This window comes from Pipistrellus kuhlii, unplaced genomic scaffold (assembly GCF_014108245.1).
Source record: "Pipistrellus kuhlii isolate mPipKuh1 unplaced genomic scaffold, mPipKuh1.p scaffold_m20_p_11, whole genome shotgun sequence".
NCBI classification, from domain to species: Eukaryota; Metazoa; Chordata; class Mammalia; order Chiroptera; family Vespertilionidae; genus Pipistrellus; species Pipistrellus kuhlii.
In genome coordinates, this window is record NW_023425416.1 from 19,071,886 (window position 1) to 19,360,243 (window position 288,358).

General features: G+C 44.1%; 1 protein-coding gene, 1 long non-coding RNA gene and 1 pseudogene across 7 annotated transcripts; 2 read left to right on the forward strand and 1 right to left on the reverse strand.

The window, feature by feature from the left end:
- Window positions 1-9,890: 9,890 nt before the first annotated feature.
- On the reverse strand, window positions 9,891-229,874 carry SRGAP3 (SLIT-ROBO Rho GTPase activating protein 3). 6 transcript variants are annotated; one of them, XM_045579120.1, is made up of 23 exons: window positions 229,115-229,873; window positions 116,884-117,076; window positions 99,552-99,714; window positions 80,448-80,510; window positions 71,013-71,198; window positions 65,698-65,826; window positions 64,541-64,762; window positions 61,758-61,859; window positions 59,330-59,527; window positions 54,940-55,024; window positions 49,066-49,093; window positions 46,499-46,585; window positions 39,985-40,015; window positions 38,832-38,892; window positions 36,775-36,852; window positions 31,340-31,474; window positions 30,365-30,470; window positions 29,914-30,141; window positions 26,706-26,785; window positions 23,843-24,023; window positions 21,897-22,046; window positions 19,580-19,907; window positions 9,891-15,231 (listed from the first exon to the last, which is right to left on the reverse strand). In XM_045579120.1, exons 1-23 carry the CDS (start codon window positions 229,179-229,181, stop codon window positions 14,818-14,820), a joined length of 3,315 nt encoding a protein of 1,104 aa, XP_045435076.1. In that variant the 5' UTR covers window positions 229,182-229,873; the 3' UTR covers window positions 9,891-14,817. The 6 variants fall into 6 exon arrangements, 5 of the variants coding, with proteins under 5 accessions (XP_045435076.1, XP_045435079.1, XP_045435078.1 ...); XM_045579123.1 differs by lacking the exon at window positions 61,758-61,859; XM_045579122.1 differs by lacking the exon at window positions 46,499-46,585 and having other exon boundaries at window positions 229,115-229,872.
- On the forward strand, window positions 42,284-43,594 carry LOC123652047. Its single transcript, XR_006741098.1, has 2 exons — window positions 42,284-42,340; window positions 43,421-43,594. It is a non-coding gene; the product is annotated as an uncharacterized LOC123652047 (long non-coding RNA).
- A 23,990-nt stretch (window positions 229,875-253,864) lies between the features above and the next one.
- Window positions 253,865-254,364, forward strand: LOC118715799 (annotated as a pseudogene).
- The last annotated feature ends 33,994 nt before the right edge of the window (window positions 254,365-288,358 follow it).

Genomic DNA, 288,358 nt, shown 5'->3' on the forward strand with positions numbered 1-288,358 from the left:
TGCTAAGTGAAAGAGGAAGGACTTGAACTGAGGCAGTCTGTGCTTAAGAGTCCCTATTAACCACTGCAGAATATTTTCATAAGGCCCTCATTATAAGAACTATTTACATTTTATAGACATGGAAATTGAGTCTCAGAGAGGCAAAGGAATTCATTCAAGATTACGCAGGTTGCCAGAGGCAATTTCCAGCCTTGAACCTAGGTCGCTTCACCCCAAACCAGAAGGGATCACCCACTGACACTTTACAGAGGAATAATTGAGCAGACAAGGAAGCAGGGCAGAGGTCGGAGGATCTCAGGATGCTGGACCTCGTGGGGCATCAGTAGGTAGGTGGGAATAGCAGGGAAATGGGAGGCGGCAGTGGGTTTGTATCAGCCAATTAGAAGAGGGCATGCAAATGAACTCCAGGCTGAGTTAGATGGCTTTGCCCACCTAGATCTGGATGCTGGGAGAGTGGTGTGGGCTTGGAGAGGCAAAGGAATTGAGACCAAAACCAGGCTCCCCACCTGAGTGCACCAGGAATTGTTCCTTTATGGTACTAGTTGGTTTCAAAGTAATTATGTTTGTAATTAGATGACAAAGAGCTGGGATGTGATGGAAGAGATGAGAAAGGAAGAGAGAAAAGAAGGGAAAGAAATACATTCCTTTTTTTAATGTATTTAAAATATATTTTTAAATATATTTTTTCAATTTTTTACAGAGAGGAAGGGAGAAGGAGAGAGAATTGGAAACATCAATGAGAAACATCAATCAGCTGCCTCTTGCACACCCCCTACTGGTGATGTGCCTGCACCCAAGATACAAGCCCTTGACAGGAATCAAACCTGGGACCCTTGAGTCCACAGGATGATGCTCTATCCACTGAGCCAAACTGGTTAGGGCAAGAAATACATTCTTCCTGTTCAGCCAGGAAGACAGATTTGGGAGGCATCACTTGTTGGTCCTGGGTCCAGAGCCACCTCCCTGAGTTTGGAGGGCCTCCAGGGCAGCTCTCAATGCCATTCATCTCTAAGTTCCAGCCACGAGCTACTCAGTGAGACTGAATGAATGAGTGAGTGGATCACCGGAATGAGCCCGCATTTCCACAAATCTTTTCCTCCCAGGCTGAGCAGCTCTGATTCTGCTCTCTGCAACAGCAGCCACTCAAGCCCACCTTAGACCTGGGAAGCAAAGCCACAGGCACAAGCAGTTCTGAAAGGCCCACCTGAGTCACACAAGGCAGCTGTCTTCTCTTCCCGTGGTATTTATCCACCTCGGGAGCCAATCTCCTCTAACATGCTGCTGTTTCCACGGATATTCCCCTTCTGTTAAATCAATAAAGAGATTGTACTTCCTTACTCAGGAGTGAAAACAAAATGTTCCGCACACAAAAGCAGGCTAATGCTCAGAGGAATCTCCCCTGGCACTCAGCACAAAGTGAGAACCCAGGACAGGGCTGCCAGATAAAATACAGAATGCCAAGGAAATGTGAATTTCAGACAAATAGAAAGCAATTTTTTAAAATATAAGTATATCCCAAATATTGAACATGATGTATGAATATTTTTAAAATATATTTTCATTGATTTCAGAGAGGAAGAGAAAGGGAGAGATAGAAACATCGATGATGAGAGAGAATCATTGATCAGCTGCCTCCCCCATTCCCCCCATTGGGATACAGACTGCAACCCAACCGGGAATCAAACGACCTGCTGGTTCATGGGTTGACACTCAACCACTGAGCAACACCAGCTGGGCTCAATCTCTTTTTCTTGATGTTTCATATCTGTTTTCTTCAGTGCTGGCTTAATACTCAAGAAGTCTCTTCCCTCCCACCCCCATCCCTCCATACACACACACCCTGCCACCCACACACACACATATAAATGGTGGCAAACATGGCCTCCAGCCAGAATGATCCATGCCTGCCCTCGTGGAAAAGAAAACACCTCATTCCCAATAGAACCCAGAAAAAGTGCCAGGGCTGAATCTCATTGGCCAGAGTTGTGTCACATGTCCCATCTTTGAACTAATCACTGTGCCTCAGATTGTCTTGGTCTCAGTGTGTGGGTAGGGATATGCCCAAAAGAACACTGGAGTGCTGTAACATAGTAAGATTGCAAAAATGGTTGCAAATTAGTCCCCTGCATGTATCCACACCTCTTTACTATCTGAGTCCTTCCATCAGGAGGTGGACTTTTTCAAGCCTTCTGTCCGAATCCGGACTTTGCTGTCTTACTTTGGCCAATGTGACATTAACAAAGGTGATGCAAATAGGGTTGAAAAGTGCCCATACACTGGAGCTTACCCCTGCTCTTGCTGTTCTTGGGAACCTTCTAACCAGCACCATGTGAACAAGCCCCAACAATCCTCCTGGATGATGAGAGACAGTTAGCCCAGTCATCTTTATCACCCAGCGGACATTGAGCCACCTACAAGGCATGTGAGTGAGGCCATCCTAGACCGCCCACTTCCTTACCACAGAGATCAGCTCAGCCTGTCCTGACCAGAAAACTGTTCAACACACTAATGTTGATTATCTTAAGCCACCAGATTTTGGGGTGGTTTGTTATACAGCAATAGCTAACTGCGACAGTGATCTAAAACCACAGTGACCCTCCACAAGAGCCTTCTGCTTGCCTGGAGCTGGCTTGGGAGCCCCCAGATACAGAATTGCTGCTGGAGCCTCAGTCCTGATGGTCCCTCCTCCCCCCATAGCAATCTTCACCTGCACACTTTGCTCCCAATACCTGCCTCTACTCTGCTTCCCATCTGGTGCTGACTTATGAGTGCCAGGTGCAGGGCAATCCTTCTTGTGAAGAGCAAGTCCTGTGCAGGTCTCCTTGTCTCTGTAGGCTCCAGGCACTTCTCCTTACAAGGAGGCAGCCATTCACCTGGAACAGAGTGAAGGGCGTGCAGCTGAGTTCCTGTACCAGGGAATCTCTACCATCTGTTATGGTGCCTGGACATGGCTCCCCATCTCAAGCTCCATTCCTTGGCTCTTCTAGGCTGTTTAGATTCCCAGAGCCTCGTGGGAGAGTTGAATGTTCCTCGGGGGCTGCTAAAGCAGGTTGCACCTGTTACCTTACAGCACAAACACACTCGCTGTATGCAATTGCTTAGTCTTTTCTACTAGACCCTCTGTGTCCTAGCACAGCTGTGAATGTAGCAGGGGCCCACCAATGCTCACTGGGTGGATCCCCTGGGAAGATACCAAATGATGTCTGGCCCAAGGCCTCTGGGGTCCTGGGACACAGAGAGTGCCTGGGGCTAGGGGAGCAAGGCAATGGACCTTTGAAAGGAGACAGAGTGGAAATCACCAAAGACAAAGTTCTCACTGGTCTATAGGGACTAAGGGAACAGGACTTAGAGTCACATGGATCTCAATTTGCATCCATGCTTTTCACTTTCCATGAGATCTGGGATAAGCCACTTACCTATCAGAACCTCAACTTCTGCTTCTGTAAGATAAGAATACTAATGCATACATTTTAAAACTTTTGGAAGCACCTCTCAGGGTGTCCCACACATAATGCGTAGCTGTCTATGGCAGTAGGAGTAATAGTTGTAATTAAATATTACCGTTATTATCTCTGGGACACATTATTAACCAGAGGGCATGGAGGTTAAGAGCTCTAGCTCGGAAGTCAGACTGCCAGTGTTCATATCTCAGCTCCGCCACTTCCTCATGCAGGGATTGTGGTCCCTATGAAGAGGAGCCAGGGCCCCTTGGAGACATGGCTGACCTTAAGCCTGGGGCACAGCAGGTGAAGGATGAGCCTGGAGTACCTTACTGCGCCCAAAATAAGGAAGTTGTCGGAACTAACGTCAAAAACACAGAGCTGCTCCCACTGACTTCAGCCTCTGAAAGACCACTGGCTGCAACAGTCTGAGTGAACCTCATGAAACATTTTAAAATCCAGGGATTTCTAATGGGTCTCAGCAGAAGAAGGAAAATCCCTCATTTGCTACCAGTGAAGGTAGTCATTGTATCACTTTCTTACTCTGAACGTTGATAAAGAAGGGGAAAGAATCAACCATATAACAGTACTCTTCTCTAGAAAGAACTATAGGAAAATACTAGATGAGAATTCAACCTTAAAAATATAGAAAGAAATGGTAACGTTAGAAAAATGGCCATTTTGCATCTTCTAATGAGACATTCGTGTTCCAGGCAATGATCAGGGGTTCCACGGGGAAAGATTGTTGAGGAACCGGGTATTCACCAGGTTCCAAATCATCAAACCACAGTTTAGCTTCTGCTCTCAGGGAAAATGCAGCTTTTTAATGGAGGGATGAGGCTGATCCCACCCGAACCTATCGGTTAATCTTCTTTAGAAGCGGGTACCAAACAGGGAGTGCCTAGATGAAGGACACATCGCCTAGGGAGCATTCTTGCCAAAAATGGTACAACCGAATCGAATCAAAAGCTTAGGTCCAACTTCAGTTTATAAGACAATCACGGACGACAGCAACCAGGGAGCTGATAGCTCAAGGAAGCCACCAGACAAACCCCGACTGTGGGGCCTGGTACCGGAAAATGAGCCAGCGTTCTTCCAGAGGACATGAGGTCACTGTTGTGGAACAAAAAGGACTTGAAAGACATAACCTTGTTACAGCCTTTGGATCCTGATTTAAACAAACCAACCTTGAAGAGACATTTTTGGGAACAGTCCATGAAATTTTAATATGAATTAGGTGTGACTATTCTACTGACAAAATATTACTAATTCTATTAGATGTGATAATGGGATTGTCATGTAGAAAAACGTCATTTTTAGAGAAGTGTGCTGATGTATTTCAGAGTAAAATGTCATGACATAGGTGATTTATTTGAAGTTTTAAAAAGGTAAAGTAAATTTGGAAAGGATGTAAATAATTGTTCAGTATAAATGATAGATATAATGGGTTAATTATACCATTCTCCGTAATCTTATGTAAGTGTGAATTATTTCACAATAAAAATCAGAGATAACTCATCCCACCTGCTATTTTACAGACGGCCACATGGTGACAGTGGAGTATTGGGCTGGGTGTGGAGTCAAGCTGTGAGGAAGAAATGCGGAAGAGCAATCACCCCATTCATTCTTTATTGATTTATTTCTTCTCATCTTTGCATCTGACTTTCTAAAGGGCCCTGAGCTGGGCCTGTTGAGGACAGAGTCAAATTAGCCCCCGGCCCCTACCCTCCTACAGCCACTATGTAAATAGTGTATCTACTAGTAGAAGGGGCAGTCACCAGGAACGTGGGTCCTTGCAGACATGGGTGTCTCTGTGTTTGAGGTCACTGGAATGGAAGCCTTGACTGGTCATATCAGAAACAAAGAACTTAGCCCAGGGAAGAGGGAAGCTGCCACTTGTGTGAGGTGACCTCTTCTACGTGCACTCCGGTGTACACACTTATCAACTGCATGATCTTGGAAAGTCACTTTACCTATCTGAACCTTGTGGGGCTAATAATAGTTCATACCATAAAGCTTTTATTGAAAAGGAAGGAGCTGGAGAGACAGAAGCTTGTTGACATTGTTGAACATCTGGATTCGGTCCTTCCTGAATCCCATTTTATCTTCATTCAGATGGAGCAAAAATTATTCCTTTCATTCGAGGCAAGCTGAATCGGGTGTTTTAGTCCTGACTTAATGCATTCTCAATAGCATGATGTAAACTAAAAAGAGCCAAGCTACTTATCAGAACATCAGAAACCCGTGAGCAATGGTTAAAAGAAGAGGCATTTGAAGAAGGAAACTCTTGTTCCATAGATAACAGGACTCTGTGAATTGCCTGTAGAGAAGGTCTGCAGGCGGGCTCCATGCATGGGCCAACGATCTCCATATTAGGAAGAATTCCAATAAGCCCTTGGAGGATAGGGGTGGAGTGGATGTATGGATGAGCAGACCTGGAAATCCAGAGACAAAATGGCATGGGGGTACTCCAAGCCCATAGATAATAATAAAACGCCTCCTTGCCAAAACCGGTTTGGCTCAGTGGATAGAGCGTCGGTCTGTGGATTGAAGGATCCCAGGTTCGATTCCGGTCAAGGGCATGTACACTGGTTGCAGGCACATCCCTGGTAGGGGGTGTGCAGGAGGCAGCTGGTCCATGTTTCTCTCTCATGGATGTTTCTAGCTCTCTATCCCTCTCCCTTCCTCTCTGTAAAAAAAAAAAAAAAAAAAAAAAAAAAAAAAAAAAAAAATCAATAAAATGTATTTAAAATAATAATAATAATAATAATAATAATAATAATAATAAAACGCCTCCATCTGCTTTCTCAGCCCTCAGGTACAGAGAAGCGGGATCATTATAATCCAGGGGTCCTGACACTGCATCATAGCCCCATACAGTATTTAAGTCCTCAATCAGCACTCAAGCCCTCCATCAGTAAAAAGTAGCTGTAATCTAGAAGCCAGAGATCATTGTTTAACAGCAATAAACAGGACTGAGTGATGCCCCCTGTGGACTCCTTTCAAGGGCTTCTCAGTGCTCGGACAATGCATTCTCACTATGGCTTGAAGGGTGCTGCATATACCTTTCTCCTTGCCAGCTGTTTTCACGTCTCTCACCCCCAGCCCGGCCACACTGGGCTTCTTCAGTCTCACACACCAACCTCTTTCTCACCCCAGAGCCACCAACCTCTTTCTCACCCCAGAGCCTTTGCAGTGATGTTTGCATTTATCATCCTAGTCACCTCTCCAACCCCATGCTCGCCATTTCTCGTGGTGGGCTCCTTCTCAGGCTTCTGTTCCCAGTTTCAGCTTCTCCTCAGAGGGACTGTCCCAACCCCCTAGTCTAAAGCAGGAGCTGATATTCTTCCTCTTCACACTCTTGGTGCTTCCAGTTTTTTTGTGGTCCTTGTTTGATCTCCAGCATTTGACCATAAAATCCCACAGGGATCTTGGTCCACTTTGCTCATGGCTGCAGCCCTGGCACTCACAGGAAGCTTGGCACACAGTAGGCGCTTAAAAATAATTTGTTAATGAGTGAATGACACCCCAAAAAATGTGATTTTGTTTAAGTGCTTAGCCCTCCTCACTCAGAAATGGCATTCTCCCCCAGTTGTGGATGGATATTCACTTTGTTCACAAATATTTATGGAGCATCTACTATGCTGGGCGCCATGCCCTGTGGAGATAGTGTAACCAAGAGAGATAGAAACCCCAATTTTCTGGAGCTCACATTCTAGTTTGGGGGAGAGAGACAATGCATGAGTAAACAAATTAACAAAGTAAATTTAAATGATGATAAATGCAATGAGGAAAATAAAACAAATCAGTCCAATGGTGACTGGTGGCGGGGACAGAGCTAAACAAGGTCTGACGCAAAGACGTATGAACAGACACTGCAGGGAGGGAAGGAGTGGCAAGGAGAAGAGGCTGGGAAGAGCCTGGCAGGTAGAGGATGAGCGAGGACCAAGGCCCTGAGGTAGGAAGCCCTTAGTGGGCTCCAGGAGAGGCGGGCTCAGGTGGAGGATGCCGAGGAGGGAGCGGGGATAAGCTGAGATGGGCAGGGGCTGGGTCCTGGGGCAGAGAGTGGGGACTATGTGGAAGGGGTTCAGAGATGTGATTCCAGGCCCCTGGGGCGGCTGAGGAAGGTAGCGGGTGAGGCCCGGCGCAGGTTCTGTGAGGCAGCCTTCCTTTAGCCTCTGCTTCTGGAACCCAGGCTGGACATCGGTTCTGGAGAGGCTGGAAAGGCCTGGGGTGCTCTCATCCCCTCCCCGCCTCTTCTTATTTAAACACAGCCTCCCTCACAGTTATTTAAACACAAACTCCTGCAGCGGCTGCTGCCCACCTCCCACACCATCCTCTGCGCAGCCTTCCCCTGGGAAAGCCCTCTGGTGGCCTCTCCGGGGTGAGTCCCCGCGCTGAGGCAGCAGCAGGGCCGTTTCTAGGCTTCTCCCCCGAGGCACACACCCCCTTTCTCTAGGGCGTCAACGTGAAATGCTCACTAGTGCCAGAGGCAGGACACTGAATCCATCCTGCGTCCTTCTTTAGAGACCATCCGGGCAGCAGCAGAGCACCCGTCCCCACCACCGCTGCCCTGGGCCTGGCACAAGGCCCCTGAGGAGGGGTCTTGGGGCAAACACACGCAGACCATTGAACCTCACAGTCCCATCCTTTCCTCTGCTCCAGACGACGCCCAGGGGCCTGTGCGGGCCTAGGGCGTGGGGAAGAATGGCGAAGATCCGCCTCCAGAGTGAGACTGTCTAAGGGGGACCCCAGCCCCAACGTCCTGGCAGAGTGTTCTTTGACAAGTTCCTTCACGTCCGTGCTATTCCCTCCTACATACACTAGGAAGTCCTACCTTGTAGGGGGGTCAAGAGGATCAGTGAGTTGGCTTTTACCTGTGAAAGGGCTCCAAAGGATGCCTGGAAACTAGGAAACATGTTGGCTATTACTATTCTTTTTAAAAAATACATATATTTTATTGATTTTTTAAAGAGAGGAAGGGAGAGAGATAATTAGAAACATCGATGAGAGAGAAACTTGGATCAGCTGCCTCCTGCACACCCCCTACTGGGGATGTGCCCACAACCAAGGTACATGCCCTTGACCGGAATCGAACCCAAGACCTTTCAGTCCGCAGACCGAAGCTCTATCCGCTGAGCCAAACTGGTAAGGGCGACTATTACTATTCTTTCCTCTTTTTGCATTTTACTGCGAGAAACAGAAATGCACTCACCTGGCATGAGGAGGGGCGTTGAGTGCAAGGTCTCCCGAAGAAGAGGCTCTGGGACAGGCACACAGTACTGGAACCTGGAATTAGCCAGAGGCCTCTGTGGAGCATCAAGTGGTTAACGTGGGGACAATGGGTTCCCGGAGGCTGGCAGGGGACCTCGTTCTCCTCTGCAAAGGGGCCCCTGCGTGAAGGTCCACCAGAAGGTTCACCAGAAAGGAAGGGCCCTGGAACTTTCTTCATTGTGGCAGGTAAGAGATCCTGAGATCCTGCCGCCAACCCTGGTATACTGCGCATGCTCAGTGATAGGCAATACAGTGAACTTGGAAAGAGCAATGGCTTTGGAGTCAGATAGACTAGGCTCAAGTTCTGGCTCCTTCACTTCCTAGCCTAACCTTGGGTGAGCCACTAAACCTCTCGGACCTCAGTTTTCCCATCTGCAGATTGGGGTTTAAGAAGGGCACTTAGCTTAGTCTGTGTCGCTCAGTGATTGAGAATCGGCCTATGAACCAGGAGGTCAGGTTCCATTCACTGGTCAGAGCATGTGCCCCGGTTGCCGGCTTCATCCCAGTGGGGGGTGTGCAGCAGGCAGCCTATATGATTCTCTTTCACTGCTTGCATCTCAGAGCTCTCCCTCTCCCTTTCTCTCTGAAATCAATAAAAAAATATATTTTTTAAAATTTCATAAAAAAGGCACTTACCTTCAATAGCTGTTTTGAGAATTTGATGAGAAAAATGCATGTAAAAGGCTTAATCTAGGACCTGGGTCAGAAATGTGATCAGTAAATACTTCACACACACACACACACACACACACACACATGCACTCACATGCACACACACACAAATAGGTTAAAAAAGAACAACATAGTCTTAGGGGCTCTATCACGTGTGTAGACAACGAATGCTGAAATACTGCGTTTGCCTTCGCACTGGAAGTCAGTATCCTGTGGCCTCGTGTGTGATGGTGGGACGTTTGAAGGCCCTCTGCAGACAGCTCCTCCCGCTGGCTTTTGCTTTGGCACTTCCAGCTCTGCTTGAGGGCTCACCCCACAGCTGCCTCCTTCAGTGAGCTCTATGGTTGGAGCAGTCCTCCTTGGAACCTTGATCTGAGCGAAAGGACATTTCAGGGGTGGTTCCTGGTGGAAGCACGCACACAGTGTGGACTGGAGGGTAGGAACACCCCTCCCCCCACCTGCCATGGGCCACCTCCCCCTTTCAAAAAGCCACCGGAGCGCGTGTTTGAGAAAAGTTAAGCTGTTTTATTTCACAGGATAGCTCCACATCAAACCAGCAGGCACCATCAGAATATGCGACAGAGGATCTAATCAGACACTCTACAGGACGGGCGTCGGCTGTAAGGTAGAGAAACAATATCTGGAAGAGGGCAGCACTTCTCATCACGTGGGGACAAGCAACCAGCAATTTCCGAGGGCGGTTTCAATTTTTTTCTTTCTTTTTTTTTTTTTCCTGACAGGGTTTGGGGAGGAGGGAAACCGAAGAAAACAAAACAGACCAGCCACTCTGAAGCAATCAGAACCAAGCCTATTGCCAAACCGTGTAAACAGCCAGCTGCCAGGGGCCGGAGCCCAGCGGTAACTCCAGCAGAGCCTCCCTCTGAGGAAGGCGGGGTGCGTTCTGTTTGTTCTGGTCCAAGAGACAGCTTTGTGAGGGACAGTTCGCACAGAAAGGAGGTGTCCGAGAGGGGCAGCGCTGGCCGTTCGGCCAGTCCCAGAGGGCGGGGCGGCGGGACACTGGCAAATCAACCTTGGAGAGGAGAGGCCGGGAGCACTCCCACCCGGCAGCTCCCCCTCGCTCGGCTCCCCTGGCAGTTTGGGTGTGTGTGGGATTCTCTGCACGAGAGAGGAGACCCCGGAGACCGGGGAAGTTGACATGGAACGTCAGCATTAGCTCTGCACAGCAGAAAATCAGCTAAGCCACACCTGGGCTCGCCCTTCCTGCCTTTTCCTCCCTGCCAAGCGCCAAGCCCAACAGGGCCCCCCACCATGGCTGTGAGCCAACCACTCCTCTTTCTCGGGAGAATGAGGCATTTGCTCTTGTGTGGAACCTTTTGGATGTGTGAACAGTGAGGACTCAGAAGACCTAGAGGAAGAACCGTGACATTAGTCCTTGTGGTTTCCCATCAGCCAAGGATGTGCGCTGAGGGCCAGGTCGTGACCAGGTCACAGGAAGCCCCTTGTGTTCATGCTTCCTGAATGAGAAAGAAACACACCCACCAAGGCACTCCAAGGGCCTCCAACGGAGAAGCCAGCCCCGGGGTCAAGGCCCTTCCCCATGCTGGCTCCCTCTGTGTATCGTGAACCCGTTCTGAAGGGTTTATAAGGCAGATCTCTAAACTGCTGGTTCCAGCCGTGGCCAAGGGATGGCTCCGTTTCCCAAGAAATTTCTTCATTGAATAGAAGCCTGTTAGGCCTTGGGAATCCACTTTGCTCCTGCTCCTTGGCCTGGTGACCTCAGAGGACAGACTCCCAAGTCTAACGCCCGAGCTTACATATCCCTCCCATGGGTGCTCTGTCCGGGTTCAAAGGCGCTTCAAGGTGAGAAATCGTTAGCACTGAAAACAAGGAAAGGCAAGAATTTTTCATAGAATCCCACAGCTCAGAGCAGCTCTTTAAGAGGAAGGGGGGAGAAAGGAGAGAGGGAGAGTGGGGGCAAGCACGGCTTGTTCTCACTTTTATCCGAGGAAGGTTCTTTAGCGGCGCCTGGGCCCCGGGGCCCAGGACATAGACCAGGAAGGAATTGTCTTTGGTCAGTTCTAAATGAACATCTTGCTGGTTCATTCCTAAAACAGACTGAACATCGGTTACACGTAAAGACAAAATGCTTGACCTCAGGATAAGTCGAAGGTTAAATAAATCATTCTGTGAAGCAAAAAAAAAAAATAATAATTTAAACAAAAAATGCCCGTTATCGACAAACTGATCGGCACAGCTCTCAGCAATGGTGATGAACAAGTAGGTAAACACCACTTCCCCTTGTACAACTGGTTATATTGAGGACTACGAACTAGGTTACTACATTTCCCCCACACTCACTGTACAGTTAGGTTTCTCGTATTTGTTTTTTTTTTTTACATCGAACTATCTACTAGGTGCAGAGATTTGGTGAGTGGCTATAATTTAATTGTCGCCTTTTTTTTAAAAATTACGATTTCACATTTTAACAGTTACTTTCCAGCATTGAAGCAAAGACAGCAATATATAGTGGACTAACACAGGCAGGAGTTGGGAAGAGAATGCCAGTGCTGGGTGACTGTGGGTGGGGAGGGGTGCCTGTGGAGGGACAGAGACATGCAGAGTGCCAGATGAGGAAGTGGGGGGTACGGGGGAGGCAGAGAATGGGGGATGCAAGAAAGTATTTTTCCATTTGGCAATGCGTCAAGGCTCAGATTTGGGGCTGGATGAGTGAGGTGTGAGCTTCTCTAAATGTGAACTCATCCGCCTTTTCCCAATGGAAAAACAGGTGCTTAAAGAATGCAGCTACAGCTCTGCCTTCTGATAATTCAGTGAAAGGCAGGTCCATTCTCAGGAATGAAGTTAGTCAATTCAGAGGAAAAGCCACATGGTTGGACTGGTGTTATGTATTGATAGATCAGGCACCAGGTCTGTCAGCTCAGATTTTTCTCTTTGCGTCTGGTAGTCCTGGCAGAGAATGCTACATTTTGCACAGGAGGCAACTATATTTAAGGTCTGGGAGTATCTGTGGGGTAGGAATGAGATATCTTGTACCCTGGCTAGACAGGATAGCATCCTTGCAAATAAATGACTTCTGTGACTGACATGATCCCCTTTCTCAGGCACCTATTACATGGTGAGCACAGCCTAACCCAAGGTGTTGCTTTCTTTTCTAAGCTATAAAATGGGGACATCTTCATACTGCCCACAGAGGTGCTTGCTCTGAGGGGCTTTCATTTCCAGGGGCTAAGAGAACAGTTGGTTCTAGGCAAGACAAGGAAGATCAAGCTTGCCATTGTCTCTCCCTGGCATCCTCTTTTGGGGCCCTTGCTTGCTTCTTCCTTCCACTGTGTGCTCTCAATGTCAATGCTCAAGTGAGGCAGAAGGGCTTCCTGTTTCCTCACACCCAGGGATTAGTGGCTCAATAGGCCCCTCCCTCTGGAGGCAGTCACCTTTTTGCGGAAGACCAGAGGGCAAGGCAAGTCATCTAAGGGGTGAAGTGATATTGATGGAGTTTTGAGCATCTGTAGATGATATATCTGCAGGCCTGGGCTTGGGGATTTTATGAAGCTGGTAGAAAAATTCCACTGCCTACTCTCAAAAGCCATTAGGAGGTTTTAAAAAGATGGGTTTGAGCTAAAAGACTTCCCTAATGACAATAAAAAGAATAATCGTGTTGGCACAGTGCTTTCTAAACAGCTTACTCATTTACATTTTTATCCTTATTATCTTCATGTTATGGAGCAGGAAACTGAGACTCAGAGAGGTGCAGGGACGTGCCAGAGTCCCACAGCTCCCAAGTGGTGGGCGCTGGGACACATGGGACTTTTTATTCCTAACCACGGCCATGGACACACCCAGAGGCCTAGAGAAAGAGATGAAGCTTGAGAAGAATAGGGAGGAAACCCTTGGCTTGGCACGAAGGTGGTGAATAAAAGTGGTCCCGTTAGAATCTAGTTCATCTGTGTTCCATTACCCATCAGCAGCCATCTCTGGAAAACCAGGAGATGCAAGGAGGAAGCAAAATAGAATCGAGGGAGGGTGATGCAGAGGCCCTTTCCCAGCCAAGAGGGGAAAGCTTGCTCAGAATACTTGACGATCACAACCCCCCGCCCCCCAATTCTTTCACCGTGTTTCATGTACGTTAAATGCTCTGGGGAAGGTAGGTGAAAGGGAAGGGAAGGGAAGAGCGAGAGGGAAGCTATTTCACTTGCATAAACGCAACCTAAGCATTCTCTGGGACAGAAAGTGCCAAGGACCGCCCCCTCCCCAGCCCTGGGCACTTACGGTTCATGCATTTCGTGCAAGCGGGCACCAGCCAAAGTGCGTCATGGCCTGATTTTTAATGAAAACGATGTGACTCAGAACCTCCTTGCCTGTTTAGTTCCACATCTGACACAGTATAATTAGTAGAAAGAGGAAAGGAAAAAAAAATTAAATATTTTGAAAATTGTGTAAGTTAAACCTCTATAGTTACCAGAATTATTCCTACAGCGTTACTAGGTTTTGAAGTGTTCCATACCACTGTGGTCTTATTTATTTTTTTCCCCTTTTCCCAACCACACATCACACTGTGCTATGATGGGGCTTAGGTTCTCATTACCCCCTTTTCTACGCACAAACACACGGATGCTGTGGTCGGAGGGTCTTTCTGCCAACGTCCTCCTGTGCCTTTGGGGGTACAGTTGGTCCTTGGCCTTCGGGTGGAAAGGCAGGGTCTCTGGGTTGGACAGGGGGTTTCCCCACCTCTAGGAGCAGCCTGCTCGGGGACTGCCTACCCCACCCTTCGTTAGGGGCAGACTGTTCTGGAAGGCCACGGCTTCTGGAGACAGTGGGAGACTGTGTTTTTCTGCAGCTTAGTGGTATATTGCTTCGTCCGCAGTTACTGTGGGCCTCTAAGTTCTCCCAGAAAAAGTCCCTGCACATCCCACCAAATAACAGCGGGAGGTGTTTGGTGGCATGGGTCTGAGGTAAATCTAAGTTTCGTAAAAAGAAAAAAAGGAGATCCTATATACATTTAGTATGTGTCCTGACCTAGTTATATGTATATAGATGCATAAATATATATATATATGTACACACACCTACAGACACATACATACATAGATATGTGTGTATAGCACACATATACATATATACACACATATTTATGTATGTAGTAGAGAGAATGTCGAGAGGATCGTTTTCCAGTGACGATATGCCAGCGAAATCGCTTAACATGTTGCCACCACCTAAGGACACGCTCTAGCTGGGGCTGCTCTGCTCCCGCGCCTGCTCCAGCTCCAGCTCCAGCTCCAACTCCAGCTCCTGCTCCTCTGGCCTCTGTCACACCCGCCAGCTGGATGGAGCTGCGGCCAGCGCCGGGTCTCAGCTCGGCACAGACCTTTCAGGCTGACCCCTGACCAGGAGCACTGAGAAGGGTGTGGAAGTCACAGAGGCCCCCGGCCATGGTGTGCCCCAGCCTGCCTGCAGGTCACATGGTGCCCGACTTGTCCGCTGAGCTGTTGGGGAACATCTTCTCGGTGGGTGTCACGGCCGGGCTGCCCACCCCTGAGCTGCTGCTGCTGCTGGAGCGGTGCTGGACGGCGGGCCGCACGGGCCGCACGGGGGGCGGGCGCAGCTGGGCGCCGGCCAGGCGGGCGGACAGCGCGGGCTTGAAGGTGGTCATCATCTCCGCGGAGGAGCTGCAGCCGCGCCGCACGGCCGCGTCGGGGTCTCGGATGACGATGGTGTGCAGGGGGCTGGCGGGCTCCGAGCTGGCGGGGCCGGGCGGGTTCTTCAGGGGCTCCAGGGTGTCCAGCACCACGTCCGGCGCCTGCTTGACCGTGTTCTGCCTCTCGAGTTCCCGCAACTCGTGCAGAGCCGTGCTCATGGTCTTCTCTATGTCCTGGGGGCAGAGAGGGCTCCGGTCAGCACCCAGGCTGGAGGCCTGGGGCCAGTCCTTCCTGGGCAGCGTGGGACAATCTGAGGGAGGTTTCCCCAGGGGCCAATCGCTGGGGTGGAGACTGAATCCCCAGGGAATCCACATGGTTGTGACCTGCACTCTGCCCGAACAGGAAGCTAACAGTGAGGGCTAGTCAGACAGCTGGCTAAGAAAGGCAAGCTCTGCAGCCAGGCAGACGTGGGTTCAAATTCTGGCTTTGCCACTTCTTTACTGCATGACTTGGACAAGTCACCTCAGCTCCCTGAGCCTCGGATTGCAGATCATTAGAATACAGACCTCGGGGCTGGGTGAGTATGAAATGAAATGGTCCCTGTGAAGAGCTCGGCCTGACCCGTGGCACACAATGAGCGCTCACACTGCACTAGGCCAAGCCCTGCCACGAATAATTCAGTCCATCCCCATACCTATAAGGTAGGAACTACCATTAAGCTCATTGCACACATGGTTGAGTAACTTGCCCAAGGTCACACAGCTAATTAGTCACAAAGTCTAAGTCTCAACCCAGGCAGTCTGTCTCCAAATTCCATGCCACTAACCATTATTATTATTTTTAAAAATCCTTGCCCATAGAAAAATTCCTTGGAAGTTAAATATCAGAATGTTCACTTCAAAGTGATGGGACTTTTACTTTCTTCTCTGTTATAATCAGAAACTTTTGATTTAAAAAAACAAAAACAAAACGGAGGTCTTATAAAGCAACAAAAATCTTTATCTGCCTACGAAATTTCCTAGAAGTTTTAAGATTTAAGCTCATAAGGATGAGAGTGCTTTGAATGACATAGAGTGAGATCATGGCTGGCTGAGGACTGCCTTGTGAGCAGAGGAGCTCTTTGTCAGCCTGGGGTTCATCGCTATCTCTTCCAAGGCCTCCATTCCCCTTCCAAGCCAGTAGGGGGTGCTAGAGCTGGAGCTGGAAATCAGCATTTAACTCAAGAGCCCTAGGCCAGGGTATAGGGCTGGGACTTTTGACAAAGACTCCTTTACCACTTGCAAGTCTCAGTTGCTCAGCACCATATTTTGTTCATCTGTTGAAAGCCCACAAGATTATTGTGAAGATGGAATGAGACAATGGATGTGATGAAGCTTTGTAAACTGCCAGACAGTGGTTTTAACGTCCCTTTAGCCAGAGTCCTTGGTCCACATAAGAGAGCTGCTCAGGCTGGGCTGGGCCACTGAGGGGACAGTTAATGATACTGCTTAAAACCACTGTTGGAAGGTCTGTGCATAGCCTCAGTAACAATGATGACTATTAAGACTCACTGCTAAAAAAAAAAAAAAAAAAAAAAAGACACTGCTTTTCTGCCAGGGGCAAATCTGGAAAACCTACAGGTCTGGTCAGATTACTGGGATTGGAGCCTGGAAATGTCCTGGCTGCCCCTCTCCATACTCACCTCTTTTACCTCTACCCCTCCTCCCCACTGGTGCATGAATTCATGTACCAGGCCTCTAGTCTATATATATAAAGGTCTAAGCAACAAGCCGACCAGCCGGTAGCTATGACACTCAATGGCCACTAGGGGGCAGATGCTCAATGCACAGGCATGGAAACATGGAACTTATGTGCATACTAGAGGCCAAGTGCACGGATTCATGTACCAGTGGGTCCCTCAACCTGGCCTGCGGAGATTGGGCCAAAACCAGCTCTCCGACATCCCCTGAGAGGTCCTGTATTGCAAGAGGGCGCAGGCCAAGCTGGAGACCAAGCAGGGACCTCACCAGTGCACAAATCCATGCACTGGGCCTCTAGTATTAACATAAAGCTAATATTAGCTTTTAGGCTTCCCCATAATACTGGCTCCTTTAAGAAGGGGTCTTTGGGCCTTTACCTACAGGATTAGCTGTGGGGGGTTTTCTGCAGGAGGGAGAGAGGGCAGTTTCTCCCATCTTTGCCTTCACCCAACCCTGCAGGGATAAAGCCTGCTTTCAACACCCCACTCTGCTTAAATTAACTCCTCTACTGACATCACTACTCTTTGTTTGCTCTTCTCCAGTGTGAGCTGAAAGGTAAAACTTCAATAAATAAAGTGCAATTATTGCCCCTCAACCCCCATCCCTCCACCACTACCACTCTACCCTGGCAGAGTGTGAGCCAGAAAGACAGAAAGCTCAGAGAAAGATCAGCTGAGTAGTTTAGGCAGGAGCCTGGCATTAGTCTGAGGGGTGAAGCCGTGATCTCCAGAGTGCAGCTGCAGAGAGGTGCTGAGGGGTCATGGACTTCCAGGGGTGGGGTGGGAAAAAAATACTTTTCAGCTCCTCCCAAATTACATCTTCCCACTTTGGATGGCAGTATAGCAAGTTCCTCAAACAGCTTCTTCCCTGGGTTCAAATCTAAGTCCTAAAGGGTATTTTGTGACCAGAGAATTTCGAGTAACTGCATTGACCACTTGGTATTTCCTTGCCACAGCTCCTTTTTTGTAGTCTGAGAAATCAGCACCAATGCTGAGCAGGCTGGAGGCCATCTAGCGCCCCCTTTTGGCTATTTACATATTACCTACCATACTTTCCCATTTCACTTCTATCCATGAAAGGAGCTTTTGAATGGCAGCTATCAAATTAGAGAGTGTGTAGGTATGTTTACTAAGGGAGAAAAATGCATAAAGCACTTCCCAAGTGTATTCATTCTTTAGGCTTGCCTTATGAATGTGCTGTGAATAAAGCTCAAAGAAGTCTGGGTGATGGGGTGTGCCCTCTTCTCATTCTTAGAGATTCATAATACACATATTTCAACATACTTAAAGGTTCTAAGAAATCTTGTAGACAAGTCATTCAAGTTTGTCACACAGGAATTCCCCAAAGCTGGTTGACAATAAAACACATTTCCTCCACTCCCCCCATTAATATCCTGTGAACTAGTCTGCACTGGCCTAGACTGCAATGTGTTTGATTGTTTATGTTAAGGGCTCTGGGCCTTGGGGAGCCCAATCCCCGTCCTGGCTCTTACTAGAGCTTCGGGTAATGGGGGATGCTAGGGTGATGCTCCCCAAGGGGACAGCCTTCAAGGATGGAAGGACCAGCCGAAACCGGTTTGGTTCAGTGGATAGAGCATCGGCCTGCAGAATGAAAGGTCCGGGGTTCGATTCCGGTCAAGGGCATGTGCCTCGGTGGCGGGCACATCCCCAGTGGGGGGTGTGCAAGAGGCAGCTGATTGATGTTTCTCTCTCATCGATGTTTCTAACTCTTTATCCCTCTCTCTTCCTCTCTGTAAAAAAATCAATAAAATATATTTTTAAATAAAATAAAAAAAGAATGGAAGGACCAGCAGATCTTCCTCTGTGGGACCATGGTGCTGATCTTCAAGTATCCCTCAGGAGTGGGCATCAGGACATGGGGCCAAGCTAGACCTGTGGGTGTGAGCAGAGGTTCTAGCTGCTGGGTGAGTTGTCTCTTCATAGATTTCCCCCGGGGAACCGTTCCTGTCTCCTCTAGAGCACAGCCCCCATGCCCACAACCTTCCCTTTCCCCTTGTACCAGGGATTTAAATGCCACTCTCTAGGGAGCAATTCTCACAGCCAAGAAGGTTCTGGCTGCATCTCCCTTCCAGCATCAGTTGTTTATCCACCCAACCTCTGTATCTCAGGTCATATCCCCATCTCCACCCCAGCGTCAGCCATTTATTCCATTTATCCTCTGTGTCTCAGGTCATAGACCTCTACCCCCCAAGGAAGTCTCTCCTCCTCTGAGCAATCCCCTCATTTTAGGCTCTCAAAATATCATGAACCACTCTTTCAAAGAATCTGGCCCAACTGCCATTCCACAGCTGTGTTACTGGTTGATATCTCTCTCTTCTCTAAATTGGGAAGGGCCTGGGTCCATTCTAGGTCATCATTGTACTCTCAGTGCCTAGCCCAGTGATTGTCTCACAATAGGTGCTCAATCAATATTAGCCAATGAATGAAATGAATGAATGAACAGACAGATGAATGAATGAATGAATGAATGAGTGAATGAATAACTCAGTTATGCCATCTCATGAAATCACCTTCCATTCCTACATCTCCAGCTGCCAGCCCTTCTCTTAGACAGGAATTGCCCCTCCATTCCTGAAGACTAAAGGGAGGGGGGGTCTTCTGTCTTCACAGGGACCCTAGCCAGCAGCAGCACCCATCCAACTTCCATTCCCATGGGGCGGCCAGCAGGCAGGTGGGAAGCCAGCTCCCTATCTCTCTTGTGTCCTGGCTTAGCCTTAAGCCTGGCATTAAGGGCAGAGTGGCCCCCACAGTCCACAAGTCCCCACCCGGCTCCCCCTCTGGGGGTGTCCGCTGGCCCAGCCTGCCTTCCTGGGGGCCCTTACTTCTGCCAGGGCCTCAGCCTCCAGGGACTTGTGGTCCCCCAGGCTGCTGTGCCTGGTGGAGCCGCACGTCGACCTCACGGAGTGCCCTTCTGAGAGCGCCTTCTTGTCACAGTAGTTGATGCTGCCAGCGCTCCCGAACGTCGCCATCCTCCGCTTCTCGGGGCTCTCGATCCTGCCCCGGGTGAGGGGGATTTTGTGGGGGCTGCTGGGGCAGGCGGCGGCCCGGGGCGGCGTGTCTATGCTGGGGCCCAGGCCCCGGGGCGGGCTGTGTGTGTCGCCCCCGCTTCGGCGCCTGGGAATGGCTGCTCCATCAGATCGTAACCGCACTCTGCAAAGGAGCCAGGGGGCGGGGGCATGGGGCAGAGGTCAACCCTGGCAATCAGAATGAGTCAGTCAACCCCTAGGCTACTATGCACTACACACACTAGTCACTAGTCTAGCCAGGGTATAGTAAAGCCTCCTTCAGACAGACTGCGATTCCACACGAAAGCACCGGCTGCGCACGGACCTCACCGGCAGGGGACAGGCTTAACCCGCACACAGGAGGGAAGCAGAGCCCTGTTTCCAAGCTGCAGAGCGTGGTGCTAATTCCACAGTGAAGCTGTTACGTAAAGGCCAGAGGATTTCATCCCCAGACTGCTCTGGTCATGGTTAGTTGGGCTTGAGATACTTGCTTAAGCAATTCAGACATCGATGGTGTAGGGCTTCTAACTGGTCTGAGGCATTGAGGCTTTACTGTACCCAAAGTTACCAGCTCCTCTGCAAGCACAGGAGGGAACAGAACCCACCCCAACCTCCCCAGCAAAGGGCTACTTCTAAGAGCCTTTCCCAGATCTTGGGAAACAAGTCATCCAAGAGGGAAAAGTGCATCATTGAACATGCCTTCCATGCGTGTGGACAAAAGGGACACATGAGGGTGAGTCCTTATCCTGCTGTCACTAACTTCCCAGAGTCCTCTCTGAGGCCCATTTTATTAATCTATCAAATGGGCATAACATTCCTTGCCCACCTCTGAAGGAGGTTCAGTGGGTGTGGAAGCACTTTGAGGATAAAAGGCTCCACCTACTGGAGATTTTGCTACATCCCATGGAGGCCACCAAGGAGGGACAAAGCTGCCGTATACCCGGGCGGTGGGGAGCAGGGACAGAGTGTGGGAATGGATTTCAACCAGGGGACCAAGTTCAATGTGGTCAGCAGCGCTTTAGATCTTAATGCCACCAGCCAAGCTAAGCACTGTCTGTGGGTACCCCAGCAGGACCAAAGCAGAGGCGCTAGAGAGGAAGAGGTATTGAGAAAAAAAAGAACAAGGAGGAAGTAGGTGAGGGAGGGAGAGGAAAATTAAAGCAGGAGAAGATAGAAATGCCCTCCCCACAACCCTAGAAATCAAGGGACCATGACTTTGTCCTCTACCTACCCGAGCTTTCCACTCTCCCTCCCAATTGTATCATCTATCCCAGGACCCGAACTGTTGTCTCCACTGAATAAAAAATGCTAAAGGAGGCACTGGGACTTCTGAAATAAATTCATAAATGTATGTTTCCATTGTGGCAGAATTTTTTTGGCTCTATTTGCAAATACTCATATGTGTAGGCTGGTCCCCTGACCTCTCCATCGAGTAAACAAAGAAAATTACATGTTGAGAACCTCATTGGGAAAGCAGTGAAAACGGTCAGGTTTTTGGTCCTTTCTTTTCTTTCCCTTAATATTATTAGTTTTTAAAGTACCACATCCTTTGGACCACACCTGTATGCAGAATAAGGAGCACAGCTCCCTTCTTGGCAGAAGGGTCATGTGACACAGCCTGGCCTACACATGGAGAGTAAAGAAATTGGCAAATGTGCTCCCACCAGATAAGTGGGTGGAGTCGAGTGTCAATTTTCCCCACACTTGAGGGGGTGTGAGTCTTCTGTTTATGTAGCACACTTCAGGGAGTATATGAGCTTTAAAAATTTAAATATAACTACTTGGATCTTCAACAGAAAGTGGAGGAGGTGCAAGAACTAGGGTGAGAAGTTGGAAAAATACTTGCCAATTTGTAAATCTCTCCTCCACCATTTATTATTATTATTTTTAAGTGAAAAGCACTGATTTGCCAAGATATGTCTTTCTTCCTCCTTGCTCAATGTCACCTGTGGGGAACAGGGACCACAACAGCCTTTTCCAGATCTTGGGAAACAAGTCATCCAAGAGGGAAAAGTGCATCATTGAATATGCACTTCCCTTCCTCCTGCCCCCCTTGTTTTTCCCAAATCAGATACCAACAGGCATGGCGCTAGCAGAACAACAACAACAACAAAAATGAATCCGTGTTTCCTACCGGCCCATCACCCCCCCAAAGCCGTAATCCGAGATGTGGTCCGTGGGGGACTGGAGGTCGTTCTTGGAGGAGGCCTTGTCGTCCAGCAGTGGCCCACTGCTGGCCTCACTGTCCGCCTTCTGGCTGAGGCTGTCGGAGAAGGCATCATCCCTGGGGAGAAGGACAGATGTGAGCTGGGAGTGCTCCAGAGGATGTGCTGGGCTCTGCTGGGTCAACATACACCTCAAGGCGAAGGGACGCCCACAGCTCTGGGTGAGCCACCTCCCATGCCCTGTTTCAGCACCATGCACCGGCGCCCCTAAGTCAGTTTCTCCAGCAGAACTTCTTCCTCTGACCCACCATTCCTTGCCTATCTTCTCCTCTACCCTCTTCTAGGTTCTTTTTCTCTCCCAGGGGTGAGGACAAGCTAAATGCCTGATGGTGTGTTGAGAATGGGGGGAGGATCCTGCAAGCTGTGCTCTAGCGCTGACTTTCCACGGGGCTCTGTGAGGAGTGTTTCAGGGCTACGTAAGGGAGGGAGAAGGTGCCGCCATCCTTTCCCTCTTCACCCAAGGCTTGAACCGTGAGGTGGCTGGAGCTAGTTGGAGTTCCCTGCCAGCCTCCTCCCACACCCTCTCCCTTCCAGTGCCCTGTCCCATGTCCACAGAGGCCTGGGGACATCAGAGTGCCAAGAGCCCTCCCCTGTGGCATTCCTCGTGAGCTATGCCCATTCCAGACTTCTCTGGCTTCAGACCGTCTCCTCTGCTACCAAAACTTTGCCTTTGGCTCCTTCCCTTGCAGGCTAGCTTGGTGGCTGCTTCCTTGATAAATCAGTTCCACCGAGCCTGACCAGAGCTCAATGGGAGTGTGTGTGCAGGAACCCCAAAAGCTTTCAGAGAATGGAAGGTGTGGACTTTCTGGGTCTCTGGTAGGGCTAGTATTTGGGATGCAGGGCCTTTTTTTAAGGCCTGAAATTGTTTAAAACAAAATAATATCTATAGACACAGGGAACAGATAGGTGGCTGTCAGAGGTGGGCAGTGGGGAGCAGGAAGGGAGAAGTGATAAAGGTGAAGAGGGTCAGAAGGTAAAAATTTTCAGTTACAAAATAATTAAGTCCTGGGGATGTGATGTACAGCATATTTATGTAGCACATTATTTATGCATTGCATATTTGAAAATTGCTAAAAGAGGAGATCTTAAAAGTTTTCATCTCATATGAAAAAATTATAACTATGTATGGTGATGGATGTTAACTAAATTTATTGTGGTGATTATTTTGCAACATATAAAAATGTCAAGTCGTTATCTTGTACACCTGCAATTAATATAATGTGGGGGTGATTGTTCCTGCTGTCCCCTGAGAACGCCACCTCAGGGGTGGAGGATGGTGGGGCCAGTTAAGGGTGTGGTGGGCTGGCCACTGGCTACACGGAAGGCCAGGAGAGTGAAGGCATGTGGCAAGACCCGCTGGACGCTGAGACCCATGTGGGTGATGAGTGATCTGGAGGCTGTCAGGTGGGTCAGGAAGGGGACCAAGGGCACCCAGGCTGGCTCCATGTGCTCTGAAGTGTGAGCAGTTTGCTTATTTGTTAACAGGATCACCATTTAAGGTAGGGGTGTCGAACTCAATCAGAGAAGGGGCCAAAATCTAAAATCCAGCCTAAATCGCGGGCCGAATGGTTTACTGAACAGTCATAAACTGTCATTATGATGGAAACGCAGTGGAGTGCAGTGATGACAGTGCGGTGCGGGCCACATTGCAAGGCCTGGCGAGACGGATTTGGCCCTCGGGCCTTGTGTTTGACACATGTGATTTAAGGGGATCTGTTCTTAAAAGACCAAAGATAATTATATCAGTTGAGAGCACATCCCTGGTATATGACCCAGCCCTCCCCTTCCTGTGCCCAGTCTAGACATCACTAATCGATTATGGCATTCTTCACTGTAGGGTCCAGCTCCCACTCACATGTCCTGTACGACTATGTACTGATGTGGGATGAGTCCATCCACGCCATTGTGACGACCTTCCCACCAGTCCTCTGAGGCACGGTGGTACAACAGCAGCGAGGCCCCCTTCTTGAAGGACAGCTCACGTGGGGACCGCCCCACGTAGTCAAACTTGGCGATGGCCTCAATCTGTTCCACTTCTGGAAGGAAAGGAAGAAGAGCATCCATAAGGTCAGCAGAAGGATAGCCCGGGAGCCTTGCTCAGATGGGCCTGGCTTCTAGGGGTCAGCATAGACAGCAAGCCCAGTGCAAACAGCGTGGGTTGGGGTCAGGACCCCAGGGTTCCAGGCTCAGATCCACTCTCCCAGGCTGTGACCTCAGGCTGGCCGGCTAACTTCTCAAAATGGAAAGAGGGGGCTGACATATATGTCCTTAGTTTCCACTGCTCTTTTTGTTCTCTATCTTAAAAACACTTAACAACATTGTAAGAAATTTATTTTCCTTCTACCCCTTAAAGTGCCTGGGGCAGCCTTCTGTGCGGAGCGGGTTTTGGACAGTTAAGTCAGCTTTTCCCAGCTGGCTCCCTGACAAATGTCTTTAAGTCCTATCCTAACACAACTGATGCAGAATGACAGCACAGCTAAATGGGTCAAATGCCTCAGATCCTGACCAAGAGTCACCTTTTCGGAAAACTGGAGAGATCTCCGTCCTCCTCTGCCTCTTTGACTCTTTTCTGAGCCAGCCACGTGCTAGCGCTGCCTGCAGCCCAGCTACAAAGAGCAGAAAGGCCAGAGGGACTGCAAGGCAGGAGCTGAACCCTGCTGGCTGGCGGTGCTCTGGGCTTTCACCCCAGGGCGTCCTCTGAGCCAGCCTATTCAGCTGATAAAGCAGCAGGCCTGAGCAGAGCTTAGCTCCTGCTAGGAGCAGCACATAGGAGCTGCCTTGGGTAGCTGGGGTAGTTTGATGCTGGGGTGTAGAGGTGAGGGGGCAAGGGAGGAATGGGAAATGTTAGAGAAAGAAAAGGAAAAATGGGAGGAGCAAAGTTGAGCCCCAGCTGAGCGCGAACACGTGTGCAGATGCCATTATGTAAGTGTGTGTGGTGGGAACAGTAATAGCAGCTACCAGTTATTAAGAAAGCCATTATTTGGGTCTACTAGTACAATATCTAAATAAAGTATGTTATTCTCCCTTGCACCGTCCTCCCACACACCCCTCACCAAACTTATTGAATTCTCTCATCTTCCCCAGTTAGGAAATAGAACCACCTTGCTCACTGGCTCAGGCCAAAGCCTTTCAGTTGCTCTTGAGGGTCCCGCATCTCACCTATAAGCATCCCCTTGCAGCTATCCCCTGAGTCTGAACAGTCTCACCACCTCCACTGCCACTGTTGTCCCTCTACTTGGCCTCCTGGCTTTTAGTTTTGTGTGGGGAGCCATTTCTCCCCACAGCAGCCAGACCTGGAGAGCATTATGCAAAGTGAAACAAGCCAGTCAGGAAAAGACAAGTACCATATTATTTCAATTATATATATATGAATATAATGAACAAAATAAACTAACAAACATAATGGAGACAGATTTCTGGATACAGAGAACAGCTGTTAGAAGGGAGTGGGTTGGGGGCTCTCTGAGAAGGGTAAAGGGATTAAGCAAAGAAAAAGAAAAAAAGAAAGACTTGTGGACATAAGTATGGTGATTGCCAGGGGGAAGAGGGGAGTGGAGAGGTAGAAGGTACAGGGGGGATAAATGGTGTTGGAAGGAGAATAGACTGGGGGTGGTAAACATACAATATCTGAAACCTATATAATTTTATTAACCAATGTCAGCCCCATGAATTCAATTAAAAACCATAAATTAGATCATGAAACCCTCTTGCTCAAATCCCTCGGAAGGCTTCCCTCTATGCTTGGAACAAAACCCACATGTCCCACAGTAGAAACACAAGATCAGTAAGAGAACCGCTAAGGAGTGATTTATAAAAGAGCAGAAGTCTCGCAGGGAGGCAGGAGGGCTGTGTTTGGTCTATAGTGGCCGTGCCATGACTCTCACAGGCACTCTGCACTTGTATTTGCATGGCTCTCTTCCTCCAGTAAAAAAAAAAGTTAAAATTATATTTACAACTGTATTGGCACAAAGATAAATATAGTCCAAGCTGAGTCATATTCATTTTTTTCTTACTTTAAAATAAATTAGAACATTTTCAAGTGTTTTGGGCCCGGGACACTGTGCCTTCTGTGCCTAATGGACATGTGGCCCTGGGCCTGTATTATCCAGGTTGCTTATCTGCACAGTCCAGGTTCCCGTGAGACTAACCTGACTCTCTTCTCCTTGTCTAGAATGGTGGAAGGGCCCAGTGAGCCATCAGAAGCTGGGCTGGCCCTTCCCTCCCTCCCTCCACTTTCCTGGGCCATCCCTGTTAGGCTTTGTGTTCAGGCACCCACCGCTCTGGGGGTGCAGCTGCAGTCTGGCATTATCGCTTTGTGTCCTGGGGAGCTGCTCCCAACCTGTCAGGTGATGAGAATGCAGGTCCCCAGCGACCCATGTCTAGTTCATCGACATACCCCAAGTCCCAGCTGTACAGAACAGATCCCTGGTTGGGGAGAAATGGAGGGACACAGCATGCTTCCTACTTAGGAAACTTTTGTCACTTCGGATTTGGACTTGGATCAACAAGGACACAGAGAGGAATGAGGCAGCCAGGTAGGAATGTGATACATGGAATGCACAAGCCTCCGAGGTCTTTCTGAGTCCCCATCTATTCTGGGGACGATGTGCTGACTTGCAAAGCTAGAGGGTTATGTGGCCAGCCCAGCATTGAGCAGTCCTGAGCCAACATGTGAGGCCCCAGATGGGTTCCTTGGTCCCAGATTTCCCCCCACTCACCTTCATCACTGGTGTGAGGTTCAGTGCCATTGTCATGGTCAACTTCATCAATGGTCCCTGGCTCACTGTGTGGGCTATCACTGCAAAGAAACATGGAAAGGGGACTCGTTGGGGGGCTTTGTACCCTCATGCTGCCCTTAGCCTCCCTCAGGCACCAGCCCGGTCTACCTCGGGCTTTGACCAGATCAGGGCCCACTTGGTCCCTTCTTCTTCATCTGACCACCCATGGACCTTCCTTCCCAAGAGAAAACCTCTTCAGCCTCCTATTTGGGAAGCTTCCCTGTATAATCTTCCCCAGATGACTCAGCCCTGGAATTAGCTGGGCTGTTTTCTTGGTGAAGGTTGTCAATACCAAGGTGTTCTGTAAGATCCAGAGAGCAGTGGCAAAACCCTGGCTTTTATCCTTAGAAGAACCACAGGGTAGGAAGGACTTTTGGAAGTACTGGGAGTCATTCATTTAGCCCTGCTCCCTGTCTTATGTGAGAAGTGACACATCCAGCAAGGTGGAGTGATGTTCACGAGCAGGGGTTCTCAGTGCTGCCTTAGGATGCTGGGTGCAAACGCCCAGCCCATCCCAGCTGGTGTGAGCAGGCCAGCACCCATGATGGACAGGGTGACACAGTGAATCCAGGCCGGTCAAATTTAGTCCTTAACGCACTGGCACAATTTCACCAGCTGCTTCCCTCTCACAAGGTTGAGCCAGCCTTCATGCACACAGTGGTCAGTCAGTTTTTTTGTTTGTTTGTTTTTTACCGAGCCATCGTTTGAGTCTTAATATATGCCTGACACTGTGCTAGGTACAAGGGATACATTGATGGGTCAGATGGACACAGACCCACCCTCATGGGGCAGAAAATAAAACTGCAAGTGGAGCTAAAACCAGTTTGGCTCAGTGGCTAGAGCGTCGGTCTGCGGACTGAAAGGTCCCAGGTTCGATACCGGTCAAGGGCATGTACATTGGTTGCGGGCACATCCCCGGTGGGGGGTGTGCAGGAGGCAGCTGGTTGATGTTTCTCTCTCATTGATATTTCTATCTCTCTATCTCTCTCCCTTCCTCTCTGTAAAAAAAAAAAAAAAAAAAAAAAAAAAAAAAAAAAAATCAATAAAATACATTTAAAAACAAAACAAAACTGCAAGTGGAAATATTTTATGTAGGAACAAATGAACAGAGACAAGAACAGCAGAGGGAACCTACATAGGGTGGTCGGAGAAGGCTTTTCAGAGTAGGTGACATTTGCAATACCATTTAAAGGAATATAGATTTTATGAAAACTCTGTTGCCTCCTAGATAAGGCCCAGATTCTGCACAAGCGCTTAAGCTCCTGCTGTCCCCCAGAGCATTCTCCCTCACCACCTCCTTGTCATAGGAAACATTCCAGACACACAGAGCTGCTTTCCATGTTATTGAATGCTCTGTGTGTAGAGCATTCTTCACCCACTTCTCCCCTGGCTGACTCCAGGTCATTCTGTAGGTCTCAGTTAAGTCCCTGTGTCTTTCAGGAGGCATTTCCTGACCTCCCTACATAGGCTCAGGGGACTCCACTTCTGGAACTGCCTATTCCCTCCTCCACCAGAGCTGCCTGCATCAGGAGTTAATCCTGTTCAGGGCACATTCCTCCCCCTTCTCCACCCCCCTGCCCAGGGCCTGAGCCAGGACAGATGTTCAGTAACCATTTGTTAATCAGTAAATGTTGTCCACTATGATGAGACCCTCAGTCAAATCCCCCTTTAGGGCTTTGAAAATGTCTCCATAATTACCATGTAATTGACAGTTTTCCTTTCTCATGGGATGCAAATGGGATTAAGAAAAGTGTGGTGATTATATATTGTTCTTTGATAAGCACCATACCATCTTTTTAAGGACCCTTTCCAGAACACTATATATATATATATATATATATATATATATATATATATATATATATATATTACAACAAAAACAGAGAACTGGTAATGGTACAAAAACTTGAAAAGCTTCTCTGTCCAAAAAAATGCTTGCTGGTTCTTCAATGTGCCTGTAATAGAACAGGGACAGACTTGCTCCTGGGGCCTCGAAGGAGATTAGAGAGCTGTGACTAGATAATACCCGGGCTGTCTCTCTGTGCGGGGAAGTGTAATGGGGAAATGGGCTGGAATGGCTCCCTTCTTTGAAGCAGTTGCCCAAATATGCCTTCAGAACTAAAGCGATTCAAGAATCTGGGAAAGCTTTGACAATCAAAAGACAAATTCCTGCAGGCACCTGGCTCAGAGCAGTGCAGGCAATGCTAAATATATAGCTGTGTATTGTCCTGGGTTGGGGATAAAGAAAGAGTGAGAACCCTTTGACTGGTCTCTGTCAGCCCGTGTTCTAAATCTTCTGTCTTTTCCACATTAAAAAATTTCCTGTCTTACCACATTTAAGGTCTCAGCCTGGGGTAGGTAGTTGGTCCTGTTTTTGATAAGATTCTGACATATTTCTCCCCTGACCTAGTGTAAGTGCCCAACTAGCAACTGTTGACCTGGTGTGGAGCTCTCAAAGACTGGCTTCACTTTGCTGGAAAAGAAAAGTCCTGGTGGACAGGGACAATGGCAGAAGTGTCACTCTCAGTTCGTGAGTTTGAGGTGAGATCATCCAACTTCCCTGCTACCTGAGATGGACTTACAACTCACCTGGCCAAGGACAGCATTGGATCTGCTAACCAATGTGATTAGTTCACCAGACTCAAGCCCCAGCAAGGAGACATCATTCTTGAGCTTGTGTTGGAACATTTGAGAAGGAGAAGCTCTTTTCCCACTGGGGATGCTGAGAGAATGGGCTCTAAATCTGGAGTTACCAGATGCCACCAGGAAAAAGGCTGCCTGAGAATGAGGCCAACATGGAAGAAAGAGGAGCCACAGGCTGAGGATGGCAGGACGAGTCCTGATGATAATAGTTGAACCCCTGGATCTAGCTATACCTGATGCCATGATCCAGACTTTTTAAGTAAACCAATAAATCCCATTTAGTTTAAACCAATTTGAGTTGTGTTCCTGTCCCTTATAAATCAATAGAGTCTGGACTGATGCATCTATCTCATGTCAGCCTGCTGTGAAGCTGAAATGAGAGTGCAGACTATAAAGCAGTAAGAAAATTAAACGGTTTCTTACTGTCCCCGTTCAACAGTAACAACATGATAATAATAGTATTAAGAGGAATGGAATAATAATATGAAGAGGAATGGAATCTTACCAATATTCTTCCCCTCCAGCCATGCATTTTTCATACACGGGTCCTTCTAGCTCTCGAGGGCTGGGGAAGATGGCTTCATGATGGATGATGATGGTTTTGATGACTTCATTGACATGTGCCTGGCAGGACACAGGGTCCTGCCCATCAGGAATGTGCATGAGGGTGGGCCCGAAGCAGATGGCCAGGTTGTAGGGATCCATCATGTTCTCGTCACTGTACTGCGAGAGGCTGTAAGAGAGGAGGGTCCCACAGGTCACCTAGGAAAGGGGAAGCCTCCCCCTGTGATTTCTTTCTCTTGAAGGCTCCACTCAAATCTGGGAAGGTTCCATGTTCTAAGAACAGCTACACCTGCAAAAGTCTCAGTACTTCCCTCCCAAAGGAGGCCAGGCTGAGTCAAAAAGGGGCATACCCCCCTCCCCGCCATCCCACCCCTCACTGCTGGACAACTCACTGGTTGAGGAAAGCGAAGAGATATCTCATGACCACGATGACCACACGGGGAAGGGTGATGAGGATTTGTTGGATCTGGTGCACCCTCTCAGCTGGGCTCTCCAGTTCTGCAACATAAAGGGGCTTTCAGGTTGTCTGTCATCCTCAGAGAGCCAAGCAGTCAGCATTTGTGAGTCCCACCTCCTAGATCAGTTCAGGGGAGCCAGCTCTACTCAGTTCTGGAGACTGAAATATGACCCTGGCCTGGTCAATCAAAGCATCATATTCTTCTGGCCTCTGAGTAGATCTATGGAGGGGTACATGACCTAATTAGAACCAATAGCAGTTGATCCTTGGGACTTGGGACTGGAGAAACTTAGAGAGAGGCACCCTCTTGAAACTGGGTAGAGGGGAGTGTGAAGCAGCTGAGGGACTCCAGGGAAGAAGATCCTGCCTGAAAGTGAAGACAGCATAGAGACAAGGGGACAAAGTCCTGATGATGCCATGAGAAATGTGCATCCAATGAGGGCCTAACTTTCCAGGAACGTGAGCCAAGACATTCCCTTTTCTGGATTAAGCCAGTATAAGTTGAGTTTCTGTCCCCTGTAACCCATGAGTGCTGATTAAGCTTCCCATTACCCAAAGGGAAAATCTCTGGAACCCTTGCATGGCATTTAAGGTCTACCCCTCTTGCTCCATTGCACCTTTCCAGCCTCTTGCACTATATATATCACTCTCAGCTTTGATCTGGAAACTAAGTCTTCCTCTCTTCTCTTCTGAGCTCCTTCCATACCCAGGGGTGTACCATGTCCATGAACTCTTGCATTATAATCCACCTTGTTATTTCTACAACTAGATTTTAAGCTCTATGAGGACAAGGGCCATACTGCTTCTTTCTCAGTGTCCCCACTATGTGCCTAGCACAGTGATGAGCCCATAGTGCAATCTCAATAAAGATTTGTCTAGAAAACGATCATGCCACCTGGGAAATACTTACTAATAGTAGATATCAAATCTTGAAACCTTTCCTTAGGAAAGAGTGGATTTTCCAGTCCTCGGAAATACAGTTTTAAAACACCAGCAACGGAATTGATATCTCGCTCATTTTGGTCATCCACAAGGGGGTCTTCACCTGTGAGGAAACAGGGGTGATGATAAGGAGGCAGGGACCATGCAGGTGGCAGAAGAGAAGACCCAGGCCAGCCTGAACTGGAGCAGGCAGATGGGACCTCCTCAACACAGCAAGTTTAGGGTCCTCCCTGCAACTGATTCTGTAACTGTTCAAACCTATAGGAATGGTATAAAATTGAAATAATGACCACCCACCATCCTTTACTTATACTCACTTTGCCAAATCTACCTTCTCTCCATGGGGGCTGCACAGCTTACACATTCCTACTAGCACCCCAGGAGAATGCTTCTTTTTCCCCCCAGCCCAGCCCATGGAAAGGTGCCAACCTTCTGAATTTTTGCCAATCGGACTGGGCAAATAATCTCTCAGGAGAGCAGCGCTTTCCAGTTTAATCAGGGGCTGCTGAGCTAGTTCACACCAGGGACTGCTGAGCTAGGAGGCTTCTGAGGGGGAGGTGAGAGGAAGCAGGGAGCAAGCTGCCACCTCTGGAAGGTGCTGCAAGAAGTCCGCACAAAGGTTTCTTGCCCTCCTCCCAGGACAGCCCTGGGCCCTCTAAGACTCGCAAGCCATGAGGAGCAGAACTGGAAATTCATACTTGGCTCTCTTTTTCCTGCCTCCGTAGGAAGAGAATTTGTGTCACTTCAGGGCCTCTGCCAGCCCCAACATGCTGTGGTGCAGTTCAGAGAAAGCCCCCCTTCCTTCCAGGACTGGGGCTGTGGCACACAGAGCATGAGCCAGAGCCACCTCCCACCTGCCCTCCTGGCTGCGCAGTACCCAACCTGCATGACCAAATGTGGCAGCCAGGACACTGCTGCTCCTTCTACAGGTCAATCTCTCAGATGTCCCCATGGGAAGAGAGAGAACTCTCCCCCACAAGACTTTCTCATAGGGAAGGAAGAGAAAAAGCATTAAACAATCATTGCCTGTGCTGATGTAGCACATTCGCACATGTGATCTCTCATCCTCAAACGGCATTTCAGGGCACCAAGGGAGGCAGGGTTCCAACACCACCATTCTCTCCAGTCAGAAAGCTGAGGCCCCAGCAAGTGAAACAGCTTGCCCATCCTCATGAAGTCAAAGCCAGACACTAGCCACTCCCAGACCTCGTACTGCCGGGGAGAAAGCCCTTCTTCCCTTCCTTTACAATTCTGTCTGCCTCCCTCCCTCTCTCCCTCCCTCTCTGTCTCCCTGTCTACCTCCCTCCCTCCCTCCCCCCTCTCTCCCTCCCTCCTTTCCTTCCTTTCTTCTTTCCTTTTCTCCCTTCTTTCCATTCATCCCTCCCTCCTTCCTCTACAGTAGAATCCCAACCTTTTTCTTTCTAATTTTAAGAAAACAGTTCCTATGAGTGTTCAATATATAGAACAAAACTTTCTTAATTGAACTGGGGGGAGAGGTCCAAGCCCTGTCTCCTCAGCCTCCCTCTCCCAGTAGCAGCCCTTGGGCCCGCTGAGGGACGATACGCATTCTAAAGCTCTGCACTATGTTAAGCTGTTCCCTTATATTCACCATACATTGCTCCTGTGTTCTCGTGATGCAAAAGTGAGCTAACACGTCTCCATATTAGCTCCCCTTGTTGAGCATGATTAAACGCGTTGACTTTATACTCACACACCATTCACTCTTGCTCTGACCCCCAGAAGGCAACTCAGTCCACAAAAAGAGCAGCCCAAAAAGTCCTCCCTCCTAGCCTAGGCCTTCCGCTCTCTACAACACTGGTCACTTCTGCTTCTGGAAATGAATGGAAATCCAGAGCTCGAGATGAGCAGCTTCCTCAGGAGGACAATGACAGCTAACATGTCAGGCAGGTCTGGGGAAGCTGTGCTCACACTTGGCTAGCGCATGTCCTGGGGGAGCTAGAATGGTTAACAAAACAGCCCTGCCTATGGCGTACTCTCAGCCAGGTCACCTGGATGTTAAGGCAAGGCTGTGTCCAGGGTTGGGTATGAACACACAGTGTGTGCTTAAGGCTCCAGAGGACCAGCTGCAGGACCGGCATGGCAGGAAGGTGCAGGTAGTCTCTCTCCTAATATATGCCTGACACTGTGCTAGGTAAAGGGGTGCATTGATGGGTCAGATGGACACAGACCTACCCTCATGGGCCAGGAAATAAAACTGCAGGTGGAAATGTTTTATGTAGGAACAAATGAACAGAGACAAGGACAGCAGAGAGAACCTACATAGGGTGGTCAGGGAAGGCTTCTCACAGTACGGCCACACATGCCTCTCCTGAGGCTTCTCAACATGACAGCCCTTCCCATGTCTCTTGGCCATACCCCTCCTTCTGGGGCAGGAAATAGTATTGGGAGGGCCAGGCTGAGGCCAGGATGTGTCATCCCATATAGGCTGTGAGTCCAAACCCCGTCTTGATGGTGCAGGGTGAAAGGGTCACTGGATCCTTTTCCCTCCACACAGGAAAGACCTGGCAGCTCTCTCACCTTGGTGTATGAAGAGGATGTGGATTGGTTTGTGGGGAAAACAGAGATGGAGAACTGGCCTGGGAGACCACAGCAAGCCTCGGCTCTCCCCCAGGCCAAGCGGCCCAGTCCTGTCTTTTCCTAGTGTTCTCACTTTCGTTTTGCCAGAAGATTACAGGAAGATCTCAACATTGGAGAAGTAAGTCTAAGATTTATTGACAGCAATGAAGAGGATAATAATAATGCCCTCAACTAAAATCCCAGTTGACTTGTGTCAGAAGAATAAGAAAATGGGTTTAGAAATAGTAAACCAAGCATGTCTGTCCAGAAGATTAAGGAAAAGAGATGGGTGCTTTCAACCGTCCTGTACAGGAAATGAAGGCAAGACCATCTGCTCCCGAGAAGAGAAGACCAGCTCTCTGAGCAAGTGGTGAAAGTCAAGCACCCTGCAGGTGCTGAGGATTAAAATTTTACAAAATAAAAAAAAGGAAAAACACACAATGTCCTGGTATGGAAAGAAAGCTCTGTCACACGTTTGCACATGTAGGACGTGAGGAGCAGGTGAGAAAAGAAATGCTGAGCCCGGAGCAAGTTCAGGCCACCTGGCTGCTGTTGGGAGTGGGGGTAGGAGGACGGGGGAGAAACCTAGTGGGTTTTCAGGAGAGGTGGGAGGGGGTGCCCTTGAGGGTCAGCTGGGTGTGGAGCCTAACCCAGGGCAGTTGGTTCGTGAATATCAAGGAAGAGAAAAGAATAAGTTAGAAATTTGGGCACTAGCCAGCCCAAAGAAGCCAGGAATGGATTTTTCTTAAAAGAGACATACCAGGAACGATTCTTCTAGAATTAGCCATGCTTCACTGTAGCCTCAGGTGGAGCAGGATAGACTGGCAAGAGAATAAGATTCACTTGGGAATGGTGGAGAGAGGGAAAGGAGCTAAGCGCATACACAGAGAAAAAGCAGAAGGTATTCTTTGCAGCTGAGATTTGGGTCAGGTGATCTCTGCCCTCCAGGGCTTTGCCTGGGGTGGTGTAAGGCTTGTTAGGAGCAGAGTCCTTATAAATTTCATATCACCCCTGCAAGGCACCCAAGCAAGTGAACAGAAGGTTAAACTTAGAAAACCACATTCAAGAAGGAATGAAGGCAGTGCTACTGGGTGGGGATAGGGCCTGGCTGTCTGGTACAGTGAGGTTACTTACAAGACATGGGAAAGCAGGAAAATGCAGTGAGTTTACCCATGAGACTCAAGGAATTCAAAGATGAACCCAGGAAGATGAGCCCAGCAAAGACTCCTGACCATGACTATTCATTTCCAATAACGCAGGGTAGCAGGGATGCTAAGGAGTTGGGGAAATGAAGGAAAAAAAAGCTCTGCACTGTGCTGTCCAGTGTGGTCAAGAGAAGCTCAGGGAATGATGAATGGCACTTCCATCAGGGATGCTGATGAGAGAGACTTCTTGTTTTGTGGCCTCTGTGCATGCTGTTTCCGGGGTATGGAATCCTCTGGCTCCAAGTCAGAGTCCAGAGGGCCTCAGAGGGATGTGTGCAGGCTATAGTGGTGACCATCTGGAGCTGACAGAATGGTTTCTCCACTCTGAGCTAGACCTCAGGATGGAACTGGGAAGTTAGGGAGGGGGTGAGTGTGCACAGGAGGCAGGCCCTCCAGGGGAAGCCCCATAATAAGTAGAGATAATTCTAGGCTAGAACCCCAGGGGGAGGCCTGTCCAGAGCACAGCCAATAGGGATAAACCGTGTATCTCCCAAGGCTGTTAGAACAATGGGTAAGAAAGTGCTTTGTAAATTGGGTAGCTCAGTTGGCTGGAGCGTCATCCTGTACACCAAAAAGATTATGGGTTTAATCCCTGGTTGGGGTGTGAAAGGGAGAAAACAAATCAATGTTTCTCTCTCTCTCTCTCTCTCTCTCTCTCTCTCTCTCTCTCTCTCTCTCTCTCTCTCTTTCTTTCTCTCTCTCTCTCTTTCTCTCTCCCTTTCTCTCTAAATATTAATAAACATATCCTTGGGTAAGGATTTTTTTAAAAGTTGGGAGGTGATCTATTGTGGGGAAATGGATTTGGGATTTGGGGCCTTGGATCAAACTTAATATCAGAACCACTCACAGAAAAAGGCAGTAAGTGAGAGTTAAGAGGAGTAGATTGTGGAGATGTTATTCTTCCATAAAAGTGGTGAACTGGAGGCAAAGATATTATTTAGGATGTGAGATAAGCACCTAGTATAAAAAGCAGAGGTGGATTAAGAATTGAACTCCTGACCCAATGAATCCTCACTTTGCATGGACACTGTCACTGGCCATCTATCTGTCCCCATCAGGGAATCTGAGGCCAAAGGAGGTTACAACCAAACAAGCCACATTTGTACCTTTTGTGCTAGTCACTTCATTTCTAATAAGCTTTTCATCCTTGATTAATCAAAGTGAGAACTAGGTAACCTCACTGAGGGTGGGAGGAGTGTACAGTCTCTTCTTCCCAAAGTGTAGTTTTGCCAAAAACACTACATAGAAAATTAAGAATTAGGATATTCTAAAAGCCACTCAGCAGTGTTATCTATGTTCTTCCAATGTTTATAAAACATATCAGCCTTTGCAGACTCACATGATCATTCCAGAGAGCTTTACAAGGCCTTCTTTCCCAGCAACCACTGTGTGGCCCACTAGAAAAAGTTACCACTAGCTGGTAAATGCTTAACAGCTAGCTCGTTGGAGGAGAAAAATAAAAGATCTTTGTGTTTGCCAATTTCCGTGGTGTAAACACTCCCACCATGGCTGATTTCAAGCTACCAATGTGAAGTCACTGCACACCACTGGCTCTAAAACGTGCTAACACCCACCTTGGCTGCCCCTGGCCACAAGCTTGAAATGGTCACTCTGCACCTACCTCTCTCAAAGGAATTTTTTATGTCATTGACTTCGACCTGAGATCCTGGCACTCGGAAGATCCCTTGCTGCTGGAGTCCTATAAGAACACACACACAAATAAACAAACAAACAACAACAACAAAAAAGAGAGAAAAAATGCCATAAGGCCTTGAGCTCATCAGAACACTGGGAATTTTGATGACTCACTCCACTGCTTGTCCCTTTCTCCCACCATCCTTTGTAAGAGAGTCATTCCCCCAATGAAAGTGTCCTGGTAGAAACCCAAAATAACCTTTGCAATGAAGTGTGGCTGGCCAGAACACTCAGACACATCCTGCTTCACATGTCTGTATCTCTTGTCTGGGCTTGGAGGAAAAGGCCACGAGAAGTTTATATCAAGACTGGATCAATGAATAACCTCCAATTTAACCAATAAGTCAGCTCAGGCAAATAACCAGTTGGTGCACATGGCTACTGAGTTTACCAGTTGCTCTGGAACCAGGAAGGTTGGTCTGAGTTTATAAATGCCATTTGGGTGAAATAGCCACAAAGATATTAAACAAGGATCAAATCCACTGCCTCAGTTCTCTCTCCCCTAACACAGACATTTCCTTCCTTCAATAAAAGCTAGATTCTAAAGTATATGCTGCCCTGGTATGGAGAAATTTAGAAGAAATTAAATCATTAAAAAAAAAAAAATAGTCTCATTTTTCTCAAGTGTTTCTACAAGGCCAGAACAAAGGAGACGCTAATACCTGCCCTAACAGTAATGACATACAGCAACCCATAGGGTTGAGGGCATTAAAAGACCTCCCTCTTTTTAAATGGGAATTAATGGAGGATACTCTGATCCTTTTCCTGGATTCAGTTTTCCTATATAAGACAACTGTCCACATTATAATTTAGGAAAGAGTTTACTCGTAAAAGGTAGGCTTTTGTCAAAGTTTGGTTTGTACAAAGCATTTGCTTGATAGGCGCTTGTTTATTTCTTTCTTTTTAAAAACTATATTTTTTACAGAGAGGAAGGAAGAGGAAGGAAGAAACATAGATGAGAGAGCAGCATCAATCAGCTGCTTCCTGCATACCCCCTACTGGGGATGTGCCCACAACCAAGGTACATGCCCTTGACCGGAATCGAACCTGGGCACCCTTCAGTCTGCAGGCCGATGCTCTATCCACTGAGCCAAAATGGTCAGGGCTTGTTTATTTCTTTCGTTAACAAATACTGACTTTCTACCCCCTACCTAAGTCACTGGCCCATTCTTGTAGTCACATTGGCTTTTGTCCCAGACTAGGCCTTTACACTTGTCTTTCTCTACACCTGGACTGCATGGCCGGCCTCCTCTACTCACTGGACTCTTAAAGGGCCCTGGATTCTTAATTACTCTCTGCGAGAGGTCTCTGCTTACCACGTTAGCCAAACCAGCCCTGCCCTGCTCCAGTCATTTCTACTCCCTCTTCATTAGTTTATAGGCATTATTGCTGCTTGAACTTACATTGTTTATTTCTCCGCTTGTTTATTTCCTTGACCTTCTAATTGGTAATATAATCTATGTTATATTGGCTGGTATCTTGTTCAAGCCTATATTCCCATTGTCCAAACAGTGCCTACTATGCTCTCTGAAAGAAATATTTTTGGAGGAATAAATAAATAGATCGATGAAAGCACGAGTTAAGTGCTGAGGATACTGTGGTTAGCAAATCCCATACACTGTGTTTCCTTCATGGAGCTTACTACACACTTGCAGTATTAACTGACTGACACCAGCTGCAGTCAGTGCTCAAAGCACAGAGCTCTGGGGTTGGGTGGGAGTGAAGGAGTAGCTAAGATGGTCCTCCAGTCCATGCATGCCCTCGCTGCTCCTTGGTTTTCCTAGTTCCTGAGTCTTTCTATCTCCTGACACACAAGGCTCAAAAGATAGCACTCAGAAAGGCAGCTGTTCTGCGAAGCGTCTCCCCTCGGAAGCAGAGCAGCGACAGGAAGCCTTTCAGATGAATTAGAATCCATTTCCTTTGAGAAAAGCCTAGCACCTGCTCTGGAAAGAGCTGAAAACACTGCCCCATGATTAAGCTTACCGTATAAATTGATGTATCGGATGCAGCTCTCAACTACCAGCGGGATAGCTTGTCCCGAATCCTTAAGAAAAAAATTTGTGAGTTTTATTGGGCTTGGCAACCGTCATGGGGGAACAGACATTGCAAACACAGATTATAAACTCAAGCCAGAATATTAGTACCATCAGATTAGTAGGAAAACAAGCAAGGAATTGCTAATCCTAAAAGCTCCACAGTTAAAATAGAAAGACTTCAGTTATGTGCAAAAAAAGGCATAGCTATGATAATTTTAAAGAAATGCTCTGTCTTCTTACTCTGCTGGGAAGGAATCAGGGACCCAGAGGCCTGATAGGCAATCTGGAGAGGGGGGGAACCACTGTGTGGAGGGGCTGGAGTCTGCTCTTGCAGGGTTCTCTGCCTCCCACTCCACTTTGCCCCAACTGAAGCTATTCTCCCAGTGCTCAGGGATGAGAAAGCAGGGCCAAGGCCTCCTCCCAGGACTGCAGTACCCGATGCCTATGCTGGAATTAAGAAGAATGCACTATGGGAGATGCCAGCTCTGGACCCAGGGGCCTTTTGAGCTCTGAAAAGGGAAGACCAGTTCCACTCAGGATGTTACAAACTAAACACCCAGGTAGGTACTTGTTTAGCAGTGTTATAAACAAAGGTTCTAGAAACAGTAAGTCAGCCCTTGACCACTGAGTGGCCGACTTTAGTCAAACAGGCTGACTAACGTGCAATTCTAAACATGGCATTTAGGGTGTGAATGTATTTTCAATGAAATCTTCCTAGACTGGCCCATGGCCATCGAGGGCTGGGCAAGGGGTAATTTGCTTTTGAATCCTGTGATTGGTTGGCCTCTCTGCTACTTAGGTCACGAAAGAGCACTTAATATTTTTAAAATTCTCTTTAAAAGGGGTCAGATTAAATGACCAGCCTCCTCAGAAATTGAGGAAACAGTAAGGCATTTCAATATGCTCTTGTAAGGGGCATTCAGATGCTTTCGTGACTCCTCCACACCCAACCTGGGAAGTCTTTCCTTGACTGACTGCTCAAGGAGGGAATGATAGCACAGACCCACTGGTGACAGGCGAGGCGGGCTCTGTTCTAACGTCAGTACTACAGACAGGTTTCATCCAGTTGAAGGGGGCTAACGGACCTTTCTAGTAAGTACCTGGTTCCTGGTTCGAGCATTTCTTCTTCCTCTGATAACAAAAAATAAACAGGCAGCAGAGCAGGAGAAAAAGAAAAGATTATGCAGGAGTAAGACCAGTTAGAGTGAGCAGATCCTTCAGAGTCCGTGAACGCCCAAATGCAAGGGCAGCCAAAGGTCCGGGGGGCCTGCCAGCCAGCCTGCGTGGGGTAGGGTTCCCTGCATCTTGGGGCCTCCTGGGAGTTTCTTTCAGCGCTGCTGTCTTGAACACCAGGTGACATAGGGGCTTTCAGTCCTTGTCAGAGTGGAGGGACAGTGTGCACTGAGCCTTTCCTCACCCCATCCCTGGCTTCTCAACATAGCGGCTCGCTATTCACCAGTGGGCAAGAGCCCAGCCAGACCCTTTCGGGTTAGCCCAGCTGCCCACACACCTGCAACGCTGTCCCTGGAATTCAGCCCAGGAAACATCATTCCTGGGAAAAAGCTAATTTTACCAAGATCATATGTATCACATGCCCTTCGGATGGCCCCCCAATAGGATTCTGCCTGATTCCAAACTCCAAACAGCTTCCCATGCTTTCCTACCAAATAGCCTAGGTAACTTGTCCTGAGTAGCCACAGGGCTTTGTTCCCTTCCTACCCTCCACCCTCACCCTAGCACTGAGAACAGCTCAGGGTACTCAAAGCTGAGAGAGACTGGGAGAGGAAGGGCAGCAGAGTCAGAATGCCTTCCCAATCTTGCCTGTGTTTTCGCTAAGAACCCTGAGCAGCCCCTTTTCAGGGGAGCACACTCTTTCCCCATCAGTGCAGCAGGTCAAGCTCTGGGGAAGTGCTATGTCCCAAACTAAGAAACTGGAGAATGTGCATCTGCTAGCGGGTATCATCTGTCCAGCTGCCAGCATCTCAACAACTGGAATTATATGTTGGCTAAACCCACCTGCCTCCCAGAACTGAGCAAACAGCCTGGTCAGATGGGGCTCTGTGTGCAATCTCCTAACAGCTAATGACAACGACAATAGTCAACATGTCCACAGAGCTCACTGGGTGCCAGGCAGTGTTCTAGAAAGATGACGTCTCTCAGCTCATTTGTGCTAATGGTATCTATCACACACTGTGAGGTAGGTAATCACCATTCTTGTTTTATAGATATAGGGTGAGGACTCCCCCTCTGCCCAGGGGCAGACCTCCCAGGCTTCAAATTTTATAATAAAAAGTGGGTTTCTTTCTATCTGAGAGAAGAAAAAAATGATCAAGGATTCTGAAAAAGGTCAATTCAAAAAGGTAGGGCCCTAAGAAATGTATTATATAACTCCAGCAAAATTTATCTGTCCTTCTTAACTTGGGGATGCTTCCTTGTCCTTCAAAACCAGGCCTGAGGAACCTTTTTCCTGCCAAGGGCCATTTGGATATTTATAACACTATTTGTGGGCCATATGAAATTATCAACTTAAAAATTATGTTGCTATGAAAAATTATCTATGCTCCTAGATTTATTGAATTTTGAGTCCCATCTGCAGTTGCTCTGGCAGGGCCAGACCAAATGATATAGCCCACAGGCGGGACATTTTCCACCCTGCAAACCATCGTAATCATGGGGTCCCTGTGATGTTATTTTATTGGAAAGCCTTTCACAGGTTTGGCATTTCAAAGCTGGGAGTTCTTAATCCATGCAGAATATCCTTCCAGGAAGCATGTGAATCATAAGAGAAAGTTCAATTCTGTTCAGAGGATGAAGAATTGACTGTGTTACACTGCCTTTTCATTCTCTGAAAGTTAGTAATCCTTGAGAGTAAGACCAGGCTGCATGCAAGCTTGTCTACACACTACCTCCCTCACAGCAAGTGCACAGGAGTTCGCTGAACTGCACCAACAGCAGATGGCGTAAGTACAGTGTAACAATACAAACATCTAATCATTAAACATATCTCTTTCTTTTTCAGTCAAATAGTCCCCTGAGGAGGCTGTGCCATGGATCAGTGCTTTGGGGTGTCCCTCTTTGTGGGGGTCTTTTCAGAGCCAGTTCCACCAGCCCCAGTCTGGCATGTGCCTCTTGCCATTTTGTACCTCTGGTGGCATTGCAAAGCTGAGCTTTGAAAGACCAGGGTGTCCGCCCTAACACAGAGTTTGGCACCACTGACAAAGGCCATGCTGCAGGCTCTGGGGAAGACTGGCCAGCTGAAGCAATGCCATATCATTAAGCATAAGAATGCAGCTGCCCAGGGTGGCCACCTCCAAGGGGCAAACTCTCGTGTTGCTGGAGAAGTTCTGATGTGTTTATCAGGATGAATAAAGTGGAATGACCTGGTGGTCTCAGTTATGTAGGAGCTGCCTACTAACAGACTATTTCTTCAGACAGAACACTTTCCAATCCTGTCAGGTAAGCGTCAGCTCCTTCCGCATTCTCACTCATCGCCCATTTCCAAAGAGCTGAGCAAAGTGGAGAAGGCATCCCTGTCTCCGGGCCTTCCTTATCCTGTTTCTCCTTTCAGAGACTCCTCTGTCCTACCCTCCTTTCAAAGCCCTGCCTCCTCCCCAAGCCTCCCTGCTTTGTTGAGCACAGTTCTCCTTGCTTCGAGCTCACACAGAGCTTGTTTCCATGGGGATAATTCACCAAGTGCTCATGGAATCGTCTTGCACTTTCAGCTTTCTGTGTCAAAATCTTCCTGACTGACACCTGAAGCTCCTGGATGGCAGGGAGAAAAGTCCACACACCTTTCAGCCCTGCTCAGCTACAGAGAGGGGCTTTCCAAGGTGCCGGGTGCAGTCTTGTCAGAGGAGGGAGGCTGAAGAAAGAACCCTTTTTGACACAGCCTCATTCATCCTCCTGTGACCTATGAGGTGGCAGAGTGCTCACTCAGGGACACCTCCAAATAAGACCTCTTTCCTGATGCACCCAACAGCACCCCACCTTTTGGGACTCCATGCCTCACTCCTCTGAGGTGTCCCGAAGCAGCCCCCACTGCTCCCCACTTGGGCAGTCTCACTTGTGCCCACTGTCCTTTCCCCAGAACTCAGCTCCCAGGCAGAGACAGTCCTGAGATCCAGGCATCCTGTGCCCCACCCCTCTGTAAGTCCTGGGTGCACCTTGAGGTTGGAGGATAGAGAGCAGGGCAAGGGAGCCTCCACTACCCCAAACTGTCAGCAAAGCCCCGAAGCCACACTTTCCCCTATTGGACACCAGCCTTCTTTTCTGCAGAGAGTGGCTCTGTTGGATGGTGGTGAGCTCTGAAGTGACCATTAAATGGTGGTGGGAACCCTCTCTCCTGTTCCCCTTGGCTAATGCTAAGAGTGAGTCTCTCCTTCCTCAGTCTTTCCCCACCTGCTGCCCTGTCAACTCCACCACCAGCTGAATTTGCCCAAGCCATTCCATCAGGTTGCTTGATCCTGCACCCTTCTCGTCCAAGAAGCAAGAAAAGTGAAACTCGTCTAGTTGAACCGCTTTCTTTTTTCATCTAAGGTATAAAGGGTTAGCCGAGAATCTAAAGGAACTGCCTCAGCTTGTCTCCCTTCTCCCAAACAACCTTACAAGAAGCAAAACTTGGTAGGAGGGTGTTCTGTCACACGGATTTTGTTTCCTTTGCTGGGATAGTCTTGACTGAAAAAAATAAAATCACGCTGTTGCCTGCAGGGATTTTCTTTGTGTTGCTTCCAACCAAGCTCTTCCTGGGAGACGTGGGTGTGAAGCGAGGCAGGGGGTTATCTGACTGTCCCTTCAGCTAGCGAGGACCACAGTTCCGGAGCAACAGCATGGGGCTGGCAGGAACCACCGTGCTGGCATCTCAGCCCCACATGGACTTCACCATGATCTTACCCCTGAGAATCACAGCAAGGCACTGGTCAGAGACAAAAGCAGCTCTGATTAGAAGCCCCCACGGAAGCTAAGCACAGGCTGCAGGGAGGAGCTAGTTCGCCATAGCGCCAGGCCAAGGGCACAGATGGAAAGTTCTGGTAGGTGGGGGCAGGGCTGCTGGCTAAGGGGAGGAGGTGAAGAAAGGCTGCCATTACATTGGGCATATTCGCGGACTCTGTGGCACCCAACAAGTACCTTAATGAACGCTTCCATACAGCCGTTAAATAGTTTATGGTTACACACTGAGAGAGGCCTAGGTCTCCTCATTTTCTGTGGTTTAGGGGGAAGACAGGGGGGCCTAGGGGAAAACGGAACAAAAGAAATCAAGAAAGTAACCAATGTAAAACATACAACTGGGACAGATGCTTTTAAAACCCACGACCAGAGGAGAACATGAAATGCAGATGGAAGCCCCTGAACCCCTGCACAGTGGCGTCCCATGCTCCATCGGAAGGCCTTTGGGTGTTTAGGGGATCTTAATTTACCCCAGTGTCAGGCGGGAGCAACACTCGTGTAACACAAATGCATTCTGAATCGTAGCGGAGAGATATAGTACGTGTCTGGGAAACCACTGAACCTCCATCAGAGGCTGTCATCCTGCAAAGCTGACCACATGGAGGGGGACTCAGGGGAGAGATGGAATCTGTAGCCCGAGAAAGCAAGAGACTTCCAAAGATGATTGGAAGGGTTAATGTTCATTATTTTGGCTTAAATTTATCACCAAGTCTCAACTCCCAACGTACCAGGGCACGGATCTTCCTAATGCCTCTCGGCATTTCAAATGCACTTGACTAATCTTTATTCCATTGGTCTAAGAGCCAGGCAATTATTATTCTCCTTTTAGAGATGAAGAAACTGATGCCGGGAGGGAGGCTGCAGTTTCTTTGGGATCCTGGGGTGACCCAGGATGATGATCATATCTTGTCCTTCAGTCAAGTACACTTCGATTACAGCGCTTTCTCAGCTCCATTGCCACACTTGACGTCAGCTCGATCCTGTATGCAAGGCCTCCTTTTAAAGAGGCAAAGACAGACCTAGAGAGGGGAACTGGCAGAGCCAGGCCCCAAACCCAGGCCTCTTTAGCTCCAAATCCAAGATTTTCCCCACGGAAACAATCATGGAGCCTGAGGACACTCCTTCATTTCCAGCCAAGGACTCGCCCCTCCCATTAACCCTTGCCAGCGGAGGACCCATAGGGTCAGGTTGAAAGTGTCTTGCTTTGCTTTAGGATCTCCAGTCCCTGTGCTCCACGCTTGGCCACAGGGAGGGGAAACCGCAACACAGTCCACCAGGAACAGTGAAAACAGCCACAAACATCTGGACCAGTTTCCAGAGTTGCTCACCATGCATATGCCTGGGTTGCTTATTTGCTCATCTTCGCCACCCAAGTTGGCCTGACTCATGCCGCCAGCCTTCCAGGGCAAAGGGCTCTGAGGTGAGGAGGAGGGCCCCCACATCCAAAGAGGCAGTTCGTTCTCAAATGGCTTGGTCCACAATTTGGGGAACAACAAGTAGGGACCCAGCCAGGCACAGATAATGTCCACACGGGATGAGCAAAGACCTGGTCCCCAGGTCTTGATTGAGTTCTGTAAACGGGCAAGAAATCATATGGGCTTTGGAGCCAATCCAGGCGAACGAGAGTCATGCTGCCTCTGCCCAGTGGCCTTGTGCGTGTCTCCTCAACAGCCCAGCCATCCTAGAAGCACTAACCAACTTCTCCTCGGCGTTTGAGTATTGAGCAAATGCTGCTAGCTCCAGGACATGCATGGGCAAAGACACAGCTGAATCCAAATATCATGCCACCCAAACACTACAACCAAAATAACAGCACAGACCAAAAATTTGAAAAGCAACAACAGGCAAAATTATTTCGAGCCCATCTTGGATCTTTTGCCAATTTGGTTAGCTAAGTCCATGTCATTTCGGTTTTGTAAGTTATTTATTTTTAAGGATGTGGGTATATAGGGCTGGTATTTCTTACAACAGATCTGCTTTTTAATTTCCAAATTCAAAACAGAGTACCATATATGTCACAGGTCCAGAGGTTTTAAGTCTTGAAATTTGGAATAACTTGAGGACAGCAACTTTGCTAACTTGTCTTCATAGTGTTTTGGGTTTCTGTTTTTGAACATTCTCAGGTCATTTCCTTATCTCACATGGTGTTATACCCTCACAACAATGCTGTGAGTTAGGTAGGAATTATTAAACCCACGTTAGACATAAGGCAAATGAGCTGATGAGAGATTAAGAAACTTGCCCTCAGTCATGGGAATGAATAGAAGTCAGCTCTTCCTACCCCAGGTTCATATGTGAGTGCAAAATTGGGAAACTGATTTTTATCACAGAACATTGAGAAGTAGCATTAAATTATCTATTAACTCCCATGGCCAGAGAGAGTATAGACTCTTAATGCAGGTGTTGGACACCCTGTATCAAAATATTCAGGTGCCCAGTTGGTGGATTTCCTTAAAATAAGTCCTAAGGATTTTTTTTCCCTTTAAGTTGATAAAATAGAATGAAGGGAAAATAGAATACTTTTCTCCATTTCTCCTATAAAAATCCTCGAAAACAAAGGGCTGTTGGAATCACAGGGATTTCTTTCTTTGTGTGGTGCTCTGTGTATTGACTGGAATCTGACAAGGAAACGTAGCTATCCCAACTTTGCATGACATCAAATAGACTTACTGAAATGCTGGGTGAGGCACAAAGTGGGGAGCAGGGGGGCAGCTCAGCCAAGGAAAGTGGGGCAGCCTAAGCCTTCCATCTCTTCTGCTGCTCAGTTGCAGAGCAAAAAGGAAAGAAAGAAAGAGAAGCAGGGAAAACGGGAACAGAGAAAGCCACAGAGAGGAAGAAAGAGAAACCAGAGACCAATGTCCCCTTTCTGCCTTTCAACCAAGGTGAAAATTAACACATGTTGGCAACATAGCACTTGGCCTCAAAATTACTGTGACCAAAAGGACAGTGATTAGAGTCTTCCCCCAGATAACTTGATGTACAAAGGTGTCAATGTCCAAATATTACAGTCCAATGGTGGTCAGGCTCTTGGAGGCTGTGCATGGGTGTGCACTGGGTTGTATCTGTTTGGACAGAAATCTCCAGTGATTTCACTTCTAATCCAGACCACAAGGGCAAATTGACCTGGATTAGGGAAGATAGTCTTTAGTGTGAATGACCAAACCTTACACTTGCATCTGGCTTGGACATCTACCATACACTTTTCAAATGCATTATTGTGTCTGTTCAGCCTAAATTATAGGCTATTATGAATATGGGCTATCATAAAATAAGGTTCTTAAGTATGAGAAAAAGCTCATGTGCAAAAACTGGTATATCTATTCAAGGCCAACTGTGACTTGGCTGAGGGGACCTGCTCAAATGATTATTCACAATGACACTGACCCTGGACAGGAAACCACAGGAAATACAGAGAGCCACAGTATAGAAACATCTCACCAAGGGCCTTTCAGATTAACTTAAAAACCATTACCGATGACAATTCATTGCACAATAAGTTAAAAATGATTTGAGAAAATAAGGGGAAGCTTTTAATTTACTGACAAAGTTGCCTTTGACCTTGGCCAAGGACCAGAGCACAGAAGGTTGGGGTTTCAATATAGTGCAATGTGTCTAAGTGGGAGACCTAGTAATCTTAACTTGGGTTTCCCAGGTGCTAGGTCAAAGAAGATATGGAATATAACATCTTGGTGGGTTTTATTTAAAAAACAAAATATCCCTTCCACCCCCCAAATAAAAAAATAAAAAAAAACCTCAGCTTTTCTCTGAGGCAGATCCTGAGGCAGATCCTGGCCAAGGACTGTCTCCAAGCAACCTGCTGGAACAATCTTCTCCCACGTAAATTCTAGGAATTCACAGGAAGCGAGGGACAGTTCAATTCATCCCCCACCTGTCTCACCATTTATAAATTTTGGTGTAAAATGTGGCTTCTGTTGTTTTGGGACGATGATAACACCTTGCCAGAATAAATAAATAAATAAATAAATAAATAAATAAATAGTCTGTTTCTGTAAGTTCTTTAGAAAGTGACCCTGCACATCTGCACACCTGTGTGCAAGAGGTCCTCGCATAATGAATCATCCAGATGTTCCCAGACTTCCCAGCCTAGAGGGACAGTTGCACAGGCTAAGCTTCTGGACAGCCTCAGCCTCCACCATCCTGGGCCTGGCAAATTGAAACCCCCAGGGCTTTCCAAGCCTCTTCCCAGCCAATTCCCTTCCAGATGAGGAGAGAGTACAGGGTTCATCCTCCCTTCCTGCCAAGTATGACAGCTTTCCGGGGTTCTGGGCCACAGGGAAAAATTTGTGGGGAAAGGATGTGATCAGGTCACCGGGCTCAGGATGAGGCACCTGATGGAAAAGGGCAGGCCCCTAGGTCACGGCTGAATGCATGCTGGGCAGTAGGAGAGCTGTTGCTGGGAGCTCCGCACAGACGGGCTCTAAGAACAACCTGGGGCAATGACAGGCCTGCTTATGGATCTAAACTCTGAAAGTGGAGGAATGGTCCTGTCGCTGAAGTCAGCCATCAGCTACCAGCTGCTGAGTGGAAAGTGTTCACTGGCTCTGGTCTGCTCAGGGGAAAGCGCAAAGGGTAATGCTGAGCAAGCTGGAGAGAAAGCAGAGTTGCCCGTTTGTTATTTTCCCAACAAGGGACTCCCCATCCAAGTGCGGGTGAGGCCCAAAGCCAGGGTTCGGGGCATCTGCTCACGCTTATGTGGGTATGCGCATGCATATGCCCAAATGTGTGCGATTCCAGCCAAATCCAAAGCCTTGGCAAATGCGGGCCCTAGGCTGGGCCCCCAGCTCAGCTGGGCAGTTTGCTCAGCAGCCATATAACAGATAGGAAGACAAGTCAACCGCTACCACACAGCCTCTGGCCTCTCCTGGTTGTCCTCAGCCACAGCGATACAATTTACTGTCCCACTGGATGGCCAGTGCCATGGAGGGGGGATACCCCACTGACCCATAACAGCTCTGGAAGCACCCTACCCATCTCCAACTTACAAGGGCCATGGCTTCCATCTAAGGCTAGAACCAAAAGAACAGCCACAAAAACACCATCTCCTCAGGACAGTAGGGAAGAGCTGTCCCGCTTTCAGAAATCCCAACCCATCTGAGCTCTGGGCAGAGTCCGTTTTCCACCTTCTCTTCCCCTCCTCTCCTGCTCCTTCCACTTCCTCTTCCCCCACCACAACCACAGGGAAATAGGTGAGAGATAACAAGATGCCCAGCTCTTACCTGGTTGTGCCACAGTCTGCTCTTTCCCCTGGAAAGAAAGGTATATATTGATGTTTAATTGTTTTTTAACCAGAGAACATTCATATTTTTTTTTCTAAAAACAAAAAAATAACTGGTCTTGATTATCTGTGAAATGAAGAACAAAACCATGCCTAAGGTATGGTCTGTTGGAAAGAACTGCCTGTTATCACATCCCAAGTACCTCCTATTGGTGGGGTTATGTTCACATACATTTCACTTTTATTGTTCACATACATTTTTTTCAGTGATTCTCAAACTACAGTCTGCTGTCTGCATCAGAGTCCCACCTGAGACCCTTACTAAAAAAATGCAGGTTTCTGGGCTCCTCCTGAGTCAGAATCTCTGAGATAAGAACCCCTGAATCTACATTTTAACAAGCACCCCAGAGGATTCGCTCTGCAAGATAAAGCCCAGTGACTGTGCATTGCTTTGTATCAATAAAGATCTAGTGGCCCTGAAGTGTATCAGCCACAAGATACTTTCTTGTTGTTCCTCAAAGTTGCTACCCCTTCCCATCCCTGCTGCCTTCATTCACAGATGAGTACCTGCTCACTTCCTTCCGTGGAAAAATCAGTAAGATGGGGTCTTGGTGTTGCCTCCAAGAGACCTGCCCACCTACCTGCACCCACCCACTCACCTGCTACGTGCTGGTACTCCTGAGGAAGCATTCTGCTTCTGCCAAAGCCCAGGCCTTCTCCCTGTGCTCTGGGTCCCATCCCTCTACCTTTCTCAGGAGCCCTGTGCCTCTAAGTGCCTCCTCTCTCTCTAGCTAGCATTACCTATCCCCTCTTCTAGATCATTCCATTCACATATAGACCTATTCTGGATATGTATATGCTAGCTTTTTAACTCCTTCTAACTTCATCCACATTTCTCAGCTCTGCGTACACCATCACTTCCTGAAGGAACTGGCAGTCACTGTCCCTCCTCCCTCCCCAAGTGCAGTGGCTTCTGTCCTCACCACTCCATGGAGCCAGCTCTGCCTCTGCGTGGCTGAGTCCAATGCTCTCTCTGCTCTTATCTGACTTCTCAGCACCATTCAACTCAGCTCATTGCTTCCTTCCTCTTAGAAGCGTACTCCTCTTGCTTTTCATGGATCCACACTTCCCAGGTTCTTATCTCAGATGTCCTTCCTACCCTCCAGATTGTTCCTCAGTTTCTCTTGTTGTCACCTCCTCATCTGCCCACATCCAACCTCTAAATGTAGGAATGTCTCCAGAACATATACCCGCAACCACTTCTCTTCTCTTTCTGTGCACCCTCTCTCTCTAGGTGATCTCAAATGCTTACTGAGGACTCCCTAATATTATCTCCAGATCCCATGCCCCCCTGGACTCCTAGATTGCCCCCCTTTTAATTTTGAATCAAGGTATAATTTATATATCATAAAATTCATCCACTTGAAATGTACACCTCAATAATTTTTAGTTAATATTCCAAGTTATGCAGCTGTCACCTACAATTCAATGTTAGAGCATTTCCATCACATGAAAAAGATCCCTGGCGCCAATTCAAAGCCTCTCTGTCTTCTCACCTCCAGCCCCTAGACACCATGAATCCACTAATCAACTCCCTGCCTCTACAGATCTGCTTATTCTGGACATTTCTTACAAATGAAATCATGAAAGATGTGGCCTTTTGCATTTGGCTTCTTTCACTAAACCTAATGCTTTTGAAGTCCTTCCATACAGCATGATCTAGTACTTCATTCCTTTCATGGAGCAGGAGCAGACCTCTAGGCCATGCTGTCCAATGGGAATATAATGCAAGCCATAATGTCTAGTAGCCACATTACAAAAATTCAAAAGAAACAGGTGAGATTAATTTTAATAATATTTTGTATTTAATCTAACACATAAAAGCATTATCATTTCAATATAGATCAACATAAAAATAAGATATTTGTTTCCTTTGAGGGGGCACTAACTTTGAAATCTGGTGTTCACTTTACACATCTCAATTCAGACTAGCCACGCTTCAAGTGCTCAATAGCCATGTGGTAGTGGCCACCATATTGGACAGCACAGCTCTAGACTCTAGAACCCCATCCAGCAGTCACATGACGGGACTTTTTAAAAGGAAGAACCAAGCATTTATTTTCCCTATAGAAAACAATGCTGAATGGGGCTAGCGAGAGAAATAGGGGAGGAAGAGAGTAACAGAGATCTGAAAATAGAACTTATTGTAGAACAAACCAACACACAATTCCTTAATTCCTGATCAAAGCCACAAGCAGTCACAAGAGTGACTGAAGCTGGTTGAACTGGAGCCAGACCAAAGCAGTAGAATAGAAAAGTCAGGTAAAACAAACTCGATTGTGTGTCTGGGGTCTGGGGCAACTTCCTAACAGACACTAAGCCAAGGAGAATTTTCATGTGGACCCAAGACCCTGAGTAGGAGCCAATGGCAATCCATGAAAGGCTGAGCCAGTGGCCTGCGCTGGCTGTGAAGGGGACCCAGGGGGAGTTTCCTGCTTCACCTCCTCCATGATTTCCCCGCACCTTTGCACGTGCTATTCTCTCGGTCCCAACACTCTTTCCCCAGTTTTTCATGTGACTGATACCTTCTCTTCTCAGCCTCAGCTTAACCAGCACCTCCCCTTTGAGGCCTCTCTGATCACCCAACCTAAAGCAGGCCACCCCATTGCTGCCCCTCCCCCCAAACTGATCTCAGGCCAAATTTTCCATTCATGGCGCTTATCACAGTTATAATTCTTTGTAGTTTGTTTACTGTTTGAGGTGTCTCTTCCCCACAAGGGCAGGAACCTTGCCTGTCTTGTATACATAGAGGATGGACAGATGAAGGGACAGACAGGGCATGGAGGGAAGGGATCAGAAGGGTGGGTCCTGTGGTGGAAGTCCAGCACACACTCAGGCAGCCTTTCCTCTGGCAAGGACTCTAATACACGCTCAGCTTTAGACCACACCCCAGCTCTCAAGAACCCCATCACCAGCATCTTTTGGAGTCTGTTGACTCAACTTCTAACAAAGATCAGAAATAAAAAATGTTCTGCCCTTTACCTTCTGAGACCTGTTGAGATTAAAAAGAAATATTTTATACTCAGTGGCGCGGTCATTTTCTAAAAGGTCAGACGGCCTGGTCCTGGTGGACACTGTGCTCAGTAATGCACGATTAAATCTTGGCCTGAAAGGTTATGTCCATTCCCTTTAACAGACGAAGCACCGTTCATCCTTGAGGGGCTCTAGTAAATTGCAAAACCATCAGTGTCTTGTGTGTAAGCCCTGGAGATTACAGACTACCCAGAGCAATAAAAAGGCCAAAGATCTAAGACTCAGAGATGATAAACTAAGAATTCTCTGGCCAAAAAAACAACATAGCAACAACCAAAGGCATATAAGGGCGGACGCTCTTGTTCCCAAGATGTGGCAGTGATATTGTTTATAACAAGAATGCCAATTTGTGGGGCACACATTGGAGCTTTTTATTTATGTGTCTGGAATTGATCGTGTTAAAAAAAATTCACTTCTAAGTGAAGGTGACCCAAAAGACTTTGTGTTTCCCCTAACGTAGGAGAACAGAATGCTGGCAGAGCATTCAACATCATACTTTATTTCATTTTTTAAAAAAGCATACAATTGTGTGTGTTTTTAAGGCAAAATATTCCATTTGGCCCCATATTTCTCCCCTAGTTTTCAAAATTTCCAGATTGCTCCTCCCTCCTGCAAAATAGCTCTCATGTGAAATAAGGCCATTGGGGCAGGTTTAACCCTCCTCTTGTCCCACTCTTAGAAGGGCTTCCTACTGAATGGAAGCCAATGCCCTCAGGTAAAGGTGAACTATCCATTGATACTTGGAAGAATGAAATTAGCCAAACTTCTCAGTTCTTTGGCCTGCTTACTCCATGCCTCCCCTTGCCCAATGGGCAAGAACTTTATCTTCATGTGAGTGGCTATACCTATCAACACTGATTTCTATACATAAAATGGGTGTATCTTGTTGTATATATGTTACATATCAATAAACTTAATTGAAAAATTTCCATTGGTGTTAAAGCCCTGGTTATTCTTCCAACCCCTACCTATTCACCTTCCTTGAAGCATTTCCAGCTCTCCTGGGCCCATGGTGATCCCTTCCTCTCCTGTCTCACTGCCCTAAGAATCCATGCTGTCCATTTGGCAATTCATCTAGTCTTTCTGTGTGACAATTTTATTGTTATTTAGCTTTTTATGGATTCGTGATTTGTCTCCCAGCCAGATTATGAATACCTTGGGGCTGGGAAACTCATTCCCTCTAAAGTATGGGGGTCACAACTGCTGGAGGCCCAGCAGACCCCTTGCTAGCTGCTGAGTGGACAGTGTAAGGGAGGTCTTGGTGGCCAGAGCACAGACACTGGGATGTGCCCCCACAAGGAGAAAAGAATGACCTAGTAAAAGGCACAGACATGCTGTGGATGGCAAACACCCAATGAGCCAATGAGAGCCAGCCCTGTGCCTTAGCACAGCTTATTTTGTAATGCTTTTCCTGCCTCCCCCCAAATCCTGGTGACCTCTAGGCCTGCTTCAAGGTGTCTCAGGATGTACTGGCCTCATCACCTTGGAAATTCCCTTCATCTCTCTTGTGTTGGCTCCCTATTTCCTTGAGTCTACATTCTTTCCTTTTGGTGAAGCACACCCTTCTACCCTCTCCAAAACAGAACACAGAGTATGTCTGAGTGTGGGGCTGATGATGCTCCAGGCAGGGCCCAGCAGCTTCAGAGACCCCAGTCAGCTCCTCCCCTATAGCTGACTCTCACATCAGGTTCCAGGCCCACCAGAACTTGCTGTAAAACATCCTTGACCTTGGGTCCTAATTGATGTTCTGGTGACCTTTCCATTCAACAATCATTCAGTGACTATTAACTGAGAGCCAACTATGAGCCAGGCACTCTTTTGGGCACTGAGGATTAAAGTGGTGGACAAAATAAGCATGGAATTCCCTACTTTGATTTGAGATGTGATATTATTGAAGTGGGGTGGGGCATGACAAAAGATAATAAGCAAGTGAACAAATAATGAATAGGGTGATTTCACATGATGATGAGTAGGATGAAGAAAATCAAACAGAATGTTGGGACAGAGGTGGTGATTCCTTGAGGTCAGGTGGCAAGGAGAGCCTCACTGAGGATGTGATATCTGTGTTATCAACTGACAGATACGGAGTCATCCATACTGAGATCTAGAGTAAGGGCATTCTAGGCAGGGGAAGAGCATATGCAAAGGCCCTGGGGTAGAAAAAAGCTCAATGAGTTTTGAGCAGTGCTGAGTGTCAGGAGCACAGTAAGGAAGTAGAGAATGACAGATGAGGTCAAGGAAGTAGGCAGAGGTCAAATGACATAAGGCCTCATATGTTATGAGAGTCTTTGGGATTTTACTCCAACTGTCATTGGAAACCTTTGAGTAGTTTTAAGCCTAGTCGTTGGGCCCCTCAAGGACAAAAATGTGTCTTACACATGTGGATTTTTCTTTTTTGGACCTAAAATCCTGGACATTCTAATAGTTCCTGGCAGAGAGTATCTGCTGAAAAGCATGAATGAAGACTCCCATGTTTCTGTATTCTCACCCCAATTCCCTACTGGTGGGCCCTTTATCACTTTGCCTTAGACCCTCCATATAACCTAAATTAAAACGCGTGTTTTCTCCCGATTTCCGCAGCCAGACTGGACCCCTCTCAGCATTTGTAACAAGGCTATAGATTATAAACTGTAGCAGCCTACCCAGTCCTGGGAGGTGGCACCAGTACCAGGCCTCATTCTGCCAAGTGCCCTGTGTCTCAAGCTAAAACAGCTCAAGGGGCCACAACAGAACCCAGTTGGGAAGGCAGCCCCTCCTCACAGGCCTCCACCACCTGACTCACCTTCACCCAGGGTCTGCTTGAGTAAGTCGTGCTTGGCCTGCAGCTTAGTGATGAGGTTACTGCCGTTCACATATTCTTTAAATTTCTGTAAGACACAAGGCACAAGGACATTACAGATTGCAGGGGCCAAGTCTCCTAACTCTGCTCTGGAATGGACCTCTGGGACAGGGAGGTCAAAGGGAGAGCACGTCACCCCAAAGGGAGCCTCTGCGGCTGCTCCTTTGCTCTTCCCCATCAGACCCCCAGCTCTGCCGAGCGGCTGCCCAGTCCCATGACTGCAGGCATTTCAGGTCAGTTCTGGGACCACAAAGAAAGCTCAGGGGAATGGGAGCAGTGAAAGGCGCTGTTGTCAGGTGAGGACTGTGGGAGCATTGAGTATAGGTCTCCACTGTGTTTCTGGGCCAAGAGCAACAAAGACTGAACCATCCCTGGGGCACATGGCTGAGCGAGAGTGCCCTATCGGACCTTCTCAGAGAGGAGCTTGGAACAGGTCTTTCTTCATCTGACCCCGCTCTGGAGGAGGAAGGGCTCTGCAGGCCCCAGAGATAGTCCTAGTAGAATAACCTCAACTGCATTGGGGAATCTATTTTCTTCTTTTTGCAGATGAGATGGGTAAGGCTAGCACAGAGAAGTGATGTGCCCAAGCCTCCTGGGACCTCCAGGCTGCCTCTAGCTCAGGAACCAAGTACAATGCACTCTGAGCAATGGGGAGGGCCGGGGCCACCCAGAATAGAAATGCACCTACCTGCCCCAAGTTCAGCAGGCCTCAGCCACTCCTCCATGCAGGTATCAGCTTTCCTGGGCTCCCCCACCCAGTATCTCATCACGCAAACACAGGGCTGGAGCCCTCTCTACTAGGGCATGTCTTTGCTGGACCTGTGCCACTGTAGGTGTGGTCCTTGCCCAATTCAGTAACTACTAAATGCCTGGTATATAGTAGGTGCTGAAAGATTGAGCTAAATCCCTGACTTGATGAAGTTGGCACAGCAGAGTGAGGAGAGAAACAATAAGCTAACCAAAAAAACACAGATAGTGAAGAAAGCTATGAATAAAAATAAGGCAGGAATGGAGGATTGAAATTTGGGGCAGACTTGGCCGCAAAGCTGACATGTGAGTCAAGGCCTGAAGGAGGTAAGGAAAGAGCCATGTAGGTATATCGGGGAAGGAGAGTTCTAAGCAGACAGAATGGCAACTGCAAAAGCCCTGAGTCTAAAAGTACAAGTATGCCTGTGATTGCCCAAAATCTGCCAGCTAGTTTCTTACAAGGAAATCCATTCTATTGCCCCAACTAGAAGGTTAGAAAGGGGTGCAGAGGAGCAAAGAAATGAGCTGTGGAGGCTCAGGAAGCCCCCATGTGACCTGTAAAGGAGCTTCTGGAACACCACCATCTTCCTGTGAACAGTTGTAAGGGGCAAGGCCATGGGGTAGGGGTTGACATGTGCATAGGTAAGATTGGGGTCACCTCACACTGTCCCCACCTCAGTAGGTTTCTGCACCGGTTGGGCTGGTGGAAGGCTGTGGTGTCCCACCTTGGCCATGTCCTTCTTAGCTCCTAGGACTTGTCCCTTGGTCCTTCAGAGTCATTTCCCTGTTATATCTATAAAGCACTTGACAGTGTCAAATACATCCATTCAGTTCTCACCACAATCTTAGATGGCAAATGGCTGGAACATTGTCATTTCTATTCTTCTCAGGAGGAGACTGGAGCTCAGAGCTGTGGCTAGTAAGTATGACCTTGGGAAGATTATTGAATATTTCTGGCTCCATGGCCCCCTCAGGGTAAAACGAGAGTAGACTCACAGTTATCTCCAAGTGTGGCGCAAGGACCATGGCTTCCTACTGGCTGGAGAGAGGGTCAAAATGCAGATTCCTGCTTGGGAATACTGAGAGTCTAACCCCTCATTTTACACCAAGGAGGACACCACAGAGGCCCAGAAATGTTCCCCTTTCCAGGGTCCCACCTTGGGGAAAGGTGGTAGTCTAGGAAACTAGGTTTTGAACAAGTTTTCCTATTATTCAAATGCACATTTCAGTTTAATAACTGCTCACCTAGAGGCTTTCTCTGAATGCTTCTGTTAGCAATGCCCCCTAATTCTATCCTGAGTTTAAGAATTCACCATAAAATGCACAGCTGAGGTATAAGTAGGTGTTTTATCTACTATGCTTCTCTGCCCCTGGTAGTTGAAGCTTTAATCACAAACATGTAATTTAAGCCTTAGTGGGTTAGTCACTTACACCCTGGGGTTCTGGGACCTGTGGACTCTGCCTACTTCTTCAAGTTTCACCCAGGTTTCAGGTGCGACCCATGAAGGAAAGGGTGCCATAAAATTGTACTTATGTCTTCATTAAAAGGAATATTGTGCCCTTGATAATACTCCAAATAATGTCACAACATCAAGTCGTGAGGTCTACTAGCCAACGAGGATGACAAATCAACATTAACATTGATGACCCTTAATGATGGATGTTGGTGAACTCCATCTTTTAATTTCAAGCAGGCTGGACCCCCTTTTCTGCATCTGCCACCCAAATTGCTTCCCTTCTGCTGCCAAAGTGAATTAGTACTCATATCCATTCCTCACTTATCTTTGTAACCCATAAATTTCCTCTGCAAACATAGGTAGTCCCCAGTGGAAGTGGTGAACCCCAAAGACTGACATCGGCAGATTCACTAAGACTAGCTATGAATTATTTTTTGAGAACAACAAAGTTGAAGAGTGTTGGTCGAGGAGATGGGTTTTTGACAAGGGATCTGACAAGGCCTGACACAAGGTGAATGTTAGGTGGATTTATGACTGGTTAAATGACCACAATCTAAAGATGCTGATTAGGAGGTCAAAATTAACCTAGTGGCCTGTTTTGAATGACTCTGTCTTTGGCCTTGCCCCTGACATATCCTTTTTTTAATTTTTATTGACAAACACTAAGTTTTGGAAGCCACATTCACTGAGTTTGCAGACTACACAAGGTCTGAAGAGAAAGTATATATGGTGAAAAACTGGATCAGGATCTTGTCAGTATGCACTGAATCCATGAAGAAGATTCCTAACTGGTGATAAACATAAGACCTACCCAAGATGTCACCTACTTATCCTTCAGGAGGAGGGCAATCTGGTTTAATGTTGGTGCAAGGGAATAGAGATTTATCTAATTGGTATTAACTTAGCTATTTTTTTTAAAAAAAGAATATGATCTTAGGACACATGAAAAGGAGCTTAGCACCTACTGTGGAAGGAGGTGAGAATTTAGTTCTAGCCTGTGCTGGTCAGACCACACTGCTGGGAGTCTCACTTTGGCTTTTTTTTTTTTTTTTAATAAATTTCATTGACTTTTACAGACAGGAAGGGAGAGGGATAGAGAGTTAGAAACATCGATGAGAGAGAAACATCGATTAGCTGCCTCCTGCACACCCCCTACTGGTACAGTGATTAGCCCATAACCAAAGTACATGACCTTGACTGGAATTGAACCTGGGACGCTTCAGTCTGCAGGCTGACACCCTATCCACTGAGCCAAAACCAGCTAGAGCTGGGATTCTCACTTTGAAAGAGGCTTTGACAAATGGAACGTGTCCAGAAGAGAGTCACTAGGATACTGAGACCTCTCAAAGGGAAAGTTTATGAGGCAGAACTGAAAGAACCAGATGTGTCTAACCTGGAAATGAAAACCCAGCTCCCTGTGACCACACTGAAGACTGTCCTGTAGAATTAGCTGCTCTATGGATAACCCCAGAGAAGAGAATTGAGATCAATGACCAGAAATCCCAGTGAAGCAGGTTTTTTAATAAAACAGAGATAATGGAAAACATTATATCTCTAGCCAACCACAGGCCAAACAAAAGGGCTGCTAGAGGAGGAGGGAGCTTTTCACCTTGGGCTGTTCAAGCAGAGCTGAATGACTTTTTGAAGAGATATGGTTGAATGGGATAAAGCATCAGATGGAGGATTTAAGGTCCCTCGTGGCCAAGTTGAATGTTAGCCATCTGGATTTTACATGAAAGCCTGGCAACTCACCACCAATTTGCAGGGTCACGCAGGGCATTGTTTTCAAAGCCTGCACCCCAATTTAAGACTACACAGCATGACAACCATCCACTACACTTCAGGGTTGTTACTGGGGCTTGCACTTGGCTCCATTACCATTTTCCTCTCACCCTACTGAACAAGAAAGCTGCAATAACCATCAATTCAGGATCAATGCCGATACTATCACTGGTGATTCAATTTCTGCATTTTACAAAGCCAAGCCAGGCAACTTAATTTGGGAAGTGCGTTGGAAGACCTGAGGATCTAACTGACCCACGTGCCTTCACTGGCTCCCACTAGCTTGGGCTGCTCTTCAGAAGTCAGTGCCAGCGGGTAAGCAGATAGCAGGTTCTGGGTCCACTTACTGTAAAATAAAACATTTCTGTCTCCTGCTGGTTGGCTCTCCTTTTGGCGATGTTGATCTTGCTCATGTAGGTCTCAGAGGCAGCCGACTTTACGGACTCTGTGGACCGACTGTGTTGGAAGGCATCAGAGACATCAAAGTCCTCCACGGTCAGCATGTCCTGTAAGGTCTGCATGGTGGCATCCAGGGTTTTTCTCACCTGGGAAAGCAAGTCGACAGAAAACTTTTAGCCTCAGAATGCCTTTGACACCTCAAAGTACTTTTCCTAACCATTACTTTCTTTCTTCCACACAAAGTCTCTAGGAGGCAGGCAGGACAAAGATGATCATTCCCATTATATTGATGTGCAAAGTAAGGCCAGTTAGCTGGCTGGAGTGAGCACCCAGGTTGACCAATCTTAAGTCATTTTATTAGATTGCTTCAGCCAGAGAGAGCCTTGGAGAATATTGTGATGAATAAGGAACTCAGGTTTCTTGGTTTGTTTCTCTTTACCTGGTTATAGTTTAGCCCCAAACTATATGGGAGGCATGCCCCTTGAGGAAGGACAACACTAGAAACACTCTTGGTTTCCTTTAGGATGGGGGCAAAGACTGGATAAGATGAGCGGCCATCCTCCATGAATGAACTCTCCAGCTCTCTGCCACCTGAGTCCTATCGAAACCTTCACAGCAAAGAGAACTTCGAGGAAGAGAGATGCTGAGACACCACAGTCTAGTTATTTCTCCAGAATCCTGATTTCTGCCTTGGGATAGAGTGGGACCCCTGGAAGGCTACACACACAAGGCCCATGAGCCCTCACCTCTCTATACCCCATCACTGATTTGAGCTTAAACGGCAAACCCTATAATTTGATGGAGTGTCATTCCAAAAACACTCACAGGAGAAATTGTACCTATGTTCACCGCTAAATTACTGTTGCTCAAAGTCTCTCGTCACTCAGGTCTCAACTTAAATGTCACCTCCTGGTGATATCAGGCTCCCTGACTACAATTTTTAACTTAATGCCTACCTCTGTCTAATAATCTGCATACTCGTTATTTATTAGTTTATTTTCTTTTGTATTTTGATTACTATCTCTCTTTTCTCAGTAGAATATAATCTCTGTGAGAGGAGGTACTATGTTGTCTTGTTTACTCACTTTACTCTTCATTTTAGCACAATGTTTAGCACATAATATATGCCTAAGAAATACCTGAATGAGTATTCATTGAATAGAAACTTGTTGAATGGATACATTAACAACTCAGTTCTTTCTAATACAGCCTGACAGAAGCTCAGGTTCCAAATCAAGAATTCCATGACCATGAACAGCCTCTACAGAGAAACACTCGCTTCATTCTTTCTCTGGCCCTAATTTCCAACTTAAATTCCATGAACATTATTATCCATACGCTGTTCCATGTAAACACTTTAAAATGCTTTGGGGAAAGATGTAGGCAGGAGTAAATAAAGAAAACACTCTGTTCATCTCCTCTGTCTTCTCGGGTTTGAAAAAAATATATATAATTTGTCTCCACAAAACCTCCCCCAGGGACTGCTTTGATTCAGAGTGACAGTCTGTCTCACATTCATGTTCATCCTACTTCTGTCCTTTATGAAGACAGAGTGAACCACCCTCTCTGCCAGGGCAGCCCTCTTGAGATATGAAGACAGGACCCTGGCTCCCATCACCTGCTATGAATGCACTTCTCAATAAAAAACCTGCCCACAATATCTAGTGACACTCCCCACATCCTGGTGTCCATTAGTTGGTTGACACCCTCCCTGCATAGAGGCATCAAGGCCGGAATAGAATTTTTCCCACCTAGCCTCATTAGTCCACATCAGATGGAACCACCACAGCTGGGCTTTCCATTTGTATCCTCCCAGTGGTAATCCTGTGCCACCAGCTGCATGGGAGGTATGCTGTCCATAGTAAGATAGAAGTTCCTTGGGGATCAGAATCCATGACACATTTAGTGTGCCTGGGGTTGTTTATTTAATTGTAAACATTAAAATACCTATTATTATTTCTGATGATAAAAATAACACAAATAACATTATAGAAAACAGAGAAAAGCACAAAAAAGAAAACAGAAATCACCTATAATCCACAACCCAAACATAACTACTATTTATATTTGGAAGTATTTCCTTCCAGTCTTTTTTCTATGCCTGTGAATACACACAAATATATATGCACACACTCTAGTCTACCTGAGTTATGATAATACTGAACATAAAATTTTACTTTCTCTTTGTGTTTCTTTAACTCAGCATCTTTGAGCATTCCCCCTGAAAGATTCTTGGTGTGCATGATTTTAATGGTTGTGTAAAAGTCCATCTTACAGAAGAACCTTAATTTCTTATGTATTCTTTGGTGAATATGGACTCTCCAGGACAAGTTAGGTTGTAAGGAAATCCCTTATAGGGCAGAGGGGATCACTCACCTCCTCATTCTCTATCTTGAGAGTGGCCAGTCTGGACTGCAGCTGGTGGTACCGCATGAGTAATTCTGTCTGGACAGGCTGCTGAGCGCTGACTTGGCACACCTGTAGGAATAACAGCCCCCACCTGCGGTCACCCAGTGTCCTCATCAGCTGTGTGGAGTTAGGGCAGGAGCTACCTCTATATATAAAAGGCTAATAAGCTAAGTGTTTGACCATCCAACCGGTCGCTATGACATGCACTGACCACCTGGGAGCAGAAGCTCAATGCAGGAGCTGCAGTGATGCACACTGGCCATTTACAAATTAACCTGTTGCCGACAAAGCAACACTTGGCTTCCCCCAAGTGGGACACAGGCCCCACCACCACCCTGGAGCAATACCCACCAAATCACAGCCGATGCTGCTGAGATCCCATGGCACAAAACGCGGCCCACTGTCCAGCCCACCCTAAAAAAGGTCTCTGTGGGCACTGGGTAATGATGTCACATAGCAACACCAAGCTTCCTCTCCCTAGTGATAACTAGCCTCCTTGCAGTTTCTTCAGCCCAGGAACATGACTTGCTTTATAGCCAGGTGGAAACATTTCACACTTTAACCAAATGTCTGTGAAGCATTTTCCTGTGCTTCGTCTCATTTAATCCTCACAGAAGTCCTGGAGTAAGTAGATAGGAGACTTGGTAGAATCCTATTTTCTTTTCATTAGCTAGGAAATGAAGATTTAGAAAGTTTAGAAACTTGACCTGACTGAAAAGAAGGAATGGTGGACCTTAAAAATGACTTCAGGTTTTCTCACTGCACAGAATATAGTCAAACACTGCTGCAGTTAAATATTTTACCCTTTGTTCTTCCTGAATGATCTACAATAATAATCAGCTTCATGTTGTTATTTACTGCTGTGTTGCTGACAATTACCTGAAAGAGAAGTTGGGGTGCTTCACTGGGCTGGAAAAAGTTTAGCTACATCAGAAAGCAGGTCTAATTAGGCAAGTTTATTCTATATCTATAAAAGGCTAAGTTGATTCTTGCATGCGCGATACATAAAAGCTCTTGCTGGTGCCAATCACATGCGTGTTTCGATCTGTCATTGTTGTCAATTTGGTTGACACTACTACTATAGAGAAAGGGCGAATAGTGATATTAAAATATTTCTTCTAATTAATTTTTATTTCAATGTGCATGAATCTGTGCACCAGGCCACTAGTCACTAATATCCCTATCAGATGCTGAGGAAACAGGTGTAGAGAGCTTAAATGACTTGCCATAGGTAACACCACCTATAGCTAATAACACCTGATGGGAACCAGGGGCCACCCTCTCTAATTGTAAGCTGTGGCCTCTCAGTTATGGTCTTCTACACTGTGCCCTCTTGATGGTTTACTAAACTCTGACATAACTAATCTCATAAAGTGAGATTAGTTAATTTCCAGGCAGGATATTATGGTAAGAAAGCAACCACTAAGAAAAGCCAATGGAAAGAACAATGAATGGGGAACAATGAGCCAGGTGCTCCTATTTCTCAGCAGGAAGATGCTTCCGAGAGGCAACTGTGAGGTGATCACCTCTCATAGACCATCTTCCTCAGCAGGTAGATTGGGTGAGAAATGGAGGAGAGAAAATGTGGAGAGAAATATTGTTTTCCCTACATCCATTCCACCCAGGGCTCTGTCACCACCTGCAGTCTGAGCTGCCTGGGGTGACTCAGCTGAGATTATAAGGAACAGCAGGGCTCTGTTATTTACTAGTTATTTACCACTAACTAGGCAACCCAAACTTTGCAGTCATCAGTAGTAACCATGAGGTCAGAATTTTCAAGGCCAGATAAAAGGGTTGGACATGAGGGATGGGGTAGGTGTTGCAGAAAGCCCTACTCAGGACTCTCCTTTGCAAATGAAGAAAGTGAGTAGAGCCACCTGGAGGGTCCAGCAAATGCTCTCTGCTAAGGAGCTTCCTTGTCCCTTCCCACCAAGCAAGTTTAGTAGATGGCCCAGCTGAGCTCTCACAAGATCCAGAGGCTGGTGGGGTCTTGTGCACCATTGGTCTGGGTCCCCCAAACTTCCAGGTGCATGGGTGGATATGTCTAGGTGGAGGGACAGGGACCACTAGGATAAAGTTCTGTGCGCATATCCCTGAGGTAGAGATAATGGAGATGGGGAGGCAGATATGATGTCTGGTGGCTATTCTCTTCAGTTCCAAGACTAAGGCCTGAGCCCCAGAGAGAAGGGGGAACTATTTGCGTAAAGGATTTTGTGAAACTTAGGTAACTAGAGTGCTTCTTTGGGGCCAGTGGCCAGTACCTTATCTTCCTTCCCACCCCAGAATACAGCAAGAATCCAAGCAGCACCAGCATTGAAGGAAACTCAGTTGGTGGCATATCTCCTGTAGTGGAGGGCAGGCAGTGCTCTCAAGAGGACATTCGCCAGAGTAACTGTGATGAGGCCCAGCCTTCAGTGATCAAAGGGAAGAATGTATGCAGATATACGACTCTCTTTAGCTATCCTAGAGTGACAGGGGGTGAGGGGGGCCAATTTTAAGGAGCACTAAGGTTCTGCAATTCTGCGGGTGGAGAACTTGAGCCAGTAAGGTTAAGGTATTAGTGGTAAATTCCTTGTCTGGGAAAGCCCTTGAACCAAGAACTTGGCCTCAGGCCTCTGAGACAAACATGCTGCATGTGGATTGGGGGCTGCATGTGGATTGGGGGGATTGGGGCTCCCACCAATGTTCTGGGAGCACGTGAGGGAACAGACAGAAGCAGTCTCAAGCATGGGCTCCTGGGAGGAACCTACCTCATCACCCATGTGGGGCTGGAACTCAAACTTGAGTGGAGGACAGAAGACCTGGTTGTACATGTCCATGACCGTGTGCTTGTCACTTCTGGAATCCAGGTTGTCCACTGCATTCTCAATAACATCCAGCCCCTCGTGGCGAGAGGTCTCCAGGTTGTACTCGGCTGAGAGGTAGGTCCGGAAGGTGCGGGCCAGGCTGGCATGAAAGCCCAAATCACAGCACTTGGAGACAGGCACACAACAGAAGGGTGCAGGTGAGGGCTGTGATGTGAATGTGGGGACCACAAGTATTTCCTGTCCCATCATGATGACCTTTCACTCCATAGTCAAAATGCACAAGGGGGCCCTTGTGCATTTTGGAGCCCTACCACACAAATCACATTAAACCCTTCAAGGGAGACTTGGGGATTGCAATTTGGGCAACAGCAGAACTTCCCTCAGCTTCCCAAATTCACCACATTCTTTCTCATCTCCAGGCCTTCTCACAGGCATTCCCTCTGCCATGCATACTCTTCCTCTCTCCTCCTGCCTAAACATCCTTCCTTCAGGTTTCAGTTTAGAGGTTACTTCCTCCAGGAAGTCTTCCTTGATGTTCTCTTCACTCAGAGTTTACATCTGATGTCCCTCTCTCCAGTTCCCTCATTGTGACACCCGCCTCATGGCATTGTGATTGCCTGTTAACGTATCAGGGTTATACAGGGTAAGCTCCCTGAGGGCAGAGCCGCTGGATTTTGTCTACTGTAGCACTTCAAGACCTAGAATGAACAGCTGCTCAATAAACACGAGAAGCAGTCCCAGTTCCAACATACGTGACACCTGGGGGTGCTGAACATGTCTATACCATCCTAGGAAATCTCTAGGGCATGAACTGTGGACAACCACTCCCGTATCCCCAAACCCAGCCAAGGGCCTGGGCTAGAAGAGGGCACTTCGCAAGTGCAGGCTGAATATGACTGCCCGACCCAACTCTGTAGGGGCTGCAACAGGCCCACTCCCACCCTCAGAAGTAGAAACCCATTTCCCAGACCCCACATGCCCACCACCCTTCCACTCCACCCTGGACCATCAGCAAAGGACAGGGGCCAGCCCCTCCTTCAGCCGATGATCTGCACCAGCCCGGTGTAGGGCCCTTCCAGTCCCAGATGCCAGGTGCTCACGTCTATCAGGTCGGAGACATCGTGGATGTAGTATTTGCTTATAGCTGCGTTGGTGGCAGCCAGATTCAGCAAGTAGTCATTCCGGGCCTTCGTGCACTTCAGTTTGTTCTCAGAATACTTTGCCTGCCTCTGAAAGAAGAAAAGAGTAGGTGTGAGAGCTGTTGGTTAATCCTCACCCAAAGATATTTTTTCCCCATTGATTTTTAGAGAGAATAGTAAGAAGGGAAAGAGGTGAAGAGAAAAAGAAACATCAATGTGAGAGAGAAACATAAGCTGGCTGCCTCCCACACATGACCAGGTTGGGGATCAGACCTGCAACTCAGGTATGTACCCTCATCTGGGAATCAAACCCATGACCCTTGGGTGCATGGATTGGTGCCCTCACCACTGATTCACAGAGGCCAGGGCTGGGGTTTTCTTAATGGTCACTCCATGATTAAATACACTGTACCCCTCTGGAATACCTTACTCTATATGCCAGCTGAGTAAGATTTGGGCTCTGTACTCAAAAAGCTCACCTTCCATTGCCCACAGGTAGCCAATGACAACACTATTCAATAAGCAGCTGCCTGTTACTGGCCTCTACCAGAGCTTATTTTTTAAAAATATATATTTTATTGATTTTTTTACAAAGAGGAAGAGAGAGGGATAGAGAATTAGAAACATGGATGAGAGAGAATCATCGATCAGCTGCCTCTTGCACACCCCCTTCTGGGGAATGTGCCCACAACCAAGGTACATGCCCTTGACCGGAATCAAACTTGGGACCTTTCAGTCCACAGGCCGATGCTCTATCCACTGAGCCAAACCGGTTTGGCCTACCAGAGCTTATTAATAAGACTTCCTGAGGCCTACTCACCAGCACCCAATGGCTGTCCAAAGTATTGTGATGGCCCCTTGTGATCTCCCAAGCCCCTCTTCCTCTAAGCTCTCCCTCATTGCCAGCTTTCTCTGCCCATCCTTTAAAAGGCCAACTTCATTCATGCTTCTATTCAAACTGATTGTTCTTCCTTCCTGGCAGGCCATCCTTCCAAGTCTCTGTGTGATCTGGTACTTCATGTCATGTCCTGCAGGTCCTTACCCAAGGTCTACGCTGTTCATTTTGTGGGACTGATGAAATGGTCAGATCAGACACTGACGGCAGCCTTGTCTAAAATGTTGCCAGCATCTCCACCATCCCTCCCTCCACCCTCTATCCCTTTGCCTTTTTCAATTTTTCTAGTTTATTTAATCTTTATTTCATTTTTAAGACTTTATTTTTATGGCAGTTTTAGGTCTATAGAAAAATTAAGAAGATGGTGCAGAGACTTCTGATATGCCCCCGCCCCACATACATACAACCTCATCCATTATCAACAACCCCACAATAGTACATTCACTAACTACTACCCAGAGTCCACAATTTACCCTGGGCTTCCCTCTCGGCATATTCTATGGGTTTGGACACCATTAGAATAGCACACAGACTAGTTTCCCTGCCCTAAAAACCTGCTGTGCTCTGCCTTTTCATCCTTCCCTCCCTAAAACCTCTGGCAACCTCTTATCTTTTCACTGTCTCCATCATTTCACCTTTCCACCATGTCATATGGTTGGAATCATACAGTACGTATTGTTTACAAATTGGCTTCTTTCACTTACATCATAAGTGCTTTAAGGTTCCTCCATGTATTTTCATGGCTTGCTAGCTCATTTCTTTTTGGATCTTGTACATTTAGTCAATATTCCATAGTCTGGATTTATCACAGTTTATCCATTCACCTACTCAAAAACATCTTGATTTCTCTGTTTTTCTTCAAAAGCACCACTTACTGCCCAAAATTATATTTTTTTACTTCTTTGTGTTCTTGCTGATTTTCAGTGACCCCCCACTAGAAATTAGACCCTGTGAAATCAGGGACCCACTCTGCCTTGCTCGGCTCTGGACCTGTTAACACCCAGACCTGTCCCTGCACAAGGCAGTCAGTCATTCAGTGGTTTTCATGGGCTGTCTGGGTGTGAGAGGAGGAGAGGCATAGCAGGCAACCCAGGGGCAGTGTTGGCGAGGAGTCCACCTGTCTCCCTGGGGAGCTGCTCCTGTTCTGGCCAGCTGCAGGAAGGAATAGAGGTCATGGGTTGAAAGGCTGTCCCCTTACTCCTTTCAGACTAATGAGTCCCACTGCTGGGTAAAAAACAAACAAAAAACAAAACAAAACAAAACAAAACAAAAAACAGCTCTCCTTAGAGTTTCCTCCTTCATCTAGACACCCTTAAATCTTCCTTATTCCAGACTGAGTTCTAGCTTTTTAGTAGAGGAGTCCCCAGAGATCCCCTCTGAGCTTTCTTTCTCCAGGGACCACTTATTCTGGGAATTTCAAAAAAACATACTCCAGGTAATTACTTCCTATACCAACCATGCATCCAACCCTCACCAGAGAGTTTTGATAACCCTGACCAGTTTGCAGTTTTGATAACCCTGACTCTGATGTTGAGACCATTTTTAGCCCTTTATGGACTCATAAAAGTTTATACCTGGGAGGGTAGTAAAAGTATCTTAGTTTAATTCACCCATTCTATAAGTGAAGAGATAACTGAAGGGGAGAAGTAGCTTTTCCAAGGGCCAAATGGCTAATTTACATACAACTCTGAATGAAAGATTGTTTCTACTTCTGTGGGTGGGAGTGGGCCTGTTGCAGCCCCTACAGAGTTGGGTTGGGCAGTCATATTCAGCATACACTTGCCAACTCCCAGTGAGTATTCTCTCTACCCCTTTAAATATCCCTCCATGTTGTTCTGTAATTCCCTGCCTGATTGTCTTTTTAAAATATTTTATATATATATATATATATATATATATATATATATATATATATATATATATATTTCAGAAAGGAAGGGAAAGGGAGAGAGTGTTAGAAACATCAATGATGAGAGAGAATCATTGATTGGCTGCCTCCTATATGCCCCTAAATGGGGATCAAGCCCACAATCCAGGAATCCTGATCAAGCCTGATCAGGAATCAAACTGTGACCTCCTGTTTCATAGGTCGATGCTTGACCACTGAACCACACCGGTTGTGCTAAATATTTCTTTGTTTAGTATATTCACAGAGTTATATAATCATCACCATTATCTAAATTTAGAATATTTTCATCATCCCAAAAAGAAATCCTATACCCATTAGCAGTCACTCCTTATTCTCCTCTGCCCCAGCCCCTGGTAACCACTAATTTACTTCCTATCTCTATGGATTTGTCTCTTCTGGACATTTTATATAAATAGAATCCTACATGTGTGGCCTCTTGTGATTGGCTTATTTTACTGTTTCCAAAATTTATCTATGCTGTAGCATGAATCAATACTTCATTCCTTTTATGACTAAACTAGAGGCCCAATGCCTAAAAATTTATGCACTGAAGGGGGGTCCCTCAGCCAGGCCTGCTCCCTCTCACAGTCCGGGAGTCTTCAGGGGTGGGAGGCAACCCGGTGATCAGGGGAAGGCGATGCCCCTTTCACACCTCTGCTGGCAGCGCAAGCCTCAGCCGTCCCTGGTTACCTGAGCCTTGGGTGGCCCTGGGTGGCTGGGCAGCTGCCATCTGAGACTTGCCTGTGCCTTGAGCCAGTTCTGAGTGGCTGGGGGGCTGGAGGGGCTGGGGGACTCTGGAGGCAGACACCCAGCCTTGCTGAGTGCCTGCCGCCCTGGCTGGGCTGAGGGGACTGGGCACCGCCATCTTGTGGGTGTGGGTACGTCCATCTTTGAGGGCGGGGCAGTCAATGAGCATATTCCCTCCTTATTAGATAGGATAATATTCTGTGTTCAGGCCACATTTTATTCATCCATTCTTCAGTTGACAGATATTTGGGTTGCTGCCACTTTGGAACTATTATGAATAATAGTTCAATGAACATTCATGTGTAAGTTTTTGTGTGGACATATGCTTAAATTTCTCTTGAGTGATACTTAGGAGTGGAACTGTTAAGTCATATGGTAACTTAGTCTAGGTTTAAATTTTTGTGGGATTGCCAAAACATTCTCCAAAGTGGCTGAATCACGTTACCTTCCCTCCAGCAGTGTCCACAGGTTCCATTTTCTCCACGTCCTCATCAATGTTTGTCATTGTCTGTCTTTTTATTTTAGTTATCCTAATGGATATGAAGTGATGTCTCACTGTGGTTTTGATTTGCACATCCTTAATGACTAATGATGCCAAGCATTTTTCATGTACTTACTGACCACTCATACATGTTTCTTTGGAGAAATGCCTATTTAAATACTTTGCCCATTTTTTAATTGAGTCTCTGTCTGATTATTGTGGAGACCATTTTTCTTTGCCTTTAGCAATTACCCTGAAGTCTTATTTTATTTGCTTCTGGTTACTTTTCCTGCTTACCTAGGTCCTCTTGGATCTTGTTCCCACTCAATCTCCTATAATTCTTAAGAGCTATAGGATCATATCATCATAGAATTCATCTCACTGAAGCCCAAATAGACATCTGGCACAATGTTTGGCACATAGAAAGAGCTCAGGAAATGTTTGCTGATTCCACAGACTGAATGGCTGCAGATGATTCAACAAGAAATGGTAGATTTTCAAGAAGAAATGAACCTTAGAAGTCTCCTAGTCTAGGATGACAGAAAAGCAACTTGTGCACTGCCCCTATATATTCTGGCCATGGCAGACATTATTAATTGATCACAGCACTGTTTTTTAGCTAAAGGCGGAAGACAGCTCATGATCCTCAACACAGAGCTCTGGGTAGCCACTACCAATCCATCAGAGTTGATGTGAGAGGGGAGAATTATCTGCCATCACTGTCAGATTTAAAAACTGAAGCTCAGAGAAGCAGCTGTGGCATTTTCAAAACTCAGTCTACCTGACTCCAGAACCAGAGTACTCCTCTCACCATATCCTACTGAGGCACTTCCCAGCACTGATACACAGCCATTCCAATCATCTACCTCTGCTTTGGCAATGGCAACATTGGAATGGATTTTCCCAAATTCCCAGTGCTGGTTGGCAGCCCAGTGCTGTTCCCTCTTGTTGGGACACACTCAGTCCTAACCAGTCCCTAGACACCTAACTGACCCCCGGAGCAAGCCCCCGCCCCTCACTAATGCCTGTGCTCTGGGCTATGAGTCTCATCACAGTTCAACTCTCTTATCAGCTGAACACATCTTCCATCTGTTGACCCTGGCACAAGCCAGACCTGCCTCCTTCATGACACTGACCTCCAAGAGAGCAGATGTGGGCAGCATTATTCTACCCTCACAAGCCCCAGGGTGCAGAGAGGGAGGCCAAGGCTGTCAGGGAGCATGGACCCCAGGGCCCTCACTCGCCTTCTCCTTCATCTTCTCAATCTTCTTCACGGAGCTGCGGCGCTGGGGCCGGTCATCGTGCCGGAGCAGGTTCATGCTGAGCTCTCCCGCCTTGTTGAACTGCTTCTCCTCCTGCTTCTCAGCCTCCTTCAGCTTGCTCTCCGCACTGATGCTCTCTGCATGGTACATGTGGTAGGTTTTCATGACCTGGGGACACACAAGTGCAGGAATCAGCAGGCTGTTAGGGCCCAGCCCAGGTGGCTCTAGTGCTCTCAGCCCCCTAAATTCTGTGCTCCAGTCTGCTCGGCCCTTCCTCTTCCCGTGATGCGCTCTGAGCTCCCATAGCTCCTTACTTCTGCAAAGCTCTCTGAGGACTGGACATGATGATTGTCAGTAGCGGCTTCATAGTCATCATAATCATTGTCATCATCACCATCATTAAGTCCTTACTAAGTGCCAAGAATGGACTAGCAAAGAGAAAACTTAAAAGGGCAACCACAGTCCCTAAGCATTTGGGGTCTCAGAGATGATATGGAAAGTTGCTGCTCTCTCTAGCCTCCCAACCATAACTGTGTCCCTGACCCCTCCCCCAGGGTCACGGGGAAAGCCCCTCCTCCAGTACTCTCAGAGCATCCATGGGACCATCCTTCTTACTCACAAATTATTTTCTCAGCTGTTTCATTAAGTAAAATTGGCCTACAAATGACTGTTCCCAAAAGGAGTACTATTGGGTAACTGAATACATCTAAATACATATTCTATGCTCTCTGAACTAAATTCATATAAAATGAATTCCTGTAAAGCATATTGCCCTTTGCTACTCTGTGTCCATAACAAAAGTTGGATACTGTTATAACAAAAGGATTTTTGAGTCAGAGGAAATCCTAAATGTCTTCTAATCTGACTACCAAATTTTATAAACAGGGAAACTGAGGCCCAGAAGGTCCTCCAAGATCAGTAGTGGTATCAGCATAGTCTCCAGACTTTACATCCATGTGGCCAACCCCACAAACAAGGTATAGATATAGAGCACTTCTATTACTCTGGAAGAGCCTGGTGCCCCTACACAGTCATTACCCACCCCTACCCCAGACCCAGGCAATCACTGATTCGCTTTCTATCACTGTAGAATTCCATTTATATGGAACCACAGAGTATAAACCCTTTTGGATTTATCCTCTTTCACTCAGCATAATTTTTTTTTTCAGATTCTCCCATGTTGTTGCATGTATCATAAGTTCTTTTTTATTGCTGAGTAGTACCCCATAGCATGGCTATACTACAATATGTTTATCTATTTTTTGTTTGCTTGTTCATCCTCACTCAATTATATTTTTTTCATAGATTTTTAGAGAGAGTGGAAGGGAGGAAGAGAGGGAAGGGGAGAGAGAATCATGGAAGGGAGAGAGAGACAGAGAGAGAGAGGGGGGGGGGGGGATTGATTTGTTGCCTCCCACACATGCCTGAAGGGCTGGGGATCAAACCTGCAACCCAGATATGTGCCCTTGACTGGGAATCGAACCCTTGACCCTTCAATGTGCAGCCCAATGCTCTAACCACTGATCCACCGGTGAGGACTGATTATCTATTTGGATGTTGATAGTTATATGTATTGTTTACAGTGTTGTAAAGCTGCTATGAATTGTTCCTGTACAATTCTTTGCATGGACATATGTTTTCATTTCCCTTAGGTAAATATCTAGGAGTAAAGTGGAGAGTCATATGGTAAGTGTATATTTAGCCAAATTAGAAATCTGGTCTCTGACTTTTAATCCACTATGTTTCTAACATATCATACTGTTTCCTTAATTTATTCCAATTTTCTCATCAATGAATACTCTTGGCAGCCTTAAAGCAATATCCTGTCTCCTGGTCCCCAACTAAAAGTACATTTTTTCTTTGAAATATCAAATTTATGATCATATCTCTATGCTAAGAAATACAAGAAATTTCTGGAATCCATGGCTCCTGGGCCTTGTTTATTCTCTCTATCCTTTGGCTAATTACAGCAGCTAATAGAGCAGAGGCTTCTACGAGGGCATGGGGTGTGCTCCTGCCTAGCCAAGCCCTTCAGGGAACTTGGAATGAAATACTGGCCAACATTATAACCTAATTTATTCTCATTTACAGTCTTGTGAGGTAAGTTTATCAGAATGAAGATTTCTTCTGTGACTCTCACCATTAAGTCACAACATTGATCTGTGGTTCAGAAAGTTCCCTTTGCCAGAGGTCAGGAGTCAATAGGGGCAACATCTATTGTACAACATGGTGGGTAGACATGTGGACTCTGGGCCCAATTGTCTGGGCTGAATCCCGAGGCTGCCATTTACAAGCTGTGCAACCTTGGGCACGTCCTAACCTCTCTGACTTCCCTCCTCAGCTGGAAAATGGGGATAATAGCACTTAACTCTGGTTTGTTGTGTGGACCTAAGGAGTTAATGTTGCAGGGTTAGGAGCATTAGCTGTCACCATCACCATTATCACCATCCTCTCTGTTTAGGCTGAGGGTTTCAAACTTTGAACTCACTTGACTTCAGGGAAATGTTTGTAAATTCTAGAGAACACCTACTCTTGTGAGAGAGGAAAAAAAATACTCTATGCCATGTTTCTCCCTCCTTCTTTCAACCTGAAAATCTCCCCAAATTTCAAAAAATAAAATAAATAAATGGATTAAAAAAAGGCAAACTTTTTTTTGTGTAGATCTTGGTGAGAAGACCACTTGTCTGCATTCCACCCAATTTATTGTTGTTGTTGTTGTTGTTGTTGTTATTATTATTATTATTATTTTGCTTATTTGCAGTTGCTCTAAAACCTCTAGAGATCCCCTTCTTGCTGATTTCATCCACCCATTTCCACTCAGTGGATTTCCAAACTCAAGGGGCCAGAAAGTGCTGGATTGGTGCATTCTTGACATCTAGTGGCCAAAAGGAAGGGTTGCAGGCTTGTGAGTAGCCAAGGCAGTTGGCTATTTTTAACTATCTCCTTTGTGCAATGGCTCCAGGAACGTGATGCAGCTAAAAGTTGGCAATGCCTGTTCAAGTCTGCCTCCAGGGCCCTGCCTTTCCCATTCTTGACTATTTCCTCTATCCTTCCACATTGAAAGATACCACTGCTTTCTTTGCTTTTCTGCCATGGCTCTGGCGATGTTCATTTCTGGACTCCACCCTTTCTAGGTTCAATCCTTCCTGCTACATCCATTTTTTTTTCTTTCTTTTTTCCCTACTTCAACTGCTGAGGTCTGCTTATTTCAGCACTAAATCTGTCATTTGTGTTATGTAGTTCAGAGGAAAACAGAGCATTCTATTTGCATCTATATCTTCCTGTGCAATCATCCATGCATGCATCCATCTACTCAATCGGGTTGAGAAGGGCAGAAATAGACTATTGGGGACCAGCTATAATTATAAGAAATATTGCCGAAACCGGTTTGGCTCAGTGGATAGAGCATCGACCTGCGGATTGAAAGGTCCCAGGTTCAATTCCAGTCAAGGGCATGTACCTTGGTTGCGGGCACATCCCCAATAGGGGGTGTGCAAAAGGCAGCTGATCAATGTTTCTCTCTCATCGATGTTTCTAACTCTCTCTCCCTCTCTCTTCCTCTCTAAAAAATCAATAAAATATATTTTTAAAAACATTAATAATACTCTGTTAACCATGATTGTTTTGTTCTGATTGAATAAGGCACACTCTAACATGGCTGGGAGTTGCACCTGGAACCTGGGAGCTCACCTGGAAATGCAACCCACTCTCCCCATCTGGGAACTGCCTATCATCATCAAAAGATTAACAACCTTAATGCAGAAACCAGAGCTGCCAGCCCTTTGAAGACCCCCAGCCTTTGCATACCCACAGGCCTTTACAAGTCTCCAGTCCGAATTACCTGTAAACTGCCCATCTGGCATACCTTTTGGCTACTTCCCATGTAATCATTGTCTTTCTACCCAATATAAGCAGCTGGCTAATGGTGTGGTGCAGAGCAGATTTTTGTGGATGGCCTACTGCTCTCCCCTACTGCTGGCAGTCTTGGAATAAATGCTCATATATGATTCAGCTCTGTCTCTGAATTGGCTCAAGCCAAGATCCTTTGATTGTCTGGTTACAGGGTCAGCACCCCAGCAGGGTGTTCTTAGTTTCTCACATTTTCCTTTGCCTAGTTTTCTACTCTTCTTGAACCATAGAACACTTTTTCCGCTCTTCAACAAGCCAAACTTCCCAGTGCAGTCTTTGAACTGCATTCCAAAAACCCCATGTTTGGAGAGCATAGCCCTGACAATGCTGGAGCCATATGCTATGTTGAGCCATATGCTATGTATCCAATTGGTAATTCCTGATCTCAAGAATATCAGGGAACTGGATGGCCCGGTGACTTATATCCAACAGCCGCCACAAAAAAAAAGTTTACCTGGGGCCTCTCTGAGTCAGGTCTAAGTACTTATACCCAGAATCCTCCAGATAAACTGAAACATAGGAGTCAGCATGAAAGGTCCTTAGTTCATAGCCTAGAATATTCTGCTCAATATTGTCAGTCTAAGATATGTTAACTAATACTTAAATTATCTGTTACTTCAAAGTTTGTAAACCTCTCCTTTTATTATCTCCAAGGAACATTTCAGTTAATCCTTATCCCAAATCCTGGGAGGCAATGTGATAATAACAATAGCAGCTGACATTTATTGAGCATTTACTACCTACCAGGATTTTATATATAGTTTTTATATATAGTAACTCATTTATTTCTCATAAAAAAAAACAACAACATCCTATGAGATGGGTACCATGTAATCCCTACTTTATAGATGAGGAAACCACAAAACAGGAATGAAGGATCCTCTACCCCAGGAGGCCCAGCTTTGAGACTTAATGTTCCCACCACTGCTGGGTGACCATGGCAGAAGCTTGTCTTCTCTGTGCTATCTGGTGAAGACCAGATGGGAGGTAGGTAGGAAGGTGCTTCAAAAAGTATGACTGTAAGACTATAAAGTGACTGGTTGACAGCAGTGCTGGGCTGGGAAGGGAGCAGCATGGATGCAGGCCTTTAGCCAAGACCCAGCCTCCAACCTGGGATCGCTAAAAGGCCCCTCAGAGGCACACACACACACACACCCAGTTTCATGCCCGATGGGGGTTCCTGTCCTGCCCTCTGGACTCTATCAGAAGGGGGCCTCAGAACAAGGCTGAGATGCACGGTGTAGGGATATGTTCTTGGACCCAGATTAGTTTCATAAGTGCTTGGAAGGCCCTCCAAAAATCTTGGTGAATTAACCCCTCACTGAAGGAAATAGCTAGTGTACTGTTCAAAGGTAGATAGCAAGTTGTACAGTCAGGCCTTCTTAGCAGTGGGCATTGTCTTCTCTGGTAATCACACTGCCTTCTGTTGTGTACACTTTGCCTTTGACATCTTCCCAAAGCCTCGGATCATGAAAACAGGAAAGTATTATCTGCACAGCCCCTCAGATGCTCTTTTACATGCAAACAAAGGTGAAGGCGATCCGGGAGTTGACAGTATCAATATGGGGACACGCTGAGGCAGGATATGGATCAGTTGTTAGAAAACAGGTTTTCAACAAGGTAGTGCAGGTGTGCTTCCTATACCCAAAGGCCATCCCTGGGTTATCCTAGAGTTGTGCGGGGGAGACCCTGAGCAAACACATGTCAAAGACATCCTTGAAAGAAAAGAGAAGTCCCTAAATTTCATTTTGACCACCCACACTCTGTCTGACCTACATTCTCCATAGAAGTTATCATCACTATTTTAGTTATTTATTTTGCAGGTTTATAAACATCCCTGCTAAAATTAAAGTCCAGGAGGGCCAGATCTCCATTTATGATCATATTCATTATATTAAAGCGGAGATAGATACCCAGCAAGTATCAATATATGTCTGCATGAATAAGTGAATGAATAAGAACTGGCCTGCTGAATAGATGGATAGGTGGATGGGTAGATGGATAGATGAATGGATAGACAGATAGGAGGGTAGATGGATGGTGGGTAGATGGATAGGTAGGTGGGTAAAATAATGGATATGTGAATAGAAGGGATGGAAGGAGGAGAGGAGGGAGAATAAAATAGGGGAGGTATAGTTTTACTGCCTTCAATTTGGTAAATATAATTGGGGTGGGGTATAGCTATACCTTTAATAATCACATTTTTATTGAACAGGTTATTATAAGCTAGGTGCTATACTAGGAAATACCACGGTGTGAAAGACAGATAGGGTCTCTACCCTCACAGAACACACCCTCTAGTAGGGATACAATTATATAAGTGATTGTCACACAGTGTAATAAGTATATGATGAGGGAAGTACAGGGCATTTAAGGAATGCTTCCTGGAGAAGAGTAGCTGTTAGCTGGGTGAAAGGGGCATGGAATGGGGGTAGGGTTGGATGGAATATTCTAGATAAAGGGAGCAGTGTGAGCATCAAGCCCAGGAGCAGGAGCCAAATAAGTTTGAGGAGCAGAGGTCTGAGCACTAGCCAATGGAGCTACTTCCTTATTCTCCCCCAGCTACTCCTCAGTGGACATCTGTTGTTTTTCTTTGCCTAGGATCATCCTCCTTCTTTTAGAACAGCTCCCTCATTTTCTTTGAGAAAATCCTCCCAATTCACCTCCGCATTTTCAGTCTATGTGGTTGATGGGAAACTAAAACCAGACTCCACCTGAGGGTGAGCATGAGACCCAGGCCTGGCCAGTTAATAACATTATGTTAATCTGGCCACAGTGAATTAGACCTCATGATTCCAGCCAGGCCAATAAGAGACAGCCACGGGCTTTGCTGGACACACTGGAAAGGGCACTTCTCTTTCCACTAGGGGGCGCTAAGCTGATAGAAAATGAACTTACAGTGAGGCTGGGTGGGGAGACCATTTTTGTAACCAATAGGAGAAATTTGCCTGATCATGAAAGCAAAACAGAGGAAAACAAAATCAAAAGAGGGAGGCAGGCTGATTTTCACAGGTTGATGGATGGGTGGATGATGGATGGATGAATGGATAGATGTGTAGACAGATGGTAAGAAAGGAGGAAAGGAGAGAGAGAGGAATGAAGGGAGGGAGGGAGGGTGGAAGGAAAGTGAGGGAGGAAATAGGATAAAATGGAGGAGGTATTGTTCTATTGCCTTTGATCTGGTGAGTATTATATTTTGGAGGTGTTGCTTGCAACGGAAGAGTTGTGGTAGGCAGTTAGACAGGCAAGAGCAGAGCAAGGACAATGGGCCAGGTACAGAGGTCACCAAGGCAAAACTGGGAAAACAAGAACCTTGTCTCCAAGGTGACTTTCCTACCCTAGCATATTGCTGATCATGAGGTTCAGACTCTCCCCTGACTTTTCCTCCCCTGGCATGTTGCTAGTCATGCGGGTTAGAGAGGATATAAACAAGGGAGAGCATTAAGCCCCCAGGATAATGAGGTTCTGACCTGAATCAAATACATCTAGGCCTCAGCTGTGTTTCAGCTCCAGGCCCAGAAAAGCTGCAAAACCAGAAAAGCAGCAAAACCAGACCAGACACACCAAAGCTGACCTCTGGACCAGCTGTATTGACTAAAGACCCTGCCCTGGCCGCCAACGAATCAGTGGAGACCACAATCCAGAAAGGACACACCTGGAAAGCTGATAAATATTCTAATGAGATCCTCCCCTGAGAACTCCCCTAAAATCTATACCCTAGCATGCCTGGGCCTTTCCCCTCCCCCTCCACTCCTCCCAACTACCACCTCCCAGGTATACCTTTACCCTTCTCTCTCTTCCCCTCCCCCTCCACGCCTCCCAACTACCACCTCCCACGTATACCTTTACCCTTCTCTCTCTTCCCCTCCCCCTCCACGCCTCCCAACTACCACCTCCCACGTATACCTTTACCTTTCTCTCTCTTAAACTCCAAGACCCTTCTTTTGATGCTGTAACTTGTTTCCTGAACCCATTTCTTCTACCATCCACTCTTCTACCTCTATGACTTTCTAAATAAATTTTCTCTTATAGTTTCAGTCTTGGTTCTGAATTCTTTCCTAGCCAGAACTCAAGTATTAAGATTGCTGAACTAAGGCCCCACTGAACTAAGGTCTGACACCTGGTGCCATTTTTGTTGTAGCTACCAAGAGAGTGAGCGTGCTGGGGTGCCAACAGCAAACCCCTCCCTCAGTCATTTGCTGACTGCACATTGAGTCTTCAGGAGTTGCCCAGAAATTCATTTCATGCATATGCAGCTGCCTGCTGTGGACCCAGTGCTGTAAGCACAGTGACAGGCTGTGAACATTTCAAGAGTTGGCCTTTGAAGTGTCTTATACATCCCTGGTGTTCCCAGGGTGCTTACTGAAGCAGAGAAGGGAGGGAGGGACGGACATGTGAATAAATGAAAGAAACTGCTTTTGCCCACAAGGAGTTTAGAATCTGGGCAGGGAGAAAAGAGTAAAGCATGTGCAAGGATGATACAGCAGTCCCAAACAGCATAGTGTGTGCTGGATATGTGGCCTGGGAGGGAGGCTGCACCATGTTCTCCACAGTGTGTCCAGAGCCTCCAGCATTGCTGGCATATAGCCGGTGATCAATACATATTTGGTGAGTGAAGAAATGAGAGGAAGAGTGTGCACGCGCATGAGAAACTAGTTAAGAGTTCAGAAAAGTGATGGCTCCAGGTGAGCTTCTGTGTTCAAGAGTAAGTCTGAGCTTGCTGCCTTGGGATGGGTAAGAATTCAAGAAGCAGAGGGGAAGAGAGGAAGAGAAAGGAAATTCTCAGCAGGAGAGGCAAAGAAGAATCCCAGCAGAGCAAACAAATCTGATTACAGACAAATCTGGGTTTGAAATCCTGCTGGACGATCTACCAAATAAATTCCTGCACTATGGCCCATGTGTTTGTGTTCCCCCATCCACTCACCTTCTTGGATTCTAACACACATCCTAAGTCTAGTTAGATTTTGCCTCCACACAGATAGCAAGGTCAATTCTTGGCCAAATTGTGATGTTCTGAAATTATTTCCTGGAGATGGTAAGGCATGCTCATCCCCCTCAGCTCATGTGATCCTCAGAACAGTGCCCTGTTTTGCAGATGAGAATACTGAGCCCACATGAGCTACGTGGGTGCCTAAGTTCCCGCGGTCAGCAAGGAGCAGGCTTTGACTTCAGCCTGTCCTACCTGACTCCAACCCCACACTCCTTTCTCGGGAGCTTTGTGTCCATGCTCCTCCACCCCAACTCTGTGTCTTCTGCTTTGGTAGGCAACACATTCCCACAGCTGGAACTTTTACAAAGTGAACATGCCCAGGGCCCCACCCCAGGTGTACAGAATAAGAAGCTGGGGTTTTGAATCACTACATCCCACCATAATGGCCCACTGTCCCTTGGGCACATAGTAAAAAAGGCTCAGGATCCTCCCAGACTTCTGGTTAGCCTCCCTCCAGCCCTGGGCACTGAAGAAAGGGGGCCCGGTCTCACACAGCAGCAGAGCTGAGCAGGACTTACTGTGTAGAGCTCATTGGTGACCTTCAGGAGCTCCTCGTGCATCTGCAGGCCAATCTCCTTGCTCTGGAATGTGAAAGAGCACATGTCAGAGGGGGGGAAGGTAGCTGTTGGCTTTAAATTTCCTTTTCAACACAGTCAGGGAGGAATGCTCTGGGCAAGGGATGCAGAAATCAACATAAAACTCATTGACCTAAACTTGAATTCCTCAACTTGTATCCGCAAAACAAAGTCTTCCCTGGCCATGGAAGTTGGGGAACCCTGCTTGGTGATTCACAGAGATATGACCATATTAAAGATTCTGAGAAACCTCACAGCCGTCTTTCTTTAATTCTGTGTCCTATGTTTATGTGACCAAAATATGTGTCCCTAGTTCAATACTCATTAACATTTCATGAGGGTGGGATTCCACAGAACACAGTTTGAGAAATAATGATGTGGCATCTCAGTTCATCAGAGCAGAGCCAGTAAACAGACAGCCCTTTGGGTCACTGGCAGAATACTGAGGTTCTGGCCTCTGCTGTGTCACCAGCTGGCCATGTGGCCTTGGAGACTTAATTACCATGTATAAAATAAAAAACTTTTGCTTTTATACTCTCACATGCATGGACTGTATGTGAGGGGGGCTGTAGTGTGTAATTTAGTTGACCTCAATCCTTTTTGCTGTTGTATACATGTTCAGTATATTCAGGGACACAATTTAGAAAATAATGAACAAATTATCTCCAGGTTCCATCCAGCCTAAAGAGTCTAGGTTCTTGTTACTACTACTTCTTCTTCTTATCATCATCATCATCATCAATCATCATCATCACTCTCCTGTTTGCCTGGACCATCATGTGAAGATTCCATACTGAAAATGGGAGCTCTGATCTCTGCTCCCTTACAGCTGAGTCACCCTGCTCTCCCTTTCAGCTCCCTCAGCCTCAATCATGACCAGCAGTTGACAGGCAGAGACCAGCCTTCCTCTGTCCTGTCGTGTGCAGGTCAGCAGGTCATGGGCTCAGTGGTAGCTGGAGAGGGCTCGGTATCAGGCTCCTTCTCCTCTCCCACAGCCTTTCTCTCAGTTCCTGGGCCTAGACTTGCCAGGAGTCACTTGTCTGAAGGCAATCCTTGCACTTACCAGATGTCTTAACAGACAGCATAAGCTCGGGGGCAGTTCCAGGGTCTGCTTAGACCTCACTCCAGTTCTGGTGACTAAAGAAAAGGGACCCAATCCAACAGCACAGCAGCGTCTCAGCAGAACGGTCTGTACAGAGCTCGCAAAGAGCCTTCAGTGCCATCCCATGCATCCACATGGTGTGCGATGAACTCAACTAGTTACCCCCATTTCCTTCTATTCTCCCTGATTCTCAGTCTGTGCCTCAGTTTCTCCTGTGGCCTATCTCCCTAATGTTTGCCCCACTGCTGACCTTGTACTCTGACATCCGTAGAGGTTCCTCTCAGTGCTCAGTCTCACCAACATCTCCGACACCCAAGACCCAGTTTCTTCTGTCTTTATATTTATGATCTTACTTTTTTGAAGGTACTAAGTGCAAGTGGTTAAAGGACTCTAACAGCCAACAAAGTAAACGTGAAGTAAGTCTCTCATGCTCCCTGACCCCTGCCAAGAGTCAACTGCTATTCAAAGTTTCTTCTGATACCTTCCAGAAACAGGCTATGGATACACAAGCATGCATTTGGATAGCATATGTTCTTTTGTAAATACCTTTGCATCTTGCTTTTTCTACCTAACAACATATTTGAGAGATTCTTCCTTCACAGCCTATATAGCTCTTGCATCCTCCTTTTTTGACAGCTGCTTGGGGTTCCATATATGATATATATATATATATATATATATATATATATATATATATATATATATATATAAATTAATTAACCTGCTGCATAATGATGGGCATTTAGGTTGCTTCTAGTCCCCTAATATTTCAAACAATGATACAGTGAACATCCTTGTACTCTATCACTGTGCACCCTGTCATATAAATTCCTAGAAGCAGCTCTGCTGGGAAGAGTCCTGCCTTCAAAACTCCCACCAGCCTTGCCTTCTCTGCCTCTGCCCCCAGCCCCCTCCCCACACACTACTGACTCCAGCTCCCACTTCTCAGTGATCAACAACCATGTCTACCATCTCCATGGTCCTCTCTCTTGGGCTCCACCCTCCACGACCCTGAGCCCAAGCTCAGAGACCTGTATCTTCAACTGTTGTAAAACAGTACAGTCTGGATGTTCCCTCAACCAAAAGCAAGCTCCTGAACTTTCCTCCATCTCCTTGAATTTGGTAAATGGTCCAACATAGTCCCTGGCATGGCAACTGAAATATCCCTCCTCAATCTAATCTCTCATTGCCTCCTTCCTTCTAACTGTCTAATACTTTGCTCTCAGTAGCAGTGATGCTGGTTCCCTCCCCAGTATCCTTTCTTGCCCTCCCTGCTTCCCAACAGAGCTACGAATTTTGGCCCTGCATTCAGCCCTCCAGCTGACTTCTTCCAAGACAGGACTCCATCCCTACTTGAGATAACACATTCTGGTATGCTGTTAGCCCAGGGGTATGTGACTTAACTAGATAGACTAGAAGGACTCTGATGATTAAAAGGAAAGTTTTAGCTTTTCCATTGAGTGCCGGCAAAATAACCATGAAGCCCCAATTGCTATCAGCAGCCTTGGGTGGCAGAACAAAAGAATCCCGGTTCCTTAAGGACTCCCTGAGAAATTGGTTGAACTGAACCCAAAGCCTGCCTCCTAGTGAATAAATCTATGAATGGATGAAGGCTTAGTTTCCTTATCTGAAAAAGTGGGATGATGTCATGAGTGTCATGGAGTCCCTGTGAGGATGAAAAGCGGTAACACATATGGCAACACTAGGCATCGATGAAGAGCTTGGGAAATAGTGCATGCTGAACTCACATCCACTGATGCCAGGGACAAAGCTAGAAAGTTGATTAGAAAAGGAAATGCAAGTTGAATTTTTTTTATTAAGTTGTCCCTTAAGAATTATCTACTTTGGCAGGATCGTGAGTCAAGAACCAAATAATTCTAAGGCAAGAGGTGGAAAGAGCCACAAGAGTGACAGATGGCATGATGTGGGATGAAGTGATGAAGAAGATACAGGGACAACCACCAGAGCCACCCCACCTTGTGTGAAAGGATAGAGATGGTATTTGAGGAAGGGGCACAGGTGTGAAAGGATAGAGACGGTATTTGAGGAAGGGGCACAGCCTGAGTAAAGGCACAGAGACTGGCACCAGGGAAAAGCTTGGTTTGCAAAAAGAGAAGCACAGCAATAGGGGAGCAGAAGATGAGCTTGAAACGGAGCTGAGTCACACAGGCTGTGGAGTGCAGGTTTCATTGAGTGGAACTGGGAGCCTCTGAAGGCTGTGATCAGAGGTGTGCTTCTTCAGGAAGATGAGAGAGGGCATAGAAGAAGAAGACAGGGTGGACTGGACAGGGAGGAGCTGGAGGCCTGGTGCCTGTGTTTCCTCAAAGGCACAGTAAGTCACCAGAGGGAACCTGCCTGAGTCTCTGCTCACCTCCCTCTCAGCACCAAGCGCGGGCTGGCCACAAAGTGAGTGCTCAGCAAATAGTTACTAAACTGCACAGGACTCAAAGGAATTTTATTTTTCTATAGTTGGGGTTGGTTGAGAAGGGAAATATTCTCAACCACAGTTCCAGAAACTACTGAATGAGGAACCCAAACCAAACATTCCACCAGGAACAGGAGGCCAAAACCCTGATAATCTCTAGCAGACCATCACACCCAGCCCTTGGGGATCCAAGTAGCAATGCATTAGCACTCTTTGTCCACATTTCTCACATGACTTTCATGCCTGCAGAGGTCAGGGGTGGCAGGCTGCTTCCTTCATGCACAGGAAGTGTGTGGACTGTAGAAAATTACATTGGACCAAGTAGGGCTCAGCCATGGCAACCGTGGTTCTTTGGGGCTGAAAGGATACAACATTGTCTCTTTGATCCAAATAAGTCTGTAAAATCAGGTGGTAGATGGCCCAATCCTGCCTCTTTCTTCTGCCCACAGCTAATGCCAGTTAAACTCTAATAGGGTCAGATAGCTCTTTGATGGGAGTGGGGCCGTCCTGGGCATTGTGAGATGTTTAACATCATCCCTGGTCTCTAACCAGGAGCATTCCCCACCTCCACCCCAAGTTGTGACAACAGAAATTACCTCCAACATGGCCAAATGTCCTCTGGGGGACAAAATCTCCCTGGCTGAGAACCACTGTCCTAGACCAAGGGCTCCAAATCACAGTGACCTGCAGATGTGTTGTATTTGGCCATTCAGTGTTTTCAGATAATCGGATTCTTTTCCCAGCTTCTAAAAACCAGGAAATCCCCCTTACATGTCCAGATTTTCAGCTTCTCCTGAAAAAACTAGAAGATCCAGTGATACTGAGCCCCCGCTTCAAGTTGGCTGCAGGGCCCAGCATCTCCCTTCATTGGCCCTTGGGGGCATTTGAGTTTGGACCCAGACACTAGTGGGGGTCTCGCAGGGAGTAGCCATCAGAATCCCTTGGCTCTCGTCAATGACAGCCATAGCTAACCTGTGAGAATGCCTTTTTAACCAACATCCTCCTCATATCCCAACTTTGAAAGCCACTGAAACATCCACTTCCTGAGACCGAAGCTCTTGGTTCCCCCATGGACCCTAACAGCACAGCCTTCGTAGAATCCCAGCATCCCCTGAACCTACTTCTTCTTGTTCCTCTGCGGCCAATTCCTCGCCTAGCTTTGATTCTATTTACACCAGCACTAACTGAAACCTACTAGATACCAACTTCAACTAGGCACCAAAGACACAAAGCTGAAAGAGATACAGCCCCAGCTCGGTCAGTCACACCTAGCATTTATGGAGCACTTTCCATTTGCTGAACACTGTCCAAAGCACTTCCATACATTATTTAATTTAAACCTTGAAGGTAGGTAATAATATTATGTCCACTTGGCAGATGATAGCTGGAGGCTCAGAAGGACTGAGCAACTAGTCCCAGGTTGCACAGCTAGGAGGTAACAGAGCCAGGATTCAGCTTTTAGTTGGTCTGACTTCACAGTTGGCATTTGTAATAACTTTCTGTTGTCTGCTTCCTTAGGGCCTAGCACGACATGCAGGCACAATGCTGCAATAGAAATGAGTTCAGGCCACAAAGAAGGTACAAGGAGAGCATGCCCTCTGGACATCACCTGCTTGTCCAAGCCACTTTCTCAGCACCTGTGCAGAAATCCCTTGCCCCCACTTGCAGGCACAGTTAGTTGTCCTTGGCCTGGTCCTTCTTGGTCTACCTGTCCTGTTAGGAAGAAATAAGCCAGGATAGCTGTCTCTGACTTCTCCCTTCCTCCTGTTGATAATGGGCAATGAAATATGATGGCACTGACCTCTGCTTGCCTGATCACACAAGATGGCCCATCGGTCATGGGACTCAGTGTGGCCAGAGCACTCTGGCTCCTCATGTCTAGTGATTAGGTCAGGGATAGAAATATATTCCAGGCAGGTCCAATAAGAATCTTCCCTGGGAGCTTTCTAACAACCACATTCTCAGATCATCTCTCCTCTGGAGTCGCTGAGCTAGGATGTCAGGGGTCTTGGGCTGCCCATCAGAAGGAGAATAAGGACAGCAGCATTGGAGTCCTGGACCTTGAGATATCTAGGTAAGATACCTCTGTACTTTCCAGCTTACAAGGTCCAGCAAATTTTCATTTTTGCTTATGTGAAAGAATACTGATATAATAAATGCTTATGCCAGCATGAAAATGCCAAAAGGAGCATGGAGGTACATAGGCTTCTGCAAACCCTCCAAAAGCACCAGCTTTCACACAGCTCCTGCAAAAGGACCATGTTCCAATCAATTAGTGAACACAGAAGCTCCTTAAATACTTGCACTCTGGCTTCCAAGAGTGCATGCAGATCACTAAGACTTGCACACACAAGGAGCTCCACTGCCTGTGCACCAAACCCCACATGGTCATGTGAAGATGGGACTAAATTTTTTTGGACACAATGGTTCCTGAATTAAATTTCTTCACTCTAAAAATCTTACAATGGGTTGCTTGATTTAGTTTTCAATACAAGTTAACTATATATATATATATATATATATATATATATATATATATATATATATATATTATTGATTTTTTTACAGAGAGGAAGAGAGAGGAATAGAGAGTTAGAAACATTGATGGGAGAGAAACATCGATCAGCTCCTCTTGCACACCCCCCTCTGTGGATGTGCCCGCAACCAAGGTACATGCCCTTGACCAGAATTGAACCTGGGACCTTTCAATCTGCAGGCTGATGCTCTATCCACTGAGCCAAACCGGTTTTGGCCAGGTTAACAATGTTTTAAAGGAAAATCCTCAAAACTAATACTATAAGACCTAGGGCTTTATGAGCTGTATTATTATTATCTTTTAATTTTGAGAGAGAGAGAAATATCAATTTGTTGTTCCACTTATTCATGTATTCATTGGTTGCTTCTTATATGTGCCCTGACCAGAAATTGGACCTGTAACCTTGGCATATCTGGATGATGCTCTAACCAACTGAGCTACCAGGCCAGTGCTTGAACTGTATTTGAAAAGTTCTGTTATTTAAGGGCATGTCTCTGTCTCCCGCAAATGAACTCAAAAGTGGGTCATTCCCATGGCTAAAATCACTCTTTACGTCAAGAAAATAATGCCGTCTTAAAATGTGTTTTAACGACAAGACTCCCCCTTCACTTCTCCAAAGGAGATCATTCTTTTTTTTTTTAATATATATTTTATTTATTTTTTACAGAGAGGAAGGGAGAGAGAGAGAGAACTAGAAACATCGATGAGAGAAAGACATTGATCAGCTGTCTCCTACACACCCCCTACTGGGGATGTGTCTGCAACCAATGTACATGCTCTTGACCGGAATCAAACCTGGGACCTTTCAGTCCTCAGACCGACACTCTATCCACTGAGCCAAACCGGTTTTGGCAATAGGAGACCATTCTTAATGCAGGAAATAAAGTGGAGGCTTCCTCCATCCCGTTATCCATGTGGGCCCTTCAGGCCTCTTCTCCAGCTCACCAGACCCTGCTACAGCAAGGCCTCTCTTCAGACTCTTGCTTGACTAGATATTCTCATGTAGGGTTGGTTACCTTTGGGACATTCCATGGTGTTACCAGTTCTGGGGTTCCAAGCAAACAATGGGAAGAAAATAAACCACAAAACTAAATAAAAACAAAAACTCCTGACTCTTGTAGGTCTAAATCCCACTGCTTTTCCACACTCCAGCTTGTTTTCTCATCAAATAACAGAAGTTGAGACCCACAGATGTTCCCTATTTAAGTATCTGGTATATGTAAGCTCTGGCCATCTCCCAGAGCAGTTGTGTTTTCATTTCCAAAGCAAAGGCTTTAAAGGCGTGTCTCAGAGGAACGGGCTTCTCCAGTCTGTCCTGGAAGGTCAGCTTACCCCTGCACATGGCAGCCTGGACAGCTAGCTGGCGGGCTGTTTCTCCTGGCTATGTCCTAGCTTGCCAATAACTGAGCTGCCTGCATTCTGTCATGTCACCACTCCTTGCCACCCAACGTCCTCCTTAGCCTACACTCTGCTCCACCTTCCATCTGGACCCTTGTTACTCCTCTCCTTCCCCTCCCCCACCTTCTTTCTCTCCCTGCTCCTGGACACCTCCCTTCTTCTCCTCCCCTTCCCAAACTAATTTATGTCTCCTGTTGCTGCAACTCCAAATGCTGTCATCTGCATGTTGTTTTTGCAAGAAGCTGGAATGCAGACTTGAGGCTTGAACTCTTCCCCCTGTTGCTGCGGCTGGGATACTGAGCTGCAGGAAAATAGGAAGGTCCTGGAACCACTCATCATAGGTTCTTGGCAGTGGTGGGCCCCACTGGAGCCCAGCAATGAGCTGAGGCAAGAAGCCTGCCACCCTCTTCCCCCTGTAATTACTCCCAGCATTTCTCTTGGATTCTGTTTGCACTGAAAGCCTTTATTTTCAGAAATGCTTAAAATAACATATCTGAGGCAGCCCAAAGATACTTTGGGATGTCTATGAACAGGTGACCTACTGTGGTCAGGCTGGATGTTTCTGGATCTCTACTAATAATATGAAATATTAATAGTAATACTTATCATTATTAACAATAATGCTTGGTACTATTACTAATAATACTTATCATTATAATTAATAATAACAATAATAACTATTGTTTTTTGATATCAGCATATGTCAGGCACAATGAAAACTGCTTTACAGACAATACTGTACCTCACACCAGCCTATTATCAGCCCCTTCATAGGAGGCAATATTGTCTACACCACTTTAAAGATCAGAATACCAGGGCTCAGGGAGGGTGAGTAATTCGCCCAAGATCATAGAGCTAGTAAATGTGATTCTCTCAACCAATCCACTCTGTTGCCTCCACTGGGAGAGCTACACACCTTTAGAATCTTCCCACCCAAACATTCCAAGGTAATTTATAAAACACAGACCTCCTCGGCCTTAGCATAAAAAGCATACTGATATTTACAAGGCTCTGTTTTAGATCATTGCGTATATGAAATAACATACAGTGCTCAGTGCCATTTTGCAGAATCTCCTGTTATCAGTGACCGTATTCCAGGTCCTCCTCCTGGCCTCCAGGCTCAAGGCAGAAGGAGTTGATCTGGACAGCAGGGCTGAGTCTCTGCAGAGGCAGAATATACTCAGGAGTAATCCTGCTTAACTATGTACCTAGTGTTGGTTGGTGTTTTGGAGGGGGTTTGTTTTTTATTTTGCCTCGAATCTCTTACAGATAAGGAGTAAAAGATTTAGGGGGTGAGTGAGAGTCTATGTCCTGGGGAACATGACAAAGCTGTCATCTTGAAAAATCAATATCCATGAAAACCTGATGCCACTCAGTTTTGAGCTGTTTTCTCCCTCCATTACCTTCAAGGGGAATATGGGTGTTGTCTGGCTTATTTGTTGGATTAAAACATTATTGATCACATTGCTGAATCATTGATCTGAGACATCTCTTTGAACTCCTTGTTATTTTATAATCTGATCTTCAAATTCATTTGCATGGTGAATAGGATGTAATGAGGATGGCACTGGCATTTCAAAAATGTCTACAGCCATGTATCCACCCATCTATTCACCATCTTCCCACCCATTCACCCATCTACTCATCCACCCATCCACCCACCCACCCATGTACCTACCCATCCACTTATTCACCCACTCACCTAACCACCATCCATATATCCCTTCCTTTCTCTATATTCCCATACCAACCTCCCTGATCTAGGCTCCTACTGTCTTTCACCACTAATCTGTATATTAGGGTACATATATTAATAATATATAACTACTCCCCCTTTTCAAAGCCCTAAATATACCAAATTAATCAACCTTAATCTTGGCTCTGATTATGCCATTCCTTATTCAAGAACCTGCAATGATTCTCCAATGTCTAGAAAATAAAGCCCAGATTCTCATTCTGACACCCAAGGGCCTCCTTAATCTGTCTTCACAGCCTCACTCCGCCCCCTCCCCCCTCCCCTGATTTCAGGTCTCCAGTATTTAAATAACTAAATATTAATTGTCTCCAATATTTGAAACATGCAGAAGAGCTGAGAAAACAATAGCAAACATCCAAGAACATGCCACCCAAATTAGGTAACTATTAAGATTTTCTCATTTTTTTTGCTTCAAAATCACTCTTAGGAAGCAAAATGTTACAGGTGCAGCTGAAGTGTTCTTTGTCACCTTCCTTACTCCCTCACCCCTCAATCACTATTCTGAAGCTGGTATGTATTCTTACACAGTCCATATTTGGCTAGCTTTATATCAGACAAATGTCTAACAATATGAACTATTAACTTATGTTTAAAATTGTGTAAAAATATCATAGTGATCCTTGCTTTTTTCCACCTGATGTTGTGTTTTCAGGTTTTACCCACCTTGATACATGTATAATAGATTTAATTCCACCATCTTAACTATTATATAACATTCCACTGTATGACTATCCATAGCTTACCTAGCCATTCCCTTCATGATGAACATTTAGGTGATGTCTCTTTGTTTCTGTGTTGCAAACACTACTGCAGCAAATATCCTTGTACAAGGCTCTGTGTGTGTGTGTGTGTGTGTGTGTGTGTGTGTGTGTATCCTAGAACATCTTTAGGTTACTCTTAGTAGAGGAATTGCCGAGTCACATGGTATGCCCCTCTTCCTTCACTTCACACTTCACTGTTGCTAGATACTGCCCAACTGTTCTCAAGGGGCTGGAAAAATGTCCAGGTTTTTCAAGAGGACAGGAGAGCCCCTGCTTCTCCTCATTGCCAGCACTCAGGACGGCTGTACCAATCCACTGGCACTCAAACTGTGTCTCAGTTTATTTTACTCTCTCCAGATCACCAGTAATTATGAGTATCTATTCTTATATTTTTAACCATTTAAAAATATTTTTCTATGACTTACCCATTTATATCTCTTTCCTATGATCCTATTGGGTTGTTTGCCCTTCTCTTATTAATTTGGAGCAACTGATTTTATATTCTTGGTATTAATCTTTCATGAATTTTGTACCAACCCAAATATCTTCTTGTCTCATTTGTAGTTTCCCTTATTAGCTGCTGTTGTAGGAAGATTGTTATATAATGGAATGTATTAGTATTTTCCTTATGGGTTATGCTTTTTTATTTTTCTAAGCAGAAATAAAACTATCTTTTTATGTTTATTTTCCTATCTCAAGGTTTTAAATATCATCTTCCATTTTATCTTCCAAAAGTTTTAAAGTTTTGCTTTTTACTTTTAGCACGTTAATCCATCTAGACTATATTTTTGTGAACTAAGGTGGAGGTCTTATTTTCTCCATATAAGAATGTGTGTGTGTGTGTGTGTGTGTGTGTGTGTGTGTAAAATCACTTTCTAAAACAACAAGACAAGGATGACCAACCAATGTAATTGGCCCCATCCACTAAATACTCTATCCTTTCCCGGATCTGTAGTGCATCTTTGCCATGTGCTGTGTTCCCACATGGAGAAGGGTGTTTCTGTGCTCTGAGCTGTCCTGTAGATCAGTTAACCTGGCACTGCTCTAGCACAAGCTGCTTCACTGACTATCACGTTAGGGAAGTCTTGGTACTCTGACAAGGCAAATGCTTCAACAAAAACCTACAGAGCTTTTTTAAAAAATGGTTATGGTATAATAAAGTTAGAAATTAAAGGCAAGTGAAAGCTTTAACAAATGTTTGAAACTAAAATAAACCTAATTCTGAATAATTCATGAGGCAAAGAAGAAACTGTAGTGCAAATTATGAAATATTTATATCTAAATGACAGTGAAAGCATTACTTATCAAATCTTTTAGGATGTAGCTAATTTGCAGCATTAATGGCATTAATTTTCAGTCATTCTTATTTTCTAATGTATGCATTTTTAAATTACATTTTCTAATTAAATGTGGAGGGGACACTGGGACATTATTCATTTTTGTATATTGATCTTGTAACCAGCCATCTTGCTGAGCTCTTGTCAGCAGCAAGTATGATATTTGCTGTTGGTTTTTGGTAAATATCGTTTGTCAGACTAAGGCAGTGCCTATTTATTCATAATTTGCTAAGAGTTTATATCTTAAATGGTGAAATGTTAGAAGCATGCCTTTTAAAAGCCAAGAATATCACTTCTCTCCCATTTCCCTTCATACTGTACCAGATAGAGATCCTAACCAATATAATAAGACAAGATTAAAAAAATAAGAGGTTATCAAAGAAGAGATAAGACCATCATCATTTAGAACTAATCTGTGAGTACTTTCCTGAGTACATTTTCTTACTCTGACTCTTTATTTAACCTATGTGCCATGAATAAAATATTCCCTTATTCCATCTTCAATCTTAACTTTCACTATGTTCTTTCTCAAAGTCTCGATAGTCACCCCAAGAACAACTAATCTTTATGAACTGGTTACTGTGTTCCAGGTAGGGATTTTATATTGTCATTTTTTTAATTTTATAACTCCACTAAGGAGGTTATCATTAGCTCCATTTTTAAAATGAAGAAACTCAGAGGATCAAGGGACTAGGCTGAGCTCGCATGGCCTGAGAGTGGAAGAACAGAAATTGAGCCAGAGAGTCTGTCTGAAACCTCATCCATTGCACTAGACTACAATACCGGCAGACCTGCTCATGATACAGGCCCCAGGTTTTTCTTCCCACGGGCCTTTCCTTTGGTCTGGAATCCCATTTCTCCCTTTTCCTGAACCCCTGAATATCTGTTGTGGATACATTGAAGCACCACCCAGATCCCCATTAGGAATGGAGGACTTATTCCCCCAGGTGTGAGGAATGCTGCCAGCAGACACCCCTGGCTGTCAGCCTTATTTGGAACTTTCTCAGCTAAAGAGGCACATGCCCAAGGCCATACCCCTTTCTGGGAACAATTTGAGGGCATAAAGGTCCGCTCAATCTCCTTACCACAACCCAGGACAACTCGGAAGGGCACCCCAGCTTCAGAGCTCCCCAAGGAGTCAGTCGAGGCCTTTGTTGTGACTACACCAAGGCCCAGCTTCTCCACTGGCTGACTCCTGCTTCTCTCCCTTTCTTTCTACAGGTGGGAACCCCAGTGATACTTGCTAATATACCCCTGCATTGTAATCACCGTCCCAGAATCTGCTTTCTGGGGAACCTACTGAGATAGAGAATAATACTTCAAGGATCACTTCAAATGCTGCTTCCCCAACATAAAACCTTCCCCAAACTCCTCATACCACCCCACCAGCCCAGACAGAAAGTCCTCTACACCAGCTCCCCTCTCCTCACTGTTATAGGTCTGTCTATACTCTGCGCTCCTTGAGGAAGGGCATCATTTCTCTGTCTTCTTTAGCATGTGCCTTTACCACTGGACGCTGGACTCAGACAAATCTAGACTCCAATCTGAGCTCCACCTACATCAGTGTCAGCATTCTGATCTATAAAATTAAGTGAGGACAGCATCACTCTCTAAGAATTAAATGTCTAAAGCATGCTTAGCCCAGAGCCTAGCGGCACACAGTAAACACTCACTAATTGTTTGTTATCTATAATTACTGTTTACCTAATGTCATGATAGTACTAATATATGTCCATTGAATGAGTTGGGAATGCCTGATAGTGACCAGCTCAGCAGGCTGTACTAGCAGAGTGAGCATTCAGGACTTCATATCCCTGGGATATGGTAGAGACTGGCTGAAGGCCCTTATACCTTGGCAGTTTGCCCACTTTGGGTTCTCTCTCTCTCTCTCTCTCTCTCTCTCTCTCTCTCTCTCTCTCTCCCACTTCCCTCCCTCAGGCCTCATAGCTGGGCCCTCCAGGATGCAAACCCTCACTCTCTCCTTCAATGCAATGATAAAAAATAAATTTGGCTTTGAATCCAAGGCCATTGGTGCTTTTGATCTTGGTTACAAAGCAAAGCAATTATTGCACACAAAAGCCCTGATTTATTTATGAAATGCGACAGACATCTTCAAGGCGGGAACGAAAAAGCTCACTGAAGACCAAGCCCTTACTGCCACACAGTGAATGGCTGCTTTCAAACACAAGCCCCCCACAAGCCCCCTCTTCTCTGCTAAGAGTCTTTCCTCATTAGTGCTTCCTCCAGAACATCACAGCTTCCAACAATCAAATTCACTTCACCGCCCAGCAAGTAATTAAATTCTGCAGGCATCAGAGCATAGAATAATGGGTGGCTATTGTTAAGGAAGCTGAGGTTGGAAATGAAATGGGCTTCAGCGCCCATTCTCAGAAATGGTTGGGGCGGGAAGGAGAACAATCAGGATGCAGATGGACCTCCCACTAGTGTACCTCAGCGGGTAGTGGGTTCAGTACCAGACCTGGAGTCAAAATCTGTGCTTGGGGCCAGATTCTGTGCTTACCAGAGGGGAATGAGTAGCCTCAGTTTCCTTACCTGGCAAACAAGGAGGTTGGACTAGGTAAGTCATTCTCCATGTGTGGTCCCCAGACCAGCAGCATGCACATGGCATGGAAACTTGCTAGAAATGCAGATTCTCAGGCTTCTCTCAGACCTACTGAATCTGAAACTGTGGAGGTGGAGCCCAGTAATCCATGTTTAACAAGCCCTCCAGGTGACTTGAAAGAATTTACAAATCAACCACTGGTATATAATGTTTAAAGATAAGGCCACAAATGTAAGTAACAAAATAAACTGATGAACAGAGTGGATCCAGAAACTCAAAGCATGGAACAGAGTGCAGAATCTCAGAGGGAAGGCAGGGGAGGGTAGGTGGTACCAAAGATCTTGTATGCATATATGCATAACCCATGGACATAAACAATAGGGTGCTGAAGACCTGAGGTGGGAGGTGGGAGTTGGAGGGGGGCTGCAGGGGGTCAATGGGAGAAAAAAGGGGGACATATGTTATACTTTCAACAGTAAGGAATTATTTTACAAAATAAATTAAAAAATAAAGTGACTATTGATATATTAAAAAAAAAAAAAAAAGTAAAATAAAAGATAAGGCCACAAACTCAAACAATAAAGGGACAGGGATTCAAAATAAAGGAGCCAAGTAGGTGTCATACACTGGACAACAGCAGGGACCATGAGGCAACGGAGAGAGTGTGCCCTGGCTATAAGGGCCAGCAGCTACTCAGTTCTAGCCAAGAACTGCCATGTATGAACCCTCATGGGTCATGAATCTGGTATTGGCAGAGCTTCTGATTTCTTAAAAGAAACACAAAATCCTGATTTTTACGTGAAATCCTGCGATTTTAAAATGTTGACTTAATTTTAGCACAGTGAGGGCCAAACAGACTGCATCCCCCCAGCCACAGGGCCTTGAGGACAAAATTCAGATGTGGACCACCATTTTGCAGCTCCCATTCTGAGTTGCCTTGGACTGCCCACTATGTTTTTGGTCTTTCTCCTAATACTGAACTCTCAACTTCCTTTTCTTACTTGGCAAACTCCTACCCATCCTTCCACACCCAACTCAAGAGTCACCTAAATTCATACCCAATTCTCTGCTCCACTTTCCACCTCTCCACTAAGAAGGCAGAGAAGAATCAAAAATAGGGGCAAAGAATTGACACATAAAAGAAGGAAACACTAAGAAGGAAGACATGGAAAAGTTATAGAACAAGCTTTTCCCACAAAGGAAGAATTGGAACTGCTTGGAAAAGTTATCCCATTCATGCTTGAAAAATCACTTAAATAAGGACACAGATTCCATTTGACCTTAATCAAATATAATAACATTTTAAAAGGGCAAATATATATATATATAAAAAACACTAAGTGTAGAATTCACAGGCTAGATTAAAAACCAATTGGACAAAAATACCTGGGAATTTGAGCTAAGAGTTCAGTGAATTAACCATGTAATGCGACTGTCATGAAAAAGGCAAATGGCCTTCATCGATTTCATTATTAGAAATGAAGAGTCAACATAGCCCTGCTCTAATCTCAGCTGGCCAGCTGGCCGGATCTCTCTAGAGAGTTCTGGATGGTCCTAAATATTAACTTCTGTGGGTCAGAGAAGACCCAGAGAATGACTGAGGGATAGTGTCCCAGGTGGAGAGGAAACACAAGCCAAATCACAGAGGGACAAGTGAAAGAGCCTGGGATGTTTCCCCAGAGCTGGGAAAGACCTGGGTGGGTGACCATGATTTCTGTGTTTGAGAAATTCACAGGTTTCCATGTGGATCTGACCTATGTGGCCCTCAAGGATATGACCAGGCCCTGTGAGTAGGAAACACTATAAGATTTTATCTCCACATTGGGGAGAATTTTGTATTGATCACAGTTGTCCCCAAATGAAATGAGCCATCCAGTGAAGTATAATAAATGCCCTTTATTGAGGGTGATCCAACAGAGGGAGGATGATTACTCTTATAGAGGATGATAAAGGACTAGAACAGAAGGCCCAGTAGACATTGAATGATTTATTGCACTTCAGTTTTTTCCATTCTCTGTCCCATGCATCAGGTAAAGCTGAGTGTACATTTGGCTTCAGGGGTAGGTGTGTTTCTCAGGCCTGGTCAGTCCACATGCATCCCTCAGCCACAGGTACAGCAGCAGGCATGTTCATGTGACCCACACTGAGCCAATCAGAGCCCATAAGACCCAATTCTGGGGGGAAAGGAGCTCTCACTTCTTTTTTGAAGCCTGAAGCTGCAAGGGGCCATCTTGTCATCACATAGAGAGAGAGACTGACTACAAAAAATCCCTTCACTATCCCCCATAAAAAGGGAGTAGGGGAACTGGAGTACAGTTGCTAGAGAAACTGAATTCCTTTGTGCCCTCGAAGCTCCCCATGCCTGAACCAGTCTTGGTTCTAGAGAGTTGGTAAATCCCCCTTTTCCCTCAAGCAGGTTGAGCTGGGTTTCTGTTGTTTGCAACTATAAAGTCCTGATCCTTAAAATGACCTCCAAGATCTTGTCCACTTCCATTCTGCTATGGTGGACCCATACCTCACACTTAAAGCAAGGGTCACCTGCATGCATAAGTCCATTTGACCAGTGGAATCCTAGAATGGCTTCTGGAATTTAAAGTGTTTCCTCTAGTCATAAGAATAGAGTCCACTATAAGAGGGAAAATGGAGAATCAAGAAAAGGTAGTTATTAAGTTAAACAGCATCTTGCCATCAGCAAGAAGCTGTCAGTCAATGCAACTCTCCCAGGCCTGAGACTAGGAAGGACTCATGGCGTACATCTACTCTTCAAAACAGGCCACTGATGGATACATCGTCACCATCTCCACTTCCCAGATGAGAAAACTGATGCTCAGGAAGACTTGCCCAGAGTCACAGTCAGTGAGAGGCATTTCTGAGAGACTGCAAAGCCCAGCCATGCTGCCTCCGGCCAGTGATGACAACAGGCCCAAAGTTACTAAAGCTGGGTTCTCCCTGCAGCTTCTCAAGCTTTACCTCCTCATCTGCAAAAATGGGGGAGTGACGAGCCCATGCCCCAGTCTGACCAGAGACCAGCCCTGCAGTCATTTTGAGGCGTGCAGGAACTATTATTATGTAAGGAGTGCCATCTCGGTGCCGAGATTATCTATAACTGATGTGACACAAAGAGGCCGTGCTGTGCTAGCTCAGCCAGCGAGGCCCTGTCCCCATCTCTCTCCCGGCCCACGGGGGCTGGGTTGCTTCCTTTGTTCCACAGGCACAGGCCTGGTAACAAGGCAGCCAGGAGCTCAGCTGTAGACATTTTTTCATTATTTTCCACCCTGTTAACCTCCATCACAAGTGAGGCTGCTGTCAGACTAAATGAGAACTGAAAAGATTTATCTCACTTGTCCCTTCAGCTCAGCTCAGGGGGTGGGTAGAGGGGGCACCTTCATTTCCTAAAGGCCATGATGATCTTTTCTCTTTGAGTCACTCCCACCCAGGAAAAAAGATGTGACATTGCAGCAGGCAGAGGCTTGTGATGAGACCAAGTGACCTGAATCACTTCAGTGTGGCTCTGCAAAGCGCTGTGCGAATTTTTTTTTTATTGTACTGTATTTACCATTCTAATTATGTTTGCTTATGTAAATATTAAAGTTAGACTATGTTTCGTTAACAGAGCCCCGGGAGGACACTAGAGCACACTGTGTGGAGGATGGGAACCAGCCTGTGATAACAGTTTTGTTACAGAAGTCGTCCTCAGAGTGGACAATCCCAATACAGACCATGGAGAGGTTATTATATTTCAAACCAGCTTGTCCTCTTCCTTGCGCTCCTAGCAATCCCAGGTCACCCAATCCCTAAAATTGGCACCTCACAAAAACCGATGAGCTAGATTTTTTTTTAGTAGGAAGAGTCTCTCACATTCCTATAATGACAGCCAGCTTTCCTGAGCACTTAGCTGCCAGATGCTGTTCTCCATGCTTCACGTGGATTAAAAACCTTCTTAATACTCCTACTTGCCCAAGGGGTATTTCTATCCCTACCTCACAAGTGAGGAAACGGAGGCACAAAGAGTATAAGGAACAAACCCCAGACTAAGGATGGAAAGCTAATGATGGGACCAGGATTATGACCCACAGAATTTCAAGAATTGTGGGCCCAAAGACCCACACCCTGAACCACTTCTCAACACCTTCCCCCTTCACATGCATTGTTTCCCTTAACCCTCACACTGCCACTGGGAAGTAGTGGATCGCCACTACTCAAGACAGAGAGGATGAAGCTCATGAAGACTAGATGACTTGCCCACTTCACAAATGAGAAAACTGAAGTTCAGTGCCACAGTCATTCACACAGCAGCTGGTGCTTGCTTGGCACTGTGCAAGGGGCTTGGGATATAGAAGCCTGGGGCATAAATTGCTCCTTCCACTTGGCTTCTGGGCCATAAACATGGGTGAGTCCTTTCTGAAAGCAATTGAGGAGTCTGTTAAAAGACTTAAAAATGAGTAAACTTTGGACCCCAAAATCCCCGTTGTAGAAACTGATGCTAGGAACTAGCAGTGAATGGTGACAAAGGTTATATACAAGATTGCTCACAGAAGCATTGTTTAGAAGAGTAAAAGAATGGAATAATCTAAGTGTTCAACAATAAGACACTGATTGGTGAAATAAATTAGGGTACGTTATATAATGAAATATTATTAATCATTCAAAATATTATAGAAATATATTTATTGACATGGGAAAATTCTGTAATAAAGTGTTATATAATTTTTAGGTGACATAAGCAGATAGCAAAATCATATATGTAGACTGACCTCATTGGGGGAAATGCATATATATATACTGGAAAATTTGTAAGTATGAGCACTCGTAGAAATACCTATGATCCCAAAGTGAATACTGCTGATAACATTGCAGGTGATTTTAATTTTTGTTCGTACTCATGTTCATTTTTCCATATTTCCTACAATGAATGTGTATTACTTACTTTATCATGAAAAGGTTTTTATTTCTGAGGTGGTTGCTGAAGTGGTTGAGCCACCATTCATATCCAGGATTCAAACTCAGGATCTGGGATGCCAAGTCCAGCCCTCAACCCCTTACACCCTCATCACAACTACCCTCCTGGTCTCATGTCCCCAAACCACACCACACCCTGGATAGCACACAGTTGCCATGGCCAGCCTGGGGGAGAAAAACCCAGGCAGGTCAGGTGGCCTGCTTGCCCACCTTTTTGAAGAGTCTGATGACATCCTCACTGATCTGTGAGAGGCGGACGATGACGTTGTTCATGAAGATGTCATTGAGGGTGGCATGGTCTCGGCTCTCCCGTCTGGTCTGATGCAGGACCAGATACCAGCAGTTCACAGGTGATAGGAGATACTGGTCCTTCCTGTGGAAACCAAGACAGCTCAGGTTGGCTTTGTTAGAACTGTCATCCAAACAGTGTTCTGCAATGTCACTCACCGTGGCTCTCTGACCCTCATGGGATCCTTCAAGCTCGGTTTTATTCTAACACATTCACAGGTGGGGAAACAAATACTATGAAAGCTGGAGTGATCCTCCCAAGGTCACAGAGCAGTGCTGGGGCCAAAACTCAGGTCTTTATCTCTGAGCTCTACCCCATCTACTCTCCCGCTACATATGGCATTTGCTACAAGCATCTCCCCCTTCTGGGAAGAAGCTGCCCTCCCCAGGGCTAAGGAATAGGAAACCAGTTGTGTTTGAAATATTTGTCTGAGTTCTAGAACTATGCAGTTAAAAGAACAAAATATGAACACTTCCCCTTTTCCTTCTTCTGTATTTGGGAGTAGGGGTTAAGGAAAGCTGCTTTGAGTAAAGTACATATAAGACAAGAAAATCTTTGTCCTGTAATGATGGACAGATGCTTAGCATCTTCTGGCTGGGCAGTATGCTAAAACAGGGTTTCTCAGAATGTGGTCCTCAGACCACCAACAGCAGAAGCACCTGGGGACTTGTTAGAAATGTAGATTCCCAAGCCCCACTCTAGACCTGCTGAATCAGAAACCCTGAGGATAGGCCCAGCAATGTGAGTTTTAACAAACCCTCCAGGGAATGCTAATTCATACTAAAGTCTGAGAACCACAGGTTTATATGCCACTGTTTCCCAGAGCTTGGGAAATGGAAATCCTTCCAAAAAAATGAAATGGAAGAATATTTCTCTCAAAGACCCCTCTATTAGCCTTAGTAAAGGGGATATATATATATATATATATATATATATATATATATATATATATAATATTAGAGGCCCGGTGCATGAAATTCCTGCATGGGGATATGTGTCCTTCAGCCCAGCCTGCACCCTCTCTCCAATCTGGGATCCCTCTCACAACCCAGGACTGCTGGCTCCCAAGTGCTCGCCTGCCTGCCTTCCTGATTGCCCCTAACCACTTCTGTCTGCCGGCCTGATCACCCCCTAGACACTCCCCAGCCATCCTGATTGATGCCTAGCTGCTTCCCTGCCAGCCTGATTGCCTCTAGCTGCCCTCCCCCACAGGCCTGGTCATCCCTAACTGGTTACAGTGGAAGGTGAAGGAGCGTTCGTTCTGCGTGAGAAGTTGGAGAAGGTGCCGCCCTCCTGTGCTCTCCAGGCTTTCAGAGCTCTTTTCCACCTGAGGTCTTCACTCACACTGCTCCTTCCATCTGGAATATGTTAGCCCCTGCTCTTGTCATGAATGGCTCCTTCTCTTCCTCTAGGTCTCAGTTTAAATGATACCAGAGATCACGACTGTGACCACACTCCAAGACACAGGTTCTCAAAGTGTGGTCCCAGGACCAGCAGCATCAGTTGGGAATTTATTGGAATGCAGGGCCATTCCAGACCACTTAATAAGAAACCGTGGGATTGGCCCAGAATATGTGTTTTAACCAGTCCTCTAGGTGATTCTGATGCACACTCATGAGAAAGTCTACCTTAAGGAGTTTCCATTCCCTGCCCACCTGTAAATTATTTCAGAGTAAAGATTGTTTCTGTTTTAGTGACCACACCCAGCAATGTGCCTGACACAGAGAGATACTGTGGAAGGGAGATCAATAAAAGGTCTCATTCATGCTGGGTCTTCAAGAATGGTAAGAGTTGCAGTGGTAAGAACTCCAGGAATTCTTAACATTTGCAGCAGCATGGATGGAACTGGAGAGCATTATGCTAAGTGAAATAAACCAGTCAGAGAAAGATAAATATCACATGCTCTCACTCATTTGTGGAATATAATGAACAACATAAACTTATTAACAAAAATAGATCCAGAGACACAGAAACATTGAGCAGACCATTAAACCTCAGAGGGAAGGTAGGGAAGGGTGGGGATAAGGAGGGGGAACCAACCAAAGGACTTGTATGCATGCATATAAGCCTAATCAATGGACACAGACAACAGGGGGGTGAGGGCATGAGGTGGGGGAGGGAGGGTAATGGGGAAATAAGGACACATATGTAACCAATCAACCTTAATCAATAAAGAAATTTAAAAAAAGAATGGGTAAGAGTTTTCCAAATAGAGAGGCAAAAAGCTGGAATTATAGATAGAGGAAACCATGGATAAAAAGAGAAGTAACTCAGTAGAGTAAGAATTCCAAATGCAATAGAAGAGGATTAGCTGGGGAGACAGAGTAAGGACTTGATGGGAGGCTATGAGGGCATTGAATTTCAGGAAGGAAGATGGGTGGGTGGGTGGGTGGGTGGGTGGGTGGATGGATGAATGGATGGATGGATAAATAGGTGGGTGGGTGGATGGGTTGATGGATGAGTGGATTGATGGGTGGATGGGTGGGTAAGTATATGGGTGGGTAAATGGGTGAATAAATGAGTAGATGGTAGATAGGTGGATGTGTGTGGGCATAGGCATGGTGCTGGAAACAAGAGGACCAGTCAGAAGGTGAACTTAGTCCAAGGGAATAGAGATAATGAAGGCCTGGGAGGTGGCCAGAGAAGGCTGAACTTCAGAGACCCCTCAATAGGAGAGCAGGTGATCTTGGATTCATCCTGGAAAGCGAGTAGGGGGTTTGAGGGAGGGGTAGATGGTGATCATGAGGTTCAGACCTCAGGTGATTGGGTGGATGCTGATGACATGAACTAAGATAAGAACTGCAAGGGAAGAAATAGGTTTGGGCAGAAACCTATTTACAGATCCCATTTTTCACTGCTTCCTAGGTGGCGATGGAAATGGAAAGATTAGAGTAAAGGAGAGATGAGATAATTAAGCCGTTACCTAAATTACTTTGGGGGCTTATCTCAGCCTGGGATTTGAGAACTGAATAGCATCAGGGAATTAAATGTGTAAAATTTATGGAAGTCACAGCCAAAGGGTGAGTTTTGGGGATAGAGGGAGGAAAAAGATCTTTAAAGGGTATAGAAGTTCTAGGATGGCTCAGGGGCCATTAATTAGGCCACCTGGTCAGGGATATTTTTGAGAGAAAAAGCAGAAAAGACAGTACTTTCCTTATGAGAAGCTGTGGGCAGGAGCAATGCAGCCTTAGATGTAATCACCAGGGGAAGCAAAATGAGTGGGGGAGAGGAGAAAGCTACCGAAAGCAACCAAGGACTTGTCCAAGCACAGAAAGAAGCAGCGGCTGGGAAAATGAAGGTCTGGTTCATTCAAGCTTCCAGTCATGCACTGTCTGTCTGTGTACATGTGCCAGGCACCACTGGCTGCTGTGGATGCAGCAGACATCAGAGCAGGCAAGACCCTGATCCCACAAGCCTTCCACTCGAGTGAAGAGAACACGCAAGGAAACAAGCCAATAATACAGCCTCATTCATGCAGTGATGAGGAGGCTGTGGAGCAAAGGAGGTGGTGGTGAGGTAGGCATGGATAGCTTCCTGGAGGAAGCAGATTCTAGAATGAGAAGTAAGTGCTGCAATGGTTTTATAGAGCAGAGCTTTCAGGGTAAAGAAATGTGACAAACAAAGACCCCGACAGAGGCTAGAGAGAGCATGTTGGTGACTTGAACATAGCTGAGGGGGCTTCACATGGTGTTCTGGGGTGGGGGTGGGGACGGGAGTGATAAACAAGGTTGGAGAATTAAGAAGATGGCACATAACCAAGGGCCTTTAAGTCCCATTAGAGAGTTTGGGCTTTGTTCTGAGGTTGGTGGGAAGCCATCGGATGAATTTGGAGCAGGGAAGTGAGAGAGTAAGATTGAATTTTCACTCTCATTCTGGCTACCATGAGAAGGATGGGTTCGCAAGGGGTCTGTGAAATGGCTAGACTGAATGGGGTCAGGGTTGCAGTTGGGAGAGAGCCCACTCCCAAGTTTCCCAGGCTTGGCCCTGGGGAGAGAAGTGGCATTTACTGAGAAGAGGAGAAGCAGGTCAGCAGAGAGGTCGGGAGGGAAGATGATGAGTTTTATTTGAACATGACAAGTCCATAGGGCTTATGCAACATCCAGACGGATATGCCTGGGCTAGAAAGACCAACATGGAAGCCAACATGGAGCTCACAGTCTAGTCAGGGAGGTGATAACCCTCAGGGATCTCAGCAAATGTGTGTGAAATTAAGCTGCAGAAAGCACTAGAGAGGAAAGCATGGTGCCATGAGAACCCATGACATGTGGGGCCTGACCTGACTTCAGGGGTCACTGAAGTGTCCCTGAGGAAGGGTTCTTTTGGCTGGGCTCTGAAGAAAGAGTTCGAGGGAGCAGGGGAAGTTCAGCAGCATGGGCTCAGGGGGAGTGAGTCAGGCAGAGGGAACAGAATGGGCAAAGGCTCACTGAGGGGCAGGAAACTCAGTGAGTTCAAAGAACCCAATAAAGGCCAGTGTGGCTGGAGCTCAGAAAGCAAGGCGCAGAAGGGAGCAGGTGCAGGGGCTTGCACCTACAGCACCAGCACATTGACCACCAGCCTGTTGTCTTATGGATTGTTTGGGAAGCACAGAAAGAAGCATCCAAGCCACAGACGGCAGAGCCGGACACTGGCCTTTGGGGACCTTCAGTTCTGTCCTTCCCTTTTCAGGAGGTTACTTGTTCTTTTGGAAAGTGAGACCCCCTGGACCTGAGAGCCATTTTTTCCTGCTGTAGCCCCACTTTTGGAGAACGTCAAAATGAACTTGGACCTGTGCTCTCTCTTCTAAGGCACATCTTGAGCAAACTTTCTACTTTTCCAGTCTAGCATGTGAGCATCTATGCAGGAGGTGGAAGCTGCTGAGCTAAGGCATAATGTGAGAACTTTCATATATATATATATATATATATATATATATATATATATATATATATATATGAAAATAGCAAGGAAATTTTCTGGTGAGTCACAGCTTTCTTTCTTTGGCTAGGAGAGCTGGGTCTGAGCTCCACGAGACTGCAGCTAGAGGAGTGAGGCCTTGCCAAGCTGGTGAGCTAGGAAAATGAAATTAGCAGGGAGCCAGCTTCTCCAGCTTCTCAGCTGGGGGCTGGAAAATTCTGCTTAGCCAACAGAACCCATTTCCAGGCCTTCAGAGCCCAACGCTGCAGATGGATCCAAATCTACTGGCCTGGGATTGCAGTCTCTCAGGAAGGGAAGCGAGTTCCTGCAGCTGACACCATCCCCTAGACACCAAGTCCCTGTCTCTGGTTTCCTGCTCCCTTCCAGAACATTCTTGGGCTTTCCTTGGACTTGCTTGGGTGTTTGCCATCAACAAAGCTGTCTTTGAAAAGCACTCCCTCATATACTTCCAGGGCCAAAAAAGGTGTGGTTAACCTCTTGCTACCTAAGCTGCCCCAATCAGTAAAGGGAATTCATTATCCTATCTTGAAGCAGGAATAATCAATTCTGCAAGTATTGAGTGCCATCTTTTGTGCCAGGCAGTGGTAAGCAAAATTAGAATACTTCCTGATTCTGGGAGCTTAGAATACAGTGGGGGCCTCAGGTGTCAATCAAATAGTCACATAAATAGGTAGGAAATTGCAACAGTGGTAGGGGCTTTAAAGGAAAAATGCATGATGCCTTGAGAGTACTTGGGGAAGGTGGAGGTGGGTGTCAGTGCATCATGCTGGTCCTTCTTGTCACTGAGACCTTCCTGAGATGTTTCTAGTTAAGGCCTACCCTGACCCCAGCAGCCCCCTAGTTTCTAGCACACCACCCCATTTCATGGTCGTTACAGCACTACCACACCTGAACTTTGTTCTATTCACTCTTTGTTTCTGGTCTTTGACTCCTCTCTGGCTTACATCTGTCCTGTTCCCCACTTGGTGCCACACAGTCAGCTGAATAGGTGAAAAGTGCCCAGAGGATGAGCTGGGACCAGAAGGTTGGTAGGTTCCAACACAACACAAATAAGGGAGAGCATTCCCAGCTCCACAGTGGGCACCTTCTAGAACTGAGAGGAGGTAAGTGTGGCCTGAGGGCAGAGGGGAGGGTGGGGGCTGGAGATAGGTAAGCACAAAAGGTTGTAGGAGCCAGTCCTTGAAGGACAGGATGAGCACCTGGGTTGGTACTGCTGTACGCAGGGCAGTTGTAACAAGGGTCACAACTGGGTGGCTTACACAGCAGCAATGTATTGTCTCACAGTTCTGGAGGGTAGAAGTCTGAGATCAAATGGTTGGCAGGATGGTTCCTTCTGAGGACATAAAGGGGACTATTCTATGGCTTTTCCCTGGCTTCTGTGGTGTTCCTTGGCTTGTAGACACATCACCCAGATCTCTGCGTTTATGTTCATATAGCATTCTCCCTGTACATTTGTGTATGTCCGCATGACCCCTTTTTTTAAGGACATCAGTCATGTTGCAGTAGAGCCCACACTAATGACCTCATTTTTACTTGATTACTTCTATAAGCCCCTTGAAGGCAGAAACAATATATTTTACTTCCTTGTTTTTTTCCATAGCTCTTGGCAGAATTCAATTCATTCCTTCACTCTTGTAATATTTTTTTTGTTTCTGCTATGTGCTAGTTCCCATGCTAGTCACAGAGGATTAAAAAGATGATTGGATATGTCTTGAAAAGGCTCATAATCTAGTAGATGAAAGTAACACTAACCTAGGATTATGGCTATTGGTCAGAAAAACTTTAGCTGAAGCAACAGAAATACATCAGACTGGTTTAAGCAAAAATGATAGTAATGGGAAGAGAAGAAATTTAAAGGATCAAAAATTTTAATAAAAAATATTTAAAAATAGGAGGTGATTGGCCTCAGACATAGCTAGATCCTGGGACGTCATCAAGACCTTGTGTTCTCTCCATCTATTGGTCCTGCTTTCCTCTTTCTGTTAGCTTCACTCTTAGGCAGGCCCTCTCCAGACCAATAATACCCTGACTGCTAGTAATCCCCACAGGAAGAGAGCTTTTCCTCAGCTGTTCCACCAAAAGGCCTGGAATTGCATTTTCCTATATTAAAGCTCTGTGGCAGATGATGTACTGCTGATCACAGGCTCACCATTGCTCAGGGATGACTCCCCAGAGGAAAACCTAGATGTTGTTATCGAAAGAAGTGGGGAGATAGGCTGTGGGGAAGAGTTATAGATGCCTACTATGTTATGCTCTGTGAAGAACCAGATCCCAAAGGAGTGAGGGGGTGGTTAATTTTGCCTTAGGGTAGAGGGAGATTCACAGGAACATCTGCACTGGGCCTTAAAGTAGTTACAAGAGTTTGCTAGGTGGAAAGGCAAAGAGAGATAAGAGCATATTGCAGTCGGAGGAAAATCTGGCTGTGAAGCTGTTAAGTCAGACACGGGTTGTTCCCAGGTTATCTGAGTAGGACAGGTGTGAAGCAGGGCACAGTGGAAGCAGAGGCAGCTAGCTGTGCTGGATCATGAAGAGCCTCATAGTTCAAGGCTGAATGAAGGTGTTAAGTGGGCCAGCGATGTGATCATAGGGGCAGGAAAGCCAGGTGGGAAGCGGAGCTGCCGCCCAGGTGAGGGGGGAGTTTGATGTAGGGCTCTGCCGTCAAGTCACATGGGCGACAGCAGGCCTGAGGCTTCCCGGCAAGGGAGCCTCTTCATGCCAGTTGAAATCTACTGACTTAGAAGCTGCTTTTGGCTGATGCCAGCCCTGAGACAGAGTAATTCAGAAAGAGAAGGCCTACATCCAAGTGGGTTCTGCTTACCAGGCTGGGATGCTATGGAGTCTCTGTCCCTCTGCAGTTGGGTAAACTTGGGTAGTTAAACCTTTTCTTTCCTTATCTATAAAATGGGTTGTTAGCACTTACTTCACAGTGGCACTTTAAGAATTAAATGAGGTAATTCATGGGATGCTATTAGCATCAAATCCAGCATATAATAATAATTACTATTATCATCACTAGTATTACCACCAGCACCTCACTAGGTTGTTGGGAAAATCCAATGACAGTTGTATAATGTAAATGTATGGCCCATGGTAAGTTCTCTACTACGAGTGTTGGTTTTCTTCTTCCCATTACTACCTTCCCCTCTACAAACTCTTAGATGTTTTGAAAGGCCCAGTGCAAATGGTACTGTAACTCCCCCTCCTGGGGCAGAATTATCCCCTCACTCATTTGTTCCTCACACCTCAAAGTGATGGCACATTGGGTCTGGTGTTTTATCTCTGAGCTCCCCTTGAACTTGCTGAATATATTCTTGGTACCAGAATGAAAATCCCTGTCTACAGGCAATGCCTGGACAATCTCATCTTCTCTTTCCCTCCAAAGTCCCTTTTGCCTTTGTTTATCCTCCTACAAAAATGGGTGCATCACCTGGTATGAACAATATTAGGCAGAGGAAGGGCCCTGACCCATGGCTCCTTGGCCAGGAGATGAGAATCTTAAGCCAGGCTCACCCTGGTTGGCCTTCAGGTCCCTTGCCTGTCAGGTGGGATGATGGCCTTCAGTGTCAATAGGATTCTTAGGAAAATTTAAGCAACTAAAGGCTAGGGAGGCACTTTGCAAAGTGTAAGGTACTGTATAATCGTCAAAGATAATTATTATCTTACTAGTGGCCCAGTGCATGAATTCATTCACATTGAAAGGAAATTGATTAAAAGAATTATTTTAATATCACTATTTGCCCTTTCTGTACTAAAAGTGTCAACCAAATACATAATCGACAATGACAGATTGAAACACACGCATGGGACTGGCACCAGTGAGAGCTTTATATGTATCGTGTATGCATGAATCAACTTGGCCTTTTACATATACAGAATAAACTTGCTTAATTAAACCTGCTTTCTGATGTAGTTAAACTTTTTCCAGCCCAATGAAGCACCCTAACTTCTCTTTCAGGTAATTGTCAGCAACACAGCAGGAAATACCAACACAAAGCAGATCATTATTGTAGATCACACAGGGAGAACAAAGGGTAAAATATTTAACTTCAGCAGTGTTTGACTATATTCTGTACAGTGAGAAAACCTGAAGTCATTTTCAAGGTCTACCATTTCTTACTTTTCAGTTGGGTCAAGTTTCTAAGCTTTCTAAATCTCCATTTTCTAGCTAATGAAAAGAAAATAGGATTCTATTGGCATAGAATCTCCTATCTACCTATTCAAGGACTTTTGTGAGAATCAAATGAGATGAGGCATGGGAAAACACTTCACAGACATTTGGTTAAATGTGAAATGTTTCCTCTTGGCTATAAAGCAAGTCATGTTCCTGGGCTGAATAAACTGTAAGGAGTCTAGTTGCTAGGGAGCTAGGGAGAGGAAGCCAGGTATTGCTACAGGATGTCATTACCCAGACGAACACTTAGCATACTAGCCGTGTGTGTGTGTGTGTGTGTGTGTGTGTGTGTGTGTGTGTGTGAATCTCCTTTATTACAACACCTACTTTTCATTTCATTTTGTTGTTGTTTTTTTAAAATACTTTTATTGATTTCATAGAGGAACAGAGGAGAGAGAGATAAAAACATCAATGATGAGAGAGAATCACTGATTGTCTGCCTCATGCATGTCCCAGCTGGGGGTCGAACCCACAACCTGGGCATGTGTCCTTGATAGGAATCAAGCCTGGGACCTTTCTGTCTGCAGGCTGACACTCTATCAGCTGAGCCAAACCGGCTAAGGCTACTTTTCATTTTAGAATAAAATTTAAATGATATGCTTGTATCATATGTATCAAGCATATCATACATGAATAAATCATGTCCTGGTTAATACTTTGAAAGTCACTGATTATAGTCTATGAGGATCCCAGGAAACCTGGGGTGGAATCTGGGAAAGGACCAGAAGGGAAAACAGGAAGGAGCAAAAGGGGCTGTAGCCACGGCAATGACCACTTTTTAGGCTGAGCCTCCTGCCTTAAAACCCTTTGCAGCAATGAAAAGAGGAAGTTGGAGGATATAGAGGGTTACAATGAAAGAAGTCCACTTTCAAGGAAGAGCTGGGAGAGGCTCAGACGTGTCATGCTGGCTTCGGGACTTTCGCCATTCCCAAACACCACCTCCCTGATAATTGTCCTTTTTTTTACTTAACTGAATTTATTTATAAAAGGCTTTCCCTAGTCTTAGTTAAAATAACATTTAAAAAACCAGCTTCCCTTGGCATAAATAAAAGGTAACTGAAAAAGTAAGTGTAAGGCAAACATAACCACATCACCAGTCCTAGGCAGATGCTGATGTCTGAGGTCTGTCCTCACTTTGTAAAAAGAGAGATTTGAGCAGCATTAGCAACACACTAGTACCAAACCGAGACTTTCTCCTTGAGGCAACCACAAAGTTGGAAAGGGAATTGAAAAGATAATTCAATATTTATGGTTCATATGCAATCCATGATCCCTCCCTCATTTTGAGAAGCATTAATCTGACCATCCATCACATTACAGCAATGCACTCCATACCACTCACTAAGTGGCCCCAGGCCTGGCACTAGCAGCAACCAGCCTTAGTCCACAGATTAACCTTGCCTGGCCACATCCATGCCAAGCAAAGGTAACAGCCATCTGCAGATCACTTTGTAGCTCATGTTGGGTAGCCCTTGCCTTCAAGCAGCTGGCCCAGTGCATGAATAAGACTTATGAACTGGAACATTCCTTGATAATCAACCTCAGGTCCTGTAAGAGCAACACACAGATTGCTCTGGGTCTGGGATCAATAACAGGAGCTCCCAAAGGAAGCAAACCCTGAACTGGCTCTGATGGGATGAGCAGGGACTGACTAGCAGGAGAGGAGGGAACCCCTGATGCCAGTACAAGGACAATGTGGTCTGGACTGATGGGTGACTCTCCGGGAACACTAAACCAGCCCAGAGAGGTGAAGGGACATAGCCAAAGTCATGCAGATAGAAGCAGTTTTGCATTTTGGAGCCAGACGGCTCAAGATTCGAATCTTAGCTATGCTACTTAACCTGCTCTAGCTGCCCCTCTGGACATATTACTCAATGTTTTTAACTGGAAAGACAGAGATAAGACCTGCCTCAAAGATCACAACATTTACTGTGAAGGTTAAATGAGGCAATGCATAAAAAACATCTGGTCGAGTCATTGGCATGTGGTATTGTGGACATGAAGGTGTTTGCAAGACTAAACACCTGCGTAGCACAGACTCCAAAAGATCAGGAAAGATCTGTATTGCACACTGTACTGAGAGAATAGCAGCTCTGGAAAGTATTACAGGAAAGCCATTACTTGTGTGATAGTCATCATAATAGTAGTAGCTGGAATGGAGAAACAAGCCCCACCTGGAGGGCCTACCCATTATCCTCACTCATTCTGAAAAAAACCTTTTCATTCTGAATCCTTTGCACATTTATAGATTCAGTGTGCAAGCACAAAAGTGCTTCTCTGCTTAGAATTCACCTGTAGAGCTAAGTCTAAATTATAGCATCTTTTTAGGAACATGCAACCTCTGAAAAAATAAGTCTGTGATGTTTTATATCCCCCTCTCCCCCCACACAAAAATACACAAAAGCACATTCTCAGCAATCAAATTAGTTGTTCACTGGAACCCTCCCTCCCACTACTGCTCAGGAAGGGCTTCCAGGTCCAGGACAAACCAGGTTGAGGCCAGGCCTAGCCGGGAAAGGGCAGTGGAATATGGGTTTTATGCTGGGGAAGAAGGGGTCAGGAAGGCCAGCACAGCCTGGAAGTAAGTTGTAAAGAATTTATCATCTAAAATCATCTTTCTGAGCAACTCTTAAATATGGTCATCAGAATTCCCGGGAGAACTTGTTAAAACACAGACTGCTGGGCCCCACCCCTGGAGTTTCTCATTCAGCAGGTCTGAGGGGCAAGGCAGGTTTGCTGTTGGTCAGGACCACACTTTGTAAGCTAGTGCTCTGCCTCTCTGGTCCCCATACCCCCATCAGGGAACCCACATTTTGTCCTCTTACACTGAGCCAGGCTCCAGGCACAGGAGAGGGTGGCCCTTAGCCCAAATGGACTCACCCAGCTCCTGAGGCAGCCAGAAGGTAAATGTCCTTTCCCTTCCTCTCACCAACCCCACCACAGAACTACTCTAATTATCACTTGACCTTTACTGATTAATTCAGCAAGCATTTAGTGAGTGCCAACCATATGCCAAACCTGGACCAGGCGTTAGGGACTCCAGGTCAACAGCCACCCTTTCTGTCACTTCAAAGCATGCAGCCCAGTGGTTATCAAATGGGGGACAGATAAGAGAAAGGACTATTACAAAACAGGGTGGCAGCTTTTGCCTCACCCTTCTCCTCAAATCCTTCCATTGCTAACCTGAGAAGTGGGAGACATCCTTGATTCCTCTTTCCCCTGATTCTACCTCTGAGAGATTTCTCAGCGTCTTTCCACTCCTCTTCATCTGCTCTGCTGTCACTCAAGCGGCCATCATCAGCTGTGTGGAGAGCAATTCTCCCACCACCCCACTGGTCTCCTCAGCTCCACTCTATCCCCCTTCAATTCAGGGCAATCTTTTAAAAATAGAAATACTTTCTACTTATGATGCCTCAGTGACTTCCCACTCCACTCCCATCACCAGTTCCAGCCCCACTGGGCTCTCTCCCTCTCACACTGTCCCATGGCTATTCCTTAGGTCTCTGCTTAAATGCCACTGCCTCCAGAAGTCCTCCCTGACTGCCATTCAGTGTGGAGGACTAAAGAGGGTTGCAAATCCTTTGACATTCCTCCAACTAGAGGTGGGCTTTGCTTCCTATCCCCTTGATGCTGATGGTGATGATATGCCCATTCCAGGCCTTGCCTTAAAGAGGACTACAGCTTCCTCCTTGCTCTCTCTTCAAGCCCTGGGATACCATGTCTGAAGCCCAACAGCTGGCTGAAGCACTAGTTAGAGGGACCCTGGCACCATATGGAGAGGGAGGCAACCCAGCCGAGCCCAGCCTTCTAGCCATCCCCACCAAAGTGCCAAGCACATGGTTAAAGCCGTCTTGGACCTTCCAGCCCAGCCCAGCTTGCCAGCTGAATATCGCCAGATGGTTCCAGTTGATGCCACACAAAGCAGGAAAATCACCCAGTTGAGCCCTGTCCAAATTCCTGACCCACTGAAACATGCGATACGTTAAGTTTGGGAGGTACTGCTGTTACAGAGAATTGATAACCAGGACATAGCATATTACGTTTACTTCCATCATAGCAATCAATGGATGACACAGTGTCTTTCTTTTCATTCTTTATGTTTGATTCTTCATCTCTCTGCTCCACTGGAGGCTAAACTCCACCACGCAGGAACCAAGTCTATCCTGTTCACCACTGCAAATCAGGACCTGGCACATGGCAGAGGCTCAAAAATATTACATGAATAAGCACATCAACAGGTACAGAATATGATGGGCACACAGAGGAAGCACCAGGTCAGACTCAGGGTAAGTTTCCTAAGAAAGTGACACCTAAATGCTGAGGCCTGGAGAGCAAGCAGGTGGCAGGCTCTAAGTGCAGAGCCACAGGAATTGGGCACCTGTCCCAACCATACCAATCATGGGCATTCCCCAATCCACGTGCTCCATCTCTCGAGATAAGAGAGAATATCTGAGAGCAGGGACTGTGTCTTGTTCATCTTTGTGTCTTCAGCACAGCACACAAGAAAAAAAGAGGTCCTCATTACATGCATTTTAAATAAATGCACGACTGGCATGGCTTCCTACCGAGAGGAGCCTGAGCTTGGAAGTAGGGAATTGTGGGTTTTCCCACTCAACAACTTGCTTGGGGTCCTTTGTGAGATAAGCCACTCGGCTTGTCTGGTGCTCAGCTGCCTTGAGATAAAACCACTGACTCCTCTCTATGCCCTTGGCTTACCCATCAGGATTATAAGAGAGCAAAGATGGCAGGGTTCTCTGAAAAGGATGTGATTAGAATGTAGAATAGAAACATGTGACCGTAGAAAAGAAACATGTGATGTTATTATTCTCTCACCAGTCTACCTGCCCCAGGCAAACCCTAAGAGCCATCATTTGAGTCTTTTTTTAATTGCATGCCACCCAGGTAAGTCTAGCCCTGGACCCAGCACCTCCTGGGCAACTGTAAATGTTTTTATTGTCTACGTGGGTAGGGAGCCGGTAGGGCTCACAGCAAAAGGAGGAACACTGGAGTCAAGAGACCTGAGTTCCTATTATGTTCCCCAAAAGTCATGTTAAAACCATACCCCCAATCTGATGGTGTTAGGAGGTGGAGCCTCTGCAGGTAATTAGGATGAAGTCACGAGGGTGGAGCCCCCATGAATGGGATCAGTGCCCTTAGGCAGTCACTAGAGCTTGCTTCATCTCTCTGCCACTTTGGAGTAGAAGGAGAATTAGCAGTCTACCAACCAAAAAAAAAAAAGGGGGGGGGGTAGCTCTTATCAGAACCCAACCATGCTAGCACCTTGATCTTGGAATTCCAACCCCCAGAACTGTGAGAAATAGATTTCTGTTTATAAACCACCCAATTGATAGTGCTTTTTTATAGCAGCCAAACAGACTTAGATGGTTCCCATCCCAGTTCTGCCACTAATGTGCTGTAAGATCTTGAACAAACCAGTTCCCTCTCTGAACCAAACTTCTCAGCCAGAGTGGACTTTATAGACTGAGGAAATCCCCTCCCTCCCTTTCTCCTACTCATTAAACACCCCATCTCTGCCCAGCACTGGGCTGATTGCAGTGGGAATAAAATGACAAGACCTGGACCCTGCCCTCAAGGCTTTGAGAGGCTACCTAGAAGACAGAGACACCCTTAAACGGATTTTCTGTGAGAAAGAAAGACAGGGCTTCTCTGGAAAGCCAGGACTAAGACCCTAGGTGAGGCTCCAAAGAAGAGGCAGCCAGGGGGTCAGTGCTGGTTGGCCTGGGGGTCAAAGGGCAGGCCCAGACATACCCTCGAGATTCCTGTTTCCAAAACCCACTGGGGGCTCTGCAGTCACATCAGCATCATGCAGAAGCCCACACCAGCTGCACTGGCCTGGCCCACTCCCTAATTAGACTTTCATACTCTGTCAAGCAGCCTGCTTAGCCCGAGTGCCAGCTGGGGCTCCTGTTCCGTCTGGTGGCTCCGGTTAATGAACCCGTGCGGGGCTGGCCAAGCTCATTACAGGCAATGCAAGGGAACAGGCGACCCTGCCTTTCCCCTCTCCCTGTTCACACTGAGAATGGGAAGGGATCTGACTCCAAACCAACAGGAAGGGGAGGGGGCAGGAGCGGAGGCTCCAGACAGGCCACACAGGCCTGGATGGCTCCAGTGACAGCCCAGCCTGAGACCTGGGCTGCCCAGCATGTGCTTCCCAGTGTGTGTTGGTGCCTGTGGTTTTAGGGGAGTGTTCGGATTCCACAGCTGCTCCCAGGCTCCGCCCAGACCCTTCCTGTCTCAGGGCAAAGAGGCAGAACCATAGTGACGGTTCGAATCCATCTCCAATGGCTGGTCTGCTTCCTCAAAATTTCACTGTCTTCATCTCTAAGAGAGATAGTAATACCTACCTGGCACAAAAGAAATGCTCAGTTAACTTGCTCAATGAATTATTGTTGCTGTAGTTATTAGGAAAAGACAGGTGAGAAAAGGCACCAAAATGTGCACAGCGGTTGATTCTGACCATCAGGACTGTGTATTTTTTTCCCTCCTATTTTTCTGTACTTTCTAAATTATATACAATGAGTATTTTACTTTTGTCACTTGGAGAGAAAAGAACATCACAAAATTTATCCAAAACATATATCAGAAAAATGAGATTCTGTATGTGAAAGGACTTCGACAGTGCCTGGGAGAAAGTTATTAATAGTGAATGTTTAAGGAGATGCGGCCGAGTAGAAAAACAAGCATGATATTTGCAAGAGAGTAATGAATCTTTGCCTTTTAATAAAGCTATTTCTTATTCCAAAATGTCAAGAGAAGAAGGCACCAAAGCAAGTGTTCAAATGCTGTGGCCCAGACTGAGGGAGATGTTTAGAGGGGCTTAAAGGACCCGTGCTCCCTGCCCCAGAGTGTAATGCAAAATTACAAAGAAGGGCAAAAGCAACCCAAGCATTCAACAACAGATGAATGAATAAACAAAATGTGGTCTGTACATAAACAGAACATTATTCAGCCTTTAAAAGGAAGGAAATTATGTCACATGCAACAACATGGATGAACCTTGAGGATATTAGGCTAAGCAAAATAAGCCAGTCACAAAGGACCTGTACTGTGTGATTCCATTTGAATGAGGTCCCCAGAGTAGTCAGGTCCATAGAGACAGAAAGTAGAATGGTGGCTGCCCAGGACTGGGGGAGCTCAGGGAGGAAGAAGGGGGGAGTGATTGTTCAGTGGGTACAGAGTGTCAGTTTAGGAAGAAGAAAAGTTCTAGAGATGGATGGTGCTGAAGACGTAGAAATGCCACTAAGCTGCACACTTAAAAATGGTTAAGATGGTACATTTTATGTTACGTGTATTTTATCACAATTTAAAGATATACAAAAGGGAGAAAAGAGATTAAACACAGAGGCAGAAGGAGCAGGTCTGGTGCGTTGTAGTAAGTCTCTGGTCTCCGGGGGCTGAGGGCCATTTGTTGGAGAGATGCTCCAAAGAGGGAAACATCTGGGGAGCGTGGCAGAGGAAAAGGGCTGCAAAGTGGTCCTGCCCGCAGGTGAATGCCTCCCGGGGAGGCTGTGGCTTCTGCCTGCACTAGGAGAGTTTTGTAGCTGGAGGACTCAGAGACCCCACACACCTGAGAGGACCAGGCCTCCAGGAACGCAGCACGTGGGGTGTAAGAAATTAGCACCGAGAGTCTGTGTGTCTCAGGTAAGTAATAAGGCAGCATGGGCCCCCAGGGAGTAAGGAAGAGGAATGCTTGAGCATCCGTTCCATGGAGAAGAAATGTTGAGGTCCTTGTGCTGAAGGGATTTGGAAGTGGACTGGCTGACCCTGAAGGACAAGAGAACTGGACAGAGCCAGGATGCCCTGAAGGGAGGTGGGGAATCACCTTGGCCCAAATGGAGGCTAGCTCCCACAGTGCCTAGTCGGATGAGAGTGACAGCAACAATTTACTGAGCACTTACTGTCTGTGAAAGCAGTCTTCTTGGGATGCTGATGTATGCCCTACCGCATCCTTATGTGGAGGAACTACTCTCTCTTCACCCTCCACAAAGGAAGACTGAGGCTTGGAAGTGTAGTGTCCTGCGGACCCAGGGCCTCAGAGGCAGCCATCCCCCCTCTGATGAGTCCTTGCCTCCGTTCAGCTTTGTGGCCAAGTGCTCACCCACCCCACCGCCGCCTCCCCCTCGCCCCGGACCCTGACCCCTTCTCACTTAAACTGGTGCTCCCGGGAGCTGCGGATCTTGGAGGAGAACCGCTCAGCCAGCTTCTCCAGGCTGCGGGAGTACTCCAGCTCGATCTCAGCCTTCCGGCGGAAAAACTCCTGGAGGTCCTGTAGCAGCTGCAGCCTGGACTCCGACTGCTGCTCCAAGCATTTGAACTGCTCCACCAGCTGCGTGCGGATCTCTGCAGGCAGAGGCAAAGAACGGATGGGACGTTAGGCTGGTGGGGACCACCCAGAGCCTCTTGGGTCATTGGCACAATGACCTGGCACTTGCCAGGGTTTGCCACATGGTCTTACCCAAAGTCAAACCACTGCATATTGCTTCCAGCATTGTTATTTCTGCCATATCATCTAGTAAACTGGCTCACTTTTTTTTTTTTTACTCAAATGAGGTTATTTTAAATGAACAGTTTTATGTCACTATAGTAAGGGGAAACTAGGACCGCTTGCCATCCTGATACATAAAAAATTAATTCAATGAAAACAAGTATTTTGTAAAGACTAGAGATGACTGCTTATCAAAGGCCCTAAGCCTAAACTGCCCGCTACCAACAAAAGAAAAACAGGAACATGAGTGGTGTTAAAGAAAGGTGTTTGGGACTGAGAAAGGGCTGAGAGAGAATGCTTTTTGCTCTTGGGTTTCAGTGTTACTTAAGGCCATGCCGGTGTTCCACTCTGAATTATCTTGAGCTCCATGCATAAACTTCTCAGGTACCACTAGAGGAATGCAGCCCACACGTCAGGAAATACTGACGGAGCAAACCGGGCAAAAGTTCAAAAGCTAGGGGTGAGGGTGGAGACTGGAAGGTAGTGGAGATAAAAACCACAGCCTGGGTATCCCAGTAACCACAGCCAGCCTATTGTCAAGCCCACAGTGTTGTCACTGCATCAACTCTTTCCCAGCCTTCCATGAGCTGCTCAACAGATCAGTCTCCCCACAGCACTCTGCTCAGTGCCCTGCTCAAATCAGCCCATGGCCCCCTTTGCCTGAGTATTAAACCCAACGCCATAAAATGGATTCAAGGCCATCTACCACCCAACCCCAAACCTAACTTCTTGGGATTTGCCCCCAGTACACTGTAAAACCATCCAAATCAGTTTCCGAAATGCCCAATCCCTGCATTAATGGGCACCCTGTCTGAAAGGGTGGTGGCACCATCTTAGCATCCTTGAGAGAAGTGTTCTTCAAAGCAGCCGGCCCTTTGTACACGAAGCTCCCCAAAGAGCCGCGGGCAGGAAGAGCTCTAAGGGAACCAGCTGGAGACCTGTTTCCATCCCCACTCTTCTGCTCTGCCTGAGACTGTGGCTCAGTCTCAATGACACCACCCCTTTTCCCACTTCTCTCTTCATAGCAGGCCTTCTCCCTCCTTTCAGAAGAACAACTTCTCCCTCATCCGGAATCTGACTATGGTACAGAGTTCCTACATGTCAAGATGTCCGGGCACCAAAAAATGGACCATGTAGACTGCTGGTCTTTAATCTAGGGACCTTGCTACCCGAAATGCAATCCATGGGCCCACAGCGATGGCAATGCTGAATCTCAGGCTCCAACCCAGCCCTTCTCATCAGAATCTGCATGTTAGTAGGATGCCCAGATGGTCCTCATGCACCTTAATGTATGAGAAGCACTGCCATCAATTTCCCTATCCCCTGCATTATAAGAAGTGTTTCCCATACTATCTTACTTTTTTTATGTTTAGTTGTTATTTATCAAATTATAAATCGTTGATGGTATTTTAATGAATTGTATGATAAATCAATCCAAAAGAAATATAACTTAGAGTTTTGGGGTCAAAGGAAATTTTTTAAACATCCATTTCCATTCACATACATATTTTGGGTAAAAAAAAATATATGATAGAGTAATCAATAAAGTTTTTCAATCATGAAAATATAGTAAGATAAAGTTCTGTGAAGGAAGTAGAAGGGAATTAAGAGTTCAAGAAGGTAAAGAAAGAAACAATGAGCCAAAACCGGTTTGGCTCAGTGGTAGAGTGTTGGTCTGCAGACTGGGGGGTCCCAGGTTTGATTCCGGTCAGGGGCATGTACTTTGGTTGCGGGCACATCCCCGGTGGGGGGTGTGCAGGAGGCAGCTGGTCGATGTTTCTCTCTCATCGATGTTTCTGGCTCTCTATCTCTCTCCCTTCCTTTCTGTAAAAAATCAATAAAATATATTTTTTTAAAAGAAAAGAAAAAAGAAAGAAACAATAAAAATTTCTGACTTGTGCAGGTAATTTTTGATGAATGGTGGTGGATACTAAGTGTATTCCCATGTTTATCCTATGACCTGTCAATTACACTCTTGGATACAGACCCAAAAGAAATCAGTGTTTATGTCCACAAAACATTTAGAGAAAAGAAAAGTCACAGTATCTTTACAGCCAAATGTTAGAAACAACCCAAAATGCCCATTAAGAGTAGACAAGGGTTTTTAATATGAAACATTCATTCAATGGAATACTGTGCAACAACAAAAAATGTACTGCTACCTGCAGTGACACGCTTGAATCTCACAGACCTCATGCTGCTCAAAAGAAGCCAGAACAAAGGAAATCGTGCAAAACTAGTTTATGCTGGTATATATAATGATATAGGGATAATAGAGTTCAGAGAAATGTCACCTTTGGGGGGAAATTGACTGGGAGGGGGCACAAAGCTGCCTCCTGGAATGTTGGATGTATACCCACCTCTATCTGGGTAGCCAGTACACTGATAAAAATTAATTAAGCTGCATGCTTAAGATTTGTTCATTTTATTGTATATAAGTGAAGTTTCAATAAAAAGGAAAAATTAAACATTGCTATGGTATTTAGCTTCCATTGGATGCATGTAAGAGAGCAGTGTAATTTTATTCTACAAGGTCAATATTTACAATATGGCAGAAATTGTATTCTTTGTAACTAAACTTATAATGAAACTTTTCAGATGTCAAGTTAAAATGTGTGAGGCAAAGAGACTTTTTTTCTGCCAAAGTTCATTTAGAGGGTAGGCAAGCAAAAGTTTTAAAAATCAAAATCATTGCTTTAGAGTCCATGTCAAACCCTGCTCCGCCCAGACATTCAGGACTGCTCAGCCCTGGTGACCCTCCTCTGAACTCCCGTGGTACTTAAGTTAGTCTCAGACCACCTCCTGCTGCTTTTTAACTCTTTCATGAACACATCTTATCTGCCTGGGCTCCTCAACTGAAATTTAAGCTCTGAGGGTGGATTCTCCCAGCACGTATGGGCCATCAGGATATAAATATCTGTATAGCAAATTACTATTTACCTTTTCTAAGTGCTTTCCCCCCAGAACATTAAGTACTGTGATTATGGGAGTCTTTTCCAATACAAACACACACATACTCCCACACATACCACACACACATATACCACACCTCACACCTACCACACACACACTCACACATACACACCTTAACCACACACATTATATAATACACACACCACACATATACACCACACACACTCATACACCACACACACTCATACACCACACACACCACACACACTCACACATATGCATAACATACTTACACACAGAACACATATACCATACACACCAGCTGTACCACACATCATGTCACATACCACATGCATGCATACACACATACCATATACCACATATACACATCACATAACACACACACTCATACACAGCACACACACTCACATACCCCATACACCACACACATACATACCACATATCACTCATACATACACGTCACACACTTATAAACAGCACACATACCATACACACCAGACATCCTACATACCACACACCATGCCACATACCACAGACATGCACACTATACACACTCACATATACACACCACATACCACATATACATTATCATATAACACACACATACAGCTCACATCACACACTCGCACACAGCTCGCACAAGACATGAATATTATTGTTATCCATTTGTACAGATGAGGAAACCAAGGCTCTGTGTAAACCAAAACCAGGAGCTTGTCTGAGGTCACATTTTGTTCTAGGAACTATAACAAACTATGCAGGTACACCTATGACATGGCCTACTTGTAGAACTGGATTGAGATGTCTTTGTTCCAAGGGCAAGCCCTGCCATATCAGCACATAATTATAAAAATGCTTCCCAAATAGTTTCCCACTCACTTTGAGACCATCCACTCTTCAGCGTCTCAGAATAATCCTACTAATCCCCAGCACTTCCAGAGCACACATCTGTTCCAGGCTTGTGCTGAGTTCTTCCGATGTTCTTCTCATACTCTGCACAGCACCACTAAGGTGGGAGCCACATCAGATGAAGAAATGGAGGCTCAGAGGTAAGCAGCCTCTGGTCTTAGCAGCTGGGATGTGGCAATTAAGCTAGAAATCAAGCCCGGAGCTTTCAGATGGGAGCAATAACCCTCCCGACACCCCATTAGACGCCTTATTAAGAAAGAAAGAAAAAAAAAAGACTTTAATCCATCTGCAGTCAACCTCTTGCACCTTTTTGGTAACAAGATGGTGGTCTAAAAGAGATAGTATTTATCAGAAATGCTGCAGCCGCTGCCTTCCTCCATTACAGGACCTAATCAGGAGCCAACGTTCTCATATTTTAGAGGAAAAGCTCATAAATCACATTGTGATGACAGAAGCTGATTTGGAAGGAGCAGCGGAACCTCCCCCAGTTCACACAACCAGCTGGAGCCTTCCAGGCGGGGTCGCATAAGGGACCTCTTGCAGCTTGGACGCCTCAGAGTCAAGTCTTCCTAGCAGGAAGCGGTCCTGGCAGGAGCCCTGAGGGGATTTGATTACCCATCTCTTTCTTTCTAACTCCCTTCCAAGTTGCCCCTCCTTGGGGCAGGCACAGATTTGGTTTTTTCTCCTTGAAAATTTCAAAAGGAGCAAGAAAATAAAATAAAACACAATTGCTCCCAAGGCACAGACTTCATTCAGCACACGTTCCCCCAGGGAGCCGTTCCAGTCACAGCGCAACACGGGGTGGCAGAAAAATAAAAGGGAGGGGAGGGGGAGTGGAGATGGGGACAGGGAGGAGGGAGGGCCCTCTTGGAAAGTCCAGAAAGGCTTTGATCTCAAAACCTTAGAGCTGAAGATGACCTCCTTGAAGGTCTAGGGCAGACTCCTGGGTTACAGACAGAGGCATGAGGCCCAGAGAAAGGGCAGAACTAACTGTAAAGCACAAACTTTCCCCATGTCACCCTCCTGATAAAATTCTCCATGGCTCCCCATTGTTTACAGAATCACAGCCAAACTCCTCTGACATTCTTCATAATGCTCCTGCTTACTCTCCAAGCAACAGTCTCACCAAAGACCGCTGAGCCTGCATCAGACATGCCACTCATGGCGATACCCAGGGCAACCACATGACAGGAGAACAAGTTTCCTTGCACTCCCTACCCCAACACACAAGCCCAACCTCACTGTCAGAGGGCACAGATCCAAGGGAATGAGGAATTGTATTTTTTTAGTTAATAGGCAATTTTAGGTTTACAGAAATATTAACCAGAATGTAGAGTTCCCATATACCCCTTCTCCTTCTCTTGTACATGTCCCTATTATTGACATTTTACACTGGTGTGGTACCCTTATTACAACTGATGGACAATATTGATACATATTATTCACTAAAGCCCATAGTTTACATTAGGGCTCACTCTTTGTGGTTTACATTCTAGGGTTTGAACAAATGCATGATGATGTATCCATCATTAGAGTATCATACCGTGTGTTTCCACTTCCCTAAAAATCCCCAGTGCTGCACCAACTCATCCTTCCCTTCCTCCTCTCCCCAACACCTGGCAGCTACTCAACCTTTTGCCATGTCTTTATAAATTTTCCTTTTCCGGAACGTCATGCAGTTGGAATGGTACATTATGTAGGTTTTTTAAGCAAGCTTCTTTTAATTAGCAATGAGCATTTAAGGTTCCTCCACGACTTTTTGTGGCTTGATAGCTCATTTCTTTTTATCACTAAATAATATTCCGTTGACTGAAATAATATTCAGATAGTCTATTCTTCTACTGAAGGACATGTTGGTCATAACCTGAGCTATCCTGGGCAAATCACTGTGGCTCCCTCAGTCTCAATTTTTGGCAATTATGAATGTTTTGTGCAACTTTCTGTGTGGATAGAAGTTTTCAACTCACTTGGATAAATACCTGTTTATTAATTAATAAACTATAGTTAAGAGCAGTTTTAGGTTACAGGGGAAAAAAAAGAGAATTTTTGATTTAGATAGGAAATATAGGAAAACTCAAAAGGTAGAAGGGGTATAAAGAGAAAAGTCTTTCTCCAACCCCTACCCTCCAGCCACCTGGTCTGCCTGTAGCAAGGCAACCTAATCACCAGGTTCATGTGCACTCATCCTGAAATAATGGCATATTTCAAGTATATTAGTTCTCTTTTTATGCATTGTTATAGGATATCACTCACAGCATTCTGTACCTAATCTTGCTAAGACTACTGGGGAGATTAGTCCATATCATTTTATAAAGAACTTCCTCATTCCTTTTTATACCACTATAGAATTCCACTGTAAAAATGTTTAACTCAACCAGTACCTTTGGTTGAATGGTTTTTTTAATAATCATTTACTATTCCCAACAAAGCTGGAGTGAATAACCACACACAGCCTCATTCTGCACATGTGCAGGTACATCACCTGTGTAAAGTACAAGTGCCAGATCCAAAGACACCTGCAATAGGATTCTGAGCCTGCTGAATGAGGCTGTGTGTGCTTCTTCTGAAATAGTACCAATTTGACTCCCACCAGAAATTAATGAGAGGGTCACAGGGACTATTTGAAAGGAAGACATGCTAGGATTTGCTTAAAAATAACCTTGGGTGGAGGGAAAGGGGGTGGTTAGGATTATGGGCAACACAAGGTTGGTCTTGTCTTTTGAAATTTAGTTGTAGTGATGAATATGGGAAAGAGGCTTGCTATACTATTCTCTCTACTTTTGTTGTGTCTGAAATTTTTTCATAATAAAAAAGAGAGAAAAGAAAGGCAGATAAAGCCAGAAACTTGACACAAAGCCTGTGGGTCTGGTTAACAGGCCTGACCAGTCAGGAATGCCAGTAGCTTGTCCCCAGAGGCCTCTGTCCCCAGCCTGTGAGGGCTGTCCTGGGTTAGAAAGAGGGGCCAGAGTATGACCCCAAGAGCAAGTTTAAATGCTGTTCCCCAGGCCCCAACCAATTCTAATTCTCAGACCCTGTCCTGGGAATGAGGTAGCTTTTCTGACCCCTCCTGAGATGGTGAGTCTGTATTTGTCCTGAGGATCAAGATCGTGTGAGCGTTTGGCCCCTCTGCCCCACAGAGGCAGCTGGGGTATACTGCCCAGTGTAGAGTTTCAGGAGCTAACAAGGGGGGTGAACCATTAGGTTACAGACTTTTATCACGTCTGTGCACAATCATGCCTGGTCATTACCACATCCAACGAGGCGGGACTATTATCATTCCTATTTTACATGTGGAGCCATTGAGCTCAGGGAGCCACAGTGATTTGCCCAGAATAGCCCAGAGAGTGGCAGAGCCAGGGCTCAAATCTGGAGTAAGAGGCAGACAGGCACCGAGGTTACCCAGTTTCTAAGTCAAGGTGCTTTCCCGAGGGATCCAATGCTTCTCCTGACCCTCTTCACCTCCTATCTCTCCCTGCACTCCATCTGTCACCTTGGTGCCGTTCTCACTGGTCCTGGCTGTCATCATCCCTGTGCATCCTAACCTTGACCTCAAGCTCTCCTGTGGTGGAAGACACATCAGCTTGGTCAAACAATGTAGCAGGCTCTGGGTTTACCTGCCCAGGGAGTTCAAGTCCTGGTCCTTCCACACGGTCAGCTGGCAAATTTGTTTCCTCATTTCCCTGGGCCTTTGTTTCCTCAGTAAAATGGGGATAATAATAATCTATCTCGTTGGTGTGAGGATGATAAATAATCATTCGATAAAGCTCTCAATACAGCACTTCGTCTATTTTTAACACTGCACAGTCCAACACAGTGGCCACTCGCCAAATGTGGCTATTTGAATTGATTTTTAAAAATGCATTCCTAAGTCACACTTGCTGCATTTCAAGTGCTCAAAAGCACATGTGGCTAGTGGCTACTGTATTGCAGAATATTGCAATCGCTGGAGAAACTTCTATTGGACAGCACTGTATTACAGGCTTAATAGAGGTTAGCTGTAATTATCATTTATTGTTATTGCTTTTTTTTATGACCATTTTTCATCTCCTCAAATGGAAAATAAGATCCTGAAAGGCACAGATGGCGTCCGTGTTCTATGACTAAAAATATGTGCAAGACCCCTCCAACAAAAGCCGCGTTCTGGGGTCTGTAATGAAGACACTCTCGCTGCCACCAGCCCAACTCCCAGCATCCTGAAGGGCTCCTCAAGGGGCCCGTTGCTGCCCAGCTCCAGCCATAGGGGAGGGCAGTCGTGTGGCAGAGTGGACAGATCCACAGAGCCTGGACTCCAGCTGCTGCATGAGGTGAAATGTCATCTCTGCCAGGTGATGAGCTGTCCCTCTGTCTCCCCCCATAAAAGGCAGTTAACTATACTCATCCCGCAGGGGTACAAGGGTCAGACTAGCAATAATGTAAGTAACGTGCCAGGCACCTAGGAGGCCCTCAGCAAACAGCCTCCACAGAGAGGTGGCACACACACCCAGGCTGTGGGGACATAAGAAGAGCACATACTCACAGGCTTTGGGGACATGGAAAGGGCACACGCTCACAGGCTTTGGGGGCATGAGAAGGGCACACACTCACAGGCTTTGGGGACATGGGAAGGGCACACACGCACAGGCTGTGTGGACATGAGAAGGGCACACACTCACAGGCTGTGTGGACATGGGAAGGGAACACACTCACAGGCTTTGTGGACAAGGGAAGGGCACACACTCACAGGCTTTGGGGACATGGGAAGGGCACACGCTCACAGGCTTTGGGGACATGGGAAGGGCACACACGCACAGGCTGTGTGGACATGAGAAGGGCACACACTCACAGGCTTTGTGGACAAGGGAAGGGCACACACTCACAGGCTTTGGGGACATGGGAAGGGCACACGCTCACAGGCTTTGGGGACATGGGAAGGGCACACGCTCACAGGCTTTGGGGACATGGGAAGGGCACACGCTCACAGGCTGTGTAGATATGGAAAGGGCACACGCTCACAGGCTTTGGGGACATGGGAAGGGCACACACTCACAAGCTGTGTGGACATGAGAAGGGCACACGCTCACAGGCTTTGGGGACATGGGAAGGGCACACGCTCACAGGCTTTGGGGACATGGGAAGGGCACACGCTCACAGGCTGTGTGGACATGGGAAGGGCACACACGCACAGGCTTTGGGGACATGGGAAGGGCACACACTCACAGGCTATGTAGACATGGGAAGGGCACACGCTCACAGGCTTTGGGGACAGCAAGCCTGGACTCCAAACCTGGTTTTACCCTCTTAATAGAAGTCACTTCAGCTCTCTGAGTCTGTTTTCTCATCTGTAAAATGGGGAATAATAATACCTTCCTGGTGGGTTTGTCAAGAGACTGGTATGCATATCAAGCAGCTGGCATGATGCCCAGTGCGGAGTAGATAAGCGATAAACAGCAGGAATGAGCCATCACGGCTGCAGTAGCCAGGCAGATTAAGCACGGAGCAGCCTGGGTGTTTCCCAGGCCCCTCTTGTTCCCCCCTTCCACAACCCCGGGGGGAGGGCTGAATTACTTGCAACCATCCCTACCGTGGGCCTCTTGGGCTGGGTCCCCTCCTCCTTCCCCAACCTCTCAGCAAGCTGGGCCCACGTTCCATTCCTTCTCTGGGCTTTACACAAAAGGCTACGCGTCCCCGCCCCTTCTCCCAGGCTCCCGTGTGTGAAGAGATGGTTTATTGTGGGGGCCCTGTGCCCCTGAGGGTTCCTGGACTCCATGCCTTGCAGGAGAGCACCAGCTGCCAGGCCAGGCGAGACACAGGCGCTTCACGCCGTTTCCCTGGCAACCACTGCCCGCCCACCCATGCCAGCCACTGTCCCTGCTGCCTACACACTGGGTGGAGCCAGTCTGGTAACTGGGAGCAAGGTTTTCCATGTGTCCTCTCTACAGATGCCATCGGTTCCTGGACCCTTGTATTGTTTAGCTCATAAGGCCAAAGACCCCTGCCAATAGCATTGGTTATCCTTTATTAATCTTGACCAAGCTAATTCACACCCATTATTGCTTCTACCTCAAAAAAGAGCTGCAGGGAGAGGGTGGGTATTACACCACTTTACAGGTGGGGAGATTGAGGCCCAAGAGAAGAGAAAGGACCTGCTTGAATCACAGGATTCCAACTTGAGCTGGCTTGACCCTGCCAGGCAATGCCCTGGTCCAGCTCTGATCTCGTGGACCAGAGGGAGTGAGCCCTAGCATGGGATTGTTAAATGGGTGTCTGGGTGATGCAGGGCCAAGAAAACAGACTTGCTGAGCTGAGAGCCTGGCCTTGAAGCTGTGTGACCTTCAACAAGTCACTAACCTTTCGGGGCCTTGGCTTTCTCATCTGCAAAATAGAGAGCATAACAGCCGACATTTACAGCACCGAGTGCTTCCACAAACTGTCTCCTTGTTAAGCAAAGCAGTGAGCATTACGCCACAGTCTTAGGAGGAACTACACTGTTGTCCTGTTTGCAGAGGAGGACGCTGAGGCAGAGAGGTAAAGTGACGAGCCTAGCTTCACCCAAACATGAAGAGATCTTTGGGCTCCAAATCTTGTTCCTCTTGCCAGGAATGGTGTTCCTGTGCGCTTGCCATGTGTATTAGACCAAGTCAGCCAAGTTTTTACAGTGTGTCTTTAGTTGTCTCACAAATCTCAGGGTAGCAAAAGCCAGGCTTAGCACAGATAACCAAAGCATATCAACTCCCTGTGCTTCCCTGAAGCAGATATAATCTGCCTCCAACTTTATTGAGGGGAGAGGAAGCACATACCCTGGGAAGAAACTGGGTGAAATGACTGGCATTTCCCCCTCCATTCCTTACCACCACTCCCTCCCCCCAGAAGGAAGCACAGTACATGGGCTAGTGTTTTTTGTGTTGTTGTTGTTTTTTTAATATATTTTATTGATTTTTTACAGAGAGGAAGGGAAAAGGATAGAGAGTTAGAAACATTGATGAGAGAGAAACATCCATAGCTACCTCCTGCACACCTCCTACTGGGGATATGCCTGCAACCAAGGTACATGCCCTTGACCAGAATCGAAACTGGAACCTTTCAGTCCGAAGGCTGATGCTCTATCCACTGAGCCAAATCGGTGGATAGGCTAGTGTTTTGAAAAAATAAGAGTTATTTAATAATAGTGATCATGAAGCTATCAACCAGGAAAAATCTTCCTCTAGGTAAGAGGAAATGATCTGAATCCAAACACACTGACTAACTAGCGCTGGATATACATACGTGGCTGAAGAGATGGGAGACAGGAGATTCCCACCTCCCACCGCGGCCCAAAAGCAGAGACCCAGCTCTGCAGCCCCAGGAGCACCCCACCTGGATTGCTAATCCAGTTTCCTTTGAGCAGAAAGTGAGAAGCGGAGAGTGTGGGGAAGAGGCTTTGCCCACAGCATCTGTGCCATGTCCAAATAATAGCCATTCCCTCTCAAACAGAAGTCGAAAGTCCTCTCCCTGCCGTCCTGATGTTTGGTGAGATGCAAAGAAGGGTCAGAATAAGGCCACGCCTCCTCCTACTAGAAGCTCTGACTTAAAATGGGCCGTGATCAATTTCAACACAATGTTAATATTCACAGCGTTGCTGCCCTGTGGTCCCTGAAGAACCAGACATGTTTAAATGGGAAGAGATCAGAATTCATTAATGCTGAATTTCCAGCTGCGTCCTCTGACAGAGAACGCTTCTTTTTATGTTTTCAATCCACCATGCTCTGGAAACATCTAAGTGCTTCCCAAACTTTAGAGCCACTTTCACGTTTCCTCTCTAAAACTATCTGTTCTGTATTTATTTAATATGTTTCTTTAAATCGCCTTGCATTTTTCATCAGATGATTCATAGTATTGCCATAACTGGAAAAACACAAATCACTCACCATTAATGGAAGGAAACTGTTAAAAATAAATACAATGAACTACAAAATAATGTTATTAAATTCTGCCTAGATTCTGTAGCTGAGATCTACTTTCTTTTTGATAGGCATTATTACTTACCTAATATGGAGAGAAACAAGAAATTTTTTTTATGTCAATATCAATGGGCCTGGGAAGGCCATGGTTGGGCCCTAGTAAGGTAACATCACCTGTAGGGATGATAACCTCAAATAACCCTCAGGGGTAGGCAGGAATCAAAAATGTGACTAGAGAGACCTGGTATAAAACAGACATATATCAGATCTGATAGAGAGCACAGATCTGACCAAATATATTCAAATTCACTCTTGAGCCAAAACTGGTTTGGCTCAGTGGGTAGAGCATCAGTCTGCGGACTGAAAGGTTCCAGATTCGATTCCCGTCAAGGACATGTACATTGGTTGCAGGCACATCCCTGGTAGGGGGTGTGCAAGAGGCAGCTGGTCGATGTTTCTCTCTCATCGATGTTTCTAGCTCTCTATCCCTCTCTCCTCCTCTCTGTAAAAAAAACAATAAAATATATTTTAAAAATTAACTCTTGAATGATAATGCTATATCTGCTAAACAAAAACACTATATAAACCTCAAGCTTACGACTCCAGAAAACTCTCCCAGCAAATGTTAGTGCCAGTCCTACTGTACTCAAACCCAGAGCGGGGAAGCCTCGACTCACTCTGCCTCAGCTGTCCCCAACTTGACCCTATTAACTCGTGCTGAAATGACCAGCCCAGGCAAGAGCTGCTAATCTTTATTGAGAAGGTGCCTCCGGCCATGTGTGCATTCACCTGACAGTAACAGGATGCAGGATGAATTTCCTGACCTTCTGATGAGAATGCCACATGAAAGAATATCCAAGGCCACAGTGAAGCTCAAATATTGTATGCACATTGCAGCTACTGCTCAGAAGGCTTGCAGTGGGATGGAAAGGCACTACCTCAGGCGTGATTTATATTTCTGAAAGCCACGTGAGTTATTGCCCATTACTTCATTCCCGCAAATTTGCAAATTATTGCCAATTGATTTTGGAAAAGAGAAAAGGAGAAACAAAAAGAGGTCTGATTTCGGGGTGTGTGTGTGTGTGTGTGTTTAAATTTTCAAGGAGATCAGTGAGTGGAGGGCTAGCTCTTGGAAGGGGTTTCATTTTATACTGCAGGGCAAGCAAGTCCTTACAATTATCATTATCAATTCTGTCGTCAACAGGTGAACCTTCAAGAGACACCCTTCAGGAGACCCTTATGCCTTTGAGGATAGATGAAGGGCGGCAGGACATAAGAAAAGGTTTCCAGAGAAGTGCTTCTCAAATGTTGTATCCAACAAACTTTTAGGAAAAAGCCTCAGAAAAAAAATACAAAATCGTTTTAGTTGTCTAATGGCTTAATAACCAGTTACAAGTCTGAGTGCTGACAATGTACATGCTGTGGTCTGGAAACTATTTCATACTCAAGCATGGGCTTGAAAAAATAAGTTCTGGGTTCGTTCCAGCTCTGCCTCGAGGCATTATTAACCTCATCCATAACCTGGGCTTAAAGATACCTACCTCAGAATTGTGGTAAAATCAAATTAGGAAATATATACATTCATGAGAGAGTTCTATAAACAGTAAAAAGTTTTACAAATGGGCGTGATTCTTCATCGTGGTATAATTATTACCCATTACCTGCAAATTAGTACAGTGTTGCTTGCACATCGCTGACTGCAACACTGACACAAGATTAACCGAAGAGGAAGGGGTTGCAGCCCCCTTAGCAGACCCAACATTCTCCCAGAGTGGTAGCAAATTTCAATGCTCAGGCTGGAATCCAATCATTCATGCCTGGGTTCAGAGTGAGCACTTACTACCCCAGTGTAAATCTGTTTGTCTTTTTAATGTAATATGGAACTCTCTGCCAAACTCATATTTCATGTCTTGACCAAAGAGAAAAAACACCTTGTGTTTATTATCTTGCCACTAGCAGCATAGTATAGTAGTTGTGTGTGTTTTCTGTGCCCTACTCAAACAAAAAAAATATATATGATCACTAAGTGTGGTGTGTTGGTGTGTGTGTGTGTGTGTGTGTGTGTGTGTGAATTTATTGGGGCTCACAAGGCTTGGGGAAAATAGCTTTACTATCCTCGGTCAGTTGGCCAGTCGATTGCTATTGTGATCCTACTCTAAACCAAGTCCTGGGCCTCAAATTCTGCAGAAAGTAGGGTCATTTGATTAAAGTCTGTTTCAGCATTAGGAGCTTATTGGATGTCAACCAAATGGGCCATTTCTTGGTCTCACACACCTCTGTGCCACGTTTGGACATAAATCAGGTTATATGATCAACAGTCCCATAGGAATCACTCGCAGCCAAGGTGCCCACCACCTGCACCAACTACATGGAAATGAACTCTCACCCCTAGCCCTTCCCCTTCCTCTTCCCTTGGCCTCCACTAATTTCTCCCTAGCACTGAGGTTAGCTGCTGGTGCAGCCTGCTCAGGCAAGAACACAACAATAACAGATTCTAACTTCCAAAGCACGGCCTGTTCCCATCTTTTCAGCTCACGTGCAATCTCTCTCCTAAACGAAGGAGGTTGCTGTGGGTCAGCTCATGGGGGAAATGAATGGATAAAATGCCATCTAATTTTGCGTTCCAGTGTCCAGGACCAGGCCTTTTGGATCCTGAAAGTAGTTCATAGTAAGATATATATAAAATATTAACAAGGAATGTAGCAGAAACAGGCCAGAGATGCTGATTCCTTTTCCAGTGTCTGTCTTTTCAAAGGTCGAGGAGCCATGGGCAAAACTGCAATCATCACAAGATGAGAATTTCCCATCTCCCACAGGAAAGGGATGTAAGAGACCTACAAACACCATTAGGGAGGGTGATGGTCTTGGTGGGGTCCTAATTTCTGAAAATTCTAGGATCCTTAGGGATCACCAAAGCCAGCATTTATCCCAGGGAGTCCAAGAGACCCCTGAGCCTATGAGATGCTCCCCATTTCTACCCTGAAACTTGTCCCCCCACCCTGAATATTCCCTATGTGAGGAAATGGCACCTCTATTCCCCTACTTGGTTGAACTAGAAACTTGCCATTACCTTACCTCTCCCTTACCTCCAGGTCTCCATCCCATCCACCATCAAGTCCTTTTCATTCTCCTGCCTTGACACTTCTAAATTCATCCATTCTCTCCATGTCCACTACCACTACCCTAGCAAAAGTCCCCATCATCTCAGACCTGGACAACTGCAACAGCTTCCTAAACCAGTGCCCTCATCACTTTTGCCCCCCACCCCACCTTCTAATATTTCCAAATCAATCCTTCTTTGGAAATAAAAATCAAATTCATGTCACTACTAGCAAGTCCCTATCCTTCCCACTCTCCATCTCCAGCTTAAAATCCTTTGATGGATAGTCATTCCTTTTAGGATAAAGACCAAAATATTAACATACTTTTAGGATAATAGACCAAGCCTTAATGTGACCTAAAAGACTCTACATGATGCAGTCTCTCTATGCCTCCGAGGTCTTGTGTGGTCCCAGCCTTCTCTCTGGTGCTTGAACATACCAAGTTCTTTCCTGCCTCAGGGCCTTCGCACTTGCTATTCCTTTACTTGAGATGCCCTTCTCTTCTCTCCACTTACCCTCCTATTCCATCTTCCTCCTATTTATCTTCAGGTCTTGGGTTTGAGGAAATTTAATGCCTCATGGTGTTGTCAAGGGCATTAAATGCGATTATGTATATAAAATGCTTGGTACAGTGCACAAGTATTCAATGGAATGTTACATATACATTATACATGTTCAAATCTGAAACTTTATTCTTATTCATATCCATGCTTGCTTGCTTGCTTTCTTCTCCAAATCAAAAGCTTTATCTTCAACTCTAGCAAGCCTTTCAGAATGCTCAGAAGGGAGTTAAGGTTTTTCTTGTTTCTACCTAGTCTTAGAAATCTCACAGCTACTTTCCTTTCTCTCTATCTCATATAAGCTTTATGTTTCACTCAAATATTCAAAACCTCCCTTCCTCTTAAGGCTAACTTCGTGTCTCACTTTCTATTTCCATATTCAACATTCATTTATACATTCAGCAATATTTATTAACATCTTCCAGGCTCTGTTTGAGGACAGGAGGATTCAGCTATGGTGATGACATAAGACCTGTCCTGAGGAATCCAATAGAGACTAACATATACACACACACAAAATCACAATACAATGAGTTAGACGAGTAGTACGCACCAAAGTACTAATGTGCACACTGAGGAGGAAGCAGGACCTCTGCAGGGGAGATGGTACAGGCCAGAGAGATCAGAGAGGCTTCCCTTGGCATCTGAGCCTGGCCTTGCAGGGTGGACAGAAGCTCAGCAAGTGAAAGGAGGGCAGTGAAGGCAGCAGGCATAAGTGAATGGACCGAGGCCCTGAGATGTGGAAGCACATGGCATTTTCAGGGACAGGCAAAGGGTTCAGCAGGACTGAGTGAAGAAGTTTGGAAGATGAAGGAGACACTCAGGTGGAAGGGTTCCTTAGAGCCATATGCTGAATGGCCTCAAAAGCCAAGGGGCTTAGACTTTACTCCAAAGTCAATGTTAGAGAAAACACTGGTGGCAGCATGGGGGACAGGTAGATTGTCACCAGAGGAGATAGGACATAAGGAGACAAGTCAGGAGGCTCTGTATACCACAGTCAGGGACACAATTGAAGAGACATTTATTGAGGTCCTTCTACAAAGCAGGCATTTCATGTAATGACAAGTCCTGGTTTACTAGCTTTCTCCAGAACCATGTGGTGCCACAAGGCCAATTTCAAATGCTATGTTCCTAGTAGTGGAGGCCACAGAGAGCCTTTCCAATGTCCAGCTCAGAGTCCTTCTCTAGATGTGGTTGGTGGGATAAAGGCAGTGAGGTGCTGCTGCTGTCACAACCTAGGCCAGGGGTTGGCAAACTGTGGCTCGTGAGCCACATGCAGCTCTTTGGCCCCTTGAGTTTTTAGCAAAGGCCAGCTTAGGAGTACCCTAATGAAGCTAAAAACAATGTACCTACCTATATAGTTTAAGTTTAAAAAATGTGGCTCTCAAAAGAAATTTCAATTGTTGTACTGTTGATATTTGGCTCTGTTGACTAATGAGTTTGCCCACCACTGACCTAGGCAGTTCCTAGCCCAGGCTAGAGGAGCAGGGCAGACAACCCAGCATCGATTTGCACAGTCAATTTCATATACCTATGAAAAGGAAGTCAGTCTGGGAGAAGAGGTGGCTTCTAAGTAAAATATAAGTGTTATATTTACCCCTCACCTAGTAAACTCCTACTCACACATTCAGGCCCAATTCAGATGTGCCCTGGGAGACACCAGGAGATTTTGGCAAAGTGAGAGGGAAGGGTTTCTTCCAAACTTGGGCTCAGAACAGGGATGGCTCTGGGGCAACACAGACCAGAGGGAGCACGGTGGCAGCAGAAAGGATGCAACTTGAAGAGCACCAGGGCCAGGGCCTGGAACAGAAGTGGTAATCCCAGGAGGGCACCCCCAGCAGGGGCCAGGAGGTGATGTTTCCCTCCTGAGTGCCCGGCAGGAGGCAGACATTAACTGCAGCACAAGCAGACTTGCTCAGGGCACACGTGAGATACCTTCTGGAAGTTGAACCCTTTGGGGCCCCTGCCTGGATGACCCCTACCCTAGACATGAAGTCACAGCAGCCACCAGAGAAGTGGAGTGAAGGATCAAGAATTGATCAGTCTTGACTCAGATTCAAAACCCATCTGCACATGGCAGTTTCATATACCTGGTCTCACCTAGTGCTGAGCACAGACCTAGAGGAGCTCATGGGTGAGAAAACTAAAGCTCAGGTGATGAGCTCCCTAAGGCTGGACGGCATATGCTGCAGCCAGAATCTGAGCTGCGGACTGTGGGAGTCCAATAAGGCGTGTTCCCCTTGAATCTCAGCCTCCTTGGCTTGTCCCTCACCAGTATGCCAGAATCCCCAATTCTGGGGGCAGAATCCCTCGCAGGATAAACCCTCCCCGGGAAGATTCCAGGCACGGTGATTCATGAGAGAGGGAAGAGGAAAAGAACAATGTGCTGTCAGCGAGAAGCACTCGAGCGCTTCCTTTTGCGCTTTGGAAATTGGACCCTCCCTGAGCCAGGTGTTTCCACACAGCCAGCCAGAGTGACGATGGCCTCAGGAGAGACAGGAGACGTGAAGCCTGAGAAAGAAAGGTATGCAGCCTGCACTTGAGCCACAAAAACAGATGACATGCTGCAAGCCGGAATCCATGTGGGCTCAGATGGGCGCCCAGGCCCTGAGAATGTATTACCATTCTCTGGCTTCTCCCTCCCACCCTGTAAGACCTAGCTTTCAAACAATCTCCTGGAAGACCTTGAGTTCCCCTCCATACTCCCCACCCCTCCAGCCCTGTGACTGTCTCTGGAACCAGAGAGGGGCTGTTGTTCTGAGGGGTATTTCCCACCAACACCAGTGGGAGAAACGCCCCCAGATCCAGCTTAGCTGGGGTGCCCACATGAACTTCCCATTAGCATTTCGGAAATGTTACATTTGAGATACCTGCTTCATTTCCAGAAACACAGACTTTTGTCTGAGGAGATGACCAAGTAGGTCTGGAAAAAGAAAACACCCCAGGGAAAGCACCAACCCTAGGATCTCTCTACCCTGGGCAGACAATAGAACCATCACCAGCCATTCTACAGGCAAACTTCACGGCGCTCATGTAGAAAAAGAGTACAGAACAAGTTTTGCTTGTCATTTTCTTGGTCTATGGGAACATCTTTACAGAACAATTTGCTCCCAACTGTCTCACCTCCTGGGGAGACTGAGGAAGTGCCATGTGGTAAGGCCAGACTTGTCAAATAGCTACTTTGGCAAAGGTGGTCCTATATCTAATAATACCTTATGACCAAATAATCCTTGGCACTTTTCAAAACCCATTTATATCCATTATTTATTAGATCTCACAACAGCCTCTAATTCACAATGGAGAACCTGAGCTGTTGGAAGCCTAGAATGTGGGGGTGGCAGGTGGGTTCCTATCTCGCTGTCTCCCCTCTTCCCCACACTCCTTGCCGGTTCTATTGGGTGAGTGCCCATGGAAGAGCAATCCTGCTTCCCACATCACAGCACTCTGCAGTTTATAGTCCTTCCTGAACTCTGAGTGTGGCTGAAGAAGGGGGGGGGCGGGGGGGGGCGGGAATAAATTCCTTGTAATTACGTGAGATGACCAGAGATCATCATTAACATTTTCCAGGTGAGGAAACTGAAACTCATAAATCCATTTGACATGTGTATCTTCCCTAAGGCCCCAGTGAGTTATAAACTATAACCCAAGATTTTTGATGCACAGTGTGGCAGATTAATTGCATTAAGAAACCCAAACTTCTTTAATCCCTCCTGTTTCCACAATCTTTGCCGTGTGACTTTACAGTTCTTCTCTCATTAAAGAAGATAAATCTATTTACCCACCCCTTCAATCTGAGCTGGCCTATAACTTGCTTTGACCAAGAGAAGGTGGTATACTGGTTCCAGCCTGGGCCCCAAAAGACCTTGAGTATTTCATGCCCTTACCATCACCAGGATCACATGCCTGGATCACCAGGATCACATGACTGTGAAACACAAGGAGTGGAGCTGTGCTACCGTCCTTGCCCTAGTCTCCCCAGGCAAAAACAGCTAACCTCAGACACGTGAATGAGCTCAGCCAAGATCAACAAGCTGCCTAGCTGACCTTCAGATAACTCCAGAAACATGAGCAATTAACACTGGTTACCCAATGACCCTGAGGTTATTGGGTTGTTTGACATGCACAATTCTTTGGCAGTGGTCGCTAACAGATACATAGCACCTATTTTCATCCATTCATCCACCTATCCATCCACTTATGTCTCCATCCATTGATTCAATATATTTGCTGAATGCCTACTATGGGTCAGCACTGTGCTAGGCACTGGGGATACAATGGTGACCCTTTACTGTCTTCACGGAGTGTGCAGATCAGGAGGATGAACAAGTAAGATGAACACTGGGGGCACAGGATGGGTGAACTTGACTGAGATGGGTGGGTGATGGGCGGTCAGGAGGGCTTCCTGGAAATTTAAAGACTGAAGAGGAGCCCATGGGGTTTGGAGGGGAGTGTCAGAAAGAATGTTCCCAGCAGAAGACACAGTCTGGTAAAGGCCTGATGAGATAGGGAACTGGCTGGCTGAAGCCCAGAAGTAAGAAGATGGGACAGGATAAGGGAGTCCAGAGAGGCTAGCACCATGAGGACCCAATCATCACCCCAGGCCCTTTTTCCATATTTATTTTCAAAGCCAAGTGAATCCAGAAGAAGAATTAGGAATCATTTCCAGGCACAGATGGAGAAGTGAAGGCAAAGGCCATCGAACATTTCCAATGCACACTCAGCAGGGACAATGCCAGGGGGGCGGGGAGGGAGCCTTCTGGGCAGCAGGAGGGGTTCTTGCATTTCAACTACAAAGGGCATTTGCTACCTGCCTAAAGCTCACAGTAGGACCTGAGTCAGGGAACAAAGGCTGGAATTGACAACACTGGATAAAACAGCCAACTTGGAGGCCGGGTGGAGAGAGAGCACAAGTGGTGAGCACAGGGGCAGGCAAAAGTAAGTTTACAGTTGTGAGTATGCAAAAGTTACTCTTGTATTATTATTATCCTACCTTTGCCTTACCTCTGTATGCCTCACCTCTATGGAGAAAAAAAAGGGAAAGAGAAAATCCCAGAGAAGCTGTATGTTAGTGGCATTCATTCATTCATTCATGCATTCATTTGTTCAGCACAATGATCACATTCTGCAAGTCCCCAACCACATGCTATGGAATTCGAGGAGTTCACATAAGAGTTAGATGCCCATATCTGGCTGAGTGAATCTGGCAAGGCTTCTAAAAAAAAAAAAAAAAAAAGATGAGTGAAGGACTGAAGAAACTAGGGGAAAAGAGATGGAAAATGCTGAAAGGCATGGAGATAGGAAGCCTGGAACCCACTTGGAGACTCATCTGGTTACGGGAATCAACGAGATGGGAAATGTGGAAGGTCAGCTGGAAAAGCAAGTTGGAGCCAGATCACGGAAGTCCTTAGAGGCCAAGAAAAGGAGGTAGAACTTTATCAAGAAGATAATACTAAGCCAAACAATGTGACATCAGGAGTGCATTTCAGGAATATTAATCTGGCTGACTAATGAAATGGGTTGGGAAGGAGAGACTGAAGCCAAGAAGAGCAATTAAGAAGATCCTGCCAAAACTGATCAGAGAAGAGGAGACAGATGTGAGGAACAGACTCCAAACAACTTGACAACTAGCTGGATGGAAAGACCAGAGCCTCGGGTCATTCCCAGGTCCCACATCTGTGAGGATGACTGTGAAGTCCACCTCGATAGGAAAGAGGGAGGGGGCTGTCAGATGTGTTCTGGTTGAGGGGCATCAGCAAGGAGCTTGAAAGAGAGCAGAGGTAAGAAAAGGTGTTGCTGTTCTTGAAAGACAGGACAGGTTTGGAAGGAGAAGGAAGCAATGGGGGGCGGTGGTTAGAAGGAAATGAATTAAGCTGCAAGAGAAAAGAGAAGATAATGACAGAACCAGGTTCTGAGCGGAGCTCCTCCCACTCCTCCCCATATCTTCACATGCGTCCTAAGAAAATGCTGTTCTAGACCCCAGCCTCTGTCTTGGTCAAAACATATTGATTTCTTCACAGTCACTCTGCCCCGAATAGAATGTGCTCTCTGAGGGCAGGGTCCCTTGTTGGTTGGATTGGCTGCAGTATCCCCTATACCCTGGAGGCTGCCTGGTACTGCAGAGGAGCTCAGTAAATCCATGTTCACTGTTCCACAGACATATGTTTATGGTGCCTGACCAGGCCACAACCCCTAGAAAATGGAGGAACAGCATGATCCTATCTCCCACCTCCAGAGATTGGACTGAGAATGAACAGTGATCCAAGTGGGAGGTGGAAAGAGGGTGTCCACTCATAGATTGGTCCAAGCCAGCCAGTCTCTTTGTCTATCTCTCTCAGACATTTTAATAAAACACAATGGTTAACGTCACGAGTGAGTCTTGACTAAAGTGATGGCACCCATTTTTTAAAAGTCCATTTCAATTGTGGTGACTCTTCTTTTTGTATTCCCAAGAGCACTTTCCAGGGTGTTTTGCAAATGATTGCAGTAAGAATAAGAATAACATTTATTTAACAAATACTATGTGCCAGCCATTGTTTTATAAGGATCATTTCATCCTCACAACATCCCTATGAGGAAGATACTATTAAAAAGAGAACAACTGAGGCATACTTTCCCAATAAGAAAGGGCAATGTCAATATGAAAAGCTAGAACCTGTGTCCTTAACCACATTCAACTCTGTCTCCTGCATCACTCAATTACAATATCCGAGAAAGAGTCCATGATTTTGAGCTAGATGGGCCCTATAAATTATCTGGGCTAGTCATTTTATTTTACTAAGGCCCAAATGGATGGGTGTTTTCTTTTTATGCTCAAGGTCATACAATCCAGTTGCAATATATGAACATTTAACTTTTACAAAATCAAAATATACATGGGACAAAAAAGAGAGTGATAAAAATAATATAATTTTCTCCACAATAAATCATCTTGTTATATGTACTCTACTCATGGCACCTTACTATATATATATATATATATATATATATATATATATATATATATATATATATATAAAATACATATTACTGCATCGTGTTGTATACTCTTCACCATGTACATTATGTTTGAAGGGCAAATTCGAGGGCTGACATGGGAATCTAAACCTCTGTAAGACGAGATCTGCCCCTGGAGGAGATGATGACAGTGAGAGAACTGGATCCCAGGTCTTAAACTCATGATCCAGTGTCCTCCACCTCTTCCACCTATGTCTCCTCCCTTTGTTTATCTAATTTATTTCAAAGAAGCCAAGCTGATTCAGAGCATTTCAACAATACCTTTTAGAAAAACTCAAGCTATTGAGAAATCCATGTGAATTGCCACACTGCAGCCATGCTTTCGAGATCACTGTTTCTAATTAAAGGACTGGCTGACACATTACGTAGCTTCTTGGGAAGCATACCATCACACCACACATTCCTCCAGATGTCCCTCCTTCTTGACTTTTTCACTGGCATTCTCATCCTCATCACCAAGTACTGTTCATTTATTCACCACCGCCATCCCAGGGGAATGATGTAAGACACTAAACAATGTGACAGACCAGCAAATAGACCAGCTTTCAAATCTTAAGGAGGATATAAGGCAATATCCAAACATCTCTGGCCCCAACCAACCTCACCTCCTCCTTCCAAATGCCACTCCCCTCAGATTCTTATTTTCTGAGCCACTCCAAATGCTCTCCTACTCTGTCTCCAGTGTCCTCTCCAACTTACTTAAATCCCATCCTTCCTTCAATTCCCAGTCCAAGTACAATCTCCTATAAGAAGACTTCCCTGCTGCTGTGATAGAAACCAAAGAGCCAAAGGGACCCTGAAGTACTGCCTATACCTGAAGTCATTAGTTGTAGGCTGAACGGCTGGCTAAAGTTTTATTTGATCTACAAAGTATTGAAGAGCCTGGAATGCCAAAAGTTTCTGGATTTATTAAAAGCCAAGATATTTTGCATAAAAAGTTCTGGCTTTGTGGCTTGTCTTGAAAGACCAGTGATCTGGAAATATTACTTCCGACATGGCAACAATCTCAGATGAAAAGGAGTAGAAACTGCCCTCACTATGCTTTTTTTTTTTTTTTACAAAAGTTTTGGTTTTGCTTACTTTGACAATGAGGGGGAGCATATGTAGGGAGGGGTTTGGGATGGGATTGGGGGGATGAGGACAATTATGTGATACCATAATCAATAAAAAAAAATGGAAAAAAAATAATAAAAAAAACCCCACAACCATTGGTTATGTAAATGTGCAACCAACACACTTCACCAATTTTTAGGCTTAGTCCTTTTTCCCCCCAGCTTTTCATCTTGATATTCACTTTTCTTCATGATAAAGTTCATCCTTTAGTATCTCTTTAAGTCAGCGTCAGTGTGTACTAAACTTTCTTCTTTCTGTATACTCGATGCCTTTATACCATCCTCGCTCTTTAAGAGCTAGCTTGGCTGAGTGTAGACTTCTGGGTGGACAGTTATTCCTCAGCACTTCCAAGGTACTTTTTCATTGTCTCTGACAGCTGTTGTTGCTGACGAGAACTGTATCGTCAGGCCAGTTGTTCCTTCCCAGGTAATTTGTCTTTTCTTTGTGGAGCTTTGAACAGTTTGTCTGTGTCCTAAGAATATGTCTGGGTGTGGATTTATTTTTATTTGTCACTCATGATGCTTTTTCATCCCCAGAGCTCGTGTCTCTTTAGTTATGAGGAAAGGTGCATTCACCATTATCAAATATTGCTTCTCATTCATTCCCTCTATTCTCTTCTTCTGTAACTCTGACATACACTGGAGCCTTTTGGTTTATCCTCATTGTTTCTTAACTGCTCTTCCATATTTAAATTTCTCACTCTGAGTTAGGTTTCTGATGAACTCCATAATACTGACTTCTAATTCACCAATTCTTTCTTCAGTTATGTTCCGTATCGAGTCTATTGCTTCTATTGAGGTTCTATTAAGAAATTCAAAACTACATAGAGAGTGATGGTAATGCAGCGAACACCTGCATTAAGCAATTTTTAAATGACTTCTGATGTGGTACCATCCTTTGAAAGGCCTTCCTCTCCCAATGCAAGAATTAAAAATGTTCTCCCATGAAAAGAAAAAAGAAAAAATCAAAACTACATATTTCCTGATTTCTAATTGTTTATTTTTACGTGCCTGTGTTCTTATTTCGTTTCTGCTTACTTTTTATTTCATTGTTTCTTTTCTTTTTTTATTTCATTATTTCTTATTCTTCCTTATAGATTCTACTAGAGGCCAGATGCAGGAGGCAACTGATCAATGTTTCTCTCACATTGAAGTTTCTTTTCCTGTCTCTCTCCTTCCATCCCCTCCTCTCTCTAAAACCATTTTTTTTTAAAGAGAAAAAAGCTTTTTTCCAATCTTCTTTCCCAGTTGAAGGAACTCTACTACAGTCTCAGATTTCAGCAATTCACCTGGTTCTGGAACTCTCAACCCTATGGGGAACTTTAACAACCTATTTCCCTCCCCATAATGTATTCCAGGGGAGCTGACACTTGGTATTGTCACTAGATCATCGAGGCTCCAGCCCAGGAGTGGGGAAGAACTGCACTAGCCACTGGAGAGCAAGATCTATTAACTTATTTCCCAAGGGACTTAGACCAGTTCTGGGAAAGTGAGAATGGCAGGGAATGTTAATCCCTGGGATATGTTTTTCAACAGACAGGAAACAGCCAAGCACAGCAGGAGATACAATAGCACCTCAAAGGAGCATACCCCCACCCTTTATTTCCAAGTAAATACAAATACCTATCAGGACCCTACTCCATACTCCCAAGTACCCTAGTTTTAATATTCTAAGTATGGATTCAGGGATTTATCCGAACCTTTCAAGATGTTTATATTTCTAGAAGGTATATTTTTCTTGAGGGTAAGAAAAACTGTATTAGCTACTTGGAAAAAACAAAAACAAAAAACCCTCGACACTTACCAAGTGTTCACTATGCACTAGGTGCCATCTAAGCACGTTACATACATTAGTGCCTTTTAGTCTCAAAACAACCCACAAGGCAGCTACTGTTTACCTTATTTTATGGGGCGAGTGGATGGAAGTTTGGCCATTATACAGTGAGTCTTCTCTAAATTACACTGGGGAACACCAGGAATTAAAGTAAGAGAACCCTAAGAGGAAAACGAAACCCAGACCAAAGAATTATACATCTATAGCCCATACATATCGGATGTCCCTAAAAAATGTACACAGCTGATAACTCATTTAATTTTCACTCCTTTTCAGGTTTAACTGATTTTAAATAATGGGTGAATTCAGACTAAGCTTTGAACAAAGAAAATGTAATCTAAAGTGCCACTAGACTTTTTTTTAATGGGGATACATAAAAGATAAAGTTTACAGAACAAAACTGGCAACAGTCAATGACCTGAGGGCACACAAATGCCCAACGAAATGATTCCTGATGTTTATAATTCCATTATTTCACATTATCAGCAGTGCCTGGACCAGAACGGTCATCAGTGTGAAAACAGGTATTGATCAAAAAATTATTCATTTCTGTAGATTCTTTTAAATTTTGAAAATGAACTATGCTAATAAACACTAATTTTATAATCACTCAAAGTGTGTATACATTTTCTTGGAACACCGTATATGTAACCATTTAAAATACGCACTTCTAAGGCATGAAGGAAATAACACAGGAAATACAGTCAAACCTTGTTCTTGAATGTCTCCCCTCTCCAACAATTTACTTCTCAACCTGACCTATATGCTATATAATATCTATATGATCAGTCACCAGTCTCTCAGGCAACAAACAAAGGAAAGAATTTGCGAGTATGAGTAAGTTTACTGCTAAACTTCACGTGGTTAACATCTCAGGAAATTGTGCTGCGAATATTTTCCTGTGTTTTGTTTTTGTTGTTGCCTATTATTATTATTATTATTAAATTTTCATTTTTTACAGTACATTCCATTTCCTTTTTTTAATTTTCATTTATACCTCGTCCTTTTGTTTTAAAAGTGTTTATTTACAGATTAAACACCATTAATCATGTACTGCATATAAGAAAGGTTAAAACGGGGAACCATTGGGAGGGGATCTGGAATAGATTAATTCAATTTACATTATTCTCCATCCCATCCACCATCAAGTCCTTTCCATTCTCCTGCCTTGACACTTCTAAATTCATCCATTCTCTCCATGTCCACTACCACTACCCTAGCAAAAGTCCCCATCATCTCAGACCTGGACAACTGCAACAGCTTCCTAAACCAGTGCCCTCATCACTTTTGCCCCCCACCCCACCTTCTAATATTTCCAAATCAATCCTTCTTTGGAAATAAAAATCAAATTCATGTCACTACTAGCAAGTCCCTATCCTTCCCACTCTCCATCTCCAGCTTAAAATCCTTTGATGGATAGTCATTCCTTTTAGGATAAAGACCAAAACATTAACATACTTTTAGGATAATAGACCAAGCCTTAATGCGGGGAGGGTGGGGAGAAAGGATTCGGTTTTCGAAGAGACTTCCGGAATGAATTAAATTCCAGAACTGAGGTGCCACTGTAATCCTAGGGCAGTAATTTTAGGCTTGAGGGAAGATGCTTCAGAGGGAACTCAGTCAGATTGCTCAGTCTAGCACCATTCAGTGAGTAACAGTCATTGTTATTTTCACCTAATTTTTTTGTTATCTCTCTGAAAGTCCAACTAAAATAACTCAGATATTATCAAGAAGTAAGAAGCCAGTCTGGACACCAGGGCTGCGTGACAAAAAGGCCACTTCCCACTCAGGATTCTGTCTGGCTTTCTTGTCTGCTCAAACCAAGAGGGTTCTGTATGAGACCCTCACAAAAGACAAAGTTGCAAGTGGGGAGGGATTTTAGTAAAATTGGAGGATTTTCTTAACCAGGTTCTCCTGGAGTTTTTGTTCCATGAGCCAGAGAAGGGCAGTGCATCATTTTTGTAGCTCCCTTGTGAATGCAACTGGGACATCCAGGTTCCTATGTAAAGAGGGGTCCACCAATAGTATTAAGACCTTTCAGTTTTCACTGGGTGGAGTTTATTTCACAGTATTATTCCCTTAGGTTCACATACCACTTTGCTGTTCGAAAAATTATATTCACACATGTGACTGAATTTATTCTCTCCAAAACCCCAGGAGGTGGGTATTAATTATTTCCATGTCCCTGATGAGGAATTAGTCACCTGTCTAAGGTCCCACAGAAGGAAGTGGCAAAGTGAGGGCTTAAATCACAAACTTAAACCTTCCTTGCAAAGAAATGTAGATGCTATTCTATCTCTTTGCACAGTACAGAGTTTCAGACAGGCTTCCACAGGGGCCATGGTCCTTGGGTCTCATTTGCAGTGCAGGTTCTGAGTTTCTCCTAAGAAATTCAATACTAAAAATCCCTTGAGAGCAGATTCACCTTCACTCCAATATATACCATAATCTACGATTTGTGCATATGAAGGCCTCAGCAATCTGTAGGACACATTGCACTGGGCTGGCCCTAATGAGACCCTCTTCCCTAGTCCCAGCTCTCTGACAAAGCCCCTCAACAGCTACAGGCACCTCCCCAAGTTACTCCAGTCCCTTCCTGCTCACATTCCTGAGAGTGAGCCCCTCTGACACCAGTTTAGGCCTAAACAAGGTCAAGGGGTACCAAAGGGCAAACCATGTCTGCCCCAGACTCCAGCCCCTGTTCTGAGCTTTAATCCTAGGGCTATTAGAACTCTCTTTGCCTGCCCACCTAGATTCCTGGTGCTGACACCTGCCTGCCCCAAGATTTCCCCTGCCACACCCCTCCTGACATCTAGTATATTCCCGTCCTTGAGTCTTCAGATCATTTTTTTGGTGCTTGTCAATTTTGTAGATCCTTATTATACCTCTTTGGCTATTATTCTCTGCTAACTTCTACCTAATCCTGCCTCCTGGGGCCAGATGCTTCATAACATGCACCTCCTCTGGCAGGCTCTCCTAGCTTCACCGCCTACCTCCTTCTTATCTCTGCCACCAGTACCATGACAGGGCACCATCATGGTATCTGTCTTTTGTTCACTTAGCAATCAATAAGGAAAGTGGTGCACTGTGATGAGATATAAAAGCGCCCAAGACATAACCCTGAGCCCTCCTGCTTAACTGTTAATTACATGCAAGCTGAGTCATACATGATTTCATGTTTATATTCTTGTTTCCAAGTAGGCAATTACCTAGGATAAAGCCCATACTGTCCCATCTTTTTCTCCTACCCCACCTTCAACACAGGTGTGCCATACCAAGCCTTCCTGCAGTGCTTTTGCCAGGAAAAAGAGGACAGCACCACCATCCTACCCAAATTTAAAAACTGTGATTTACATTGCTTTTTTTGTCTACCTCTAACATGAACAGATGGAAAGCACTAGGTGGAAAGACAAGCCGCCTGGCTACAGAGCGAGAAAATGGATCTGCATGTAAGCCCTAGGTGAAAGGTAGCTGGACACTCACTTCTCCAATCATCCTCCCACTGCTGTGTGTTGCCTTCAAAAACTGGCTTGGGTCATGTCTGTTTCTCTTCAAATACCTTCAGAGATTCTCCATTTCCTTGGATCAGCTTAGCAAAGTATTCGAAACCCTGTCAGATCAGGTAGTGGCTAAAAACAGAGGTCCTGGAGCCAGCTGCCTGGGTTCAAATCCCAGCTTTGCCACTGGCTGGTTGTGTGACCTGGGGCAAGATAATTATTCAGAGTAATGCCAAGCTTACAGGAATATGGTACAAATGAAAGAGTTATTAGGAGTTCAGATATTTTGTGGTAGGTTTACAATACTACCACAAATTCCTTGATTTCCTCTCTTCGAAGGAGGCCTATGAGCATACTTCGCCTCCCTTTACGTGTGGGATATATTCAGTGATTCGTTTCTACTGAATAAAATGTGGCAAAAGTGATAGTGTACGTCTTCCAAGACCCGGCCACACAAGGCGTTGTGGTTTCCTCCGCGCTCTTCTATGTGGGATCGCTCATGCTGGATGTTGGCTGCTGTGTTGTGTTGTGAGGAGACTCGAGCAGCCATATGGAGAGGTTCATATGGAGAGGAACTGAGGCCTCCTGCCAAGAGCCATGTGAGTTAGATGTCGTCAAAGTGGATTCTCTAGCTCCAGTTAAGCCCTGAGCTGACTGCAGCCCTTGCCAAGATCTTGACTGTGAGGTCATGAGAGACACTGAGTCAGAACCACCCAGCTAAGCAGCTCATGATTCCTGACCCACAAAAACTCTGGGAGAAAAATAAATGTTTGTTGTTTTAAACTGTTATGTTTTGGGATAATTTGTTTCTTGGAATAAATAACAATACATGTGTAAAGAATTAATATATGTAAAGAGTTAATAAAGAGACTTAGAACAGTCCTGGCATGTAGAAAGGGCTCTATATTCTTATTATTTTATATTATTACTACACTTGGCTATTTACTACTATTCTCCAAGCTTACTAGATATTTTAAATTAGAGAAAAACAATTTAAGCATCAAAGTAAATAATGATTGTTATGGAGATTATAAACCAATGAATAAAATAGAAATTCATGAAGCTGTGCTGATCTAAATTAATGAATGCACAAACAAATAAACAGCTAAATAATGGAGAAACTCTCTACATTGCAGTAGAATTCCATGTAATAAATGTAGAAGGAATGATGAAATTATAAAATCATCATTCAGCTAAATATGATGCTAAAACTACAAGGTGAAAGGTTGATGAGGAATAGAATATTTATATAGTCCTAAAGTAGCTCCCACAAAATGCTTATTAAACACTAATTAATGAGTATAAAACACTTGTTAATTAACATTGCAATGGAAAAACCTGGCAAATATCATCTTAATCAACTAATACATGTCAATATGACCAGTAATGGGACAAATCAACAGCATGTGCCTCTATTTTTTTCCTCTTGTTTTTATTTTATTTTATTTTATTTTTCCTTTATTAATTAAGGTATTACATATGTGTCCTTATCTCCTCATTGTCCCCTAACCCCCCCCAATCATACCCTCAACCCTCTGGTGTCTGTGTCCATTGGTTAGGCTTATATGCATGCATACAAGTCCTTTGGTTGATTTCTTCCCCTTACCACCATCCTTCCCTACCTTCCCTCTGAGGTTTGATGCTCTGATAGATGCTTCTCTGTCTCTGGATCTGTTTTTGTTCATCAGTTTATGTTGTTCATTATATTCTCACAAATGAGTGAGATCATGTGATATTTATCTTTCTCTGACTGGCTTATTTCATTTAGCATAATGCTCTCCAATTCCATCCATGCTGTTTTAAATGGTAAGAATTTCTTCTTTTTTACTGCAGCATAGTATTCCATTATATAGATGTACCATAGTTTTTTAATCCACTCATCTGCTGATGGGCACTTAAGTTGTTTTCAAATCTTAGCTATGGTAAATTGCTATGAACATAAGAGTGCATGTATCCTTACTGATGGGTGTTTCTAGTTTCTTGGGATATATTCCTAGAAGTGGGATCATTGGGTCAAATGGGAGTTCCATTTTTATTTTTTTGAGACTCTCCATACTGTTCTCCACAATGGCTACACCAGTCTGCATTCCCATCAGCAGTGCACAAAGGTTCCTTTTTCTCTGCATTCTCGCCAGCACTTGTCCTTTGTTGATTTGTTGATGACAGCCATTCTGACAGGTGTGAGATGGTACCGCATTGTCATTTTGATTTGCATCTCTCAGATGATTAGTTACTTTGAGTATGTTTTCATATGTCTCTTGGCCTTCTTTATGTCCTCTTTTCAAAAGTATCTATTTAGGTCCTTTGCCCATTTTTTGATTGGGTTGTTTATTTTCCTTTTGTTAAATTGTATGAGTTCCCTGTAAATGTTAGAGATTAAACCCTTATCAGTGATAACATTGGCAAATATGTTCTCCCATACAGTGGGCTTTTTTTTTGTTTTGTTGATGGGGTTCTTTTTGTTGTTGTACAGAAGCCTTTTATTTTTATATAGTCCACTTGTTTATTTTCTCTTTAGTTTCCGTTGCCCTGGAGCTGTATCAGTGAAAATATTGCTTTGGCATATGTCTGAGATTTTGCTGCCTGTGGATTCCTCTAATATTGTTATGGTTTCCCATCTTATGTTTAAGTCCATTTTGAGTTTATTTTTGTATATGGTGTAAGTTGGTGGTCTAGTTTCATTTTTTTACATGTATCTGTCCAATTTTCCCAACATCATTTATTGAAGAGACTTCAATGTATGTTCTTGTCTCCTTTGTCAAATATTAATTGAGCATAGTGGTTTGGGTTAATTTCTGGGTTCTCTATTTTATTCCATTGATCTATATGTCTGTTCTTATGCCAGTACCAGGCAGTTTTGAGAACAGTGGCTTTATAATACAGCTTGAAATCTGGTATTAAGATCCCTCCTACTTCATTCTTCTTTCTTGGGATTGTTGCAGCTATTTGGGGTCTTTTCTTTTTGTTGTTCCAGATGAATTTTTGGAGAGTTTGTTCTAGCTCTGTGAAATATGCCGTTGGTATTTTAATGGGGAGTGCATTGAATCTATAGATTGCTTTGGGTTGTATGGACATTTTAATTATGTTGATTCTATCAATTCATGAACACGGTATGTTTTCCCATCTGTTTACATCTTCCTCTATCTCTTTTATCAGTGTCCTGTAGTTTTCCGAGTACAGGTCTTTTATCTCCTTAGTTAAGTTTATTCCTAGGTATTTTAATTTTTTTGGTGCAATGGTAAATGGGATCATTTTGTTAGTCTCTCTTTCTGAAAGTTCACTATTGGTATATAAAAATGCCATAAATTTTTTGGTTTTACTTTTGTATCCTGCTACATTGCCGAATTCATTTATTAAGTCTAATAATTCTTTGATGGAGTCTTTAGGGTTTTCTATGTACAGTGTCATGTCATCTATGAATAATGACAGTTTTTTGTGCCTCCCGATGTCATGCACTGAGAACTCCCATGGGCCAGAGCCTGTCTTGTTCATCTCTTTATCCCAGCAGTGCCTTGCAGAGGGGCAGCTCCTGTTTTCTGGGAACTGTGTGCCAGACACGCCTCAAGAAGCACTGGACACATGTCATCTCAATTGATCCTCATCGTGACCATAGGCTGTAGGCTCTGAGAAGTGAAACAACTTTCCCAAGGTCATACGGCCAGCAAGAGGCCGAAGTAGGACACAACCCTGCTCTGTCCATCTCTGAGTTGGGCTGGCTCCTTCAGGCGCCCAATGAATGTCGAATCCCATCTTTCCTGCAACTTTAGGAGTTTTGTGACAATTGCCCACAAACAGAACTGCATTCTCATCCTTCCTCTAATAAACATCAGAGGAAGAAAAGATGCTGCATATAGAGTCTACAGGCTGTATTTCAGCTCTGGCCCTCTTATATACAGTATCTTACTCAAACTTGTTGGGTCTCCATCTCCCCCAACTTTAGACAGAACAGTGGTTTTCAAACTTCTTTTAGCAGCCAATTTTTTCCCCCAAACAAACTTTTCCACAAAACCTTAATACATAATAGCCCTACTATTGGCAATAACCAAAAGGTTTGGAAACAACCCACGTGTCTATAGACAAATGAATGGATAAACAAAATGTGGCATGTGCATACAAGGAGTATTATTCAGACTTAAATAGGAAGGAAATTCTAACACCTTCTACAAAATGGATAAACCTTGAGAACATTATACTAAGTGTAAGAAGTCAGTAGCAGAAAGACAAATGTGTACTGCATGATTCTACTTATCTGAGGTCTCTAGAGGAGTCAAGTCCATAGACAGAAAGTAGTGGTAGTTGCCAAGGGCTCTGGGAGAGGGAATGGAGAGTTAGTGTATAATGGGTACAAAGTTTCAGTTTGGGAAGACAAAAAGTTCCAGAGGTGGGTGATGGTGATGGATGCACAACAATGTGAGTGTTGTTAATGCCACCAAACTGTACACTGAAAATGGTTAAAGTGTAAATTTCATATAATGTGTATCTTGCCACAGTTAAATAAATAAATACCTCAATAGATGCAATAGATAAAGCAAAAATAGGAATGGGGTATTAAGATCCCCCTGAACACCTTCCCCCAAGATGACTGCAAAGACTTTCTACCCCTGAAGAGCACATGGGCCATTTCAATCCCAATATTTGGAGCTCTGAGAGCAGTGTCTGTTGCAGGAGTTTCCTGTCTACAATTTCACATCCTGGGCAGTCCCTGCTCCCTCTATTGCTCTTGCAGGCTGCTGTGACGAAGCCCATGAAATAATAATCCACAGTGACAAGGTTTCCAGGGTCATCTGGCCAGAAAGAGACACACTGGTTTGGGGTCGGCAGGTCTAGGAAGCATGAACTCTACCACCTAATGAAATGGCTTGGACTCACTATCCCAGGGTTTCTTGTCCAGACCCTCGGCTAGTCAATTAACTGGTGTAAGCATTAGAGATTCCTGGCACAGAAAATGATTCAAAAAAGGGGACACTATATGACAGAGGCAATGTCCTGTAGTGGTCCAGGATTGCGCTTTGGAGACGGGATGAATGAATTTCAATCCTAGCTCTCAAAATGGGATTTTGAGAAAGTTACTTGCCTTGTCTGTGTTTCCTAATTTATAAAAAGAGAGTGATCCTCCAAATCATTTCTTAGGCTATTTGGAAAATTAAATAGGCTGATGGAGGTAAGGTTGTTAGAACAGTGCCTAGTACTTAGCAAGTGTTCATCTGTCCCAGGCCTGTCTGCCCAGGCTTCCCTGGCTGAGACAGAGGAGGATGGAGCCCCATAAGGAGGCTGATCTGTCTGAGCCAAACCCAAATTAAACCTGCCAAACCAAACACAGACTGCAGGGGCCTGCTCCCACAGCCCAGCACCCCACTCACAGGGTACGGAACACTTCCAACAGGCTGCTCCGAGCCAAGACTGCAGGGCCTGGGGACCCCTGGAGGGTGTGTCAACTGAGGAAGCAAAGGAGAAGGAAATAATATTGTTTTCTAGTTTTCCCTCCAAAACAAGCAGAGCGCAGTGGGCCCATCTGTGGGCTAACATTTGCTCTGTTTATGGTCTTGACCAAAGGTATTTTGAAAATGTGGCTGCCTCTTTGCTTTCCCCTTGGTCTTCACCTGTGGCTCACCACAGAAGCCCGAGGGCTAAAATTAAGCCACTCTGCCTCTTGGGCCCAGCCGGAAGGCTGCTGCTCTCAGAGCAGAGGGCAGGGGAGGTGGAAAGCAGGGGTTTGCACAGGAAAAATGAGGCAGATACCACCAAAGGGCTTCCGGACACTGCCAGGATTAGGCCTGGCCTGAACCACTGCAAGTTTGCACTTGCCCCACCTAAGGCAGGTTGTAGACCTGGGCCTGAGCACAAGCTGGGCTGGGGTGAGTCAGAGACCCCAGGATCCTGCCAGTAGAAAACACTCATAGGAAACTCTGACATTCCCCCTGAAAACCCTTGTCACTGTCACCACTGGGATAGACTCAGCTCAACTCTGCAAATGAGGAAGTTGAGGCCCATTGTTTTCATTTTAGGCACAACCCACTACACCAGGATTGCATGAATCACCTTAGATGTGGCATCTCCTTTAACTCCCAGCAGTGACTGTTATTTCTGCGTTATTGTAAGGAACATAGCTATCCTGTTTCCTTGAAAATAAGACAGTATCTTATATTAATTTTTTCTCCCAAAGTTGTGCTAGGTCTTATTTTCAGGGGATGTCTTCTCTTTCCATGTGCTAAGTCTTATTTTCGGAGGATGTCTTATTTTCGGGGAAACACGGGTAATAAGTGGCTCAGCAGGATTTGACTCTAGGTTAATCTTTTTCAGGATTGTGCATTTAAGCACTGGTAGCCTACCATATAAACTGGGGAACTGAATTGCTCAAGATCGCCCAGCAACTACTGCTGCTACTGAGCTTGGACCCCAAATCTCCCTGTCAAATTTACACACACACACACACACACACACACACACACACACACACACTCACATAAGTATTCTGAAAAACATCTCATATGAAGATATCAGGTGTGAAGACCATCATCTTCATTGCCACAATGTAGGCATTTCAGGTAAATGTCAGAGCCACTTCATACTCAGATAGTTGGCATTATTATGTGTCCACAATGTTCATGCTGCACCATACTATTAGTTGATCTTCCCTTTGATCCCTATAGAAACCTTATTTTACAGACAGAAAAACAAGGACAGTCCCAGGCTCAATAAATAACCCAGATGGAGGTCCCCTTGTGGTTCCAAATGCAGCACCCAGCCCAGCCGGATTCCCTGCCTGGGCCCACCAGCCTGGCCTCCCAGGGAGTAGAGTCCCATGATGCTATCAGTTTGGGAACTAGCCCTGTGGTTCTTCTCAGGGGATTTGGAGATAAGCTGGGGTCAGCTAGGGTGGAAGGCCAGGCCTGTGGACCTGGAGAAGCCCTCAGGGCCTGGGTGCTGCTCAGTCACCAATGCTTCATTCCAAGGGAGAAAGGGCTTCAGAAGAAGGGCATACCCCACAGTTTTCTCTTCCAAGGAAAGGGGCCATGCTAGGGTGAGGTGCCCACCATTAGTCAGCCATGGAGCCCTTCCCAGGGAAGGCCCAACAAGTAGTTTCACATCCCAGTTCCAGATGGGAATCTGAGGTCAATGAGCCCATTCTCTGTCCCTCCATCTGCTCAACTCCTCACACTTATTGTCCAAGTGAGCCACAGACCTTACCCAAGGCATCCCTCTGTCCACCCTGTTCTCTCAGCCTTCTGACCCCTTTCTAATCCTTCTCCTGTATCTTTTACTTTTCTGCAAAGACACTGCTCATGGACTTACCCTTTGTAAGGTTCTGATCATGTCAGTCCTCCCAGTTAAAACTCATCTGTGGCTTCCCTTGCTTCTTATAATAAAGGACAAAATCCCAACAGAAACTCAGGCCCTGTGTGTGCTTGTCCCTGATAACCTTCCCAATACCCCTCCTCTCCACCACCCCCAAGCCTGCTTCAGGCACATGGGCATTTTTAGTCCCTCCATCCCCAAGGCCTTTGTACATGCTGTTCCCTTGATCTGGCATGCTCCTTACCTGGTCAATACCCTTTCATCTTTCAAATGGTCATTACTCCTTCCCTGAACCCTGTGTCTGGGTCAGATCTCTGTTAAAAACTCTCACAGATCTAAATTCTAAAGCTTTATCTCAGGTTGTAATTATCCATCCCATACAGGTTATTAACTGATTAATAAGGAAGAAAATCCTATTGGGAAGAAAACCCCATGAGACTGAGCACTGTACCTGTTTTCACTATCCCCATCCCCATTATTAAGTACTTGATGAATAAACAATGAATGAATGAATGAATGAATGAGTGAGTGAATAAATATTCCTCTACTTACTGCCTAAGCCTGAGTCCACCCTTCCTTAACACCCCTCTTCCCTTCACAGCCTGTTCTTGTGAAGCTGCCCATCTCTAGGCTCTCACATGTTTCATCTACAGCTGTCACTCAATAGTCTTATTTCCTTCTCTAAAGCCCATACCACCCACTAGGCTGTGAGCTCCATGAGGGCATCATCATGTCTATCTCCTTCACCTCTGTAATCCTAGTACCTAATGAGTAGGAAGTCCTCAATAAATATTTGTTAAATGAATGGCTCCCATCCTTAAAGCCGTATGTGCCAGATTGCTAAATGGTCTCACAAACTCTGTTCCTTCCTTTGTCTGTAGGGACAGAAAGTTAGCCAGGTTCCATATATATATGGTTGTTGCAGAGTATCATAGAGATGCCCCAGATAGAAATTCCCTGGTCTCCCTTGCAGCTAAGGGTGACCCTGTGACTAAGTGCTTTGCAATGGAATATGAGCCCACGTCATACCACAGGACCCAACATCAGCATACAGATGAATGCAACATCCTAGGAAATGGCAGAGCCATGATTCAGAAGGAACCCATTCAACCAAATGACCTCATTCAGAGTCTCCCAGACAGCTGGAGCCAGTGGGACTGTTATGTGAAAGAGAAATCAACATCCACAGTACTTAAGTGTAGTATATGTGGGTATTTCTGCCTGAACATGTTGTTATTTATAGAACCCTAAGCCATATCCACAAGAGCAAATGTTTGACTTGATTACAGGTAAATATCCTCTTGACATACACTCTTCACTTTGCCTAGGGCCTTTTCAGCATCCATGCTGCTGACTAATCAATTATCACCCTGACTTCATTTCTTAGTCTTCACTTATCTAAAAATCTTACATTCCACAGCTCCTCAGATCCCATTCATATGGCCCCACCCTGACCTTCTCAACAACCAGGAACTGCCCTACCTCCCCTTCCCTTACATGGCACTCAACACATATTTGTGGAATGAAGAGAGGTATGAATAGTTATGCAGCACAGATTTGATTTGGACAAGGCATGGGAAGGACATGCTGGATGGAGAGGACATGGAGGTGAACATGAGTGTAAAACAACTGGCAGACAGCAAAAACACCAGCCTAAAGAAAGGAGAAGCTGGGTTGGGCTGTCTTTGGATGTGCTGGTTTTAAGAAACAACCCCAGAAATCCAGGATGTAATGTAAGGAATACAGCTCCCAACTCAACTTCGCAGCGTCTGCTGAAGACCATCAACTTTCCCACTTCAGACTGGAAAAAAAACAAAAACCATTCTCTCCAACTCCAAACGTGAGCCCCACCCTAAAAGTCTTCTAATCCTCAGCACCACCTCCAAGTCCACTGAGCAGAGGTAGCTGGGAACAAAAATGCCCCCAGACAATGGTCAGAAAAACTACCTAATAACAAATAATGGTAGTTACGGAATCTGTACAGGCCTTTTGAATTCCCAAGGTGTATTTTTTTTTATAAATGTTAGCTCCTTGACTCCCCACCACCATCCCATGCAGTAAGTGACATTCTCCCCCTATTGCTGGGGAGCAAATGGAAGCCCCGTGAGGGTAAGAAACCTGTTCAAGCATGCAACTAGCAAGGCAGGCCTCTGTTTCAACAGATGTTGCAAAGACAAAATTCAGAACTAAAATGCACAGCTTGACTTCTCAGCCCCAAAAACCATCAAAGAGAATGCTGTCCCCAGGTCTCTCCATTTCCTTGCTTTGATGTGAACAACTCATCCTAAAGCTCCATTTTTGTCTAAGACAGAGTTCCAACCATCAGCTCTTATGTTCCCAGCTGCTGCATGTACGCTGGGAAAATCACCTGGCCGGGCAGCAGGAAGCCTTTCCTCCCAGGAGGACCCGTGCAGAGACCCTGCTAGAGAACCCAGTGCTCCTGCACCAGAATTGGAGCCAGCGCCCAGCACACTGTCTGTGAGCAGAGTGTGCAGTTCTTGAAGCTGGTTTCAAACCAAGCCTGTTTCAGCTCACCCCTGGCTTTTGAACAACTGTTTAAACAACTTTCAAAGGTCCAAAGGTGGCAGAATGAATTTACTTAGAAGACACCTATGTAACACTCAGAGCTCCAAATGCAGACCTCTTTCTGGGTTTTCAGCCATTTCTGCTAGGAGGCAAGCCAACTAAAAGAAGTGCTTCTTAACTAAGTACCATTTAAATGGTGACCTGTTACTGCAGATATGAAGAACAATGAAAAGGGAAAAGCCTATCCTATATAATAAAGAGGTAATATGCAAATTGACTATCACTCCAACACACAAGATGGCTGCCCCTATGTGGACACAAGATGGCCAGCAGGGGAGCGCAGTTGGGAGGGATCAGACCTGAAAGGGAGGGCAGTTGAATGCAATCAGGACTACAGGGGAGGGCAGTTAGGGGTGACAAGGCCTGCAGGGGAGGGGAGTTGAGGGCAACCAGGTCTTCAGGGGAGGACAGATGGGGGAGCCAGGCCTGCAGGGGAGGATGGTTAGGGGCGACCAGGCCAGCAGGAGAGGGCAATTAGGGGTGACCAGACTGGCAGGGGAGGGCAATTAGGGGCAATCGGGCCAGCAGGGAGGAGCAGTTAGGGGTGACAGGCCTGCAGGGGAAGGAAGTTAGGACAATCATGCCGGCAGGGGAGCACTTAGGCATCAATCAGGCTGGCAGGAGAGTGGTTAGGGGGTGATCAGGCTAGCATGCAGGTGAGTGGATGGGAGCCAGCAGTCCTGGATTATGAGATGGATGTCCGACAGCCCGTTTACTGTGGGATCAGGCCTAAATGGACTGTTGGACATCCCTCGAGGGGTCCCAGATTGGGGAGAGTACAGGCTGGGCTGAGGGACACATCACCCCTCCCCTGTGCATGAATTTAATGCACCAGGCCTCTAGTTGGTTTATAATCTCCCTTTTCGTCCATGTTTGGGTCCTACTCTGTGTCTGACACTGGTGATATGAATCTGCATATTTAAATTCCCGGTGTATTGCAAGGGTTAAGAGTGTGAACCCTGGAGTCAGTCACAGCTCTGTATCAAGGTGAGAGTAAGAGTTCAGCCATACTGGCCCCTCCCCCAAATGCCCTGTCCAGTATACAGCCTGCCAAACTGTACATGGCAGCATTGATTTCATTCCTGCCTCTACCACCTACTGTGTAAGCTTAGGCAAGTTTCCAAGCCTCTCCATGAAGTTTTAGCTTCATCTAGGAAATAAGGATTGTAGTAGTATCTATCTTATAATGTCATGGAAGATGAAATTATAAAATACATGGAAAGTGGTTAGCATAGAGTCTGGCTACAGGGAAGCACTTTTTAAGCACCATCCTATATAATAAAGAGGTAACATGCAAATTGACCCTCATGCCCTCTCATAAGATGGCCACCCCCATGTGGTCAAAGATGGCTGCCACAAGATGACTGGCAGGGGAGGGTAGTTATGGGTGATCAGGCCTGTAGGGGAGGGCAGTTAGGGGCAACCAGGCTGTGAGGGGAGGGCAGTTGGTGGCCATCGAGCCAGCATGGGAGGGCAATTGGGGGTAATGGGGCTGCCAGAGGAGCAGTTAGGCATCAATCAGGCTGGCAGGGAGTGGTTAGGGGGTGATCAGACTGGCAAACAGGCAAGCAATTGGGAGCCAGAAGTCCCAAATTGTGAGAGGGATGTCCAACTGCTGGTTTAGGCCCGATCCAAACCGGCAGTCAAACATCCCCCAAGGGGTCTCAGATTGGAGAGGGTGCAGGCTAGACTGAGGGACATTCTTTCCCCTCTGCCGTGCACGAATTTCATGTACTGAGCCTTTAGTTATTATTATAAGCCCTTATTGAGTTTACAGTTTGGTGGGAGAGGCGCACTATAGAAACACTACATCTATTTATGACTAGGATTGGGGGAGAGGAGTGGCAGGACATGAGTCAATAAACGGCTCTTCAAGGATGAGTAGAAGTTAACCAGGCTGAGAATAAGAGATGAGGATTAGGATGGAGAACATTCAGGGCTTTGAGAACAGTATGTACAAATGAAATGAGGCATTACATGTCATTACATGTTCTGGGAACAGAGAGAAGTTCCTATACTATTAACTACAAATTATGAATTTTTTGCTGAGATCAGGTGCACATAACTGAACAAATAACTCCCTCTGAGTGCCAAACTTATGTATCCAGACCCTTGACTTTGAAACTCAAAGTAGCTGTACTTTGGATCAAACTTCAAAGTAGCTGTACTCTTAAATAGCCAACGGCTTGAATTAACCAATACCACTTTCTCCAGGTTTAACTGGGGCCTGGGATGCAACTGCCAAAGCATCGCTGAATCAGGACTCTTGTTGGTACCCAGTGGTCATCTACTAGCAGCAATTCAGTGTTTCCCTGAAGAGGAGGACAGGGCAGCAGGAAAATCCCTGGAAATTAGGAAACCTGGGATCCAGTCCCTTCTTTTAGGCAAGTCACTGCCCTCCTTCCTGGGCCTCAGTTTCCTCACCTAGATGATGAAGGGGCTGGTCTAGAGTGTCTTCAGACAGAGAGACAGTGTGCCGTACTGCTTAGAGCCTGGCCTTTAAAGTCAGAGGGGCCTGTTTGACATTTAAGAGGATAAAATGAGGATTTTAATATATATTGTACAATACACACCTCACACAGTGGCAGACCTACAGGAAGTACTTATAAAAGGATAGAGGTTTTTGATCACTGCCATTGAAACAGTGCTGGTATGTGGCTGTGTCCATAAATGCTTCAGAAAAAACAGTCCCTCAGTTTTACCTCCTCAAGCTCACAAACCAAAGTCTTCTGACAGTTTTCAAGCCTGCAGAAGTCCTGTGCCAGGGCAGTGAGACAAACTCAATCGACTTCAAACTCAGTAATATCATCTTTCTATTTGGCTTGAATGGGTTTTCCACATTTTTTTACATGGAAAACACATGACAACCTCAGAATGTGGTGGCAGGAAGGGTACAGAGAGGGATGTAGTGGAAAGAAACTCTCTGGTGATAGAAACTGCAAGAGAACTTGAGTCACACCCTGGAACAATAAAAGGGGGGCAACATGGGGCAGAGTGGTCCTTCTCTTTAGAAATCACCATGGTTCTGGATGACTCCTCATGGACAGGAGTTATGGCATTCTTCCCAAAGACGCATGAGCATTCATTATTATTATTATTATTATTATTATTATTATTATGAATAACATTGAGGTCAACCATTACAAAGTGCTCCCACCATATCCTTCCCTCCTCACCTCTGCCCAGCAAAGTGGATGCACTCATCCAGCCCTGACTCTCCATGAGGGTAAGGAACTTGCCTGAGGTCACACTCTGCAGAGACCTATACTCAGGCCTCTGACTCCTAGAGGGTAGCAAGCACTTTCATAGCCTGGGCAGCCGGGACCACACACCACCATCATTCCCTGGCTGGCTAAGGATCAGGGCCATGTGACTTGCTTCTGTCCAATTCCTCTACTGGAAGACAGCTGGATATCTGATGAGTGCTAATCCCACCCTGGGCAGCCGGGTCTGGCCTGGAACCTCTCTCCCCACGTGCTGTGCATTGCTGCAACGACCCCAGCATGGCCCACTCTCACAACTGGACTGCTCTAGCACAGTGACAAGAACCCGAGGGCCCCGTGACCACCATGGAGCCCTACAAGAATGTGAAAAAGTCCTGGCTGGCTGATGTCTCCTCTTCCTGGCTCCTGAGAAAGAACCAAAAGAATGTGTTACTCCTTGGGCCACCAGGCAAGGACTCAGCTGCCCTCAAACTGTCACCTGCTCCAAGTTCGGGGGCAGCTGAGAAGCACGGAAAGAACATGAGACTAAAGTCAGAAGGCTGACATTTAAATCTCAGTTCTGCCACTTCACACAATTATGGAACTTCTGTGATGCTCCGTTCTCTCCTCTCTAAAATGGGAATCTCACAGTCTAACCTCCCTGTGAGATCAACCTAAAATGGGATAATAAGTAAGAAAGACTTTATCAACTGGAAAGCCCTAGAAAAGTATAGAGGGATTGTTGGTCTTACTATGCCTTACCCAGTTCACATCCATTGGAAGGATATCAAAAAGTTCCTTATTATAATAGAATCTCATTGCAATTCTCATTAGAGTCTTATTAAAGGTTTTTATTATTTTTATTATTAAAGATCTTTGCCTGGATACCACGAAATAATCCCTGTGTCTCCAAACTAAATAAGATGTGAAGAAACACAAGAGCTAAAGCACACTGTTCCATAATCAGAGGTGAGAGGCTCTGACAATATTCAAATATTACATTCGTTTCCTGCAGCTGCCATAACAAAGGACCACAAAATGGTGGCATAAATGACAGAAATTTTCTGCCTGTTCATGAGGCTAGAAGTCTGAGATCAAGGTGTTGGCAGGGTTTGTTCCTTTGGTAGCTTTAGGGGAGAATGGATTCTGGTCTCTCGCCTACCTCCTGGTGGTTTGCTGGCCATTTTGGCACTCTTTGATTTATACCTGCATCTCTGTCTTCATTTTCACATGGCATCCTCCCTGTATGTGTATTGGATGAGGGCCTACCCTAATGACTCTATCTTAATTTGATCATCTGTAAAGACGCTATCTCTAAATAAGATCTCATTCACAGATACTGAGGGGTCAGGACTTCAATTTTTGGAGGGACACAATGCAACCCATAACCAATACCTTCCCCCGAGCTTTCTAGGACACTCAGAGTCTGGATCCCCAGCTTCTGTCTGCCTACCACTATCCATCTCACTCATCTGTTTTCAGTTAAGCTCTGGGCTAGGCTGCTCACTGCGCAGTGTTCATCCCATGACTTCAAGATGAACCTGTTACGAGGAGCCAGTTACCTCCTGGGCACTTGATGGAGGAACCCCAGACACAACGTCACAGGTTTAAAATTAGGAAGTGCACAAATCCTCCTTCATGATGGTAGAGAATGCTGGGGAGGGTGCGAGGAGCCTGGGCGATGAGGGTTAGCCAAAAATAGCACATGCTCTGGAATGAAGTCACCTGGAAGGGGCCACTGCAGGGGCTACGTATAGTGCAGTGTATTAAATTCCAGGAGGCATGGGGACACCACAGACAGGGAGGCCAGAGAGAGAAGTAAACAGAGACAGTCATGTGAGAGGAAGCTGGGAAGCAACCAACACCAAGAGGAGAGGTGGCAGGGCATGGCTATGGCCACCGACATCTGAGCACTGTGCATTGTGGCCCCGCTGAGTCATCTGGACTGGCACTGCGACTTCGGAAATCTGCAGAAGGGGGAAGACACCGCTGCATTGCACAGCCGTAGGTAGGATGCTTCCCATATTCCCTGCTTAGGAGGCAACATTGTAGGAAAGCTCCAGCCGGCTGAAACAGGCATGCTACACAGTGGCGTGTCCAAGTATATGGCACATCATGGGAGAAAGCACAGAAGAAAGGCTTCAATGTTGAGTCAAATGTCCTAATGCTAGTTCTATGTCCAGCTCTGGCAGGCCTCAGATGGCAGCAGGCTCCTAATAGTGCCTGGGGAGAGATCAACCAAAGGACTTGTGTGCATCCATAGGAGCCTAACCAGTGGTCAAGGACAACGGGGGGGGGGCGCAGGGGCGCGCATGCGTGGGGAGGGGTTTGGGATGGGAATGGGAATGGGGGAATGAGGACAAATATGTGATACCTTAATCAATAAAAAAAATTTAAACAAAAAAATTAAAATAATAATAAAATTAAATTTTTAAAATAATAATAATAAAATAATAGTGCCTGCACTCAAGTATAGCTCACTAGCTAAAACAGCTCAACAAAGGGGCAGTTGGAATGAACTGGAATAAGTGCCAGGGTGGAGAAAGTGACAGGGAGAAGTAATAAGCTGGGCCTGGGTTTTAAGGAGGCTCCTAAAGAAGGGCACAACGAAGTGACAATCTAAGGACGTCTTTCAGCTCTTACAACTTGCCATCTCTATCTCTCTTCAGTGGCTCCCTACAGGCTGTTCCTTCTGCCTCAACCTTCCCCCTCGCCCCTCCCTTACTCCTCATCCTTCAGGCCACTTCCTGAGACCTTTTCATCTCCCAGGCCACCCACCCCTACCTCCATACCACCATTATTCTCCCTAGTAGAGCCCTGCTGTTTATCTTCATAGGCACTTACTGACTTGTTTGCTTTTGTTTAAAATATATTTTATTGATTTTTTTTAATAGAGAGTTAGAAACATCAATGAGAGAGAAACATCAATCAGCTGCCTCCTGTACAATCCCTACTGGGGATGTGCCCTCAACCAAGATACATGCCTTTGACTGGAATCGATCCTAGGACCCTTCAGTCCACAGGCTGACGCTCTATCCACTGAGCCAAACCAGTTAGGCTGGCTTGTTTGCTTTTTGACCTCACCTAAGAGACTATAAGCTCCATGGGCAGTGGAACTGAGTTCATTCCCCACCGCAGCCCCAGCACAGTGCCAGGTATATGGTAATGCTCAAAAAGTGCTATCAGTATACTCATGTCCGCATCCACAGCAGCATCATTCACAAGAGTCAAGACATGGAAATGACCCGTGTCCATCACTAGATGAATGAATGAACAAAATGTGATATGTACACGCAATGGAGTATTATTCACCTTTAAAAAGGAAGAAAATGCTGCCAAAAACAGTTTGGCTCAGTGGTAGAGGGTCGGTCTGCGGACTGAAAGGTCCCAGGTTCGATTCCGGTCAAGGGCATGTACATTGGTTGTGGGCACATCCCTGGTAGGGGATGTGCAGGAGGCAGCTGGCCGATGTTTCTCTCTCATCGACGTTTCTAGCTCTCTATCTCTCTCTCCTCCTCTCTGTAAAAAATCAATAAAATATATATTTTTAAAAATAAATAAATAAATAGGAAGAAAATCCTGACACATGCTACAACATGGATGAACCTTGTGGACAATATGCTTAGTGAAATAAGCCAATCACAAAAAGACAAATACTATGTGATTTCACTTATATGAGGTCCCTAGAGTAGTCAGATTCAAAGACAGAAAGTAGGATGGTAGTTGCATGGGCTGGAGGTGGGGGAAATGAGGAGTTCATGTTTAATGGGGACAGAATTTCATTTTGGGAATATGGAAAAAGTTCTGGAGATGGGTGGCACAACAGTATGAAGGTACCTGATGCCCCTGGACTATACACTTAAAAATGATTACAATGGTAAATTTATGTTATATATATCTTACCACAATCAAGATAATTAAAAATAAAATAGTGTCTATTAAATGAATAAATGAGGAAGTGATGATGAAAAGGACAAGGGGAGGAAAGGGATAAAAAGAGAGAAGGGCATTGTAGGCAGAGGAAACAGAACAAAAGCTGCAGAAGCAACAACCAGCTCCAGGCAGTAAGCTCTTCCACACGCAGGCACCACATTAAACCTTCACATTGATCACCTCAGTAAATGCAACAGCAGAGACCTAGAGGCAAACAGCCCAAGAGGCTTCAGGGTCATGAAAGAGTTCAGGCCCCGCCTGATCTTGCCTGCTGGCTCTAGAGCAAAATAGGAGGCTAAAGGGGCCGTAATTCTCTGCTTCTCCAGGGGGACTCCTGAAGTCCCTGACAGGTCTTTAACAATATGTGACATCTGCAAAGCTCCTCCAATTACTTCATCTCATTTGATCCTCCCTACCACCAGCAAAGGAGGAATCTTTACTCCCATTTGATGGATAAGAAAATCGAGGTCAGGAAATGAAAAGTCCATGCTTGTCTCTGGGGACTCAGGTGACTAATCTGGAGAAATGGGGGTAACCTGGCAACACTGGACACCGGGAAGGCATCCTTCTGTGGCTGGAAGGACAGCATGCAGGGCAGTGGCCGATGGCATTCTGTGTGTTGCCTAGGCATAGTCAGCAGCACAACCGGAGGGAGCCCAGTGAGGCAGCACCTCATTCCCACGCCCCTCCCTGCCCATGGGGCAGGTAGGCAGGAGTTCCCTGAAATGCTTCAGAACACACCTTGGAACACACAGATGCTCACTGCTGTCAGCCAAACATCTGGCCTTGTCTTTCATCCAGATGTTCTGGCATCATTTAAGCATAAGCTTCAATCCCAAAACTAAATTAATTTGGAAGGAAGGAAGGCAGGAAGGAAGGCAGGAAGGAAGGAAGGAAGGAAGGAAGGAAGGAAGGAAGGAAGGAAGGAAGGGAGGGAGGGAGGGAGGGAGGGAGGGAGGGAGGGAGGGAGGGAGGAAGGAAGGAAGGAAGGAAGGAAGGAAGGAAGGAAGGAAGGAAGGAAGGAAGGACCTCAGAACTCCCATAGCATGCTGGTCTGCATCTCTAATGGGCCACATCTCAAGGGCACATCTCAGTTTGTCGGGCACTCTGATTTATTATGATTGCCTATGCACTGATCCGCCTCCCCCAATGGATGTCTTGGGGAAAGAGACATTGTTTTATTTGCCTCCATATCCCCAATCCCCAGTCCCCAGCACAGGTTCTGGAGCACAGAAGGTCCACAATAAACATTACAGAATAAATGTGCATTTTGCTCTGAACTAATTCATGGACATGACTCGGGGCAATGCTCCACTGAGGGGAGATACAGCTGAATAGCCTGAGGTTGACCTGGAAACAAGTGGGTCCTGGGTGGGGCAGCCCAGGAGCGTGACTGGTCTGTTATGAGGACAAGTGGGACGACTGGGCACCCCTGGGCAATAAGGATGTGGCTTTGTTTCCATGTTCCTGGCACTCCTAGCACCACGCCTGGCACAGAGGGTGATCCATAAATACTTGTGGGATTGAGTCTGTGCCAGGCCTACATTCTTCCAGTCTTAGTCCTTCTCAACATGACTCAACACTTGACTAGTGTGTCCCCAACTTGCTCTGATCCTGGGGATCTTCTACATGTTTGGAGAGAAAAGAGGTTCCATGATCAATAAATACAAGTTAAACAAAGATAAACTAGTCCTGCCATAGGATTTCTCACACCTTCCGTGATTAAGGAGATTGGACACACATAAAATGGCCAGGGTTTGAGTTCCCAATCTACCACTCCCTAGAAGATAGCTTGGGATTCTTAACCCCTCCTATTATTCATTTATCCTCTGTAACATGGGATGATGATGGCATCTATCACACAAGGCTATTATGAGATTACATGTGAAAATACATTCAAAGAACCTATGAAAGTACTTGGCACATAGTAGGCCCTCAATAAATGGTAGTTATACTAACAATAATTTTGAAAAATATGTTACTTTTATTAATGTAATTTTGAAGTCCAAGAGCAGGTTATGTTAGATTAGACAGTGTTTTTCAACTTTATTTGACCACAGATGTTAACCCAGAACTCGTTGTCATCGTACACAGGACTCCACTTAGGAGACACCAGTTTGAGTAGAAAAAAAAGAGATTACCAGAAAGACCATATGGGATGGGAGATGGTGAAATCCTCATTTGCATGGCCCTGTTTTAAGTGAGCTGATGGCCAATGCCTTGATTTTTCCATTTTTTATTCTGTGGTTTTTTAACCTCAGGTTCAGAGATTGACTCTAGAAAGCTATAGTGCCACTAGGAATTTCAGAGCAAATTGTGTACGTAAGGACATTCACTCATGTACTATCTGGCACCAACTATGTGCTAAAACATTCTACTGGGTGCAATAGATACAAAGGGAGTAAAACCAGCTCCCTTTTTCATGCAACCTCCATTCTGGTGGTAGAGACAGACATTAACAAAATAACCAATTCAAATTGCTACTGAAATAGGGACCTAGACTTATCTAGGCAAAGAGAGGCAATGAGAATGTACACAAAGGAAGCATTAACTAGGTCAGAAGGAACAATCAGCAAGTTCAAGGCCCTTTGAGGGAGGCAGCATGGTGAGTACAAGGAACAGCTAGGAGGCTTGGTGGGAAGGGGCAGGCAGAGGCAGGAGAGACTGTGCAATGCCACAGAGGCCATGCTAGGGAGTCCCCACTTGCGTGTCTTCCTGGGGATAGGGCATTCTCAAAAGATCTTATGAACCTAATAGTTCAGAGAAGTCCCACTGTTAGTGGCTTCAGTGAGAGACAGTCAGACTAGCTCTTGGATGGTGAGGAGGCCATCTGTAGCTTTTGTCGGCCTGTTCTGGGATCAGCACTTCTATGTTCCTTTGGAGAAATCATTCCTTCCCATTCTCACTCCATGTAGTTTCTGTGACTAACTGTAGGGAAGATCATCTGATCACAGTTTGATCAATAAGAGGTGGGCATCTCTTATCACAGGAATAAACACAGAGATGGGCACAGGATCAATGAGCAGCCACCCTAGCACTTCTGTAGGAATTGCTAACAGATCCTCAGCTTCCCTGGGTAGAAGGCACACCTGGAGCAGCTAGCAGTCACCTTGAGATCTCAAAGGATGAGCCTGTGACAGAAGACATCACAGAGGACAGTACAGCCAAAAGATGAAGAGAAACAGACACCTGATGATACCATTTGAACCTCCAATCCAACCTTCCCTAAAATCAGAACTGTACTTTCCAATCACAAGTCAAAAATATTTGTTTTCAGTCCATTTGCAATCTGTTCTTACTGATACATGTCTCAAGTCAGTTTGGAAAACTGAGGCCCAAAAGGGAATTGATGTTCCAACTTACACAAAGCTCCATAGGAGCACAGCACCTGGGTCTCTGCACTCCCAGGCCAGACCTCCTACAGCTTTCAGGCACAGGCCCTCCTGTTGGCCTGCATCACCCTCCCGATACCTCCCTGTGCCTGGACCCTTCCATCCTCCTCCTCTTCCTGAATCTAGAAGGAAGCAGCTCTGTCGTTCTTCTTTTCTAACCTCAAGGCCCCAAAAGAGAAACAACAAAAAGTGCATGATCTTTGTTCCATCTCAGATCCTGGGTACTAATTTCCTTTGTGGCCAGTTGTGCTAACCCTCAGGCCACAGCTGTAACGGTTGCTGGAACCATTCAGCTCCTCTGCTGCACTTAAAGCCCATCTTACCTCCACTGCTCCCCCAAATGCACCCACTAGCCAGAATCCCCTCCTCAGCTCCCTTCCTCCCCCACATCCCCTACTAATCCTTTCCAGCCTCTGCCCTTCTGAACTTCAAGATCCATTTTCCCAATAACTCCAGACTGCAAGAAGCCCACTTTTCCTGATGCCCACTGTTTCACTGCCTTGGTCACACCTCTGTGTGTGGGTGTGAGGCACAATGCAGCCTTGCCTACTTTCTGGTATGCTTTCTGGTTATTTTGGTCATGTCAAGTGGTGATGCCCAACTGTATAAGCAGATAGCATGGAGATAAGTCTAGGCTCAGGAGTTAGACACACCAGAGTTTGAATCTGCCTCTGCCTCTGCCTCTGCCTCTGCCTCTGCCTCTGCCTCTGCCTTAGAAAAGTGACCTTGGACAAATGACTTATCCCAGCTGTGCCTCAATGTCCTCATATGGAAAGTAGGGGATAATAACAAGACATGTTTATAGCCTAGAACTGGGCACATAGTAAGCTCTACAGTAAAATAGAAACCAACAAAAAAGAGTTCGTGTCTGTTCCTGCCCCTGCTCTTCAACCTCTCTGAGGCCTCGCTTTCTCATCTGTGAAATGGGTTTACAAATGCTGCTGCGCTATATCATGAGGTTACTGAGAGGACCGAGTGAGAAAATAATAACGAACAATATCACCTCCAGAGGGCCTTATAGTTTACTACACACTTTAAAGGGCCATGTCAGTCTTACAAGACATGACTGAGACACAGAGGTGAAGTGACTAGCTCGGGGTCACACAGCTAGCAAAGGGTGGAAGCTGGCCACGCACGAGGCCCCCCTGAACAAGCTGTCTTGTTCAGTGCAGTGTCCCTGAGGGCAAGCGCAAGGCTAGGCACACAGCAGGTGTTTAATAAGCACTTGCATTCTCTCCACAGTGCCATGCTGCCTCCCCAGGGAAAGCCTGCCAGGCCAGTATTTCCGGAGCATCCCCACAGTGCCTGGCACAGTGTGTTAGAAAAAACTCCCGATCTGAACAGCACCCCAGGACATGCGGGGGAGAGCAGTGAAAACCCAGGGGCCTTCACAGCTCCTAAGAGAGTTTTGGTTTGGGAAGCCACGCTGTAAGTCACCTCAGCCATTCAGGGAACAGACGGAGGAGGGAACAGTCCAGGTGCAAGAAGAACGAGTGGAAATGGCTGAGGAACCTTTACTAGGACAGATGACCTCAGAAAAAAACAGGCCGCTTGGTTTCCACCCACAGAAAGCCAGAAAGTTAATAAGAGTTACAGCGGGTTAGCAGAGAAGCCACAGGAAGTGAAGCCAAGCAAGAAGCTCTCGGCCTCTATTTCCCTTACCCTTCTTGCTCTCCCACCACTGTTCTTTCGGCTGCAGAAGCAGTCAACCGCATGGTGTGTCCTCAGCCACCACGATGGACTTGGAGGTGGGATGGGGAGGGCAGGCCAGAGGCCTGGGGTACACTCACTTCTGGGTTTGACCCAGTTCCTGCCAGCAAGTTTCACCAAAGCAACTGGAGTCAGAAGGCGTGGGCTAAAGACATACCCCACAATTACGCCAGAAACCCAAACACAGCCATCCTCTCTAAGCTCTGCTCGTACTCCAAGTCCTAGGGCAGATCTCACCTCCTCTGTGAACCCATCTACTGGCCAATGCAACTCCTAGTGAGTTTTCTCTCGCCTAAAGTGAAGTACAAAAAATTCATCTCACTTCCCACTGTGGACCCTGAATTGAAAAAGGCATCAGGAGGCTCTGCCAACATCCTTCCACGAATAGCAGGGATTCCTTTCTCAGCATCCCAAGTAAATTGTCCTCAGCTTTTGCTTGATCATTTCTGGGCCAAAGGAAGCAGCAGCCTCACAAGGGGGTTCAGCCCACTGGGCAGCCCTAATTGTTCTCAGACAGCTGATGTTTTGGGAAACAGAGGCAGCAGTGGGCTATGGCAGGAAGCACATGTGATTCAGAAGCAGGAAGCCTGGCTTATAATCTCAGCTCTGTGAGGCTTTGGGAAAATCACTTACTTCTTTAAAATTTGGTTTCCTCCTCTGAAACTGGAGAAAATAATCTCCCTACATCTCACAGAGCTGCAGAAAGGAGTAAATGAAATTTTGTGTGAAATACATTGGGAACTATCATGTTCTGCACAGGGGAATGGTATTATTAAAGACCCACGAAAGTAAACATATGGCCCCAAGGAATTTCTAGCACCGGCCATTTCATTATTAGCTTATGGCTCTGAAGGGCCAGTGAAATGGGAAGGTAACTGTATTCTTTTTCTATTGCTGCTGGAACAAATTCCCACAAATGTAGCAACTTAATATAGTACAAATGTACTATCTCTCAGTTCTATAGATAAGAAGTACAAGCTGACTCAGCTGGTTTCCTGCTTTGGGTCTTGCAAGCTGTCGGCTAGCTGAGCTCTTTCAAGAAGATTCTGAGAAGCATCCACTTCTTGGTGGATTGTGGTTGCAACAGAATCTAGTTCCTTGCAGTTGTAAGATGGAGGTCACAACGCCCTGGCTAGCTGTCGGCTCTGGGTGGGGGTGCTTAGCTTCTGCAGGCCTCTCTCCAACCTTTCCAACCCTTGCACCTGGACAGGCTCCCATGTCTCTGAGCCAGGGGTGGTGCAGTGTGTCAAGTCTGCCTGGCTTTCCTTCTGGGGCACTTCTCTTTCTCCAGCTGGAGGACTCATTCAGCTTTTAAGGACTCATGTGATTAGAATGGGCTCACCACCCACAATAATCTCCAGATTTTAAGATGGTTATGGGTTGAATTGTATCTACACACACACACACACACACACACACACACACACACACACACAAAGATATGTTGAAGTCCTAAGTCACAAATATCTCAGCTTACCTTAATTGGAAATAGGGTCTTACAGAGGTCATTCAGGTGGGCCAGATCCATTGTGTCTGATGTCCTTATAAAAATGGAAATTCGTACACAGAGACAGATGCACAGAGGGAGGATGGTCCTGAGACTGGAGTGATACAGCTATAAGCCAAGGACTGTCAAGGATGGCCAGGAAGGATTCTCCCCAGAGCCTACAGAGAGAGCAACGCCCCAATGCCACCTTGACTTCAGACTCCAGACTCACAGAACTATAAGACAGAAAATGTCTGTTATTTTAAGCCACCTAGTTTTTGGTGTTTTGTTGTGACAGCCCTGAAAATTTTAAACAAAGTTCCTTTGCCATGTACAATAATATTCACAGGTTCCCAGGGAACTGAGGCACAGACATCCTTGGGCCCAGAGGAAAAGCAGTGATTGGGATCCTGGGAGAGGAGGAGGAGGTGAAGAGGCCAAGAAAGTGGCCCAGAGCAGAAGCCAAGTCGCAAAGAGAGCTAATATATTGTAATTCTGTCTTGTTATAAACAACACATACATGTTTAGCAGGGAAGTATAAGAACCTTGTAGCACATTTTCTCCCTTTGCACCTCACTGTCTCACTTTCCTCACCATTTCAGTGGGAATTATATTAATATCTAACTTCATAGAAATGTAAGAATTAAGTGAGGTAATGAAAATAGAAAACACCATGCACTTATTTAGAACCTAGCATCTCTATTAAACAGATGTTTAATTATGTTCATATAAAACATAGTACACACACACACACACACACACATAAATGCACATGCACACACACACATACCTGCATACAAGTCTGGAAGAAAACACTCCAGTGTTAACAGTGATTTCTTATGGTGGGTGGCAAGAGATTCAATGTTTTATTTAGAGGTTTATATATTTCAATATTTCAATTTTTACAGCAAGTATGCATTACTTTTATATTTTAAAACTATTCTTAGTTAAAAACACATATCTCCCTGGGAAATTGTTAAACACATCCTTTCACACCCATATAGTTGTGCTCTAACACTGAAACATGAATTTGCTATCACACACACACACACACACACACACACACACACACACACACGAGCACACCAGAACGTTTCCTAAAGACATTCTCACTCTCATCAGCCTTAACCCCCAACCCCAGCCCTGGCCCCTCAGACTCTGCAGTTGCACCCCCAGATGAAACTCAATCCTCTGTGGCTTGTCTCTTTTGTGGAGTCAGAGCAGCAGTAACTCCAGCAAGGGCCCCACCCCCCTCACCACCCTCACTGCTGTGAGCTCCTCCTCCTTGAGGAGCTGGGTTCTGAAAGGCTCTTTGTTGCTAGGCAGACCGCTTTGAAGGGGTTTTTTTAAAAACACTCTCTGCAGACATTTCCATCGGATCCCAGGGGTCTCCATGCTGAGGAACTCCAGGAAGCAAAGGGCTCTATCCAGGTGCCCCTGGGTTGCACAAGCCCTAAATCTCCTCCTCCGGATTCAATCAATTAATTCATGTACAGAGATTACTGAGCAAGGGGTGCTGGAGGCCCAGGGTACTGAGCAAGTGAGGCAAGCACGTGACAATGCACTGCACAGTCACTGCCTTTTACAAATAAAGACTTGTTTCAATGAGTTGAAATGATTGTGTTTTGCAGAACAGCACGGGGATTTAAAGTACAAACTTTGCATCAGACTTGATGTGAATCTCAACTGCTAGTTACTAGCAAACTTCAACACTAGGTTTTTCATTCTTTGAGTTTCAGTTTCTTCATCTGTCAAGTGGGGATAAGTCTGCCTCAAGGTTTTAAAGTTAGGTTGGATGACTTATACATGTAAATCTCCCAGCACCTATAGGAAGTGCTCGATAAATGGGTGTTGTTGATGCCATTACTATTATTAGAAATGCAGGCATGGATTCTGTCCTCCAAGAATTTATGCTCTAGATGGGAGCTAGGCAGAACCACCTGGAAGTTCAATGAGGACTTGGCTGGAATATGAAAGGCATTTGGAGGCTAAGGGTCAAACAAATAGTAAACAGCCAGTTAGCTGCTTTATAGGAGAGGTTAGAAGAGGGAGGTTACCCAGCCAACCTGGCTCCTTACTCTTGCACTGAATGATCCCTACCAGACAGGAGTATGAATCAGTTCAGGCCCCACCCTTTAGTTCCCACATCATGCATCCCAGCAGGACAGCCAGGACCCCACCTTGTTCTGGGCCTTCATGTGGGTGTTGCTGCCGTGTCTGCCTGATGTATCCTGCTCTTACCACCTTCCTCCCCAGACGGGTCTCCTCTATGAGGCTCCACCCTGGATTCCCAAGGGTCCCAAGCCCAGATTCCCATTTCAAGTATTCATCCACCTAGTGGGGAGTCTGTGGTTTCAGAAATACTGCAAGTCCCTTGGCCTGTTTGGACTCCACATTCTCCCCCAGGACACCATGCCATGCCTTTTCCACCAGGTGGTACCTCTCTATCCCACAGTTGCCTGCCTCACCTAGGCCAGATTCCAGACCCTCTCACTAGCTACCCTGAAGTGGCCAAAGACTGAGAATAAGGAGAAGGAGCCATCTGTGAACTGAGGTGATTGAAGGTGAGGAGGGCATACCAATGACACTTCATTTGTAAGTTGTGAAATATTGATGTACAAGGGGGGGGGGGGGGGGAGGAAATATTCGAAAACAGACTGTAATGAGCCTTGGATGCCAAGCTTGATCCCTCTCTCCCAAAAGGCTCCTGGGAGGATTAGAAGGAAGAGAATGGTGTAGGCAGGCACATACAGTTCAGCAAGGCAGGGAGCACTCCACTTTCTACCTAAACCAGAGAGCTCAGCAATTCTCCAACCACATCACACCTCAAATCCCAGGGCTGGTGGAAATAACCACCAGTCCATTTCGCTCACGCCACACCACACTAGTTAATGCTTCCTCAAAGAGCACCACGTTGTCTCAACCTCTTGCCTTTGGACTCGCAGACTCCTCTGCTAGAAATGTCTTCTCTGTTCTTCTGCCTTCAAGGTCTAACCTGAGAGACTCCTCCTCTAGGGAAGCTTGTCTGCCTCTCCCAGAGAGGATCCCTTGTCCTATCCTCCATGCTCTCACAGAACTCTGAGTGCCCCTCTATTACAGTATTTACCACATGGCCTGTTAAAAATCTCTCTTTTTTGCTACATTGCCAGCTTCTAAGAACAGGAGGAGTCTTGCATTATTCATTCTATAACATCACCTGGGAAACTCAATAAATGCTTGATTGTATTATTATTAATACCACCTTTTATAGAATGCTTACTACATGCCTGGGATGACATTAAATATGTGAGATAGAAAATCTCATTTAATCCTCATATAAATCTGCAAGCTAAGTATCACCCCATTTTACAGATAAGAAGCCTATCCTTTGGAAAACCTCAGATAAATAAATATCAGGTGAAAGTATGAAACACCTTCAGCAGGTCAACTCTACCTCTCTCTAAACCAAGCTCACACATCTGTCTCTGGGAATAATTATGCCATGTCCTTAAGTAGCCCAAAGTAGATGTTTGCTTCCAGTTATTGGAATCTATTCAGTTTGAGTCAGTCCAATCGATAATCTGCTCTTGAATAAACATCAGGGGCATCTGTTATTCTAGAAGAGCAGCTTGTCATTTGGACAGTCCCAGAGCAAGGTTAATTAGATCTTTCCAGAGTAGGTGGTACTAAATTCTCCTTTATATCTTACTATTTCTCCTGCAAAAAGGGACATAATGGTGATCTCTCTAAAAGGCAGTGTGCCTCCAAGATAAAAAGTGGAAGAGAGGTGGCCCAGTTGGTGGGTTAACTGAGGAAGGGGCCAGACAGGATTTAATCATTATGCACAGCAGTGAGAGGTGATTCGGAAGAGAACCCCACTAGCACACATACAAACTCTGTGCTAAGTGTTTTGCACCCGTTTTCTCTCCACACATCACCTCCCTTTCACCTCATCTAAGAAGCATCATCTTAGCCAACCTCCTAATCACAAATCCAGTGGCCTGTCTCAGTCCTGGTCCTCCTCATCCTCTCTCTTCCCTGCCTGAACTTGCCACTCCCATGCTCTCACCCCTGACCTCCTTGGCTTGTATGAATCCAGTCTCTGCTGCTTCTTTTCCTTTGTTGTTCCTTCTGACAGCATGTGCTCCATTCCGCCTCAATCTCCTCTTCCTGTCTCCTCTTTCTCCACCAACCTCTCCAATCAGGGCCCTGCAGTCAGCTTCTGTCTCACTTCACTGGATGACTGCTCCCTGGGGATCTCATTCAAGCCCGAGTGAGACGGGTTTAGACAAATCAGTGATGCCCTTAGAACCCCCGCACCCCTTTGCATTATCCGTAACGGTGATTAGGACAGCAAACCAGGTCCACAGAAAGTCCCCCCTCATTTAACAAACAACCCCCTGTGCCAGAGCCCTATGGAAGCAAGAGATCTGGGACTCTTGTCCCAGTCCTTTTCAGTGTCCATCCAAAATTAGAAGAGGGAGGAGGAGAGGAAGAGAATACAAAAAAAATATTCATAAAAAGCAAGGACCAAGCTATATACTTATCAAATGTACACTTTTCTTTATATGTATTATACTATACAAATACAAGTTTTAAAAGACCCAAATAAAACGAAAAGCAAACAGCTAAAAAAAATAAAAATAAAAAATCTATGCTTCGGTGGAAGCAGGAGAGAGATATAGAAATATTAGTTCACTTTTCCTGTTTCTAATAATGCCCCTGGGAAGGTTGAACAAGGAAAACCTTATGGATTATGAGCAGGTAATTAGTGTGTCCATGTGTAATGTTGTATAATTATAAGTCTTCAAAAAGACTTTGACAGATAGTTGTAGACCTAGAGGGAGGGCCATGAAAGATTAGCTAACCTGCCTTTTCATTCTATAGATGAGGAAACTCAGGCTCAGGGAGGGAAAGAGTCTTGCCTCCACTACTTTCTGATCCACTGAGATACTGATCAAAGGTGTGACAAACAGGGCTACAGGAGTTTTAGAAGCGCTCAGGTGCACCTGCTGACATTTCCTGGGCTAGAGCAAAGCTCGCAGAGGCCTGAAATGGCCGCTTCCATCAAAGCACATCCTGTGGCTTTAGTGCCACGTCTTTTTTCCCTTTGATGTATGATCACTTAATTCCTTCCTTGATTGCTTTTCAAAAGCAATCTGAATTAATGCGAACTCACAAAGGGCAAGGCTCTCTATGAATAATTAGTGCGTTATAATATATGCAAATAGGAAAAGATGCAAAGTTGGGCTAAGAACTACTGATCCCAGCTCCCTGACCCACTTGCTTTCTTCTCATTGGGAATTCTCTTTACACCATTTTTAAAAAAGGTTTGAGGAAACCTGAGAAGGGGTGGTATTTCTAAATAGGCTGTTGGGTTCAATGAAGGACAGCCAAAGGAAAAACAAGCTGAAAGAATCAGACCAGTAACTCCTATGGGTCTTTTCCTTTTTTGAAGCTTTGGCTGGAGACAAAACACTTGCCCAAATTTCTGCCATGTAGATAGGAAATGTCATCACAGTCAGGGAATCAACCATCACTTAACCCCATCCATGCAGGACTTCCTTCCGCAAACCTTTCATTCCAGCCAATCTGGTCTCCTTTCTGTCTTTGCATAATGCCAGTGACTCCCACCTCTAATCTTTAACTCTTGCTTTGCCCCACCTGGAATGCCCTCCCTACTTCCCATCCCTTGACATAGTCACATCTTATACATTTTCCAGAGCCCTTCTCAAGGGTTTTTATTTTTCTTTTCTTTTTTCCAAAGCCTTTTCTGACCACTCCACTCCTTTTGGAAGTCTCCTGCTAATCCAGGGTGTGTGGCAGAAATTGCTAGTGCCCATCAACATCTGCATTTCTTCCCTATTTTCTGGGCACACAGCTACACTACATTTCCCAGACTTCTTGCAGTCAGTTGGGGTCATATGCCTGAGTTCTGGTCAACAAAAAGTGAGTTCCCTGGTGCATCCCCCTTCCAAGACTAAACATATAGAATCCTCAGGCATAGTCCTCACTCTCTATATGGTCTATTAAGTTAATAGAAAGGATTCCACAGGCCTCAAGGAGGGACAGAATCACAGATGGAAGAAGACTGAGTTTGTGAATGACTGTGTGGAGCAGACTTCCCTACCAATTTAAAAATTAACTTTGAAATAAAGTTTTATTGTGCTAAGCCACTGAGATTTTGAGATTTGTGGCAACAGCTGTAATGACATATAGGTTTTACTTCACATGCCAACTCTGACCTATGGTAGTGGCTGCTTGGAATTCCATGTTGAGAAGGATTATTGGGCAGCACTTGAGGTTACTAGGAAAGACTGTATTGATTGATCAATTATGTCTACCATGGGCATAGTGATGCTGTGTTTTTCTATCTCTGACCTATATGTTTTAGTACTTAATTTAGCTTCTGATTGTAAACAACCCTGTACTGTGTTCTCTTACTGCTCTTCAATCCAATCCTAAAGTTAAAATTCCTTCAGGGAAGAGACAAAGTCCTGTCCACATCCACCTAACAGAGAACATATAAATACAAATGCTTATTCAGTGGACTTAAAACCAAATTTAAAGGTGGAAATAAAATGTGTTCAGGCCTTCAGTAGGACTGTCTCGAATATTATGCCAAGAAAACAGAAGTCTAGAAAGTGCTGCAGCCAGTAAGGCAAGCCCCTGCTTATCCTCAGCTAAATGGTTCACAAGGCCTTGCTGAAAGTCCGTTTTTATTTATTGTCATACTTAATGGGTAGAGTTATATTGGGCTCCACACACCCCTTTATTTAATAGTATACATGATCAGAACTGGGATATCATTTAGCCCAGGGACAAAAGACAGATTTCAAATGAGGTGCCATCTGATCAATTTATAACAGTTGCCCTAAAGACCTGTATTCAGAAGATTCTGAGGTCATATATGAGACTGGTAGAAAATGAGTGAGAAAAATCCCATAAGTTCTACTGTCCTACTATATCTTTCATTCCTGATCTAATCCACCCTCATCATTGTACTATGACCAAATTAAGTTGTAAGAGGAGGTGCTGGCTTATTCTGTGATGTTGGGTTAGTCATGAGTAGGAACCAAGATTCAAACCCAGGTCTCCCCACATTTCCTTTTTTTCCAGGTTTTACAATAGGAGATACCCCTGAGAGTACAATTTGGAGATATGGGTAATCATAATACTGATAACCAGATATTGGTGCTTACTATATGCCGAGCACTGTTTTAAGTGCTTTTCATACATAATCCCATTTCATCCTCTCAGCACAGTGAGAAAAGTGCTATATGTAATCATCCCCACTTCACAGATGAAATTGAGACACAAGAGAGGTTAAGTTACCTGTCCACAATCCCAGCACCAGTAAGTAGCAAAAAAGGACTTAAACACAGAGAAGGAAAAACTCAGAAAAGAACAAAAACAATAACAACACTGGATTTAGAAATATCCTCATATAATCTACAGAAGATTCTGGTCATTTCACCAATACATACAAAACTCACTCACATTGAAAACATACCCATGGGTTTCTGGTGATTTTTTCAAAGCCTAAAAGATGCGGAATAGGGTGTGAAAAGCCTGGTTACAGAGGCAAGGAGCAGCAGGGAGTGACTTAGAAGACAGGAGATGAGGACAAGTGAGTCAGAAGGACTCAGGGAAGACACTGAGCTCTTGGCATGAGCATGAGATCACCATGATCTCAAGTGTGACAGCTTGGCCCTTAAAGGTCCCATTTTGCTTAAAAGACTCCCCCAAACTAACAATGTGGTATAATGGAATAGCACTGGCTGGCTCTGATCCCTAGGGCTTGCTGTTTGAAACCAGAAAGATGTGCCAATTGATGTATTTATAGGCTTAAAGCTGGCATGCAGTTAAGCTACCTGGGTTGTTCGACATCTGTTTTAGTGCATATTTCTCCCAATTTTTTGTTTCACTAGGTTTTAATCAGCCAGCTATTTTGAGCCTGAATTACAATTTCACACATATCTAGAGCCAAATGACAAAAAAATAAAAATAAAGAAAAAATAAAGAAGACCCATAGCCAAAACAGAACTTGGAGCCAGCAGCTTGGCAAGGGCAGGCCCCTGGGAACAAACCCTGCCTGGGATCAAAGGCATCCAAGTAGCGTGTCACATCTGAGGACTGGGGATTCTGGGGGAAGGGGAGACCCACAGGCTTGAGCTCAGCCAGCCCACACCGCATATTGCCAATCACCCGCCTTTGTTCTATGACCTTGGCCTGGAAACCTCTTCCTTCCCTAAGCAAAACCCTAAGTTCCTTTAAGCCCTTGCCTAAATGCCAACTTCTTTGGGAAGTTTTCTCTTACTCCATCCCTATTTCATCTCTACCTTCTGCATAAAAAATAAAATAAAATAAAATAAAATAAAATAAAATAAAATAAAATAAAATAAGCTTCTCTTCCTCCTTCACACTGCCAGCACCTTTGTTTGTGGTACATCCTCACGCCCCAACAAGCTGTCTAGTCTGTCTCTCTGTCTCCCCCACCACACTGAGCTCCTCAAGACTGGGGGGAAGGAGGTTAAGGGAGGGGTTTCCCTCAACTCTATGTCAGCTCCCAGCTTATTCCACATGTCTCTGGAATGAAGAGAAAGGAGGATGGGAGAGAACACGGGTGTAGGCCACCCTCATTCACAACCTTAGAGAGATTTAGGCAGCATCAGGCAGCAACTTGGAAGCAGAGGCAGGCTCAGGCCCTCTGGTTGCAAGGCTTTAATGTGGAAAGCACCGGAGAGGAAAAAGTTGTAAAGCATCACACTGCCCCAATATTTTACCATGTGTAAGTATTATTTTTATAATTGGAAAAGCATAAACTTTAAAACAAAAAACAAAAACAAAAACCTACTTGTTTCCTACTCTAAAAGCGTTAACAGTGTTTCCCATTGTGTGGGAAATAGACACAAGTGACCTATGAATGACAGGGGTATTTAGACTACTTTGAGGGTACAGAAGGGAAAAGCTCAGCTTGCCTGGGGGCATCAGGGAAAGCTTCTCACAGGAAAGTTTCTTCTGCTTGCCCAGAGGATGAGTGAGAGCTCTGCAGGTAGATGAGAGCAGGAGAAGTGGAAGGGAATTCCAGGCAAAAGGAACAGTACATGCAAAGGCACAGAGGCATCAGAGTACAGGCTAAATGATATGGCTGGAGTCTGGGGTGCACCAATGGATGTGAGGTTGGAAGGTGTGCAAGAAAGGATTAACTCAGCGGGCCTGCAGTGTTCAAACCCTGCACGTTCCAAAAGAAAGACTGGTCTTTGTCCAGCTCCTAGGAGATAACCTCTGAGGTCTTGGAATATCCTGCCTGAGCGTGTATTTGTATACATGGGGCTCTGGGCCACACCAAAGTTTATGCTAACAATGGTTTATGGTGAAGGCCTGTGTTTGTTTGCCTGGGGGACTCTGTGAGAGCTCAAGACTGAGAAGCTAAGGTTAGTCACACAGGTGCTCCATGCCTACGTGACTGACACCAATAAAAACCTAGACAATCAGACGGTGACCTTCAATGTGTTGTCATACATCACTGGTGGGAGAATGAAGCACTGTCCATGTGACTCCACTGGGAGAAGACAACTGGCAGCTAATGTCTGGTGTCCCTGGACTCCATCCTGTGCACCTTTTCCTTTGCTGATTTTAATCTGCATCCTTTTTCTATAATAAATCATAACTATGAATATAAATACTTTGAGTTCTTCCAGTCATTCATCAAACCTTCAGGTGTCTTGGGGACACCCTGCCCCCCCCCCCCCCGCACCACCCCCGCAAACACAGAGCAAGAAGAGTTCTACCCAAAGTTAATGAGTTTGAATTTCACCCTGGAGTCAATTGTTATGAAACTGAAGGGTTCCAACTTGTGGGGCAATGATGACAAGGTCTACTCTTTCTCAGAGATATTGGAGACTGCAGGTGGGAATGGATGAGAAGAGGAGGCAGGACTGGAAGCAGGAAGACCAGGAGAAGACTGCTAAACCAGTCCAGGTAAGAGCTGGTGACCCCTTGGGAGTGGGCTGAGAGCCATGGAGAAGAACTGAAATCAAGGAGGTCGATAAAACAAGACTCAGTAACCAATTAGACTCCACAGTGAGGGAGAAAAGTCAAGGATAATGCTCAGGTTTCTAGCCTGGCAACTGGATGGATGATGGAATTGGTGACTAAAATGGGAAATCCTGAGGGGAGAGTTTAGGGGTGTCCTGACGCACAAGCCCACCCAGCCTGGCATCTTTCACTCTCTTCATTTCTATAATCCAAAAGTAAACAGATTGCTTCAATCACTGGTTTTTCTCTCCTTGAAACCATCCCTTCAGCTGTTTCCCTTCAGTGATTGCTTATAGATCACTCCTGCTTAAAAACCACAAAAAGATGTTCTTGGCAGATCTCCCTGACCTCGATTTCCCTGCTGGCAGAATCACAAGAAAGGCATTAGTGCCTTATGTGAAATGGGGAACCAGGCAGAGGAGACACCCAGAAGCCTAAAGAAACAGTGAGTACATGAGGATATTTCAAACACCAAGATGGGGTCCTGGGGCAGACACTCAGGTGAGGCTCAGGTGCCTGTTATACTGGAGTGGGGGTGTAGGTTGAAGGAAACTGAAAAATAAAGGCTCTTTGGTCTGCACAGAAAGAATCCCCTTAGCCTGGTGCTAAACTATGTTTTATGGGTTTCCAGGTGGCAAGAAGTCAGTGTGAAATCTAAGTTCTTGCTTGGCCCCAGGACCAGACATCACAAAAGAGTAGCTGGGTTTTCTGGGTAAAGGTGATCTGACCCTTTGGTAAGTCCAAGGGTGAACAACACATCTCCTGGCTGTGTTCTGACAGCTGCAACAGCCCCAAACAGCAGCTTAGCATTCGCAGTGCCTCTTCCAAGCATCACTAGGAAATGTTCATTATGGACCTCCTTTGCTCCTTACACCCCATCACTGTGCATCCGGACAAATGGCTAAGTGTACAGCTGGATTCCATTCCCCTGGCCTTTCTGACAAGGAGCTTACAACCCACTCTACCCAGAAGAGGGCCCAGAATAAGAAAGGCAGGGAGTAGGAGGAAAGGGAATGGAACCAGTCAGTCTCCCCGTCTCAAATGAGGACTCTGACATAGCAAGAGCCTCTGACAAATTCTTTCCCAATAAGGGGAGATAGGAAATGGCTGAAAGCACAGGCTCTGGAATCAAGCAGACTGGGGTTGGAATCCCAAACTGAACATTAGCTGTGTGACTGGGCAAGTTAGTTCATATTTCAGAGCCTGCTTTCTCATCTGTAAAATAGAAAGGACAAGCAAACAAGCCCTATATGATATATAGATTAGACGAGCTAATGCCTAAAATGCTTTGTGTATAGTAAATGCTCAATCAATGTTACCTAATTTTATTGTTGGCTTTCTAAACCTGGGGATCAGAAATGAAAATTTTGAGTGTTGAGTCCTGTAGGAAATACAGTGAGATGAGGTTCTCATAATATTCCCAATTCAGGCCTTAGCGGCTAAGAGAATCACGTAGTCTGAGGCTGTACTGAGCTGGAAGCCTCCTAAGAGATCATCTGATCCCCCCTTTCATGGGTGAGGAGACAGAGATGTCTAGTAACTCTCCCAAGATTATACAGTAAGGTAATGGCAAAGCTAAGACCAGAATCCAGGGCATCAGACCCCTGTTTCCTTGTTCTTTCATCTCCATGGAAACTTACAGAAACAAAAAGAGATGATGCCACAAGTCAGCACATGGACAAAACATCAAATGACTTGCTGCAGTAAAGAGGAAATTGTTGGTGCCCTGTCCAGATCCCTTACCCCAAGCCCGCTGCTGCTGTGAGTGTTGGCTGCCAGTGGTTCCCAGTTGCCCCTTCCTCTGGACAGTGCCACCCTTCTGCCCAGCTGATGGAAGCTGCCTGATCAAGGGATTATACCCAGTGCTATGCTGGCAAATGTTTAACAACTTGGTTTGAGTGTCTGCCACTTTCCATACTCCCACCAAAGCTGATTTCAAGCTACCAACATGGCATCACTGAATTTGGAGCTGCAAGGAAATGTACAGTAGTTCTTCATCATATGGTATTTCTACCCTAAAACTATGACGGATGAAAAATAAACACAAGAACGTTGATAAATGAAAACTTTAGTAAAAGTATTAGGAAGTGGTGAATTTTGAACATTTATTAGCACTATTTTTAATATTATTTAATTATAAATTTATATAACTCATTTTTAATAATAGCTCACAAAATTTCTGAAAGTTTGACAATTGGCGCCTGTTAAGACGTAGGGGACAAGTCAATCACATCACTGATTTACCCTCTACCCCCTTCCCAACAGCCTGAGGCCAGTGGCTGACATAGGAACACAGAGGCTGCCCCCATCCATCTCACCTAGGGAACAACTCTGCAGTCTGATAAATTCCAGAGCCACCAGTGACATGGGGCTACTTTTCCCCTCGGTTCCCCCTTTCCTATCCTGATCCCCTCACCCTTTACAGGTTTTTCCTGAAGGACACTTCTTTAATAAATCACATGCACCCAAGGCCCAGTCACAGGCTCTACTTCTAAGAAACCCAACCTAAAACGTTTGTACAGGGTAAAAATCTAGGGAAAGAGTCGCTTTGGAGGGATTCCCAAGAGACTCTCTGAAGAAGATGGGATCCAAAGGGTGGGTGGATTTAGATACTCCATAAGAAAGGCCATAAGATACTCCAGATGGAGTGGTTGGGTCCAAGTTACACCAACCACTATGCAGTTAACAGATCCTTCTACCAGCTGAGCAGGGTTTTTACAGGTACATGAGCCCTGGGATCACCCAGTAGGGACTGCCAAAGTTGAAGGAGGATGTGTTTCCATGGCAACAGTGTGATAAAGAAAGTCAAACTGTGGGTCCGTCAAGATGTGTGGCTCTCTCTGGCACGGACATTATGGCATTTTAGTCTGCACTAGAAACATTGTGTGTACCAAAACCTTTGAAGCTAGAAGGTGTTTTTTAAATCATTTAGTGCTACTGGTGGATGAAAAATTTGAGGCAGTACAAGGAAAATATTATTTATTTTAATATCATTTGTTTTAATATTATTTATTTTAAAATATAACTATATTTTCTTTGCCTTGGATTTTTAATAGTGGTAAAACATTTATTAACATAAAATTTACCATCTTAATTCCTTGCTATTGTTATTAAAGTCACCTTCACTATAAAGCAACAATGCTGATTTTTCATTTGCAGAACTATGTAACGTTTTCCTTTAAAATAACTTGTACAGAATAGATCTATTTAAAGAAAAATATGCAGGAAATAATTAAATAGGTGATACACATATGGAAAATTTACAAAGATAAAACACACACACACACACCGCTACATTTTGCAAACTAGTCCACACTCTCATTTGAACCTAGAAAAGGTAAGGGAACTGTCAAAGATCATATGACTAGTTAAATACAGAAACAGGACTATTATAGAACCCAGATTTTCAAATTCCTGTTTCCATGTTTTCCACTGTGCCCTGCTTCTCCTTTAAAGAAAGAAGAAAAATATTGGTTTTGTCCTCCCCTAAAAGATAGTAACAAAAGAAACATCCAGGTTCTTTTTCATTCATGACAGGAAAAAGTCACCTTCCGTTTTTAATCAACCTCACTGATGGTTTTCAGAGTAGGGAGAGATTCTTATAGCTAACTGGGTGTGGCAGCCTGGAGAGGACACAAATCCTCTTGAAATCTGCCTCCTCTGATTTCATCATTCTGCTAACATCAGATGTCAAAGCTAGAGAGGAAAGGAAAGTTGGCATTTTGATGCCAGCATCCGCCTCCAGCTATTCCGTGGTGCATGCTTGTCAGAGAGGGAGCCTATCTGTTTCATAAACTAAATCTGTGAGCAGAATTGGTCTAAAATGCATCTCGAAAAGAACTGTGAGTCAGGAGACTGCCTTTGCCATTTAATAGCTCTAAACAACAGACTCCCTTCTTAACCTCTGTAGGCCTGTTTACCTACTCTATAATGGAGACAATAGCTCTTATTTATTTCAATATAATCTCAATAATCACTAAATGTTTTTGCAAAACAACTTAATAATCTGTACAATTGTGTGATGTGGGTGTTATCCTTTAGTGGGTGGGTACCATCTCTGAAAGAGGCCATGTAACTTGTTCATGGTTGTGAGGAGGTCTCAAATCCAGATCCTGTGACCATGGACCACCCACCTTAAAATTTAGAAGTATATCACCAACGTTTCCCAAAGCATATTCTTCAGGATCTCAGATGTAGATAGATAAATAGGTAGATAGAACTGCAGTAGTTTTATATATAAACTAGAGGCCTGATGTATAAAATTCATACAAGTGTAGGCCTTCCTTCCCCCTGCTGCTGACACAGACTTCCCTCTGGCACCAAGGACCTAGCTTCCCTTGCAGTCCCAGCTTCATCTGGAAGGTCATCGGGAAGGACATCTGGTCTAATTAGCATATTATGCTTTTATTATTATAGACTAGAGGCCCAGTGCACTGGAGGGGGGTCTCTCAGCCCAGCCTGCCCCCTCTCACAGTCCAGGAGCCATCAGGGGCAGGAGGTGACCCGGTGATCAAGGGAAGGCAACACCCCATCACACTTCTGCTGCTGCCACTGCTGGCAGCATAAGCCTCGGCCAGCCCTGGTTACCTGAACCTCAGGCAACCCTGGGCAGCTGGGCAGCTGCCATATGAAGCTTGCCTACACCTCGGCCGACCCTGGGTGGCTGAGAGACTGAGGGAACTGAGCACCGCCATCAGTCTACTGCCAGCACCTAGCACTGTATCCAGCACCAGAAAGGGGCAAACTATTTATGTATTGAACAAATGGGTACAAGGAAAGGCTTGCAAAGAGGTGAGGCCTGGTTCTTTCTCTTCCCAACAAGGCTTAATACACCCTTGTATTTTGAAGTCAGAACAAGTCACCAAGTGAGATTGAAAACTCGCACACAAAAAAGCTGGAAGAATAGGCTAGCCCATGAAATTAAAACCCAGCCTGTAGGAATGCAAACAAGCAAAAGACAGGAAGCAGGCAGACACACCGTCCTCTCCTCAGATAATGGTACATTTTCCACCGCTTTTCCAGGTGACAGCCAATTTCAGAAACCAGCACTGACCTGAGTGTGATGCATTTTCCTTCTCATCCCCACCCAGTATCTGCCCTCCTTCCTCTCCTTCCTAAGCCAGCTATCTCCCATCCCCAGCACCTCTCAGCTGCTAACAGCCTGAAAGGTTTAATCTCTAAGAAGGATGCTCCAGGGCTCTGTTATCAGAGTTACTTAATTCTGCATTCACCACGGGCTTAATCATCTGCATCAGACCACACTCCTGTGACTCACGCGCACACACACTGGCTCTCTGGGAGCCAAAAGTTGTTCTCACTTCATCAGCACCTCAGAAGCATTAATAAAGTGCAAAAGTGTAGTGACAAAGGCAGGGGAGGGAAGGGTGATCAGTTTTGTGTTTTTGTTTTCAATAATATTGATGTTCTAGCAACACTGATAAAAAAATAAAAATAAAATCATGGCATTTCACCCCAACCACCGACTAAATGGTATTCATTTTGCCATGTTTCCTTTCTTATTCATTTTATATCACTGCCATAACGATAAATTTAAATGTTGATACATCACTTTCAGAGGCCTTGTTTCTAATATTCCATCAAATGGTTGTGACCATCTGTTATGGACTAAATGTGTGTGTGTGCCACAAATTCATATGTTAAAGTCTTAATACTCAGTGTATTTGAAGGCAGGGCCTTTGGGAAATATTTGATTTAGATGAGGTCATGAGGGTGTGGCCCCAATGATATCTCTCTCTCTCTCTCTCTCTCTCTCTCTCTCTCTCTCTCTCTCACACACACACACACACACACACACACACACGTATCATGAGGACATAGCCAGAAGGCAGCTGTCTGCAAGCCAGGAAATGAGCCCTCACCAAGAACTTAACCATGTTGAGACCTTCATCTTCAACTTCCCAGACTCTAAAACTGTGAGAAATAAATGTCTGGTTTTTAAGTCACCCAATCTGTGGTATTTTTTTTTTAATAGAAGCCCAAACTGACCAAGATGCCATCCAACACTTAATAAATATGACATTACATAGATTGAGCTTTTGTTTGTTATTAGAAATAGTGCTGCAACAATCATTTTTGAGAGGAATTTGGAGAGAGTAGAACTGCATTCGAATTTTGATTAAGTCTTTTACTAGCTAGGAAGATCTTAGAGGGGAAATAATAGTATTTGCTGACTTAAAGCATTGCTGATAGAAAAGTGGTATATACACTACATGGCACTCAACAAATTTCATTATGACTGGACATGCTAAGCCTTGTCCAAAAAGAATGACAAACACACAGTCTCTGGCCACTGGATACCTGCCATTCAGACAGAAACCAAGTTGAGCTATTAAATAGAGGAACTATGATAAAGAAATGGGAGATGAATATCACCATAGACATTAAAGTATAGATGTTTAAGAAAAAAAAAATCAAGATTTCAAAAAAGGACTTAAGAATTAAAAAATGCAATATAGGTTGTAGGTTAACTAGTAACCAGGAAAAAAAAAATGGCTTTTAAAAGCAAATTGATTAAAGTAGGGGTTGATAGCATGGCCATTATAAGACATTATTTGTGTGCTTGGGGGGAAAGCTATAGCCAGAAATATACTAGTATACTGTATCCTTTGAGGATTAGGGCCATGAAAAGAAAATGTATTTGTCCTTTAAATTGCACCAATATATTTTAAGATAAATAAGCTATATTATCATGCCCTGGCTAGTGTGGCTCTATTGGTTGGAGCATCATCCCATGTACCAAAGGGTCACCAGTTCAATTCCCAATTAAGCACATACCCAGGTTTTGGGTTTGATCCTCCCCCAGTCAGGGTGCATGTGGGAGGCAACCGATCCATGTTTCTCTCACACATTGATATTTTTCTCTCTCTCTCTCTCTTTCTCCCTCTCACTTCCTCTCTCTCTCAAATCTATTTTAAAAATATATTTAAGATAAATAAGTTATGTTATCAAAACTAAAGTTGTCTATTTGAATATACTTAAAGAAGACTACACAAAAAGAGTATGTTATTAAAGGAGTTGACAAGGATTCTTTTGTTTAGTAAATATTTATTGGTGCCCATGATAAACTATTCTGCTAAATTCTAGAACAGGGGTGGGGAACCTTTTTTCTACCAAGGACCATTTGGATATTTATAACATCATTCATGGGCCATATAAAGTTATCAACATAAAAATTAGCCTGCTATATTTGGGCAAACATTTTATTAACTCACTCCTAATGCCTTGGCAGGGCCAGACCAAATGATTTTGAGGGCTTTATACAGCCCACGGGCTGGACATTCCCCACCCCTGTTCTAAGGACAAACAAAAAGATGAAGAAGATGAGCTCACTGTCCTCAAGGAGCACATGGAAGCCCAAGATAAATGTGCATTGTGCTGTCCTATCAAAGTAAAAAAGTACCCACAAAGTGCTATGGAAGCAATTCTACCTGATAAAGCGGTGTTCAGAAAATGCCTCACAGTTGACATCAAGTTTTATCTAGATCTTATTGAATAAGCAGGTATCCAGGCAAAGGAGAAAGAGCATGAACATGTGTGACATTCCTGGGATAGAAAGCAGAAGAAACTCCAGATCCCAAAAAGTCAGGGTTCCAGGCCACATTGTTCCTAGTAATCTAAAGTTATCTGTATTGGCACTACTTGGGGTGCTCGTTTCTTTTATTAAACTTTTTTTATTTCAGAGAGGAAGGGAAAGGGAGAGAGAGAGAGAAACATCCATAATGAGAGAATTATTGATCTGCTGCCTCTTGCACGCCCCACACTGGGGATCGAGACTGCAACCTGGGCATGTGCCCTGACCAGGAATCGAACCACGACCTCCTGGATCATAAGTCGACGCTCAACCACTGAGCCACACCGGCCAGGCTGGGATGTTTGTTTCAAATGCAGATTGCTGGGCTCCACAACAGACCTACTGAGTCCCATCTAGGGTCCAGAAGTTTGCACCTTACTTAACTACTCACATCACTCTGACACATGCCAACGTTTAAAAATCAATGGTACTAACAACAAAACGGCACTTTCCAAGTACAAATCAAGTCATAACTGCCCCCAGAGTTGTCAATGACCTGGAAATGCACCAACAGAGCCTATGGGGAAGGAAAGGGGTGAGCTTGTAGGCACCTCCTTCAAATCACTTCCAATGTTTCACCCTCCAACTCCCCCTTGACAGCCAGCCAATGTTGGTCCAGATGGATATATCCCCTAATCAGGCAGACACCATTTTGTTGGCTTAAAATTGGTTTTCCAGCAGGAAGGCTCAGTGATAATAAACCAGACATGAAGGACAGTAGCAGGAGCCAACCATGCTCCACTCTTGTTCCCTCTCCACCACCACCTCTCTCAGAAATCAGGCTGGTATAGCCCCACCTTGAGTGAGGAAAAGAGGGAGAGCTCCTCCAACACCCAATGGTGACTGAACCAGTGTGGAAGCTCAGGTGATGGAAAAACCTGGAAGCCAAGGCAGATGTTCAGTCAAATTAAGTGTTTCCAGAAGAAAGCGAAAGCTTGCCTGCTGAGACAGCTGGTGTCCATTAACTTCCTAAGCAGAGCTGCAGCAGATCCATCTGCTGGAATAGACTCTGGAGGCAGGGAGCTTCCCCCACCTCTGTGTGCCTCTGCATGTTCCCAGCAAAAGAGCTGGCCTTAACAAGGGAGAGAACGGCCCAAGCCGGTTTGGCTCAGTGGTAGAGCGTCGGTCTGCAGACTGAAAGGTCCCAGGTTCTATTCCGGTCAAGGGCATGTACCTTGGTTGCTGGCACATCCCTGGTAGGGGATGTGCAAGAGGCAGCTGGCCAATGTTTCTCTCTCATCGACATTTCTAGCTCTCTCTCTCCCTTCCTCTCTGTTAAAAATCAATAAAATATATTTAAAAAAAAAAAAAAAAAAAAAAAGAAGGGAGAGAACGACACAGGCCCATGTGCTTTCAGGGTCCTAGAACTGATTCCTCCGAAACTTGGGGGCAGCAAACAGAATGGTCAAGAGATATCCTACACGGCTGCAGTCCTAGGGCTTGATGTTTGCCATTAGGGAAAGTAAACTGACATCAAAACAACTTATTCTGTATTAAGTGCATGTGACACTGTACAAATATCGTGGATACTACTGGTAAATGTGATTTTTAAGTGGCACAACTGACAAATTACAGAGGAAAGAAATTAACATTTAAGAGGACCCACCATGAGCCTGGCAATGTGTTAGGCATTTAAGCCTTATAACAACTCTATACCCTAGGTATCATTATTTGCATTTTACATATGATAAGGCTAGGATTCAAACTCAGATCTTCTAAATGTCTAGGAAAAAAAAAAAAATCCAATACTTCTCTGAGAGATGGCTGTGCCACAATTAAGCCAGTTTCTTTGGTTTGGAGGATGAATGGGAGGGATGGGGGAAGGGCTATAACAAAAGCTATTTGTGGGGCTGTAACAAAAGATTATGCATGGATGGGGGTTTGCTGCCTTTGATGCTTTTGAAGATGACCAGACTGAGGCTTGAAATGTATCCATGGAAACAGCTATGCTGGGAGCTGTAGCCAAATTAGCTCACCCTTGAGGCAGTTGGGTTGGGGACTCTGGAGACTATTCCTTGATGGAGAGAGTAGTGTCAACTCCCACTTCATTTTTAAGCCCCTGCCTCCCTGTCCCCACAGCTGGACCCCCTGAAGGCTCAGTCTCCGCCCAACACACCAGCCAATCCAAACACCAGGCTTTCTGTGAAGCTGAGCCTTAATCAGCCTCTGAGGCCCCAGTTCCAGGGGCTGAAAACCACTCTGGCTTTCCACTAGGTCCACCGCCTACCTCACCCCACTCTAGCAAAGACCTGGGCCCTAACCAGGAGCTCTTGTCTGGTGCAGAGGTTTTACACCGCTGTTCAGACCTCCAGGTAGAAATTGCCCCAGCTGTTCACCCCACAGAAGCCCTTCTTTCACTCAATGGGAACCCCTCAAGCTGACACTCAGCCTTATTTTCCACTGATCCTGCAGGCCTTTGACTTTGTGCTTCACAGCCTAGACCTCTATTGTTTCTCCTGCCAGCATCCATTCCCCATGCCAGGACGGAGGTCCGTGGTACCATTCCCCAACTGCCCACAGGGTTGGTGGCCCACAGCCCTCAGCTAAGCCCCTCTCCAGACATGCTCTAGGCCTCTCCAAAGGTCACAATCCCTTTTGGGGAAAAACCAACTCCAGTGTCAGGTTGATGTGAGGGTATAAAGCTCAGCCACCTCCCCCAATTTGTGACAACTCCGAAGGCCAGCCCAGCCTCAGCACTCCCTGTGAGAGCAGCAGAGGCTTTTGATGTGACCACATTGCAGTTGAGTTTCTCTCCTCTTCTGCTAAGTCCTGTTTCCCCACCTTCTACGTATACATTGATCCTGAGAGCAATCCCCAATAAACTTACTGCACAAAAGTCTCCAACTCAGAGTCTGTTTGTTTCTCAGGGAACCCAACCTCATAATGACATTTTGTCCTCATTAACTGAAGGCACCATATTCCATGTCCCTACCAGCTTGTCCCTGAAGCTGTCGCTTATACGCATCGGAAACAACCAGCCTCCCTCCCAAGCTCAGAAGAATCACCCTGATGCTTGTCTTTACTTACTCTGCCACATACTGCTGGGCACCTTCATGAATTACTTAACCTCTCTGAATCAGTTTCCTATCTACAAATTGATAAGTAAACACTGGGGTAGTTATCCTTGTATTATAGCTCATAGCACTTTTAATTATTTTATTCACTCAACAAACACTAATTGAGAACTGGCCACATGTTTCCATCCCTTCAACTACAACTTAAATGTCACTTCCTCCAGGAAGCCCTTCCACGCCCATCCCCAAAGCTAGAATAGATCATGTTCTTCTATGTTCCTGCAGCCCCCTTCCTGTAGCTCTTACCCCTGAATTGTAAATAACCTGCTTTTTGCCTTTCCCTTTCATTGGACCATGAGCTCCAAGATGACAGGGAATGTGTTTATTCAACTTTATATCTTTCATGCCTTGCTCAGGGTTTGGCCCATGATTAAGGGTATAAAAATACTTGTAAACTAGACTTCTGGATGCTGCAGGAAAAGCAAAGATAATATCCCACATTCAGACAGCCCTTTACAATGTGCAAATTGCTTTCATATCCAGTCTCTTTTGGTCCTCATAAGAACGTTGCAGGGGAGGCAGCTGGAACCATGTTCCCATTCTACAGATGAAACGGCAAAGACCAAGGTGTGCTGAAGCAGTTTGCACCCTGCTGGAACCAGGTCTCCTGACTGCTCAGTGAGGATCACTCTCTATTCAAAACAGGTCCCCCACCAAAACAGGAAGAGGCAGACTTCGCATACGTAGTTTGACATCTCTATAGAATGGCTGGCTTCCACCAATCCCAGCCCACTCTTGGGATCTATGATTTCCCTCACTGTGGACCACGACCCTAACAGTGAAAGAAGGAAGCCATGAAACATCCATTCTGCTGGGTCCCATCTTGGAAACTATTTAGACCCCAAGTGACAAAATTCCAGGGGAGCAGGGCTGTAGTTGATACAGGAGAGCTGGAGAAGGCAGAGGCCTGCCTGAAATGCTCTGAGCCTCAGGAATGCCCTCTCAACTCTGGGCAAAGCATTAGGAGGTATGTACCGATTAGAGAGCAGGGAAGAGTGAACGGGGCCATACCTCCCCCCCCCACCCCCCCCAGGCTCATCCTGTTCCCAGAGCCGTCTGCCAGGATCTGAGCTAGATTAGTGCCTCTGCTTTCACTGGCTTGGCTCGGAACTTATCTCTATTTTGTGTTGAACACTGGCTGTCTCAGCTCCTTGAATATCCTGTCAGCCGGGAGATAAAATGAGGGAAGAAGGAGGGGCCTGCACACAAAAGCTTTCTTCCAGCTGCAAAATAGAAATTCTTTTCTCCTCTGCCCCATAGAAGAAAAAAAACTCTATACCCAAACATAGTACTGAACGGATCTTAACTCTTCCAAGGTTGGTGTTGTTGTTTTTTAAGCCCTAAATTGTTTTTCCCTAAAGAAACTGTGATAATACAATTAGCGATACACAGAGGCCTTAGCCGGGGAAACTGCGGGCTCTCCCCACCCACCAGCCCAGCCTCTTAGGAGTTGGGCTTTGAAATGAAGAAATCTATTGTCGCTGGGGAACACAGGGTTGAATCACAAATCCCAGCAGAGTGGTGATGCTGAAACCTCCCTTTGTGGAGGGAATGGGGAGGCTGCACAGTAATGGCTGCATATTATTTGCAGCAATGTGAGGCCTATTCTCTTGGCTTGTTTAAGCTTCCAATGGCCATAAACATTGATCACCATTTAGACTGCAGCACCTTAGTGATGTAAATCATTTGTCTGCCTGAAGCTCTGGGAGAAATCTCCTTCCAGACCCCAACCAACCCGGGAAGAAACACCCAGAAAACTGGTGATTATGATCCAAAAACATGTGGTGAGCTACAGACCAGAGCTATCCAATCCAAATATGAAGCAAGCCATATCTGTCATTTTAAATTTTCTAGTTGCCACATTAAAGAATAAAAGGAGATAAAATTAATTTTAATAATATATTTTCTTTAACCCAATAATACCTAAAATATTATTATTTCAACATGTAACCTATATAAAAATATTACTGAGATATTTCACAGTCTCTTCATTTTGTATTGTGTCTTCAAATTACATGCATATTTTACATTTATAGAATGTCACAATTTGGACTAACCACATTTCTTTTTTTTCTTTAATTGCACTTTGCTTTATTGTACTTCACAAATTTAACTTTTAAATTAAATTTGTTGAGATAATATCATGTAAATTTCAGGTGTATAACATCATAATTCAATTCAGTATCTTCTATTATGTACTCACCACCCAAATTCTACTTTCCCTTCCTTACCATATATTTGATCCCCTTAATCCTCCCACCTGCCTTCCCCTCTGGTAGCCACTATTCTGTTGTGTCTATGAGTTTATTTTTATTTGTTTTGTTACTTTGTTTATTTGGTTTTGTGTGATATTTCACAAAGGAGTGAAATCATACAGGTTTTGTCTTTTCAGTTTGACTTATTTCACTTAGCATAGTACTCTCAATATCCATCCATGTTGTCACATATGGCTGAGTAGTGTACCATTGTAAATATATATGCCACACCTTCTTTACCCCTTCATCTGTCAATGGACATTTAGGTTATTTCCCAATCTTGGCTATTGTAAACAATGCTACAATGAACACAGGGGTGCATATATCTTTATGAATTAGTTTCAGATATTTCAGATAAATACCCAGAAAGGGAGTTGCTGGATCATATGGTAGTTCTATTTTTAATTTTTTAAGGAACCTCAATACTGTTTTTCATAGTGGCTGCACCAACTGGCATTCCCACCAACAGTATACAAGGATTCCCTCTACTCCACATCCTTTCCAACACTTGTTATTTCTCAGACTAACCACATTTCAAACACTCAGTGGTTGCATGAGGGTGGTGGCTATAGTATTGCAGAATAGCTCTAAAGTTTGCAGAATATATCTAATTTAATATTTTCAACAAGCCCTCTGAAATAGGCATTACCATCACCATTTCATAGATGACAGAGTTGAGGCTCATACTGAATAACTTAGTTGGCTTCACGTAAATCCAGAATCTACATCTCCTGCCTCTCCATCCTAAGCACTTACCATTTTCCCACACAAAAAAACAGGCTAAAAATTATGGCAAAGATAAATCCAGTGGTTACAAAATGCAGAGCATGATTCACAATAGCCAGAAGTGAAAGAAACCCAAATGTCCATCATGGGTGAATGTATAAACGAAATGTGGTATAGACAATGGAATATTATTCAACCTTTGAAAGGAAGGAAATTCTGATACATGCTACAATTTGGATGAGCCTAGAGGACATTATATTATGTGAAATAAGCCAGTCACAAAAAAAGACAAACACTGTATGATTCCACTTATGTGAGGTCTCCAGAGTAGTCAGACTCATAGAGACAGAAAACAGAATGATGGTTGCCAGGGCCTCGGGGAGAGGGAAATGGGGAGTTAGTATTTAAATGACACAGAGCTTCAGTTTAAGGAGATGAAAAAGCTCTGGAGGTGGATGGTGATCATGGCTGCTCAGCAGTTTGAATGTACTTAGTGCCCCTGAACTGTACACTTAAGAAGAGTTAAAATGGTAAATTTTATATTTTCTACAATAAAAAATCAGCTATAAAAATGCAAGTATTATCCTAAACTCTATGAATATTACCACATGTCATCCTCACAACATAAAGTAGATGCTGTTATTATCTTATCTCTGTTTTACTGATGGGGAAGCCAAGGCTTAAACACATTAAGCAAATTGTTCAAGATCCCATGGCCAGTGAGTGATGAAACCAGGATTTGAACTCCCAAGACTGTGTTCTTAAATATGACATCTTCCATGAAACTTCTCTGATGTCCTCAGAAATAGAAATAGAAATAGAATCCAGAAAGGAAATGAAAATGACATTTATTATATACAATCTATTCTCAGAACAACAGTCACAAAACCCCCTTTGAAACAAACTTGATCATGCCACTTGCATTCTCCAAACTATCCTGCAATAAAACCCAAATTCTTTATTCCTTGCCCCAAGGCCCTGCAGGATTATGGCTGCTGATGCCTCTTCAATCTCATCCTCTCCAATCTCTCCTGTTGGCTCATCATGCCCCTCCCACCCACCTCCTTCATCTTAGACCTGCCAATGTTCAGGGCCTTGGCTCATGCTATTCCTCCCTCCTGGAATGCACTGCCACTGACATCTGTATGGCCATTCCTCCTTTCATTCAGGTCTTTGGCCAAAGGACCCTTATCCCAGAAGACTTCTTTGTTCCTTGTCTCTAAAACACTACACTTCCTCACCCTACACCCATTTCCCTATTCTCTTATTTTTCCATCATAACCACTGCCACTGCTTGACTATAGTATGTACTTATTTGTCTATTCCATTGCTATTTCCTCTCGATGCTAAAAGGCAATGCTGGTCCCTAAAGTGGTACTTGACACAGAGCAGACACTCAAAGAACATTTGTTGAATGAGTAACTGAATGGATAAATTCAATAAGCGCTTCAGTCTACCCTCATATAGGGTGACCAACAACCTGGTTCACCAGGGAGTACAGAGGTCCCCAGGATGTAAGACTTTCAGTGCTGGATCGAACAAACTCAGATCCAGAGATTAAGGCTGTGGCCACATGAACTTTCAGTTTCCTTCCAGCAATCTTATTTTATAACCCCATGGTTTCCATTGCTAAAAGTCACACATCTATAGGGTGGCAATATAGAAAGGCAGGGCTTTGGACACAACTACACTCAGTTTGAACCTGATACCTGCCACATAATGCCAATGGGTAAACTACTCAACCTCCCTAAATCTCAATGACTCCACCTGCCAAATAAAGTAATCCCAGCCCAGGGATCTAACATGAGGTCACAGTCAGATCACCTGTGTGTCATGAATTGGGCTCTCTGGAAAGCAAACTCTGAGACAGAGATCATCACACAAGAGTTTTTTAGGGTGAGGTGCTGGCCACAATGTAGTCCCAGTGGAGGTGCTAAAGCTGAAAGGGCCCTTTATAGTTATCCCAGGTTTGGGGGAAGGGGCTGGCCTTTACACATGGAACAGTCAAGGAGCCATAATCTTAGGCTAGGCAGCTCTGTGTATCCAACAGTCCCCCAGGACTAGGGATAGACACTTCAATCCTGAAGGAGACCTCCTGGTCTAGCACACCAGGCAACACGCATGCTCAATAAATGATACTGTTGCTGTCATAATCACAGAACACAATCCAAGGCCAGATCTATTTTTTTTAATATATTTTATTGCTTTTGTACAGAGAGGAAGGGAGAGAGATAGAGAGTTAGAAATATCGATGATGAATGAGAGTCATTGATCAGCTGCCTCTTGCACACCCCCTACTGGGGATATGCCCGCAACCAAGGTACATGCCCTTGACCGGATTCGAACCCGGGACCTTTCAGTCCCCAAGCCGACGCTCTATCCATTGAGCCAGACCGGTCTCGGTGCCAGATCTATTTTGCTGTGAAGTCTGTGCTCATTCTGCTCTACCTCCCAGTTCTTTGTCTGAACCTCTCTCATCATGGATATTTCTATCTCTCTCTCCCTCTCCCTTCTTCTCTCTGAAATCAATAATTATAAAAAATGACAATGAGACATTTTTCAGTTATGAGATTAGAAAATATTAATTCTTGCTCACATTGACAAGTATGTGGAAAAACAGTCATTCTCATGGGCTGCTGGGAGGGGGGGCTACAAATTGGTGCACCTTCTCTTAGATGATAATTTGACACTAGCTATTGAAATTTCAAATGTTTACATCTGTTGACTCAGAACTTCCCCTTCTAAATATATATCCTTCAGAAACATTCACCCCATATGCACAAAGATATACAGACAGTCTTTGACTTACAATGATTAAACTTAACTATTTTCCTACTTTATGATGGTGTGGAAGTGATACACATTCAGTAGAAACCATATTTCATATTTTGAATTTCTATATTTTCCCAGGCTAGCTATATGAAGTATGACACTCGTTTATGATAGTAAGCAACAGCAGTGAGATGATTTTGTCCAAATGTGAACTCATTAATGTATGTATTCTGAGCACATTTACCATAGGCTAGACTAAGCGAGGTGTAGTAAATGCATTTTTGACTTAGGATACTTTCAATTTACAATAGATTTTCAGGATGTAACCCATCATAAGCCGAGGAATATATGTATGTACAGGTTTGTACAATACAGTATTATTTATTCAGAAAAAAAAAAATCAGAAACCAAGTAAATGGTCAGCAGTGGGGTTAACCATAAAATGGAACTCTATACAGGCAGTCAAAAAGAATTAAACATGTATCCACACAGAGATTTGTACAAAAATGTTTTAGCAGCATTATTCATAATAGCCAAAAACTAGAAGCAACCCTTCAATCCTGAAGGAGACCTCTTTGTCTAGCACACCAGGCAACAATCCAAATATCCACCAACTGGTAAATAAACAGAATGGGGTATATCATAATATAGTTCTATGAAAAGAAATAAAGGTCTGTCACATGTTATAACATAAATAAACCTAAAAAACATTATACTCCTTAAAAGAAGCTAGACACACAAAAAACATATTTATGATTTCATTTATATGCAAGCCCATAAAAGGCAAATTTACAGAAACAGAAAATAGATTTAAGTCGTTACCTGGTGATAAAGATGAGGATAAGGGTGACTACAATGGGCACAATGAATTTTTAGAGATGATAAAACTTTTCTAAAATTGGATTATGGCATTAGTTACACAATTCTTGATATTTGCTAAAAAGTCAATGAGATACATACTTAAAATGAATGTTATGGTATATATTAATAAATTATGCATCAATAAATCTATTTTTAAAATAGAATGTGATAGATCAATAAATTCACACATGCAAAGATGTCCAAGATAAACTGTTAAGTTTTTTAAAAGCAAAATAGTATTAATAACATTATATGAGTATTAAGATAGTCATAATAATATGTTAATATATTGTAACAGAAAAAAACTCTAAAGAACTATACACAAAATGTTGAGGGGGAAGTGGACATTACTTTTACAATCTAAAAACACACAATGCAAATCTACACTAATAAAAGAGAAACATACAAATTAACCATCACTCCACTACACCCACCAGCCAATCAGGAGCAAGTATGCAAATTAACCCAACTAAGATGGCAGTCGCCACAGAGCTGGAGCAAGCAGGAGGCTTGAGTTGCCCCTAGCAATGAAAGAAGCCAAGCTTCCCTCCCGCCCACCCATCCACCCTGGCTGGAGCTGGCCTCCACTCAAGACTACAAAGTTTCAATTATAGAAGACAAATAAATCCCAGATACCTGCTTCCAGCTGGACCTGGCCTCGGCTCAAGGAGGCACTGAAAACAAAAACAAAAAAGAAAAAAGCTCCTTAGCCAGGCTGGCCACACCCCATGGGGTGAGGGTCCCTGCTGCAGAGCTTGGCCAGCCTGCAAAAAACCATCAGCCCTCACCCAGGCTGGCCAGGCACCTCAGTGGGGACCCTCACCCTGCAGGGTGTGTGGCCAGCCTGCAAACAGCCCTCAGCTCCTCACTCAGGCTGGCAACACCCCCTTGGCCTGATCCCTGTAAAAGGGCAGTTAGACATCCCTCAAGGGGTCCCAGATTGGAGAGGGTGCAGGCTAGGCTAAGGAACAACCCCTCCCGTGCACGAATTTTGTGCACCAAGCCTCTAGTATTAAAATAAATACATCAACAAGTGTTATTTAAAACTGACTCTGTTTTGTTGATACTGCTCAGTTAAAGATGCCACATCTGGTCAAAAGATGTATGGAATCTTTCATTCTCATGGCTTTACCAGATCCTGAAAAGGGGCAGAGAAAAGGTAGATATCTGAAAACCACCAGCTCCGTCTTTCTTTCATTACAAGGTCCCCAAGCAAACTATGACTAATTCTATTTACCTTGGAGCTGGGGAGAATGAATGCTCTAGAGAGGTGTTAGCCTGTCTATGAATACTATGGCTTATAAAGCAATTTCTTGTGAGTTTGGCTGGCAAAAAAATAAATAAATAATTTCCCAAGTGCTAATAAAATAGTCTAATTACTCATTAGGTTGAAGAATGGGGTCACGGGCCTGTGGACCCTGGCAATATACAAAGACCCCAGAAAGGCCAACCCTATATGCCTGACCCACTTCCCTGTCTTGATTTCTTTAAGCTCAGACTCTGGCAGCTTAGAAAACTCAAGTAGCATTTTCTTAAGTATTTATTAAAGTGTAATAAACATATGAAAATGTGTACTTTTTAAAACAGCATTTTTATGGAAACTCTCTCAAAAATAAAAATTATCCTTTTCCAATGAAAACCATAGTGCCATTTTTTTCTTCTCCTAATGGGAGGTAAGTGAAGAGGCTGAGCTAATAAGAGTCCACACCCTCGCTGGTCCCATCTCCCTGAAAGTCTGGACTAAGATGCATGGTGGTTATTATTTCCCAACCCCAAGAGGTGCTTTCCAAGTCAGGTGCCAACATCTCCTGTCCCAGAGAATAGGGGCTGAGATTAGCTCAGGCTTGCCCAAAAGGAAGCTCTCGGGCTGCCAGGAAGAAAGACAGATGGAATGACCTCCAAGAGGCTATAAGCTTTATGAGAGCCAGAAGCATGTCTGCCTGTTCATCAGTGTAAACCCAGTGTCTGATGCAAAGTAGGTACTGTTAAATATTTGTTAAAACAAATGCTGACTGACTGGAACAAAGAAGGGGAAGACAGACCCTGGAAACTAGGCCACAAAGCAGAAACCCCAAGGGTTTGGACAGGGCTACTGCTAACCCAGATGGTGACTTTGTGCCAGTTAGAAAAGAAGACAGCCCTTTCTCCCGGAGGATACAGCTCCACGCCAGGGCAAATTGCTTAGTGGGCAGAGCTTGTACTGGGTTTCAGGCCCCACTTCTCAGCCAGGTGCCCTTCTGTAGGGGATAACCTGCACCTGCTGTATTGGTAGCCCTGTGCTGGTTTCAATGCTGCCGCTTGTGCCATTGAAAATACAAATCGAGCACACTATTCCTTGCCAGGCTTCCGGGCAAATGCCCAGTTTGTCCACAGGAAAGTCTGACCTGAAGTATTATAGAAACCACAGGCCTAGAAAAATCTTCCAATAGTCAATAAATGCTTGTTGACTAATTTACAGGACGATATAATCCCAAACCCTGCATCATCTGAAAAGGAAATGCAGAATGTCCCCCTGACCACTTCAGCTCCCGGCCTACTCCTGAGAGAGAGCAAAGCAGATGGGAAAAAGCAAAAGAGAGGACATCCTACTTTATACCAGGAGACTGCCCTGTACCTCTGAAAACAGTTATATGAACTTCATACCCAAACACCTCAAAGACAATTTTATCTGTACTTTTTTCTGGTGAGCAGGCATCATTTCCGCCCTAGAATTCTGCAATAGCCCCTCACTGACCTCACTGCTTTCTTCCTGCCTACCAACAATCTATTTTCCACATTCTAGGAGAAAGGATCTTTCTAAAGGAGAAAATTGAGCATGTTATTCATTGTTTAACATCTCTAATGGCACATAGGATAAAATATAAGCTCTTAACCTGGTCCATAGGCTCTCTATGACCCTGTTCTGGCCAACCTCTCCCACCAGTTCTTATGACATTCTCTGTCTTACTCACTTTGTTCCTGCCATACCTACTTTCTTACAGTTCTTTCCTCTTCTTTCTTTTTTTTTTTTTTATTCTCCAAGCTTGTTGTGTGTACCCCAGGGCCTTTGCACTTGCTGCTCTCTAGTCCTGGATTCTCTTCCCCAGCTTTTTAGGTGACATTCAGATGACAACTTAGAGTGGCTTTTCCTGATCTTTTATCAGGAGCTCTAGAGCTCCCCCATCCTTAATTCTCTATTCCATTACTCCGTTTTATTTTCTTGGTAATGGTTACCACTATCTGAATTTATCTTGTTTATTAATCTTTATATTGCAGTCTCTCTGCCTTCCCATATTCCCCTAACTACTTCCTGCCCCCCAAACACACACACACACACACACACACACACACACACACAATTTCCCTCTCTACCTCTGGTATCTAAAACACAACAGAAGCTTAAAAAAATACTTTTGTTAAGAATTAGAATAATTATAATTGTAAGGCTCTTAGTTTATAAATAATACTCATATTCATTGCCTTACTTAAACTTAATAACAGCCCTATAGGGCAGATAACACAACCTTCATCTTACTGGTGAGGAAAACAGAGGTTCAGAGAAGCTGTGCAACCTGCCAAAGATCACACAGCAAGGAGTAAGTTTAATTTGCACTCAAGTCCAGGTTTTCTCCCTCCTCCAAGTCCAGAGTTCTTTCCTCAATATGCAGTTAACATTCAATTGTGCTTCCCACCCACTAAGCAAAAACTTTACACCACCAAGATTGTTAAGCTCCAAGACAAAGAAAATATAAGGCTATGAAACCATTTTGGAAATCATCAAAATAGACAATTACGTAAAATGAGCCCTCTCCAAAATTCACAGATGGAAAAATTGCAAGGTATCCAGATGCTACATTTCAAGTTTGTTCTCTTCTTATAGAACTCCCTGACTCAAATGAAGGACAGGGAACTTGGGAGTGAGGAACATAGGAGAGATGAAAAAGACTGTATCTCTACCCAAGAGTAGCAAAAAGAAACTATGACTAATAGGGAAAATTCACTGTAGGAAACTAACCACATGCGACAGGAGGATTGAATTTCTCACCATTCAGGCCAGAAAGTTAAAGGCATAACAACCCAGACATGTTTAAAATTTCTTCTCAGTCCTAGGTCAAAGAAAATAATAGTAAAATTTATCTGGGAAGAAAAACTGAAGGAAAGGGGAACAAGGGGGTGAGAGGGAAATGTGCTTTTTACTCTAAAATACTTTATATGAGTGTCTACATTACATATTCCAAAAAATGAGCTAAATTTATCCAAACAAGTAAATCAAAAAGAATGAAAAGATTTAGGAAGCAGTTTCAACAGGTCTGTTCTTCCAATCTGGCCTCCTTACCAGATCTCATCTTTTCCAAACCAAACAAGGATAAGCCGGTCTATTTCTCCCTCTTCATAACATGACAGGTAGCTCTTCCTTTGGTCTCACTCATATCCAAGCCATTTCCCCTTCAAACCCTGGAGCCACAGCTGAAGAAAAAAAAAACCATCCTCTCCAAATCCTTCATTTTACAGATGAGACCCAGGGAAGGGAGGAGATTTTCTCAAGATCCCGCAGCCAAGTTGGAGCTTGAGTGCAGGGCCCTTGCCTGCAGTGCTGTTCCCTTCTGGGACAACAAGCTCCTTCTCTGTTCAACACTCAGAGGACTCAAACCCCAAGTGTGAACATGCACAGTGTAGGAGAATCAGCCGCCTAGGCCATTTCCTGCAGCCTTCCCTGTTCCATACTGTGTGCTTCTAAGGCCTCAGGCCATTCCAACACACTCAGCAGGCGGCTCTGCCCTGGAGAAAGGACCATCCCCCAAGAGGAATGCAACACTTGGTGGGTATATCACAGTAACTAGGTAGCACTACCAACATTTAGTAGAGAGAGGCCAGAGGTGCAACTCCCTGACCCCACCACCTCTGCAAAGCCTCTGAATCCTCTCCAACCCTTTAAACGATGAATGTCCAGAGTAGAAACCTTGATAAAGTTAGCTGAGTGTTATCATAAGTAACTACAGTAATCCAGCATTTGATGGATCCTTGCAGCTAAATATGGTCATGAACAAAATTTATAACCCAAGGAAAAATTTATAACCCAGCTGTTCCCATTTAACAGACAAAGACACCAAGAAACTAAGGGGTTCAGTCACTTGCCAGAGCCATGCTAAAAATTGACAGATCAGACACTGGTCACTGAGTCTCCCAAATCCAAATTTTACTCTCCTTAAAGTGTACTGCAGACCTCGGGCCTAAATGAAAACAACGCACCTTTAAAATAAACGGGGCTGTGGGAAATGTAAACTACTGAAAATCCTGTGCCTTCGTGCCAGACCATGTCTTCCAGACTCAGCCAGGAGGCATGTGGAGTCCTCGCGGGCCTCACCTTGAAGAAGGCTATAGTTTTCAGACCAGACTTCACATTCCAAAAATCTCAACTCCCCTCTCCCAAAAAAATGAGATCAAGGGGTCTACAAAGAGTGGCCAACATTTATTACTAAAGGCATTGAGGGGAAAGACTACCTGAATTAAGAAAGAATAATTTTGTCTGGCCAGAGTGGCTCAGTGGTTGAGCATCGACCTATGAACCAGGGGGTCACAGTTTGATTCCCCAGTCAGGGCACATGCCTGGGTTGTGGGCTCCATCCCCAATCAATGATTCTCTCTCATCACTGATGTTTCCATCTCTCTCTCTCCCTCTCCCTTCCTCTTTGAAATCAATAAAAAAAATATATTCTTTTTTAAAGGAAGAATAATTTTTCTCTCTCTTTCTCACACATATACATAGTTTAGAATAAAGAGCAGGTGTTTACAGATAGTTAGCTTTGTGAGAAAATCCTTACATTTCTTATATCGCTCCAAACTGGGGTACACTTCAAGGGCTGACAGTGGTCCGGGGACCTGTATAGGACAGACAACCTCATTGGAACAGAGGAGACCCATGGCCTTTGGTCCTCACTGTGCTGGCTGCAGGGTCCAGCCTTATTGAAGCAAAACCACCAAGAGAGTTGCAGAGGTGGGGAGGGACAGGGGCTCAGAGAACCATGACAGCGGAAAAGAGGTAGCAGGGCCACGCCCCAGCCTATGCCAAAGTTCTTCCCCCCTGACCAGGAGCCATGTGCCAGTGGTCATTACCCCTATGGGAAGGGAACAGAGCACAGAGGGCTGGCACAGTAGGGGCTGTCTCTGGCTCTCCTGCCCTTCCTCCTTTCTCCCACAAAGCCCCTTGCTCCATCCTCCCACTCCCTTACCCTCAGAATCAGGAGCTGAGTCTCTGAGCTACAGCTTTGCCAACACAGGGAAAAGGCTAATGCAACTTTAAGCTGCATTAACAGGATCAAGAGATGTATGATTAGTCTCGATGAGCTCCAAATTGTCCAAAGTACTTCTGAAAGATGGTGCTTAGCTTGGGCTCCAGATTTTAAAGGATGTTAATAATGTGGAGGTTTATCAGTGGACTGCAGACTCAAAAATGGTCCTCGTCTATTTGGGAAGACTTCCCAAAAAACACTGCCCTAGGAGAGACCCCAGCCCAGCTAGCCAGATTGGTTAAATCCACCATAGAAATGAATTAGGTGGAAGATGTGGCAGCCAGATGGCTTTTTAAAATGCTGATAAGCTGAAGTGTGGCAGGGGAAAGAGACCAGAGGGTGAGTAAACAAGTCATCTAAAGCATAATAGAAGAATTTAAGCCTGAGAATGCTTAGCAGAGAAAACAAATGTATACCATCTCTGCCCACCCCCCAGCCCATGGCTGATATGTTGTTGTTTTTCCTTCCAGTCCTAGAAGACAACCTCAGAATCCTTCTCAACACAGCCCTCCGGCAGCCACTAGCAACCATCACAGCAGGCCCATCAGATAGGAACTATTCCCCATCCCCAACTTATAAGTACATGAAAGCAGTTTTCAAATAATGGAAATGTTACTACAACTCAGCCAGCTTAGACTTATTCTGGGTTGCTCCGAAGGACCCAAGTGTCTTGCAATTCTATTCAAGGAAAACCTTCCTAACCTTTCCAACAATGGATAGTCTGATCTCTGATGTGGTCAGTCTCTCTCGGCTAGAAGTTCCAGTCAGAAGCTTCACAGGGTTTCTACATGGAATGGGCATTTGGACAAATTCTGTGATTCTAAGGAGGGCTTGAAGTTCAGATATAATACCTCTGTGAGCACTTTGTGTGTGGCAGGAATGGGCACACAAGCTATCATAGTGGATACCGTGAGTCTCCATATACAGAGGAGGGCACTGCAGCTCAGGGGGATTGAGTTACTTCACACAGGGCCAGAATGGTAGGTCAAGAATTCAAATCCTCATCTGGCGATTCCAAGTCCTGCGTGTTTTCCACTCACCACTATTAGCTGCAAACAAACACCAACACTGGGCCTCCTCTGAAGCTAACCAGTCTTCAGATGGTGCCTATGCTGCCTGCTTTTCTTCCCTAAAGATACTTCCTTGTTATGTGATGGCTTCATATCTGCTGCTCTGTAAGTGTTCAGCTCCTCGCTGCTGGACAGCAGGTATCTTGTTTGCTCATTCTATTCCCAACAAGAATTCTCTCCACAAAGGAGCACAGATGGAATCTTTGATGTTTTGCTCAGTATCTTTGTCCTAAAAACCAGGCACTGTCTTTTTTTTTTTTTTTTTTTTTTTTCATTTGTGGCTTCTGTTCCAATGCAAAAGTCCCTAAAATGAGCTGAATGTTACAGCCACATTAATCACTAACTCCCAGATGATAGCTTACCATCAGCTATGGATCTGAGTGTCGGGAGGGAGAATAGGAAAGTCTGAATGAGGAAAATGGAAGACAAAGCAACTCCATTCTCAATGCTAGTCCTACTGTGGACTCATGGTTCCTTTCAGATTCCTGGGGATTGTCTTGTACCCCAACCCCCATTCTCTCAAGTAATGCTTATCCCATCCCTCCATCTATAGTGTGTCTTATTCCCCAGTGCCTGGGTCTTATCCCTGAATTACCCAGCCTCATGGCCAGGCCCTGGTTTTTGCTCTATCTTGCTAGTACTGGGGAATATCCCCAATTCAGACCCTGTCAGTCCATTTTTATAGACCTACACCTGTCAGCCTAAACTTCCCCAACACACTTCCTCCCCCAGGGGGTGCAGTTCTAACTTCCAGCCCCTCCTGTCACAGCCCCACCAGCCCACTCCTGCTTCAGTTAACCAGACCACAATGAACTGTGTGCCCAGCACTGTCTGTACTTCCCACAGCTCTCTAAAGTTACCTCCCTGGTCTTGTTTAGGAGCCAGACCACATTTACATCTTTCGTTCTATTCTTTATCCATGTCCTAGTCAAAATTTTTTGCTTCCACCTGCCCTGGGAGAACCTATATTTGCTGCTGGAAGGCCTTCCTGGTGCTGTCAGCCCACGCAAGCCTTTCCTGTCTCTCTCTTTACGCTCAATGTCTGTACAGCATAATTGGTCCCTTTTTATACTAGAATCTTCCTCACTGTCTATTGAAACAATTTAACTCATCTGACATTCTCATCACTATTATGCATTTGTTTTACTTTCCAACTCGTTTATAAATATCAGTAGATAAAAATGTTCTACTTCACTCTGCACCTGCTCGGCAGGCGCCAAGCCAGGGGAGGGCTGTACTAGATCCTCTTCTTTGGAAAGTGACTGCCCCACCAATTGGGGTAGGATCCTGGCTGGCACAGTTGTGTTGTTAAGCCCACCTCATTGGCCGTAACAACTGTGGTTCAGGAGCCACCTCGGCTAGGCCAATCAGAGTCCCTTCCCCAGCAATATTGAAGTGAGAGAGGAGGAGAAAGAGATGAGGAGGAAAAGGAGGGGAGGACAGGAGAAGAAGAAGAAAGAGAATGTCTTTCCATGTGATCACATCCAACTGAAGCATGAACTTAGAAACTACGGGCAACCATTGTCTACATTCCAGGTAGTAGTATCAAAAGTAGCTGGTTTGATGAGAAGGAAGAGTGAAGCAAATGTGTAAAGGGAAGCCAAAATGAGAGAAAGTACACCAGTTGATACCTAGAACAGACCAGGGCTCCCTAGCACTCAGGTTCCTGGACCCAGGCCATCCTGAGGCCACCTGCATTTCCTCATCTGGGTTCCATAGGCTACCTTGCATGTTTATGATAAATTCCATTCTCACTGTCACCTGCTTCAGCTGGTTTCTGTTGCTTGCAACTAAAAGTTCTAATTAAAGCAAGGGCACAACTTAGCTATTTAGTAAATTCCTGCTCTTTGATTGAATATTCCCCCTGATTTCTTGCCATAAACTTCAATTCAAATAGCACTAGTGAATCACTTTAGCACTTTTCATTAGTTGCCCTGAAACAAAGATCTCTAACTGGATAACTTATCTATTGGCCACATTTATGCTTAATAACTCAAATGTAATCACACTCAGACCAACTTGCATACAAACACCCATATGCACCTACATGCACATTGCCTCAATTGCACATAGCAGCACATGGTGTGTTTTGCCCCTTTCTCAGGTCTGTTGCTCCAAAAGATCAGAGAAACATTTTTTTTTTTTAAAGAATTTATAGTCAAGAGCCTGGCTGACATCTCTGTGACAGCACTTAGCAACCAAGTACCCTAAACAAGGCATTCAACCTCTGAGCCACATTCCATAAATCATTACTACCTATGCCAACTGTTCTGGCGGCTGAGAGTAGAGTCCCTACCTAGTATTCTCTGGACGCTTCAAGAGGCATCTACCAAAGAATGTTCTGCAAAATGCTTGTTCTAGAACAGGGTTGGTAAACTACAGCCCATGAGTCACTCGAGTCTGTCCCTCGGCCTATTTTTGTAAATAGGGTTTTACTGGAGCACAGCCACACCCCTTCATTTCTCTTCATCACTGGCTGCTTTCGCATTCAGCAGCAGACGTGAGCAGATGTGGCAGAGACCATATGACCCGCAGCCTGAAAAGCTTATTAGTTGATCTCTACAGAAAACATTTGTACATCTAGAACAGGGTTGTATCATAAATAAAAAACAGTACATAGGTTAATCAGATCAGAAAACTAATGGATAAAGAGATTTTTTTCCCTACAGGACTTCTCAGAGCCTTTAATAAATGGGCGTGTGCTATAAATTTCTGAGAGCACACTAGAAAGCTTCCCACACTCATTTGGACAGAGAGCCCTTTTACAGCAGACATTTTGAGGGGCTAGTACTCTATAGGAATTCCTCATCTGTAAAATGAGATAATAACCCCAACTCTGCCGAGACCGGTTTGGCTCAGTGGATAGAGCGTCGGCCTGCAGACTGAAAGGTCCTGGGTTCGATTCCGGTCAAGGGCATGTACCTTGGTTGCGGGCACATCCCCAGTAGGGGGTGTGCAAGAGGCAGCTGGTTGATGTTTCTCTCTCATTGATGTTTCTAACTCTCTATCCCTCTCAATTCCTCTCTGTGTAAAATCAATAAAATATATATTTTTAAAATAATAATAACCCCAACTCCATCTGCATCACAGGTCTGTTAGCGAGATCAAATGCAACAGTGAGTGTGAGCCCTGCAAAGAAACCATGACCAAATGAGAGTTTTACCTTTAACCCAGTAACTTGAAGGGATTTTCTCTCCATTTCCCACCAGCCACTCAGAGGAAAGACACAAATGGCTTCAAGGGAACGACTGTTTCCAAGAACCTGCTGATTCTGAAGAACTCCCTGGGTCTTCATAGAAAAGTGCATGACTGTAAGCTAAATGGGAAAGGTTGCTGAGAGATTCAATTTGTTTCCATTAAAGAACATCAATTAATCTTGATTCTAGACGGAAGACAGGCATTTCTCCTCTTGAAGTTTTGATTAGCTCCCACCCTGCACAGGAGGGTCATGGGCTCCGGATAGACTGTTTCCTCATGCAAAGCCATTTCACAAGCCATGGGGTTCTGAATGGGACAGATGCTCCTGCAGAAGAAACATCTGACCTCTCCTCTCTCCCCGTACCCTCCTCTTGCTCCACACAAACAAACCACTTAGCCCTTCCACATAACACTTAAGTACCAACCGGTTTTGTCATGAAGTGTTACCCAAGCCCAGTTAATAAGACAATCGCTGAAACACAAGGCCTCTCTATTTCTGACTCAAGATGCATGGAAGCACCCAGGGAAGGCTGAGTAGGTCAGGGAGGAAATGGCCAGCATCCAGCAATGACATTACGCTGAGATTTATCCCTTTTACATATGCATGCCACCATTTCCTTTTCCAAAACAAGAAGTGGGAATGGAGATAGACATATGGAAACACCACCCACCTGACATCCTGCAATCCTCACCTTCTCCATGCAGTTAAGATGGTGCTGGCCATCTTTACCCCCTTCTCCATACAGACTCAAGTTCTTCCAGATACCAAGTATATTTATAGGGAGTCCCTGCCATTCTCAAGAGATAACACTTTCCTGGAATTCCCACAATTCAAAATCACCACCTCTGTCTGTGGGAGAAAGGGCAGATCTTTTTTTTTTAATGGCTTCACTCTCCCCTTTAGGGAAAGGTGAAAGAGAAATAACACTCAAAGGATGACTCAATAAAAGGATTCATGAGGCAGCTACAGTAAAAAAAAAAAAAAAAAAAAAAAAAAAATGCTACCAGATGGCTGTACAATGGAGAGCCAAACAAGATCTTTGTCTGCACTAGAACAAATTCAAATCAGCAGGGCATTTCCTAAGTGAGGTCCCATGCAGGGAGGGGTCCATCTTCAAGGTGGTGGTACTCGAGAGTGGCCCTAAGAGTTTTGAAGTCCAAAGTTGGCCAATTTCAGTCTGAGAACCTAAGAGCAGAGAGACAGGCTCAAGCAGGGTGAGGGTCTAGCTTGAAGTTTTGATTACCACTGTCTTGACACCTGTGGCAAGTTCTACCTTGTAGTGGGAAAGCCCACCAATAGGCCTACAGGTAGGCCTCACTCCCCTTGACTCCTAGCAGCCATCAGACATTAAGCTAACAGCCCTGGATCCCTGCTTCTAGTGAAGTTCTTGCCATTTCCACCACCAATACCAGAGCTTCATGAGAAGAATCATTGCTTCTTGGTTTGCCCCAGGCTCCGACAGCTGAAACAGAAAGGTTCTTGGGCTTCCAAGCTCAAGCCACCCAGCTCGTGACCCACTTGAGGGCAAGACTGTCTCAATTACCTCCGTTTAATGTGCCTGGTTTCACCAGGACCGGTTTGGCTCAATGGATAGAGCATCGGCTTGGGGACTGAAGGGCCCTGGGTTCGATTCTGGTCAAGGGTATGTACCTTGGTTGTGGGCATATCCCCAGTAGGGGGTGTGCAAAAAGCAGCTGATGGATGACTCTCTCTCATTGATGTTTCTAACTCTCTATCTCTCTCCCTTCCTCTCTGTACAAAAATCAATAATATATATATATATATATATATATATATATATATATATATATATATATATATATTTATTTTTTTTTTTTTTAAATGTGCCTGGTCTCTCTTTGTCCTGGTCCTCATTCCACCTCCTCAGGGCAAGGATTGTCAGCCAGCTCAGAGGTAAGCCCACTATCTGCAAATGTCTGTAAGTGATGCTGAGGAAGAGGAAGCCATTGTTCTGCACAGTTCCAGAACTGGCAGAGAGTGGAGAAGTTACAAGGATGAAGATTTGGGTCAGTATAAAGAAAACTATGGGGAGTCTTGGAATAGTTCAAAAAAATAACTGGGGTGTCCACTGGGGTGCAAGAATTAGGGCTGCTGATATATGATCCATGGCTACTTTTTTAGGAGCAGCTATAAAGGCATCTCTGCTCCATCTATCCTACCCCAACTCTCCCCTTTGGACCCCCAGCTGTTCTCCCCACAATGTTGAGGAGATGAACAGAGTTCGGGACTGCACCTTAAGAATGACTCTGACCATGCAAGGCATTTTGATGTAGCATTGAAAACAAACCAGTACCTAATGTATTATTCAGGCTTAAATAAACACATAACTCTCTTTTGTTCCTTAGATTCTAAGGCTTAGAGTGAAACACAGCGTATAGAGTTAGCCCTGGGAGGAAGATTTTGATTAGATGCTAATGCTGCTGTTGTCTGCATTCTTGGTCTGCACTGTCTTGACACCTGTGGCAAGTCTTTCTGTGATACAGATGCCTACTTCTCTTTGAGGTACCCCACCTAACCAGCTTCCAAAAAAGTGAATTCCAATGGCTATTTTTGAAGTCACACAATCCCAAACATGATATTTCTTCAAAATTAATCAGTGGAAAAATTAATCAGTGACTTTTATATAATGAAAATAAAGTTCAATGGCATTTTCATTAAAAAAAAAAAAAAAAAAAAAGCCATCACCACCACAACAGGAGTAACTAACTCCAAGATCTCCTGAGATCTGGGGAACCAGGTGAAGAAGTAGAGCAGGTGAGGTTAGGGGGATGTGAACAATGGCCAAGTGATCTCAAATCCTGTCAAAGGGCAATGGGGTCAGCTCTGGCCATTGCTGCCATGTGAGAACACAGGCCCAGAGCTGCCAGACCTTTAAAAAGGTGCTAGAAATCCAGATTTTACATCAAATCTCCTCATTTTTACATGTTGGCATCTAATTCACATTTTTCAAAGACACAGTGCAGGCCAAATCAAACACATCTGAGAGCTGGATTTGTCCTGTGTGCCGTCAGTTTGCAAGCTCTGCATAAAAATTCAGCTTAAATAAATTACCACCAGTAATGTGCAAAACAGATCCTTCTCCCTTACCTCCTCCGTCTCTGAGAACTGCAGCAGGGGACCAGGGAAGCCACTGCAGGTGAGAAGAGGTTCAGGGATGAGGTAGGGCCTGTGCCATCTGTTGTCCAAATTACTACATAAGAACTGGAAGATTACATTCCCATTTTGGCAGAATCTGATCAAAACAGCCGCTTCCAATCAGCCTCTTCCCTCCATCAGAAAGGCAAGATTTTTACTTTTGTTATGAAAATTATCTTCTTTCACTGGGCCGCAGAAAACAGGATCTTACGGTTGGCAAAGACTCTGTATGTCACCTAAAACAGTCGCCTTCTGATGCCTAAATCCCCACTTGGACAATATTTTCCAGGGACATATCACCCAGCTTCAAACACTGCCGGGGAGTTCAAGGCTTCCTGAGGCTGCCTATTTGTCTCTTTAAAACAACCCTGTTTAGAAAGGTCTTCCAGACACTAGACTTCTATAAACCCAGCTCAAAAATCAGATTAGATTTTTTTGGCAGCTGCCTCGCCATGACTCACACCACTTACTGTCCACGAGACCCTTAAGTCTTTTTCACAAGTGCTGCTGCTAAGCACGGCTCTCTCTAAGCGATACGTGGCCAGCTGGGTTTTTAGACAAAAGGGCAAGATGTTTTCTTCTTACTAAATTTTATCCCACCTCCACGCTGCGACAAGGAGGCTAACCGTTCACAGGTACAAACTTTTTGTTTCCCACATTCTTTTAAGGGGACTTTGACCTACCTCTGCCCCATGGATTGCTGGAGCTGAAGGCTCTGCACTTAATCGATAACACAGATGGCACCGGGACATTTGCCATTAAAACGACCTACCGTCTATCTTCTGCAAAGCCTGGTTTCTGGAAATATTTACGAAGGATTGAATGAAGGTTGATCCATTTCTCCAGATCAAAAAATTCAAACACCAACAGGAGCTAAGCAGGCAACCAAAGAGTGAAGTGGACTGGGTGAGCCCTAGAGCAGAGCAGAGCCCAAGCCCCATTGAAAGGGGCAGCCAATTTTGGCCTCTGTCTGAGAATGAGGGCCCAGTGTTTCTAGATTTTCCTATTTCTAAAAAAAAAAAAAAAGCCAGAAAAATTGATTTTTATTTGAACTCGCCTGATTTTCTTTAAAACTTCCTTGATTTTTTAAATGTTGGAAACTAATTTTCTTTTGTAAATCTCCAAAAGACAAACAAAACACACCAGTGGGGTTACATTTACCTGCAAGCTGCTGATTCTGCTGTAGGTGTTCTAAATGTCACTCTATGATTGAATCAAGCCCTTAAAATCTGGGTAGGAATAATAATAGACAGCACTTATTAAGTGTGGCCTGTATTTCAGACTGGGCTAAAAAGTGTGGATTATCTCATTTAATCCTCACAAGAGTCTAGTGAGGTATCCATTTTACGGAGGTGGAAACTTAGTAAGTGATAAAGCTGGCATTCAACCCTGAGTCTGGCTGACTTCAGAATCCAATGCAGAGTTTGTGGAGCACATTGTTCATAAATGTTGTAAATGAATTGTGCTTTGGTGTTCAAACTAACAACTGACAGTGAGGGATTTTTAACTACTAAAAATGTGTTATGATCACTACTATAGGTGACTAAGGCCACCCCTGCCACATCTCAGGGTTCTTATGGCCCCCAGCAGCTAAAGGGTCCTCCTGTTCCCCCTACCCCTCAAGAATGGATCAGAGGAAAATATCACAGCACTTCTCTTTGGGGGAGATTGTCTTGCTCTTGACTCCAGGCTTGTACTTATTCTTGAGGAGAAGTGAAGGATTTACTTAAAATAATGCCAGGGAGTCTCTATTGCCACGCAAGTCTCATTGAACAACCCTACCTAATGAGCATACTTTGAGACAGAAGATAAAACGTAATTTCTTGGCCTTATCCAAAAATGGCAAACCCAACTGCCTATAGAAGTCAGGAAGCTTACCTTAGGTCAATGAGTGAAGCAGTAGATGTAAGATAAGAGGGTGTGGGGACTCAAGAGCTCCTGCCCAGAAGTGGAAGAGACTGAGAGTACATGCTTCATCTAAAAATGGCAGCTTCTACTCAGCTCTGGCTGATGGGCTACCATGTTGGGATGGGGACTCAGTGCAGCCAGAATGTCCAGTTTGTTCTCAAAGAGTCAGAAATGCAGATTTTTCTATGAAGTTTCCCTATTTTATTGTGCATCTCAACAAAATACATCACTGGCCTGCAGAACATCATTTGCTTAGTGATCAATGCTGGTCTGGGAGAAAATAAGTTGAATTTTCAATTTAGTCTTGAGCTGCTTTGAACATCTGAAGAAGGAGAAGGACTCAAAGAGGCATTCTTAAATCCTTGGAGCCTAAATTACCCAGCTCCTGACTTCATAGCAGGCACATGATGGAGCAGTGTTGGAAATGCAGGCTGAACATTATTGGTTCTCCATTGATTTCTTCCATAGAAGGAGATAGCCACATTCTGAGTTGACCATAAGCTTGGAAGTTAAGGTCATGGAGGCATTAGAAGAAAGGGCAACAAGAATGGGAGGGACAGGGATATTGACCTCTACTTAGCTTAAGATCAACTCTATTCATTCCTCCAAAGTTAGGGTCACAATTAAGGGCATGGAAATCTACCCATTGGAAGAAAATTATATCATGGACTAGCCAGGTTCTAGAGCACATTTGTGAACCAAAATTCCTAGATGTTGTACTTCCAAGGAGGTCAAATGTCAAGTCTGGGTGGGTGCAGACTTCTAACTCTTCTCCTTGTGGCTGATTAGACTTGGTCAGAGCAGCTATCAGAAAGAAGTCAGAGCAGCTATCCAAGTTGGTCCCTAGAGGGGTTTGAGCTCCAGACCAGCTTTTGTTACCCTGGAGCAATAGAACCAAGACTCAAGTATGGGCTTGGAAGGGAGAACTATGTGCCCAACCTGCCAAAGCCAAAGAAACTCTGCAGGTGAGGATCAGCCCACCAGACTTCTACATTAGAGTATAGAGCCACAGCTTCAGGACAGACATTCATTTCCAGTGAGTGGCCTCTATCATCTATTTCCCTCTGGATCCTCTTAGGGAGGTGCCAAGAACCACCTGGAAAAGGGGTCCAAGGTCTGATATCCTAATCAAAGGCCAATTTGTTATTACTCCATTTACATTTCTACCTATTCATGGGAGAAATTCCTTCCAAGGCTCAATATCCTTAAAGGTTTAGTTTCTCTTGAAGGGTTGGTGGTGTTCTCTTAAAGGTATTATTAAACTGTACATTTTTAGAGTCAATGCCTTGTCCCGTTCTGCTAAGATATCTCTGCTTCCTGATTCTATTCACCACAGAATGTACTGTTTCTCTTAATGGTAACCACTGTTTATGGAGCACCTACCATGTGTCTGTTCTGACCTGAATGCTTTACAAGCATGCCCAAGGGAGGTCTATTGTTCCTGTTTTACAGAGGTATGGAGAGCTGAGCCTCAGAGAGGTTAAAAAATTTGCCCACAACTAGTAAGTGGCACAGCAGGAATCTGAGCCCAGATTTACTAACCTCCAGAGCCTGCAGTGTTACTTACAGTTGTGATTATTAATAACTAACACTGATTGAGTCCTTACTATGTGCTTAGCCTTGTGCAGTGGGCTTTACATACATTGTCTCAATTTAACCACCTAGATAACTCTCTGAAATTGGATTACTATCTTCACTCTACAGATGGGGAAACAGGCTCAAAGAGATTAAAAAAAAAAAAAAAAAAAAAAAAAAAAAAAAAAAAAAATTGCCCAAAATCAGATAGTAAGAAAGTAGCAGAGCTGGGCTGCAAATCTCTAGCAGTTTGATATTAACAATCGTGTTCCTGATTACCAAGCCTGCCTTCCTTGGTTTCCTGGCATTCTCAAACTGGATGGGCACGCTCGTGTTCTCATCCACTCAGTGAAACACCGAACAGGGCAGAGCCTTTTGGCAGGCCACTAGAGACTTCACCTAGGCAACAATGGACCATGCAATAATCACCACTTGTTTGGACAATTATGAACCCATCTAATGATGCCCCTAGGCTGACTTGTGCTTAGAGAACTGGTGCAGGAGATAGAAAAGAAAATGTGGCTTCTCAATAGTAATAGAGAAGGGTCCAGAGACCCAATGCTAAAATTGGTCCCCTCCTTCCTAACTGCAAAACTATTGTTTCTAGGTTGGCTCCAGGCCTCCCCCCACCCATTCAGATGATAATTATCTGGGTTTTAAGGGTATTGGAGCCCCCAAATTGAACCTCAGATAATCCTTCCAGTTTTGTCAAGCAATTGGCCTTTTTCCCACTTCCAGGGGAAATAAGGGATTTTGTGGTTTACCGGCCACAGTCTGGGGTAGAGGCCAAAAGAGGGTCTTTGTCTGAGGAGCCTGGAGAATGCTTATTCCAGGGTTCTGACAAAGGAAATTGGTGATTCAGGGCATTTTTGTTTCTGGGAGACTTTTTTCCCGGAGTATCAGGATTTGTCTTTTCTCAATCCCTTTTCATTCATCTTGCCTTCCTTGGAACCAACTGTCAGGTCTTTGACAGTAATGAGGATGGAGAGATGTGGTTCTGTCTCTTTATAAAACTGTGCAATTAAATTTTCCTTAATGAGGTTATTTACTTTCTCCCAGCAATATCATTTCTGTTGTGGACTTAGCTGATTTCTTTTTTTAATTCCTTTTAAATAGAACTGGGAGGCAGTGTTTCCTGGAAGAGCATCTTAATATTTTCATAAGCCTAAAACTAACTGTGCGAATATTTTTCTCTCCTTGATAGCTATTCCAGAAGTTGCTTTGAATGCCTCCTGTGTAGCAGGCACTAGGCACAAGAATTCAGAATGAATAAAAGAAGGCCCCTGCACTCTGGGGCACTCAGAGGGAGACAGACACATAAACAACCCCATGGTAATAGCAGCATGCCCCGGGGAGGAGCTAGGCAAAAATAGAAATAATTAACATTTCTGCAGAACTCTAGAGTTTACTGTCTCACACACCACCTCATTTGATCCTCACGGCAACTAGCCTTTAGGGTAGGTAATGCCTCATTTTACAGATGAGGATGCAAGGATGCAGAATGGAGAAGTGCCTCATTCAAAAGACAGATCAGACAGGTTTTATGACTAAATCCCAGACTCTGGACACAGCAGCACAATGGCTCCTGATTTTAACCCAGTACTTCAATGGTTGGACTTGACTATTCCATCCCTATACCCATCTCTTAGAATTTTAAAAGAGCAGAGAAAAGAAAAGATCTTCCACACTGCATGGGGGGCGGGGGGGGGGGGGGGGGGGGGGGGGGGGGGAGATAATCCAGTCAAGTAATACAGATAATTCCAGCAATCATTCTTACAATACATAATGCACACCACAAGATGTTAAGCAAAACTTAAAAATCTCTTGCAGGTTTTTTTTTTTTGTTTTTTTTTTCCTTCCTCCCTCCTTGTTTCCCTCCCTCCCTCCTTTCCTTCCTTCCATAGTGCAGCTGATGTCTGAATATCCTCCATAGCAGAAAAAATTGTCAACAAATTCCTTATTTTTATTGCCAACTTGGTGGGTTTTTAAATTAGAAAAGTAATCACAATCACTATTTCAGAAGTCAATCAAAAATAGAAGAACATAAGGGAAAAGGTCTCCTTTCTACTGTTCACTGTCACTACCATCCTGCTCCCAATCCGACCTCTACCCGATTCATAAGTCCCCAAGAGAAATCATCATTATCAATCATTAAGAACTATGGGACTCTTTTTTATACACACCCAAATACATAAAGACACACATTTTTATTTTTAAAAATAGGATTGTAACACAGAGAGACATACATACACTGAGAGTTCAGTCTTTTGGGGGGGCGGAAGGGGATAATAAAAGATTTATCCAAGGTCATTCAGCTGATAAGACATAAGCCAGGACTCAAACCCAGTTCTATGCAATTCCATCCTGAGCACCTCCCCACCCCCAACCCAGCCATATCACAACTGCCTCATTCAACAATCCATATTCTTGCCTCACTTACTTTCTGTGACTTTAATGTAACTATCCTCTTCAGTTGATCCCTGGCTTTAATTTCACCTTAAAAGCACTTAGCCCATTAGTGTACTTACTATTTTAAGTATAACTACTATAAAATTCCTTTTCTGAAACCATTTCAATCTTTTACACCAGAAGTTGTGTATTTCTCTTAGAAGTACAAATCTTTCTGACCCCTTAAATATTTTGATGGCTTCTGACCCTTCTCTAAATAAAAAGATGCTTCTGTCTTAATAGCTCAGGAAATAATGTGGTGGGATAAGCTTGATCAATTCAGCTTTACAGATCAATATCAGAAATCACATAGAATATTTTCAACAATTTATATCCATTCACTATAGGTTTCTCCAAGAAGTCTGTACCATCCTTTCATAACACTCAACATTTTTATAATTACAGGTTAAAATTTGTCTTCCCCCTATGGAGTCAGGGAACATTGTAGGAACTAATAAATATTTGTTAAACTAAATAAAAGTAAACTAGCCCACCATGTTCTCAACATTTCTTTCCCACTATTCCCAATAGCATACAATTCTGTTTCTGGCAGAGAGCAGTGGGGCCTCCATCATTTTTTGGTGTAGAGTTTCAATGGTGATATTATGCCAAGTATGAGATCCAGCAAGACAGTTATATTTGGGGTGGGACCTAAATCAAGTGGTTTGGGCCATACACTTAGACTAAAGCCCTAGAAGAGCTGAGGGTCAAGAGACAAACTCAAAAAACTACAACCAGGCAAAAGGTCAGGAGTCCAAATGGCCAGGGTAGGAGATGAGGAAGTATTTAGTTAACAGGTATCAGAAGCCAGGGAGTGACTGTTTTTCTGCCTCCATTTCCCCAAGATCGTGTATCTTCAGGAGATCCAAAAATACTGTCTGGAAAGACCACTATTCAAAATAAAGCCCATGTAAAATAAAAAATAATGTACTGGTCAACACTACTTGGAAATGTCCTACTGAGACAACAATTGGAGAGCAGTTATGTTGCTCAGTCTGTGTGCATTCTTTATTACAAATAAAATCAGAGAAGCAACATCTATTCTTTGGTGTTCTTGAAGGTGACTAAAGTGTCTCACTGTTACATGTCTCTTATGTCCCATCCTTCCTCCCCTCCCCCCCCCCTTTCCTTTTAAGGCACTTTAAGCTATGGAAGGTCCTCCTACAGAGCTCTCTCTTCCCTCTGAGCTCCAATCTCTCAGTAAGAATTCTACGTGCCTACAGGGCTTTCTGTCTGACAAAAAGTTGGAAAACACACTGACCTATAGTGAACTATATTCTGAAAATACCCTCACCAACCATTACAAGCCAGGGGAGAACAGGTTACCACTACTGGGAACAGATTAGTAAATTGAGAATTTCAAAAGTTCCACTGATGACCAGGAACACCAGCAGAGAACAAAAAAAAAAAAAAATAGGTAAATCAGAGGGAAGCTGCCATCAGAGAGGGTAACCTGCTCCTGAGACTAAATTCTTTGCTTTAGACAAGACTCTTTTTAGTACTTCCTGCCAAAGTACTTCCTGGGTACCAACAGGGAAGTGAGACTATAGGGGACTGGGATAGGGGGAATTTTAACTGAATGTGGCTGGAACAGATGTGGGGTAGGGGAAAGTTCTTGATGAGTCAGCTCAGTTTCCCCCAATTTTATACAAATTTGTGGGGACATAAGTGACCAACACAAGCCAGCTATCACAATCCCCAACCCTAAAGGACAATCCAAACACATAGAAGATCAGGCTTATTGACTGATGTTCTTACTTGGCAACATCTGTTTATTTTTAGGCCATACTCTTGTCTATTTCAGACCTAGGTCTACAGGCCTATGATGATTTGTTTATTAGTTTTATTTTTATAACTTTTCATAAAAGATCTACTAGTATGATCCTATTTTTTATTACATAAGATATAAAACAGATTTAATAGAGATACAGAATCTGGAAGATTATATATTGAATGTTTATAGTGGTTATCTCATGTATTGGCTTCTAGATTCCTTTTTTCCATTTTTGGGTATTTTCAAAACTTTAAAAATAATGAGCATGTACACATCAATAATCATTAAAAAAAAGGTTATAAAAAAAAGGCCCTTATCCACCATCTCCAAGGTCAAAGACTCATAGGATTTAATGGTTAAAAAGAACTTTAAGCTCCTCTTATTTCAAATCTCATCTCCCATCACCCATCCATTCCATTGACTATGAATTTCAGCCACATCAAATTTCTCACCATTTCCCAAGTACCCAGGCCCTTTCATGATCATCCCATACCTTTGCACAGGCTGTTTTCTCTTCGGGAAATGCTTTTTATCATCTTGAGAGCTTCTACCCATCCTTCACAGCCCTACTCAAAAGTCCTCTTTCCTATTAACAACTTCTCCAGCTCTTCCAGGCAAAGCTGACAAGCTCACTCTGAGTTTCCAGTGTGTTATTCCAGTACTATCAATATTTCAGCACTTACTGTATTATAATTGATTAATCTATGTTTGTAACTATAAGTCTATTAAAGACAGGGATGGAGACTATATTTTACCCATTTTGTGTCCCCATACTAGATACACATACAACTAATAAAAAATATAGTACCCCTGCAAGTAGCACCTGGTCTCTCTACCTCATTCCCCTCTAATCCATCAACTGGATTGCTCTGTATAGATACAATTATCCCTTCTGTGGATTAATTTTCCTGAATTATCTCTCAATCAGGGTTTGGGGAAAGCCTGGCTCTGCTTCATTATGTGCCTCTAGACTGAAGTTCCTAGTTGCATCCCATGGACCCCAAAGCAAAATATCTACAAGTGATTGTGTGTAAAGTTCATCACAAAGACATCTATTATCATTGGTTCAATCAACCAATATTATGATCACCTGTTATATACCAAGTGCTATTCCTGATGCTAACAAAACAAATAAACAAAAGAAACAAAAGTCTTGTTCTTACAGGCTTTCAATTATGGTAAAGAGAAGAAATAAACAAAGGAAAAATATCGTATAGTCATAAGTGCTCTGCTAAGAATTCATGTCAGCAGACCCAGTAGTTACTCCATGGCTACTTAAGATTGAGTGGTCAGGAACTGACATGCAAGCTGAAAGCAGAATACCTAGAATATACCATCCCTGTGACAATCCAAAGGAAGAAGATTCCAGAAAGAGGGAAGATCTAAGTGCAAAGGCCCAAAGCAGGTCCAAGCTTGGAGAATTCAAGGAACCAGGAAAGTGGACAGGTAATGTGACCAATGTAGGCAGAGCACAGCTTTGTAAGCTGAGGTAGGTTTTGAATTCAATTCTCATGCAGTAAGATGCTACTGGGAGGTTTGGAAACCAAGAGTGACATAATTAGATTTAGACTGTGTAAGAATTACTGCTGGTTGCTGTGGGGAGGACAGATTATGAGGACAAGAGGAGAAGCAGGGAGACCATGTAGGATATTGTCTTTCAACTGGGGCCTATTTTGCACTCCACACCCCTCCCCCATTCCCACCCCCAGGGAACATCTGGCAATGTCTAGAGACATTTTTGGTTGTCACAATTTGGGGAGGGGAGTGCTACTGGTATCTGTTGGGTGGAGGCCAGAAATGCTGCTCAACATCACATTGTACAGGACATTCCCTCCTCAACAACAACAAAATGATCCAGCCCAAAATTCAGAAAGTGCAGAGGTTGAGAAACCCTGAGTTAGGAAGCTGTCGCCATGGTCCCAGAAGAGGTGATGGTGGTCTGGGTCAGGATGGTTAGATGGAGAAGGGAGAAAACTCACTGCAATTAATATATTAGAATATTAAAGGTTTTCTCCCATGATATTTTCTTAGACCCCTTGGGCCCAATTCAGTCAGGGAAGGCATTCTGTTTTCATTGCCTCAGAGAAAGACAATACAGAGAAAGACTCAATTCTTGGCTTTTGACTTTCCAAAGCCTAGCCCTCAGGGAGAATTAAAAAAAATGTGGATTATGGACCATAGCTGTGAGAGAATGTTTGATGACAAAGTGCCAGGTTACCACCCCTCCTACCCTCCTTTCTCCTTCCAGTCCTATACATGATAAAGATTTCAGGGAGTCAGGTGTATACAGATTTAATGGATGCATAAGAAAATAACCTGCACCTTGTGTCACCCCAAACATGCCCACGAACAGAAAGGAGCTAGGCCACTTCCCCAGGCAGAGCCTCAGGGAGACAGTGGAGAAGAGAGTGCTGGGCGTGGCAAGACAAGCCTGAGACAAATGTCCAGTCCCTCAACATCATGGCATGTGGGCCCTGGTGCCTGCAAATCACATGGAAGGAGATGAAGAGGGGGCATGCAAAGGAGCCTCGGGATTTGAAAAAGGAGGATCACTGTCACAGAATGACCCCTGAAGACCCAGTAAGAAGGAGAATAGACCAGTAGTAGCAAATCAAGCAAACGTCCTGAGTGCTGCCTGTTTCAACCTGGATTTTGGATACAACACTGGAGGAAATGAGAGTGGAAACCCCAAATTGACTTAGATTTGTTGCTGCCACCTCCAACAGAATAGAGATGTGAAATAGAATTAAGTTACAAAATATAAAAAAAAGCATATTTCTCATGCACCTGGATTTTTGGCTGAGATTTGTTCACTCTAATGTGCAATGGGCCATGGGTTTCTGTGTGTTCATCTGCACCATTATCACCTGGCACTAACTGTGCAATCCCAGGGGCCATGCCTAGGCCCATTCAAGACACCTTGAACACTGCCTGCAGTCTAGTGCACCCCCTTAGTGTCATGCACAGATGGGCACATGTGTACATGCCATGCATATTGATCAGGGGTGAGCTGTCACCAAATTACCATTTAAATCAATGGTTGAGCGCTCTATAATTGGAAATGTCAAAACCAACATTTTCTAAGTAACCTCAAAACAGCACACTGCTATCACTTGGCTGAGCTAGATATGCTTTTATCTTCTTCAAATTGCCCTCTCAGAGAAGTATAAAAAATAGGGAAATAGGCAAAAGGCAAAAAAAGAGAAAGAATCTGGATAATCCACAAACCATGTACATTTCCAAAATGTAATCTCAAGAACAGAGTCTTGAAAGATGTTCCATGAAAAGGATCTATAGATGAAATAAGTTTGAGGAAGGCCCTGACCCTTTTGGATACTCCCACCATTTGATACATTCAAGGTTCTCAGAAGTCCTGTGGGAAACAAACTTATTTCATTCAGTTTATGCTAAGACTTCCAAAACCTATTTGACCACAAAAGTATTTCTTCTACCCAATGCCTCCAGTCTCATGGAATACACCTAAAAGAACACTACTCCAAATAAAAATTGGCCTAATAACTAAACAAATTAAGAGAACAGCACCAAAATCCCACTCCTGGCCAGCTAGGATATTTTAGAAATAGCAACACTCCATCAGGAATGAAGCATTTACAAGTGCAATTGAGCCCAGGACATAGCTTCATACGTCCTGAGGTTCTGAAATTCAGCATTTTTAGAAGGTCTACCCTGTCACCTTCTTGGCACTTAGAAGGAAAGGGCCAGTTCCTGAACCAGCCTAACCTTTTCTCCTGATCTCTCCAATCCTTAACCTGTCATATATTTGACTCATTCTGTTTTCCAAGGCACCACTCAGCTCTGCCTCCCAGGCAACCTCTCCTTGACAGCCAAGATATTTTATAAACATCAACAAGCCATCAGGAATGAAGCATTTACAAGTGAAACCACTGCCGGGGCTTGCCCCATCCGCCAGAGCAATTCAACTCCATACATTTATTGATCACCAATTATATCTCAAGAACGAGGCTATAGCAATAAATCAAGCAGATAGAGCTTTTGTCCTTCTGGAAATATGGTCTAGAAGTGTCTGCTAGCCAGAATCCTTCTCTGAACATCAGGTTCCACATCTGGGAGGGAAAAAGTAGGAGACTTGGACCAGAAGACACCTAAGATTTCTGTTTCTTTATTTCCAGGTTGAAGGAGGTAGAGCTGCCAGCCTCTGTCAAATCTAGAGGAGTGTTTCCAGTAAGCTAGTTTCCAAAAGATGACTCCCTGTGGTGGGAGTGAAGAAGGGACCTGACACAACTAGGGGACATCAAGTGGGACTAAGAGAGGTTGGATGAGAAGATGCGTGGAAGTGTTAGGGAAGGGTAGGGAGTCAAAAATTAAGCCCCATCCAGACTGTTCCCTTCAAGGAAGAAATCCTTGAGTTTCAGAGCCATGTTTCCTTGGTGTGCAGCTTGCCTCCCTACACAACCAGATGTCAGGAAGACTGGTTTAAACCCTAGCTCTGCCACTATTTGCTATGTAATCATATGCAACTTACTTTGTTTCCCTGAACTTTAGCCTTTAATCTATAAAATGGGACTAATAATGACTATCTCTCAAAATTATTGGGATCATAAAATTAGATGCTGACTAAATGATTGAGACCTACAGCTAAATAAAATTAAATTACCTCCCACTGCTAAATAAAGCTATATAGCCTAAAGCATGGCTTATAACAGTCACTAAATGAATGGGTGAATTAATGATAGTCACCCACACATAAGGCCTAACCCCCAATATAATAGTATTTTTTTAAATATATTTTATTGCTATTTTACAGAGAGGAGGAAGGGAGAGAGATAGAGAGCTAGAAACGTCGATGAGAGAGAAACATCGAAACATCGACCAGCTGCCTCCTGCACACCCCTTACGGGGGATGTGCCCACAACCAATGTACATGCCCTTGACCGGAATCAAACCTGGGACCTTTCAGTCCACAGACCGATGCTCTACCACTGAGCCAAACCGGTTTTGGCTCCCAATATAATAGTATAATAGTATTTTGTGGTGGGTGTGGCCTTAGGAAGTGATGAGGATTAGGTGAGATATGAGGGTGATGCCCTCCTGTTTGGGATTAGTGCCCTTTTAAGAAGAGAAAGAGAACTCACTCTCTCTCATCACACACTAAGAAAAGACCTTTGGAGCACACAGCAAAAAGGCAACCATCTATAAGCCAGGAAATAGGCTCTTACCAGAAATTGTATCTGCTGGCACCTTGATTTTGGACTTCTCAGTTTCCAGAATCATGATAATTAAATATCTATTGTTTTAACCACCAGTCCATGATATTTTGTTATAGCAGCCTGAGCTGACTAAGTCAAATGTCAAAGAAAAGAACTGCTTGAGTCATAAATTATAAAAGTAAAACTTATCAGTAACTTATCAGCCATTCCCTCAACCAATCGTGTGCCAAGCATTGGGGAAACAAAGATGACCATAAGTATTTCTGCCCTCAAGAGTTCAGAGCCAAAGGACTAAACACAGAATTGTAATAAAGGATAATAAGGCTCAGAACAGAAGGGCAGATGTGAGAGAAGCATTGATTCTGCCCAGGAGAGTTAGGAAGGCATCATAGAAGAGGGTATCTTTTGAGCTGGCACTGAAGGATGGTTAGGAATTGGTGAGACAAAAAGAGAAGGAATGAAAGCAGAAAATGGGGAAAGAATTAGCAGTAGAAAAAGGTATACAGAATCCACAGACAAAGGATATGTTTTAAGAGCAGACAAACCTATTTATAGAGAAAACAACTGAAGATAAAACAGGAAAATTACCTGAAGGCCCATCACTAAGACTTTTATGGACTTCACCTTATAGGCCAGAAGTTGCAAACTGTGCAAACTGGTGAGCCATTAGCTGAAACTGTCCTACTATCAGGTTTGATCAGACACTGTAGTATTTTATAAATCTGAGTTGCCATTTAAAAATTAAGAGATTGTCTTTATGGCCTTAGATTTGGCAAAGAATTTTTAGATATGACATCAAAAACATGAGGGGAAATAGAAAAATGGATACTCTGAACTTCATAAAAATTAAAAAATTTTGTGCTACTAAGGACACTGTCAAAAAAGTGAAAAGACAACCCACCAAATGGAAGAAAATACTTGCAAATCATATATCTGATAAGGGACTTATTTGTGAAATATATAAAGAATACTTACAGCTCAATGGTTTAAGAAATTTTAAAAATAAAAATCAGGAAATTTTGTTTTAAAATCCAGTTTCACTTGAAACAGTGAAAGAACTGACCACTCCTGAGCTCACATTTTATGGTGATGACAAACTGAAGCTGCGCAATGGCTGCCTCCTCTAGGCAGCTCCCTAATCAGCCGCAGGCCCCATAACTCCTCATTGCTTCCCCAACCCAGCCTGCATTCCTCATTGAATCCTGTTGAAGACAATCAGGGTTCCAAAGATGGTTGTCCAATCACTCTATGCACAACCTCTTTAAAACTGAACTCATCTGGCCCTCAGTTGGAAATTTTGTGTTTTGTGTGTTGTTGTTTTCTTCACTGATTCTTTTCACCATATTCCAAGAAAACTGTTAGAAAGCAAAGAATACACCATATATGTTGCATCTCTCAAAACACCTAGCACAAGACTAAAAACAAACTAGTACTAAATGAATGCATAAATGAATGCATTCTCTGTGATCCTCTTCAATACCTGCTTTTCTTCCCCCAAATTATAGACTTTTGCTATTAAGATAGACTAAAATGATGAGAGGCATGTAATAAAAAATAAAACACTAAAGTCAATCACTGCATTCCTATTTCAATTTTCCATTAGGTTGCAATGGAAATGGGAACTCTGAATAAATGCAGAACAGACCATTATGTCTGACAGCAAGATGAATTAGAGCCCAAGATGCTGAGAATGCCTGCAAATAAGATTACCAAACACTATCAGTGGTCTTTGAGGGAATTATGAAAAATAGGATAGGTGCCAAAAAGCTCTAGATGGGCAAATGTTGTTCTAACTTCAAATGGGAACAAGTTATAACTTGCCAGTTCCTGACTAGAGAATGATGTCACTCTCAGGCAAGATTGTTGAACAGATTTGTAAAAGGACATTTGTGAGCACATCAGTCAGGAAGCAATGTCCATTTAGAACCAGCACGAGGTCACCAAAAACAAGTCATATTAAATTCGTTTCATTTTCCTTCTCTCTGACAAGGATCCTAACTATCGGATTGAAGAATTAGAGCAGATATAAATATATATGTTTGCAATGAGGGGTTGGGCAGTGAAAAGGCTAATTGAACCCTTGGGCTATATTAATAAAAGCATTACATACATCATAAGAAAGGTGATAGTTGTTTTCTTTCTCTGATCACATCTAGAGGATCTCATTTAGAACTTAGCACCACTCTTGAAGACGGCTTTGGTAGTGTAATCTTTTAGAGACCTATTTGGCAAAGTCTCTGTAAAAGCATGAAGCTCTCATCCAGATTTCTGGCATCTGTTGAAAAATGAAAAGATCTGGCTGGGCCTCCATTCCCTAATGGTCAATTGGTTGAATCCAGGTAGTGATTGCCCTTTTGTACAGGATACCCACCCTCAGATGCATCATAATCACTACAACACCTTCTTATATTGCCTTCACTGAGGTAGTGGAACACCTGTCACAAATCATCTTATTTGGCCATCCTCACTCATTTATTCTACATGCCAACCACCCAAATGCACTGGAGTTTGCAACCCAGGATGCAGTAGAGTCAAAGGAGAGTGAAGATAAGCAGCAGAGAGTTATTGTAAATCAACAAATGAGGATAATCATAGTCTAGGGGCTGTGATCAGAGTCTCCAAACATCCAATGGGCAGACATAGAGAAGAAGCATCTGTCTTGTTCTATGAAGTCCCAAGAGGCAGATACTATGAACCAATAAATGGATGAGAGACTTATTTAACCCAACATAAAACCACTTTCAACAGCCAGAGCTGTCCAAAGATAAAGTACGTGGGCTTTGGAAGTGGTGAGTTCCCCATCACTGGAAATGAACAAGCGTATGGTATACTACTGCATTGCAGGTATTTAATCAAAGGAATTCAAGTATCTGATGAAGTAAGAATAGGCATGGAGTCTGAAATTTTTACAACAGGAAGAAAATTTGCTTTAAAATATTTCTTTGGTTAGGTCAACAAATTCTCTAAAAAGAGATAAAAGAGAGTACGTTTACAAAGAACTCAGTATCATTTTTAAAAATCAAAAGTTCCCTGCACAGAGGACAAAAATCTGTCTAAATAGGTGGTGTGTTTACAACAAACTGGTCAAATGCTGCCCAGGGAGAAAGATAACTGGCATCAGGCATTATCTTTGGTGATTGGTCAAACATTCTTCAGAGGCAAGCAACAAAAGCAAGGCATCAAAGTAAGAGGGAAAACAATGGAATGCCACAAAGAGGCAGCCATCCCCGCCACAAAACTGCCATCTGCTACTGACATCAATCCTTCCAGGGGCAGCTGCAGGCAAACAATGTATCAGAGAACACTAGGCCTGGCAGAAAACCTGCCGCCTTCACATTTCAGTCTTGTGACCTTGGGCTAGTCATTTAACATTACAAAGCTTCAGTTTCATGTCGTGTGGACCCTTTCTGAACCTTGTGCAAACCAAGAGTCATGATACCTGGGAGTGACCCACAGAAATTGTAGAGCCCTGTACACAAAATAATAATGAGGAGGAGCAAAGAATTTTGAAAGAAAAGATTCCAGATGGTTTGGGGCACAGCAGCATCCTGACCTTAATTGTGTGGGTGTCAACACAAAAGGAATAAATTTAAACTCTTGTATCTAGAATGCAGAGGCATTTGGAGTCTGGAAGGGACAAGATCATTTGGGCAAATTTCCTGCTGAAATGCATTACCTTAGTTTGCAACCCGGGTAATGCATTTAGTTTTTAAAATAAAGGTGAAATGTAAAAAGTAAAAGAATCAGCCAGAGCCATAAATGTTTAATAGATCTTCCAGCTAAGTTCACTGGCCCAGTGGTAGCAATCCTTCAAAGTTATCAGCACATATCCTACCAACCTGTCCAAAACTCAGTATCCCCTTCTCCATCATGGCTTTTTTTCAAAGAAACCTCCATTTATTTTAAAAAAAAAAAAAATCACACACCTTAGTCTTAGAATATATAAACTCTCTAATTTACCCAAGCAGTCAGGTAAATTCAAATCTCTGACCAGGGCTTGTTTCTAAATTTTCAGCAAATCTGAAGCATCAGAAGTCACTGTTTTCTACACTGAACTGAAAACTAAAGGGGAGGAGAGCAGAGGGTTTTCTGCTTATTTCATCCTAGGGTCTACCCAGAGGTGGTTAGCATGTGAGGTTCGACCAGGACGAAAAGACACAAGACAGTTGGTGAGACTGGAAAAAAATGAGGCTCCCCCCTGATGGCGGCTCCCCTCCCAAAGTTTCCCAAGCGTCTGAAGCGTGTACAGCAGCTGTGACTGCCCGGCCTGTGGCCGTTCCTGGGGAGACAGCCGCCTTTCTGGGTCACTGAGTCTTGAGCTGCAGCAGCACCTAGAAGCAGGTGTGGCAACCTCAGATCAGCTGAGCTCCAATAACCAACTTGCCCAACAGTGTACTCATCACCTCAAGGGGCGGGAGGCACCAACATCCACGGAAGAGGTACCCTGTCTTTACTCTTTCTGAGAGAGACCACAACACACCCGTGTAGCAACAGGGAGAACTGTGACCATAAAGAAAACAGATGCTGAGAGGGACAGGCCCCAGCTTCCCTAAGAGTATATCCTCAGAGAAAGAGTGAGGAATGGTGCTTTTAGATTGTCCTTGCCAAAGCTAAGCCTAGAACTCATGAGGGTGGGAGAAGCCTGGCCTGTATGAGGGTTCTGCCTGCATTTGTCTATGCAATTGTGTGTCCAGTGTCCTTTTTCGCCTTGCTATTGTGGACTTAGGGAGGGGCTCCTGGGAGGGGTGTGCACCGAAGCTGGAACACGCAGCCAGAGGTCATCTCACCCTCCTGGCTGGCTCCCCTTGGCACCATGGAAGCCAGGCAGCACCTATCAGTCGACACAGCGCACTGAGCTGCTCGCTTTGAATGAAAACTGATGACCCTAAACGCTAGTGCATGGGAGGAGGTTGGGGCTGCACTCTGAAAGAGAATATATTTTCTGCACCAAGCTCCCTCCTTATACCTAAATGCCTGCATTAGTTTGGATCAATATGCCCCATTACAGTTAATCCATGGCAAGCCAGGCCAACAGAGAGGCTCTGACAAAGCAGTGCAGCCTCCCTGTGCTACCTCCCTGTGCACATGCATGTGAATTTCAGCCCAGAGAAAGACGCAGAGGCAAGCAACGACAGCATAAAGGAGGAAAAAAAAACAAAAACAAAAAAAAACATAGTAGACCGTAACAAATAGACACCATATTAAGGGACTTTCAGGAGGCCTCAGAGTGACATGTCACAGCCGAAATGATGGAGTATCTGAGACACTCCTAAATCCGGGGTCGGATCCTCATCGCACACCTGCAATGCAGTGATCGCTACCACTTCACAATCCATACACCCAGCACCAGTGCGCTCTGCAGTGGAAACCAGTCCGGACTTGTACAGCTGCCACTGTTTCTCCTCACAATAAGATTATTGATGCATAACAACATTTCATAATGGCAGGGAGGAAAAGGGGGAAAGCCGAAGCAAGGGAATAAGAAAGGGGTGGGGAGGCATGAGTCCCCGGCCCGCGTCTCACCTTTTATTTGGGCTTCATATTCAGCAATGATCTCTTTGTCTTTCTTGAACTTAGTTTGAGATGACATCTTCCAATGTGGCCAAAGGCACTGGCAAGCTATTTAATTTATATCTCCTTTTCTTCCCGTATTCTCTCTTACACGGCTCTAGTCGATTTCCCAGGTTTAGGGGCTAATCTCTTTCACTTGGCTGCAGAGCCAGAGGGGGGAAAATCCCTCTCCTGGAAGGAAAATTCTCTTTACTCGCAAAAAATGTCTCTAGTAGCTTGGTCTGGTCAGCTCCTCTTGCAAAAGAACCACTACTCTAGGAGCACAGTAACCTGCCCCAGATTTTCAAGATTTTTTCTTAAAAAAAAAAAAAAAAAGAACACAAGCGCGTACACACACACACACACACACACACACACACTCACACACACACGCATGCACTCACACACTCATCTGGACACGCACACACACAGTCACAATGCACGCACACACACCCTCACTCACACCCACTCACACACACACAGACACATCCACAAGAGGTGCGGCGCCTCCTTGGTGCTGCAGTCAGTCTCTGGCTGTCTTTCCAAGACTCTGCTAAGGAGATGGTCAGGTTGCCAAAGGGCCAGTCATCTCGCATCCTCCCTCCCTTCAGCGCCTCTGGTCTGATGTACAGTGAGGATCAAAGCCAGAAGAGCGAGGAGGAAGTTCTGCTGCAAGGCTTCAGCTCCGGTGAACCCAGAGTAGGACTGCTCGCCCTGCGGGGCTGGCTTGAGCACTCCCCCACCAACCTCGCCCTCGTCACTAAGCTCCACCTCCCGGATTTTATAACAACTGACACATTGTAGCCTACAGGAGAGCAGGGCTCACTGCAAGCAAAAAGAGGAAGAGACAGTCACAAAAGGGAAGGCAGCAGGAAAAAGAATCAGGCTGGGAAAACCAGAGAGGCCCCTGCAAACGCCTACTATTGGCAGTGGGGTTAGGGAATTTTCTCCCAAAATCTCTGAAAGGTCCACCTTTTCTTTGTAGTGTGCAATTTATCCAATTTCTTAAAGCAACAGCTCTGTGACAATTTGTCACTCTGTGGGAATTGTCTAGCAGAGTTGAGGGGCTGACCCGGGTAGGCATATTCATTAATATTTTTCTGAGCAATGGTGGGGTAGCAGGGACAATGACAAGCGTTTCAGACATGCAGTTTTGCAAACCCTTTGAGGGCAAGCATGCTGATACACCCAGCTGCCTTTGTCTCTCACTGGGCTTTGGGCAAATTAATTACTCATTGAGCCTTAGTTTTCTCACCAATAAAATGGGCTTTGGGGGCTTTTTCATTCAACAAATATTTATTGAACGTTTTCTATAAGTCAGGCATTGTTCTGAGCACAGGGACACAGTGATCAAAATAGGAAGGATCACACAACTCCAGGAAGTCACTACATTAATATTCTCAGAGCAGAATTCAGAATGCACTGTGAGTGGTGCCTGTGGAATTGGGCAAGGCAAGAGACCCTGGGAGGGGCAGATAAAAAATAAACAAAATGAGTAAATTATGTAATATGGTAGAAGATGGTAAGTGCTATAGAGGAGAAAATATTGCAGGGTAGGGGACTTCAGGAATGAAGGAGCTCTTAAGAAGATCAAATAAGAATGTAAAGCCAAGCTTAGCACTCAATCAATGACAGCAATTATTATGACTTTATGATATCCCCACCAACACCCTAACAACATAGTATAAGTATCTCTCTCACACAGATGAAGGAACAGAAGCACAGATGTGGAAAGTGACTTACCCAAGGTCACCAGCATTCAAACCTAGGCTGTCTGACACCAGAACAGATTCTGACCATGCAAATGCTCAAAACATTCTACTAGAGAGCTGAAACCTATTTCATGTGCCTTTAAGGTAGAATAAAATTGAAAAACGAAATCAAACGCTATATAGGGTCACTGACTACTGGAATTTCGCATGCTAAGATTATCATTAACATGTCTTATCCCCTGAGTATGGCATTTTCACAAATTTCTCAAAACAGCCTTCCATTTACCTTTTTTAAAAAGGTAATTAATTACTTGACTCAAATTCAGAAATGAATAGATCACCCATGCCAATCCATTGAGGTTTCCCTGAGAGGGTGGAGCTGTAATGGGTCTCCCCAGGTAGGCATGGTGAGGGGAGTGTGGGCAGCAGGGCATTCTTTTGGAGCAAACAGTAAGAGCTAAGGTACAGATGGGAATACACAGGATCTACTTGGAGAAATCACAGGGGAAAGTCCAGCTGGCGAATAACAGGGCTTATTTCAGCTTTGTGCCCAAAGATAGGAGTTTGCAAAGTTCATAAATCACAACCGGCCCATTGTCATTGCCCTTCTACCTCACCCTTCCTGTGGTCATACTCAGGCACTCTTTGGTTCCCTTTTGGACTAGTTTAAGAAAGAGAACATCGTGCATGTTACCTGAGGAAGATGTGCTCAGAGATTAGCATCCCTGCTTCATGCCTAGGCTCTCAAAGAAAAATAGGAATCAACACTGCACACCTTGGCATGTGGCAGATGGAGTCCCCTGCCTGGCTCTGCCACTGACTAGCTCTGAGAAGGAAAGCAAGTGACTTAACCTGCTTGTTGCCCATTCGAGACAGGAACCAATAAATGTCAGCTATTCTCTTCATTACTAAAATTTTAAATGCACTACTAAAATTTTAAAGCCATAAATATTTCTGGGAGACCCATATGTAGGGCACTGAGCCACAGGAATTCACAAAAACCCATATAAATTTGAATCAAAGTATGGTACAGAGCTATGTGCTAAATGGCAGGAGAAGCTGGATTCTGGTATAAGACAGATGGTGATTTAAATTCTGGCTCTGCTGATTACCAGCTTATAGGGGGCCTTCTCTGAGCCTCAGTTTTCTCATCTACAAAATGATCTCACTCATTGCACAGGATCAAATGCAATTGGGGATTTAGAGCGCCTGGCATATAGCAGACATCCCACAGATATTTTGTGTGGTTTTTTGGGCTCAACCATGCTGGACCTAGGACAAGACCCCCAGACACACAGGTTAAAAGCAGGAAGAGAAGAAAGGGGGGGAAATGGGAAAAAGAAGAAAAGGGCTGTGCCCTGGCAAATATATCACGGCACACAGTGAATCACACCATCCAGAAGCTTCTGTTTCCAAGAACAGGTGATGTGACCTAGGCAGGCCCCCTGGCACCATGTCCTCACCCTTTTCCTTCCAGTCCTTCCCGCAGCTCACCCCAGTCTCCCAGCTTCCCTTCTGTGACACACTCCTCCCCGTGGCCACTTCTTCCCTTACTATATGAGAACCAACTGCTATTCCAGATGTTCATCCCCCACATGATAGTAACAGAAACTAGATTTCTCCCTCGAGTAAATGTGGTCTGCCTCAAGAAAAGGGGTTCTACCATTGATCTGTGCCAACCCCACAGGGTGGGAATACCTGCTGGAAGGGTATATTCCATTTCCCTTGGGCTCATCTTATGATTTTTTTTTAATATTCCTGAATGATACTAATAGCTAGTATTTACCGAGCCCTCATTCCATACAGGCACTGGACCAAGGACTCTAGATAGATTGTCTCACTGACTTCTGCTGCAACACAGTAGTCAGTTGCTGAGATCATTCTTGCTTTACATGAGGTGAAATAGAGGCACAAAGCAATCTGTCCAAGATCACACACTGGATTACTAATTGAATCATATTCAAGTCCAAGTCTGACCAACATCAGGGTCCAAGGACTTAACCAGTACACAAGTTGAATACTGATTTTTTTTTTCCAATCAATAGTGTTCAACCTAAAGCTTGCTACTTTAAAAAAAAACAATAATAATTGGGGCCTAGGCAAGTGTGGTTCAGTTGGTTGGGCATTGTCCTGTACACCAAAAAGTCGCTGGCTCGATTTTTGGTCAGGGGACATGCTCAGGTTGTGGGCTCAATCCCCAGAAGGAGGTGTTCAGGAAGCAGCTGATTGATGTTCTGTTCTTACATAGATGTTTCTCTCTTTCTCTCCCTCTATCTCTCTAAACTCAATAAAAATATTTTAAGAAAAAGAATTTTGGGTTAAAAATACAAGAAAATCGTGTCACAAATGGCCACTGATGAGGTTTAAATTACAACAGCTGAATAACACAAAACCCACAGAACTGGTTTCTTCTCTTGGCAGAAAAAGAAAAAGAAAAGAAAAAAAAGACTCTACTTGAAGGAAGAGTGACCAGAATAGTTTTTGCTTTAAGGCAATTTTATTTTTCTGGTCAAATATGAACCCTCCTAAGATGACTAATAAGAGTTGACATCTTTTGTGACATTCTCCATATTGTTACCAACTAAAGTATCCGTGGCCAGCTCAGTGAATAATTCTGCCCTTCAATCTCTGCTCTGCAAAAAGAAAGCAAAAACAACTCAGCTATTAATAGTTAATGCCAGAATCTGATACAATTAATAGTGATGATGACAACATGCCTTTTGTGTATATATTGTTTTATATTTTAAAAGCCCTTTCATATTATTTCTTATTTGGTACTCACAGTAACCTGGGAGATAAGTAGGGCTGTTTTTAATCCCTGTTTGACTAATAAGAAAATGAGTGGATAAGTGGAAGCTCTGATGGAAGAATTATTTTATAACCTCAAGTATAAGGATGGTCTTCTTAACTGTGTCACAAAACCCACCTGGACATGTTCAATTACACTGCAATTTTTTCAGAACTCTGCTTGCAAAAGCCACCATAAGCCAAGTCAAAAATAAATGGTAAGCTGAAATACAATATTTGCAATACCTATCATAAGCCAAAGACTATTTTCTCTGATATATAAAAATATACTAATTTCCCTGATATATAATTCAAAAAATATGTGTACATGAATGTTCATAGAATTGTTCATGATAGCCAAAAGTGGAAACAGCTGAAATGTCCATCAACATATGAATGAATAAATAAAACATGGTCTATCCATACAATGGAATATTATTCAGCCATAAAAAAGGAAAGAGGGCTGATGATGCTACAACATGGATGAACCTTGAAAACATTATGCTGAGTGATAGAAGACAGACACAAAATGTCACATATTGTTTGAGTCCAATTATTTGAAATATTTAGAATAGATAGACCTATAGAGACTGAAAGCAGATGAATGATTTCCAGGGGCTGGGGGAGGTGGGGAATGAGGAGTGACTACTATATAGATATAGATACGGGATCTCTTTGGTAATGATGAAAATGTTTTAGAACTAGATAAAGGTGATGGTTGCAAAACATTATGAATATGAATATACTAAATGCCACTGAATTGTTAATGAATTGTTCATTGTGAATAGTTAATTTTATGTTATGTGACTTTTACTTCAATAAAAAAATAAATATTAAAAATGTTCCTTCAAATCTATAAGAACACCAACAAACAGCCCAGTAGAAAAATTAGTAACAGATATGAAAGGGAAATATATATATATGAAATGTTAATCAACCTCATTCATAATGAATATAAATCAGCATGGCTGAATCCAGAAACTTTAACAATGTCAATAGGATATATGTCTTCCTCCAACTCTCCCTTATGCTTTCCTCTATAGCAGCGTTTTTCAACCGTGCCATAGGTGCAGACAAGACAAGAATTTTATAATTTTTCACTATTTTGTTTACTTAATATTTCATAATAAAGTAATTATAAAATACTTTCTTTGTGTTTATTTGATTCCTATTCAAGAGAATTACTTTATATATAGTCAATATAGGCACAGAGTTAAATTTTTTAACATTTTCTAATGGTGGTGTACCTCGTGATTTTTTTCATGAAACAAGTGTGCCTTTGCCCAAAAGAGGTTGAAAAACACTGCTCTATAGTAGCAGGCTCTTCCTGTAAGATGGATAAGTGGCCCGAAACAGCTCCAGGCTTACATTCCCCCAGCTTGGCAATTCCAGCAAGGAAAGCGGGTCGTTCACAGGAGTTCTAGAAAAAGTCCCAGGAATGGTCAACTGGCTCGGAATTAAAGTGAACAACTATCCCTGAACCAATAACTGTGACCAAGGAATGAAATGTTCTGCTTGGTGAGGTCTGGATCATGGGTTTTTTCCATGGAGCTATAGAATGAAGTCAGCCTCAAACAACCCACATAGCCAGAGAGATTCCCAAAGGGGATCAAGGTGCTATTCCAGAAAGAGGTAGAATGGATGTTGAGTGGGCAAAATCAACATGTGTCTGCTATAAAAAGGATGTGGGGAAACCCTGGCTAGGTAACTCAATTGGTTAGACTCTAACCAATTGAGTTACCTAGCCAGGGTTTAACCGTTAGAGCATCATCCCAATAAGCCAAGATTTCAGATTTAATCCTAGGTCAATACAATGAATGCATAAATAAGTGAAACAATAAATCTCTCTCTCCCTCTCGCTCTCGCTCTCTCTCTCAACAATAAATAAAAAAAATTTAAATGTTGGAAAGAAGGGAAGAGAAATTGACAGAAGTGACCCATGGAAAAATGTAATAAAGCAGCTTGAAATTATCCAGCTTTGATGTTTCTAAAGCACCTTCTCACCCATCATCTTGATCTTCACACAGTTCTTTGAGATAGGTCATTTTACTCCCATTTTACAGATGAGGAAAAAAAAAAGGCATGGGGAAGCTGAAGGACTTCCCCACTAGAAAACTCACATAAGGAACCAGGACACCTGACCTTCTATCTGATGTTCTTTCCCCTAACCACATAGGTGCCACATCCTACTGAGAAGCACTGCAATGCACATGGGAACTCACAGATCCTCAGGCACATGCCCACTTGGCTCTGTTAGAGAAAGTAAGGAAATGAGTCTCTTAGCAATCAGAACCTGTCACTAGGCCTGAGAAGAGCTACCAGCTGATGCAGCAGAAGTTCTCTAGCTTTTCAAGAAGTGTGCTTCCAATTAGATAGCCCAACTGTCCCTTTGCCCACGCACAGGGACAGTGATTCAATCTGGACCTCAGAATCCTGATTCTGGAAGAAGAAGAAAAGGACTCAAGCCAGAGCCTCTGACTCCCTACAACTCATAATCAACCCAGAAGCCAGAGTGAGTTTTCATATCAGATCACATGACCCTTCCCCTGGTAAAAATCCCGCAATGAATTTCCACCACTTAAGAGTTAAATGCACAGTCTTTTCCATGACCTCAAACCATTAAGACTCTACCTCACTCCTGACCCTTTTCATACTGTTCTCCCTCTGGCTCCCTACTCCAAACCATAGTAACTTTCTTATATTTCTGAGAGGCTCCAAGGACGTGCTGTCACTCAGCATCTTCCAGGACCTTGGCCAATGTGTCATCTTCTCCAAGAAGGCCACCCAGAACATTCTGTTCAAAGGGCAACTCTAGCCCTATACCTGTTTTACTTTCTTCACAGTACTACCACATCCGAAGTGATCTTATTTATGGACATGCTTGCTCGGTTAATGACTGTTTCCAGACCCTCCACACCCTGCTCACAGTAGACTAGTGTGTCTGATAAAACTTACTGCGGTGGTGGAAAGTGCTCTATACCTATGCCGTCCCATACAATAGTTACCAGCCTATTGAGCACTTGAAATATAACAATGTGATTTAAGAACTGAATTTTTAATTTGACTTTGCTTTAATGAATGTAAATTTAAATGTAGTGGTTATTGTATTGTATAGAGAAGCTCTAGAGTGTAAGCTGTAAGAAGGCAGAGACCCTGTATGTCATCATGTCCTACAAGCCTACAGCAATACCTGATATTTAGTAAGTGCACAATAAATGATTCTTTTTTTCTTTTAAATATATTTTGTTGATTTTTACAGAGAGGAAGAGAGAGGGATAGAGAGTTAGAAACATCGATGAGAGAGAATCATCAATCAGCTGCCTCTTGCACATCCCCTACTGGGGATGTGCTCGCAACCAAGGTACATACCCTTGACCGAAATTGAACCCAGGACCTTTCAGTCCACAGGCCAACGCTCTATCCACTGAGCCAAACCAGTTTTGGCAATAAATGATTCTTGAGTTAATGGACAAAGATATGAACAAATGAACATGGAAATCCCTTCTGACCTCCTCTTGGCACTGTTCTCCCACCTCTCACTACAGGCCCTGAGGTCTCCCTCCACCCGGAGTGGAGCGGGAAAGTTGTTTGCTGCAGCGATCTCAGGCGTTTGGCAGAAACACCAGATGCCAGGGCAGCAGAGTCAATTACTCCCTCCACTGCACTCCACGTGGAGCTGAACGCCCCCTGTGAGAAGGTGGGACGGTAATGAAGCTTTGCCAGGCCCCAGTAAATACTGCAGCTGTTTCCTATACAGTCATTTGGGCTTTATAGAATGTGGAAGTGGCTCGGCCTATAAACCCACGTGGACTGCTTTATTTGCCTATTTCTCCTCCTCCTCCTCCTCCTCCTCCTCCTCCTCCCTTGTCTAATGTTGGAAGGCGCTAGGATAGAGAATCAAGTCAGTGTCAGGTCAAGAGGCTGAATTCAATTAAAGTCTTACTTGGACCCAATCTCTTTTAGGAAATGAAGTCAAGATTGGGCTGAATAATATATTTTTGCAAGTTAGGATCCCTCCTGGGCTCTGTTTAGGCAGAAAGATAATTCAGAACAGACATTCAGTCTGGTCTTATTTTTACACAGTGAGGATTAGGACATCTACATTATCCGGTGGCAATAAAATAAAGTTATACTTCCTTCTGTAATAGTCCCAAATAATGATTAAGAAAGATATGGCTCCCAAGGTCTCTGAGAAACACTGCTTCACCTTATTAGCTGTGCTCAGGATCAGATGGAAAAGGAGCAGACACCAATGCTTTGAGATAGTAACAAATATGAGACAGAGAACGGACAATGGTTTCATAGACAAGACAAACTGAGATCAACTGCACAAAGGTGGCTCTAGTGAACTTCCTGGAGAATCCATGTCATGAACAGGCAATGGATGCTATAAGGGGACTGACTGGTTTCCATTGGTGAGAAAGGAAACTCTTGCGCCTACTCTGCGAGGCTGATGTGGAGGGACAACAAAAAGCTGGACTATGTCATCTCCCACGATGGCCAATCACGTCATCTGAGATGCTTCAGGAAAAGAGCTGTATTTTCTCTGTAATTTGGAAATCATCCTTTACCTGGAGATGCCTCTGTGGCATAGCAGGGATCTGGGGCAGAGGGAAGGTTAGGGGGATGGGAGGCATATCTCCAACTGCTGTCTGGACAATAGCTAGCTTCCAGAGTATCAAAAGCCCTAAGAATTATAATAATAGTAACAATAGTTGCATTTAGGAAAGCCGGACATTGTGCTAGCCTCTGTGCAGAGCCATTTTCTACAAAATCTCAGTGAGTTCCCATAACAACTCTATAGCTATTCCCATTTTACAGGGTGAAAAAAAGAGAGGATTCAGAGAAGTCATCTTCCTTGCTGGAGAGGTCCACATAGTAGAAGGAACTGAGGGTGGCCTTCGACTAACAGGCAGCATGGAAGCGAGACTCTCAATCCAACAACCCTGAATCCTGTCAACAATCATAGAAACCAGATACTATGAGATAAATATGCGTACTCTTATACCACATTTTGTGGGTGATGTTTTTACCCAGCAATTAAAAACTGACACAGTCACACAACCCATAAGTGCTTCAGCTCTAATTCTAAATTAGGTCAACCTGGTGCTAGAATCTACTTAATTTTGCATCCCCCCAACTTGCCTTCCATGTTTTCTTCTTCCCCTTTCCTCAGAAGTAAGAATACAGGTGCTACTGCTCTGAAATAGTCTGATGCTGCTTCTTTTCCTGCTGCCCTGTCTACAAAGGATAAAAGCAGGACCATGCACACTCCAGGAGGCAGCAACACAGAGTGGAAAGCTGGCAAAATCTGGAATTAGGTGATGGGATTAGAATTTCAGCATGGCCAGCACAAACCAACTATGCGACCTTGAGTAAGTCACTTCTGAAATCTGAGTCCTCACAGGCCATCTCTTAAAAGATTATTTCTTATAAGATTACTAGAAAAGCCTTTATGTGGAGGGCTATACTGTGGGGACAATTGTGGATAAGGTCCCTTGCCATCCTCTTTCAGCCTAATAAATATCATCTCGAGACAAAAAGAGTCATTGGGCCGAAACCGGTTTGGCTCAGTGGTAAAGCATTGGTCTGCGGACTGAAAGATCCCAGGTTCGATTCCGGTCAAGGGCATGTACCTTGGTTGCGGGCACATCCCCGGTAGGGGGTGTGCAAGAGGCAGCTGGTCGATGTTTCTCTCTCATTGACGTTTCTAACTCTCTATCTCTCTCCCTTTCTCTCTGTTAAAAATCAATAAAATATATTTTTAAAAAGAAGAAGAAGAAGAAGAAGAAGAAGAAGAAGAAGAAGAAGAAGAAGAAGAAGAAGAGTCATTGGGCATTCTCCAAGGTGGACCAAAGTTAAATCTGCCAGTCTGAGGATACAGTGCTCCCCAGCAGTGCAAGAGAGAGGGTTAAGGCTCTACCATGACCAAGGAACCAGCCAGTGTCCCCCACAGAGCCTCAATCACTTCCCATCAAGACATCTCCTCTGCCATTGGCATGGTTGTGTCTGCCTACTTAGATTCCTTAAGACTGATTCTTATTTGGAAACTACAAATGTCAGCCCTCTACGTCATTTGCCTGGATAAAATTGTTGCTAACCAGTTCTACATGAGACAAGATCTTTTGGTAAATCTTCCCAAGTACAACTGGAGTCATTTTACCCAACACATTTCCAGCATCATCATGCTATATGGTGATGACAGCAAGTAAAAGAATCAGTCCATAAATGTGTCATTTTGGGAAATAATTATCCCAAGAGAAGACAAAAGCCAAAACAGGCCACATTTAGCATCATTACTACACTTAGAGACCACACAAAATTCTTTAGGTAGATAAGTTAACTCATTAGTTGTCATGACATGATATTACTTCTAATAAATTATTACATGAAAAGGTAGAATGTAAAAATGTGAATACAGTATGATCTCATCTAGGAAAGAAAAACAGTACTAGTATAAGGAAATGGTTTTCAAATAGATGTATATATATATATATATATTAGAGATACCAGGAGGACTTTTTAAACATATTGCTGGGCCCCACCCTTAGAGTTTCTGATTCAGCAGGCCTTGGATGAGAATGGAAAATTTGCACTTATAATAATTCTCAGATGTTGTTAGTCGGGACACCAAACTTTGAGAATAAGTATTGTAAGAAAATATACCAAGATTCATTGCTTACCTATAGGAAGTGAATCTAAAAACAATCTTTCTTTTTTTTTTTAAATTTACTCGAGGATACTTTTCCATTGATTTTTAGAGAGTGTGAAAGGGAGGGGGAGAGACAGAGAGAGAGAAATATCAATGGAAGAGAGACACATCAATTGGTTGCATCCTGCACATGCCTGACTAGGCCAGGAATTAAACATGCAACTGAGGATGTGCGAATTGAAACTTTGTGTGAATTGAAACTTTGACCCTTCAGTTGGCAGGCCGATGCTCTATCCACTGGCTAAGACAAAACAATAATTTTTAATGCTATATATTATTATTCTATTTTATTGAATGTTGATAATAAAGGATATCTTCTTTATAATCAGGAAAAATACATGAGTAGTATAAGAGAAAGGGAGAAATAGATTTTTTTAAACGTGTTTATCAAAAGAGTCTATCTTCTCTGTTCTCTTTCATGTAAAATTTAAAATCAGACAAATCTAATCCATGGTGATAGAAATCAGAGTCTTGGCAATGGTTTTTTTGAATATGATACCTAAAGAAAAAGTACCAAAATAAAAATTAACAAGTGGGACTGCACCAAGCTAAAAAAAACTTCTGCACAGCAAAGGAAACCATCAACAAAATGAAAAGGCAACCTACTAAGTGGGAAAAAGTATTTAATAAAGGGTTAATAGCCAAAAAATATATGTATATAAAGAACTCATACAACTCAATAGCTGAGGGGGGGGAGGGTGGAGACACACAAAAACACAAATAATCCAATTTAAAAATAAGCCAGTGACCTGAATAGACATTTCTCCAAAGAAGATATATATGCAAATGGTCAACAGGTATAATAAAATGTATTTAACATCACTAATCATTATGGAAATGCAAATCAAAACCACAACAAGGTATCACCTCTTGCCCATTATAATGGCTATTATCAGAAAGGCAAGAGATAACAGTATTGGGGAGGACTCCATTACATACAATGGAATCCTTGGGCAGTGTTGATAGAATTGTGAAATAATACAGTCATGATGAAAAACAGTATAAAAGTTCCCTAAAAAATCAAAAATAGAACAACCATATGATCCAGCAATTTCACTTCTGGGAATATACCTGAAGGAAATGAAAATACAAAATGTCAAAGATATATGCTCCCCATCCCCATGTTCAGAGCAGCATTATTTATAATAGCCAAGACTCGGAAGCAGCCTAATGTCCACTGACAGAGACTAGATAAAGAAGCTGTGGTATTTACATACAATGGAATATTATTCAGCCATAAAAAGAAGGAAATCCTGCCATTTATTACCACATGGATGAACTTGAGGAAGGGTGGACAAGGAAACAGGAGGAAGGTAGTCAAAAGATACAAACTTCCCAGGTATAAAATAAATTATTACTGGGGATGCAAAGTAAAGCAAGCAGGCTGACAGTAAACACTGCTGTTATATTTGAAAGCTGTTAAGAAAGTAAATCCGAACAGTTTTTTCTATCTATATTAAATGACAGATGTTAACTAAATTTACTGTGATAATCATTTCACAAAATATATGTCATCATGCTGTACACCTTAAAATTATATAGTGCTGCGTGTCAATCATATCTCAATAAAACTGGGAAATTTTTTGAAAAGAATATCAGAACAGCCCTGGCTGGGTGGCTCAGATGGTTAGAGAATCATCCCATACACCAAAAAGATTTTTAGATTAGATTCTTGGTCAGGGCATATACCCAGGCCTTGGGTTCAATGCCTGAGCTGAGTGCATTTGGGAGACTACCAATTGATGTATCTCTCTCACATCCATATCTCTCACTCTCTCTCTCCTTTCCTCCCTCTCTAAAAAAATCAATTAAAAGTTTTACAAAGGATTCAGAACAGAAGTTGCCTATGGGGGAGGGGATTAACAGAGGGATCAATGGGGGACTTTTTTCTTTATTTGTTCTTTGTTTTTTCATTAATCCTCACTCAAGGATATATTTCCATTGATTTTTAGAGAAAGTGGAAGGGGGGGAGGGGGACAAAAAGAGAGAAACATTGATTGATTGCCTCCCAGATACTCCCCAAGCCTGCAACTGAGGTACATGCCCTATGCCCTTACCTAAATCAAACCCAGGACCCTTCAGCCCACAGGCTGAATATCTATCCACTAAGCCAAATCGGCTAAAGCTTGGGGAACTTTTTAGAGTGATGGAAATGTTTACCTTAACTGGGGTGGTAGTTACCCAGGTGCATACATTTATCCAAACTAGTTTAATTATACATTTAAGATCTGTACATTTCTCTGTGTGAAATTTAACTAATTAAAAAAAGCACACTGTGAAAACAAATTTTATTGCTTATATACAGACTAGTGGCCCCATGCATAAAATTCATGCACATTAAAAGGGGATTATTTAGAAGAAATATTTTAATATTGCTATTTGCCCTTTCTCTATGATAGAAGTGTCAGAGATGAAAGAAAATTAGTAAAATGTATGTGAAAATCTTCCTCCTGTCAGAGTCTGGGCACACCACGAGACCCAGAGTCAAGTCCCCGCCCACCCATGTGCACCTCAAAATCGCATGAGACCCAGACCCTGCCACGTCCCCCCACCCCACATTGGGCTAGATCCAGACCCAGCCGGTCCCACCCTTGTCAAGTCCCGCCAGGCGGGGGACATAGCCTCAAGTCCCCTGGCTCAGTGCTGGGGTGGGAGGGGGAGGGGGCGCCATGGCGTGAGGTTCCCCAGCCCAGGCCAGGGTGGGGGGGCGCCTTGAGGTCCCCCATCAAGCTCTGCCAGGTGGAAGACACGGCCTCAGTTCCCCCAGCCCCTGGTACAACTTCAAGGATACCAACATTCACGTCATGAGGGTGCTGGAAAAAGGAGAGAGAGCAAGAAATTGAAAACCTATTTGGAAAAATGACAGAAAACTTCCCTTACCTGGTGAAAGAAATAGACTTACAAGTCCAAAAATTCAGAGAGTCCCAAACAAGATAAACCCAAAGAGGCTCACACTAAGATACATCATAATCAGCCCTAATGGGTTTGGCTCAGTGAATCTAGAGCATCAGCCTACAGACTGAAGGGTCCCAGGTTCTATTCCAGTCAAGGGCATGTACCTTAGTTGCAGGCACATCCCCAATAGAGGGTGTTCAGGAGACAGCTGATCAATGTTTCTCTCTCATCTATGTTTCTAACTTTCTATCCCTCTCCCTTCCTCTCTGTAAAAAAAAATCAATAAAAAATATTTTTTAGAAAAAGAAAAAGAAATGTCTATCAAGTCATTGCCCATTTTTTTAATCAGGTTGTATTTCTGTTGTTGTTGCTGTTGAGTTGAAGGAGTTCTTTATGTATTCTGGATGTTAACTTCTTATTATATACATGATTTGCAAATATTCTGTCCCTTTTCACTCTGCTAATTATGTCCTTTGATACACAAAAGTTTTTTTTTTATTTTAATGTAGTTCAACTTATCTATTTTTGTTTGTTTGTTTCCTATGCTTTTGGTGTCATATCAAGAAATCAATGTCAAATCCAATGTCATGAAACTTTTCCCCTATGTTTTATACTATTTAGCTCTTATATTTAGATCGTTGAACATTGTGGCATAATTTTTATATGTGGTATAAGATAAGAGTCCAATTTCCAGTTTTCTCAAAACTATTTGTTTAAAGATTGCCCTTTTCCCAATGAATGGTATTTGCACTCTAGGTAAAAATTATTTGACCATATATGTTAGGGTTTCTTTCTGTTCTTTATTCCATTAGTCTGTATGTCTGTCTTTAAGTGAGTGATAACTTTTAATATCTTTTTTTTACTGTCTAAAGTTTTATATATGACTCCTTTTTCCCCAATTCACACTACCCCCTCCCCACTCCACCACCACCACCACAACCCCTCTCCCCGCTCCCACACACCCCCCTCCTCGCGCCATTTCCACCCCGGGCAAGTCCCCATTGTCCCAGTGTCTGTGTCCATTGGTTATTCTAATATGCATACATACCAGTCCTTTGGTTGCTCTCTAACCCCTCCCCACCCCACCCCCACCCCCACCACTACCAACATCATTTGTCTCTGGACCTGCTCAAAGTCACTAAGCATCTGAGAGATGCAAATCAAAACAACATTGAGATACCATCTCACACCTGTCAGAATGGCTACCATCAACAAATCAACAAATGACAAGTGCTGGTGAGGTTGTGGAGAAAAGGTAACCCTCTTGCACTGCTGCTGGGAATACAGACTGGTGCAGCCACTGTGAAAGACAGTATGAAGTTTCCTCAAAAAGTTAATAATGGAACTCCCATTTAATATCCTTTTAAAACAACTCTGATGTTTGGCCTCCAAAATTAAAGGACTTCCAATATAATCTGTTTTCAAATGTCTTGCTAAAAGACTACATGCTCCTTAAGAGCTGAGACTATGTCTGGTTGTCTTAGTAACCTTAGTGCCTGGCATTGTGCCTAGCACATAGTACGTGCTACAAAAATGTGACCCAGATGTGGCAAGGTCCTGCTGGGCAACTTTTGTTCATCACATGCCCACCTGAATTAAGACTCAGTCTTTCAATGCATTCTCAAAAGAGATTAAACTCCGCAACCCATTAATAAGGAATGTTTATTTTACTGAAAAATTCTTAGGGACACAGAAAGGAAAGTTTATATTAAATATAATATGGTAATACTTCATAAAAGACTCTTTAAATATGTCTCTTTTCCTTCAAAGTCCTCTCCCCTATAGACTACTTCATTTTTCCCCCTCCTCTTCCTCTTCCTTTATCTCAGCTTCTAAAAACTTTGCTCTATTGTCAATTCTCAGTCTTAGAATTGGCCAACCCACTCAGCCAAATAACAGGTGGCTGGTTAGGAATAGAATCCTCTTTCTATTGTCCCTCAAGCTTAATGCTTTAAGCTCTTCACCCCCACCCCAAGCAGCTGATCAGAGTGTTCACCCACCTACATGGGTCTGCTGAAAGGGAGTAGGGATGAGAGAATTTACTACTACGAAAATAAGACTTTCCTCCATCAGGTTACAGAGATAAATTGAATGAATGAAGATTATCACCATGAAGATTAGACAATGTCAAGACATAGACGCCTGACAGAAGCTGCCATTTCCACTAATCCTAACCCCTTCTTTTGCAGAGTCCCAATCAACAACTCTTCAGTAGGTTAATGGCTTAATAGAAACCACAGCAAAGCTCTGGGCCTGAGATATAGAGCCTTCTGAGTCATTAAGTTGCCCCTAGTGTATTTTCTCTAGTCCTGTGCATCTCTAATTCCTGAGTCTACCTGTCTTGCTGGGCCCTCCTTCATTATTATCTATGCCCATCTTGGTCTCTGATCCACAAAGATGCTTTGACCTTCATTACCTGCCTGATACAGTCTTTGACGCCACTCTAATCTGTGCAACCTGGACATAACCCTCTTTTACCCTAATTCCACTGCTTCAATTCTGTCCTGATACTGAGCTTTTCAAAGAAAAGGGAGATAAAGAAAGAGCTTCCTATTATTTAAACACTTATTCTGTGCTAAACCCAATTGGGATTAAGGGCTCTTAACCAGTATGTTTGGGCTAAATACTGCTGTTCCTTGGGCAAGTCACTTGACTTTTCTGTGCTTCAGTTATCCCATATGGAATATAGAGATAATAATAGTAAATAACATAGTAAACACTCAATTCATTGTTACTATTATTATTATTATTATTATTATTATTATTACTGCTCATGCGCACTGACTTTAATTCTCACAAAAATCATGCAAGGTAAATATTATTCTTCCTGACTCATAGGTTTTACAGAAGAAAATAGAGTTCAGATAACTCAACTGGCTTGCCCATGGTTACAGAGTCAGTGAGTGGTGGAAACAAAATCTAAACTTGGGTCTGTTTAATCCCCAAACAGCATGCTATTTCCAACTTGTCAGGCCTCCTCCAAAGGCAACTACCTCCCAGGTATGAAGTGGTCAAGACTCCCTGGGAAAAAGTAAAGGACAAGAGGACTCCAGCTGAGACAATCTCTCTTTGTGGCATATTCAGGAAGTAATTGAGAAGAATGGAATAAATAAGAAATCAGACCTAAAATAAGCAGCTCTTTTGCCACCAGCTAAGTGCACATGTAACCAATCCTCAACAACCTCATCTGGAAAATGGGAATGATAATACTTTCATAACAATAACAATAGCCCTGTGCTGGGAACACATGGTGAGAGCAGTGAATTGGTGTGTGATGTAAGTTATGTGAAAGCACTCTGCCTACTGTGAAATGTGTCACAAATGTAAGGTTACTATTCAAAGTCAGCGTGGAATAATGGAAGAGAGATAGTCTTTGGAGCCAAGAGAAATGAGGTCAAATTGCAGTAGCTAGGTATCCTAGGTAGGTTATTTCACTTCTTGGTGCTTCAGTGTCTTCATGAATGGGGATATATCAGATTCTTTCAGTTGCTAGTGACAGAAAACACAACTCAAACAGGTATTTGCATAAAAAGGATTTATTCTTACTCAAGTATTTGAGCTACAGTAAAGGCATGCAAATAATGTCACCCAGTCACCACAGGCTTTCTCTTGACCTGTTAATTCTGTTTTTGTCTGCATTGTTTCTACTCTTTAAATAGTAGCCTCCCCCTCAGCACATCAGGATTACATCCAACCCCCTGAACAACCACAGAGCAAAAAATTCTCTGCTGCAAAATTTCCACAATTAATCTTCATTTACCAGGTTCAATCATGTATCTATCCCTGAACCAATGACTGAAGCAGAGAGATAATAATATTTAGGTTGGCCAGGCCATGGGATAAGAAGGCTGGAATGAGCCCTGTTAGAAACCTATACACTGAGTTGAGTCAGTGGAGTGTTTCCCCAAAAGACAAAATGCCATTACCTGAAAAGGGGAGAACAGACACTGGGCCTGCAGCAACAAATGTCTCCTGGTGGAGTTGTCTCCAGCATTAAATAAGCCCTGAATATAAGTAGGTAACTATGACATTTACAGAGGAGGAAAGGGCTCTGCTAAGTAAAATTCGAGCTATTGAGAAGACAGTTCAACAAGAAGCAAAATGAGGCAAATATGGAAGGTCCCGAGACAGCAGTAAGGTAGTAGACCCCACAATGTGCTGGTGCGCAGGCAAAAATCAAAGTCAGTCCCACAAGCAGGGAGGTTTAGGACTCAAGATGTGCAGGTGATAAGATATGGCTGGGACTGTGGCCAAAAAGCCAATGCTGGCAGAACTGTGCCTCTGGCTTTTGGTTGAGTGGACAGCTTGTCCCCTTAAAAAGGCTAGGCCCAGCAGGCAAAGGAAACCATAGCAACCACAAGTTAAGGAAGAAGGATGAAAAGCTTGTAAACACAGCTTCCAGCCATGTTGAATAGCTTTGGACTCCTAAGAGACAGCCACATAAAGACCAGTCTGGCTCTTGATGACCACGCAAAGGGGCCTACTTCTGGGCCCAAATTTGGACAGATGCAGAGTCTGCAAACCAGGCAGGCAAACGGGCAGTACAAACAGACATGGCTGCAAAAGCAGAGTCTTCGTGTGTTGTTCTTCTAGTTGCTTATGTGTGCCAGGTGGCCAGGTTTGCTCTTTTTGCCCATACCAGTTTACATACACCTCCCCTTCCCATCTCTGTGCAAACTTCTGACCCGGCCTCAGCACCAGATGGCAAGTGACTATGTACAGAGTGGCAGCAACTAGGAAACATACCAAGGAGCTCTGTGTTGCTCAGTCGTAAATAACCAGCTGTGTCATGCAATTTCCTGAGCTGCACAACTGGCAATGACAACCTGCCTTTCCATCCATCATCAGGCAGTGATTGTGGGTCCTCAGCAGGATGCTGATAACTGCATTTTTCAAGGTCGTGGCCAAGCCCACTTTTCTCCACTGGAAAATTAATACTCGGCAATATTGGGTATGACAGTACCCACCCAGAACAGACACATTTAACAAGAAATAAAATCTGCTTCCTCTCCGATCTGATTTTCCAAAGAGAAAATAGAAAATCAGCAAACTCTTTTTACCTGATAAATACTTGAAATTTTAGGTCCGCAGAACCCAAACAGTAACTATGGCAACACAAGCCACTCCAATAAGACTAACACATTATTTCCAGCACAATAGCCTGGCTTGTGCTCAGAAAGCAGAGGTAATGTTAGCTGAAAGCAATTCCTGAATTGGGGAGTGGGGAGGGACAAAATCCTCTGGCAGTGGAAGCTTCATGCTTAGGTTTCCGGTTTCAGGCCTCTAGGATTCAGTGGCCAGATGAATAAACTACGGGATTAATATTTTACCTCTCCACACTAGTGAACTGGCAGCCTGTCATCTTTTGCTTGAGCTTCTTCACTTCTAACACAAAGCTATTCAAACCCCAGGACTCACAGTGATAGCACTGAGAATATGGGTTGTGAAAATTACAAAATCAGACAGATTAAACAGACATTAGGGATCGCCCAGACTAGGAACCTCTTAAAGGCAGAAGAATGTTCTACACAGAGCTGAAGACCTCACCGTGATGGGTGAAATTCCATCTAACTTCATTTGTTTTATACAGTGGGAAACTGAGACCCTGGAAAATTAGGAGACTTGGACATGATCACTCAGAATCAAGAGATGACATGAACTCCCGGTTAAGGCCTCTGGCTATGAAGCAGGACAGAATGGGGTTTGCATCCTGGTTGTTATGCAAATATTATAATATTTGTCATGATTATTATGTTGAGGTATATTCCCTCTTTTCCCACTTTTTTGAGAGTTTTTATCATAAATGGATGTTGAATGTTTCTGCATCTATTGATATGATTTTACGATTTTCATCCTTCATTTTGTTTATGTGGTGTAGCATGTTAATTGCTATATGAATTATATTGAACCAACCTTGCATCACAATTACATAAATCCACTTGATCATGGTGTATGATCTTTTTAATGTTTTGCTGAATTCAGTTTGCTACTATTTTTGCATGTATGTTCATCAGGGATATTGGCCTATTGTTTTCTTTTTTATTGATTTCAGAGAGAAATGGAGAGGTAGAGTTAGATAGAAATGTCAACAATAAAAATCATTGATTGGCTGACTCTTGCGCACCTCACACTGGGAATCAAGCCCACAATCCGGGCATGTGCCCTGACCAGGAAACGAGTCATGACTTCTTGTTTCATAGGTCACTGCTCAACCACTGACCCACACCGGCCAGGCTGTTTTCTTTTCTGTATTGTCTTTGTCTGGTTATGGAATCTGGCTAATACTGGTCTTGTAAAATGAGCTTCAGAATCTTCCTTCCTCTTTCATTCTTTTGGAACAGTTTTGAGAAAGTTAGGTTAAAACAAACAAAAAAATTAATGAGAACAGTGGCATTGTTTTACATTTATGCAAATCTCTTTAATGTCTGGCTTGATAGAGGATAGCTCAGTTCTTATATCTGCTCTTGCATTAAATCTATTCTGATTTGTTGTTTGAAGTATATAAAGAAAATACAATCACACAGATATGTACTATTCAGAAAAGGGAAAGAATATTTTAACAATTCAGATAACTGAATTTTCTTCTTGGATACTGCATTAAAACTCAGCAAGTGGTAGTTTCTTAAAGATTAGATTCATGTAGAATCTGAAACCATATCAATGAACTTCTCATACTTATTATATTAAAATCTATTAATCTATTGATATCATGCACATTGAATGGGTTTTTTAAGCATGCATGTTCTTTTAATATCATGTATTTGTCTTTTGGAAAATACTAGCTCACTGAGTTATCCAGATCTTTTGAATGTGGTCACATTTCATTATTCAAAATAATATTCATTAATATTACCAATTGCATGAGTAATATTAACCTCACCAAATATACCAATTGCATGAGATAAGTCTTTTAAGTATTTGGAAGCTATAAAGTTCATAGTGGCAGATATTCTAATTTTCACTTGAAAGTTTGGATTTGATCTTTGATAACAAATACTATCAGTATTTCCCTTCACACACTCATTTCAATCATTTTTGAGAAATTTTCTGTCACATACTCAAACTGGAGTAATTATCGTTTTTTGTTAAAAGATAATTTTTAAAAGATAAAACTATAACTATCGTACAGATATAAAATGAACAAATGTTAAAGATTATATTTAACTCCTAATGAGAGAGCCAGGCAGATGTTTTAACCAGTTCAAAGAAGTCGAAGATGCACAAATTTATAATGAATAAAAGAATGTCGAAATGAATGTGCAAATGGCACAAAAATGGCTTTTTTATTGTCAGGGAAGGGGTATCCTCCACCAGGCAGAATTCATTTGCATGTCTATAGACAATAATTATTTTGCATTGCTATCATTTATCTGCAATTTACAGTTGTAAAATAGCTTCATAAAATCAGAATCAAGTAAGCATAGGCTATATACAAGACTCAGTTTTCCTTTAGCACAAATCTTTCCTACAGTAGTGTCACTCATTTTGAAAAAATGGTGTTTTTTGGGGGTGGGGAGCAGCTAGTTTACCTCACAACTTAACAGTTGCACAAGTGCATTTCCTGAGATGATTGTCATGCTTTGGTTTGCAACACAGTAACACAAATAAAATGTGGTGCTTCTGCCTTGATTTCTGCTAAGGCTGTCATTGCTTTTGCACCATTAGTTCCAACATGGACACAGTGAAATGACAAATGATGGTCTTCATATTAATCTAAAAATAGTTTTGACTTTGAGGATACCCTGACAGAGTTTGGGTGAACCATAGAGGTCTGTGGACCAGACTTTTAGAGCCACTGTCCTAAAGTTTGCTGTGGGTCAAGGAAATAACCCAAAGAAGAGTGAGTGAAAAAAAACAAAGAGCCAGACATCTGCAAATTGAATAATCAGACTTTGCATGGGGAGGGAAAAAGTTATCAAAAAGAATCTAGAAACAGTGCCATAAAGTTGGGGGAGTTAATAAGTTAAAACACAATAATAAAACCCACCAAATATGGTATGCTTTGTTGTTACTACAGACTCGCAATTCCAAACAATGTCAATGATAAAATACTCCTACATGAGCAGACCCTTACCATTGCTCCCTACACCACAATCCAGAGTATAGGCCTGAGTCCAGGAGCATTATAGCCGCAGACCATATAGGAAAGAGACGGCAAACATTCTATTTCAGTTCTTTTAGTGACTACCTTAGAAATGTTAGCCTGGATGCTTGTCAAAACCCAAAATTGATCTCAATCTTCCTGTACCCCCACCCCTGCCAAAAAAAATGATTATAACTCTTCACCTTTAGTCACGTCCTCCTCCAAATTTTGAGCAATTGTTATCATAAACTTTGGTTTTATCTTCATTCTTTTTAACCTTATAAGACATCGTTGCCCTAGCCAAAGTGGTTAGAGTATCAGCCCACTCACCAAAGGGTCACAAGGCTCAATTCTGGTCCAGGACATGGATCTAAGTTGCAGATTCGATTCCTGGCCCCGGTCATGGCACATGAAGAGGCAACCAATCAATATATCTCTCTCACATTGATGTTTCTCTCTGTCTCTCTCTCTGTCTCTCTCTCTCTCTGTCTCTCTCTCTCTCTCTCTCTCTCTCTCTCTCCCCCCCCCCCTTCCTTCCCTCTACTCTCTCTAAAAATAGAAAAGATATCCTTGGTGAAGACTAACAAACAAAAAAAGACACTGCTGTCTTATAGAGTTGATTATTTTAATCCATCCACGTATTTAGCACTTTCTTTGCTCTTTATTCCTTCTTGCATCTCAGACCTTCCTTCTGCCTAAAGTATATTTTTTGGAATTTCCTTGGGTGATAGCCTGCTGTTGATTATTTCCTTCAGATTTTGTCTGCTAATGTCTTTCTTTCCTCCTTATATATTTAGTTAGTTAGTTAGTTAGTTATTCATTCATTTATTCATTTATTCATTTATTCGCTTATTTATATTATTTTTTTATCCTCACCCAAGGATATGTTTATCTGTTTTAGAGAGAGAAAGGGGGGAAAAAGAGAGTGAGAGAGAGAAAGGGATCAAGAAAGAGAAAAAGAGAGAAACATTGATATGAGAGAAAAATATTGATAGGTTGCCTCCCATAGGTACTCCAAATGGGGATCAAATCCACAACCTAAGTATGTACCCAGATCAGGAATTAAACCCATAGCATTTCAGTGTACATGAGACAATGCTCCAACCAACTGAGCCACACCAGCCAGGGCTATTTCCTCCTCCTTTAAAAATTACTTTTGCATGCATATACAATCTAGGTACACAGTAATTTTCTCTCAGCACTTTAAAAATATTTCAGTGGTTTCTATTACTGCTGTTGAAAGGATTAACTGTGGTTGCCATTCTTTAAAGATAATCTGTCTTTCCCTTGGGTTGCTTTCAGAACTTTTCTTTGTCCTGGTGTTCTACAGTTATATTTATGTTGTATGCAAGTACAGATTTCTTTTTATCTTAGCATTCATTGGCCTTCCTAAATGTGTAAACAGGTGTCTTTCACAAATACTAAAATATTCTCAGCTATACCTGTTTAAATATTGTCTCTGCAACATTCTTTCTCTTCTCTCTTCTAGAACACCAATTATACATGTAGTTGATTATTTCATTCTGTTTTCTAGATTTCTTATTCTCTCTTTCATATTTTCCATCTCTTCATCTCGATGTGCTACATACTAGATTTTGTCCCCTAGAACTGTCTCCTAGCTTACTAATTCCCTCCTCAGCTGTGTCTAACTGTTGAGTCCATAATTTTTCATTTCTAGAAATTCTTTTTTTAAAACTCTGTCATTTTTATCGTCTATTTATTCCTAATTTTATTTAATTATATTAAAATACTTATTTTATATTCAATCATTGATAATTCTACTACCTATAGTTCTCATGGGTCTGTTATTTTTGCAGGCTCAATACTCATGTTGCCTAGTTTCCTTATTTATTTCATAAATTTGGGCATGAACTGAAATTCTTAAAGCTCTATCATGATGGATTCCTTGAGGCCTGTGAGAAGACTAGTTCCTCTAAGGATATATGTATTTGGTTCTACTAAGCATCTCAGGAACACTACCAATCTAGCATCACTTTAGTTGGGTGAATTCATGCTATGGATCATCATAAGGGTTGAATTGTGATTACAAATTCTCAGGGAAGGTTTTTTTAAAAATTTGTTCAAGACAAGCAATTATTTTTATCCCTCAGGTGACAGATGTATTTCTAAATCACCCTTGCACTGAGGATCCCATCGAGATCCTAACTTTATGGGAGGGGTCCTCTTATACCCCTATCTTGGGTAGGGTATGGGTTTCATCTCCTGTCCCTATGAGTAAGGTCATGAAAAACCAAAGCTCAAAAATCACCTGATTCAGCAAGTATGCATGAGGCAAGAAGCATTTGCTTCTCTTTCTAACTTAGTTTTTGGCCTCTGAGGATTCCTTGGTCACTTGCTGGATCATGAGCACAATTCTTTAAAAGGCTTTCAGATGTTATCGAGCACATGAAGTTCTTTCCAGCAGGAGTATCAGTCAGTATCAGTCAAGGCAGCTATTCCACCCTCCTGCACGAAATGAAAGTTCACATGAAAGCATGTGATGTGGCTCTTTTGGTCAGGCCTGTCGCACCAGCGGGATGGGCAAGTGTCATGGTTTTCACACTGCCAGGAAGCTCTGGAACCATCAATGAGACCAGAGTGGCATGATAAACAGTACAAGAAAGTCCATTGGGGAGAGCCCTGAAGGCCAACCCTTTTGGAGGCACTTCCCATGCAAAGAGAATTGTACTAAAAAAAAAAAAAAAAAGTAGGGGTTAAAGCCAAACAGCCAAATACTGCCTTAGGAAGTATGTCAGAATCCAAATGATCAAGAATGGCCAAAAAAAAATCAATTTTAAAAATCATAGCCTATGTACCCAGTGATGGTTGTTTGAATTTTACTGAGGAAAATGAAGAAGTTCTGGTTGCTGGATTTGGTTGCAAAGATCATGTGGTTGGTGACATTCCTGGTGTCCACTTTAAGACTGTCAAAATAGCCAATGTCTCTCCTTTGGCCTTATACAAAGGCAAGAAGAAAAGACCAAGATCTTAAGTTTTGATGATGAAAACACAGTAGTAATAAATTTTCATATGCTTAAAAAAAGGTATGTGGTGTGTAAATGATGAATGACCTGATATGATTTGGTTATACAGAACAACAGTGAGTGAAGGCAACAAGATTGCAATTGGGAATATACCCAAAAGCTCAGCAAGGACTAGCAAGTGAAGGAAAGATCTTGAATGCCATTGTGCATTTTGAACTTTATCTAGCAGATAATGAAGGTACTTTCAAATTTGAACCACAAGAACCACAATTTTTTTTCATATACTACATTTTAGGATTCTATTACAGTTTCCCTTAAAACTGTGTTTCTTAAAGTGTAGCCAAGTTTTACCTGCATCAGCATCATCTGATTCACTTACCAAACCTTGCAGATTCCCAAGTCCAAACCCTACTGAGAAGTCTCCCCAAAGAGGAAGGATAAGGAAGGGGGAATACCCAAGATCTGGGAATCCGAAGTTTAACAAGCTTGCAGGTAAACCTGATGCACATTAAACTCAGAACCTGTGGGTGAGAGAGTGCTTTTCAACCTGCTACTGAGACCACTGGTGGACTGGAAAATCATTTTTCAATGAGATAGAATAGAGTAAAATCTCACATTGTGTCTCCTGCTATCAAGATGAATACTACTGCATTAAACCTTTGTTTAGGTACTTTTGAGGATGCCCTATTTATATCACTTTTTAAAATATATTTCTTTATTGGTTTCAAAGAGGAAGAGAGAGGGAGAGAGAGATAGAAACATCAATGATGAGAAAGAATCATTGATCCAATGCCTCCTGCACATCCTCCACTGGGGATTGAGCCACAACCCAGGCATGTGCCCTTAGCCAGAATCAAACCTGGGACCCTTCAGTCTGCAGGCTGACACTCTAGCCATTGTGCCAAGCCGGCTAGGGCTATTTATATCATTTTTAATCAGATTTTATCTGTAATTAAAATGTGAGGGAAAGGAATTCAGTATAATTAACACTGACTAACCCTGCCCATAACATGCTGGGACACATCTATGTTTGTTCATAAATCAATTAATTTTGGCACCTCTTGACTCCAAATGATGTGATGAAAAAGTATCTCTATGAACCTGGTATGGATAGAAGCATGCAGTTAATTGTCACCTATTCAAGAACTGTCTTCTTATTTCCCTCAAGAGACTACAAAGCCTATGTTCCAACTCTCATTACATCTCATCAACCCTAAACTTAAACAGATGAAGTATCACAGAATCCTGGCACAACTAACTCCAAGGTACTGATTGGGTCCCTTTACTGTGTAGGATTTTGTTGTACTGACTACTGGTCACTCCCACAGTGGTCCTACCGTGTTTCCCCGAAAATAAGACATCCTCCGAAAATAAGACCTAGCGCATGGAAAGATAAGACATCCCCTGAAAATAAGACCTAGCACTACTTTGGGAGAAAAAATTAATATAAGACACTGTCTTATTTTCGGGGAAACAGGGTAGGTTGTAGCCTGGAACACCTTTTACCATTTGGATACTTTTTTCCTTGCACTGGTAATCACTTCAATTGAGTCTGTAACTGTGGCCTATTCTCCCAAAAAGAAAACGATAAGCAAAAACAAATACAAATCCATCCAGTCAAGCATCACACACACACACACACACACACACACACACACACACATGTCTTGAATAATATTTCACAAATTTCAATCATTCACATAATGCATTTACTATGTTTTCAATTTCCACATACCTCTGGTCCTATTATTTACCATTTTTCTTTGAATCAAATCACATTTTTTATATTTAAAAAGTTCTCATAACGAATACGTTATATCCTTTCTATAAATGGAAAACTATCGCTTGCCAAAAGAGAAGGTAACTGTAGAAATAAATGTTAGGGAAGGAGAACCAAGTTATCACACTCAAGTTAAATTCTGTTCCCTGTCAACACTCTGAAGCCAAATGAACCCTGTTCTCTTTGCTTGAAAAAAAAAAAAAAAGAAAGAAAGAAAGAAAAGAAAATAAAAAGAATTAACCCCTGGGTGGTGTGGTTCAGTTGGTTGAGTGCCCTATAACTCAAAGGTGGCCAGTTTCATTCCCGGTCATCCTATATAATAAAAGCCTAATATGCAAATTGTCCCCTTGGTGGTCGTTGAACCAGGAGTTCAACCAAGAGACTGGGAGTTCAACCACTCATTATGATGTGCACTGACTAGCAGGGGGCAGTGCAGAACATGGCAGATGTTGGTGATGCACTACAACCTCTCGCCGACTGCCTGGGAGTGGGCGTGATGGGGATGGAGGGGTGGTGAGAATGCAGAGTGTCTACCAAGGTTGCTCTCACTCCCTCTGCTAACCTCCCCCTGGATGCCAGGGCTCATGAGGCAAGGAGTCCACCACACTAGTGAGGCCTCTTCCAGGTGAGCCGGGCCGCAGACAGCAGGACTGCAGGGGCCAGTCATGCTCCCCATGGGTTCATGCAGGAGCTGGTCCATCAGGCCAGCCAGAAAGGGTGCGCTGCCCACCCAGCTTGTGTGTGGCACCACTGGGCAGCCCAGAGACCCATGCTGCACCCCGGCCCACAGCATCTGGCTCACCACATCTCTGCGTGGGGACTGAGGTACCATGACTCAGGCAGATGGGGGCACACAGGGGTCCAGGTGCTGCTCAGGGCCCAGAGATCAGCTGGGACCTGCCCTTCCACACCAGACGCTTGTATTTTGATCACTGGCCAGGCCTACCGACTGCACCCGTGCACAAATTTCATGCACTGGGCCTCTAGTAAAACATATCTTTTAAAAAGAGAGAGAGAAAGATTTGAATGGTTCTTGTTAAAGACCTACTAGAATCCAGTTAAGTCTTTGTGTGTGTGTGTGTGTGTGTGTGTGTGTGTGTGTATGTGTGTGTGTGTGATGTTATCAAAAGGCATAAAGATTGGAAAAGGAAATAACATTTTCAATAGTGATTTCATTTTGTCTTAAGGCTGCACAGGTATCTCTTAAAATCATCTCTTGCTTCATCAGTATCTGAAACTTTGGGGAATAACAATATAGATTCCCCCAAATCTATAATCTCATGCTATAGTGTGCATTAGAATCCCCTAGAAGTCCTGTTAGAACATATGGATAGGTCTCTTTCCCAGAGTTTATGATTCAGCATGTGAGGCTCCAGAATTTATCTTTCTAGTGAGTTTCCAGGTGGAACTGAGCTGTTGGTGCATACCAGACTTCGGAGGCCACTGCTCAGATAAACGTCATACATCTTTCACAACTCTGATTAAGTGAATTGGTCCTCTGCCTTCCAGGAAGCCTTCTCTGCCCTCTCTAAATACATTAAACTTTTTCTAGTCACTTCTTGCCCATCTCTCTAATTTCCAGTTTTTTTACCCAATCTATGCTTTAAAATCTTTTCATCTTTCAAACCAAACACATATATCAAATAATCATTCATTTTTCTCATGTTTTATTAATCAAAGACAAGGGTAACTGCCAATCAGAGCTTCCAGGCATTATGGGGTAACTGGTGTTTCTATACTGAGTTGATATAATTCTAGCCCAGAGCAAAGAAACCTGATATTTTAGTTTAATTAACATATAATCTTTGGTAAATATGAGTTCTTTTGGTCTTTTTGAAATACTGAAAATAGCTTACAGGCACACTTCCTGTCTCCTCCCATTACTGCTATTTAAGATCATTGGGGAGCTAGGAAGCTCAGGTTGAGACCACCAGTATCTCTCACTCTTTTGGTAATTAATCACTGATGGTCTTCTGTCATTTCTTCCACTGTTGTTCTTTAAAAACCCAAGGAGCTACCTCTGATACTTCTCTGTTAACTGTATGGTAACATGCTCAGAGCTTTAGAACCACCTTCCACCCAAAAAAAATAAAATAAACAACAACACCTATTTATTTTGTCTGTATGTTTGACTATACCACAATTGTCTCCAGGGGGAAGCAACATACAAAGAATATTTGCAGTAAAATACAACAGCATTGTAAATAGGAGAGTTAAAATCAAAAGTTAACCTTTGAAAGAGAAAAATGAGTCAACAAAATAATTTATTTCCAGGGTTCATAAAAAGACTTGAAAATAAATACTAAGTTCACCTGGATATGATTTTACTGGATTGCTCTGCCTGGTGCCTCCTCGAAGGCTGGTAAGGGAGAAATGTTTGAAATGTCTCAGAGTGAATCAAAGCAAACTGAGAATTTGGGATGATGTTAAAATCTTAATAAATCAAAAATATTTTTGCCTTCCTCAAGAGTATGTGACTTCCTTTTTCTAAAACTCTCCTAAAAATCTTGTCCTTCTGGAAGCTATCCCTGGTATTAATTACCACCACGCTCCCCTCCATCCCCACCTGATTCTGATCACATTTTATTCTGAATTCCTTTAGCAATATGGACTCACTGCATGTTGCATTGGAACTGCTAATGAAGCTTTTTCAAGTGTGAATGTGTGAATGTAAGTGTGTGTGTGTGTGTGTGTGTGTGTGTGTGTGTACATTTGGGAAGGTACCCTTCTTCCCTCCAAGAAATAGCTCCCCATCCACCTGTGACAAAGACCTAAAAATTAACTATTATTATTTCTTTGATAACCATGCTTATGCAGTCATCTTCTATGAAAATGCCAATAGCAGTAAGTTGTTATCCATCATTAATATTTTGGTGTCCTTCCTGCCCTTTGCTGGTGAGTGGGCTGCTCAAATGTTATTGCTAATACTGCCTTGAATAGTTCCACCACAGAAGTGCCAAGAAAACCTTTTTTGACTATGGATGACTCATAAAGATGCAAAAAGCAAGATTTTAGGTTGTTGTTTTACTCATTTCAAAGACTTATTAGATTTAGCTAATTATACAGCTTATCAAAAAGATCTTATGGGTGCCATGTGATGGTCAACCCCATCATTCATGCCTGATTGAATAACATGGTTAAAACCCAAGGAGCTCTTCCTCTAATGAAGCTCCTGCTCTGGTCCGTTGCTATGGCAACTTAGGGCTGTAGTCCAAAATGACAGCAAATATATTAAATATTGAAGCAAATCCATTTTCTCCATGCTTTAGTGACCTCAGAGCCAAAACTGTGTTTGCTAGCACACAAGTTTAGAAAGAGTATTGTGCCTGCTACTTTTTTTTTAACATGGAAACCAATCATATTTATATTCTCCATAACGATGCAAAAAGCAAGGAGTTATGGAAAGTAGCCATCCATGTAGCAGGCATTGAAAAAATATCTCAGGAGAGTTAGTTATATGTGGTGGACTAACCACACACATTTATTCCCTATTTTTCCTGAAACCATACCAAAATGACAGTAAAAGAATAAAAAAATGAATATGTTCACGTAAACAAAGAAAACAGGAAATGATACAATAATAGTCAAGAGATTTCCACTCTTTTTTAACTCTTTTTTCTTGTAGTAAAATATCCATAACATAAAAGTTACCATTTTAAACATTATTAAGGGCATAGTTCAGTGACATTAAGTATATAGACATTGTTGGGCAACCATCACTACCATCCATCTCCAGAACTTATTCATCTTCTCTGACTAAATCTGTACTCATTAAACACTAACTCTCCATCCTCCCTCCCCTCAGCCCATAGTAACCACTATTCCCCTTTCTGTCTCAATGTTCTTGACTACTCTAGGACCTCATATAAATGGAATCAGATAATATTTGTCTTACTGTATCTGGCTTATTTCTCTTATCATAATGTATTCAGGCTTCATCCATATTGTGCCATGTCAGAATTTCATTCCTTTTTTCCCCCTACTAAATCAGATTGAATTTAATTTTCAACTTTATTGGGGCATAATCGACAGAATTTCATTCCTTTTTTATGTTGAATAATATTCCATTATACAGATATATCACATCTTGTTTATTCTTTCATTTGCCAGTGGACATTTTTGGTTGCTTCCACCTTTTGGCTATTGTGAAAAATGAAGCCATGAACATTGGTGTACAAATATTTATTTGAGTCTCTACTTTCAAAACTTTTGTGTGTATACCAAGAAGTGAAATCACTGAGTCAAACAATAATTCTATCTTTAACTTTTTTTTAATCCTTGTCCCAAAAATGAGAATATTTTCCATTGGTTTTTAGAGAGAGTGGAAGGGAGGGAGAGAGGATGAGGAGGAAGATGAGGAGGAGGAGGAGGAGGAGGAGGAGGAGGAGGAGGAGGAGGAGGAGGAAGAGGAGAAGGAGGAGGAGGAGGAGGAAGAGGAGAGACAGAGAGAGAGAGAGGGAGAGTGCGTGAGAGAGAGAGAGACAAAGTCGGGGGGGGGGGGGGGAGAGACATCGATTGTTTGCCTCCTGCTCATGCCCCATGGAGACTGGGGATTGAACCTGCAACTGAAGTATGTGCCCTTGACTGAGATTTGAACCTGTGACCCTTCAGTCTATGATCCAACACTCTAACCACTGAGCACCCCACTAGAGTTATGTTTAACTTTTTGAGAAACCATCAACTACTTTCCACAACAGCTATCCCATTTTTACATTCCAACCAACAATTCACAAAAGGGTCCCAATTTCTCCATGTCCATCCCAACACTTATTGTGGAGTTTTTTATAATAGCCATCCTGTAAGTATGAAATGATATCTCGTGGTTTTGATTTGCATTTCGCTAATGATTAATGATGTAGAGCAGCTTTTCATGTGCTTATTGGCATTTGTTCCATTCATTTTGAAAAGATGGAAAGCAGATGGAGGAATGATAATCATCTTAGCAGAGCGAGGGGAGTTACAGATGAGAAGCAAACTGATTTGCCCCACAAAAGCTTTGAAATAGTCAGACTGTCATGGAAAAATGAACCAGAGTAAGGATCAGGGATGAAAACATCCTTTGTCCCAACAGCCAAGCAGTTATTCCTCGCCCAAACAGGAGAAGGGAGGCTCAATCCCTGGGAAATCTGAACTGGTGAGGCCCTAGCTTCCAGCCCAACTGGAACAATAGCCAACAGGAATGAGAGAAGGTCTAGAAATGGGGAAACTCCACAGTGGGACCTCCAGTCATCTTCCTGAGTCTATCCCCAAATGCAGGCAATGTGTCTTACTCTGAGGCAGAACATGAGAGGATTCTTCTCATAAGAAACTGAACTTTGCCCTGGCTGTTGTGACTCAGTGGTCAGAACATTGGCCCATGCACTGAAGGGCCATGGGTTTGATTTTTGGTCAAGGGCAGGTACCTGGGTTGCACATTTAATCCTCAGCCTCAGTTGGGGGGTACTTGCAGGAAGCAACCAATCTATGTGTCTCTCTCAGATCAATGTTTCTCTTCTCTCTCCTCTCCTCTCCTCTCCTCTCCTCTCCTCTCCTCTCCTCTCCTCTCCTCTCTCTCCCTCCCTCCCTCCCACCCTCCCTTTCTTTCCACTCTCTCTACATATCAATGGGAAAAATATCCTGGACTGAGGATTAACAAAAATAAATAAATAAAAAAGGAACTGAACTTTCCAAGGGAAGCAAACTAGTAACATTTGGGCTTTTCCTAACAAAACAGCAAAATCCCCATTAGAAACCCAGCAGTGAAAGCCTCCACTTGATAAGTTCTGGCTATGTACACAAGACTTCCAATTAGGTTTTGTGCATTACTCTAAAATATAAAGTGACAATTAAGTATCACCAGACGTTGGAGGAAAGCCTCCATCATGAAAGACAGAGACTAAGACAAATAAAAAGAAACAGAAAGAAATAGATGACAGTAAGAATAGAAGAAAGCTTCAAATAAAAATTGCAATTAATACCCCCAGAGAATTAGACAAGATAGTACATCCATCAATTTAAAAACAAACAAGCCCGGCCAATGTGTCTCAGTGGCTGAGCATCAACCTATGAACGAGGAGGTTGTGGTTTGATTCCCAGTTAGGGCACATGCCTGGGTTGTGGGCTTGATCCCCAGTGAGGTGCATGGAAGAGGCAGCCAGTCAATGATTCTCTCTCATCACTGATGTGTCTTTCTCTCCTTCTTTCTCCTCTCTGAAGTCAATAAAAATATATTTTTTAACAAAGGTAGGCTCCAGTCCAGATAGCTGTATAACCTAGCAGATTTGGCTCAGTGGATAGAGCATTGGCCTGCAGACTGAAGAGTCCCAGATTCAATTTTGGTCAAGGATAGAGCATCAGCCTGCAAACTGAAGAGTCCCAGATTTGATTTCAGTCAAGGGCACATGCCCTGGTTGTGGGCTCAGTCCCCGTTAGGGAGCGTGCAGGAGGCAGCCGATCAATGATTCTCCCTCATCATTGATGTTTCTATCTCTCTCCCTCTCCCTATTTCTCTGAAATCAAAAAAATAAATATTTTTAAAAAAGATGCCTGTGTAGGTAAATGCGGTACTAGCCTCCTCCCATAACCACATCAGAATTACAACTAAACTACAGAACCATCCTTCAGAACCACCTGGAATCTAGCTAAACAACAGTCCTACAACTAGGGAATCAAAGAAGAAGCACATGGAGACTAATAGGAGGTGCTGAGATGGGGGGCAGAATCATGGGCCCTGCTGGCCCCACACCCAAGTGTGGTAGTTTAAAATCAGGAGAGTTATCTTGACTGTGGAGGTTTCCTTGAAGAGCAAGGGGTCCCAGCACCATGCCAGGCCCCCAGCCCAGGGTTCCAGTGCTGGGAAGAGAAGTCCCCACAACTTCTGGCTATAAAAACCATAGGCATTGTGGCTGGGTGACATGGAGGTTGTAGGAGTCTAAGGCATGCCTTTTAAAGGGCCTGCTCACTGACACACTCTGACTCACTCCCTCTGAGTTCCAGCACTGAGGCAGCAGCTTGAAAGGAAACAGGAACATTCAGGGAGAAACTAACTTGTCTGGAATCAGGAAGAGAGCTGGAGGGGCAGCTTTCTCCCACACAGAAGTACTGGCAGGGGCCATCGTTCCTTTACTGAGCCTTCTCATCACAGAGCCAACAGGCAGGCGCCATATCTGAGTCTCCATCTACCTGGCTTATATTATACTTTTTACCATACTGTGGTGATTCCCTGAGAATTGTCCCTCTCTACTTGCAGGCTGATCTAAAACATTTCCAATGGCTTTTCCATACAACTGGCCTTTCTTGCTTCATGCTTCAGACTTTCTTAAAATCTCTCAAACAAGTTGGTCCGAAGGTTGTGGGTTATTGTTAAGCTGATTAAAATCTCTCAAACAAGCAGCAGCTGGCCTCAGAGTGACCCATAACTCTCAATAAGTAGTCCCAGGCCTTGCACTAGTGGTAGCCTGCCTTGGTTCACAGCTTGGCCTCTACTGGGCACCTCCAAGCCCAAAACAAGTAGCAGCCACCTGCAGATTGCTTTCTAGCTCGTGCTGGTGGCCCTGGGCAGGGCACAGGCAGTGGCTGACTTTGCACCTCCCAAGAGTCCCCAGAGCCAGCTCACCTGGTGGTCAGATTTAATCATGCTGGATTACAACCCTACTACATCCATGAGCAATACACTCAAGGGGTGGACTCAGTGAGCACCAAAGCCCCACTGAAGGAAGTCCTGCTCTTCATAGGGGAGCACCTACACAGAAACTTTTCCACAGCAGTTGCAGATGGTCCTCAAAGCCAATTGGCCTAGGGTCAATCCCTCCCAGTGATGCCAAAAGCAAACAAGGCTCAACTACAATAGGATAGTGCACATAGCCCACACAGGGCACACCTGGAATGCCCAGCTCAGGTGACTGGGGAGGCTGAGCCACTGGACTCTACAAGACATCTACTACACAAGGCCTCTCTATCAAGTCCATGAGACATAGTAAATCTACCTGATGCATAGGAACAAACACAGGGAAGCAGCCAAAATGCAGAGACAAATAAACATGTTGCAAATGAAAGAACAGAATCTCCAGAAAAAGAACTAAATGAAATGGAAGCAAGCAAACTACTAGATGCAGAGTTCAAAACAATGATTATAAGCATGCTCAAGGAACTTAATGATAACTTCAAGAGAACATCAACCACATTAAAAAAAAAAAAACTAGTCAGAAATGAAGGACACAGTAACTGAAATAAACAATAATTTACAGGGAATCAATAGTAGAGTAGAGAACACCTAGAATCAAATCAGCTATTTGGAATATGAGGAAGCATAAAACACCCAATCGGAACAACAAAAAGAAAAAAGAATCTGCCCTGGCCAGTTTGGCTCAGTGGATAGAGGGTTGGCCTGTGAAATCAAGGGTCCCAAGTTTGATTCCAGTCAAGGGCATGTACCTTGGTTGCGAGCACATCCCCGGTACAGAGTGTGCAGGAGGCAGCTGATTGATGTTTCTCTCTCATCGATGTTTCTGGTTCTCTATCCCTCTCCCTTCCTCTCTGTAAAAATATCAATAAAATATATTTAAAAAGAAAAAATAATCCATAAAAAGAAGATAGTGTGAGGAGCCTCTGGGACAACTTCAAGGATACCAACATTCACGTCATGGGTGTGCTGGAAGAAGGAGAGAGAGCAAGAAATTAAAAACCTATTTGGAAAAATGACAGAAAACTTCCCTTACATGGTGAAAGAAATAGATTTATAAGTCCAGGAATTCAGAGTCCCAAATAAGATGAACCCAAAGAGGCTCACACCAAAATACATCATAATCAGCTCTAACTGGTTTGGCTCAGTGAATAGAGCATCAGCCTGCAGACTCAAGGGTCCCAGGTTCAATTCCAGTCAAGGGCATGTGCCTTGGTTGCAGGCACATCCCCAGTCAGGGGTGTGCAGGAGGCAGCTGATCGATGATTCTCTCTCATCGATGTTTCTAACTCTCTCCTTCTCTCCCTTCCTCTCTGGAAAAAAAATCAATAATCTATATATAAAAAGATATATCATAATAAAAAAGCCAAAGGTTAAAGACAAAGAGAGAATCTTAGGAGCAGCAAGAGAAAATCAGTTAGGAGTGCCCATTTGACTGTCAGCTAATTTCTTAACAGAAACTTTGCAGGCCAGAAGACAGTGGCAAGAAATATTCAAAGTGATAAAAAGCAAGGACCTATAACCAAGATTACTCTGCGCAGGAAAGTTATCATTTAGAAATGAGGTTATTTAGAAAGGAGCTTACCAAACAAGAAAAAGCTAAAGGAGTTAATCACCACCAAATCAGTATCACATGAAATGTTAAAGGGACTTATTTAATAAGAAGAAGTAAAAAAGAGATTTTAAAAATATGAACAATAAAATACCAATAAATACATATCTAGCAATAACTGAATGTAAATATCAAATAAATGAACAAGCAGCACAGATATAGATTCATATATACAGAGAACATTTTGACAGTTGCCAGATGGGAGGGAGATTGGGGAAATGGGTGAAAATGGTGAAGGGATTTAGAAATACAAATTAGTACTTATATTGTAATCATGGGGTGGAAAGTACAGGGGAGGAAATATAGTCAATAATATCCTAATAACTATGTATGGTGTCAGATGGGTACGAGATTTTTCAGGATGATCACTTAATAAGTTTTATAATATCTAATCACTGGGGTGTTCACCTGAAATTAATGTAATATTGATTGTCAACTATAATTGAATATTATTTAAATCCTTATAACAAAAACAAAGAAACAAACAGGATATTATGAAAAATAAAAAGAACCATTGGAAAATAAAAATGATAGTCAATATTAAAAAGTTAATAATTTGGAAGTGAAAAGGAAAAATGATGAAAAATAATAGGGATCAAATAAAGATTTTTTAAAAATTTAGGGAATAGACTGAATTCAATGTCCAAATAAGAATATATAGAAGGACTGAAACCGGTTTGGCTCAGTGGATAGAGCATCAGCCTGCAGACTGAAAGGTCCCGGGTTCGATTCCGGTCAAGGGAATGTACCTTGGTTATGGGCACATCCCCAGTAGGGGTTGTGCAGGAGGCAGCTGATCGATATCTCTCTCTCATCTATGTTTCTAACTCTCTATCCCTCTACCTTCCTCTCTATAATAAAATCAATAAAAATATTTTTTAAAGAATATATAGAAGGAAAAAATTATTAAGAAATAATTTAAGAGAATTTTCCTGGTACTGAAGGACATGAGTCTCCAATTGAAAGCACAATAAATGAAAAAAAGGCAATATCAAGTTTCAGATTATGAATGATACAGAGAAGAACCAGGAGTTTTAAATAGATAAGTTAAATACAAAGTAAAAGGATTTGAAATACTTGGTAGTGCTGGACTGCTCAAAAATGACCCTGAAAGCTGAGAAGACAATAGTATGATGCCTTCAAGGGAAATAATTTGCAATCTGAATTCTACACAATCAAACTGCAAATCCAGAATAAAGGTAGAAACAGGGGTTCCAACATAAAAAGAAAAAGCAAAGAGAACTCCCAGAATAACAACAAGTAAAGGTCTAAGGAAAAACCTATCTATACTAGAGCAGGAGGGCTTCAAGGAGGAAAGCTCACAGAGTATACAATTTATTATGAAAAACTATTGATAGGCCATGAAAGTTCTAATGGGAAGGAAAAGGACAGGTACAGAGAAAGTAATTCAAGTAAAACAAACTAACAAAATAGCATCATCAACAGGAACAACAAAAAGTTATACTAAGAAGAAAATATAATCACCATACACTTTTTGGCTTTGAAATGTGTAATAATTATACAAATGTAATAATCAATGAATGTTGGTTAAACAAGAAATAATTATTTGATTATAGGAGTTTGCAGGAAAGGGTAGGGGGTAAGTACCAGACAGACATTTTTATCTCAGATAATAGCAAGTCAATAGGTGATTTCTAAAACTGATAAATCAAGAAGCAGCAGTATGAGTATATTATTTTGATATGCAGCAATAAATATCTTGACAGTTGAAATTAGAAACTTTTTGGAAAATGATGGTCTAAGGAGTCTCCTGACTCAGGATTCTTTTTGTGGAAATGGTATAGATTGATTCTTCGCTAGGTTCCCAGGGGCAGTATGGAAGCATAATGATTAAGAGTACAGGCTCTGAGTTTAGACTTCTGGAGAGCTCAACTTCACTCTACCACCTCTTATTAGCAGGGCAAATTTGAACAGGTTAACTCATCACTCTGCCTCAGTTTCCCCATATGTAAAATAGAAAACATAACAGTACCTATCTAATAAGAATACTATGAGAATTAAATAATGCATTCTGCCTGACATATTGTATACATTCATAAAGCATTAGTGATCATTAATATTATTCCCATATGCTGATAGGTACTATCAGCATATACTACCCCTGCCACTTTCCAAAGTCCTTTCAAAAAAATCATTATAACAGAATTATAGGTGAAGGATACAGAAAAAGCAATTGAAATTCAATCCCCTGCTCCTCAAGTTATAAATAGCTTTCTAGCTATTTATGCAAAGCTATGCAGACTTGTTACCATCCTCCAACTTGCTATTTTTCTGCTTGGGACAAGAACTGAAGACAATTGTTGGAAATAGCATAAGAAGTCATTAATACAGGAGCATGAGGCCAGACCCAGATTAAATTATGGCTTCCCACCTATTAACTACATGAGCATAAGCTAATTACTTGATTCTATGGGTTGAACTGTATCCCCCTCAAAATTTGCATGTTGCAGTTCTAATCCTTAGTACCTCAGAATGGCACTGTATTTGGAGACAGGGTCTTCAAAGATGTAATTAAGATAAAATGAGTCATATGGTTGGTCCTTAATCCAACATGAGGGTGTCCCTATAAGAAGAGATTAGGACATAGACACACACAAAGGAAAGGCCACAGGAAAAAGATAACCATCTGCATGCCCAAAAGAGAGGCCTCAGAAGAAACCAGCCCTGCCAACATCTTATATCAGACTTCCAGCCTTCAGAACTGTGTGGAAATAAATATATGTTGCTTAAGCCAGCCAGTCTGTGGTACTTTGTTATGGCAGCCACAGGAAAGTAATACACTTCATCTCAGTTTTCTGAAATATAAAATAGGAATATATATACCTCATGAGATCATTGTGAAAACTAAATTGTGTAGAAAAGTACTTAATGCAGTTCTTGGCACATTGTATACGCTCAATAAATGTAGACTAATATGATTACTGTGTTATTATTACATAATTACTGTGGTCTTTCCACAGCAACAGAAGAAAAGAGAGAAGCTGAGTGACCATTTAACCAAAGTTATTGAAGTGATAACAATGACTTCATAATTTATCTTCAAATTTTTATTTTTTCCCTCTTTAGTCCACCTCCACAATGCTATCAGAACATTCTTTCTAGAACAAAAATATAACTGTGACTCTAGTATCTAAAGATGATTTCAAACAATTCCTCCCCTCCCTTGTGAATTTGTGTTGTGTCTCTGATCACTTTGACCAGCACAATATAGAGGAAATTACAATTGGGATTTCTGAGTATAGGCATTAAGAAGATCTGGGCCTAGCAGCGAAGAAGAAGAAAGAAGGAGGAAGAAGGAAGAAGACAAGAAGAAAAGGAGGAGGGGAGGGAAGAGGAGGACAAGAAGGTCTAGCAGCTTCTGAATCACCAAAAGAAGAGGCTACTCTGCTAGAGTAGTTATGGGAAAAGGCTGAAAGAGAGAGATGTCACATAAAGGAACACCAACAGATAGACATCCAGCCCCAAGCCACAAACTTACTGCATGAGAGACCCCAACCCAGACCAGTATAGGAACTACACAACTGAGCCCCAACCAATCCATGGAATCAAGACCTATAATAAAATGATGTTGCTTTAACTGATAAATTTGGGATGCAGCAAAGGATAACTGAGACACTGACCATGACACTGCTCTACTTAAAACCTTTAGTTCTCCATAACGAAATTTCCTTAACTTTCACAGTCTATGGGACTTGGGCAAGTTATCTAATTTCTCTGTGCATCATTTTTCCCATCTGTAAATTAGAGGTAATAATAGTCCTTCCTCAAATGATTGCTGTGAAGATTAAAAAATAATATATGTAAGGTACTTGGAAAGCATCTCACATATAATAAGTGTTCAATATATGTTAGTCCTTATTATCATCATCATTCTTGCCCTGTCCCTTTCTTTCTGTTACCTCCTCCTCCCTAACCAGGTGCACTCCGAGGTACAGTCATACTAACATACTTTCCCCCCACCCCCAAAATGTCACACTTCACAATTCTTTACCTTTGTACATTCCATTTCTTCTGCTTAGTATGTCCTTCACCCACCAGCTGCCTGGAAATCTGCCATATCCTTCTATGAAGCCTTCTTAGATCTCCCCAGTGAGTGCAGTGTCTGCCTCTGTGCTCCTAAGAGCATCTAGCTCTTGTCTCTATGGAGGGGTTTTCCATACTTTGCCACCTGTGTGGCCCTGTCTATCTTCCGAACTAGACTCGGAGCCCTTTGAGGACATGCTTGATTCATGTGTCAACAGAGCATGGCTCATAACAAGCTCTTACTACATGTTTCTGGAAGGGAAAGAGCCTGCTTTTAGAGCACTGGTTCTCAACAGGCTCCAGGGAACAGGGAGGAGAGCAATTTTGTCTTCCTGGAAACGGTTTTACTTGTCACACAACTGGCAGTATACTACTGGCATCTAGCGAGTAGAGGCCAAAGATGCTGCTAAACATCGGACAATGAACAGGACAGCTTCCACAATAAGGAATTATCTGGCTCCAAATGCCAACTGTGCTAAGGCTGAGAAACTCTATTTCAGAGGCTCATCACATAACCTCCCAGGAGAGGGCCAACTGGCTGGATGCACATATGCTCAGAAGCCATATGCACATCCCCATGCTGCCCCAGCTCAGCCCTTTCTCAGCACTTCTGGAAGCTGTGGCTGCCAGCAAGGGCATTGAGGACAATAAGGGCTCAAATCTGGTCACCTTCCTTCCTTCTCAGTATGATGCTGATCAAGACTCTTCCCCCATCGGGGTCCTATTTTCCACATTCTATGGTCCCTTCTATGACATTCTATGATTCTGTCATTGTAGACTGGTGCCTGCTGTGTCTTTCTTGGCAAAAGTATGTCAGTGCCACACAAGTTCTCTTATGTGCCAAGAAAGGAAAAATCCCAGATATGCTGGCTCGAGTTACTGAGAGCTTGTGTGACATCCTGGACCACCCAGAATTGGGGTGAACTCACGTGCTTGAGATGCAAGCGCCCTGCCTGCCCAGGTAGGAGGCCTGCAGGCTGCAAAAGAAACAGGAAGGGGGAAGGTAGCCCTTGAAGGCTGTGTGGCTATCTGAACGCTAATCTGAAGAGGACTCTTTGTTGGTCAAAGCATGTTGTGTTGTATCTCTTTGCTGTGAAATCTGTTCCTTCATCCCCCAGAATAAGAGTGGAAGAAAGACCTCCTTACAGGAGAGAGGGGTCCTGCAGAGATGCAGAGAGTATAGCTGATGCCAGGTTAATTGACTTTAAGAAGAGGTCAGTGTATGCCAAGACTGGTTTGGCTCAGGTGATAGAGCGTCGGCCTGCAGACTAAAGAGTCCCGGGTTCCATTCTGGTCAAGAGCAAGTACCTTAGTTGTGGGCACATCCTCAGTAGGAGGTGTGCAGGAGGCAGCTGATTGATGTTTCTCTCCCATCAGTGTTTCTAACTCTCTCTCCCTCTCCCTTCCTATCTGTAAAAAAAATAATCAATAAAATGTATTTTTCATAAAAGAAGAGGTCAGTGTTGTCCAACTGGTGTGACCCAGTAGTTGAGCATCGACCTATAAAACAAGAGGTGACAGTTGGATTCCCAGACAGGGCACATGCCCATGTTGTGGGCTTGAACCCCAGAAGGGGCATGCAGGAGGCAGCTGATCCATAATTTTCTCTCATCATTGATGATTCTATCTCTCTCTCCCTCTCCCTTCCTCTCTCTGAAATCAATAAAATCAATAAAAACATATTTTTTAAAAAAGGACATGTCAGTGTAACTGTAAAAGCTTCATAAGACAAGCCTGAGTGTGAGTTGCAGTTCCATCACTTACTACATGATCCTAGGGAAAGGATTTAAGTTTATCTAACTCTCAACCTTGAGATGTAACAATAACAGTATCCACCTCATAGGGCTGTTGCGTGGATTAACTGAGATAATGAAATTGTAGGTTTAGCATATTGCATAGCATAACTGTGAGTAAACAGCAGTTATTAGGAAAGGATGCTATGGGATGAGTGAATAAGTAAGGAATGTGATGAATCATACTGAAATTCTCACATAAATTCTTATATCCAGGTAGGATGCTGGTGAGTTATAATACTAAGAACTAACTTTTTATTTTTTGAGGGAGAGGAAGAGAGAGAAACATCAATGTGCAAGAGAAACGTTGATCAGCTGCCTCCCGCATGCACCCCAAATGGGGACTGAGCCCACAAACTGGGCATGTGCCCCAATCTGGAATCAACCAGCGATCCCTCAGTGCACAGGACAATGCTTAACCAACTGAGCCACACCAGCCAGGACAAGAGCTAACATTTTTATCTCTCTTACCACGTGCTTACAACTGTTTCAAGTGTATTATATATATTAACTCAGTCCTTTGCAATAGGTACTTTATTATTCCCATTTTAGAGATGGGAAAATGAGACACAGAGGTTTTCCCAAGGCACACTGCTAGTAAGGGAAAAATGAAGTTTTGGACAAAGGTGGTTTGGCCCCAGGAATCTCGCCTTTGGCAGTACACATACTGCCCCTGAATGACTCTGGAGAAGGGTAAGAAGTGGGAGGAAGGGGGCCTCCCCTACCCTGCCTCAAACCCTTGCCCTACTCCCAAACACCTTCTCCACCCCCGTAGAGCAGATGTTACAACTGCCCACCAGGGAAGTACCTAGCTCTGCAAGGAAGGGTCCAGAAGTGGCTGTGGCGAGTGGGCAAGAGGCACGAAGTGGTGGTAGGAAGCAAATGAAATGCAGAATTGGATAAATTGGGACTCCACCCCAGCACCACCATGTGGCCATTAATAAATATGGGCTCAGAGTTATACTTTCTCAGAGCTTTATTTCTCTCCCTCTAAAACAACAACTTAGATACACTCAAAATCCATGCTAGCTCTAGAATGCTAGATACTCCACATGAGAAAAGGCTAGTCCTCTGCTGGGGCCTGCGTCTGATCCTAAACCGTGGAAAGAACGCCACCTAGTGAGACACGCTAAGAATGTCCCAGAGCATCGGGCGGGGTTTCAGACCTGGTTCTTATTGCTCTGCTCATATCTAGCTGTGCAGTTCCGGGCAAGGTGCTTGTCTCTCTGAATCTCAGAATTCTGATTGGTAAAATGACACCAAAAAAAACTAGCAATGCCGAAGCCGGTTTGGCTCAGTGGTAGAGCGTCGGTCTGCAAACTGAAAGGTCCCGTGTTCGATTCCGGTCAGGGGCATGTACATTGGTTGCGGGCATATCCCCGGTAGCAGGTGTGCAAGAGGCAGCTGGTCGATGTTTTCTCATCGACGTTTCTAGCTCTCTATCTCTCTCTCCCTTCCTCTCTGTAAAAAACCAATAAAGTATATTTTTTTAAAAAACAAAAAACTAGCAATGATGATAATGTTATAACAGCAAACACTTTTGCCCACACACACATATTTTCACCACTTTATTTTGAAATAGTAATTGGTTATAAACCAATGTGCATATATTTAGAAGTGACATAAAATTTGTTCTGTATACTCTAGTAAGTTTTGTAACATTGCCTCTATTTTTTCATATACATTTTTTCCTTCACATTTTTTTTGTTTTGATTTGGGCCTGGGGAGGGCATTTTTTTAAATTGTGGTAAGAACACACAACATGAGATCTGCTCTCTGAACAGATTTTTAAGTGTGTATTGTTAACTATAAGCAGTATGTCATAAAATATATCTCCAGAACTTATTCATCTTGATGACTAACACTTTATTTAGCTAACACTTTGAGTGTTTATTACATGGTTGGCCCTGTTCTAACATTATGTATATTAACTTATTTAATTCTCCAAATAACTATGTGAGACAGGTACAGAAACACTGCATAGCTCACTACATTATGCACAAGAGACTGCACCAATTAGAAAAGTACAATAATGACATTTGTAAGGTGATTTACAGTTGATTAACATGAGCCTATTCAATCCATACAACTAGCCATGTATCAGTGTTGTTACCCTCCTTTTACAGTAGGAAAAAGGAAGGCATAGTTGCCTGTGTGTGCCCAGCCCTGCATTGGGCCGTAGGGATGCACATAAGCAGACCCTCGGGTCTGCATCCTTTTGGAGTCCTCTAGATGGCAGGAAAGGAAGGCACGAGTGAATGTCCACATGATGATTGTGAGCTTATGGAAAACCTAGGAGACAGGGGTTACACTCAGTCTGGGAGGGGAGAAATGCCCCAAATTATTACTAAGACCAGGTTCACATGCTCCAAGCTTTGTGTGCCTGCCTCATCCTGGGACACTGCATGCTAACTACAGGCCTGTTTGTTCACCCCCAGCATCTGCATTGGCATCTGAGCTCCTTAAGAGTGTGCCCTAATCACCCTCACAAACTCAGCACTCAGCAGAGGGGCTGGCACATGGCAGCTGCTCATAAATACTGTTTGTCCAGTGAAAGCCCTACTCCTCTGCCTCAGACTTTCTTCTCCTTCCCAATAACCCACAGAGATCAGGGCAGTGGCTCTTAAGACCAGGCCCCGGCCATAATTCTCCAACTCAGAGTAGTCACATGAACACTACTATTCCAAATATCACAGAATGAAAATGTTGTGGGGCGGGGGGGAGACTAACAGTTTTCAGACACTTACTTTGTGCTGAACATTCTTTCTTTATTATCTTAACTTCACAACCCTGGAGGGGGGAGGGGGCGGGGCTGAGATTTGAATCCAGGCAGCCTGGATCCACATTCTGGTGCCATGTTCACCATGTTCTGCTGCTCTGGACTCCTTCCTCCAAACTTCAGTGAGTGGCCAGTGGTACTATGAGTGAAAGACAGAGCTCAAGGCCTGCCACTTGGGCTTCTCCTCCTTCCTAGGACTTCTCAGACCTTCCTAGAATCAGAAGATTTTTCCTGGAAGCTCCATGCTCACTCACTGAAGGCCACAAAGCATCTTTCCAAGGTTCTTTCCCATTTCCAGTTTCTAGCCCTTTGTTCCTGAAGAAACTCCTAAGGATGCAGGGGTTCAGGTGCAATCCACTGGGCTGAACCAACTAATGAAACAGCTATCTGAAAGATACCATTTTCCACCTGCTCTCCTGGGGAGTAAAACCAGTAAGAGTAATAACAACAACAACAATGCATATCCTTCACCGAGCTTTTCCTCTGTACTGGCCTTCTGCTCAGCCCCACTCAAAAATTATCTCATTTAAACCTCAAAAGGACCTTCAGAGGTATGTACTATCCCATCTCCATTAGGTGAGGTTCTTGAGAACAGAGCTACATTGGTTTGGGCCTTCCAGGATGCTGACACTAAGAATTAAACATGTAAAAGACTTATTGGGAGAAACACTTAAGGAGGACGAAAGAGGAAGAGGCAGGAGCAGCCAGGAAACCTCTGACTCTGATGCAGGTCTGACGCAAAAACATTGGGTGGGAAGCGCCCCAGTCTTTGGTGTCCTAAGTACCCTCACCGTGGTCCCAGTATCATTGCGGATACAGGAGAAAGGCAAAAGTTAACTCCATCCCTAAAGGAAGGTCCCCTCTCAAAGTTTCTCTGAGCAGCTTGAACCCCTATTTCCCAGCACCTAGAGTAGTGCCTAGCAAACTGCACTCCATAAATGTTTATTGAATCAATCTGTTACTTGAATTAATCCCCTTTTATGTATAAGGAGACTTGAGTACAGAAAAGTTGAATGATTTGCCCAAGGTCATACAACAGACAGGTAGTCTGGCCCAGCTCTGAGGCCTAGTTTCCTAAATTCACAGCCCAGGTACAAGGCTGTGTTCTTCTGTGCCGTGGCCTTCCTGCCTGACTCCTCATCCCTGCACTGAGCACTCAAACATTGCTTGCTGTCATATCAGGACTTTTTCTTGTATTTTTTCGCTTTTTGCCCAATCACTCATTCATTCATTCAGCAAATATTTTCCAGATACTTCACAGGATAGCTGGGTAACACAGGCCAATAAGAAAGGTCCCTCCCTTTGAGAAGTTTAAAGCCTGGGGCAGGGAGGCAGTCTCATCACAAAGGATTAGGCAGGTGTTACAATGGCGGGGCACTGCTAGAATTAAGTCTCAGGGGTGAGGGGTGGGGCGAAAAAAGTGAGGCAGAAGCCCACGTAATCCAGGTAGCTTCTACCATTGCCCACCTCATCCCCCTCCCCCAGCCAAAGCACAAAACTTCTGTAAGGAGTTTAACCGCTGAACACACCAGCCAGCCAAGGGCCAGAAGGGCTAGAAACGCTGATTGTATGAAATTACTTTAAGGAGGTAATGGTAGCAAGCCTGGTAACCATGGTTACCTACAATTCAACTCAACAATATGAAGGGAGATGGCCAGCCCTGGAACCCATCATACAGCTAGCAACATACAACCTTTCAGTCAACTAAGTGTAGACTACATTTAAGGAAAAGACTGAAAGAGGATTTTAAAAATCTATTGTACATTACTTGAAAGCCATTTAGAAATTCCTAGTAGATGTCCTAAACAAAATGTCTGTCAGTGATCAAAATAGCCACGACAAAAGAAAATGGTGGGGAGGGGGGTTTACATAGACAGTATCTTCAGCAAAATGTCCCAGAGAAAACAGGAAAATCTCAAGGGCAGATCTGGTCAGAAAATAAAAAATTTACTTAACCCTCATTATACAAATTGGAAACAACTTAAATACCATCAATGGGGGATTGCACAAGCTCATTCACAATTTGGGATTTTTTTAAAAAATCAGTTTATAGCATCATCCTTTTCACTGTACCATGCATACACACCCACTGAGGAATGCCTGAAGGCTGTTCACTAAAATGTTAGCGGTGCTGCCTGCTGGGTGGTGGAATTTAAAGAGGCTTACACTGTTCTTTACACTTGTCTGTATGTTTGGATATTTTAAATTTTTGTGATTTTGAAAGTGCGTTTATTAATGTTAGTAACAAGGACGGGCTTAGGATAGGAGAAACAACAGGAAAGAGACCAGGCGGGGCTTCTTTAGCTCTCTAGAAATGTTACAGGAAAGAAATGAGCCAAGGCAGGCCGCTTGTCTGCTTACTGGAAAGTCAGAGAAAAGGGGCATTGAAGACAGGGTCAGGAAATAAGCCTGGCATAAGCTGCCACTGCCTATTTCTCCCTGGTTGCCAGTCTCATAGGGATCCTTAGAATTTAGGTGATGCACACCTAAGAAGGAAGAAAAATGTGGGCGTGCTCCCAGGAGGAAGACTTCGCTGTTTGGATATTTTAAAACAAGCATATGTCATTTATAAAATCAAGAAAAAAGTATATAAAGTTATTTTTACTTTGAAAAACAAAATAATCAGAGAAGCACTCAAATTATTACAAAAGTGGTAGGTTCCAAAAGCACAGAAATGATTCCAGAAGAAGAAAGACTACAATCCAGGAGAAACGATCCAAAATGTTTTTTCTAAACATTTATCAAAGGAAGCAATTATCACTGGGAGCTGACTGTTAAATGAAACTCAATGAGTAGATTTCAAAGTCCTCTCTAGAATGTTTTTGATGGCTGTAATATCATGTGCCTAGGACATAATAGGTGCTCAGCAAATAATTGTTACATAAATCAATGAATGATCATGTCGGCAGAATACCAGTTCTTTGGTTTTATCTCAGTTCCTTTCATATCCAGGTGAAAGGTATTGATTCACCTGATACATTCACTAAACCGCCTTTCCTTTTACTTACAGGGTCAGTGATAATCACAATTTATACCTTGATGAAGCATAAAGCAGCAGTCTAGTTGGGGATTTGGCTTGGGAGCTTGTTCTGAAACTCTACCTTAAACAAAACTGAGATGATGCTGATTGTTTCTATCAAAGGAAGCAGAGGGTGATGGAAATGACAGGGAACTATAGTTTTCTCAAGTGACCTCTTAGTGCTACCAAAGGACAAAGCTAGTCAACCAGATCACAGGAATGTGGTCAACATTCTTGGCCTGGCCTCTCTCTACTCCAGCCCAACCCCCACTGCCTATCAATCACATACAACCTTGCCTCATTCTTTCAATAGGTTTAGAAACCATGATCCCTGGGCCTCCAATAAGCCTCACATCCTCATATTCAAATTCTTATATGTGGTCCCACACTGACACTGGGCTTGGCCATATGGCTTGTTTTGTCCAATGGAACATTTAAATGTAATGCAAACAGAGGCTAGATACGCACTTGCACACTGGAGCTCATCCTCTTGAAATGCTCCCTTTGAGACCCAGATGGTGCATAGGAAGGGTAGACAAGACAAATGAATAATGAAAAACTACATGGGGCCAAGCCATCCTAGTGTCCTGCCTAAGCAGCCACATGAAGGACCTCAAGTGAGACAGGCAGAAGAATTACCTTGTCAAACCCCAGAATCATGAGAAACAATAGATTGTTTTAACCCACTAAGTTTTGGAGTGGTTCTTTATGCAGAGGTAAGTAATTGGAATAGCCCCTAACCCCTGTCAGCTCCACTACCCTCTTTCCTGGTTTGTTTCATGTACTTCAGACAATCTTGAGAATAAATCTTCCTTTCTGCTCAGTTCCTTCTTGCCACCCCCAGGACACTTTCCTAACTTTAGATCACTGTATTCTCCAAATCTGGGCTCCAGACGAAATCCAATAAAATAAAATCGATGCCACTCACCTGAATTTGAACGCAACAGAGAAAAAACTACATGCAACTGTTATTCTGTCAACATGATCATTCACTGATTCATGCAACAGATATTTGCTGAAGACCTATTATGGGCTAGGCACATGGTATTAGAATCATTAAAAACATTCCAGAGAGGACCCCAAAATCTATTCACTGAGTCTCTTTTAACAAACTGGTGACATTAATACTATTATAGAATTTTTAGCACTTTCCTGTTACAGAGATGAGAAAATTGAGGACCAGAAAAGTATATGATTTCTCCAAACTCATTAAGCTAATGAGTAGCAGAACCAAATTGAGGACCAGGTTTACCTTTTCATCATAAAGGGCAGGTAGAAATAAAAAAGGCATTTCCCAGAATGAAAAGGGGTAAATATCAAGAGTTTCTCCTAGATCAGAATTAGGGGTCATTTTTGAAAATAAACAGAAAGACAGGATGCCCAATTTAGTGGTCCCTTTCCAAGCATCCTCTCCCCGTACTTTCTGACAACAGCCTTCTTATTCCTTGGCCTCAGCCATGCAAGTTGGTTGGCCAACCTCTAGCTACAGAGCTGGATACTGGTTGGCACAAGCTAATTCATGTATCCCTAGGCTAATGATTAGCCTGTGATTGGACCTGCAACCCAATCAGAGTCAGAACCACTCAGGAGATGTCTGTTAGTGCTTCTGGGAAGAGGAGCCGCAGCAGGAACTACTGAAAGAGACATCCCTTCTTTCCTAAGATGGTATGGTTTAATATTACAAGGTCTGGAACTGCTCCAACCAATTGGTAGCATAAGAAAAGAACCTGGAGTCACCAGGTAGAGCTTAACACTGGAAAACTGAGTAGCTAAGCAGAGGGATGGATCTAACAGGTCCTCAGAAACATCATCCGAGTGGTTGGCTCAGGCCTTCCCTGAAACTAGTGCTAACCCTGGACTTTTTGGTTATAAAAAGTTACTGTTTTAAGTGTGGGTTTTCTGTTACTTGCAATAAAATAATTCCTGAGTGATACAAATAGTAAACAAAACAAAAACAGTAATAAAATAAAAAATAAATAAATGGTGAAATATATCTTTTATAGTTAATTAAAATCAGAGTTGTACAAAATATACATAAGCCACTGAAATATAGGGGTCTAAATGCTAATGATTTTTCAGTATAATTTGCTTTTGGAGTTTATAAAAAAAAAAAAAAAAAGAATGTAATGATATTAACATATACCTTTAAAAGAACAGAAAAGGCAGAATGAAATTAGGGAAAGGAAAACAGAGATGAAAAACCCATTACAATAGACTCCAAAGGCTGTCTGAATTCCTCTCTGGTAATGCAGTTTAAAGCCCAAAAAATGGTTGTAGATTTTTTTTTTTTTATGTAGAGATTTGTCCCATATAATTTTTCTTAAAGCTAGATTTTAAAATTGACCCAATACTTTTGTCCATCTGAAGGAATGCATCAAATATATTTGCTTAGAAGTCAACTATTCATGCAATTTCTAAAGTTTTTAAACCAACACTTGATTTAGTAATTGTTCTGCCCCTTAACTACTCCCCGCTAAGCATCTTAAAGCTGGAGAGGAAGTTAGAGGAAGGTTTTGTGTGTTTTTTTAAAGTTTGAGAAACTGGGACTTCCCTGCATTTCAAAGCACAAAGATCTATTATTCCAGGAAAGGGCCAGGGAGGCAGAGTGATTCAATTTAGTAGGTCACCGGGTACTTCTTCCTTTCTCCTGCCAAATCAAGGCTCACCCCAGTCCCAAGCGGCCAGTAAGAGGGCAGTCCTCTGAAAAAGTGAAAGTAGTCGAGGAAAAAGAAAAAGCAGCCAGACAGAAGAGCCTGGGGAGCACTCATTATATTTGAACAGAGCCAGTGAAAGGGGCTTTTGCTGAGTCCCTGGGTGGGGCCACTCCATTACACTCTCATTGTAAATTCCATCTGTGTGCTATCATTTCCTGACCCAGAAACAAGAAAATGCTTCAGCTGTAAATTTCCCTAGGACCTTGGCTGGCCACAAAAATCATTCCTTCTTGAAGTTCACCAGCTCCTTCAGATTTCATAAAGATTTGAGAATGTTTGCCTATGATTCCCTCTTCCCGTTTTCTAAAGGGTCTCCTCCCCATCTCCAGCATTTCCTTTCAGGAACTGGATCTTCAGTGAAGTAAAATAAAACTGGGATGGTTGTGAGGAAAACTTTGGGGGAAATCAGAAGTTCTTTTGTCCTCATATGAAAAGCTTAAAACATCTGGCTGGCCCAAAGCTGATGACTATGTTTAAATAAGCCTGAGAAACTGAGGATGTAAGTATGACAAGAAAACAGAAATAACGTACAGCAGTGGCTCTCAAACTCTAGCATGCACCAGAATGATCTGGAAGAATTTCCAATTCAATAATTCTGGGGTATGACCTGAGAATGTGCATTTCTCGTGAATGCCCAGTGGTGCTGGTAGTGCTGGTGCTGCTGGTCCAAGGACGGTACTTTAAGAACACCTGTGAGTGGTTCTTAGTGAGTGGCTGTCCCACACCTCAGACATCAAGCAGGACATTAGATACAGTCAAAGACTCAATAACATCTGTATTCAGACTCCATAAACATATTCTGGCACTTACATACAAACACAGGCTAAGTACTTTTTATGGTAATCATTACGGCTCTTGAATCTACCACACAGTTATACACAAAATAATCCTATCTAATAAAAGAGTAATATTCAAATTGACCATCACTCCATCATACAAGATGGCTGCCCCCATGTGGACACAAGAAGGCCAGCAGGAAAGGGCAGTTGTGGATGATAAGGCTAGCAAAGGAGGGCAGTTGGGAGGGACCAGGCCTGCAAGGGAGGGCAGTTGGGGGTGTTCAGGCCTGCAGGGGAGGGCAGTTAGGGGCGACTGGGCCAGCAGAGGAGGGCAGTTGGGAGTGACAAGGCCTGCAGGGGAGAACAGTTAGAGGCAATTAGGCCGGCAGGGGAGTGGTTAGGGGGTTATCAGGCTGGCAGGCAGAAGTGGTTAGGGGCAATCAGGCAGGCAGACAGGCGAGTGGTTGGGAGCCAGCAGTCCTAGATTGTGAGAGGGATATCCAACTGCCTGTTTAGACCTGATCCCAGATCTGCCCTCCATGCAGGCCTGGTCCCCCACAACTGGCAGGCAGAGGGGGTAGCAGAAAAAGCACTGGACTTAGAGATAAGACATAAAGGTTCAAGTCTCAGCTACTTACCAGATGTGGAAACTGGGGACTCCAAGTCCTTTAACTTCTCTGGGCTTCAGTTTCCTCATCTGCAAAATCAGGATTAGTGTAACGGTTAAATTAAATGAGATAATTTAACTTATACAAATATCATCTCAACAAATGGGAGTGTGGTGGGAGTCCTGTCTGAACCTAAGTAAACTCTGGGTGTGTGGGATGGATTTTAGGTGGATTTGACTTCCAAAAACAGCATTAAGTTCCAGCAGTCAAGACCTTCCTAAAGCTTTAGTTCCCAAAGTGCTTTCTGTGGAGTACTAGGTCTACAGGATGCTGTAGTATGTTCTGAAAATATTGGTTATATGGGTTCTTACTAGATGTTACAAAGATAAAAATAGTTTTGTGTGTGTGTGTGTGTGTGTGTGTGTGTTGTTTTGCTTTCTGGCTAGCATTTTTCTTTCCGAAAAAAACTTTCTGCCCTGAAAGTTTTTTGTTTACCACCACATTGTGGGGTGATTAGTTACACAACAATAGCTAACTGATACAATTTGAATTTCTCTCAAGTCATTGAGGTGCCTGTGCTAGGTCCATGCTACAAAAAAAATACTAAAGTAACACAATGTAGTTACAGCCCTTTCATTGAGTTCCTCTTCACTTCTTTTCCTAATACATAGATCAAGCCCACACTCCATGCCCAGAGAGTGATTATAGATCTCATACTCCTTACCAAATAAAAATTAAATAAAAGGGGAAAAAGGAAAGGAAAAAAAAATAGAGAGCTCTTTTTTATGTGAAAGCAAGGAATTGTTTGTACAGGAAAATGTGTGCTGAAACCCATTAATTTTTTTCCTTTGCTTTTACAGCACATTAGGTTTTTCATCCAAGATTTATTGTCATGAGACATATTAACTGTGGCAGGCTGGGTTTCAATTAAAGACAGAAGGCGAGGGTCATTTACCTACAACTAAATTCTTCTTCAATAATAACAGACTCGTGAGCAAAAGGAACTTGCTGCAAGGAGAATATGACAAATTGTTACCATAGCTGTCATTTTTATTCAGACACAAATGGCCCTTGACCAGAAAATCATATTAGCTCAATACATGATATAAAACCCACTGCTAATACCAGGAAATGTTTCTTGCATGGGGGGGGATTCTCTATTGAAACCAGCAACCATGAAGATAGGGGGGAAATACCCGAGTTTCTTGACTTATTATCTCTCTTGACAGAATGACTTGGCATATTTCAGTTTCACAAAGTAACAAAATGCTATCATAAATTAAACTCTGAAAATAAAATTATAGTCTACATTTTAAAAGCATTGCCACCGATAAAATACAGCAGTCGCATGTGGGGTTCAATGATGACAATCCTTTTCAGAAGAAAGTGTTTCACAGGAAAAAGCACAGATGGTATCTTTGTGGCTCCTTCACAGCAGGTCACTTTGCATTCCTTACTCTCTTTTAAATGCTATCGACAGAGCACCCTCTCAGCCTTTCCTTCCTCTCCATTTCTCATATTTCTTAGCCTGTTCGCTTTGCTGATTTCAATCACTTGGCCCCTTCTAATTCCTCCTTTCCTTCAACCTCAGTCCTCTCTTTTCTGCCTTACCTGATACACAGAGTCTAACTGCTCCTCACATGACAGCCCTGCATTTCTCTGGTGTCAGCACAAAGAGAGAATTCTCTCCCAGATAGAGTCCAGTTACCCTGCTATTTCCCATGTCTTTCTTTTCTCAAAGATACAAGTCTCTCTGGCCCTGTTTCTAGCATCCCATCCATGATAAAAGAGTGAGAGCATATTTGGTGTTCAGACAGAGTGCAAGTAGACTTAACTATAAGCAACTTTTAAACAGCTCTTTCTCTTTCAAATATTTCCCTAGAATGGTAACAAATGTAGCTTCTAACATAAGGAAGTGGACACTCAATTGAAATCAACTATTGCTAGAATCTATGCCTGCCACACCTTATCAGGCTTAGGCACTGCCATGAAGGTGAAAACTTTGCATAAATTATAAAGAAAAGCAAAAAAAAAAAAAAAAAAAAAAAAAGTCAACCATTTTATTTTTGTTTTGTTGTTAATCCTCATCCGAGTATATTTTTCCATTGATTTTTAGAGAGAGTGAAAAGGGAAGAGACAGAGAGCAACATCAGTGTAAGAGAGACACATCAATTGGTTGCCTCCTGCACCACCCACCCCAGGATCAAGCCTGCAACTGAGGTACACGAGCTAATGCTCCATCCACTGAGCCAAATCTGCCAGGGTAAGAGTCAATCGTTTTGAAATCAGACAACCAATGGGTCTGGGCTGCCTGTCACTCTTGAGCCAATTAAGCAGAGAAAGGGTTGAGTCATATGTGAGCACTTATTCCTATAATGCTGGCAAAGCAGCAGATCATCCATGAAAATCTGCTCTGCACACCCCCATAAACCAGCTGCTTATATAAAAGGACAAAATTACAAGGGGAAGTAGGCAAAAGGAATAAAAATGGCTAGAATGGTTACAGATTACAGACAATGCAGGCTGGGGGTTTGCAAAAGGCAGTGGAGGAGCCTCTAGTTTCATCACAAGGTTGTTAATCTTTCCATGACAACAGGCAGCTCTTAACTCATTGGGGCATCCCAGCCAGATCAGAATATGCTTTCTTTAATCAGAACAAAATAGAGTTAACAGAGTGTAATTAATATTTCTTATAACTATAGCTAGTCTCTACTGTTTTATTTCTGCCGCTAACAGTTTGATGAAAAACCTAGTAAATATCAGCTGAGTATCACCAGTTGGAAAGAAGTTATCAGTACTACTGAACTTCTGTTTCCCCATTTTTAATATGGGTATTATGATATCCTATATAATAAAAGCCCAGCAACTGACCAGCAGAACAACCAAAATGACCAATCACTATGACAGGCACTGACCACCAGGGGGCAGCTCCTGCATTGGGTGTCTGCTGTAATAGACATATTATTTAAAATATATATTATTTTAAATATATATTTTTAATATAATAGACATATATTAAAAATTAAATATTATTTTAATAGAAAGACATATATTATTTAATATATATATTATTTTTTAAAAAAAAACAATAATAACTATCTCTCATTAAACCAGTTCTATGTGTCAGTATTAGGTACTTTATAGATAATATTCTTCTTCTTCTTTTTTTAATCCTCACTCAAGTATATTTTTTCCATTTATTTTTAGAGAGAGTGGAAGGAAGTGGGAGAGAGAGAAACACGGATCGATTGGTTGCCTCCCACATGCTCCCCTGGCCAGTGCTAGGAGCCTACAACCAAGTACATGCCCTTGACCAGAATCTAACCCAGGACCCTTCAGTCCACAGGCCAACACTCTATCCACTGAGCCAAACTGGCTAGAGCAACAATATTCTTAATAAGCAAAGACTAGATAGAAGGTTCCCCTTCTTGAAAACATTGTATCCCGATAACATTGGCCATATAGTGGCTATCAAGTCTATTAGCCTGGAGAGACTAACAGCTAATTGCCCAGATGGAAGGGGTTGAGGGGAGCACTGAAATAAAAGTGAAAAGTGATGGGTCCTCATCCTACTTTGTTGCTATGTAGCCCTAGGGATATCCCTTAGCTTACTAGTCTTCAGTTTTCTCATTTACAAAATGAAAATTTAACACCAACTGACCTTGTGAGGTTTGGGGGATAATGAATATGCAAAAGGCTTTCAAGTTGTTGAGTGTTCTACAAGGTAAGGCCCAGGCTGGCAATTCACTTGCCAACAGGGGTCAGAGAGGTAACAATTTAGCAAAGCAGGGCTGTGGGAACTCTGCCAACTATTGTATTAGTTAGCTATTGCTGCATAACAAATCACCCTACAATTTAGTGGCTTAAACCAAAATTAATCTATTACTTTTCACTGTTTTATAAGTTTTCTGGGTAATTTTTCTGCTGGTTTTGACTGGGCTCACTCATATGGCTGTTTATTTGGAAGACTGGCTGGAGGCTGGGCTCATTTGGGATAGTAAGGCAGCTACTTTTTGTTAATGTTCAATGTTGCCATGTAGGAGAGTGGGCCCCTTTCTGCCAACCTATTGTTCTTGAAAAATTGAAATATTTGTGTGTGTGTGTGTGTGTGTGTGTGTGTGTGTGTGCATGTAAATGTGTGTATACAAGTGTGTTAAGTCCCTGACTTTTAAATATTATTTTCCATTTTTAATGGAAAATGTTAGACCCTTCCAGAGCAAGGACAGTAGGCCAGGTACAGAAATTCACCATCAGGATTTTTAAATGCTTTGCAAGTGACTCTAATTTGCAGCTATGGGATTTCACTTGGGCCTGGAAACAAGAGAGGAAAGAAACTGGTAACTGTAGATGTCTCTGGAGGGGAAAGCACTGGGGAACAAGACGACTGGGAAAGAGTCTCGCTTTCTTAAATTCTCTTTTACCGTGGGCACTTCCTGAAGATCTTCCTTAACTTCCAGCAGATTAGCATTCCAACCACTTAGTACAGAGCACAGTGCTCAGGGATGAATGCAATTCAGTGCTCTTCAGGATTTTTTTTGGAGGGGAAGGTTATTTTTTAAAGAATTTAAAAAGTAGAAAAGGAGGGAGGGAGAAGTTAGAAAAAGAAAGAGAACTGAGTAGAGTGTGAATTTATAGGGAAAAGGACAGCTATGTTCTAAGCAAAAGAAACAGTGTGGACAAAGGCTGGAGGTGAATTCTGTAAGGGGTGTTTACAAATAATGAAAAGCCAGTTTACCTGGAGCATGGTCCCTACAGCTTTGGAGCTCAAATCTTACTGGGTTGTTTGGAAAATCAAATGAAATCATATGTACAAATTACAAGGCATAGTGGTTCCTGCATAGAAGGAATGCATAGAATAAATGCTAGTTTCCATTTTAAAGGGTAGCAGATAAGTCACCCTCAAATATGTCTCTTTTGCATATGGATCATTTTGAGCTAAGAGCAACTGAGAACCAGCAAAGGCAAGAAAAGCTCTTTACCTACCCATAACTGCCTAAATATAGAGTATAAACTTCCCCATTTGAAAAGGAAATTTACATTTATAAAGGAAATTTTCATTTATAAAGGAGCCTCTGAATAAGGAAGAGAAATAACTTTTATCACCTGAGAGGCTCTAACCTGCATAATCAGACAACCCATATTTACCATTTATTTCCTCCCCTTATACCTTCCTATAACTTGCTTCCCTTACTCAGAAGCCCCAAACCCCTTTTTCCTTTGTCTAGCACAGGATGGTATGTAAACCTCAAGCATCTGGCTACCTCCTTGAGTCTTATTTTTTTGTGAAGCTCCCATGTGTACCTATGCAATTTAAATTGTCTCTTTTCTTTTGTTAATCTATCATCAATTTGATTGGAGGGCCCAGCCAGTGAATCTAAGAGGATAGATGAAAAATGGGTGTTTCCTCACCTGCACCTCCTTCCTATAGACCAGTGGTCGGCAAACTGAGGCTCTATTGACTAATGAGTTTGCCGACCACTGCTATAGAACATGAGACAAACTCAAGCACCTTTATGTGATCCATTTAGAGCAGCAATAGTTTCCAGAAGGGGATGCAGGTCAAATGTTCCAGATCGTCCAGTTTTAAAGAGAAACAATGTTAGCAACTGAATTCCTAACCCTGGGTAGAGCAAATAAATATAACCCACCCAGGGGTTACTACAGACTAACTCCAAGAAGGCAGGGCATTTTGATAACTCCCAGTTTTAAGCCTTAGTAAGGCATTATGCAGGAAGACTAAGGGACCTCCAGTAAAATCCTTATTTCACTCCAGCTCAGACTCAATCAATCAGCCTAACTCTCTTCACGCTCCAATGAAAACAGCAACCTGGTGTGACAGGATCATTATCACCAGAGGAAGGGACAATCTCACCACGGGTCATCAGTTTGCATTATATAAATGAACCTAGGGGCTCCATATGAGGACACAATGAAAAAGCACTCAACAGGGCAGTGAGGTGCAAGCAGTTCAGGAACCAATTGTGCTGATGGGACTTAAAGGGCCAATCATAAATACACAGGGAACATTCAGTCAGCACTTTCAGGTGATATTTTCCCAGTGACTATGACTTTCATATTTCCTTTATCTCTGACTCATTCTTTCTAGTTCAATCTATTTTGTTTATAGATTTAATATCTGGCACTATTCCTCCAAAGAGCTCATATTTTTCCTCTGTCTTCTCTTCCCCCTCCTGCTTCAGAACAGGGCAGATGGAAAACCAATAATAAACAATGACACATGTACAAAGAGATATGGGTATGTATGTTGCTTCAGTTTGGGGCCCCAATGAAATTGGCCTAACAGACACAAGGTTGGAGGTGCCTCAACCCTACCAGAAGAGGCTAAGTATTGTTGGTGGACATACACATTATTTATAAAATGAAGTATTTATAATTCTGTTTGACACACCCATACTTCCCCCTTTACTTCATTTCTTAAGGGTTATTGAGCATTTGTGAGTCAGAAATGACCCTAACAGACCTGAGTCATCTAGAAGTCTGTGAAAAGACTTACCTATTGGAAAGGTTTGGTGACAGTGAAATTGTTACTGAGACACATTCCTCGATGTGTATGGGACACAAGAGCTTTATGGAAGAGATGTTGAAGACAGCCCACAATTGGGATATATTATTATATACCACCCTATAGGACAGACAGGTGAGCTCCTTAAAAAAGGCTGGACTATGCCCTAACTGGTTTGGCTCAGTGGATAGAGCATCAGCCTGCGGACTGAAAGGTCCCCGTTTCGATTCCAGTCAAGGTCATGTACCTTGGTTGCGGGCACATTCCCTGTAGGAGGTATGCAGGGGGCAGCTGATCGATGTTTCTCTCTCATCGATGTTTCTAACTCTCTATTCCTCTCCCTTCTTCTCTGTAAAAAAATAAAAAATATATATATTTTTAAAAATAAAGCTGGACTATTAGAAGAGTCAATAGGGCCAAGAAAAATCCCCATAAATGAAGGAGTTAGGTAGGATGGATGACTTAGTCACCTGAGGCTGCCATTAACAAAATACCATAGCTAAAATAAAATATTTTTATTATATTTCATGAGAATAAAATGTTTCTTGGGGGGAAGAGGGAGATGACTTTCTTGGAATCTGAGCTTGGTGGTAGCCCAGATCAGTGGTTTCAATAGACTCTAAATTGTCAAATGTAGTGGGAACTTTTCAGCATATATAGTATCTGGATCTGACACAGTTGACAATCCCTTCCTTGAAATTCTATTCCCCCTTAACATCCTTTTCCTCCAAAT

What these genes read in the sequence shown, in the direction of transcription:
- SRGAP3 (XM_045579120.1), bottom strand. Translation starts at nt 229,181, where the DNA reads ATGTCATCTCAAACTAAGTTCAAGAAAGACAAAGAGATCATTGCTGAA. An exon ending in CTCTTCGCTTTCCTCAACCA is followed by an intron (nt 30,142 to 30,364) that starts GTGAGTTGTCCA and finishes CCTCTCTTACAG; the next exon opens with CCTCTCGCAGTACAGTGACG. An exon ending in ACCTCACACCAGTGATGAAG is followed by an intron (nt 24,024 to 26,705) that starts GTGAGTGGGGGG and finishes CTTTCCTTCCAG; the next exon opens with AAGTGGAACAGATTGAGGCC.